The sequence below is a fragment of the Trachurus trachurus genome, assembly GCF_905171665.1.
Source record: "Trachurus trachurus genome assembly, chromosome: 13".
In the NCBI taxonomy this organism is placed as follows: Eukaryota; Metazoa; Chordata; class Actinopteri; order Carangiformes; family Carangidae; genus Trachurus; species Trachurus trachurus.
Genome location: NC_139892.1, coordinates 23,047,694 through 23,336,051, shown reverse-complemented (window position 1 = coordinate 23,336,051; position 288,358 = coordinate 23,047,694). Strand labels below are relative to the sequence as shown.

The window sequence follows — 288,358 nt, the reverse complement described above, 5'->3', positions numbered from 1 at the left end:
ATCATGAGAAAACTATCAATTGTCTCAGAGTAAGAAATCACTCAATTGTTCAATTTTTTTTTTTTTATCAACATGAAGATGAACTGACACTGACAACTGAATAACTTTTAGACAGGGTCTAAACACCAGGCCAGGACGTTAAAAATGACTGCTGACTGATGAAATCCTCATGTTTTTTCCAACTGTCATGAACTGATGTGCAAATGTAAATGTTGTTTAGGGTTATATTTAGTTAGACTGTGTATGTGATATGTGTAGCTGGGTATCTCCTGGGACATCTGTTGATATTTGAGATCACTATATTGTGCTGATGCTGGTGGGTAAACATTTCAACAATGTTTCTGAACGTGTCTGAATAATCCAGTCAGAGGTGGACCATGTAGGCCTAGATGACGAGACACGTAGCACCTGTGTTGACTGACCAGTGTGTCCATCTGGAAGCCACTGGGATGTGTCTTTGCTGAGCAGTAAGTGCATTTAATCACTAGAGGGCAGTGATGTGCAGAGGAAAATCTTCAGGGAGACTAGTTTTCCACTACAAAGAATGGTGAGGAATTGAAACACAAGGTCACCTTTCATGAGAGATGAGCAGGGGACAGTGGCAACAATCTTACGCCACCAATCAGAAAAATGCCAGAGTGATCTCTGAAAAAGAAAATGTAGGTGTGAAACTTCATGAATTTTTCTTAAACTGCCCTGGCCCTGACCATTTTTTATGAATCAATCCCATGTATATCATTTAGGTTTATATTCTTTACCACAGGCCCACGTTCAAGTCCAGTCTGTGGTTCTTTATTCTCTGGTCTTCTATGTCCTTTCCTATTTGTCTCACTGTCCAGGTCAGTGTCTGATTTTACAACATAGCACAGCAGATGCAACAATTATTGTTATTTTTAACACAAGAAAATAATAACTGACTTGCTTTTTAGATAATAATGCACAAATCAGCTGCAAGGTTGTGATATTACAATCCAAGTGATGTTGTTATGACACAGTATCTGACTGAGTCATGGTCAGGAATGCAGGCAAAAGGAGCCACATCTGCCCTTGTGCACTATCCACCATAATTACCTCCATGCACAATAAGATTAAAACCAAAAGCCTCCTAGTCCTATGTCTATGTCTTTTTTATACCGTCTTGTTTCTTTTCTACTTAGTGTGTTTTATGTTGAAATAAACTGCACTAATAAACTTTTCTTGCCAAGTAGGCTATAGCATAACTCTCTGTTTACAAACACTTAGGCTACTTGCAAAAATCCGCCATTGTGGCATAATGTTAAAGCAGAAGTAAGCGATCCGGTCGTTTTGGCTAACTTCTTGTCAGCCGATGGAGTTAGCAGTCCCCGCCCTCGTCCCTACGTCACCACATGCACACACATCCCTTGACTGCACACACAGAGAGGACCGCCCCTTTATGCCGTTCTCTCTCCTCATTAGATAAAGGTTGTAGGATACAAGGAAAGTTTTCTCCTCGGCTTACAGCAGAGCAGAGTGACTGACAGACCCGTTTCAGACCAAACATTCTATATAAGTGATTGCCGTCGGAAGATATAACTATTTAAGACTTATATTAACACAAACAATCCGCTTACTTCTGCTTTACAGTTTTTTACGATTGAATAAACACAATTTTGATTGTTTTGTTTTGTTTAGCAAAACCCAACACACGAATAGCACAACCACATACCCAATTAGCAAAACACCTTAACTCCTTTGCAAAATGAACCACTCTTGTAAAAACTATACACTAACTTATCAAAACCATATTTTTTTACCATATGAAACACACACGTTGCATATGACTTAACTCTGTTTGCACCAGTTACACTCTGCTGTTGAAAACCTTAAACACTTTCGGCTAATTCTGCTTCTAAGTGCATAGAGTAGTATGGGTGAAGCACACAGTGAATTTGCAAAACATCGCTCGGATTTGCACAACTGTAAACACAATGTCTGCTCACACTTTTTGCAAAACAATACACACAGTGAACACTTGTATGCATTACTGTAGACACCACACAGGACACAAGACTAATGCTGTTGACATCCTCCCTCCCTCAGCGTCAATCCATGGTTCACAACATGGTCCACAAGAGTTGCGCGGATTTCATTGCTTAAAGTTGGACCTCTTCTCCTTTGAGCTTCACCTACTCCTGCTTGAGGTCTTCCTCTTCCTCTTCCTCTTCCTCTTCCTCGGCCACGGCCTCTGGCACGGCCTCTGCCTCCTTCTTCTCCTCCTTCTCCGATTCCCCCTCTCATCCTCACTCTTCCTCTTCCTCTTCCTTCCATTTTGGTTAAGCTTGGTGAACTCACCTGCTGCATTTTTATAGTGCTTAAACCTGATTGGTGTGTCTACAATTAAGCAGTCTTGTGTTTGCACACCTGATGGCAGTGTTCAATCAACTGGCTCATAGGTGTGGTAATTTGACAGTCAGTGCTTTAGAATTGCAAGGAAGTGACATCTTGATATACTTCTGTGTCTAATGCATAGACGTGTGTGTTAGTGTTTCAAATCACGGTGTGTATTGTTTTGCACAAAGTGTGAACGGACTCATTGTGCTTACAGTGGTGCAAATCTGGGGCCAAGTTTTGCTCCTTGAGTGTAAGGTTTTGATAATTGGGCAAAACTTTAGATTTTAGTGTTTATTCAATCGTAAAAAACTGTAAGTAATAGGCTACATTAAATAAATTACATAATGTTCCGTTTGAAAATGTTTTAAAGAGGTGGGGATTCAACTTCAGTCATTTTTGAGGCTGCAATTATGACCTTAACTCATCTAGTGTAGCTAACTGGACAACTGAAGTGTGTAGCCTTTGTAAACATGTAGTCCAACTGAGACTGGACTACTCCAAATCCAAGTGAAATGCCCAGACAATGCAATTGGAAACTCATTTTCTCCTGCATGTAGACCCTAATCTGACTGAAACTGGACTGAATGCATGTGCGCATGCTTCACAACACAAAGTGTAGCATAGAAGCAGACAGGTTTCCTGTGCTGAAATTAAGCCTTTTCACGCCTTGCATGAAATGATAAGTGAACTGTAAACGGAGTCTGACTTGAAAGATAAACTAGGCTATGAAGATTTGACCATGAGCTCATGACATATCTTTATTCAGGCAGTCTAATGGTTGACCTTTTACAGGGTGATAGGATGATGGATCACTGCAACCTCATGAGTTCAGACAGCTCAGTCTGAGCTGCTCAGACTACTTTTTATTCATCCAGATTCTTGCACCAAACCTGATAGGACGATCGGGCATGGACCAGGAAAGGACCCATTAAACGGTGGGCCACATCTAGTTGAAGGGGCAGACCCGGTAAATAATATAGGCTATAGCCTATATATATATATATATATATATATATATATATATATATATATATATATATATATATATATATATATATATATATATATATATATATATATTTTTTTTTAAATCATAATAGCATGTTGTTCTCACAATGCTATTGTAAGGCTACCTGCCAGCAGGGCCGTTGCTAGGAATTCTGGGCCCCCTTAAAGAATACTAAAGTGGGCCCCCTGACTTTTCCACTTTTCTTTCTTAGACTAGGCTATGTATGTATTATCATTTTTTTAATTAGCCTACTTTGTTTTGATGCGAATGCAGCATTACTATGAGTATTAGTCAGGGTCTTATGCAGAATAAACCAGTCATACAAAGATTAGACTACCGGTACTGGGGTTTTTTGTGGGCCCTACTGGGTGCTGGGCCCCTAGAATTATCTTCACCTTTCTCCCCTATACAACGGCCCTGCCTGCCAGCATAGTAGCCTAACTTGCATGCAGATGCATGGCAAATATCGCATGGCAAATCAAACACATTGATAAAGTATTAGAGTGAATGGCAGGCTATCAGATTAACCTGTCATGATTGAATATTGAATAGGCTTATTCATGTGATTGTGTAGGCTATTTGAAAAAGTCCATTATCTTTACTGTTCATCCCTGAGGGTTACAGAGGGTCTCCACGGCGGCCCGTCAGACACGGTTGCCATGGTGCTTGGCTGCAGTTTCCCGGATGTAGTATTTTCCCCACTTCAACATGGCGTCAGGGAAGTGAGACTTCGGCTAATGTCACTCACAGTTTGCCCAAAGTTGTTCTGCTTCTGCTCTTTTCTACAGGAGGGGGAAAGTTTTTTATTTCCACGTCGCGGCGGCAGCAGCAAACGTTTTCCTGCTAGTTTCGCGGTGAGTAAGCACGTTGGCTCTAATCGTGACAGTTCATGCGTTTTGTGCAGCGGCTGGTGGCGCGTCGCTGCTCCCCGTGTAGCTGCTAGGTGGCTAACGTTAGCCGCTAACTGTGAGGTCTGTCCAGGCAGACTGGTGGTGAGGAGACCCCAGACCGCTTCTGTCTGGTCTGTCTCTCTGTGTGTGTGCGCGTTGCGTGGAGAAAACCTTACAGTGAGATGCCAATCGTGTTGTTTAAAAAAGAAAAGGAAAAAGTATGGTCTAAATGTAAGTTGGTGGCAGTTCACTTGTCAAAGTTGTTGAACAACAATTAAGTCTCAACACCTAACGAGCTAATTTTACGTCAGGTGCTGTTGCTCTGCTAAGACCCCCTTTAAGCTCGCCGGACGGCTTAATGGAAAATTCAGGAGACAACCTGCTTCTGGAGATGTTGATTTTTTCTCAAGCTATCGTGAAACAACCCCGACCAGCTTGACCTCATTGCCTTTCTTTGAGTGTTACTGCAATATGTACCATGTTTAAATACCAACATGTTGAACTTTCATTTTCATCTTTGACTCAGAAACGGGCTTAATCCTTGTTCTGTCAGGGCAGACTGATGGAGGAAAGAGGACATTGTCTGTCTAGAAGTTTATTAAGTTTCTCTCTCCACTCATTGACCCCATTTTTTGTTTTGTTTTGTGAAACTCTTTATTTCTCTCCCATGTTTCCATTCATGTGTTGAAGATTTCATATGTGGAAGAGAGATTTCGTGTGCACTTACACAGTCAGCAAGGTTGTGCAGATTAGTGCTGGGCACACCGCACATTCCTGGGATGCCAGAGCTGTATGGAGGGATCAATCTTCTCCCTCACATACACACCATCAGTGCAGTGAGCACTCTTATCAAATACACCCCTACAAATACTATACATCATGCTGTGCAACATACTCAGATAGTGTAACTTGGTAAGGAAGCATACATATCAGGAAGGGCAATGACTAGAGCAAAAGTTGCAGTGGCAAATCAGCATGCCCTGTATCAGCTTCAAAAAGTTGTATTGTTGTTAGGTAATATTAAGGCTCCATTACCAGTCTGGGCAAATTAGCAACAAAGTGACAGAGAGCCTGGGGCAGACTTTTGGATGATATTGGTAGCACCACTTAAGTTTTAGACTGTTTTAATGTAAATCTCTTAAGCGTCCTATACTACTGACATATGGAGCATCATCATCTTGCTGTATCTTGGTAATATAGTTTGTCGAAAATTCTGATTGTCTGCTGTGTTGTGCAGAAAGAGGATTTAAAAGAGGTAAAACTAAATGAATCAAGCAGGAGGGTGGGTTAACAATCCCCTCCTATAATAAGTATATTCAAACCAGATGTTTGATAAGCCTAATCCACATCTGTCACAGTCATACAAGCATTACATATTTGGCTGCCCACTGTCAAAATCAGACTGCTGGGAGAAGTGAGTGTTAGGCTTCATGCTGCTGTGTGTTTTTTTTTTTTTTTTTGTATTACTTTATTGCTCAGGGTGTTTTGATGTTTTGCCTTCAATAGCAATCTTCTTTTTCCCTCATCTAGACAGAAGGCTTCAGTTACCTCTGTTGACCTCCCTGCCATCTAGTAACAGTAGCAACAGTCAAGGTTTCTCTGGTACCGTGGATGCTACAGAATGGACCTTAAAGAAAGAGTTTTTTCTTCTTTTCATAAGGACATCCTCAGACATGTACTTGAGTCAAAATTGGACAGGATGCTTCAGGTGCTAAAAGTTTGGGTGCAACAGGACACCCAGCATTTTAACACAACTAAAGTTAGGCCTCCCCTTGGTGATACGTAGTTGGGACGCGTTCCACACAGGCGCATGGAGATTGTTGTGTATTCTGCTTATGTGCATTGTGAAGCACATCATAAAGAAGAATAGCAACTCACATGGATCTTTTTGCAGATATGATAGTAGTGGCAGACCCTTAACAAAGCCTCTCTGCAAACTCAGTGTGTCTGTATGAGTGATGTTTGTATGATGCTCGAGTAGTGTGTTGGCCTCATGGACATATCAAACTGATAGATAAACAGATCTCACATCGACAGAAAGTGTAACAGTCCCTCCATCAGTCAGCCATCAGTTTCAGTGGCTGAATGATTAATGAATCAGGTTTGCTAAAGTGTTTATTTTTATGTTGGTTTCATGCCATGAAATTAAATTTAAATTTATTTTGTTAAAAAGGTGAAACTGAACGTGCCTATAAATGTTAACTGGAATACCCATAATAAAATGATAAATATTAGCCTATATATTTTAATCCACCTAGTGTACTAAAATAATGATGAAGATTAACGAAATAAATGAATACTGACTAAAATCATAGTAAAAATAATTACCTCTTCTTTAAATGCAATGTCTTACCACAAGAATGAGTGTCATGAATGAAAGAAAATAAGTTGTAAGTGTAACTCAAGTTTATCTACATTATCTTCAGTTTTGTTGTGTTGTCTTTGTGTCCTTGTTGGTTGAGTTTATGCAGGCGTGGATGAGCAAGCATGGAAACATGAAAAGTCTCATCTTTCTCCTGGTATCAGATTTCACTGAAAAAGAGGCATTGGCTTAAAAATGCAAGGAGTGTGAGTGTGTTTGAGAGAGAGAGAGAAAGCGAGCCCAAAGATATGGGTCAGAGAGGGGGAAAGCAAGCAAAGATGAAAGTGGATACTTTGTTCTTTTCCTGCTGGTACAGTAGGTCTGGGTATTTGTTGAGAGTCCAGAGAGCGAAGGGAGGGGGTCGAACCACTGAGCCTGGTCCGGCTAACGGCTAACAGTCCGAGAACTAGCAGCAAGAAACGTCAATGGGGCAAAGACAGTACAGCAACCCTAACTCAACCTTATATCATGGTAGTGAAGAAGGATACATTTTGGAAAGAGAGGGTGTGTTTTTTTCACGATATTTAAACCATACATATTAAGGCATTGTTGTCTGCAAGAGGCATTAATAGAAATAGGTTACAGCTGCTCATGGACTCAGATGATCCACAACATCGCCTGAAGAGTTTAGGCCCTTGGGATAAAACATTAAAAAAGTGACTACAGTCAGAGGATCAAACTTAGCTGAGTGGAAATTGATCAAATAAGCTCATAGTGGGGAAGACAAAGGACAGAGCAAATAGGGGGGGGGGGGGTGCTGAGGGTCATATCAGACATTATGATGCTTCTCTGTAACAGGGAGAGAGGGCCAGACTCATTGCCTTGGAGGGGGAAAAAATCCTCTCTGGAATGACTGCAGCAGCCAACATCAACACAACCCTCTAGGTGCTCAGGAGCAGAGACAAGAACACCGTATGCATAAAAAAATATTCAGTATCATAACAATAACAGGTCTATTTTTGAGACTTGGTATCTACTACCCAGTTAGAGTCTGGGACCAACATTGTGTTAAGTGTGTAGAGAGTTGAGAAATGTTTTCAAGAAGAATCTCTTCTGCTATCTGTTATCAGGGCCGCATGTGGGCAGAAATTTGTGTGAAATCCCCCCCATCGCCACCATTTTTAAAATTTCCTTTGACATCAGTTGAAAAATACCAATATTTCGATTTATAAACCAAGTTATGTGTATCGATAAAATAGCAGTCATCAGATGAATCTATAATGAAAATAACTGCTATCTGTTATCAAGGCTGCAATAGTTTCCCCTGCTGGCAATTGCTTTAGCCACTAATGGAGTCTTGTATGATAATACAGTGTTTGCTCAGACTAAACGCTGTGTTGTCCTTCCCTGTTTGTTTCTCTTGCCGAGCGCAGGAACAGAGTGAAGAGTTTGTTCTTCTGTTTCCATCATGTACAGTTGTTTTAATTTCAGCTGAAAAATCAAGCTCGGGCCTGCACCTCCCTGGTGAAGTGGAGCTTTCACAAACACACAATACAAAGAGAGTTCTGGATGGTGGCTGCATTTCACCTTAGTTGTATTAGTATGTTAGAGGGGGAGGCTAAACAGCTGTGCTTTTTGCTTGCTTTTTTCCCCCATCATCTTAACACTCAAAGATTCTTGGTGCCACAAGCAGGACTTTGGTTGCAGTCTGTCTGTAAATGCAGGTTTGTATTCTCATGAGTTTGCAACTTAACAAGGAACAACTATCATTTATCTCTTTAAATCAATACAACATTAAGAACATTTTGTTATTTTTAGCAAAAGTTGTAGTTTTCTTTAGTCCAGAGTAGACTGCTCAAAGATGGGATTTCTGACCTGGGATGTTTTGGTGCTTTAATTGCTTATGGGCACCGCAGCTTTTGAAGAGGGAGAAAAGTATCTATCAATCACTTTCCTTGCTCATATTTAACCATTTGATCACAATGTCTTACCTCTTACTGCCTCTCTAGTCTGAGTAACATTCACAAATCTGCTGTATTTGTTTCAGACAGTGAATCTCAGACCTCATGGTGATGTGATGACTGGCCTCTCTAATGACAGGGGAGATCGATGTGCTGTGACTTCTTCACAACAACATCACCTCAGTGTCTCTGTTTTTAGCAGCAGCATGCCGTCATCATGTTGCTGCTACAGCTGGTGGTTGTAGTGCGCTCGAAAATGTCTGAATGCATGGATATGATATCAGCATGGTGCCGAGGCTTCATTGTGGGAAGTGGACAGCTGGAAAAAAAAAGCTTGCTCATTTGTTCAGCAGGTCGAGGCTTTGGCTGAAATCAAATAATTACCTGCAACTCTTTGACTAAGCACTTCACTCTTTGAACACCAGAGGATCCACTAATCTCATCCTGCTGACCACTAATTACCATCCTCTTTGAGTGCAGTTGACTCACTTTTTCTATTCCTGTGCTTTTATCTGACGACACCATGATGAAAAAAATAGCATGGTAGTTTTCAGTTATTCACCCTTGAACTTGTAGGTAGCTCATCCACTTCCTTCACTGAACTTGACCAAAAATATTTCTGTTTATCAGTGTGTAAGGCCAGCAAAGGTCCAAAGGTCGTATACACAGTCTAACTAGTTGGTGTTCCCTGTGTGTGTATGTGTAAGCTGGCTTGTGTGTACTCTAAATACGGCCCTCTCCGCTGTCTTTATCATTGACCTTTCCACATTCCACAACCTGCCTCTGGAAGTCAGCCCTTATTGGCTGCAACACTGACTGCTTTGTTTGAATTCAAGCTCAGGATTGGGAGGTTTCTTAGTTTCTGGCCCTGATAGGTTGAGTGGACCAGTTACCGCTGTATTTTTACATGCAAAGGAATGTCATCGAACCTTTTCCGTGTGAAGCTAACACCTTGCAGGCCTTTGGGGAGTGGGAAACAGTCAATTGAACAAAAGGATGTGTTTGACAGCACTCACTTTGGCTGGCATTGACAAGCAACTCATATTATAAACAGAGCACATATGTTTGGATTCTAGGTTTTATCGTCTAAGTGTGGAAATATCGAGCACAATAAGATTTTAAAGTACAGTTCAGTTGCAGTTCAGTTATCATATCAGTCCCCATATATCAGACTGAAATTACTTTTGTGATGCCTGTGACAACACTTATTTGTTGGTTAATTTGATGTGGGTTGAAGTCATGAAAGTATTTTTTGAAGTCTAGTAACACTCCATGACAAACATAACACCATGACAAAAATTGGAGGACAAATTCAAAAATCCGTTTGTTTTTTTTCAAGCAATCTGCATTTAATTATGAAATTAAAACACCAACGCTGACAGGGTTCCTCTGTCAGTGTTACCTGTATTCACGATGACGTGTTTCATCATTTGCCCTCGGCTCCAGTTCTGAATCTGTTTATATTGGCAAGGAGACATGATATTTCACAACAGTATGCCTCGATCAGACTGCTGAAAACAGCAAACACGTGAGCCATACCGTGAAAGTCTGTTTGCCAAGGTGAGCAATATTGTCATGTGACAGAAGCAAACAATGCATTGTCAATAACGTGGCCTTTAATGTAAATTACTCTTTCAAGAAACAAATAAGAATGTTTCATTATCTGACCCTTTTCTGTGCTTCATATCATTCATAGACAGACAATAGTCTCATGGCATAGGTAGAACAATAAATCATTTCAATTTTAGCTTAAAAGTTTTAAATACATGTAGGCTACATTAGTATGAATTATCAATATGGTGGCCAGCAAGTCATCCTGGCTTTTTAGTAATATTCAGCCTAAAATTGAATATTATTTGATTGTATGTCATTGGTCAGACGTCTGAAAAGAAAAGTAATACAATTGTGATCATTTTTCATCATTTTTTAAAACACTTTATAGACAATTTTAATATGCAAAGGGCACTAATCATCAGATTCATTGATCATGAAAATAGACGTACCCCTAAAATTATCCCCGGAACAAGAATTTCAAAACCCATATAATAATATCACCTGACAGGTAATATTCGACAAAAGGCAACTAATGATGGAGAATACACTTTATAAATGTTAATAATAACACTTGACGTGACTGCGCTTATTTTTTATTTTTTTTTTCAAAGCTTTATTTCAAGTTGTAACAACAACAACAACATTTCAGCCTTTCCAGCCCACATTCGCTACAACAGCAACAATAAATTTACAATTATGACAGCATAACAAAGGTTAAGTGAAATAAATTAAAATAAAAACCAAAAAAATAGAAAACAGTCAAATTAACAATAAAGGAAAACAATGACAGACCTTGTATCCCATGCAAACCACAATTATGGCCATTGTGACAAGATCACTCACCAAACATCTCTGAATGTATGGTCGTTATTGCTTTACATTTCCGGTTTGTAACTAAATTAAGAGACTTAAAATAATAATCAACTTCAAAAACAACTTAAATGAAGGTGAAGAATTTTGAAATTTACATTTATGAATATGGAACTTCCCCAATAAAATATAAAGGTTTACTATAGTACATAGTTTTTTTTCTTTGAAATCAAAATAAGTGATAACGTTCTTCCCCTCAATGTTGATTTTGTGTTTTGTTTTACACAATATATAATTCTCAAGTTCTTTCCAAAATGTACTACTATATGAACAACCATAAAACAGATGGGTTACATTTTGAAGTTCAATCTTACAAAAGGTACATTTGTTATCGATGTCAAGGAATCTTGAAATATACATTTTAGATGGGTATAACGTGACTGCGCTTATACACTCAGCCCCCCCTCGCGCGGTGACGTCATGACACTGGGCCGCGTTTTGCTGAACCCAGAGCGATAGATATATCTATTGCTCTGGCTGAACCCATAGGAATGCGACAGACTTTGTATTTACAGCCGAGTGCTGCTACAACACTTTGTGTTGATGTGAAGTTTGTTTGGTGCTACCGCTGTTTGTGTGTGTGACCGATGCCGTCACGTTTCTTTTATGAAGACGTAACGACGCTTTCGATGGTTTGACCAAGTTTCATTTGTTCGCGGAAACAACTTTGTTGATCAGGGAGTCGGTTTTTCCTCGTCCGGAGCTGCGTTTCCGACATGAGATCAGGTGGATAGTCTGTAGCTGCCGGGGAAAACAGGACGTGGACTAAAGTGAGTAAAGTAAGTTGTATCCACGCATATGTTTTAGTCGTTTGTTCACTAGTGAGGAGTAGATGGTGTAAATGAAAACTTTGTGTCGGTCCTCGCAGCGCTGCTGGGACCGAGCTGAGGAGCTTTTTTTTTTTTTTTAACCACTGCATGGTACCGGCTCGACTCCACTCCACTCGTGTTAAAGTTAATCTGGGCCGCAAAACAAAACACTGTTGTTTAAATCTCACAGCAGAGGGATTAACTGTGAGTCAGAAAACATAATAAGGTTATTGTTTGTCCTGTGCGAAGGGGGTAGCAAGCAACCAAGCGGCGAGAGAGCGACACAGACAGACAGCCCTGTTGGAGGGCTGCGGGCTCACATGAGTGTCTCTCTCCCTCCTCCTCCTCCCTCCTCTCTCCTCTCCCTCACTGGGGCCATTCAGACCTCTCCATGACTGCTCATATTTGTGACTGTCAAGACAGCTGTTGGCCTGGACTATCCGGGTCATCTGTCTCTCTTTGCACAAGTGTCGGTGACACATGGGGAGATGAATGGGAGAACAGCTTTTGGTAGTGATTTGCTGTCGTGCTGTGTCTTTTGTGTTCAAACTGAGTTGTGCTCTCATGTCCAGGAAGTCTGTTTCATGCATGTTTTCTTATAATTGTAGTGAGCCGTCTGATTGTTTTTATTATTTATCAAAAGGACTTCCTCATCCGAGATAAGTGTGGAGAAATGATGGCGTTGCTAGTGCCTGGTCCTTAAACTTGGGCGACACTGGTTTAGGCGCTTTAGTTTTATTTGATACAGTAAATGCAGGGCTGGATTTTCATAGCTGGTACTAGAGCCCTCATCAAAATGGTACATACATAGCTTCAGTAAATTCTCTCTTTTTTTTCATTTGATGAATATTTATTTAACAAAAGATATGTAAATTATTTAGCAAAACCTACATTTTACTTAGTTTTAAGTCATAATAAACGTCAATGTAAGTGATGGAACCCTATGATAAGGGATGAATGGGAGTGAGTAAAATGGTATGTTAATTTCAGTGGGTTTTCTATATAGCCATCACAGAGATGCTGAGTGACCTGTATCGTCTTGATTTCAGGCTGGTCCTTTGTGATCATTATCATTTTAGAATATCCTACAGCCAAAGGTATACAGATCATAATCACTCCTTCAAGATGTAAACATGAACCATATTTAGTAGTCCACTTCCTCAGTCATGAGATAAGTCTTATGCCATCCTACTCTGTTGTTTAACATAAATGAGTGATAACTATTGATGCTGCTGTTACATGGACTCCTGTGTTGATGAGCCGCGTGGGACATGAGTGAACTCTACTGTAGCGTGTGAGATCTTATAACATCAACATCAGCTGATTATCAGTGGGTCGATGAAGGTTCATGTCATGGGAACTTAAGTAAGTGTGTAACAGCTAGTTTTGCGTCTTAATCGCCTCATTGAGTGTAATAGTAGACAGATGTGAGCAGACCCACTCTGTGTAATACAGAAGCTGAGGGTGCCACACACACAGTGTTATGACCGGGCTGATGCTGGTTAGAGCGGTCGGTAGCTCCAAGGTCACACGGTGAACACTATGTTTGCGCAGCACTTCACGTCTGGGAGCTACTAAAGTACAGAAGTGTGGTCCTCTGTGTGTGTTTCCAAGTGCAAGAGAACGGGCTATTAATTATTGCCCCGACTCAGCGCCATCCAGCTCATGTAAACGCATCATAGCATCAATGTTAACCTAAATACCAAATACCACTGTCTGCCTTTTGGTACCGTATATCAGTCTTAAAATCAGTGAGCTGCTTGTGTATTTGTTTTTTTTTAGCTTTGGTGAACTCCACCTCAAGAGACCATTTAAGTACTCTACGTTTAACATAGCATGGGAAATTGCCGTCTGACAAACGCTAGTAATATTTTTTGCCTTGGCAGGCAGCTTTGTCTACTTCACCAGTTGTTTTGGCAGGTTATCGACTATATACTATTTAGAGGTTATTTATTGCCCCAATTATGAATGTGGTTGTTTGTGGTTGTAAATTTTGGGATTTAACACTGATTCTTTTCTGTATATAAACAAGAGGGTTTCTATGCATTAATAAGAATACATATTCCCAAGGTCTAGATTTGCTTTTGACAGAGGACCTAAACAACACTTCAGAGAGGCCTTCAACTTGTGATGAGTGAATAAAAGTGTTCACAATACTGAGGTTAAGAGTCAGTTTTCAGTTCATGTCATGGTTTGTGGCATCAATACAGATATTTTGCAAATGAGTGGTGTGTGCTACACTTGCTGGGCTTGACATTTAGTATTTGCTCATAATACTATAATACATAATACTATATTGTTGCAAGCTGGTACAGTCAGGTAAAATCCTTCAAGCTATCTCTTAAATGACTCATAAAGATTTATTTTGGACTTTTTGAAGTTGAAGGTTACATCAGCCCTCCCAATCCACACAAGTAAGATAGCTATGCAAAAAATGTCTCCGTGAAGCCACAGACAAAATCATTAGTGGAGGGAAAGTGAGTGCTGCAATCCCTCACTGCCGTGGCTGATGCCCTTCAAATGTCTTCAAAGTGATGCTGTCTTTCAGTTTTCCTCAACTTTAGCCAGTATGATCGAAGAAGTTTAGAACTGGGATCTGTAATCAAAACACATTTTACCCCATAAATATGGGTCTAGGAGTCACCATGCATATCCTTCTCATACCCGACTGTGTCATTGCAGCTGAAAAGCGCTGTGACCGATGGTGTCTCTCTCTGAGAGCAGACCACCCATGTACAGCACTTGAATCGGGCCAGAGGACAGCAGCTTCATCCAGAGCTCATCAGCCTGGCTCTGGTCCACTGGCCAGACAGCCTTTCTCACTGTTCATCCAGGCATATGTGAGCTGCAGCAGAGCAATGCAAGGAGAGAGAGAGGGAGAGTGTGTGTGTGTGTGTGTGTGTGTGTGTGTGTGTGTGTGTGTGTGTGTGTGTGTGTGTGTGTGTGTGTGTGTGTGTGTGTGTGTGTGTGTGTGTGTGTGTGTGTGTGTGTGTGTGTGTGTGTGTGTGTGTGTGTGTGTGTGTGTGTGTGTGTGTGTGTGTGTGTGTGTGTGTGTGTGTGTGTGTGTGTGTGTGTGTGTGTGTGTGTGTGTGTGTGTGAAAGAGAGGTTGAGTTTAGGTGGAAAAAAAGGGAGGAGGAGGAAGAACAGAGAGAGGGAGCGAGAGCTTGAGGGGAATGGTGGGGGCAGAGGGAGATAAACGAATAAATTGATGATGAGAAAATGATGTGTCACGTGAGGGGAAAACACAGGGAAGCTTTAACTCCAGTCATTGTTGTTTTCAGGGAGGGGTCTGCTTGTTTTACTCTGCTGAGGGGCCCGTTTTCAGATTCTGGTTTACTCTGTGTGAGAGAGCATGAACACTGTAGAAGTGGGTGGCAGGGTGCAGCAGCAAATCTCATCTGCTTTTTTAGCCACACGTTGACAACTTTCTTATGATTTCGCTGTCTGGCCACATCCTATTTGCAGAATGTATTTCATACAGATCATTTTATTTTAATGATTTTATCTTTGAGCACATTCACAGTCACTCATCTCACAGTGATATTCAGTCATTACAACCAGGGCAAAAAGCATGACAGACACTAATGATCTTTCTTTGACTTAATCCTGCTCATGTTGGTTGACTCGATTAACACTTTTTTCCCTATGTGTGCATTCATTAACTGTCTGTTGGTCACTCCAAGTAAGGCAGAAGATATGGATCATGTGTGTTCACAGTGAGCCTTAGCAAGCTAAGGTAATGCCATCTAGTATCTTTGTAGTCACTTTGAACACAATGTTTCTAGTGCATGACTCAAAACGAGATGCTGAAAAGCACTAGAATATTTGTTCATTGATGATAATCAAAGTAATATCTATAAATAATCATGGTATCTATTTTAAAGTACTGAATGAACTAAAATGATCTGTGTATAAAACTGCAAAATTGTTTACTGTTGCCCTTTTTATTCCTTTAAAAAGTACATTGTCCAGTGGACTATTTAACTTGAACTCAAGCTGGTTGTGCCGTCACAACTCCATTTTATTTGTAGGTTATATTTCTGGGAATGTCTGTCTGACCTGGCATGTTAAAGATCTTAACAGGTCTTAAAACTCAGAAACTGGACATGCAGAAACCTATAATCAACCTAAGAGTGATTATAGGTCTCAGGATCTCTGAGCGAATACATGGTTTGTGTGTTTGCTCTCCGAGCTACTGTTAATTCTGGATTATGTTTCCATTTTAATTCTCAGAGTCAGCATTTCACAGAAGCATCAAATAAAACAAATAACCTCACGTTCACGCTGAGTAGACGCCTGTTGCTCGTACTCTCTCGCTCAGCATTTACTGTTTAATGGTGATGGCGAAATAGAGGACAGGATCAGCAGCTGAACACCAGGGCTGTTGAGGTTGGGGGTGGCACTGTGCACCTGCTGCAGCTGCTCGTCACTCTCCTTGTCTGTATCTGGAGTTAACCTGCTGCCGCAACACCTGTTTGAGTCTCTGAATGTCATTTGGGAAAGTAAATATTATTGTTGTTGTTCTGCTTCTTCTTATTGCCTACATTTGCCCCCAAACATTGTTTATCGATACTACAAATGATGAATCATATGCTTGCCACCCTGTGAATGAGGTTCTCTCCCCAATCATATAAGGTCTTTGTTTGTCTACCGTCACTTGGCCTTAGTTATATTTAAGCCACATTGTCTCTTGGTTTTGACAGTGACAGTAAAATCTTGTTTTTCTCTCACATTCCTTTAACTTAACTAGATTAAGCAAAAAGCTTGGGATTTGAAAGCCACAATACTCCATGATTCACAGCCAGACCACTGTCTGTGAGCATGAGACACTCAGTGTCACTCTCAGTCCCCACATGACAGTTTTTCGAACTGATTTATGGACTGTTGAAGCACTTTATGCATTCAATAAGATATTATGACTTAACCCATTCAAATAAAACCACAACTGTTCCCATTTAGCCAACAGTAATTATGAGCTGCATGTGTGTGTTGGTTGATGTAAGATGGTAATCTGTGGCCAACTCCTTCAGTCATGATTATTTTCATCCTTCCTTACGGCTGTAGTTGCTATCTGTGTCCCAAAGCTCAGATGCATCGATTGGCTCATTTGGCTGCATTGCTGTGTTGGTTGAACACTAATGATAGGCCTCAAGTGATTTATGTGCTTCTTCCCTGTTGTCACCACACTCATTATTGCTGGAGTGAGGCATCTGTCACTGGTGTTGTAACCTCGCTGTTATGAGAAAGTTTTGCTAATGGCAAAAAACCATGGACTGCAAGCTGGATGGAGTTGAACCCTGTTTTCTCTACACTATGGGATTGTAGTTTGGATGGTTGTACCGTACGTTATAAATTAACTCGGATACCGTGATGAACAAGCATTATTAATGTGATGCACAACAAGATGTAAAAAGTAGCAAACATTAGGTTGAATTATGGTGATGTTTTAAATATTGACTAAAATGTGATGATTTAAAACGGAGCCCAATGAAATTCTGCTAGGAGGTATGGGCTGATTGCTTAGACTATGTTGTGCAAAATTAACCATTACAGAAATTCAATGTACAGATCCCCCCTGGGCCCATTGGGGGAAAAAGATCAATGTATTTTTGGTTGAGAAATCTGTGCACGTAATTTATAGGTTGTGCCTCAGATGTATTGCCTGTATTGACTTATTGACAAAAAAATTGTAAAATTGTAATTTCCAGTGCACCAAATAATGTAGATGTCTGCTCTGAGAAAGACAAACCTACAGAGAGGTCAGATCCATCGACAGTTCAATTCTGTGTCCTCATTAAAACACAATGGCATCGTAACTGCTCTGATTAGTATTTCTGAATAAAAAGAGAAATGGGTTTGTATGTGAAATGTGTGTACCATTTTATGTTTGAAGCAGCGTGTGTTGAAGTTGTGTTGGAGATGTTGAGGTTGTGTTTTTGGCAGTGAAACTTATTTTCTCCATGTGTTCCTGGGCGGGCCTGCTAGACTTGAAACACTCCTGCTGTGAAAGGCTCTTTTAGACTGTGAGCTCGGCCGTATGACTCATGCCCTCTAACTTATGACCCGCCAAAATCGCCCTCTCACTCAGCTCACCCACACACCGTCCCCTGGTCCGTCTCTGGTACACACAGTCCCTGCACCCATGTCATTTCCTTGTGTTTGTGTTGCACTTTCAATCTCTTTATTTTCAAGAGCAAAGTCGAACTCTGTATTTTAAAGGAAAACAAGAGAAAACTGTAGCAGGGTCTGCTCATAACACACTGATAATAAGACGGCTCTGTTTGACTACTGGGAGTGTCTCTTTTGTTACCCACTGACAAAGAACCAAGGTTGAGAGGAGAGAATCAAAGACAGTCCTGTATGAAAAACAACATAATTTGTACAACTTATATTTCTACTTTTTGACTTGTTGTAGGAAACATACAGATGTTACTAAAGACATTAATGATGGCCCCTGTTGTATTCAAGTGTCCCAGAAAGGTGTTTGGTTGGTTGACATTCAGTATTAAATGGAGGGACAAAACAACAAACAACAAATATTTTTGTAACTGTGTTCTTCGGTTGGGACACACAATACAACCACCTTGAATTCAAGTTTTGTTGAACCCATCAAATATCAAACTGTGTCCTCAAAGGAAAATATCATGAGGCAGGCAGGACGTGTATAGAACAAACCTCTGAAAAGTTCCCAGAGGCCTCCTCCTACCTTGACCCTTTCATAAGGTCACATCAGGATCATTTTTAAATAAAGCAAAGTACAAAATAATGTGTCCACTATCAGAAAGTGAACTGGACTGCAGTTTGTCTGTTGTGCACATATTGTATGGACAATATGCTTGATGTAATAGTATTATGTGTCAGACACCTGAACTATAATGGTCACAGTGATGATGATGAAATGTCTCATTGAAGATGTTACTCTGATGTTTTGTCTGGTGTTAAGAACATGTTCTTGAATGGGTTGTAATTCTGCGCCAGAGTGGCTGTGTTATTATGGCCATTAGGAAATGCTGCAGCAGGAGTAGTTTTCCTGCTGTTAATAATGGGAGACAGGCCTGAAGCCCTCCGCCTGTTGTCAAGCCTATTGATCACCTCCAGCAAAAGGTCACGGCTTGTATAATGCCACTCGGCTGCTTAATGCTCACAGGGTGGAAAATAAGTAGGGCTGCCCCCGACCAAAGATTTTGTTGGTCGACCAGTAGTCGTCACTTATGGCGATTAGTCGACTAATCGACCCCCCACCTTGACGGAAAAAAAAAAAAAAAATTAAAAAAAATTAAAAATTAAAAAAAAAAAAAATTTTTTTTTTTTTTTTTTTTTTTGCTGCCCGCGGTTGAGAATTAATTAATTAATGCTCGTGACTCCAGCCGTGTTGGGTCCGAGATTCAACAACAAGCCGGTCGGGTTTCACCGTTATTACCGGCAGAATGCCCGTTTATCACCAATAAACACAGTAGATGAGGAGGGTAAAAAGTTACTGAGCTCAGGCTGTGTGACGGGGGTGCGGGGGTGGGGGTCCGCGGCGTGGAGCGGTGCGGGCATAGACATAATGTCTATGGGTGAGGGTCTCTGACTGCAGCGGGGACTATCATGGATCCGCTCCGTGACACTGAGACTGACCGCCGGTGAGCGCTGTGGGACGGGACCGGGGCTCAGACAGCACCCGCTAATGGTGACAGCGGTGAGAGAGACTGCCGTGCCTTGTAAAAAAAAATAAAAAAAGTGTCACGTCACGACTTCCTGTATCTGGCCCTTCAAAATAAAAGCCCAATAGCCTTTCCTATACAGTTCAGTCATTGATGTTGGCTTAATTTTGACAAGACACGGCTCCAAATTTTTTTTTTTTTTTCCTGCGACCAATCGACCAATGAAATTTTGGTCGGCTAATGCTTTTTTGGTCGACCAGTGCTTGGTCGACTATTTGGGGGCAGCCCTAAAAATAAGCCAGTTGATTTAGCATATTTCTTCAGTCATTCCTCTAACCCTCTTTTCTTTCCTCCTCTTCTCTCCCTGCAGGTCTGATGCTCGGCTGCAGCGCCTTCAGCCACCATCATGTTCACCAAAAAGAAGAAGTCTCGTATCCAGATCTCGGCTCCATCCAACTTTGAGCATCGCGTGCACACAGACTTCGACGAGCAGGAGCAGAAGTTTGTCGGGTTGCCGCGACAATGGCAGTCGCTCATCGAAGACACGGCCAAAAGGCCCAAACCCTTCATCGATGTCACAGTCATCACTACTGTAGAGCCGCGCAAGGTGAGATTTTTGAAAATTAAATCAACAAAGGAATACTTAGCTCAGGAAAAGTATGCAAATGTAAAACCTAGTGGGGGTGGGGGGGCATGGTGATTTCAGTTTCTTTTTTCTTTTTCTTTTTTTTCAAATCACAACTTCAGATTTACAACATCATGGTCACTGCTGTGTGTTGGTCTTCAAAAGCCAAATCTGAGTAAAACAGAAAAGCTGAATCTGTCTCACCATGTCACACTGTCTAAACTTCACCTCCTTTGGAGAATATCACAGAATTTCTACAAAACCACAAAAATTTACTTTTAAGTACGGTATGCGGACAAAAACAAAAGACTACTTGATTTCAAGAACTGAGCATCTCGCAAGCCCATTCACAATGTTGCAAACGATTTGCAAATTCATACAGACTCCTAAAACAGTAACAAAGTGATTTTATATCAGGATCTCCTATACTGTTGCCAACTATTAACAGTTTTCCCCCCCCTAAAAAAATCTTCAGACAATTGTACGTGGCACCAAGATGGGAGCAGATGGCTCTCTGACCTGGCTGCTGGATGAGTTTGACACCATGTCTGTGACTCGCTCCAACTCCCTACGACGAGGCAGCCCTCCCATCCAGCCTCGCAGGGACTCCAGCTCTTCAGGAGGAGGAGGCCAGGAGAATGGAGACCCTCACCACAGACACTACTCACACCCAGACAGACTAGACAGGTACGGATTCAAACTGCTGCTTCATGTGGAGTAAAGGCAGAGGTTTTTCACTAAAATAAAACTAGGGATGCATGCTGTTGAATTTCAGCCTATATCCAATGTGTTGATGTTTTTAAATTCCTTTGGCAGATAAATACAGATGTATGCAGTATGCACATTGTTTTCTTTCTGTATGCAATGTCTAGCTGGGATGGGGATGCAGACTGTCTTCTGTATTTATTTTATTAAGGCAGAGATGGTACCGTCTGCTCCCATTATACCCTGCTGTGGCGATGTGGGGACAGACAGAACTACTGCATAACAGGAGACACTAAAAAGAAAATCTTCAGATTCAATCTTTTAGAACTAAAATATTAGGAAACTATAGCCTCAGGTTGAATTTGCCCAGAAGCGAGACGCATCAGCATAAATTAAATACCTGCCGATAACATTGTGCATCCCTAATTAAAACTTGATTTAAAATTTGTGTAGTATGTTTGTTGTGAATCATAGTTTTCTTTCTCAATACAAATCCATGCTGTAAAACCACAAACCTTTCACTAATAATTTGGTTATTAGAGACCGACCCAGACCAGATCATCACAGCGGAGGTGACCCCCGCCAGGGTCAGCGTGCAATCCGTCCTCATCAGAGGGATGATGGAGTCCAGGGTCGGCCCCAGCAGCAGCCGCGCGGCCAAGAGCCCAGCAGGGGCCACAGGGACAGACCTGGCTCTGGCCCTCCCCCTCCCCCTCACAGAGATAGAGAGCCTCGTGACCGGGACCAGGTATGGGCTAAAGATGAATGTGGGTCAATGGTTCACCCTCTTAGGCCAAGTTCTACTCACTCTGTGCTCACAATGAAACATTACCACCCCCATGTATTGTAGGTATACAGCCAAGGCAGGCCAGGCCTTTGAATCCTTAATCAATGGTGGAAACTTTTGAAGAGAGGTAGATCGACCTGGTGCGAAACTCGATGTTTCCACGCCATTACATAGTGACAGGCATGCCTGTCAAAGTAGTTGGCGACATATCGGTGGAGCTTTTCACAATTTTTTATTCCTGTTGTCTGCCCCAAGTGGAGACCGCCAGTATTGTGCGTTTTGGCTGTGTATGCACAGACACGACGGACACAGCATGTTGTGTACGCGTATGTTCGATCAAGCAGCAAGTATATCACGGCCCAAAGAGGGGAAGCTCATTTTATGATGTAACCCTACATCATAAAATCTGTCCATTTAGAGAGAAGAAAATCGCGTCACTAGAATTAATTAAACATGTTCTTTCTAACGTATTTTTAGTAGCATTAACAAGCATTAATCAGTTAAGACACACAAAGCAGTGATGGACCAGACAAATAGTTACACTACCTCAAATATTTTGTAATTTTCCCAATAACAAGATTGGTGTATCAATTGAATCACTCAGAAGAGCAGTGGCTTGATAGAAAGTGTTGATTCTGTAGTTTCAGGGGGGGGAAATGGGCCTAAGGGGGTTATATATCATTTGACATGACTGCATCAAATCCAACTTGAGCTGTTGTTCTCGCCGTGTTACATAGTTACCCGCATTATTATTTACGGATCCATTTTTCTCTCTCCCCATACTCCCGACCCTGCCTCTTGTCAGGAGCAGGTGGTGCGCAGAGACCAACCTGGCGATCACAGGCCAAAGTCGAGCTACGTGACGAGGGATGGTAGCCCTCAGTCTCCCAGGGACAAGAGACCCCTCTCTGGGCCCAACATCCACACCCCAAACCTTCCATTAACAGAGGGGGTGATGAAGACGGCCCAACAGACCACACGGCCCTTTAACACGTACCCAAGGACGGACAGCGAGGGTGGGCGCAGCCCCACAGGACAGGTAGGAACAGCAGCATGAATAGATGCAATGTGTGTGTTTCCAAAGCAGCCGTGAGGAGGGCCGTTGACTGAGAGAAAAGCAGACAAATGGCTGATGGATGATAGCCCTTATCACCTCTCTCTGTCTCTTTTGTCTCTTCACATTTACCCACTTCTGTCATGGTTATCTCCTCTGAAAGCTGTCAGTGATGCCTGTGTGATAATGTCAAGACGAATGCAGTTCAAATTCAGGTTATGAAAATATTACCAGAACTACTTTGGAAAAGAATTACATTTTAAAAAAGAAAACTGAGACAGTGTTTCCATTTTAGCTGTTTGTGTTTTTGATAAACAGGTAATTCTAAGATCTAAGATTTATCCCATACATATATACTATTGTAATTACTTGTTTTATATCTCTGTTTATCCGTTCATTGGAGTCAATTAAGCCAAAAAAAAATTGCTTATGAGACAAAAACTGATCTTTATCTCTATCCTATCATTTGCTGTGTGGTGTAGTGAACCTCCCACACTGTTAAATATGTTGGCATGTGACTGGCTGCCAATACAAAACAACACAGCAGCTGTGTGGCCCTTTAACAGAGTGAGACTGATATAATGTGCACCATCTGCAGTGCATGGCAATGGTCAGTATCGGCTTTGAATTGGTCAAATTATTAAGAATGAACGTCGCGTTGCAGCTCCAACCTTCGAAAAACAGCCCTCTCCTCTTTCTTACACTTGTTTGACGTAACATTGTGCTGTCTCCTTCTTCAAGCCGGTTCGACACCATGAATCTTCCCCTCAAAATGGTCCCTCCGGTGGCTCTTCGCGAGGTTCCTCCGGCTCCAAGCCCCCTGTCAGCCACCCACACCCTCATCACTCTTCCCACCCCAGCCTTACCCCTGAGGCCACCCAGCACCCGCACACTCCTCACCCCAACGTTCCAGCTCCGCGGCCCCCGGTGCCCTCTGGGCCACCGGCGTCAAGCGCTCCATCCCAGGGCCGCTCACCGCAGAGGGAGCCCCAGAGGGTTTCCCATGAGCAGTTCAGAGCAGCGCTACAGATGGTGGTGGATCCCGGCGATCCGCGGACCTACCTGGATCACTACATTAAGATAGGGGAGGGGTCCACGGGGATTGTGTGTATAGCCACAGTGAAGACCACAGGGAAACTGGTTGCTGTGAAGAAGATGGACCTGAGGAAACAACAGCGCAGAGAACTCCTTTTTAATGAGGTAAGAGTTAATAACAATAGGGTTACACTATTTGTTTGAGAAACTGTCCAGACAGTTAGGTGTCATTCAGTGCCGTTTAAATCTTAAAGTCACACTGTTCGTTTTCATTGACTTTTTAGTGTAATTTATATGTTTATTACCAGAATGCATGATTAAATTAAATTGAACAGTTTGTACTTTTGGTTCTCCTGTTTACTCTCCTATCACCTATCTCCTGTGTATAATGAATATGAAATTGTAGCAAGTCCAAAAAAAACAAGTATAATCCTTGCTTCCCAGGCACAAGCAATTTTTTCAAACATAGATTTCCAATAAAAGGGCTAGAGCTGCAAAACAGAATATGAAAGCTCATCTCGCATCAGCTCATGCAGCCCTTAAGACATAAAATCATTGAATAAGATCAGTTACATGTCAGAAAAAGTCATGACCGCTGTCACTGACCGCTTTTAAAGCAGAACTATGCAGGATTTCGGCTGTAATTATTGTGGCTCAGAGTCACTGTGATGGTAGAGTGACCTATTATGAGGTGAATGGGGTCTAGGCCAATGCGCTCACCCCCCCCACTGGCTGAAAACCGCACTTGCAAGATCAGTCCTCCGTCTCGGTGTAAATCTCATCAATGGATAGAACTATCGCGAGAAACTGCCTTACGGCAGTACGAGATAAGAACGCAGATGACGTCATGCATGTCATGAATCGTGATTGGTTTGAGTTCGGAAAGTCGGAGGAAACCATGGAAACATGTTTGTACTGATGAAGTTCGGCTTGTGGCTAACACGGAGCTAATGCTAACAGACACACACACACCATGGATCTTTTATAAGATAATGTAATACATCATGACACACACACACACGCCTTCGCGTTTTGGAACCTTTATTCATGTGTGTGTGTATGTCTGTGTCTTTGTGTCTTTGTCTGTGTGTGGCCGTATTAGCGTTAGCTCCGTGTTAGCATTAGCTCCCTGTTAGCGTTAGCTCCGTGTTAGCATTAGCTCCGTGCTTAGCAAACACCGCTCTCTACCTTCAGCAGTAAACACAAGCACGTGTAGGGAGGGGGTGGAGGAGGTGGTGGCGGCGAGTTTTTTTTTTACGACAGTGACATGTGCCTCCCAGAACTGTGGGGGAGCCCCGGAGAGGGAAAAAAAGAGAAACCAACGAAGGAGCGAGCTATTTCCGGCCAAGTTGCATAGTTCTGCTTTAATTTGTACACAGTACACAGTACCACTTCATAATCACATTAGTTGCTAATGACGTAGTTATAGACATTTGAACTGACGTATGAGTAACCTGCAGGGCTTCAGCGCGCTTGCTCGACATTAACGGTGGCAGATCACTGCTGCTGCGACCTTATAGATACACAATCATCTGTCCACCTGCAAGGTCGACCTGCCAGTCTTTTGAGTCTAATGACTAATGCAATTACGCTCTGTCTGTGTGTGTGTGTCCATCTGTCTCCATGGTAACTTCAGGTGGTGATCATGCGGGACTATCACCATGAGAACGTGGTGGAGATGTACAACAGTTACCTGGTGGGAGACGAGCTCTGGGTCGTCATGGAGTTCTTGGAGGGAGGAGCTCTCACTGACATCGTCACACACACCAGGTTAAGAGAGAATGTTTTTGAGTGTCAAGCCAAGCAAGTTCGATTCATTCACATAGCAGCTAGAAACTGTAAAGAGCTGTAACCACTGTGAATGGGTACGTGACCTTGTAACCTGTTATTAATGCATTTTCATATTAAGTCATTTAGTTTCTCGTGATCACTTCTTTTTATCATCGCTGCCTCTTCAGTCCAGTTTATTCTACTAGAAAATGTCCCTTATTAAATCCCTCAGCCACCATAAGTCTTTCTTCCATAAGGGGGCAGTGTTATCTAATATGATCTCGAAAGAGAGAAATACCAACATGCCGTTGGTCATTTAATTTTCCTTTTTTCACCGACATCAAGCAATTTATTGATTTACAACAGTTCTCCAGAGATTTTCAGCCATATTTGACTGTATCTCTACATAAAACTATGAAACATGGACATTTTCTGGTCTATTTGTGGGTGCTTCCTATTATCAACATGGTTTCAGATGAGTTGGAAAATGTGAGTGAGTGGGAAAATGTTTACGCACTAGAAAAACAGGCTGTGTAAAGTCTATACTGACATTTCTCTCTGATGTCCCCTTCTCTCCCTAGGATGAATGAGGAGCAGATCGCTACAGTGTGTTTGTCTGTCCTGAAGGCGTTGTCTGTCCTTCACACACAGGGTGTGATCCACAGAGACATAAAGAGTGACTCCATCCTCCTCACTCATGATGGTCGGGTATGTACCAGTACCACGCTGCCATTTAAAGCAGAACTATGCAGGATTTTGGCTGTAATTATTGTGGCTCAGAGACACTGTGATGGTAGAGTGACCTATTATGAGGTGAATGGGGTCTAGGCCAATGCGCTCACCCCCCCCACTGGCTGAAAACCGCACTTGCAAGATCAGTCCTCCGTCTCGGTGTAAATCTCATCAATGGATAGAACTATCGCGAGAAACTGCCTTACGGCAGTACGAGATAAGAACGCAGATGACGTCATGCATGTCATGAATCGTGATTGGTTTGAGTTCGGAAAGTCGGAGGAAACCATGGAAACATGTTTGTACTGATGAAGTTCGGCTTGTGGCTAACACGGAGCTAATGCTAACAGACACACACACACCATGGATCTTTTATAAGATAATGTAATACATCATGACACACACACACACGCCTTCGCGTTTTGGAACCTTTATTCATGTGTGTGTGTATGTCTGTGTCTTTGTGTCTTTGTCTGTGTGTGGCCGTATTAGCGTTAGCTCCGTGTTAGCATTAGCTCCCTGTTAGCGTTAGCTCCGTGTTAGCATTAGCTCCGTGCTTAGCAAACACCGCTCTCTACCTTCAGCAGTAAACACAAGCACGTGTAGGGAGGGGGTGGAGGAGGTGGGGCGGCGAGTTTTTTTTTTTACGACAGTGACATGTGCCTCCTAGAACTGTGGGGGAGCCCCGGAGAGGGAAAAAAAGAGAAACCAACGAAGGAGCGAGCTATTTCCGGCCAAGTTGCATAGTTCTGCTTTAACGATGCTGCAACAAAGCTCCTTTTAGGCTGGTTTCAAACAGTTTTCCTTTAAAATGCCAAAATGAGTGCAGGAAAAAAATGTGAGCAAACCACTCCCAACAAAGAAAACTTTTAGGTGAATAATGAATTAGCAGTACAAATCTGCTTTTATATGCCAAACCACAACGCTGTGGCTGTGGCAGCACTTTAACTGCATAAGCAAAAGCACCTTTTTTTAACAGCATAAACTAACAGCATTAAAAACATGAATCATGTTCCAGTTGTAGTTGGTCTTTCACAATATCCAGTCCCAGTATTATCACTGATTATTATTATACACTGGAGTAGTAATCATCGATGCCGAGGCTGAGCTCAGTAATTTTATCAGCTGCATCAATGTTTCTTCTGCTGTCACACCTGCACCTGACAGAGAGCAGTTCCTCACCTGCTCATATGCAGAGTTTGTTCCCCACGATGCACAAACTCAGTACAACCCTGCAGCCAATGACCCGCTTTTACAAGAATAAATGAGAAAATGTTGGCTGTAAAAAGGAACTTGATGCCACTTTTTTAACCACTATTGTAGAACTGAGGCAGATGGTAAATCACTTCCTGCCTGTTTGTCAAACTAGTTTCTGCTTTCTGCAGAAAATGAAACCTCAATGGTTGCTCAGCAACGCAAATGGGAAAGGAGAACTCGGTTTCTGATGCATCACTGTGCACAACACATACTGTACATGGTCTGTGATAAGAAAGGACCCCAGCACAGAGAGTGCATGGATGGTGCAGGTCTCCTGAGCTCAGACCTCACCGACACCATTATTATGTTCTCAATGGTCTGGTGAAGCTGCTCCATGAAGATTTATAAACGATTCGGGTTTAAGGGGACAAAATGAACGTCCCCAGTGAGCGACATATTGCTGCTGATTCTCTCACCGTCAGTCTGTCAGCAAGAGCAGATTGAGATCATAACTGCTTCAGATGTGATGTCAATCCAAGCTGAGTCTTTACATCTGTTGTTGCTATATTTGTGGGTGGGCTGTTGATGGCAGCTGTTGGCGCCCGGTTTCCTTGCACTTGTTCATTCATTGGAGGGCTGAGCTTATTTATTTATTTTTTAAATTCACATTATTAATATTGTAAATTCTGTTTGATGATAAGGCTGAATTAATCCACTTTTTTGGGGTTAAATTAATAGCTTTTGCATCAGAAAGTTAATATGCAAGTACTTTTTGCTGACTTTGCAGATTCGTGCATATCACACCTTTGATTTAAAGAAGAACTAACATGTAAACCACAGTGTCCTTGATGGCAGCAGATGGGTTTGTGGTTTGATGTCTAAGAGCTGGGGTTTTACCTGTCATCCTGCCCTCTAGCAGTATGCACGGTCAGGCAGGCCTCGCCCTGCGCAGCAACACTGAAGTGCTTGGCCTACATTGTGTTGCTCTGCTGAGCAGAAAAAACTAAAACGGTGCTGCGTCATATAGCGTGTATGTGTGAACGCTGCTAATTCATTTCTCAGAGGATGCTCTGTGTCTCTGTGCTCTTATTAATCGTTCCCAGCAGAGCTGCATCAATTCAGCTAACTTGGTCAAACCCTTTTGGTAGGTGTCATGATTTTAATCACTCTGGGTGATGAAAAACATGAAGTAAAAGTATTGTCTTCGTACTGTTTGTTGCAGGAGGGGTTATGTATACTTTTGTGGTTTCATAAACCCTATAACGCAGGATTTTTTAAGTTTTAAAGTTTGATTTCAGCCGGATCTCTGAGTGTTCACACACTGACATTGTGAACTTCAGCTGGCTGACCTGGTGTTTTGCTGCTGAGCTGAGTTTGAGATTTGCTTGTGGATTTGCTTGCTTGCTTGTGGTTTGGCCTGACAGGGGAAGCTTAACTAACCAAGTATGAACAGTTTCTCGTCAGTCGGGTGGGTGTTTGTTTTTTTTGGTCTCTTTGATTGCACCTTTGCACTGGGTGGTGTATGTGAAAGTGAGTGTAACGTCTGGAAAAGATAAGTTCATTCACTGCTCATCTCATTGACTCGTTTAACATTTATTTACAGCTTGAAAAGGCTGAATTCAGAAATGTTAGTGTTGTTGATGAAGCTCAGCTTGTCATTGGCAGACATGTTATTATGTTGCAGTCAGTGTTTGTATCTGTGTGCACCAGATTACACAGATGGGTCTGCTCAACTAGTGTGTGGTGTATGAAGCTGAATGTTGATGTTACACAGCTAAAACACATCTCAAATGTTTGTTTACATTGTCCTTCTCTTCATATATGATCAAAACTCAAATTTACTGTGTACATTAATTTATAATAATATTTTTTCTGAATAATCTACTGTCAAACCTTTATGACTTTTTTAGCCCTTATAACAGCATTTTACTGAGTTAATTTAATTCTTCAACCTCACATTTGGACGTATGACGCTAAAACCATCTTGGCTATTAATATTGTGATTGAGGATGTGATTGGGAACCTTCTATGAATAGTTCTCTTGATGTTTCTTTACTATTTTTGTCCTTCTGATTTGTCCCTCTCTGTCTCCTTGTCTCTTGTGTCTCCAGGTGAAGCTGTCAGACTTTGGTTTCTGTGCCCAGGTGTCTAAGGAGGTGCAGAGGAGGAAGTCACTGGTTGGGACACCGTACTGGATGGCACCAGAGCTCATATCCAGGTTGCCTTATGGACCAGAGGTAACACTCTTTTCCTCAGGATCTCACTAGTTGGACGTTCAAATGAGTACATCTTCTTTACCTGTTGACTGTCCCTTCATGCTGCATCCAGGTCGATATCTGGTCCCTTGGTATCATGGTCATTGAGATGGTGGATGGGGAGCCTCCATACTTCAATGAGCCGCCGCTCAAAGCGATGAAGATGATTAGAGACAACCTGCCTCCCAAACTGAAGAACCTGCATAAGGTAGAAAACCAGTTATTCCCTGCATTTATCTGCAGCCTCCAAACACAAATATCTGGATATTCCTACTTCACTATTTTTTTATATCTTGCTGTTGTGGGGTTATTTTGCTAAATGCTAACAAGCATTGTTTAATAATGAAGCTACCGTACTTTTCAAAACTCTAGTCTAAACACAGTCTGAATCTCAGCTAAACTGTTCATCTCATCCCTCAAACTGTTTCTCACCAACAACACATGTCACACATGTCTCAAAATGTCACTCTTAAAGCAGAACTATGCAGGATTTGGGCTGTAATTATTGTGGCTCAGAGACACTGTGATGGTAGAGTGACCTATTATGAGGTGAATGGGGTCTAGGCCAATGCGCTCACCCCCCCCACTGGCTGAAAACCGCACTTGCAAGATCAGTCCTCCGTCTCGGTGTCCCAAATCTCGTCAATGGATAGAACTAACGCGAGAAACTGCCTTACGGCAGTACGAGATAAGAACGCAGATGACGTCATGCATGTCATGAATCGTGATTGGTTTGAGTTCGGAAAGTCGGAGGAAACCATGGAAACATGAAATGTTTGTACTGATGAAGTTTGGCTTGTGGCTAACACGGAGCTAATGCTAACACGGACACACACACACACCATGGATCTTTTATAAGATAATGTAATACATCATGACACACACACACGCGCCTTCGCGTTTTGGAACCTTTATTCATGTGTGTATATGTCTGTGTCTGTGTGTGGCTGTATTAGCGTTAGCGTTAGCTCCGTGTTAGCATTAGCTCCGTGTTAGCAGGGCTTAGCAAACACCGCTCTCTACCTTCAGCAGTAAACACAAGCACGTGTAGGGGGTGGGAGGGGGTGGAGGAGGTGGAGGAGGTGGTGGCGGCGATTTTTTTTTTTTACGACAGTGACATGTGCCTCCCAGAACTGTGGGGGAGCGCCGGAGAGGGAAAAAAAAGAGAAACCAACGAAGGAGCGAGCTATTTCCGGCCGACTTGCATAGTTCTGCTTTAAAGCAGAAGTAAGCGATCCGTTGGTTTTGGCTAACTTCCTGTCAGCGAATGGAGTTAGCAGTCCCCGCCCTCGTCCCTACGTCACCACATTCACGCGCATCCCTTGGCTGCACACACACAGAGGACCGCCCCTTTATGCCGTTCTCTCTCCTCATTGGATAAAGGTTGTAGGATACAAGGAAAGTTTTCTCCTCGGCTTAGAGCAGAGCAGAGTGACTGACAGACCCGTGTTTCAGACCAAACATTCTATATAAGTGATTGCTGTCGGAAGATATAACTATTTAAGACTTATATTAACACAAACATTCCGCTTACTTCTGCTTTAACACATTGAGCAACAAAATACTAGCAAGAGAGAGCATAACATACAATATATTTTATCTTTTAAGTTTGAATGTTTTTTTTTCTTCAGATAAATCAGTATTTTATCATAGAAAAAGATTTTAACAATTCATTGAGTGCACTTAATTATTGTATATTGTTTGTATTGTAACAAGAATGAATCAAGAACACAGCAGCATTTTCCTTCAGTTACATGTATTGTGCATAGTGATTTACAGTTATTACAAAAAAATAAATGTTCCTGTAAATAAACTATAAAAAGTAGAATCATAAAACTCAAAAGAAGATGCACACAACATTTTCACTCCCTCTCTTTTGCATCTGGCAACACCACATTATCACACACAACAACAAATGTTGTGTTTCTTACCTTTTATCCTCTCTGTATTCTCGGGTCCAATGATGACAAACCATCATGGCAGAGAGCGGGAGATCATTTTTATTTTCTATATTTTTTCATATTTCATTTTATTGTCAATATTTTAGGGACTGTGGTCACTGAATGCGTTTTGTGTGAAAGCAATAAAAAGTGGTTTACATCTTGCTCCACATGGACTTCTGCTTTGCAGGATGTGTTAAGAGTTTTTTTAAGTTTAAGACTATGTGACTTCCGTTTTGACCGATGCTTGTTAGCAATTAAAAGAAAAAAAAGTAAATAACACATTGGTTGTGTTTGTACATATCAGCTATGACAGAAAAGTTTATTTATGTACCTGTTATGTTGGTCCATGAAGTTGAGCAGTGATAGACAAGCTGTTCAGCCATCTTTGACCTTTTATTGACTTTTTCTTCACTCGTTTGTTGCCATCCCATATCTGGCACATGCCCCATTACTATTGGCTGTGCTGTGACTGATGGCATGAAATTCGCAAGGGCAATAAGCTTCCATTTTTCAGATTAAAGGATTAAGACGGCTAAATCAGCAGCTGTCAAGCAGACATAAAAGGCAGAGATAGGGTAACAGAGGGATAATAACACTGCTCTGTAATTTGCGACCCTGGTCACTTACTTACTTTTACCCTCTAACCATTAGGTGACTGACAGTGAAGGCTGTTTTGGTGGATTGTGTGGGCTTATATACAGATACATAGAGTCAGCAGAAGAATAAAAAAAGGCCAGTTTTGACAAACAGAAATCTCTGACAAACATTTTGTCAGTGGCAAGTTTACAACTATCCATCCACTGTCCACACAGCTTATCCATGCAGGGTTGCAGGGGCCCTAGAGCCAAACCCAGCTGTCATACATGTAGGGCGAGGTTGGGGTCTATCACAGGCCTGACACACATTCACACCTATGGGCACAGTCAATCTCCCTTTTTAGCAGGTTAAGATGCATTAAAAAAATAGCCTCCAAGTTTTGACAAACTGCCACGTTGGTTAAATTTTGGGTTTGGGTTTTGAGTCTGATATGGGTGGCTGCCTTCTTCCCTCTCTCTTCTCCCAGGTCTCTCCTGTGCTCAAGGGCTTCCTGGACAGGATGTTGGTGCGAGACCCGGCTCAGAGGGCCACGGCCAGTGAGCTTCTCAAACACCCCTTCCTGGCGAAGGCAGGTCCGCCGTCGTGCATCGTCCCCCTGATGAGGCAGAACAGGATGAGATGAGACGGGACACGAGGGGCCTCCAGGCTGTGGGGGGGGGGGCAGCTTGTGCAGGTTCAGATGGAGCAGAATACTCCTGCACACAGAGGAGTGGCTCTCAGGGGTCAGAGGTCGTGAGTTAGAGCTCTGTGAAAACTCTCAGAAAAGCACTGTGAGCTGCAAAGTGTGAACCAGGTGTGCAGGAGTATTCTGCTTTTATGTGAATCACTGAACTGCGGGGAGCGCGCTCCCTGACAAAAAGGCAATAAGGCGCTGTGTGTGTGTGTGTGAGACCATGTGTGTATGTGTGTAAACATGTTGTCAGCACTGTTGATGACAGTGTTTCATAGCCCTCTCTCTTGGCATTGTGAAGGTGGAGCACTGAGAGAAGAGAAGCCACAACTTGCCCGTTGAATAATTTAAGCCGCTTTCATTTTAACACTTGGTTGTAATTGAAAGGTCTGAGCTGAGAAGATTAAGGACTGTGGCTGTTTTTATTTTTCCATTTGGACCTTACCTGGATTTTAAGTGTGAAGGTTGGGTTTTGCACACCAGTTAGATGCTTTTAAGGAGCCAAGAGCCTGTTGGCTAATTGTCAGAGACAGTCTAAGTGATATTTTGATCTCACTATCGGACAGTCTGGAAGCTGACTTTTCTTCACTACAAGGACGTCTCTCGCTGAGGGATCCCAGGCTCAGACAGTGTCCTCATCATACCCAGAACTTACTACTGAGGGAGGAACTCTTTTGGCTGGAAAATGAGACGGACTGACTTTATTTTTTAGCCATATAATACTAGCTTTCTCTTGTAAACAAAACATACACTAAGTCAAATGTAAACACTGGAGTTGTGGTTCTTTAACAGATTATTTTTCTCTTATTTTCTCCTTATTTTCCTGTGTAAGTACAATGAACATAGAGAGATATATCAGTTTTGATGTTTTACTATCTCAGTTTTGTGGTTTGTGTTTTATGATTTGTTGTCTTGTTATTTTTAGTGTGATATGTGATGATTTTTGAAGCACTGTCAACAAGAGATAGAAGCTGCACTCCCAGTTGATTCCAGCGCGCAGATATTAGACACTATAGCTTTATTTTGTTTGTGTTTTAGACCAGACCACACAGGACTTTGACCTTTGAGGTCAAATAGTTCCCCTGTTTTAGTATCTTTTTTTTAAATGTTGTTTTTAACATCTGGGTTTTACTGTGAGGTTTTCAGGAGAGCAGGCTTCACCACACCTTCATTCTTACTTTATTTTTTTATTTCACAAACTTGAGAATCATCTGAGGTAGGAAATGAACAGGAGCTGCTTTCAGGGCAATTGGAAAGCTGTTTTCATTCTGTGCCACATGCATTGTAATCACTCTCCTACCACAGACACGCAGCAGCTGCTGTTTTTACTAAGCGGTGAGCTGCTGACGTGAGGGAGCGCTCATCACATCGCTCTACTACGCTGCTCATCCAGGTGAATCAATTAATGTTTGAACGCCTGGTTAGTGGATCTACGGGAATGCTGCTGAATCCACCACATAGTGTCAGTGCTTGAAAGGAGCAAACTGTGGCTCTTTGTCATTTGACGAGTACGTTAAATATTAAACTCTTTCAAAACTCAGCGTGACACAGAGATGAGTGCTGCTCATGCGTCTGATGCGTGTGAAGACGGCTGTTTGGATTGAGGCTGGCACGCATTAGGCCAATTACAGAAAAATAATTGAAGTACCTACAAACACTCTGAACTCTAGTGAACAACAGCTGCTGATAATGAAAACACACACGGGCATGATGAGCTCAAAAGAATCGTAAAACCGTTTCAAATGGAACCTCAATGTCAAACATCACACCCTCACTTTATTTGGGAGTAATAGTGAAGAGCAAAAAGCTTCCCAACAACTTCAGTGATAAGATGTTGTTTGTTGGAGACTGTTGATTGACAGACGTGAGCTTAAAGCCGTCATTCATTGTGTGATTCATAGACGTGACTGTAATGACTCATTTGGAAAACAGGGCATGCAAATCTTTTTCACATCAAGACATTCAGACCGATGAATTTTTCATAACGTAACATTCACTTGTATACACTCCACTGTCGACCAAACATCGCTTAAAGTCTGCCTCAGCGTGCTGCATGAAATCACAGATTATTACCCACAGTTCAGTTCGGCCTTGGTCTTGTTATTATTATACAACCACTACTGCCCACAGAAGTGTCTTCATCAGCAGACATCTGTAGTTTCATACTGTACCTCAAAGCAACGAACAGAAGATCTCGGTCAAGATAAGACTGTGGTTCTGTAGCAGTTCATCCCTCTCAAGGTAACGAGATGCACATCAACACAGCCTGCAGATACATTCCCCGCTCTAGGCCAAGGCTGCGGTTTCCATTCCTTCTATGTCCTCCAGCTGCTGCAGAGAGCAGCCTCCTCTCATCGGTCCAGACGGACACAGACAGAGCCTGTGTTCCACCTCAGGTACATTACTGCTCCATAGGTTCTGTCACTCCCGTCTGAGAAGGGGATTCCCCATGGCTCCCCCCTCCAGCCAGCTGGTGGGATGCCTCCATGCCTCCACCTCCATCCTCTTGGAAGGCCTTCCTTACAAGGATTGCTCCCTTCTGTTTAACCTGTGGAACTCGACAGATTGGGTCATAGAGTCCAGCTACCTGACTTAGCAGGTTTCAGGTGTCGGCATGTAAAGCATGTCCTCTTCCATCTGATACCCAACATCTGAGCATCAGATGCTCAACACAGAAACATTTTCTCAAACTTCTAGATGCGGTTTCTCTCGTAAGAAAAAACTACAGTGCAAATGTGTTACTAGATATGTATTGGATTGTGTAGCACAGTCACAATCACAATCACCGCAATGCACGACTCTACATCCTCTACTGCAGCTGTAGGCGCCCTTTACTCTAGCTCTCCTCCTGATGTAGCGAACAATCACTTGTGCAAAACAATGGCTGCGTGGCTGTCTACAGACAAAGGCAGCACCAACAAGGATGAAGACTTAAGCAGGAATGTTTTTTTATTCTAGTACTTTTTTTTTTACATGTTGCTTACGAAAAAGTACAGCTCGCTAAAGATTGGGACCAGAGAACTTAAGTCCTCATTATCCTGTTAATGTCACTAACTGTTGCAGCAGCTCTACAGAGGCGCGTGGCTGTGGTTACTGTGATGACGCTTGCTCTGTAACCCAAATACTTCCTTCCAGACACTGTTTCCTTCGAGCTCTAGTCATATTTTCACATCACTGAACTCTGTTGTCTCTTCGCTCATTTCATTTATTCGAGAAAAATAAATGGTGAGAAAGAATAGAAAAAATGAATTTTCCATGCCCTTAAACATGCGTCAGAGTTTCCCTGTACCCACACTGGAGCAGCTTCACAACAAGTTTGAGCCACTAAAAGTAGGTTAATGGTAGACGTTGTCTCTTTTTTTTTTTTGACACTTTTATGTTTTATTTCAAAAACACTTCAAAGAAATTAGCGGTCGCTGTTTACTTACCAGACAGTGCATTAACTGTTTTTCTTAGGTTCTGCATCTTTTTGTGGACAGAAGTGGAAATGTGTTGTGTGATGTCACGTGTCCATCAACGTTTCCTTCCAATCAGACACAGGAGACGGCTGAGCTGAGCTCAATGAGACAATAGACTGACAATCAGATTTTAGTTGAGGTAATTCAGTTCAGCCTGTGATATTTAAGAGAAGACCCTTTGTTTTCTTTCTTGTTTTCTGGTTTGAGAGAGTTTCCTCAAAATCAGGATGTCTTTCTACGAAATGCTGGTAATTTGCATCTCTGCTGTACTTTATGAGAGGCCGTAGGTGGCTGAAATGGTAAAAAAAAAACAAAAAAAAAGCAGCATATATTATTTTTTTATTTGTATATTTGACTGATTATTAAGGCCACTGTCAGGCAAAAAAGTGTCATCTGAGATTTTAAGAATTGAGTAATAAAAGATCAAAAAAGTAAAATGTAGATATGGTAAATTGGAATACGTTTTAGCATTTCCTGAAAATCCAGCCTACAGTTAATATTTTTGTGTCACACTTGCGTTTTGACTGTACCGATGGGTTCATTTTCATTCCACTGAAAATAAAGTGCGTGGGATTTTCAAGACCTTTATTTTGAAAACGAGATCTCAGATGATTTATTTTCCTAACTGTGGTCCTAATGCTCATTGTACATATGTTCCTGTTGTCCTTTTTTCTTTTGTTATTTTGTTTTTTTTAAACCCTTGTCTTTAATGCCTTTCATCCAAGTGTAAACAAGCACACTTTCTATGGTATCACAGACTGTTGTCATGCCTCATCCCACATTTTGGTCGATTGTCCTTTGATTATCAATGTGAAAAAACCCTGATGTGTTTGCTGTACTGGTGGACTGATGTTGCTCATTTGATAGACTTTAACAACATTTTAATGGACCAGATGTATACTGCTCTCTGAGGGTACACGTGTGTGGACATGTATACACATTCACGAGTTCATGCCTTAACATTAACGCTATTTTTGACAGATTATGATCGTGAGTTGACACTAAGACTGTTAGTGATGGTGAAAGAAGACTTCCATGACTCTTTGTTCTTCTCATCTCACATATCTGAAAGGTCTGCAAGTGATTTAAATGTCATTTGTTTGTCTCTTTCTTTTGGCTGATGTGTTAAAAGTAACAAATCTCAGTGACATTCCTCACAGAGACCACTTCTGATAGAAATTTTGACCTGTTTTCTTTCTGATGGAGAAAAGGTGCAGTCCAGACTGGACTGCTGTCTTTTTTTCTTCATTTTTTCTGCCAGTGTCTTCCTGCTCCACAGAGCCACGTTACAAAGGTTTTCTGTAGATGTCATTACTAGTAGCCAATGAGCAGCTGTAGCACTGCTGCTCAGGGTTCTGTGTTTTTGCATATTGACAGACATTTCTCCTTTTTAGGGGAGTAGTCTTGGTTCTTGGAAACCCCTCCCCTCCCCCCCCGCAGGACTTCATCTCTGGCTTCCACAGTGTAAGTGTGGTTACTGAAGTTCATTTCTGGTGTCATGAGAAACCCTGACCACGACTGACCAACAGCCAACTCTACAAGATATACAACACTAGAATTTAAAAAAAAAAAAAAAAAAAAAGGAAAAATGAATAGACTTCCTCTGACAGACTGTTATGATTCTCGCTGACTCGACATGTTTTAAAGCTGGTTTTTGTTGATCTGTTGCAGTGTTGACATTTTGTCGTGCGTTAGACAGAAGTGTACCTGCACCGTTTTGTTTTTGTAAATTTCACTGGTATTGTAAAAACATAGATTACACTACACAAATTTTACTTTTTTGCAAATATAATTTTTGTAAAAGTCATCCATGGTGTGTGTGTGTTTTCTGTTACGCTTACTGTCTAATATTGGCTCAACCCTCATTAGCCTCACACTGAGCTGTGCTTAGACCTTCATGCTAACATGTATCTGCAGTTACTCTCACTGGTTATTTGTTTGTGCAAAATGTAAAGAAGCTATTTCTCTTTGATTGTGAGGAATTAACCCTGATCATGAAGATAAGATCTGAAAATATTCACTCTTCTCTTTGACTAGACTGTGTTCCCAGTTCCCACGCCTCGTGTTTTCAACACCAGTCCGATAATACAAATCAATTTTCATATGACAGATGGTTTAGTGTGCAGTAAATGAATTTTCATTAGCACCTGAGGCTATTTCTGATAAGAAGTACATTTCACTAACATTGTGGCTGCAGTGGACTTTCCATAGGAAGCAGATTCACTCAGCTCTGACCTGCACCGCCCTGCCTGCTTTGCTTTTTGTACATTGGCATTCAGCAACATAAAAACATTGCATGACTTATTAGTGCAATGAATGATTTGTATTGTATGGCATGATTATAAATGTGTCACTCAGGGGTTTGGATGGAACCACTGGTAAACAAAAACACACCCAACTACAAGCCAGGAGCAGCAGAGAGCTGCTGCTTTACTCTTGAAGAGACTCTGGCAGACGCAGGCCTTTGAGGTCGGAGAGATGATTCACTGACATTTCTGCTGTAATGAACAAGGCTGCGCTGTATCAGAATCAGATGTGACGAGGCCTAAACTGAATGTCATCCTTCACAGTAACCTAAGTGACTAATTACAGGACTGATGGAGCTGCCACAGACTGCCTGGTGAGCTGGTGCTGCTGTAGACCAGCCTTCAGTGGAAACCCTGAGGACTTCTCTGCTGTATTACAGCAACAGCCAGAGTCAGTCAGAGCACTTGTATTTTTAGCATTTCCGTCAAGTCGCTCCGTCAGATGAAGTGAGCTCTGTGGTGGTGGCGGTGGCTCCTGCAGGCTGCAGTTCCTCAGCTCAGCTTTTACTGTAAACAGTCAACATGAAGGATGGGCCCAGCCAAACGGTGACAGCTGTATTTGTGGTCAGTGTGAAAGTTAAGACTAGGTGAGGACGCTCTCTGCTCGTTCTTCAGCTCTTTAGTGGCTGAATTGGGGTAAGGTCTGAGTGCAGAGTTAAATGAAGAAACGGTGTGCATTCAAGCATGGTGGGGTGGGTGACTTTAAAAAGAGTGAGAGTTAATTCTAACGCTGAATATTATTATCCACAGTCGGTGCAGATAATGAAACTAGGTCAGTGGTTGGTTTGTTTTGTTCATATGAATGCCTGCACAGAACAAACCAACCGGTAGTTTGATAGCCATTAAGGCCAGTGAAAAATGGCTGAGCATAACTTACAAAGAGCTTGTGCCTTTTTCCCATTTCACCTCAGGAGGTGTTTGTTTTATAGCCACTTTTGGCAGAAATATTAAGTCTACAGTGAAATTCAACTGTGTCTAAGCTCAAACAAACACAAAAAAACATTAGCATAGATACATCTTTAGTTGTTGAACAGCTCATGATTGACATTTTTGTCCAAATGAACAAAAAAAAATCTGTGCTTGTTGTTTAATCAGATAACCAAATGTTAGTCCTACTGGGAACCTGTTATTCAGTGGTCCAGTGCAGCCTTACAGAGCTGACAGTGTGGCAGCAGACGACTGGTCAACTAAATAAAACTGTAGAACAGGTCAGACCATCAAAGAGCATTTTGAGTCTGTGACTTCTGTCTGAAACTGTTTCCAATAAGTCTCCTTGGTATTCAGTTAGTTTTGTGGTTCTACTCCTACTATAGGCCTGTATGTTTTTATCATTGTGTGTGTGTGTGTGTGTGTGTGTGTGTGCGCGTGCGCGTGCGTGCGTGTGCGTGTGTGTGTATTGTTGTGAGGACATTGTGGTAGGTCCTGGCAACTTTTATTTGTTGAGGGTTCAGACAACTGAGAACTTTTATTTAAAAACTTTTTTTTTTAATTCTGCTACTTTGAAATAAAATTAGCTTCTTTTTTTTTTTTTTTTTAAACCTATACCCTATTATGTGAACGACTGTCCTCAGCGGAAGTCTGTGTGTGTCGGTGGGTGGGTGGATGTGGGTGTGTGTGGTGAGAGAGAGAGAGAGAGAGAGAGAGAGAGAGAGAGAGAGAGAGAGAGAGAGAGAGAGAGAGAGAGAGAGAGAGAGAGAGAGAGAGAGAGAGAGAGAGAGAGAGAGAGAGAGAGAGAGAGAGAGAGAGTGTGTGTTTTTTTTTTTTTACAGTCTATGGCGTGTGTGTGTGTTTCCAGGAGATAACGGGGCGGCACAGGGGGGCGGGGCTTGGAGGCCCGCAGCGGCCAATAGGAAGCCTGATGGTCGCTGTCAAACACAGCTGATCGATGAGTCAGGGAGCAGCAGCCTCGCAGGTCTCACTTGTTGCTGAGCAGGAGCGAAGACCGTCAGCTGACCACCGAGCCCCGCTCCGTCCGATCCGTCCGGCTCCCTCTCCTCTCCGCTCGCTGCCGCAGCCTGAACCACCACCAGCCTCCGCCTCAGCGCCGGATCGCTCCGCTGCCGCCCGGATCTCCGCTCTCAGGTGAGTCGCTCCTGCCTTTTAAACCTCCGACACTCGCTCCGTCCAGAGAGCGGCTGTCCGAGCCGGACCTGCCGGCCGCAGCGGCCGCAGGCTGCGCTGTGACGGCGGCTCCGGCGCCGTGAGAAACAGGCGCTCTGTGTTTCTGTGTCTCTGTGTTTATGAAGCTTGTTTCCAGCAGATTGAATGCGTGGGGTTGTATCTTGGAGTTCAACCAGAGCTCGTAATAAATAACACATAAACGGTGCCTATTTATTAGGCTACAGCTATTGCCTACAGTGATGGTGATTGATCAGAGTAGGAGCATCGAGGCTCCCACTCCCACTGTTTATACATAATGGACCCCCCAGTGGGACTCAGGCATACCTAGCCTAATTCAGGTCTCTGAGTCTCTGCATGTTTGAAGGAAGGACTGGGGTTGTTGCAGGTCTCTGGGTCTGCCGGACACTTAGCCTAGTGTAGCCTACTTGAAGGGTGATCCAGGCTGTAGTTAGAAGCTTGAGGGGTTTTATGTTTCTGAAGGAGCTTGCAGGGTCTGTGACAACACCAGGTTCCAGAGGTTCTTTAGAGGCTTAGTTTTGATTGATTGTTTATCTTTTCTAACAGAAACATCTGGCTCAGATGTGAATGTGCAGCTTTTCTGTTCATCAGTAGGCTAAACCAGTGATCATTGGTTTGTGGCTGTTTTTGGTCATTTTGTCTGGGTCCGACTTCTCAACAGCTTCCTTCCCATTTTTATTCTTTTCATAGACTAAAGAGTCAGTCAAAGTCTTCATAGTCTTTGAGTCTGTTTGTTCTCCCTCACAACATCTGGTGCATTTCACTTAGAGCAGTATTAATATTTGTGTAGGGGGATTGTTTGTAGCACCTCATCACCCAGATCAATAGATACACACTGGAGAAACACTGAAACCAGCAGTATGGATTAAATCGCCCATGAATATATGGATAAATTAAGTCTAAAGACACACAGGGTGAGGTAGTAGCAGCAGCAGCAGACAGACATGTTGGGTTTTACAGGTATGATCACATAATTGACTTCACATTGTGAACCACTAACATGAATAAAAATAAATGTTGCTGCTGTTGCTCATGCAGAGTCCATGTTTATTTGACTTTATGTCCTCATTAGCTTGTATACAAGCACTTTGAACATGAGCTGTTTTATGGATTCAATTATAACAACAATGGTGTCAGCACACAATTGTGTTGAACAACACTGTATGGAGGCTGGATGAAATGAGTTTTTAGTGGGTCTTTCACCCCCACAAACACATCCACCCCCACATGACCTGCTCAGTAATGCAACATCAGCAGTTTCACTGCATGCTGTGCACGCTCATTGTATGTTGTGTATCCTGACTGTTTAGAGCATCAGTACCAGCGCGTCCCATCAGACTGAGTAATTATGTAATAATATACTGTAAGTTTGAATTAGATCCAATTGCATTCAATGAGGAAGAACCCCTGAATGTGTGGTTACAGACCACATTAAGTTTTTTTTTTATTGAATTTGATTCAGTTCCTCTTTGCTGTATCTGTGCCACTCAGCTTTCTGCACAAAACCAGTCCACAGGAATAAATACTTGTCACACCACTGAAAACCATCTCTGTGGTGGTTAGTGTTACACAGAGCTGGTTAAATTTGTTATGTTTCTCAAGAAAAGCATTTTTCAGTAGTCTTACTGAGCTGTTAGAGCAGATAACATTAGATCTAAATTGCTGTACTGTACCATAATGACATATGAAAAAAAATAAATTCATGTTTTCCCCAGTTGTGGTTAAAAACTTGAGTCAGTTCTTAATAAATAAGAAATGAGGACAGCGAACTGAACCATGTACAAGTTTCACATGTTGAGAGATTGAAGCAGCAGAGCAGAAAGAGCAAAGTTCACACTGGCAGAGCAGGAGTCACCTCCACAGCTACTGATCAACCAGACTGACAGATGTGGTTCTGCAGGTGAAGACACGTAACGCTACTTACTACCAACAAGTGTTAAAGTGTCAAAGCAGACTCCCAGGAGTTGACTGCGTGCTTTCTGTTCTCAGCTTGTCTCTGGTGCTCAGGTGTTTCTTAGGCCTCAGGTGGGGAGGTGGTGTGGACGTTTCCTGCGCAGTGTTTTTTTTTGTTTGGTTTTGTTTCTCCAGGTCAAAACCATTTTCTTCCTCCTCATGAGGGCTCATGTTAGCTACACAACTCTTCCTCTGTTTGCACTAAACAAATCACTGTTGCGGCTGGAAACACAGAATACATCACTTCCTGTGTAGCCAGAAAATATTTCCAAGAAAGAGCTGGCAGGGAGCTAGTGTTTACAGCTGCAGACGTTACTTTACGTCACTTAACGCGGGATATGTGCTGTTTGTTTGACACCTTTATTCTGAATCATGCTGAGAGTGGGTACACATAAGCAGGGTGGGCTTCCCGTAAATGCAGAGTCAGTCCAGATTGTGTCTTTCAAGTTTCATACAGCTTCGGCCTTCACCATCTTGTATCAGAGACACTATACTGTAGCAGCAAATACTGAAATACGTGGGAACACTGACATTTGAAGCTCACCAGGATAATGTTTGTAGTGGTTCTGATTGTGGTGGTGTTGATGAGTCACATATTATTTACACATCCTTTATTCACGGAGTTGTGAAAATGTGGCCAGAGTGAAGGCGGTCAGTCATTTCACAGACTTGTGGTGGTCACAGCATCTACAAAAGCAAAAACAGCATCACAGTGAGTTGCTCTTACCTGAAAGAGTCATTTTTATTTTATGTTGTCAAAAAGATTCTCTTGCCTCCCTGTTTCCAACTTGACAAACAATACAGCAGAAGTTATAATATCACAGAGGGCCGCGATGACTAAGATGCAGAGTTGCAGACATCCCACGCAGGCAGTGGTCACAGAAGACAGAGCTGCAAATATGTGTGTGTGTTTCAGTCTGTGTGTATATGTCTGGGAGTGTGTGTGTGTGTGTGTGTGTGTGTGTGTGTGTGTGTGTGTGTGTGTGTGTGTGTGTGTGTGTGTGTGTGTGTGTGTGTGTGTGTGTGTGTGTGTGTGTGTGTGTGTGTGTGTGTGTGTGTGTGTGTGTGTGTGTGTGTGTGTGTGTGTGTGTCCATCTGAGTGTGGGCCATATTGAGGCAGGGGGCACTCCCTCGCTGTTCCTGAGATGACTGGCATCTCTCCTCACATGAAAGCTGAAAACACACACCAAAGCTCACTGAGCGCAAACACACGATCATCTCCACGCACTGAAAAACACTGTGGCATTTAGGCTGGCATTCTCACAGAGGTGCTGGTTTATCACAGGAAGTGTGCGTGCCTTGGATGAACGCCGTGCAAGTCATCTGGAGCAAGAGTCTGGCTCGTTGTGGCGTTTCACTCCCCCTCGTCCGAGAGGTTGCAAACAGGACAGGTTCACTGTCATGTTGTTGAGTATGTGGCTGAACAAGTTTTACACCCTGAAAAGATACTCTGATGATTAGTAGGCTGATTAACACAGTGTTTAACATGGGGTTTAAACATGAACAGTGAAAAAGAGAATAGAAAACTGCAGCTGGAAGCACATCGACTCTTACTTCCTCTTTGTGAAATTCTGGATGGGCCTCGTGCCCCACCCCCATCTGGGTCAGATGAGGAGTCTGTTGTGCCGGCGACTGCCTATCTCAGAACAGTTAGCGTAGTTAGCATCTTTGATTGGTTTCTCTTGTTTTGTTTATCTTGGTTTCAGGTTTGTTTGACTGGTTAGTTTATTTTTTGGTGCTGGTGCTATAGAGCTGCAGCAGTTGATTACTAGATTGTTGATCAACTGAAAATGCACAGACGAGAGTTTTAATCATTGATTAATGGTTGATTGAAAGTATTTTTATTAAACCCCAGAACTTCTTATGGACCTGGGACCTTTTAACTTTTTTACTGGTCTGAAGAAATGGCATTAATCATCAGACATTAAGAACATATTGGTCAGTTGCTTTCCTGTTGCAGCCTGTGTTGTCTGAAGAAAGTGGAACAGTAACATTTTGTAAATGGACAAACATCGAAAGTCGATCTTCACATCAGAAAGCAGCAGGGTCGACAGAAATTGTCAATGAAATGAAATTGCCATGATGATCAGCCAAACTGCTGTACTTCCGTTATTTAGTTCTTGTTTGAATTGCACGCTGTTGATGATAAAGTTTAGTTTTAACACAAGTCAGTGTTTTCATGTTAAAGTCGTGGAGGTTTTGTGGAGGTGTGACTGCTCTCAGCAGCTGGCAGGTGTTAATCAGCACCACAGCAGCAGACTCGCTGTGTCAGTCTCCTTCAAGCTGAAGCAAACACTGCAGGCTGCTTCACAGCTCACCATACATTCAGAGGGGAAAAAACCCTTTGCACATCTGCGCAGCTGTGATGTCATTTCGGACCCTTACTTCACAGGTCCTTGACAATGAAAGAGGTCCAACTTCTGCTTCCTGTTCAAAGATACTGTGAAGACACTTGTCCTCATTATATGTGTGTGTGTGTGTGTGGGGGTGGGTGTGTCTGTCTGTCTGTGTGTGTGTGCCACATCTGTTTGAAGATGGCCGATGGATAGTTGTTGTGTTTTTCTCTTCCTCTGACTCTCTATTTCTGGTGCTTCATCAGGAAGTCTGACTTGATGTCTGCCTCAGTCCTGCATCCATGGCCGTGTGGACCCGTCAGTCTGGTCTGTGGACTCATCCTCCTGGCCTCCTCACCGCTCCTCACTGCAGGTATGAACTCTAACCCAAAGCCCTCATTCATTACTTGGGTGTACAAAAATTACCATTTACATTGGATTCAAGGGAAAACTACTAAAATTCTTACTGTTACCAATAATACACAATACTGTACAACATGCAACGAACAGCCCTGTCCAAGTCATTTGATTAGATGTGTGAATGAATAATGGAAGAAACAAACAAATCATAATTTGTTGTTCCCTATTTATGGCTGTGATTTGGTCATATGCAGACAATTACAGTCTTATTTTAAATATTTGCAGCAAATACAAAACTTGTTGGGTTAAATGGCATCTGAGCTGAGTTTCCTCTTCAGCTCACCTACCTCTGAATGTTCTTCATGATAAAAAAAACACACACACATGGAAGTGAAAGGGACTTCTCAGGGAATTGTTGAAAAGAATAAGTGTTTCTAAGAAGAACATGTCTGACAGTGAGATACTGAAAAATTTCACTCATCTAGATGAACTGTCACCACTGGTTTTGATTTTTATGACACTTGCATCATCTCTGCTTTTCAAACACTAGATGACCTTTTACACAGCAGGTTGCAGGATGTAGACAATTTGTGCTCAGCTTGACATATTCACTCTGCTTCGGAGATATAAAACTAAACTGCCCGGTTCCTCATTTTTCTCTGCGCTCTTAAATTTATATTTGTTTATTTGTTTTACTGAAGCTCAAACTCTGGCCATGAGAAAAGTGGCTGTAACTCAGTCTTCTTCCTGCTCTAACTGCATAAATAGCAGTTTAAACTAGAATTCCTCTTATGTCATTGTGTGAAACCACCGTTTAGACTAAATATATGTACAATGACTCTCCTGCTCTAAAATCCAATAAACACTTAGTTGACCTACATCTTCATTTGCAAAAGCTCTAGTGATTTTCCACTCCCAGCCTCACACTTGACCTACTCTACTCTTTGCATGTTGGTGTTCAGGGTTAAGGAGCTTGCAGAGGCGGTACAAATCGTAATTCTGCACATGCAGACTTTTAGGGTGGAAGGTGAAGAAATAGAGGAAGTGAGTAATCGTGTTGGCTGCTGTGGCAAAGCTGTCCATTGGGTAAGCAGAAGAGGTCTGTGGGCAGCGTTCTTCTCACTGAATGAACAGAAAGTTGCTGTGCTCACGCTACCCGGCATGTAACATTTGCATAAATACGCAAAATTAACCAAATCCTGACCCCCAACCGACTTTAACCCACTCTTCAGCATTTGTTTACAGTAACAGCACCTTTTTCAACCGGTATCACCCTCACTCATCATCCATCACCCTGTCACCACAACACCGCGTCCTCTTACAGAGCAATGAAACACCACCAACAACAAGCAGACACATGGACCCTCAGGTTGTCCTGGGGCTTTGCTGCTCTTCTCACTCAATCAGCTACATCTTGGTGAATAACCGCCATCTACAGCCGATAGACACTCAGTAACTGCAGGACAAAGGAGTGCATATTTCTATTGTCCTAAAACCTACACCTAGTACATGTCTCGTCTGTGACACTTTAGATCTGTGAATTATTACCACACCATTTGTAAGTCAATGAGATGATTAACACAAACACCTAGACAGGAGCTGCAGGGGTTGGCAGCCTGACACAGACCTGTCATGCTTTTCTCACCCACTGAAATCTTTTCAGCATTAATGAGAAGAAATCAGAGTTTCTACAAAGCAAACCAAGCTGAATCTGGTTTCCAAGTTTCTGGCAGTGGCAGCTAGAGCGTAGAAGGAGTTAGAAAATCACCTCCAGAATGTTTATCCTCTTCTTTAAAGCCTAAAGAAAACACATGCATGTGGAGCAGTGCTGCAGAGGTGGAGGAGGGGAGGAGAGAGGAAGGCTTTATGGGAAATGTTTCAATTCTATGAGAGTATAAAAAGCATTAAACCGATGTCAGCGGTGTTGTGGGAAGGTTACCTATAATTTTGACTTTCAGTGCACAAAGCTGACTCAGACGTGTCACTGTTTTAAAAACCTGCTCTCATCGCTGTGTTTTTGTGTCTCTGCAGGGAGACTGAGCAACTGCACTCACCCTCTGGTGTCCGAACACGGAGGTTTCCGCTGCGACCCGTCTCCGTGTCGAGGTTTCCCTTACAAGAGCTCCATCCATTTCTTCTGTGAGCCCGGATACCACACCAACAGGAACCGTGTCTCAAAATGTCGCCATGGGAAGTGGGTGCCTCCGATACCGACCTGCATTCCCATCAAAGGTGAGAGTTTGGACTTGTTAATAAAACACTCACAAATACAAAAACACGCTGTAAATGGTGGCGTTAGGGGGCAGGGAATGGGAAGAGGTGGTGTACCACGGAAGGTGTGTGATCCTGTTAGTCACAGGTCGAGTCCAGACCATATTTTACTTTTATCCCAGCTGGGTTCACCACTTTTTAGTGTCCCCTGGAAACACTTCTGATTTTTAGCAGAGCACATGTTGTCAAAATGATGAAGATGTGTTTTCTCAAGTTTTAGTGCATTGAGCTCTGAGGGCCACCATACTTTTGGCCTCAGGGAATTGCAACAAATGAACTCAACTCAAACTCAGATCTATTGTTATAATAACTTCAATACTAAATAATGATAATACAAAAAACCCAATACAATCCAGGTCCCATGGTTCAGCTGCCCCCTTCTCTCTCTCTCCCTCTCTGTGTCTCTTTCTCTTTCTGTCTTTCTCTTTCCCTCTCTCTGGAGTTTGGCTAAAAGAAGACTCAAATCATGTGACTTTAAGATTCCTGTCTTTGTTAGTAAGCAGATATTTCTGGAGGGACTGTAAACATCTCTTGACATTTCCCAGCAGCACCGGCATCACAGCACTCCTCGGAGAGGATCTCAGTATATATAATCTAGTCGTGACTCATCACTGTTCATCCAGACCCTTTGCAGGCTGATTAGTCATTTTTAAGACAGTTCCTTCTTGTTCTGAGTTTTCAGGAAGCAGAGACTGTGTTGCTGTTTGGGGGTCGGTTACCTTTTGGGGTCTGATTCCCTGTGGGGGTCTACCTTTGCTTAAAATGTGTGTCAATGTCAGTTCAAGATGTGAAAGCTTAGTCAGCATAAAAAGACTTCTCAATAGGCTTCACAAATGAGTTCACCTCTCTCACGATCAGGAGGACAAGCCTCTAAAGCTTTGATCATGTAGCATTTTATTATCACAGCATCATTATTGAGGCTTGGTCCCTCTCCGATAGGCATTTATCATTTGACCTACTTAACATAGACATGCTCAGACTCTGTAGCTTCACTTTCCTCCGATCAGTTCCGACTTCCTCTGTTGCCATCCGTCAGTCGTGCTGCGACAGGAAGTCAGAGCGCACAAAGAGGAAGCGGGCAAAGAAACCATATTAACCATTAGACATTTCCTCTGTGTTGACGCTGTCAGAGCCTCATGGAAAGCTGCTGCCATTGTCATAGGCACAGAAAAACCACATGACTTGATCAAAAACAGTCTGCCATACTGTAGACCTTGTATTGGATCATCTCCTGCGTTCAGACATCACCACAGATAAGGTGGGTTTTCCCACAGCGGTGCAGCACTGGTCACAGTTAGATTCAGACAGAGACAGCTTCCGCTCGCTATCTCAGTTAAATCTACCATATCTGCTGGTGTGACCAAAGATCAAAGTAGTAATCAGTAAGTGAAATCTGGAAATCTGAACTCCACTGTTGATTTGGGGCCAATGTCACATACATCATTGTGTTCAGGCCGGTTGCCACAGACACCCAGTTCAAAAGGCTGCAAAGCTACTTTGTGGATATGCAAAACTTGTGTCAGTCGACCCTGGGCTCATTGACCATTGTGTTAGACTACAAAGATTGTGTGATAGATTATGACTTGACATTTATAATGAATATCTTTGCGTGTGCCATTTCCGCACAATCGAGGCAACACTGTTTCTTCTTTTTCTCTCTTTGTCCTGTGGCTGTGATTCATTTTTTTCTTCCTTGATTATTATTTAAAAAATTAATGATCCAATGTATACATGTACAAGTCACAAAAACGTTTCTGGCGCCCAATTTGATGTTAAAATAGTTTGTTCTGTCATTGTCTGAAAATACCCTACACCCACATACAGTAAGACGGCAGGAAATGTGTCATGTTGATGTTTCGGTGTGATGTCTGCTGACAGAGAGCGCAGCAGACAGTTTGTTATGTGTTGTGAGTCTGTGCTGTAGTTATTTCTTCAACATTTGTCTCTCTCCTCCACAGAAGGTCCCAACATGAACCCTGATGACAGGGCCAACGATTCGATGCCCAGCATGGCCACCACAGCAGTGGGCGTGTCCATCTTCCTGCTCACGACCACCGCCTGCCTGGTTGTCAAGTCGCGCCTCTACCCCTGTCAATCACACAGGTAAGAGCAGGATTAAAGAGGTTTTCAGTGCCTTGCTCAAGGACACTTCACCTGCACAACACACCTGTTTCTTCCACATTAAATGTCTCTCTCTCTCCTGCAGCAGCCGTCGCTCCTCAGACCAGCTGGACCTGATGGTGGACGGACTTCCTGTCTCTCTCCCCTCCTACGAGGAGGCTGTGTACGGAAGTTGGGGGCAACGCCTCCCTGCCTGCTCGACACCTGGACCCACCCAACTATTACTGGCTCAGGAGGCTCCCAGCTGTCACCAGCCGCCACTCAACAACCAATCAGACGGCAGTCACTGCCCTCTCCTGTCCTCCCAAACCCCCGACAACCCCCCTCCTCCTTACGAGGAGGTCCAGTCATCACACCCCAGAAGCAGGACGAGTGACGGGGAGGTGCGGCAGCTACATGTTGCTCTGTCAGATGACAAGGACACTTGATTGACAGACTGTCGTGTTCGTATATGACTAATAATTTTTCGCACATGGAGTGCAGTTGTTTAGCAACGAAAGCTCTGTTTTGAATGACAGCCATCTGCTGCGGTGTTTATTCTTCTGGAGGCTGAAGAAAACAAAAACATGGACTGACAGCGGCCTCCTGTGCTGCCTGCACTTTTTCTGGTCGGCTCCAGCTCACCAGCGTCAGGACACTGTGTCCTATCACATGCTATTATAGACGAAGCTCATAAGCTCTGATTGGCCAGTTGTCAGGTCACAAAGACCTGGCAGAAGAGGACTAAAGTACATTAATGAGATGTTGATTGTATAATGTTTTGTATGAATGTATGACGAGTGAGTGTATGTGCACACACAGCTTTGTTGTCAGGTAAAACCATGGTATCCAGAGTGTTGTTTTCTTCAGGACAGTGCAGCCCTTCAGTTTAAATGAGAAAATGCAGTGAAACTTAAAATGTTTTCACAGGATATCAGTGTGTGTGTGTGTGTGTGTGTGTGTGTGTGTGTGTGTGTGTGTGTGTGTGTGTGTGTGTGTGTGTGTGTGTGTGTGTGTGTTTTCAGTGTTGTTCTGGAGACGTCGTCTATTTTTCCCCTCAGTGATGGGGCCGGTGGAGGCTTCCTTTGTGAAGTCAGCGGCATGCTGTTACAGAAACCTGTGTGTTTCCACGGCAACTGACTCTATTCATTTCTATTTGAGAATTCTGTGCAGCGTCTCTCTCTCTCTCTCTCTCCCTGAGCCTAATTGGACTGTCATGCACATATTGTTGATGTGACGCCTGCGTGGTGCAAACACTCAGGTGAGAGGTGGAAAAACAGCGTGTGGTGATGTTAATTTAAAAATGTGTGTACAGCTGATCCAAAGATGTGGATCCAAACAGTCAGTGTGTTTCCTCCTGTGTTCATTTGGTGTGAAGTCAAACAAACAAACAAACAAACAAACAAACAAACAAACAAACAAACAAACAAACAAACAAACAAACAAACAAACAAACAAACAAACAAACAAACACACAAACCAACACACAGCACACACCCTGGGACCAAATGGAAGTGAAACTTGTTAGAGAAAACCTGACTGTCTCTCTTCTCCCTTCAGTCTGGCTGGTTCCCTCCCTGACGCTCTGCAGACGCCTTCACAGACTTTGAATGTATTTTATGTTTCACTTTGTGGCAAAAAATCTTAACTATTATATGGATTGTAATATTTACAGAATAATTATTTGTATATGGTATTATTGCACAGAATGATATTGTGAATAAATGTTGATATGCTTCTTTGTTTCACATCCTGGTCCTTGGTTTCATTTGTGATGAAAATATTCTCCTTAGTCAGTAACTTTGACTCCCAGAACTCATGACACTTTGCTTTTATTCATTTTCATCTCAACAAACCTCACACTTTACACAGGTCACAGTTCTTTATTTATCTCAGCTGTAAACAAGTCTTAAACAAACATACACAGAATCACACTCAGATCCATGTCATGGAAACCTGGATTTAAGATGTTAAAAGTCAGATGCAGTGTCTCTGCATATTTTAAAATGTGGTTCTGTGGTTTTTCACATCCTGCTGATACACAATTTTTCTTTCATCAGTAGGCAAAGTTGTTCCTGATCTGATCGACGTCTTCCCACACACACAACAACAAATGCAATAATGTTAATGATTGTTTTACACTGTGTCTACAGAGAGAGTATTTTAACAGTTTAATATGACCTATATTGTACTTCTTTACAGCAGGCCATATTTGTAAGATTTCAATTTCTTTAACTTATTGTTGTTAGGGACCAGGAGACTGCTTTTTAAAAAAAAATCTTGTTAGTGTTGTGACTATATGAGACAACAACAGATCCAGTGCTGCACACTGAGATCAAACAGAGAAACTTCTAGACTCAACCTGCAACTGGACAAACTTGTTGTTAGATTTTTTATCTATCGTGGAAATCGAAAATCGCTTTGACAGTTTGTTCCAACACTGTTGCGGAAGTTAATTACTAATATGCTACTGCATTGTACTGCTCAGTTCATCGTAAACCAGCTCTGTGTGGTTGACGGCTGCAGACTGTGCTGATTTTGGTCATGTGAGGCCGTTGTCTGCTTCTGTTTTGGGTCAATATACAGTATAGGACGAATACCATCTTCCTTTGTTACTTTAGGTTTTCTCACCATTGTGACAACATACAGTAGTGTTTATTTGTCTATTTGTGAGTGATTAGCTGTGCTCTAGACTACCGCTAGTCTTACTGGAGTCCACATTTAAAAACAGTGCATTTAAAACATACATTTACAATCATGACATGAATAAGACAAGACAAGTCAACTTACATTAAATCTTTACAATAGGTATGAATTGTCATCCAAAATCAAAGAACATAAGTAAGACACTCAAATGCACAGTGGTATTGAAATAAAGAGGCAAATCAAACAACAAGAAAACCTACACACATAAGCCTACATAAAACCCCATGTGTGTGTGCATGTGCATGTGTATGTGCACATTACAGGTATGAAATTCAAAGATGTTTTTTTGTTTTTTTTTGCTTTTTAAATATTGATATTGATTATTGGCAGTGGTAAGAAGTTTCGTGCTTTCATTGATCTGTATTTTACTGGATGCTTCAAAAAGTTGGTGTTTGGTTTGGGATGCATGAACCGGCCTTGTGTTGCTTGTCCGGTTTGCATATGAATTGTGTTCTAGCTGATTGTGTTGGTATGGTTTTGGACTGTAACACTTTCCATATTGAAAGAAGTAGTGCAGCATTGACTCTGTCCTCAACTTTTAACCATTGTACACCAGCTGAAGTTTATTCAAATCTTTTTGAGTAGCTTTTGCCCATACTATCTGACAATAGTCCAGGTACAAGAGTACAATATTGTTTATGAATATTTTTGCCATTAATTTCCTGCTGCTTCCTGCTGTATAGTATCATCTTAATATTCAGGGTGTAGAGACAGTTTGTTCCAACACAGTCTTTGCACAGAGGGTTTGTAAGTCATCAACAGAGGTACAAGTTGTTTGCATTAACTTTCAGGCCTTTAAACTGAGAGTTAACCTCTTACTTATTAGCTGATAAATTCCTGTTTTCTAGGACTTTCAGATGACTTCTCGGTTTTGGTGACCTAATGTTTTTTTTTTACCTACAGTACAATAGTTTACTGATTTGCTCCATTTATAGTTATTTCTGAACTGAAGGAATGTGGGGAAGGGGATTTTTCACAGGAAACTGAGTGTAATTCTTCAGCAGAAAAAAAAGAAGAATCATTACTGAGAGGATGATTTCAAGAGCAGATAGCGGTGAGTAATAAGTTAAACTTCCTGCTTGACTGTGCAACCTGGGTGTGTTGGAGGAGTTCCTCCAGTCTGACCAAAAGGAGAAGTTGGTTGGATGATTGTGTTGTTAGGAAATGAGAAGAGTCAGTGTTTACTGTAAGTAGCCAGCTGTAATTACAATCATGTGGATGTATGAGGACACACTAGTGACGGAGAAACAAAGGAGTTGAAAGAAACTTGTGCATGTGCTCATTGTCTGTTGCCATTTTTGGTCAGTCCACAACATTGCAGGAGAATGGGTTGATTTTTTTTTTTTTTTTTTTTTTTTACATTTTAACATTTTAACATTTTTAACATAAACATCTTTTTTCTTTTTTGTTTATTTGTAACATTTCACAGATGTATATTATTGTATTTCCCCTGAACTTTTAGAATTCATTAATTCAATGTCAGCAAAAGCAGATGACCGAAAAGTAAAAAAAAAAAAAATCTATATGGGATCACTGTTCTGGTCCATTCTCTCTCACCAATCCTGTCACAGCTCCCTCAGATTTATCTGGTGACTTTAGCACCACTGGCCCAACAAACTTTAACTAGAAACTGACAATATGACATCTGATACTTTTAGTATCTTTTTCCTCATAGAGCTTCTGAACTTTTGATATAGTCAGGTACTTTTTCCTCCTCTGGGTTTTGCAATGGAGAAAGTGGAAAAGTCTGAACAGTCTTACATTAACCAGCATTATGTAATCAGGAGCCATTTACCGCCATGACCCAGTGTTTTAGGACAGTGGGAACAGGCCGGTCTTTAACTGAGTACAGAAAGCGAGAGGAAACACACAACAGCTCTGACTCTTACCAGAAAGAACAAAATTTCGTCCATGTAAAAAAATCTCACACTTTCAACATGGTGTTGCTGCAAGAAGGGAAGGGCTGGAGGATTTCCCTCCTCACGTCAGGTTTGTTGCAGATTTATTTCCGGCTCTTTAGTGTGGGACACCAGACAGAGAGATTGTGCAAACAGGGAGACTCTGAGGCAGTGAGTCACAGCTGATGCAAACATCTTAAATCAAGCTTGTGACAAAATGAAGTGGTTTGGACTGTCCACAACCTTAGCTTTCCATGAAGTAGAGCTTCTCTCTGACTCTGTGCTCTCCACCTATTGATGTACTGAACACACCCGATTCAGGTGTAGGTGGATGAGTCTACTTCAAGAAGCAGAAAAAATGGATGATGATAGTGTTCACAGTTTCTAGCAGTCCAAAGTTGTAAACAAGATGCAATAAAGAAAATTGTTGTTTTTGTTCTCATTTTCAACATTTGAGACATAGTGTGTAATTACAGATGTGATCACACCTGTTGTGTCATGGACAGAGGTTCTTGTGAAGAGACAGATATTCACTTATCACTTATTACTTACATTATAAATGGGAACCGCCCTTCCTGAGCCATGTTTATCTCAACTCACAGATCACACTGCAGCTTCTGCTTCTGCTTCAACAGCTTTATTTAGCTCAAGAATGCATACAGGAGTCACAATAAAAAGGAAACATGAACAGTAATTCATTTTCTCCCTCATTTGAAATCACTGGGGACATTTAGAGCAGATCCTGTGTGTGAGTAACAAGACAGGACGGAGAAACCCCCTTCACTGACTTGTCTTCACCTGGATGATAAAAGGCACAGAGAGCTTTGGAAGAGCTATGAAACCGTTTTCAAATACACTTACATTTGCAAGTAAAGATTGACTTTCTTTGAGGGTTTATGTAGGAAATAACAGGCGTCTGAGGTCAAATATAAACGATGCTCTTCATCTCAGACAGCATAAAAACATCACAGTATTACAAACACTGTGACTTAAACATACAGGTTGTTCATATGTGTTGAGGCACAGCTTGTTACAAGTCAGAAAACTCAAACTTAAACATAACAAACATATTAGAACTAGTGTTTCATTACATTTCTACAGAGTATACAACAAGCTGATTCTACTGTTTGTCTCATACTGCAAGTTAATCTAATTAGATATTCAAAAATATGACAGAAGGACAAATCAACATTGTTTGTTTAACCGCAGAGGATGTGTGTGAAACTCTCTGTGGCCGATGGCCTCTCATTAGCTTATAGGGAGTGTTAGATGAGGGAAACCCCACCCATCTGTAACCTCAGGACAACAAAACATACACCATGATTTGCAGATGATTGTTGACTCAGGATTTGTAGATGACAAAGTGATAACATTCCCAGATGGGAACTTTCTAGTTAATGTATAGTTAAAAAAAAAAAAGGCTTAGCACAAGTGTATAAAAATATGTAAAAATATGCCACTGAGACAATCAATGCCACTGATATTCGCAAGTCTGTTTGTAGGTGTAATAGTATTTAGCAGAACACGGCAGTGAGTTGGTTTAATGCAGAAGAACAGAAAATTGGCAGAAAGCTGCTCATACTTGACAGTTGTTGGCTCAAAGTCAAAGCAAAGCATTATGGGAGTTCCTGCACAGGCGTGACATGATGCTAGAAGCACTGAAGCAGATGGATTAAATGTGATATATTTGAAAGCTGCGCTAAATTTAGCTGCACAGAGAAATTACTTGTTCAGATTCATCTTCACTGTTGTAGGTGTTTTGATCTTTCCCAACCTTTGTATTGAAAATGTTTAGCACCACCTGCTGTTTTCATTAAACACACTGACCACAATGATGATTCATCACATTTACATCAGTTATCAAGTGTAAAAACAGGAGGAAAAGGTGTGACTGAGCTCCTTCAGGGGAAAGAGAGTGGATTTCAGGATTACCAGTCTGACTGTCATTGGCTCTTGTTTCACAGTGAGAGACTGATGAGAGAACACAACAGAAAGATTCCTGGTTCGGCTACAAGCAACAAGGTCCGAGCGACCTTACAGCATGGTTATGCAGCGTATGTGCGTCTATATTCATGTGCTTACATGTTTGTGATGTGTCGCGTTTGTATGTGTGCGCTCAGGATACTGTGTTCACAGAGAAGTCCGGTGTCGACCATCTGGCAGAAGTCGAGCCAACTCTTGATTGACAGGAACTCCATCAAGTCATGGGCGAGAGAGGCGGCGACAGGTCAGGAGGACGAGGTACGAATATGTCCCTCATCAGAGCTGGGAGAGAGAAACAGAGAGACTGGAGCTCAAACTGAGGTGTGATGACGGCCTTCACTCTGACCTGCAGAGTGTTTGATACTCAACAGAGACTGAATCAATTGTGACGTGAGTAATTGTGACTGATTGGTCTACTTCATTGGCCTGTTATAAGAATTCATTCTGAATCAGTACGCATTTTTAAAACTTAATTTGTAGTAGGACTTGACTCGGCCAGTCAATACACTGATCAGTCACTGCATCAAAACCAGTCACTTGTTTCAAGCATTTTATTGTTGGTACTGGGCATTTAATAATGTTGGTTTAAGTAAGTAAGTAAGTAAGGTGTTGGTAGGAAATCAATATCTTATAACGTGTCCTCAAGAATATAAAAGTGCAGGTAGGTGTGTGTGTGTGTGTGGTTGTGTTTTACCTGCAGTATCACAGAGTCCCTGTATGCCTCCTAAAATAGGGTCTCTGTCTGTGAGTAGCTGACTCCGCCCTGCTGGGCCGGGGTCTAGGATCAGATCTGACTGTTTGGTCTCCTCCAGACTTTCCTGAAGATGGAGGGTAAAACATGTCAGAGGTGATGATAAGAGGAGCCTGAACCTCCTAACCCATCTGAGATCTTTGACTGGAGGCTCTAAACTCCTGATCGATGTGATATCTCATGCACGGGGCTTCAGTCCAGATGCCAGTTGATCAGTTCACTGATGTGTTTACTGCATCCTTGTGTTTTAGCCTCTGAAAACATTCACAGTGCTGTGGAACACCTGTGTAATGATCAGCCTGTGATCTGTTAATAATCAACTCATCACATTTTTGGATTTTACCGTAAACTGAATTTAGAAAACAAGCACACTGTGCTGAAGCAGATCAACTGTGTTTCATTTGCCAAAGGTCACACCTAAGACACTTTCCTCCGTCCTGTCATGTGATCACTTCTCCACCAAACAAGTTTGGGTTAAAGTGAAGGACCAGTGCATTTTGTGAACTTCTCAAAATTCGTGCTGGATAAACACATTGGGTTTTATTCTGCCTCTTGCTCACCAATAATCTGTGGCTGAGGAGAAGTTCCTCTTCTATTGAGGAAGGATCTTGTTTCTGTCTCTTGTCCTGAACCATCAGCTGAGACGTCTCTTCATCTGGGTTATGGGTCCTGCAGGACAACGAGACAGGAAGACATTATGAACCATGTCCAGCATTTGTTCATACATGCAAAATTTAGTAAGCAACTTGTCCTCTGGCGCCACCCTCAGGACAAACTGCAGAGCTGTCATTTAATCATCCTGTGATGCTGTTTGCTGGTGGGCTGAAGGTGCAGCTCCTGTACATGTGAAACACTTTCACACCTGGAAACCACTGGGCGAGCTTGTCTTACCGCTTCCTGCTCACAGCCGAAGGTTCACACGGGGAGGACAAGGGTTTGTCAGCTTCCTCCGGCAGACTGCTGAGGAAAGTCAGCTGGAAGTCATCGTCCATGGAGATGTAAGGAGCCAACATGTCCAGATCGAACCCCTGAGAAAAGACAAACAGGAAATTAAAGTCAGAGAGAGAAACAAGCACCATCTACGAATACGAATACAAATTACTTTATCAATCCCCAAAGGGAAATTCATTTGTCTGTCAGCTCATCTACTGTACTATTTGCAGAAGAATCAAAACGTAACCAAAGATGTCCACATCTTACTTTTGTAAAAAGAAATGTCCAAAATGTCCAGACTTCCAAAGCTGCACACAAACACCCGAAACAGCTAACAGAGACCAAAGCTTCATGGATTCATTTAGTTTTAAAGGACCAAAGGTTACGTCTACATGCATGTGAATTCTCCTTTCATTGTATTTCAAGGCTCAAGCATCAATATTTAGATTTAAAGTCAACAGATTTCGACCTGTTAATGACCTCTTAATAAGGATACTGCATTTCCAAAGTTTCATGCCCTTCATTTTTGATTTTACCGATGTGCAATCAGGCATAACAACAGACAACAGGCGGTCTGTGTTTTGTGCTCTCACCTCCAGTGGTTCCTCTGTCTTCTGATCTTTTTCCAGCCTGATGGCAAAGAACCTCTCCACGTTGCTTGTGTCCATCTCTGTCTTCCCTTCCACACGGGGGCTCTGACAAACAAAGCTCTTCAATCAGACAGAGAAACCAACACGTTCAGAGTTTCAAAGTGATTCAAAGCTTGTATTTACCAGCTCAGGATCAGGTGAGGAGGCTGGTGATGAGGATGAAGGTGGTGTCATGGGGCTGAAGATGGGTGTGAGGAGCTGTCGCAGCTGTGGGGTGCACAGATCCTGAGGGTGGTCCGGCATTGAGTTTGGAGTGTCCGGATAGATGAAGGACAGCTCGACAAAACCTGACAGAGACAGATCAAATCAAAAGATGAGCACCATGTAAACAAGATGATCTTATGATATTAATATCAGGCAAACATCCCATCGGCCTCAGCTCTACTTGGATGTTACCATGGTAAACTAAGTGATATTTCAGTACTTTGCCGACTCAGAGTCTTATTTTGTCTTCAAAGCAGAACAAAATGAAACTCTGGTTGCATCTCGTGCAAACGACGTGCGTGCCGCTGATTTACTTCTCACGACGCATGTAGTCCAGCAGCTCATTGTGCTGCAGGAGATGAGGTTTCAGCACTGACGCAGAAACTTTGTCTTCCATGTGTCTCACCTCCTGGCAGCGGCACCACACACTCTCCAGCCTCCAGAGCCAACTGAAGGAGCTCCTCTGGATCCTTCAGTGTGACGAAGAGGTCTGCAGCGTTCCTGGGACTCTGACCCTCGTCCTCGGTCTCACCGGTGTCGACAAGCTGCTCGTGGTCAGAGCTGCGGACGGCGGACGTCTCACAGTCGTCTGGTGGCAGCGCCGGTGACTGGGGTTCAACTTTATGCAGCTGACCACAGCGGGTTTGCTCCACAGAGAAGATGATGTCTGGCTGCTCCACAGCGCTGCAGAGGAGCAGACGGAGGAGAGGGGGGAAAAACTCAAAACAGTTGGCACTTTGATGATTTTTCTATTCCTAGAGGATTTGTTGTTTGTCCTCTACATCTTTTATAACCCACTTCATCACCCGTTATGTAACCGTTATGTTTACTCAACATCATTTCCCACTTCTCCTGTTACTCCTAAAAATAACAGCTCTGTCCTGGCAGCAGCAGCAGCAGCTACAGTCTTGTGACACCACCCCGCTGCTTTTTTAAGTACCTGAGTATGAAGTTGAGGCAGACAACGGCCTCGGGCTGCGACGTCTTGTTACTGTAGAGGACGGTGGCTTGGGTCGCTGCCCAGACGAAGCCGCCACTGTTTGCCAGGAAACGGTAGTGGCTTGTGCTGACCTGCCCTTTGGACAGCACTACAGCAGCAGGCGGGGACATGAAGAGAAGAGATGTGGAGGGGAGGGGAGGACATCATTTATGATCCAGAAGGACCAGCTCCAGAGCCCCAGCTCATGCACAACACAATGTCTGTCTAGTTTGTTTACGGGCCTCAAGAAATCCACAGCCATTCACCTCAGACATACAGATATGAAATTTGAAGTTTATTTCATCATTTTAGCATCTATTAGTGATAAATCTTGTTAAATTCATGCTGGTTATTTGTTGTGGTTTTGTTTTTGTTACATGTAGATCTATTTTTCTGGTTGTGTACACCCACACCCACACCCACATACACACACACTCACATGTGTGCAGGCTTTTGTTGACGTGATCCGAGTCGAGCGCGTGATGGAACTCATAGGCTGAGCGACCAATCAGATCATCTGGGTTGTATCCCACCAACTCCGTAACCCTGGAAACAGAAAAATGCAAGAAAAAAATTGAAAGATTGAAACAGAGAGGTTCAGCTATTTATATTCTTTTCTCTTATTTATAATTGCACTATTTATAATTAACTTCACATATATAACATCATTCTAAATGTGATTTACAAGATGGGTTAAACTTGAGGATGAAATTAACGATTAAAGGATGACATTAATCAAAAGAATAACGTTTAATATTACATTAAAGAATGCTCCTCTGTGTGATATGTTACTGTGTTTCTCCTCCATGGGGAGGCGGGGTCTTACCTGCCCTCACAGTGTGTGAAGCGCAGGTCCATGCTGTGGCGAGTGAGAAAGGTGCAGGTGTCCAGGGGGAACTCCACGCTGGACGGGTGGGGGATGGGCTCACACAGCAGCGTCATCACTCTGGCTGCAGGTGGCGCCGTGGAGCTGCTGCCAAAGGGACGCATGTGACCGGTACAATGGAGAACCTGGAGAGGGAGAGAGAGACAAAGAGAGAGGCATAAGGTTTAAGGTTTCTGTTTGCTCATGTTTATGTAGCAGTGTTTGATGTTGGTGTAGGAAGGAAGCTGTTGTGAATAAAGTCAGAAAATACCTCGTCAAACATATGTCAAGTCAAGTCATCTTCACTGACAAACTGTAGTTCAAGTCTGTCAGGTTTCTGAATGCAGACCATTAAAATAACGTCCTTTCAACACATAGATTGTTAGACACAGTCATATTATATCTCAGCTGTGCTCGTTGTTCTTCATGTTGGGCAAAGTGGTAAAGTAGGTTGAGTCTGCAGTCGTCACTTTGGACACCGGACGTGTGTGTCAATGAGTATACTTTAGGCAGAGAGTGTGTGTGAGAGTGTGTGTGTGTGTGTGTGTGTGTGTGTGTGTGTGTGTGTGTGTGTGTGTGTGTGTGTGTGTGTGTGTGTGTGTGTGTGTGTGTGTGTGTGTGGACATGTGTATTGTTGTAAATCAGTGTTGGAAGTTGCCGCTTTTGGCTGTCTGCACTTGACTTGAGCACTGAGATAAGATTGTGTGTGTGTGTGTGTGTGTGTGTGTGTGTGTGTGTGTGTGTGTGTGTGTGTGTGTGTGTGTGTGTGTGTGTGTGTGTGTGTGTGTGTGTGTGTGTTGGCGATAGCTAACCTTCCAGGTAGCAGACTTGATGTTGACCGTGCGCCCCCTGCTGGTCAGTGTGCTCTTCATTCTCAGGAAGAAGTTCCTCTCACTCCGCTGCTCCGTCTGTGACTTCTTACTCAGACCTGAAAACAACATGGCACAGCTCATGATGCACAGTAAGCTTCTCCAAACCAGCACTGATAATTCATTACCTTAAGGGAATGATAACTATTGATTTAAATATCTTATAGATCATTAGAGCTTTATGATACAAGGGCTGTGTAAAAGTGTGGTTTTCAGAGGGGAATCTTGAGTATTGTCTCTGCTGTTCAGGACTGGTGTTGTAATAATAAAGTGTCTGACCTGGACGAGGAGCCAACAGGTCCCTGAGCTCCTCCTGGTCACACGGATGAACAAAGTCATAAACACTCTGACCCAGCAGCTCCAGCTGTGAACAACACAAACACAAAAACTGTCACAAGTGAACAAAAACAGATGACTCAGTTTGAGGCTGAAAAAAACAGCTGCATCTGTTTTTAAAAGCTGAAGTCAATTAACATTCAATTTGCTCTTCAACTCTCCTTCCTCTAGTCACTGTCTGAGTTGTTACAGCTCTACAGCACATAGCAGGACAGTGCATGCCACTCTGCATTTATGTTTTCAGTTATCATAACACAGTTGTGTCACAACGACGAACGTGACGTCAAACAGAGCTAAGAATAGAGATAATGGATGATCTCCATCCTGCTGGAGTGGCCCAGAGTGGCTCATGTACTGACCCCACGGCTTTAGGTGAAGGAACCATGACTGATAACAGACACAGACATAGTGTATACAAAACAAGGAGAGAGGGGTAGTTTGGGACTGAGAAACAATATATATTCAGTGCACAATTGCATTTCAGTCACCATGATGTTGATGAATTTCTTGAAATATATTTCTTTTAGTAGGTAAGGTGATTATTCCTCACATTCACTTCTTTCTGACTGATTACACTGGTGTAAAGTGAAATGTTGGTGCTGCTTTGAGATAAGGCAGGAAGCTTCACGGACGAATTCCTAGACAAATAACTAAGTCCAGTTGCTTTCGATTTAACCTCCTTTGAAATACTATGACCTGGGCAAATGAGAATATGCACCGGCTTCACGGACGAAACGAAACGTGAACATCTTTGTACAATACGATGTGTGTAATGTTTTAACTACTTCTGTTTGCTCTTAATGCTGCCAGGTCCACTCTGCAGGTTGTGTTCGGGCTGTACCTGTGTGATGCCGATGTGTCTGCTGACGCTCTCTGTCAGGTAGATCATGTCTCCTTCCTCGGTCATCGCCATGATGAACCCAGCCAACGCCTGAGGATAGAAAGCATCCATTGGATCCCCCTCCTCCTCCTCCTCCTCTTCCTCCTCCTCCTCCGCTTCTTCCTCCTTCTCCTTCTCCTTTTCCTCCTCCTCTTCAGACTCCTCTTTTTGTTTTTCACCTGTTATAAAACAACCAGGTGATTATTACCACAGACAGAGCAGGTATCTATTTTCAGTGTCATTAGTCACCGTTGGATTTTCTTTGACAAAAATATTTCCCAACAGCCTCCTGACTGTAACTCTTTGCTGACTTTGTAATTATTTGCGAATTGCACTGATAGTCGAGTCAATTAAACCTTCTTCTTATTTTCTACTGAATCAATTTTCAGAATAAATATGTCGGAAAAACTGCACTTCCACATCTTCACACATTTTTCACATCTGACGCCCTGAGTGGAGATGCAGAAATTATTATTAAGGATGTGCTCACACTTCAGCGAATGAAACAGCACTGTGCGGATTAATTTTATTATTAAGTACCAGTAGAGAGAAGGAGAGAGAGAGAGAGGGATGATGACATGAAGCAAAGGGCTGGTTGGATTTGAAACTATCATGTTTAATTTAAGCTTTACTTTAGCTTTGTTGCATTTTTACTTTACTTTACTGCGCCTGTCACACGCACTAAAAGGTGGCACTTGTATGTCAGGCTCAAAAAGCTGCACAAAGGTTTAATGAAAAACACATATTCTTATGTTGTAATAAATCTAAACCCCAATGCTCAGTGAGTGAGGAAATGTTCTGTCAGCTCTGGTGACTGTGCTCTTCTTACCAGATCCCAGAAGGCGCCGCATACGCAGGACGCTGAGGGCGACCCTCATGATGGCGGCTTTGTCCAGATGGGTGGAAACTCGACGTGGCAGCGGCAGGGTGCGGGCGAGCTCATAAAACACCTCCGTCTCCTGGCTCCGCCTACACCTGGCTGCATCACGAGAGCGGAGCTTCCTCTGCTCCGAACTGCTTCTGAAGAAAGACGAGGAAGATAGAGGGATAAGACAAGATTTACAAAGATGAAGTAAGAGCAGGGTGAGAGGAGGGCAGAAGAAAAGAAAAGATGTTTGGAGTAGACAGGGGATGTGGAGAGTGGGAAGGAAAAACAAGAGTTTCAGTGGGGTGAGCTCAGGGTCAAGAGACGAATAAAAGGTCGTCACACTCGTCACTTTACGTCTTCTCTGAGCTCTTCAACAACATTTCCTCAAAAACAACACTTCATGGCTCTCCGTCACTTCCACCATGTGATTCTCTTTGCTTCTTCTCTTTGACTTCCCACTGCATGTCAGTTATTTGAGGCGATAAAATGAAGAAACTCTAATCAAAAGACTTCAAACACACTTGTCTGCCCTGTTTCATCACACTTCTGTCTTCTGTTAAATGGATCAACACAACTGCATCATTCTTCAGTGACTTCTGCTATAGGCTATGTTGTTTCAACTCATTTCAGAGACTATCAGATCGACTGTGTTGGTTTTATAAACCAACAACAGCAACAGTCGTCTGAATTCAAGAAACACCTGAGTATAGATGTTCAGGAACAGCTGGTTGACATGCACCTGCAGCCCAGCCTCAAACCACCACAGATGCTTCATATCAAGATCTAAGAGACGTTTCATAACAACTCAAACACAAATGAACTGCCCTTATAAAGTCTGATTTGTGATCTGGATTGTTTTTAACTGTGGTCAGATAAATTACTTTTGCTGTGGGAAGATGTTTCTCTGCCCCCTGAGATCTGCTCCACTGCACAGTGAAACCCCAGCAGAGCTCTGCTGCCACTTCGCCTCTCTGGAAAATCATCTCTGCTCTTTTCAAAAACGAGGGAGAGACAGAAACTTTCACATCTTCATACGGGTGATCACAACCAGTTCAGCATTATTAACATTCCCGGATTGTTTTCTTTGTCAAAGAGGGGGCAGGGCTGATAACAAGAAAAGGGAAAAAATGTCCAAAACCACAGAGAACAGAATGTTAGTCATTTCAGCAACTGGGAAACCGTCCAGAGCTGCTCTCCCTCCCCTGCAGACTTTTCTTCCCTCTCTTTTCATTTATCTCACGCACACACACGCACGTCCTGTGCTGGATTACCAGTTGATATGTAGGTTTGGGCAGATGCACTCTGGTCCCCTCTGAGTCTATTATCACCATTTTAATGTAAAAAAAAAATCAGGTTAAAGTGAGTCAAAATGCAGCAACACACCTTTCATGATCCTTTATAAATTTAGGCTAATAGGGCTACAGATGCAGCTTTCTGTGTGTGATTTAATTCATCTAGAGAGGGTGAGCACATTGACTCTGTCCAGTCTGTTGGTTGAGTATGTATGAGTTCAGTTCACCCAGGATTTCTTTGACTACAGCTCAGCTCAGTGTGCAGCTGCAGCCAGCGGACGAGGAGCATGATACAACACCAACTAATATACATACAGTTTATTCCAATAGTAAATCAAATGGTGCCTATAAGGTCTGCATAGTACAAAAAAGTTATTGACGGCACTCACTATAAGTTTAACACTTTTTAATTCATGAAACTGCACAGCAGCAAGAACACGGACGCCGAAACGCAGTCAGCCGTCCTCAGTTTCATGAATTAAAAACTTATAAAACTTATAGTTATTATAGTTAAACTTATAGTGAGTGCCGTCAAGAACTTTTTTGTACTCTGTTGATTTTGTGGACTGGCACCCAGTTTATTTTTCTCATACGTGGAGTTGAGCACGCCGAGTTCGCTTATTGCCTATAAGGTCTGACCTCCCTCAGTGTTTTAATACAACAGCCCAGGAGCGTTTCATCAATCTGACTGGCTGCGTGACTCTTTGAAGATGTAATATGAGCGTCCTGAACATACTTAGCGGTGAACAGTTGTTCCGGCGTTGATAAAGAGAGCAAACACAATTACAGTAGTGTTTGCATGTAACATACTTCCTAACACGTGGCAAACGTATGGGATTGAAGATCTACTCCAAAATAGCACACTCCACTTCACTCCACTCCACAGTACAGACGGATAAATCATCCTGGCTAATGTCAAAGATTCAGATATCAATGTTTATGTTGGCAGCACACATGTGCCAGACAAGCTTAAAGGTCATTTAGAAACATTACATTGGTTGTGCTCCAGAGAACAAACTGGTTTTACACTGTGTGCATGGTGCATCTTGGTCTTTCAGCTTTGTACAGTTTGTGTTCATGTTCATCAGATTAAATAATGTTATCAGGATGTAGAAACTCCAATAACTCCCGGTGAATACATGGTTATTTGTACAAATAACCAAGTCCAGTTGCTTTCGATTTAGAATTCCTTTGAGATATTTTTTTAAAGCATTAATCTTAATGCATGTTTTTTTAAACAAACAAACAAGTGAGGTATTTTCATGTCTCCTGCACATTGTGAACTGGTTTGATATTAAACTATCGTTGACTTGTTTACAGGCATGAACTGTACAGATCATACTTTGAGGAAGGAAGTCAACAGCACTTGGGACACACCGAACCTTTCATCCATCACACGTCGAAGCTGTAGGCTGTGAAAAGTAGACGAGTGTGGTAAAAAAAACACCATTCACGTCACATGTGTGGACTCCATAGTCTAGTATTAAGAGTGGAACACAATGTTCCTGCAGAGACTGTACCGGACTTCAACACACCCTCATCCAGGATGACAGCTTGTATTAACCTATACTCACCTGTAAGGCTGCTAATCTCTGTGAGAATATCTGAGTGGGCAATAATGAGTCAGTCAAACACGCTGCACAAACAGTTAAACTCCTGGACTGGACTTGGTACATGTTGTTTTTTTTAACTGGAGCAGTAAACACAAAGGGAACAGATCTATTACAACATCTTTAGCTACATTACGTCTTTTATACAAAGGTTAGCAGTGTAACACACACACAAACACACTTCTACAGTGTGTGTGTACATGAGTGTCACAACTGCCAACTTACTGCAGCCAAGATATTCATTGCTGGGATGAACAACGCTTTTTTTCAGAGACAGTTCAGCTGCCAAGTCCTGGTGTATTTGTGCAAAGACATAGAGAACATTACAGTTGCTGTACAAACAGAGCCAGACCTCGGTCAGACACGCAGCTTCCACAGCAGAGGGGTTTTCTTTCTCCATCACTGCGGCCCACAGAGAGAGCTGTTGTCAGATCACTTCTAAATCCTGGTGGAAATTTTCTTAACATTTTCTTCCATTTTAGCTCCATCTCTGTTGCAAATCACTGGTGGTGCAATTTACCAGAGGCCACCTGTCAATCAAACAGCGTGGGCAGAACCACAATGTGCTTTCGTGGATTTTCTCCACCTATTATGAGTGATTAAGAAAAACAACTCTGATTACAGCTGCACTTAATGATTATTTCATTGTGACTTATCAGCTGATCATTTTCTCAACTATTTTTGGTTCCAAAGCATGATAATATTCAGTTTATTGTCTTGTATAATGAAGAAAAACATGAGATCCTCTCATCTGAGAGTCTGGAACCAGAGAATATTTTGGTGTTTTTTCTAGAAAAACAAATTACAAATTATAAAATGTGTTGCCAATTGTTATATTTCAGTAAAAATCTCTGCTACTGTTGCACAAATGACAGCAATTCTCCTCCGTATATTACATTGTAGCTCCATGCAGACAGTCTACTACCCTCATAGATCATTTTATCAGGCCCCAGGAATGGGATCGGAGCCTGTTGAAACCTGCATGTAGATAAGATACCAGAGGCCACAGAAAAATGTGTTTGTTTGTTTTTTTTCAATAGCAGAGTGTCTTGTGATACTGAAATGTTAGTATCAGTGTGAACTTAATAAACTCTTTTCAATTGTAACAAGGAAAACACATTTTTTAAGAAGCCAACATTGTTTTATTGTATTGTATTGTCTTCTTCGTTCCTGTTTATTTGTATTTGGGGATTTGGGCTCAATGTTTTCATATGTCGTGTACAATTGTATTGCATCATGAATAATAATTCTATACTTTTTAGTCTCACCTAAAGAGTTGTCTTTATTCCATGTCTAACCACCAGTTTTTTATTCAACCCAACCTCTGTTTTCTGTTGTGTGCTGAGATTTGTATTGCTTCTGGATGCTGCTAATATTAACACAGTTTCTTTAATCTTGTTTCATTATTTGTGTGTCAATTTACTCTGGTTCACACACCGTTTACACATCCCTGCAGGCAGACCTGTCAGCACAACTTCTCAACATCTTTTGTGTAAATAAATAGTGCGGGCGCAACCACTTCAAATAGTTTCTACAAAGGTCATGTGCATTTTGATACCTGACATGTGAACATCTTATGACACAATATTTCAAGACAGAGTATTTTTATATTTGAGGATTGTCATGTTACATCTGAGAGGAAGTGGGTCTGAACACACACACATACACACGTAGGCAGACCACAGACAGAGATATAACCACCATGATACACACATACTTGCATGCCAAGATGCATCGTGCAGACACACCCACATAAACACAAACAGAAAATCCCCTCATCCAGAAAACCATCAACCAAGGTGTCTTCAGGAAAAACAGACAATAGATCCTGCTTCAAACTGCTGCTGCTTAGGAGCTGGACTTGTTGAGTCAGTCCCCAAAGTCTCATGTTAAAATGTCCAACAAGAAATAAAACAAGTGTAGCTAACCCCACCCTTGAGTCTGGAACGAAAAACTATTTTCATATATGCTATTGCCCTCCTTCACGACGGTACAGGGGGGAAACGTTCATGTTACTGACCCATTTTATCAGATTGATCAATTCTTACTGGTAGCCTATACATTAAAGGGGGCGTGGCCTCTTTGAGTGACAGGGTGGGTGTCCTGTCAGTATCCTGTCTGCTCAGTGTCACCTCACTGAACTGAACGTGACTCATCTCACTTGTCCCGTTTCCACCTGGCAATAACATGCGTTTTCAGTGGTCGGGTTGCAATCGGATAGTGCTTGACCACATGGAAGTACATGATGTGAATGTACCCAAGACACATTGAGGACGGTTGTGACCCGATGGGATAAACCACCTCTGAAGTTTGTAAGGGAGGAATTGTGACCACATTGAACACAAGTGTAGCCTAAATGGTAATGGGTCCTGTGTCTGCATACAACGTTGCGGGTGGAAATACTTCTACTATTTTTTTTAGTCTACCCACGCAAATAGTGATCGGATCTCAATGTGGACACTGGAGACACATATTAATGCCAGGTGTAAACGTGGTAACTGTGTTGGTGTCTTTGTGCGACGTTCACTGACTGACAGAAGCTGATGAAGTCTGTTTGACATGAGAGAAACTGTAGTATGATTTTTCTTAAAATGTTAGCACTAGTTAGCAGGTATCTGTGTCTGTGCTCTCCATACCTGGTCTGCAAGATTTGCTTTTTCGAGAGCAAATTAGCCGATAATGAGTTAGCGTTAGTAAAGCAACAAACAAGACACCCAAACAATGAGTTGTGCGAACGATGCAGTCAGACACAATCAGACACTGACAAGATGGCGACAGCAGAGCAGTTCAGTCTGAGCTCCAGAGCTGCTCCTCCTCAGAAACCTGTGGGTGGCGTCACCGAGGCTGCGTCCACATTTATTGACAGTCTGTGGTTTTCACATGATCCCACTGACTATCAGCAGGGAGGCCTGACAGGACTCACTTACAGATGATACAAATAAAAAAAAAATCTACAGAGTTGCTGTGGAGGGCTTTGAAATACAGTAGCTATATTCAAATGGCCAGGAAATAATCAAGATAATAATGAATTAATCTGAAAGACAGAAAATCAAAAGAAAGAATTCATGCATTTTTACTAATTTCTTGTCTTTTCTTTAATCAGTTAATTAATAATAAGTCATTAATACGTCAACAAAAGAATCTGCATCTATTACCACGACCAATTAATTGTTCATAAAAATGCCAAATCAGACATGAGTAGCCAAAAACAAGCAATTTGAAGACCTTCTTGAAGATGTGAAGATTTTGAAAATGAAAGAAGCTGAACATTGCAGCCCTGGTGGAGTAGGATACTTCTGTGTGAATGGAAAAATCCAAAAGATTGTATCAACAGACATGAAAACAACAGGATTTACCTCCAAGTTTGTCTCAGATTGCTCTACAATCTGTACAACATACCTCCACAATCACTGCTATTACTACAACCACAGTTAAAAATACGGCCTCCACTGCTGCTAATAATAATAATAATGTGTCACAGTGATACAACATTAGAGCGAGCCTCACACAGTAGTGACTGGTCTGCCAGCGGGGAGGAGCCTCGGAGAACGTAGTGTCCTTGGTTAGAGAGCAGAGCTGCATGCTGGCCACCATCTCTTATTGCTCAATACCAGTGTGTGTTTCAGTGTGTGTGGGAGGCACATAAAGGCCTGACTGTGCTCTGCACCAAACACCAAACACCAAAGTGTGTGTGTGTGTGTGTGTGTGTGTGTGTGTGTGTGTATGTATATGTGTGTGTGTGTGTGTGTGTGTGTGAGTGAGAGAGAGAGAGAGAGAGAGAGAGAGAGAGAGAGAGAGAGAGAGAGAGAGAGAGAGAGAGAGAGAGAGAGAGAGAGAACAAACTGCGGTTACTTAACATCCCACAAAAGTGTGTGAGAGGGAAAACACACACACACACACACACACACACACACACACACACACACACAGAGGCCAAATAGGGACAGCCAGTCACAGACACGCCTCCAGCTCCTCCTAACGCACACTCACACACTGTATCTGTACAGTAGGGGTGTGTGTATAAACCAGACTGTTAAACAGCACGTTGACCTTGCATACAGAACACAGTGTCCTTCACTCAGTTAGATGTGAAGGAGAAGTCTAACACAAAGACTCTGTCCCCCCGCCCCCACCAACACAAACACATCCTGCAAACAACGTGCACATAAACACACACACACACAGACCAGACATCGAACACTGCTGGTGACACGTGTGTTTCACCACAAATTAAACTCATCCTTGTCTCGACCGGAACATTTCGTTCACCCAACAAAGTGTGTCGAGGTGAGGAGAGGCCTCACTCAGAGTGTGTGATGGTGTGTGCAGTCCACCGCTGCTTTCAGAGACACACACACACACACACACACACACACACAAACAAGCACAATCTCACATGCTCAAATTACAAACAGCTGTTTACTGGCTTTTGGGCGACAGTGACACCGACATGCTTGGACTGAATTCTCCAACTGTCAATAGTTCACCTTTAGACTAAACTAAACACAAGAAAGATTTATTGTTTTCTCCATCGTTACAATCTTTACTGGATTGAAGTTGAGGAAGAGATTCATAATTACTGGGGCTTTATTCATAACCACATGTACAAAACGAGGCCTGAGAGTGAAACGCCACTTCCTATGGAAAAGATGAAACCTATGAAAACAAAACTTGTTGGTTTGCTCAGTATCTTTAGGTTTGAACTATTCCTCTGACTAAACACCTAACCTCACAATAGCTGCAGGCCTAGTGATCACTACTTGCAAGACGTTTTGCAGGAGCATTAACAGTCTATGAATTCAGACTTCTAATAAAGACACATGAGACCAGATTTGAAATGGCTATGTAGCACACAGGAAATTATTTGGGACACAAATGAGATATAACAGGTTCAGGTTCTCGTAGGAATTGGATATGAACTTATGTGTTGTTGTGCAGAAACCAAAATGGCCATCGTATTACATAACACACTCAACGGTCAACATCTGACACCAAGAGTGTGAACCGAGTCAAGCAGGAAAACATCTGTTTGACTTCAATATTCACACGCACACACGTCATTCATCCATCACATGGTTTGTATTTTATTTGCTGCTCTGAAAAGCGCCTCAAACATCTGCTGCTGAAATAACTCGAGTGTCATCTGGCCGAGCACTGGCACAGGAGTGCACCCACTCCTCCGACTTGGCTCTCAGATCAGCAGAGACCAGTCGGTCCGTCCACAGGTGTGAGGAAAACGATCACGTACCAAAACCTGGCTCTGACTGTCTGCTTGGTTTCTGTTTGCTCACTCACTGCCTCTCAAATAGCCCTTGATTTAAATCATTATGTCTTCATCAAACTTTTGATGTTTTTCTTAAACAATAACTTAAATGATATTTCATTTATTTATTTATCAAATTGTTGATGTGAATTTTGTGAATTTTATATATCAACTCAGTTAACTGACCTAACGTTTCTGACCTAAAGGTAAAGAAGAAATAGAATCATGACCATAGGTCGCGGTAAATCTGAAGAAATATGTATGTTTTGTTTTTCCCGTTGAAATGTCATATAAACCAGAAACACCAGTATGACCACACTGCTCTGAGCTGTCGCCCCCCCTAAACTGAGCAGCAGGTTTTATTACCAGCATCAGATTGGCAGGTCATTTGGGGTTGTATATGAGCAGAGGCATCTCCAGCATGTTGCCCCCTCTGTCCACACAGGAGGAAACCAGTCTGCTCCCACAGCTATTTCCAGCCCCACTGTTTGCATTGGACACTGGTGGATTACAGTTAAAATGTGACTTAAAGCCAAATACGGACAACAAAAGACGTGGACTTTTTTAAGATAGTCCTCTGCCTGTTAGGACACTGGTGGGATGGCTCTTTTTTTGTGTGTGCAAACTTCAATGTGTTCACACTTTGTCCTCTTAGGCCACGGTACACTGACTGGATTGGTCTATAATCCCCATCAAAGCGGTGCCAGGTTGTTAAACGTCCTATTAAATCCTATTAACAGGCAGGTTCACACAAGACACCAAGCCAAACACTAACATGACTGGACAGGCTGCAGTATGGTGTGCTGCTATAATGTGAGGTATTAAAACACTGTGCTGTGCTCTAGTCTTTACAGCTTATATAAACAACATTGTGGCATCTTTAGCTTTTACTTCAGCAATTTAGGAAAATAAGAAGGAACCATTATTCTGCTCTTGCTGGTTGCATTTCATAGTGCTTTAGGATCCTTTATAATTTTGTGATAAAGTATATTGGGAGAGGTAAAGGAGGCCAGCAAACACATAAAGATGAACTCACTTCATCTATCCTACCCTAATCCTCTGTGGCTGTTTTACATGATAAAACACAAAGACTAATATCACAGGTCAGAGTGAATGACCATCAGTTGTGTTTAGACGAGTGGTCAGTCTGTGGCTGCAGGAACAAATGCTGCTGTGCTCGTCTCAACAACTGGAACAGCAACAGCAACAACAACTAGTCTACTACTACTACTATTACAACTACACAGTCCGGACACTGAGCATCAGAGCTGCACAATACAGTCTGCTCCATTAAACGGCCTGCACCGCCATAAACACTCCTGAGCTAACCCTCCCCCTGTTTCTGAGACACCATCACATTTCACACTCTCAATCCGCATTTGGCGCAGAGATCAGACAGCAGGAGACAATGCGGGAGGAAATGTCTCCAATGCAACATCGCAGTTATTTGTGTGTGTATCTATAAACACATATTGAAATACAGAATCACACACTGAGACGAGCTCCGAGACAAACAGTAGGGCTACACCACAGCCGCTGTTGTTTTCCACCGCGCGTCTTCCTCAGCGACTTGTGTCTGAAAGTTGCATCGAGCACAATACGACAGAAAAAGCACCGCTCGGACTCACACATGCTCCAGGTTGTGTGTTACTGTAAGGAGGAGGGGGTCTTGTCTTACCGTCGGACCGCGGCTGTCTCCTCTCTCTTCTCCATGATCACACTGGACGATCCGCTGCGATTCAGATTTTTTGTATTATTGTTTATTGTGGCATGACAAGACTGTGGACGCACAAACCTCCAGCGCTGTCACGTTGATGCTGTAAGTAACAGCTGCTTCCGGTCATGCTCCCAAAAATAAAAGCCCCACAGCAAACTTCCAGCCAGTATAGTTTCAAGATGAGGAGATCATTATTGTGCAGCATTTCATCAGTAACTATTAACAAATTAAACATAGGCCTATGATCAGGACACAAAATATGACAAATACTTTATACCCCGATCGTAGCTAAAGGTCCTGTACGTTTTCAGGATGACTGATATTCATGCCAAACTCCATTCACAGACAAGGTTGATAATGATGAGATTTGCCCCTCATCAAAACTAAAAGCACAGTCAGAGAGATGTCAGTGAAGTCCTGACTACCCTTTGTAGCAGTGTTTTGAACTATGCTACATAACCCTTTGGATCTGAAAAAATTAAATAGGCCTAAGGACTTTTTAACTGACTTTTTAAGACAAACAATATCCGCTCAAATTTTATAAGATTATGGCCAACATATTGTTATTTATTTTACTGCTGTTTTGTTGTTCTATAGCCTAGTTGTTGTGTGTGGGTTTTGTTAATGTCCGTGAATATAACAAATACATTGTTTAAGTTTAATGTTGACAGTTGACTAATCTGTGAACAATAATTTATCTATTAAAATAGCCTACCTTCTTTTTTTCCAAATGTGATGACTTTCTTAGTTCTTTTCACCTTTTGACATTGCCATGAATTAAGTTGTAGATAACCTAAACTTAACGAGCATCATGTTCAAGCCATAAATCGTGTGGTAACCTATGATGGACATAAGCCGGTGCATATTCTCATTTGCCCAGGTCATAGTATTTCAAAGGAGGTTAAATCGAAAGCAACTGGACTGGACAAATAACTAATATTACTTCGATTTAACCTCCTTTGAAATACTATGATGGACATCTATTATTTTTTATATGTAGCCTATAATACACCAATTGTTAGGCTACCTGCATCACTACTCAACTCAGCCTTAATGTGAAAGCAGGTCATCTGATCCAAAGATTCTTGAAAGAGCTTTTATGTTGTTGTTTCCGGTTATTCCCACTGACTGTCTCTGACTTGACGCAGCCAACGCGACGCCACGCCCAGAGTCACTTCGCCAACCTTCGTGTTTTCTCGGCTGCACCGCCCCCTCCTGCTCATCACAGGAACACACTGTTAACAGCAGTGTGTCTCACTTATTAGCTACCTCTGAAAAAATGAAGCTGTGTCATTATGACTAAAACAAGCTGCTGTAAACACAAACCCAGGAGCCCCCAAATGTTTCTGTTTCCTCTTATTTGGCTGAAATATGAACTTAACTTTGATTTAGCCTAACTAATGTAAACCTGATGTTAGATCAAACGACTCTGTCAGTGGGGCTGCTCATTGAATTTTACACTATGTGGACATGAATGAAAATCAGCTGAAAACAGTCTGGTTTCAGTAATAGTTCAGAAAATGGTCTGCTCTAATGTGAAGTGTTTTTCAATTGGTTTTAAATTGCTAAATAATTTAAAACCACAGATAGCTATGGGCCTTTGATGTAGGCTACTTTTTGTAAGTTACCACAGCATGTAAGTGAAGTAAGTTCAATTATAGCCTACTTCATATTTTGTAGCAAATTTAATAAGATTAGATTTAGTAAATTTTAATGCTGGTTGAACAGCAGAAGTTACTGAAACACACCAAACTCTTGAGAGGGTTTCAACACTAAAACACACTTGACTGGTTTCTCTGAACACATTCTGTCAGAAAAATACACACTAACTCCAGAACCACACACACACACACACACACACACACACACACACACACACACACAAAGAGACAGGACGGTTTCAGCTTTAACGTTTTAATAACAGATCTCCATTTACAAACCAGATACAGTGACGTCATTCTGCCATTATAACTTCCACCAGAACAGGCATAAAGTGTGTGAGAGCGTGTGTGATGCTGTGTGTTTGTGTTGGTCCATGCATGTGGTAACTGTATGGTGATGATGGAGAATGCATATTTTACACATATGCACACACACATACACACAGCAAGAACTAAGAACAGCAATGTGAAAATGAAAAGCTCCTTCAGACTGAAACGTCAACATGAAATATGAACAACACGTTTGCAGTGATCAGAAAAATGGAAAACACGGGCAAAGTTCAGAGCCTCAACTGAACTGTTATATTGAGCGGGTGCGTTGGCTCGGGTTCTGGTCTCACTTGACTCAGCACAGGTTATTTTTGTAACTCTGCTTATCGACAGCCTGGACACAACAATCTGTAGAGGTGAGAGGTGAATTATTGAATTTGGTCAGGTTGCAGCAGGTGGAGCTACAGCTGCTCCTACAGCCAAACCAGCAGCCCGACCGCCCCTCAGTCCAAACTATGAACATTAAATGTTCCCTGTTTGTTCTTGAACTGCTCTGACTGAACAGTCAACATCCAACCAGAAATGTATCTTATCTCCTAAATTAAGTACTCAACATTGTTCTCATCATCATCTTCTTCCTGGGATCTACTATGTGTTACGTAAACATCCTCTGCCTGTTGCCCTCTCTGCATCTAGCATTAAAAACTACACGAGTGGAAGGTTTGGATGTGAAGTCATACTCAAAAAAAAAAAAGTAAAGTTAGATTGATCATCTTTGAAACACACAAGCAAAAGGTTCAAGCGATGTATACTGAGTGAGCTCTTCACATCTGCAGAGAGACACTTCTGCTTCAGCTCTTCAGCTCAGGAGCAGGACGATCATCAGTCTAATGCCTCTTGTTTGTGCCGGCCTCACAAGTTCAGCACAGAAACAAAAACAATAACAAATTATTTTAACAACTGTAAACTCAAATCTTCTCTAATGTTATGGAGGTTCACATGCAGTCTTTATGTCTCTCATTCAGATTTCAAGTTCCTTCAGACAGATTGTGTAGCAGAAGTGCTTTGTAGGTAAATAACAGTAAACCAGAGCTCACAGACGCTGCTCTGCTGCTCTGCTGTAAGGCTGGTGTGCTGTTGTTTATGCACTGGGAGTCCTCTTATTCAAATACAATACATCCTGTTCATGTCTACTTACTCACATTAGAATAAGGGAACTGGTTTTTTTTAATCTGTTTGTACTGAGTCTTGAAGAAAAACTCAAAATTAGAACAAAATGAGACACCATTGTGAAAGAGAGAGAGAAAGGGGCAGAGAGAAGATGTGGTATTTTAATGTCACAGTGTGAAACAGAGCCTTTAATTAACATGGTAAACATCATTCAGCTGCACCCGAACATGCAGATGTAAAAACACTTGGATTAAGCTGCACAACCTTTCAACACATTTACTTCAACGTTTAAAATGGATCATTGTTGGTTTGTGGTGAACTGTTCCTTTAACATCTGGAACGAGGAGGACTGGGTTTCCCTCTGATTCCCCGACAAGATGAATTCATTCATTCAGCCTCTCACAGCCTTAAACTGACCTTAAAAACCAATGAGCTCATTCAAGACACACTTGGTAGACATGCTGTTGCTATGACAACAAAGATGAATATATGGGCCGCAACAACACCCTCACGTTGTTTCAAACACACTGCAGGGAAATTGGAGGTTTGCCTGCTGCTCCAAGGGCATCACCCTGGCTCCTGCAGCTCTGGAAGTTGCTGTTCTGCTATTTATAGGATGTATTGTCAGACAGGTAACTCTATAACACACACGCACAAGAAAATAAAAAACACAACGCTGATTTAAAAAAAATACTGCTTCAGTTGGCTTTGACATATCAAATGTGAGACAGGAGTCGGTAGTTTGTTATGGCCCAAAATCAGGGGCATGCAAAAAGAATACAAAAGAAAACAACACAAAACAAATAAGAGACATCATAGACCCTGTTCAGAAACATCCCAGCAGCCCTTTCTCTTTGCCATGTGGTTCAGAAAGTAACAAACAGTTTGGCATTAAGTCGTGTTGATTATCCATGAGGGTGAATTAGGTATCGAGAACTGATTCTGAATTCAAACCAGTACCATTTACAACAATATAATAACACATCCTCACATCCAATCCTAAACATCTGGACCTAAGGTGACATATAGTTTCATCACAGCACTCAAATGTCGGTGTAATTCTTGGCGTAGTGTTTGGTTTTTGGTCTAGACCAAAGTGGTGAACTGCCAGAGAGCTTTCATTACTGTTAGAATTGGTGATACCGCTCTCATTTGGACAGATGTAAAAACGATTGCGTGCTGGTTGGCGCAAAAACAACAACCTCTCCCTAACAGACACAGGTGACATGAGCACAGAGACACACCAGGTAGTGATGTTTGGAGGTAAATGTATATTTATCCGGGTTATTACAAAGGCGGCTCTGTCTGACATGATAAAACATTCATGTCCCTTGTTTTATGTAGAATGGCTCAAAAAGAGCTCATCTGTGCATTTCAGGTAAAACTGTAAAAAACTTTTTTTTTTCATCAAATATTGTAAAAAGAAACATATTTTGTTAAGCATTTGCTCCAGGAATTGAGGAAACATTTACTCGGTACCAGAAACAATGAGCAGAATTGAAGTCAGAATCAGTCTAAACAATACCCAACCCCACAGAGACAGGTTTTGAATTCAGTCAAACAGATGGAATAAATCCAATCCCATCTTTACAAAGAGCTGCTTCCTTTCAAGTTGTCCACCTATCGGATCCCCTGCACCAGTGAATGGTGGGGTTGTGGGAGCTGTTTCTGCACAGGAACCAGATCAAACAAGACAACAACACCCCCCACTGTCAGCCATGGCAGCTCAGGATGGACTGTGGATTTATTGAATGTGCAAATTCTTGCAAGAGGCAATTCAGGTGCAACAAGAATGGAGTCCAAGACACAGTATATATGATGCTACACCATAAGGGGTGTGTGCGTGTGTGTGTATGCATGTGTGCATGAGTGTGTGTTACGTTTGGAATGTGCGACAGTGTGTGTTTGTTCATGAGCATGAGTTATTTTTGAAGACGCTTCCTTGTCGACGCACGATGCTAAGCAGAATCAGTATTATTTGGACCTAGTAAGTCGGACAGGCAGCCTGAAATGTACAGCGAGCAGCCACTGTGAAGATCGCTCTCTGTGCTCGACCCGGCTCAGTCTTTCTGAAGTCACACTGGACCCAAAATACTGTATGTCCGCCTCCGCTGAAGGACTGAACCCAGCTCACTTTCAGGGACAAACTGGAGAAACTCTATCACACAAAATAAAAAAAAACACATTGACATCTTCAAGTTCCCTAAAACAGCAGACATTCAATTTTTTAACTGTTGCTATGTACAATAGAAGGATCTTCATATATTAATATTCCTCATCTTTCTTGCTTTTTCTTCGCTTTCTTGCTCTCGAGTCATTATTTCCATACGTTTGTCCTTTTTCTATTTATAGAGTATTTTCAGTATTAACAGTATAAATTACTACACAGTCTTGTGATAAAATAAATAACTTAAATACAATGGCCGTGGCTTTTGCAGTGTCTTTTGCATGAAGGGGGAGAGGGGAGGGATCCGATGAAGGGCGGAGCTGAGGAACTAACGCAGACTGAGCCTGGCTTGCCGTTCGCTCCTCGTTGCCTCAGGGAAACACACAGAGAGGGGACTGTGATTTGTTTGATGCAGTCTTTCTGCAGAGAAACACTGAGGTTGAAGTGAAGGCAGAGGGCTGGAGCACTGGGAATAAACTTCATTACATCAACTTTATTCCCACGGTGGCACATGGGAGCGAGGGGGGGGGGGGCTGAGTGCAGTGTAGCTCTAACCTCCTGCTGACAACCACCAACATTTAATCGTGTTTCAAACTTCTTCATACAAATCTAAAGTAATAAAAGCTGCCTTATAAATCTGAAGCTACATCATGGTCAAAAGATTTGTTTGTGGGTTTCTGGCTGACGAGACCAACATTTTCTATATGCGTAAGGTAGAGCTGAAGAAGGACAGAGGAATCAGTGGATTGGATTCTGTTAACAAGAACAACACAGTCATGAAATAGTTGTTACTGCTGCTGCTGGAGGACAGACACCACATTATATGGCCAAAAGTATGTGGACAGCTGAACATTAGCAGCAGTGAACAGGACTTCACACACACATACACTGCTGAAAATCTGCTGCAATAACAGCCTCCACTCCTCTTGACAGGCTGGGACTGTGGAGACTGGCTGCATGGATTTGTTCACAGGAGCACTGATGAGGCCCAACACTGATGCTGGCTGATGGGGTCTGGTTCACACAGGTCACAGTTGTGGGCTTGTGTGTTTTTTTTGTTGTTTTTTTACACCAAACTGGGGAAACCATTTCCAGGAAAACTCACAGTGCCAACTCGAAACCACACTGTTGTCTAAAATGTTGATGTGCATGGCCGGCCGCATTAGGGATTTATTTTTCACTGGAGCCATGGAAACAGCTCCAGATCACAGAGGTGTCCACATACTTCTGGCCAGGTTGTGTACATGCTGCTTGCTTTGCTATGTTCAAGTAAAATTGGTTAGTTCCCAAAATTACCAGCTAACTTTGTAATCATTATGTCGAGCTGTTGGAAGTAATGTTGGTGTGTTTCCCTGGCAACCACGGCCACCGTGAGAGTAAGAATCAGTATGGGACAGGTTTAGGGTCAGGGCACGTATAGTGAGGGGATAATACTGCAGTAGTAGTTTGGGCACGGTTAGACATTTTTGAGAATCAATGGAGAGGATGACTGATACAGAGAAGATGGTGGAGAACAAGGGAGGAGACGGAGGGAGGGATGAGTGCAAAGCTTCTCCTCCAGCTATACTACTGTGCCGCTCGGAGAGTTCCCGTTCTGTGCTGTCAAAGTCTGAATGAGAGACAGAGAGAGAAAACATAGTTAGAGACCAGGGACAATCAGAGCCAGAAAATCTATACTTCACTTTTAAAGTGCAGGAAGATAAAAGGCCATTGTTGCTGCAGAGAGAAGAGGAGAGGAGAGCAGAGGAGAGAGGTGAAATCCTCTCCAACTGTTGACTCATCTCTGTAGCTTTTTAAGAGGAAAAGTCTGTAAAATCTACTCAAAACAGACGGATGCTGACCCACAGGGAAACGTGTGTCCGCAGCATTTACTTCTACTGACAAAGCAGTAACATTAAACTAAAAAGTAGGCTAATCACCACTTCATAATGAATGTCCTGAAATAAGTTTAACCACACTGGAGAAAAGTGGGATGACCCAATTACATGGGTGAAATTGTTCACTTATTCTGAGAAACTATACAAGAATTAAAAAGGAGCATTCAATTACAGAGGAAAAATAAAATCAGATCTTTCAGTCACGCTTCATCAGCTGCACATCCAACACATGTGGACAGTTTTATTCATCATCATCAGTTCTTCTTCACCATAGTGTTTAAACAAAACAGTTTTCAGGAGGAACTGCTTTAGTCATTCATCATGCAAAGGAGAAAAACACTCAAAACTTATAGATGATAAAATGTCAGATTTTGCTTCATATATTGAAACTACTAGATCGTCACCTTGGTCTCTGAGGACATATGTTTTTACCATTTACTGATATTTAATCAACATGATCAATTCTTACTAATAATGACTAGGCTATACTATCTTTAATAATCCAATGAGTGTGTAATGAAAGCGTTAAAGCGTCGACGTACCGCCTTCCCCGGCCGCGCCCAGGTGCAGATGAGCCCCTCCTGACAGGCCGTGATGATGCAGTCGTCCATGAACACCAGGACCGTCAGCCTCTCGTGTGCAATCTTCTTGCACACCAGCGGCTCCAGCAGCGGCACCTCGTGCATGCGCGGGCACAGCGTGGTTCCCAGGACCTTGGCGGCGTCCAGCCGGTTGCTCCTCGGCGCCACGTTGATCTTGTCGTTGCTTTTGCTGATGTTGCCCAGGCTGTGGTAGCGTTTGTGCTCCTTCTCCACCCCGCCGCTGCCTCCCGACTTGTCCGATTTGCGCTCCTGGAGCGACAGCGTGGCGAAGCGGCCGATGCTGAACGGGGTGCTGTTCCCTCCGCCGCTGCTCCCTCCCCCTCCCCCGCTGCCCCCGCCGCCCTCCGAGGCGCCCTGGCCCTTGGAGGTGTTCGCCACGGCGGGGTGGGGCAGAGAGTTGGAGCGCGACAGGGAGCGAGGAAGCGGCAAGGGGAGCGTCGGTGGGTTGGAGGTGCCGGTGTTGGTGTTGGGTGGGTGGTGGTGCCCCTCGACCCCCCCGCTTCCCCCCACTCCTGAGGTGCTGTTGACCCCCCCGCTGCCTGAGTTGGCCAGCGAGGGGCCGAAAGTGTTAGTAAAGGCGCGGGACAGCGGCAGGCGTGGGTACAACACGTCATCCGTCAGGTCCCACAGACAGAACTGAGTGTCCTGCCCCACCGAGCCGAAGCGGTACGTGACCGACGCCGAGCCCCCCTTCGAGCTGTGTCGAGAGAGACGGGACAACGTGCTGCTCGTTCGCACCCGGCCAAAGTGCATGGAGTTGTTGGGCGCCACGCCCTGGTGCAGGTCCTCCTCGCTGCCGCTCAGCTCCATCGGCTCCTCGTCTTCCAGGGAGGTCGTGAAGGGGTCGAACGCCACCACGTTGACCCAGGACTTGTGGCCGTGCCCCCTCGCCACCACTCTGCTTTCCGCAAACGACCAGACAGTGACCAGGTCGTCTTCTCCACCCGTGGCGAGGTATTTCCCGTCGGGGCTCCACGACACGCACAGCAGTCCGCCAAAGTAGCTCTTCATCACGCCCTGCAGCTCCATGGAGTCGAAGTGGAAGACACGCAGGCAGCCGTCCTGCCCCACGCACGCCACGTGCACGCCGTCCGGGGAGAAGGCAAACTCGTTGAGGCCTCCCTCGCCCACGGCCCATCGCAGCAGCGGGTTGCGCGGCGTCTTGGTTTTGCAAGCGTAGACGGCGAAGCCCTCGCCCTGCCGCAGCAGAGAGTACTGGGGAGCCGTGGTGCCGCACGGGTGGTCCACGTTGTAGAGGTAGAGGTGGCCGCTGGCGTGAGAGGCCAGGAACAGGTTCTCTGACTTGGGAAGCCATTTTAGACACGTCACCTTGGATTTGTCTATCAACCTCTGGAAAAACAGGAAAGCCGGGAAAAGTGGGGAAGTGGAGGGGGAGAAGAGATTGGGTAAAATAGGAAAGAAGGAACGAGATAGAAGATGGAAGAAGAGTTTCATGGTGACATAGAAATAAAGTTATTAGAAATCATATAAATCACCTCATTGTAAACATAATGCATGATCTAAAGAAAACTATAAACTACTGAGAGAAAGACACAAGAGCATGACAAGTGAGAAAGTCCATATGGGTCAAGTAACGTGCATGAGCTGGAAGCACAGACAGCCTGAAGCCAACAGAGAGAGAGAGAGAGAGAGGCAGGGGAGAGGAGGATGAAGAAGGAAAAAGATTTAGAAAAGCAAATCCCAGGGAGGTGAAGCGACTCAGCAGACACAACACAACGTCGGCCTGCACACATACACCCCCAGTCTCACTAAATTTAATTAGGAATCCCATTAAAGAAAATCCCATTAAACAGAAAGAGCCATTTCTGGAGACGCAGTAAGAGAAGAGTGAAAATGACAAAGCGTGTTAGAGGGACAAACACTGGAGACACACTCGGAAATTCTGGGCTACATCACAGCAGGGGGAGAAGAACTGATATAAAGAATCACAAATTAGTTGTGTGATTTCTGTGGCAGGCTTTGGTCGTCGCAACACGAGGAAGCTGCAAGACAGGCCGCTTCCCTCAGCACAGAGGGAAACACATGCAGACAGAAGTCATACCTCCTCGTTGAAGAGTTTACTGGTTTCCTTCTTGATGGGGTCCAGATACTGAACTTGTCCGGCGGAGAAACCCACAATGAGAGCTACACTCTCGGCCGTGGCAGAGTACTGGTTGAAGTCGTGACATGTCGGCTGAGTCCCCTTGTAGATTCTCTTGTCTATGGGTTTGCTGAGGTCTACAGCCTGCAGACAGACAGGGTGGATAAATGCAAACCATGACGCACAAGCAAAACATCGGAGAGGAGGACCGCGATCTGAGCTGCAGGCACGCTCACAGCTCCTTAAAGCAGAGTTATTCATCCCAGGGGATTCGTTTGAAAGCACGAAGCCACACCAAAACAAATGATCATCACAGAGAGATGACCTGAAGTCACACTGAGAGGTTTCACAGCAGCTGCAATAGAATTTGACAGAAAAACATTTTTCATCCGTCCAGGAGATCAGCACTAAACATCACACTGGGGCATCGGACTGAAGGCACAAAGGTCTTTCAAAAACTACTTTATGTACCGACGTTCAACAATCAACATTCGAACAAACAGGGCTCTGATGCTGAAGTTATTGTTTCCCACCAGCAGCACATAGGCAGGGCACCGTTCTGGATTACACTGTTTGTGCTTTAAACATGTGCTGGCCACGGTGGCATGGACTCACAACAAAAAAAAAACACTGATAAAACCCTAAAGGAAGGAATGTACGTTCATCACTGATAAAAACATCATTTTTGTGAAACGAGACGAAGACCTGCTCCACACTGAGACACAGTCGCTGCGATGCTGTTGTGCGTGATTCAGATGTCTAAAAAAGCATTTTCAACCAAATCCAGCCCAAAAAAGACAGCAGTGGGCGTCTGTGACCTGCAAATCAATGAAGAACTGCTGACGGAGAAATGTTGGAAGACCAAGAAATGATTTACTAAACATTATCATACAATAACTTTTGAATGCCGGCACATAGTAAGAATGACTATTAAAGAGTCAGACTGCAATTAAACTGGAGTTATCTGCTGATCTAATCAAACTTCTCTCAATTAATTGCTTAATTGTTGGTCTGTGAAATGGCAGAAAATAGAGAAAATTGCCTGTCACAGCGTCTCTGAGACAAAGTGTAACATCTTCAAATGTCTCATTCAGTGTGACCCCCAGTCCAAACCTCTGTTATATTCACTATATTGTCATTTATGAGAAAGAACAGTATCTAACTTCACACTGGGCAAATGAACCTTACACTGTTCGGCATTTTTGCTTAAAAATGACAAAACAAGTAATTTGTTTTTTGGCTGATAAACTCATTGTCTATCTTCATTAGAGGAACTGATTGGTATGAGCACCTTTAAGATAATTAGATAAGATATGAATTATTTTATTAATCTGTCAGTTCATCTACCATTTGGCAGAAGAATAAAAAAGCCTGATGGCCGTAGTTACTGTACAAAGGATCTTCTATATCTGTGCCTTGCATCAAAGAGAGAAGAGCCGTCCAACACACTGATGATCCCAGTTGATCAGAATGGCCTCCATCATCTTCAGTCCACACCTCTCCACCTCATCCTCCAGTGAATCCATCAGGTGAACATGGTTAAAGTGTACACGGAGAACTTCACATGGCACTTTAGCAACAGCTATTGGTAGGATGTACACAAGTTATGTTTATGATATGAAGAGATGTCTACTATCTGAGTCTTCACCCATATCTCCAGCTCATCACTCATTGGGCAGAGAGTCGACATTTCCCATTATGATTGACAGCAGAAAGGACCAACAGTACATCTCTACTTCCAAGTCTTCACCTTTGCACCAGCAGCACATCAACCAAGAAACACTTGGTCCGTTTTCAATGAGAGAAGCTCCTCTCCTGAACAAACTCCTGTCCCCACAGAACTACTGATGGATACCATCAGTTGTTGACAAAAAAACAACAAAAATAAGCAAAAGTTGAGTATAAACTTAGAGCTACCAGACTTTGCTTCTCGTCGTTAAGTGCATTGTCTAGAAAAAAAAGAAAAAGACCTTTTGCTGTATCACTTGATGCCAGGCATCTGACTATCAGCACACTCGGGGACTTCAGAATTTAAGGAGGAAAAAACATATCTTATCATCTCTATCACTTCCATGTGAATGTAATTATACCTTTAATTCACAGTAAAGTCATTCACAATGCAGCAGGAAAGAGTGAGTACACACTCCTGATGTTCCCTTACATAAGGAAGACTGGGACTGTGAGGATGAGGAGGGTCATTTACTGCATGTCATGCTGCCTGGATGCATGTCCTGACTAAACGCTGAATGTACAGTATATTGCCTGTTGTATCCAAGGTGTCTCTTGCATATGTTTTCATATGGTTTTCAATAGAAACCATGTAAGTCTGTGAGCACTGCATGAGCCATTTATCCATCTACACACAGCTGCATAAGTCATGAAGACAAAAAAAGTCCTGGCAAATTAAGTGCAGTCACGGTGTTTGCAGAATAATAATTATGACGCAGAAAAAGGGAAATGATGAATTTAAAGGTTTGACTGACGGTGTGCAGTGAAAAAGAGGCCTTGGCTTTTTCAAATGTGCTCTGTGAGAACATTTTTCCCTCACGCTGGAGGAGGGAGAAGCTTTTTACAGTTGTCCTCCAGTTCCTCCAGTACGGGTTATTAGCATCCCACTTTAGAAAAGCAATAAGTGCAGCTACAGTAGCTGCAAGCCGTTTCATCTGTGGGTTGTTGAATGTTAGCACTGCTAAACCCTGCTGTGTGAGGAGGAGACACCGGAGGACAAACGCAGGGCAGCCGCTACTCTTCCATCATGTCAGGTCAAAATGTCATGTCTGTCATATTGATCTATGAGCAGTAATTATGCAGTAACGCATTAGATTTACAGTCCAGGTAATAATAATGGTTTATCATTTTCACAGTATTTCACAAGTCAGACTTGTGAACTAAGACTAATGATTTATTATCTGCTCCACACATGGATGCAAAGACAGTAGTATAGAGTGTGTGATGCAGAGTGAGATATTCAGGGTTTGCAGGGATAAAATTAACACTATTTTTCCTGTGTAAACCATCTGCTGCTGACTAATTCACCTTGCACGATTCCCCTTTAATATGAGAACAGTTGCAACCTTTCTAAATTCACATTATATGATTTGAGGTGTAGGTAGCACTGGATGCAGCAGGAGGAAATACACAGCCTTGAGTTCCCATGGTTTCCAGCAGAGATGCAGGTAGTGCAGTCAGTGAGAGGCTGAGGCTGCTTCCTGCTCTGTAGTAACACTGGTGCCCTCCTGTAGCGTCCACGGACACAGAGCATCATCCGTCTGGGTGATGCTGCTGCTGCTGCTGCACCATTCACCGTCTACTCAGCCAAACGAGCCAAACGATCCGCCTCTCCATTTTGCATTGCATGACAAACACAAATCTAATATGTGCCTGTTCTGTTTGTCCTGCTCCGTGCAGCAGCAGCAGCAGCAGCAGCAGCAGCAGCAGCAGCCGGAGATGCTCTGTTTAAAACAGATGACGAAACACGAGCTAACAGCATCAAATTAGCAGTGTGCAGGCTGTAGCACGCTAGGCTAAGTCTGACCAACCAATCTGTCACCGTGGCCAAGAGAGAGGAGGAGGAGGGAGGAAGAGCAGACTCACCTTCTTGATGTTGGTGTATGTGTAAAAATACAGCTCCCTGCCGATGTTGAAGCACACCCGCTCCGACTCCTCGCTCGGGTCTTCGGGCTGCAGCTTGACCATGGAGACCCGCACCGGCGGCAGGAAGCCCGCCGGGGAGGAGTTGGCTGCGGCATTAGAAGAAGAGGCGGCGGCGGCAGCTGCGGCGGCAGCCCCGGGCCCCTGCAGCAGCCCGACCCCTCCGCCGGGTATCGGACCGGGTCCAGGCCCGGGGCCCAGCGTGGCTCCGGCGGACGGACCCCGCGGCAGCCCGCCCCGCTGCTGCGAGTCCGAGAGGGTGAGCAGCTTGTAGAAGCCCTCTCTGGTCCGGAACTGGGATTTAATCTCATTGATATCCTTCAGAGCGCCGCCATCTCCGGCCATTTTTAGTACAAACAAGCCGCACAGGAAACTGAGATTTTGACCTGGAAATAATAACGCTGCAATAAAAAAAAAAAAAGGTAGTAGGCTACTAGAATAGAAATGGGAGAGGCGAGGGCGAGCAGCAGCAGCCGAGCTCCGCTAGGCCGACCAGCACACCCCGTCTGCTCCAGTGCATTTTACACCAGAGCCGGCGACCATACCGCTGCTGCTGCTGCCTGGTAAATAAACCCAGAGAGAAAGCCCTTCTGAGCCGGTGTGAGCATCATCCTCCACAGGCTCGCTGCCTCTGTTCATCCAGTGTGCGTAAAGTACGTGTGATGATGCGTCGACTGCTGCTGCTGCTGCTGCTGCTGCTGCTGGCCCGGCCTGGCACTGCGCACTCCCGCAAATGTGTCGGGGGTAAAGAGAGGGCATCCGGCCCTGGGCAGCTTGTCTCATTTAACCTCCCACGGACACCGACCAGGACCACTCACCGACACACGGTGAAAAATCGTGTGTAGTACGCCGGAGCCCCGCCCTCATTAAAAAAAAAAAAAAAAAAAAAACCCAGCTCTGTTGCTGTCACCAGCAAAGTTTGGCTGCTTTTTTTTTTTTTTTTTTTTTTTTTTTAACTTCTCCTAGGCAAATGGCTACATTTTTACACAGCCTGTAACTCAGCATCTTTTTATAGACCGAGATCAGTGCCACCAGAGATGTCTCCATTTGAATTGTAGAAATCTGACAGTGTCACGCTCATTGAGCTGTTTAATATTAAAAAGAATTTCGGTCTCCCGAATAAATGAATTAAAATTAAGGATTTGTAATGCGCACTCTAAAACGGGATGCAGAGGCTTGAAATTAGATGCAAATGTTATTGACTTTATTTAAATTCAAACGTGTTGTTTCTCAACCCCCTTGTACCCTACATTTGTCTCCAGGAGGCTGTTTTACATGCAGCAGTTGACTTTTTTCTGTACAGATCAAGTACAACCTGTGCTCACTGATCTCCTTCTGTACTTTTCCATAAAGCAGTGATGAAAGCATTTGGCCGCTGGTGGGATTCAAGTAAGATGATCCAAGGTCAATACAGTCCACCCCTTGTTGCATTAATTAACTTTATTACAGTGTAACTGCAGTAAGAAGTGTATCTCTGATCCAATACTGTCATACAAACTCAGGTGAAAAAAACAATCAACAACGGTGCTGATCTGCTCTGCTCAGCTCAAGTCCTTTAAGCTTGTATGCGGCGTTGCTAAAAAAAAAAAAAAAAAGCCACATGTTTCAGCTGCTTCTGTGATCAATACTGTGGCAAGAAAAAGTAGACACTCTTTTGTTTTCACTGTAGGGTTTTCTCAGCTATATGGATTCAAGAGATTGTTCTGCATCTCACAAATCAAGTAGAAATGAGCATAAATAAGAGCATACTCCCCCCCAACATTGAGGGATAAAGGCAACAACACATCAGCCATCTCAGGTCAGTATGAATCTCCAACTCCCTGCCATCACATCCGCTTGACATTCCTCTCCCAGTAGATAATGACACTGTGGCAGAGACACATCCTTGTCCATCAAAGTTTACGGTGACACATGATGATAAACAAATGCTGCCGCCCAATTGTCCATTCTCCTCTTGTTGAATGCTGCACATCCTGGGTAGAAGCATTCACACAGTTGGAACTTTCCCATGATGCCCTTGCAGACCGGAGACTCAGGGCAGCATGACGTAATTCTCAGCAATTTCCAGGACGTACAAGTTGGACAGGCCCGACTGGTCCTCGGTCTGATGTGTCTCCAAAATCACCATCCTGCAGTGAGAAGGTCACAGGTTGTCAAGCATGGATTAACTGGAGTTTAAACCTGCCTACACATGAAGACAATCTTAATAAAGTAATAAACAGAAGCTGCAGAAGTGGAGTAGGCCTAAATACGTTTGGCTGTTGTGTCTGAGCAGACAAATAAAACAGCAACACTCGCAGGAATTTAAGCCACCTGACATTTAACACACAGGACAGCAGAGAGTGGAAACATACTGTACCTGTCTGACTGGACCAGTCTGTAGATCTTCCTGTGGTCAGTGATTTCCTCCAGCACCTCAGTGAAACCTTGTGCTCTCCTCTGCCAGCCGTGACGCCACACTGCCAACAGTGTGTCCTCAAAATACACTGGACAGACAGACAGAGTCAGTGCTAAACTCTCATCATATACAGAATACACCATCACTAGTTCCTCAGTGGATCTTCTCACCTATAGACTCCACATCATGAGAGAACATGGCCTCGTATGTCAGAGGTCTGTTGCTCTTCAGCTCCCCCTTCAGGTCAACTATATGTACAGACTCTGTGGAGGAGAGAGACTCGGTATGTAAGCAGCTACTGTGGAAGTACAGAGGTAGAGAAACATAACACCATAGAGTCTACACACAAACCACCAGCAGTTATGAGCAGAGCTGTAAGTTCTGTCTTCCCTGTTCAACAAGCAAACACCCACTTTACAATCGCTGAACATTCTTCCTTTCTCCATGCCACCATCAATCCATACGTGCATAGACTTTATCTGAACTCTTGCTCTCCTATTAAATATGTAGTTTAAACCTCACAACCGTAGAAGGATTATTTTTGTATTTTTTTTATTTTTTTAAGTGAAGAAAGCTTATTTAAAAATGTAAAACTTGTAATAACATAGACGCAGTGTCACAATAAAACAATTTACTCTCCATCACAGAGTAAGTGGTCTGTCTCTGAAGCTGATAATGTTCAGCACACTCTTACAGTAGCTCTGTGGTATGTTTCAGACTGTAGTTAATTGATGATGCATGGGTACTCGTGTTGTTATGTGTGTTAGTCTAAGTCTGTTATTAATGGTAGACACTAAAATAAACTTGTATCACTTACTTTCTAAGAGGACGAGCAGTGAGTTACTGTCCAACTGGTTTACTTGCACAACATCTGGGCAAGGTTTCTCTGTAAGGACACGCACCCAAACGCAACATTACCAACGGCAAAAACAACAGAGTGAAGTGTGGTTGTGTGAAGTTGGATGACGATTCATAGCATGACGTTGTGTTTGTGGCTCCTTGTATACTAAGGACTTTATGATATACGTAATAATGCAGTTATCAGCCTACCCAGGCCGCTGCTGGTGAACCAGGACGTGTTGGAGTTGAGGTTCATGTATTCTACATTGACTGGCAGGCTGGGGCTGGAGCCTCGAGACACACCGATACACACCAGTGGGTACTCTTGCTGGGGTGCCACAACCATCTCAAACACACGCAGAGGGCTGGGCAGGGGGAAGTCGAAATGCTGCATGCATGAAAGAGGAAAAAAAATATTTAAGTCCAGTGTCCAATCTGCATTAATTGTCTGTGAATGTTTAGCTGTGGTTTCTTATCTGAAGAGGGCGGCAAACAAAGCAAACATTCAGCCACAGCATGATGTATAACCGAGGGCATCAGCGTGTCTGCCCTCAAAACCAGAAGCAGTTTATGATCAAAGGACTAAAGCTAACTCATAAATTTAATAGTGACAATAAAATACTCTATTTCCCCGGCAGCAGTCATGTTATTAGCTGCTGTCAGAGTTAACAGTCCAATAAAAAGCATAAAATCTAAAAGACAGAAAGATGAGCCTGCAGCATCAGGCTACAGTATGCTACTTCATCACAGCATGATATGTATCTGCTTTTTTACTCAGATTTTTAATATACAAACTTCACGATACAGGAAAAACAATTGTGAGAGAAAATTATATATTTTTTAAACATAAACCACACTTTTTTCCACTTTTTACCTTTAAAGAAGCAACATCAAATCAATGTATACACTTCTACATCGATCAACCTAAATAAACTGCTTCATTGTCTTTCCTGAGGACTCAAACCATTTCTTTTTTAATATTCATACCTTAATGAGCATGAACTTGTGCATGGGTTCGTACCACTGCAGCAGCACCACACTGGACTCCAGAGCACAGCACAGGAACACACAGCCTCGCTGCATGCTGCCTGCTACAAGAGATGAGATACAACACAAGCTTTAGCCGCTCGTCTCTCTGAACACTGTCAAACTGTCAACGCTGTGACTCCGCAGCAATCTTTTTCCCGTCTAGATTGAATTCTCAAACTGGTGTGTGCAGCTACTTTGGTTTAAATGGATTCAGAGAAGTGTAGAAGAAATTAAATGTAGAAAGATTTTGACCACAACAGCTTTCTAAACTACATCTGAGCACACACGCACATACTATTTCACTATTTTGTGCAGATTCCCTAAAACAGCCTCTGCACATACATAAAAAAGCATGACTTTATTTTGCCGTAATGCAGTATTTGGTCTCACCGACTGAGCAGGTCTTGCAGCCTTTTGTATCAGGTATTTTACACGTCACTGCATATTTCCTGCAGATGAAACAGACATTTTTTGATTGGCATGAACAGATGTTGGTAAGTTTTTTTGAGACAAACTTTTCAAACAGAAGAGAAAGGCACACACAAACACAAACACAAACACACACACACACACACACACACAAAATGAGACATAGTGAGGGTCCAGTGTTACCTAGGTAACAGTCTGTGAGTCGGCAAGGCAACCATTCTCTGGTCTTTCCGAGCTTGTTCATACAACTCCTTCAGCGAATGGGAGTGAAGCTGCAGTGATTTACCTGTCAACACAGAATCAGAGGCTGTTTGAAAGTTATCAAGTCTTATTTGACTCATCTTGTTGAATCTCAGAGGAACAGGACGGATCCACAACGCCACCTGACGCAGTATTAAATGTGCAGACCACTGACCACTAAACTACTCTGTTTTAACAGGATTAATATGTAGGTTTGCTGACATCTTGAATATCATAGCAGACAAATGTGACCGGTTTCATCCTTGCTGAAGTCCTTTTAATTGGGTTTTTAAAGGTGCTCACTGTCAGCAAACACATAAAGAGTTACAGCAGACACAGTCAGGATGAATTAAACATAATCTACTTTCTGAGCAGCTGCTCAATATGTTCTTTATATTCCAGTGAGATGGTTTTTCAGGACGCTCCCATGGAAGAGACAAGAACAGAAGCAGGTAATTGAGGGTCAAAGTCCTAATGGATGGTTTGTTAATTTACCTGATACAGACATGAGGATGTTATTAATGGTGTAGACCCAGGTACACTTCCCAGGATACAACTGCAAGAGACAGAGAAGACATCTATTCATTCACTGCCTCATTTCAACAGCAGTGTCTTTTTCAAAAGCACATTCATGGCTTTTCAAGTTGTTTTTGTCTTTTGTGTATAAGTGTGACAGTACTACATCAATACTTAAGTCTTCAATATTCTGTACAACACCCTTAAGAGCGAGAAATCGGCCACAATGAAGTAACTAACTAAACCAGAACTAGTGTCTTGTCAGAATAATATTGGTGCTCTCTTCAGTCACCTCTCTCTCTCTCTCTCTCTCTTCGTTTATAAACCAAAGATAGATGTGTAGCAAAGATAAAAATCCTACCAGCTCCATCGTGGCCTCTGAGCTGTTGAGGTTAAGAGTGTAGATCCCCTCCTCTGCCCCAAGGATCATGTGTTGGTCTGAGGTGAAAGAGGAGACACGGGATGGTCAGACTGACACACAACAGAAGTTTGTTAAGAAGATGAAAAGAGCCAAGAAATCTTCAGTGATACAACCTTTATTATTTGGGTTTTCCCAGGTGGTGGAACTGTTTATTTTAAGAGGACAGCCGTGAAAGACCTTCTTAAAGTAGACCTGGAAGGAGAGAGGAGCACGTCAAAATGTTTGTTTTGTCTATTGTTGTGGTCTCTTATTTCTTGTTTTTATGAGGTGAGATTTCTCTTATAAACCCCTCTGAGTTTCTGTAATCTCACCTGCACATCTGGTTTGCTGTTTTTATGCTGTTTTTCTTTCTTGTTAAATTGTGCAAATAAATTTAAAAAAATTTTTTTTTTTAAATGATTCACTTTGTTTGAATGAATATTAATGAACATGAATTCTTATAGCAGAATAAATGTATATGTATCTGATTTATCTATGGATAGTAAAGTTCAATAAGGTGAGATTTTATCAGTTTTGTTTAATATTCACAAAGACCGCAACAGTTTTATCTGCTGTGGCTCAAAAATTCAAGATTCAAACTCATAATATAATAAATATAGAGCCTGCTGAATTGAAATAGCTTTTTTCCCATGGGTAAGAAAATGTTCAGAAGACAGTCTGAAAACATCAAACATCACCCCTCATCTCACTCAGACACCGAGCAGCGGAGCAGATAAGAGGGGAGGAGAGGCTCTGACTCACAGGAGGTTTCTTCATGACAGGGCTGGCACACTCAGCAGGGTCCTGACATCACAAAGGAAAAGTCAGTGATGAGCGTCAGGACACGTTGTGAAGGAGCAGAGAAGATGTGGAAAAAAAAACATGCAGCTAATTTTCCTCTAAAATCTACATCTGAATATTAGCACCTGTAAATCTCAACCATGAACTGTTGGCTCCTGTTACACACTCACTGACCCCTGAACTCCATCTCTTATTTCTCAAAGAAGCTCATGTGTGGGCAACAGTTATAATAGAGGACGGTTATGTATACAGACAGACATCCTCAGGCACAGTGGTGCTAAGTACAAAAAGGAGAAATGCAGTCAATGCCTTCTCAGAAAGATTTTTAATTTTGATTTCTACCTTTACCTTTGATGGGGGTTGTCGTCTGCGTATGCCTTTAGGAGGAAGCTCAGGAGGAAGGAGGTCTGGGGGGGTGTCGTTACACTGAGTGGGTAAGGACACAGGGTCTGGAACACACATACACACAAACATACAATAAATAAACCAACACTGCATTTACAGTATATGGAAAAAGTTGACCATTCGTTGTAAAGTTAGTATAGAAGATAAAAAAACAAAACAATTTCCTGGACAGATTGTCAGTGATTCTTCTCCCTAGTCTGGATGTGTATGTGAGAGTGACGGCTGAGGAGGAAACTCCTCAAACTAACTGTTGAAATACTTCTGGTTGAAATACACTGCAGTGCTGCTGTTGGACCTTTGGGTCATCTCAATGTAGCCGATGTCATATCTGGCCCTCTGCGTTGTGTTTCTCACGGCCTGCCCTAGGTGGGGTTCGATCCCACGACCTCCCGCACCGGAGGCGACGATGCTAACCTCTTCGCCAAGAGGTTGACAACCACTTGGTGGGTTGGTTAGCACGTCTTTTATGGGTGGAGTGAGTACACATCCGTTACATCAACATCAACTAACATTAAAGTTGTGCGAAGACTATGAAATATAGCACAAACATACATATTTTATGTTTTTGAATAATTAAAGAACCACAAAAAGTCCTTTTAGATTTGCTGTTATTTTGAGGAGGTGGTAAATTTTGCCAAAAAACATGTTCATATTGACTGATATAATATTTACATGATCGATGGTGAGGCAGCCCACCTGAGTGCCGTGAGGATCGTGAGGATCGTGGTGTGGGTGTCGGTCGGACCTGTGTCCCACTGGAGGTCCTGATGAGGGCGGGGGCGTACAGAGAGGAGGGTTTCCTCGCCCGCTCCTCTTCCCCTGCCATGCTTTCCTCTGAGCTGGTCCGAGCTTTGGGCTGCAGACACCGACACGTACAACAATGTTTTTGGTAAACAAACTAAATCTTGAATGTTGTTACATTTTTAATAGTATAAACTGCCTAATGTTCTTATCCAACACTATTACATGTAACACCGTGGGAAGAGGTTTGGTTAGTTAACAGTCTGTGAAAAGATTATATTGACCTCCTTTGCAGGAGAACAGGTTCATCACACAATGATAAAATGTACTAATCAGTTGTCAGATAACATGGTAATTTAGATTTAATACTAAAATGATATAATCTTTATTGTAAGCAGTTCAGAAATGTGCTATTAAATCTCGCACAATCTAATTGCTAAACCTTACAGCCTTTGCATAAATATGATAAATATATTTCACAACTGTTGTAACCATAAATGACTTCCTAACTGTAAATAGATAGAAATGTACTTTTAATAAGGCTTTGGCCTCAAAGATATTGCTCTGTAACACAGATACATTTTGCCCCTGTCGAGTCAATAATCACCTTTGGTGGAAGTGGAGGAGGGGTTTCATCAGCTAGGCCGCTGTTGGCAGAGAGAGTGTTGCTTCAGTCTGGTGTGTAAATGACGAAAAATGATGTAAAAGTGAGTTTGTGTTCATTCATCTTACCGCTTGGCTTGTAGCGTGGGTCTGAGGTGAACAAAAGACAGAGAGAAGGTGTCAGTGCAGTCCAGTAGAATTATTTTTGGAATTAATCATTCAAAAATTGTGGTGATTTGTTAAATGTTGATTTGGGGACATTGTGTGATGCTTTCTTACACATCCACATCATCATAGTCATCTGAGTCCGTTTCCTCATCCCTGAGACAGAAAGGGAACAGAGAGATTCAATACTTGACCCAGATAAGGGTGTTGAATGTGACTCTGGTCTGTGACTGATCTGAGATGCAGTTACCTCGCTGGACTCTTGTTACCGCCTGTTGGTCCTATTGAAGGCCTTAACTGTAAAAACAAACACATGACATCAATAATGTAATCAAAGACCTTACAGTCAGTGAGAACAAGTTTAGAGACATAAAACAAGATATACACAGCCACAAACACAAAAATCACAAGTGCTTTACATCATAAAAAGTAATAAAGCAAAAGTTGAAGAAATAAAACAATAAAAAGGCAATAGATAAAAAGGCAACATAATGAAAATGGAGAATTTATTCAGGCAGTCTAATCAAAGCCTGTTTGAATAGATACGTATGTTAAGCTGTTTCGAGAAGGTGTCACAGGAGACTATGGGTTGCAAGACGAGGGTTCAGAAGAGGAGAGAGCAGCAACCCACAACATGAAAAACACCGTTACCTCAGGTTGTGTCAAAGTAATTGTTTTCCGCTAACAATAAATTCAGATTTTATGCCTAAGAAAACAAATGGGGATTCCTGCACATAAAGTTCAACTGTGAGGAGTCCTGCACCTCTAGTTGACATTTACAAGACATAACAAGTAAAACTGAACCTCTGCTTATTATTGTCTGCCTTTCCCTGTACCTGCAACCTTGACCTTGAAAAATAGAAAATATTCACTTTGAAATACTAACATGGATAAATATGGATTGGACATATCATTATCTGTCTATATATCTTTGCATCTGTGTAATTCATGTACACTATATTTATCTACCACTTACTATTTTACAGTACATGTGTGTATGCAATAATACATTTAGGTTTTAATTGATGTACAGTATGTACAATTATGTTTTTTATGTATCACACTTATATGTGCTATATGTTCATATTAATATAGAATGTATAAAGATTTTTTTTGGGATGCCAAATTTTATATATAATGAGTTGTTTGTAAGTATGTATAAGATTTACATATTGAGCTATAATTCATCATCAAGATCATTTGATGTGTCATAATCTTACCGTTACATTCGGTGAGTCTTTCCTCACAGGCCTCTGAGTGTAGATCTGTTCCACTGACAGAACCACGGGTAAAACAAATGAACACACTTACACTTCTCATATAATATCTATATCATTACATTTCAGTGACCATCCACGATGTTGTACTCTGAGAAACGTTAAAAAAAAAAGAGCGGACAGAAACAAATGTGCCAAGATCACAAGATGAGTGAATTTTGCTATAATGAGCTTGTTTTTGTTTTGTACTGTATTGTATTGTAATATATTGCACATACACAGACTCTATATTGAACATGATTTTTGTCATTTTTGTGAGCTAATATTTCCAAAGGTGAATTTGTACATATTTGCATTAGTAAATAGTACAGATATTTGTGTGAGGAAATATTGGGGAAAAAATGTGAGAGAATTATATTAAAACAAGGACACATAGTGACAGATTGTGTGTTTTCTTACAGCTTATGTCAGAGTTCGTCCTCTCAGCTCTGTTGTGTTTGTTGATAGACTGGATCCTCCTTAAAGATCCAGGAATTACAACCTTGAATCAACAATAAAAACCTATGGTTACACCACCATCAGTTAGAAGATGTTATTCTGCAACTAATTACCCATGGGAAATCTAATCAGTCCCACCCAAAAAAAGCCTGGTGAAAATAGAAATATAGTTAAATAATAGTTAATATTGTAATTCATAATGCTGTAAACAGATTTGTTAAATATCTATAATGCTTCATCAAGATGTTAACAAAGGAACTGTAAAATAGAATATGGTTCAGACCTCCATGTCATCGTCCTCTGTCACCAGGCAGGTCTTCAGTTTCTCAGGGTGGTGGAACTTCTCCAGCAGGTCCAGGGTCAGATCCTGGTTCAGGCCCTGCTGGGTCAAAAATGTGTGCTGCACAGAGGACACACAGGACAGAGGAAGAGGCAGTGAGCACAGATGAACAGAAACAGCAGGTAACCAGAGGAGAAAAGAGAAAGAGAAAAAGAAAAAGACTGAAGAAGCTCTGTCCAGTCCAGTTAAAGTCAAGGCCTGAGAAATCACGCAAACATGACAGAGATCCAGCAGTTACAGAGCAACATTAGCTTTCCTTTCCAGTCAGTTTCACTGTGAGCCGGACAGCTAAACAGTATTGTTTAGCTGTAACAATATTGATTAAAGCTGCTTCAAGATTTAAACTGTAACATGTCCCTCAAACTGTCCCTCACAATTCAGCATTATGACCATATCAAGATCATGATGAAAAGATACTAATTATAATCAATAGTCATAATTGACAGCTTGTCTTGAGCTCAGCTGATCAGTCAACTAGACACAGAGAAGACATGATGAGGAAGTGGTGAAAAGTACTGACTGAGAGCATCTTGGAGGCGCTGGGTCTCTTCTTCGGGTTCCTCACCAACATGGCCTTGACAAAGTTATAGAAAGTGGACGACCTGCAGACAGGACATGTGTTAGCAGCATTTTGTAAAAACAACTGTATATGATACAGATCTTCATAATTATATGCAGTGCACAGACACAGAATTCATTTAGTCACATTGATATGCTAACAGCAGGTACTTTTGTGCTTGTGTAAACATACAGAAACAGATAAACAAGTCCAGGAAGTTGCATAATAACATATGGTAGTAGTTTCATTTACCATTTAGACTTGTCCTTCAGTTTTGGTGGCTGGTAGCCACTCTTGGACATGAGAAACAGGACACTACAGGGAAAAGCACAATCAGCAATTGTTAAATAATGTGCATGAATGTTACACAGGTATCTGCACAGGCCTGGTCAGTCCTATAGCTGACACAGTTTGTGGGCTGGACCATAACTACAGCGCCTTTCATTCAACAGAAAGACTGTGAGACTGTGCGACAACGCGTGTGAACATCCGCTCACCGGACGTGTGGGTGGTGGAAACCTGATTGTTTGTCTTCTATAACGAGACCAATCAGTTTGGGTGTGTTTAGATACAGGTACTCTGTATGCATGTGTCCACATGCAGGAGGAAACATGAGTTTTCCTGAGTGTAACATTTAGTTTGAGATCTGTGGTGCGTCCATGTGTATGACTGTGACAGTGATCAAGGCCCAACACAAGATTAATTTCCAATTTCATACTGGGTCTTTCTATCAGAAATTTCCATTGTACTGAGCTTTTCACTGCGGCAAAGGTGCACGCGGTTATGTTCCATCTCCGTCACGCAAACGGGGTGCTGGCCTCTTCTTTCTATCTGAGACCTGACCAATTTTTTTACAGGAATGAAAGTTCATCTTCATCTCGTTTTTTGTTAAACTACTTTCTAAAGTGCCCATTATCAACAGTAACTCAGAAACGTCTGGACAGAGATGCTACAGGTGAAACTGAAAATTAATTTCTATTCACTGCTATTGTATCAGTGTGGCAGTGAACATCTCAGAAATGTTATTTCAAAACCTGAACAAATAATGCCAGAGAATATATGACTTATTCTGGCATTTCGCCTGGCCTTTTAATGGGACTTGCACTTGACCCTAGTGATCATATACCAGAACATCTATCCCTTTTAGCTGTCACTAGGCAACACTGTTGCAGCTGCATGGTGCAGTTAACTACTTCTATAATGTCCTTCGTGAAATTAGCTCATTTGTGATTGGTAAGTGGTCAGAATGGATAATGATCCTGATTGTTTTTAACCTGTGTGTATGTGGAGGTGCACATGTGCTTTAGTCTTTCGGTGTGTGTTTACCGTAGCGGGTGGACATCGAACATCGGTGGCTGTAGCTCTGCCAGCTCTATAGCTGTGATGCCCACAGACCAGATGTCACATAGTTCATTGTAGCCTCCTTTTATCTCCACTGCTGCCACCTCTGGTGCCATCCTGAGGGCAGGAGGGGAACAGCAGCATTATTTAATATCACAAGTAACATAAGCAGAACAGTATAATGTGGTGTTATATATTGTAATACACATACAGTAGTGCATTGTGGAATGTATGTTAGTTTGCCACCAGTAGCCACCTGCAGCGCTTTGTTTTGACCTTACCAATATGGCGTCCCGATGAAGGACATCCGTCGAGCAAGAGTGGCTGTAATCTGAGCTGAGATCCCAAAGTCAGCTACACAACAGAGAAAATAAAAAAAATATGAAAACCACATTAGCCATCATTCAAAACACATGTGAAGGGGTTCGTGTTTAGAACAGAAAATGTTTGTATTTCTAATGTACAAGGAAAAAATCTTCTTGGATTAACATACGTCACTATGGGGAAATGCAAACGTCAGAAGTTGCCTTTAAATGAAATAGTGTTTTGTAATGCTGGACTCGAACCACTACAAGGTAAATTCTCAACCAGAGGGAAACACATAGAGGTACACTCAGTCTTTCAACAACGTACAGATGAGCCGTGTTTCAACGACACAGCAGAGACATGTTAATTGAGCCGTGACTCTTGCAGAGCGTTACTCATCTTAACCACACCTGCACGGTGCACAACAGTGCAAACATCCACCTACCAAGCTTGACCTCGCCCTGATCATTGAGGAGGATGTTGGCACCCTGGAGGCAAGAGAGAGCAAGATAAACATGAACACAAACAACAACCACAGACATATCTTATTATACCAAGACCCACACAGTGATCTTTAAGTGAACCCACACAGGATCCAAACAGTCGGCTAACTCTGGTTCAATTGATGGACTTTATTTATTGTTGAGATTTTACACAACAGTACTTGTAACAATTTTTAAAAAAAGTTATTAGCTGAGATGCAACAATTAATTTGTTTTCCATCAGCATTTAACTGTTACTTGATTATTTGCATATAATGCATTGTTCAAAATTATTTGAAAATTAAACAAAGGTCATAGATGTTACAAATACTGGACTTTCCAAAAAAAAAAAATTGTATTCAGGATTTCAATGTGAACATTTACTGCCCCATTTTGTAAATTACTTTTTCAGGATTAAGATATATGGTGTAAAGTCTGAGAGCATGCAATCTGTCAAATGTTAATGTTCATATTTTAACACAACAGAACAAAATATTGTCTATGAGCTGTAATAAACATGATTTCAGTGATTCATGCTCTTACATGCATTTCCCTGTATTGCTGTTGCAGTGACCCAGTTTTTCAGCAATATGAATGTTTCATCTTCTGGAAGTTCTTGTACAATAAACAATCTCTGTCTGACATGCTCACCTTGATGTCTCTGTGGATTTTCTTCTGTGCATGCAGGTAATCTAGGCCCTAGTCACACAAACAGACACACACAAACAAATGGTGAACATCATAAAAGTGACAAATATGTGTCTCACCAAAAAAATAAAAACTTTTAAACGTTTTTTAAATTAATTTTCAAGACAAAAAAAGAATAAAGGGGTTTTGGGTTTATGTGCAACATCATCATCAATAGTGAGATGTTTTAGATGATGAATAATAAAACCTAAATGAATAATTACCTGTAGCATCTCCCTGCAGACGTAGGCAATCTGTAGCTCAGACAGAGGACCAGTCACTGTGGAACACAATTGTTTTTGTTAAACGTCAGTGATAATTTAATGGAGAAGCAGCATTTAAATGCTTGCACAATACAGTAACTATAAAAGGCAAATTAACACTCTTCATTACGACAGTAATATACTGTACTTGCATAATTTTGCATATCATTTATCAAAGGTTTATAACTGGTGTAGCAGCCTCAAAAAAAAAAAAAAAATTGTGTACCAGTCATGATAACTTGATGCAAAGGTTTAAACAAAAATACATACTAAAAGAAAAAATGTTCACCAAAAATTGTATTTATTCAACAGTGGCAGAGAGGCCACTTTACAACAGACTCTCCAGTGAATGATGAGTGCAGGTTCAACCACTATCTTCTTGTGAAAACACACACACACACACACACACACACACACACACACACACACACACACACACACACACACACACACACACACACACACACACACACACACACACACACACACACACACACACACACACACACACACACACACACACGGTAGCACCTGTAATTGATCAATTCATATGTAAAAGTGTGTGCACCTGTGTCTTAGTGCCACTGAAATCTGCCTGCATCACCATATATGGCGCTGATCTCCTGTGTCTGCTGGATACAGTGAGAGAGGAGGAAAAAACCCAAACTACCCTACAGTATTACCATTATGTCTTCTTTCCTACAGGTTTAGGGTGAGTCTCATTCAAAGATCTCCTGACATCAGTCACTCCTTTGTAGAACGTCCGTCCTTGAGTGAGCAGGTGATAACCAGCTGGGCAGTTAGTAGGAGGGGGATTTCTGGAGCCTAAATCTTGTTGTCTAAAGTTGTTAATAATCACATGCTCATTGGTTTTTACGCCCACTTTAAGGTCAGATTTTGGAGGTCACTGAGATCACGCCTCCTCTTTTAGGCTTTATCAACAACAAGTATGACATTGCTCTTAGCTTTTCAGGATGTTTGCAGGCTGTAAGGCATTTCCTATCTTCACAGATCTTGTTTTGGTTTTACCAATTTTTGCTGAGTTGTTTTGTTTTGCCGTTTAAGATGTTTTTGCTACTCTTAATCGTGAGAATAGAAGTTCTGTCAGCCCTGGTGCTTGTAAATCAATAATAAGAATGACACAGATACATCTTTTTACATCAGATTATGATGTAGAACGTGCCTGGACCACCTACAGACAAATCCTGATTTCACAACTGTCACAGTTTCTCTCTGCTGCTCTCTATGCTTCGGTGTGTCTTATCTGTATTCATTCCTCTGCCTTCTTTAGTGATAATGACACATGCAATGAACGTAATTTACACTGAGCTTTGCCTCAGTGTATTGGAAGTGCTCCTCGCCTTTCCTGCAGTAAGTCAGTCAACTGGGGACATTTGCAACAGTTAATCCTGCTGTTTCAGTCTAGCCAAAACTAAGCCTCACCATGGTAGAGATCCTGGAGGGAGCCTCCTCCACAGAACTCCATACAGATCCACAGCTTATTGGCCCTGCAGATAGGAGAGGGAAAGTTATCTGCTGTAGTTATCTATGATAAATGAGAGAGTAAGCAGAGGGACAGCAACCTACCGTATGTAGCTGCCATAATATGCTACGATGTTAGGGTGTTTGCAGCTCTTCACAATGACAATCTCCTGCTGGATGATGGAGAAATCATCCTCTGTGGAACCAAACAGAAAGAGAAGATGCATGATTATTATCATCATCACATTACATGCAGGTGCATCGTGTTTTGAATTAATTAGTTGATTCAAGTGTGACACCATTATGTTACAATAGTGAACGTTTTGAACACCTGTAGTCAGTGGGTATGCATGTAGCAGTCACCATGACCATAGATCCAAACTAGTGCTCGTTTTCTGTGTGATTACATGTCAGCACTTCTCAACAAGCTGTTGTGTTACATGCTGTTTTCCTGTAGATACAAATAAACATCCTCAAAATAACTTGCACATAAAACAGATACTAAGTTCTTTTAGTTAGTGGTGTGTGCACATCAGAGTATTAGAAAGGTTTAGGCAACACCTATAACCCAGAGGTTAAAGAACTGAGTTATGTTTGCATGGCTTAGGCCTACACAAGAATGTCTGATACTATAAACAAAATAAATCAGCTTGGTCTCATCGCTTTGACTGTTGTCCTATTTTTGTTGCTATACCACTGAGGGAAATATAGGCTCTCTTTTATTCTTATTATGTGAATGCTTCACTCTGCCTTGCATTCACTGCAGTGTCATATGTTGTTAAAACCTCCTTTAATGGAATCCTAATGAGTATGGGAGCTGGTAATTGTGTTCCATTAAAATAAGACCTTCACCAGATCGACTATGCACTTGCCACAGACTGCATGATTCTTAGGAAACCACAAGGAATGTTTTTCAGCACCCCGATTTAATATTTTGGCGCTGGATGTTATGAAATGCTAGAAATGCTATAAATACATGTTAAGAAAAGTAGAAGATTGACAGTGGGTTACAAGGTGGCTGAAATAAATGTAAGGATGGTCCATGAGTTTTGCTGTTTCCTGACAAGATCAAAAGAGAGGAGAAACTTTCACCTGGCTCCATCTTGATGACCTTGATGGCTGCCAGCTCTCCATTCTGCTTGTTACGGGCCTGAAAACACAACAACACATAAACCATGTTAATTTTTTTTACTGTGTAGCTGTCATCTGATAGCAGCACATTGTAAGTGAGGTGTATCTGAGTTGTGTGCCAGCAGGGCTTCATTTGCATGTTTGCTACTGTCCGGATCAGTGGAGTGCAACAAACCCTCCTCACCACTGTGACATTAAGGACATAAAAATACATGTACGGAAGCTAACGCTCACGCTCAGACACACGCACGCACGCACACACGCACGCACACACGCACACACGCACACACGCACACACACACCCAAACACACACACACACACACACACACACACACACACATTTACAGCATGTATTCATGCAGGCAAATATGCACGCACATGCTGACCTTTATAGTGTGATACCAAAGTGTGGCGACACTTCTCTTTACTTCACATTATTTTTAAGATGACTTCCCCATGATCATTTTATAAATGAAACCAAGTTCATAGTTTGTTCTGTATTGTACTCTAATGTGCTGATGTTACTTAGCAGTGTCACTATCATCATTTTATAAGGATTGTACAGTTTAGAGCCGAGAGAGACATTTCCTCCCAGACATAAAAGCTTCCACCAACAACCTCAGAATATCCCTCCCTTGCAAAGTTGCACAATCAGGGCACTTTATCCTATAAGAGTTCATACTGTATATCATTATTTAAGGCAGCTATTTCCTAAAATCAGCATTACAGCTTGTGGCTTGACTGACATCCCCTGCTTTATTATTATCATCATCTTGGTGATTTATGATGATACATTTTGTGATCAATATAAGAATAACCACGGCACTAATTTGAGCGGAAAGAGGCACCTTTGGCAATGGTGCCAACTTCATTAGCAGAAAACCACAGGAAATGCATGTGACATTCCCCGCCCAGTGTTTGATTCACAGGTGGTCAGTAGGGAAGCACCACAGCTCTGAGCTATAAAGATGGAGAAAAAAGAACAACACAAAATAGGTGCTAAAGTGCAACAGAAAGGCTCTGTAGTCAGAGGAAGAGACTTCACAGACATACACCTTCCAGATTTAGCTTAGACATGACAGCACGCCTACATCTTGAAGAGGAAACTCCCATTCATATTTTGTCAACCCTGAAACAGAATAGAGTCATAAGTGCACTCTATCGATGAGGGGAGAAGAGGTAGTTTACAGTGACAATGGAAACTCCACCACCTCAGAGACAGAGTTTTAGACATGGACAGTTGATGGACACTTTAGACCCCAAAATTATGAGTCAGGAGCCAGAGTGACAGGAGCATTAAGACCCCTACACCATCCTGGACACAGGAGCACAGCACCTCTAGATATTCTCTAAACAATATCGACAGGATAAAGGATATGACCAGACGGCAGACAGTAGCCGCAGCTTCTGTCAAAACATGACGTTCATTTTGTCGGAAAATTCGAACCACCATCAGATGAACTGTAATGGAAGCTGACACTTCACAAGTGGAGATATTTTGATGCCGGCGGTGCTCTGTTGCTCAACCAAAAGTCCGCCTTTGACATTGAAATGGCTCAGTGGAAAGTCGGGGTGTTGTGGTCACAGTGGAGGGTGGTCATAAACAACCGTCTTGACTTTATGAGACACATATTTATTCTAAGCAGACAACATAACCAAAACCAAACCCTGCTCTTTCACAAAGAGGATCACAAAAAAGTCCTTCATTCCTCCTTTACTTTCTGGCCAGACCCTGAGTTTTTAATAGCAAGACTCAATAATAACGAAAATTGAAATCCTCAACAGCAATGTGTCTTCCCAAAACAATAAGTGCCTTTTTTGGAAATACTTTCAACTGAAAAAGTATCTTTGTCCTGAGAGATTTTTTTCCTGGAGAGAGATGTCAGGCTGCTGAGATCAAGGTACTAAATAAAACTGAACCAGAACTGGACCAGAGGCCAGGAATCGAACTTCAACCCAGACCCATCTCCACAAACTAACAAAAGACCATATGCAGCACAATTTGTGCAGTTGTAACGTGTTTGTTTTGCACCTGGTATTTCCTGGGACTGAGGTTTTGACACTTTCATGTGTTAAACATAGAACTTTCACCTGATTAATAATCAGGGGACACAAACATCTACCTTGCCGAGGAAACTGAAGTCCTTTGATGTGTCAAAACCTATATTGTCTACTGTGTACCTTTTATATATCAAAAGCCTGTCAACTTTCTCCTTTTTGTGCTGGTTTGACGGTTTGACGGTGAAAGACAGAAAATGTCCAAACAGTATAGTCAGAATTTGTTGTAACATTACTAGAGCGCTGCTGACTGATTTAAACTGAGAGAGTTTGGTCCTCCAGAAAGCCCAAAGTATCATCAACAGTGATCATGCTCTGTCCAAAGAGTTCACTCCCATGCCGTCAGGTCGGTGTTACCTTCCCCCACCCAGGAAGACAAACCCCCTTCATCCCCTCTGCCATTAAAGGGATAGTTCAACATTTTGGCAAATCGGCCCATTGCCATAATCCCTATAGTCATAGCAGTTCGTTATCTTTAATTGTCGGTGCAAGCTATTTTTAGAACGGCGGAGCAGAGCCGCAAGCTGCTCAGAGCTACGCTATGGAGGCTCATGGGATTTCTTGGTTTCCCTCATCAAACTCATCAAATACTCAATCCAACAACTTTTTCGGCAAGCTGTCTCTGCATTTACCTCTAAAACAACTCGTAACCTTCTGTTATTATCTCATAGCATGGTGAATGTGCAGGTCACAACTTGTCCACGAGAGCATTTTGGAGTTGTTGGATTGTGTATTTGATGAGTTTGATGAGGGAAACCAAGAAATCGCATTAGCCTCCGTAGCGTAGCTCTGAGCAACTTGCGGCTCTGCTCCGCCGTTCTAAAAATAGCTTGCACCAACAATTAAAGGTAACGGACCTGCTGCTATGACTATAGGGATTATGGCAATGGGCCAATTTGCCAAAATGCTGAACCCTTTAAACTGCTGAATGCAAATAGGATTCCCATGTGCACTATACTCAGGCACTTTATTTATTTACCTGGCTGTTTTTATTTTCTTTTAAGTTAAGTTTAATTTTATTTTATTCCCTACTTGCTGCATACTGTACTCCCTTGTTTGAGAATGTAAATGTGTATAAATGTTTGTCCCGTTAAGTCAGTGACTGTAAGAATAGAATTGCCCTTCTGGGACAAATAAAGCGTTCTGAATCTGAATCTGAATCTTAAGACTGTATGGGACTTTTAAATCTACCAGTAAGACTCTTAGTTCAATTTTCACAGTCCTACCTCTGGTCTCGTCTCCAATACCAGACACTTGTCTATTTGAATCATATGGTGTTGTGAATAACAATGTGCCATCACATCACATCTTCATACAGAATGTGCTGGATTAAAACACAGAGACATGAATTTAAGTGGCGTGTTTATGTTCTCTAGGTTTAGTTCTTCAAGTGATTCTGTCATAGATGACTAACTCAGCATCAAAAATATCCCTTCATGCATCATGCAAATCTGTTTACCATGGTACACCTAATTTTGCTTGCAAACTGTAATCTCTCGATCGTGCATATAGTGTTCATGTGTGACATAAGCATGCATGCACATGAGAGTTTTACACAGCTCGAGACCGAAGTGAAGTGTTTTCTTTGTGATCACCCGAGAAAGTTGCACGGGACACCACAAAAGTCTGATGTCTTCTGAGAAATGTGTTTCTGAGAAACTTTAGTCACGCTTATCGTAAAGAGCAGATACATGAACCTGTACAGTACCTTAATGGACATTATTACACAACATGTCTTGTTAGAAATGAAACATGCAAGAGTTTCAGAGCATGTTAATAGTAAGCAGTGGAACCTGTCTAGTCATACCATCTCTGTGTGCACATGTGAAGTACAGTAGAGGCACAAAGTTAGTGGGTCAAAGACAGATAGGCTACGATGACAGCAACAATGACAGTGGAAACTCCACTCATTTCAAAGAGTCTGAGTCTGAGTCTGAGTGTGTGTGTGTCAGTGTGTGAGTCTGAGAGGTCATTGAGAGGAAAGTCACCCAACAAGTTACAAGTAAACAACCAACAAACACACACACGAGTTGGACGTCACAGCGGAAGCTGCAGGCAGCCTATCCACAGCAACATTTCCATCTTGAGGGGTATACTTACTTTTTCTAAACACTGTAAAGAGGGTCTTTCCTTTCACTGACCTCTGTGATGGCAAATACACGCGCTCACACACACACCTACATACAAGATAATACCAAACATCATGATACCTGGATTAGCTGTTAAAGTCGATGAAAACCAGCAGGTTTTTATCACTGTGACAACCCAACTCAACAGATACAAGACAGAGGATGAAGGAAAATGAAGAAGCGTACCTTGCTTACTTCCTCAAACTATAAATCACTGAGACTTGCTCGGTTGACAGGAGAGGTCACAGGAAGAAAGTAAAAGTACTGACTGATAACTGAGGCGCTATGACAGATGTGGAATTTCATCTCAAGGGGCTATCAGCACTAGCTGGTTAGCACGCTAACTTCCTTAGAAGAAAAGAAGAGAAGACAGCAGCGTAGCAACAGACTCTCGGGCCTCAGTGCGAGATATGACGGACCCTACACGCAGGTTACTAGTTACGAGGAACAATGTGTTGGATTTTACAGTTAAATAAATGGCTTGGGCTTTTGTATTGGAAAAGCAAAGAGGGCAAGAATAGAGGTCAAAGACCACAGCTCTGATTCACATGTGAACAACAGCCTGGTCAATATGCGTAAAAATCAGCATCGCATCAGACAGCAGAGTTGTTAAGTCAATAGTGGTGCTGAAATAACTACAAAATAATTTTTCCTGCAAACTCACGACTGCACTCCTGGTGCACTCGTGAGTTTGCAAGAAAAAGTGTCTTCCATTCACACAACACATGCTAAATTGATGATGGATAAATTGATGATGCAAACAAATAGCTACAAATAGCTCCTTTAAAGACTGATGTGCTTTGTCCTCTTCCATTTCAAGATTGCTGGATTATAAAAAAAAAATCTCAGTACTAGTCTAAATAATACCAACAAATACATTGCAAAGACGGTAACGTTGTATGCTGCACACATTTGTCCAACCACATGACACATAAACTCACATAACACTGAATAAAACCCAACTTTATCCTATAAGAATAAAATGAACCTGACCATAACCCTGACAATTTAATACATTTTGATCACCACGTTACCAGCCGCCACCACGGAAATATCCCACACTTTTATGTGTCTTATTCCTGTTTTCAAAGGAACAATATTAAGGGATTAGCAAAACTCCAAGAGAAGTTTATTTTAGTGGAGCTCGTTTCACACACACTGGCTATTAATGCCTTATTTACATAATGCCAGCAAATAGATGCAATGTGAAACATGAAAGCACAAACTGACATATACCATTTTAAAAGAAAAAAAGATTTAAGCAAAGATAAAAGAGATTCTGAGTGCTACAGCTGCAGTCAAGAGGTAGAGACTGCAGAGATCTCCTGTGCTCCAGTTCTGTGGTAGATATCAGGGTACTGACTGAAAGATGCCTCTCTGTGTTTAGTTCAGGCTGTGGCAGCAGTTTACAGGCTGCTGTGACCAGACAGGCAGGAGAGTATCGTATCGTAGTTTGGTATGAAACCTCTCAGAGGTTTATAAACCGTTTACTTTTCCCTGTCATAGTTCTGAATGAGCTGAACGTTCCAATCAAAACCTCAGAAAACAGTAGGTTATTGAAAAGGTTCAGACGGTTTAAACTCACTTGAGACATCTGTAGGAAAACATAGATGTCAGATTGATAATTTATCATCTCGTGTGACTGTGGCTAATGGAACAGTTCATTGGATTATGTTTGATCTCGTATAGTACTAAACCACACTCTCAAATGAACACGCACGCGCGCACGCACGCACACACACTGTAGTAACAGGCAGCAATTGATTAACTATGCACCATAAATCTCTTCCTCTTTTTGGGGTAAAAGATAAATCAACACCAAACTAAATTCAAGCACACTTTAGTGTAAAATGCACGCACACGCACACGCACACACACAAAACCACACAGTTTAGGCAGAAACTTGACACACTTAACTTGGCTGTGCAGGCAGATTTGTGTGTCGTCCTCTGCTCATTTATCTCACTTCTTCATTTTGTGTCTGAGGTTGCACACACCCCAGGTGCAGCCCACAGCTTCTGTCCTGAAACTAGAGTTGCACCGGCATGTTGAACTGCAGCTCCAACTGCAGCTTAGTAGCACAAGCCACATCAGATAAGGAGAGTGAGGCTTTTATTGTAAGGAGATCCTGACTTGGTCAGATGCAGACTTGCAGTCAGCTTCATCAAGTCTGAGTCAATTCTCAAACTTTGATCCCAGGGTAATTGTTACTCATACCTTAAACTGGGTGTAGAGCTGCACAGGAAACATTACTGTAAAAACATCAATAAAAGCAGACATCTATATTTAAAGTGTACAGACGGGAAGGATAGAAATCTTGACTCAACAGTGAGCAGAACAAGAGTTAAATTTGCTGATGAATCTTTTTTTAACTCACAGAATGTGATTTAAGAGTAATACTTTTCCACCATCATCAAATGAGACTAAGAACAGGAAGTGACCATATGAAAACATGTTCACCAGATGGTGAATGTTTGTATTTTTATTTACCACAGAGTTGGAGAGGAGTGTATGGAGGTTAGTCAGATTCCACATTGACTGTATATTTGACAAATTAATTTTAGTGAATTAAATAGTGAATGTTGATGTTTTTACATGGGGGTTGTGCTGTGAATAATCTGATCACACACACAGCCTCTGTAGGTCATTACTTATTGACTCAAATTGTATTTTCAAATATGCCAATCAAATCCCATGATGGTGTGGAGGATGAATTAAGTTACAAACACATGATAACAAAGTTACCTCCGTTAATTGACAGAACGTTTTCAGAGATGAAAAGAGCGAAAAGAATGATTTGTAACTGACAACCATACGTTTCTGAAACTATACAAGTGGTGTTGAATGAAACCTTAAGTCACTCATCTACCATGATGTGTTCAAGGTCAGATTGTGTAACATCGGAAACTAAAAGACAGTTTGTTCATCACCTAACATAACTTTATTAACACGTGATGAGAGAAATATCCCGATACGGACCAGCATGTTCACATTTCTGTTGATTAGTGACATGTTGCTACAACTATTAAACAGATTACAGAGCAGTGTGGGACAGAGATTCATGGTAATAACTTAAGTGATTCTCTGACACCTCATCTAGCATCGTCATCAGGTCAAAATCTGTATCTACAGTATCCAGTACAGTATTACCCCTCATCTTGAAGCTCAGTGGTCAGAAGGAGAGTTCTGGGCATTTAACATTTTGCAGGTCACTGAGTTGTGACGCCCAGGTGGGTGGAAAGATAGTGATCTCAAAACTACATCGTAAGTGGCATATCAGCCATGTAACTTTAAACCCGGACTGGGCTGGAGATTAAGTTCAATCTTTTGCCTCTTTAACAGTATTTTAATACACCAATATAAAGTAAACTATAGAGTCTTCAAATCAAGCACTAAAAAGAATTAGAATTCGATGCAGTAGAGTTTTATTCACTTAACAGTCAACAAAACCCGAGCCGTGTCCCAAGAAAAGTAAAAGTAACATGACCCAAGCATGCTACAGGACACGACTGACTTCATCCTCCTTTACCATGCCTTATATACCTTTGTCATAGTCATTAGTTTTAAACTCTGACAGGTTTATTACATTAGTTTGCATGTATCTCTTTTCCTTCATGGTCCCCCTGCTCTCACTTCTACCCTCCACCATAACACTATTACTCTTTTTATTACTCGTTCTGATCACCTTATCACCAAATGACTGTAGCTCAAATCCTCTACACAGTCTTTTTCTCTGGAGCGCTCCTTTCCTATACTAGAGGGGCCCCCGGGTTCCTCCACATAATTCATGACCCACGTGGCCTCTTACAGCAGACCTGCAAAAGATGGGACTGAGATGGTTTTACTCCACCGCCTCTTCAATACTCTTCACACCCTGTTCTTATCCAATCTGTGTTTGGATAAGAACCCCCCCCCTTTTTGGGGATCTCCATGCAGGTCGAAAGTTCACAAGACGAAGGTTCACAGGGATTCAACGAGTATTGTGTAGATCTAACTTCTATGGAGGATATTCATTAAGAGCAACAGGAGCTTAAAATAAAGATTAATCAAATGTTTAAAATGATATCAACGTAAGAATTAAACATATATCACATAATAAATTAAATACACTCTTTGGATTATATAGGTGTCATAATAGGGCCTACACATACTATGTTCTCCTTCATTATATAGGCCATTATGCACAAAATTTGACACTATACACTGTTCTACAGTTATTTTCTCTGCAGTTCTTTGTCTATAAGGAAAGTGAGAAAGTGATGGGAAAGTTGTTGGGGAGAGAAGGAATGAAGTGCATGACATGACATGACATGACTGAGAATCTCCACAGACAATCTGTCCAGCACTTCTGTTTCAGACCAAACACTTTCAAAATAGATGGCTTTCCCATCATCCCCAGCTATTCTGTGTTTAATTCCACACTGGCATGAGTAGAGCCTCTACTAGCATGGCCTTATAGCTGCTCATAGCACCAGCAGCCGTAAAGTTCACACACTTGATGTGAGTAGGATCCACCCTATACACACATACGACTTATGTGAATGCTGCCCACGTATATGGATAGTTTGCTTTCAGTTTGTGTTTTGATGATTTTAGCATTTAGAGAATTTCTGGCGATGAGGTTTATTTAAGAAGACATATACGTACATCCTTGAATCAAAATGCAATTCAGTATTTCTTTTCTCTAGATGTGAAGAATTTTGATAGAATGAACAAAGAAGACTCATGTCAACTCGATTTGACACATATAGGAAACTGTGTAAATAATATTAAGGTGCAGCTCTCAGTTGAGGTCTGATGTTGTCCAACAAGTAAAACAAGGTACTATTGTCAACATAATGGTGGAGTTGAAGAAAGAAAAGAAAACAGTGTGATGTCTCAGCTGGTAGAAATGCTGTTTGGGTGCATGCCACCAAAGACGACACTTCACACTGCTAAATGTCCCCAAGTGTCACCGTGAAACAATTCACAGGTCCAGTAGTCTCCCCTATTACATACAGCTTTTTAAATATTTTGTAACTTTTTGTGTAATTGTTATCACTTTCATGTAAAATTATTTAAAGCTGTCTTCAAATAAGGATTCCCACTGCAGCTTGACACACGGTTGAGGAGAAAACTATATAGCCTAAACTACATTACGAGTGTTTTACTGATATTATAACATGAAAGTTCTGGCGTAATCTTGACTATTGATATTGAAGCTCTGTTAAAGCCAAAAACAATTTAGACTGGAAACATAATTCAACTTACAGTTTTTCGAAAACAAACTGAGTAGCTGAGCTGAGTGCTGTTAACCACATTAACATCACAATAACGGCATGATGTGGACAAAATACGTAGTATAAAGAATGGTCATAACACACACAATCGAGTACGTGTTTTTTGCTGTGTATTGCGGTAAAAAAAAAGTAGGCTTTTAATGTGTGTGTGTGTGTGTGTGTGTGTGTGTGTGTGTGTGTGTGTGTGTGTGTGTGTGTGTGTGTGTGTGTGTGTGTGTGTGTGTGTGTGTGTATCCACATGCAAAGGAAGACCAACTATGCAAATCTCAATCAGGGGCTACTGACCTGTTTAGAGGAAGTGTGCTCACTCTATAGCCAACCTGCTTTGCATCAGCTACATTTCCAGTTAACTGTATTTCACAGCAGAACAGTTTGAGCACAGTGACAATTAGCATGTGACTGAACATCTTGTCTCTGTGAAATCTGATGTTCAATAAAGTAGCAAACACACACTTTAAGTAAAATGACCCAAACTAAGGACCAAAGCTATAAAAGTTCTATTCTTACATGTTTGTTTGTTTTTCAAATCAAACATATATAACATTGAACATCGAAGCAGAAAATAAGTCAAATCTAATAACTTATATTACCACAAGTGAAAACCAGAGAGAGTACTAGAGTCAGCGCTCAGTTTTTGTGTGTTGACTTGCGTCAGTAAACCTCATCACACACCAGTGGACTGTGGTAGGAAGCTGGAGAACCTGAACCCAGACAGAGGAGAACATGAAACTCCACACTAAGAGGCTGCTCTACTGTAACAGTTCAATATAAACATCTGGGCTGCTGTGCAAAAATTGCATGTTAACTGTCCATCAGTGGTTATGTTATGTTATGATTGGCTATAGGGCTGCACCACATATGCAAAAAAACAAAAAAAAAAACATCATTGCAATCCTATGGGCATGATGTGATTTTTGTTAGCTCTTGTACCAAACAAACATTACAACAATGCTCAACAATGCTGTTATTCATTTTATCTTGATAAAAAAAACATAACAAAATGCATCTCTTGCAATTTGGATATTGCACATGGCTATATTGCAATTTTGATTACACTGTGCAGCCCTAATTGGCTAACATCAAATCACAAAAACATTCAGATAGATAAAGATTAGTGATAATATATTAGAATAAATCCAGCTAAATTAATTTCATAAATTAACGTATTGTATAGATTATAATGACAAGGAAGCTTGATAGTTAATTTATGAATAGGGGGTGGGAGTAAATAAATTTCACTTATTCCCACTCCTTTTCAGTTATGAAAAATCTAATTATTTTCAATTTAAATTATTTTTCATGTGTTGTCTTTGTAAAGTATTTATTTGCTATGTCTGTCCATTAATGTGTTATTTCTTAATTCTTTTAACATGCCCGAAATAAACTGAAACTAACTAAATAACTAAGATATTCTCAGATATTGGTGTTAAAGAAAGCCAATATGGCCGACACAGGTTGTGTTAAATGACTGCTGTGTAGTGGTGCAGTTAATAAGCTACTGTAATCTGTTCCTCTCGCACGGTCAACAGCTTCCACCCAAAGTATGACGAAGCTAATTAATTTTTTTCTGTCTTAGAAGACAAAGTTGAGAAAAAGAGAAGAGAAAGTGTGACTATTACAAAGGTGTGCCGCCAGAATACGTCAAAGCTGATGTGAAGAACGATGACGTGACCCGAGGCGAGTGCTTTGAACGCCCCATCTCTCTCCACTCTGACCTACACAGTCTTGAATGTCACAGTAAACCGCCTGCACTGCTGTGTTACCCCTGAAGTCAAGAGCTGCACATGAACGAAAGGTAAAAGAGTTTTACAAACATAACTTCACACTGTCGAGTGCAGGGAGGAGACGGTCGGTCCTGAAAGTGTCAAATGAGTCTCTCACGTCCATTTATACGCATGTATACAGTATATATACACACACACAGCGGGGAAAATAAGTAACTGTCAACATTTTTCTCAGAAAATACATCTCTAATAGAGCTATTGACATGACATTTTCACCAGATGTCAGCAACAACCCAAGTAATGCATGCACACATACAAAGAAATCCAAACATTTATGTCCTGGATTAAGTAATGTGTAATAAAGTGAAATGACACAGGGAAGAACAGGAGGTATTTAGAAAGTAACCCTGTCCTCTATAAGTGCAAAGTAATATCAGATGGTTTAGTCCAAATTGACGCCTATGAAAAGGTTTCTCTTCATCAAGGTGTCACACAGGAAGCATCTCATGATGGGGAAAAGCAAAGAGCTCTCTCAAGACCTTTAGAAACTTATGTTGCAGAACATACTGATGGCATCGGTTACAGGCGTATCTGAATGCACCGTTTTATCCGTTAGTGCCGTTATCCAGAACTGAAAAGAATATAATTTTACCATAAACTGGCCAGGACCAGGTGATTTCTGGCAGAGTCAAAAGAAAACTAAGAAGAGTTTTCCAAGAGCCAAGGACCACAGAGAGCTTTAGAGAGACCTGCATTTAGCAGGTACAGTTGTAATAAAAAAACAATGAGTAGGCCTAGTGCACTCAACCGCCATGGCCTCTATGCCTGCTCACCATGCAAGTCTATTGACGTGCTCAATACGTATTTCCCCGCTGTATATATATTTATATTGGGCATTTTTGCCTTTATTTGATGATATAGATGAGAGACACAGGAAATGGGGAGGCAGCGAGAGGGGGAATGACATGCAGTAAAGGGCTGCCCGATGCAGGATTCGAACTGGGGCCGACTGCAGCGAGGACTATAGTCTCTACCTATGGGTCGCCTGCTCCACTCACTGCGCCACATGACACCCCATAATGAGAAGTTCTGACAGATTGTTCCAGCGCCGCATCCAGATCTCAAGTTTTAATATTCATAAATGAGCCCACTGTGGCTGACTGTAACTTTAATGTGAACTATCAACAACTCACTGAACTTTTCCATAGTGATTGTTTCAGGTGGAAAGTACCAGAGAATCCTGAGAATACTGCTCACCTACACCAGAGACCACACACTCAGCTTATCAACCTACATTTTCTTTTTTAAGTAACAAGATAAAGAAACTTGGAATCCAGTCTTTTGTAGAGATTCAATGTGAAACTAGAAGCAACTGTGGTTTAATTTGAAACATTAGATCCTGTGGTTTTCTTTGCTGCTTAAAATATGATTGTTCTCTAGATCTTGCTGTGAAGAAAACAGATGTCAGCAGGTTTCTGAATTCACCAGGGGAGCAGAGGCTCTGGCTGTGGAGAGACAAGTTTCTCTGGAGTTTTCAAATGCACTTTTGGTATTACTATGGACAGAATTCCTCTAGTGCTTTCTCTGTTTTGGAGTAGCAGCAGTTTCAGAGGCAGATACCTCAAAACCTCAGCTCTTAAAACCAAGTGTGCCCGCAGAATTAGATTGCGTATCAACTAATGCTTTGAACACAGAGCAATTTGAGATGAAGATAAAAGTTATTCCTGTTCCATAACTGAGGGATGGGGAATTGATTCAGTGCCATGGTAACAAAGTAGAACCAGTGTTAAACAATTGCATGTTGTATTTTGTATGTATAATACACATATTTAACATTTATGAAATATTTCAATGCTTTGTTGTATAATAAAATAGCACCTTTCCTATTCAGCTACAGAAACAAATGTTTCTGTCTGTCTGAATTCAACATACAGGCAATAACACAACCAAGGTTTTTGCTGTATTGTGTACCTTAGTGCCGGAATGCAGACAAACAATCATTATGTTTAACTGAACACAAGGACACAGACTCTTTGTTATGAAGCCAGTTCTCAGTCAAAGACACAGCAGCTCAAAGCCTGACTCTTAAAATATATTTTCCAGAGAGACTATGACAAACAAAAATCACAAAAGAAGACACACTAAGTGAAATCACAGACAAGGAGCAGGGAGAATGTATGGAGGGTCGTCCCCCATCAGTGTCCTGGTCTCATGGTAGATTACATCTGAAGAAAGCTCAGTGTATTTGAATCACCATTCAGACACCACAGTCATTCAACGATGTGTTATAATGAGAACCTCAAGTCTTAAAATAGTTTTTACACAACTGAAAACACCAAATCATCTCCAGAAGATCTACAACGCAGCATCCGAGTTGACGCTGACTTCTGTTTCAGTTGGAGTAACATTCTCGAAAAGTTCTTCAGCTACCGACAAGAATACTTTCGCTTTTTGTAAAAAAAAAAAAACCCACTTCCTCCAGCACAGTTGGAGCCTGCACTGGGGGTTGTGATTACATTGATCCACTGAAATTAAGACAAATCACACCTGTAGTTTCATCTAAACTCAAGAAATCCCCCAGGAGTACACCACATCATACTTGACCCACGAGAAATCAAATACTGTATATTTACTCATTTACTGCTGTAGATGAACCATGAGACCACACAAGTGAGCAGCTCACACAGTTGGCAGAAGTAAGACACGCTCGACTTGTCCTGAAGATAAAAAGGGATGCCTGCAGCCAGCGAGGCAAACATCTGCCTCACACTATAATGAAGTCAGGCCGGTGAACAGCTTTAAATATTAAGTAGTAAGTATTTGATGGTAAAATACATGAAAAAAATACAAGGTTTTGATTCGTCACGAGCTGAAATCACTTTCCGATCTGAAATGAAACACCGCTCAGTCATCAGTGTCACTCACAAGAGCAGTTCATCACTCACCTTGTAGACTTCTCCGTAGGTTCCTCCTCCAACTCTCAGCAGGATCTCAAAGTCATCCTGAGGGTTCCTGGTGGAGATATCCAGAGCCGCCCTGTGTTGAAAATCCATTTTGAGGTTTATGTTACTGATCGTCCTGGTCAGACATGTCACACACACTCCATGTCACGCTCACAAACATTTACATCCACTGCCAACAAAACTCTTGAGGTATGGGCTGCTGAGAAAACACACTCCGTCGCTCTTTGTCCGACTCGCTTAGCTGCTGTCACACACTCTCTCTCACACACACACACACACACACACCTTCCTGTTTCTGTTTCTCAGCGTGCTATTGATCCTCCCTCCGTCCCTCTCTCTCTGTCACACCTTCCCCTGTTCTCTCACAGACATTTTTTTCTCTTAGCTCATTTACATAATCCAGTTTCTTGTTGGGCCTGTATGTGTGTGTGTGTGTGTGTGTGTGTGTGTGTGTGTGTGTGAGCTCGATAACGACAATGTATTACACATTTTATGTTTTTGTTGTGTGTTTACTTATATATCTAATTTAAAGATATTTTAAAATGAGGACTTTAAGTACAATATCTTCATAGCAGCAATACAAAGACTTGTGTGTATGTGTGTTTGTGTGTGTGTGTGTGTGTGTGTGATAGGGAACGTATGGGTGGCTGTGTATGCACAGTGTGTAGCTGATTAATTACTGCAGTTGTACTGTTTGGGGTTTTCAGGTTTCAGTCTCAGCTCACGCCTACTGACATGTGTTTGTGTGTGTGTGTGTGTTGCAGCTTTGCAAGAAGAGTCACTCGTGCTTGGAGCTCCCTGTCAGCTTCCTGTTAAGAAGCATTTCCCCACAGATAAATGAGGGGCACCCGTTACATCCTGTTAACAGGTTAGAATGACTGTATCAGCTGTCTATCTGCTCTGATGATACTATTTGTGCTATTTCAGTCTTTTTTTAACTTAAATTATTAGAGTAGCCTACACTCTCCTGTCCTCTTCATCTGGCTGTCCACACACTGTAAAAAAAAATGTCACTGTAAAATAACAGTAAAATACTGGCAGCAGGGACGTCAGCATCTTACTGTAATTTTACAGCTCATCAACTGTTATTTATTTTAACAGTATAGTACTGTATTTTGAATTACAGCAGGCTATGTTTTGGGTGCAGCAGTATTTTACAGCTCATTTGCCGTAATTTCTCAACAGTATGGCTACATTACCGTATGTTGGATTATCTACAGTACAGGATGGTAGAATGACTGGGTTAAAGTAATTTTACAGCTTATCTACTGTATTTTTCGAACAGTATATTACCATATTTTGGATTACAATACATGACAGTATAGGATAACTGTGAGTTATGGCAATTTGTAACAGTTTATTCAAAAGTATATTAAAGGGGAACTATGCAAGTCCGCTCGCTTTTCCGCTGTTTTGGTTACGCTGCTCTCAGCCATATGCATCTGTTTACAACAAAGCCGGTGAAAAATCAATAAATGGAGCGGTGGATAACGTTACGATGTTAAGGCGCGTGTGTTTGTGTAGTCTTAACCGTCATAGAGCGCGTTTGTGTCGCAGGGGGCGGAGACGAGAGCTGGGACACCGGGGCGGCGACCGAGTAACTACACTGATGTTGTAAGGTTGGTTTTCAGCCGTGAGATGCCAGGTGAAGGCAGAGAGCCTCCGTTCTCACTCGTAACAAGTCACAAGTCATGTAGTTAACTATCACAATTACTCCAGAGCTTTAAATGTAGCATAGCCACGGGAGAAATCCTGCTCAGTTCCTCTTTAAATCTGCTATTTTGCATTGAATTCATATGCCCACAAATTAAAAAAATAATAAATTGTTAAAGGCCCCATGCTGTGCACTTTTCTCTGGGTTTATTTACCTGCTGATATCCCTAACAAGATGTATCATTGGTTTTGAGTATCTGTGATCTGCTTAATATCGTTAATACTGCCCCTTTCTGTTGCCTCTTTCTGGAGCTCTACCAGGCACAGGTCATTTGGCCAATCAGAAGAGAGAATGAGAATCTCTCCTCTGATTGGCTGACTGTTTTTGAGTGGTATGTGGTCAGGCCAATCACAGGCAAGTAACTGGAACCAAAGCTGCATTCATAAAAATTGAAAAAAAACAACTGGTCATGGTGGGCGGAGTTACCTTGTGTGTGACATCACAGAAAGGAGGAAGTGCTATCTGCTCGTCTCAAAGAGAATGTTCCTACAAATGGGCGGTGTGTGTTTCTCCGTTTATGACCAGTTTGATGCATGGGGCAGTATATACGTGGCCCAGAGACCCCCCCAAGCACGAAAAAATAACCAAAATCACATTTTTCATGCCATGGGGCCTTTAAGTCAATTTACCCATATGTTTATCATGACTGTCAGATCCACAAGTCCTACAATTAACATGCAAGCCATCAGAAACACATCCAACAACAACATCCACCAACAAAAAGTCTTTATCATGGTGGTTCTCCAGTTTCACAGAGAAGCACCTCTCTGATCTCAACAACTAGGCTACTCTCCAATATCTAAACCTTCTTTCTTAGAAAAAACACTGAATGACTCATTAAACACACTAAAACCTCAGCAGGCTTCTTTCCACCAGGGCAGCATAATAACAAGTTTCAGTCACTGATTTAGTACTGTCATCTCTGCCTTGATAGATAATAGCCTAATAAATAAATAGATAGCCTAGATAAATAAATAAATAAATACACAAATAACATCTATGCTGCGCTCTTCATTGACAATACAATGCACATTTTAAATGAACTGCAAGTCGCCCTCAAAATGGGCTGTTATGTTTCTGCTGGAGGTTGTTCGGCTTCATTTTTCAGGATTCTTGTAACTGTTGTAAATGTTAATTCTTTGTTTCTAATTTCAGCAACAGCTGCTCTCTGTACAGTCACATGTTTAGGAGGGTAACCATGACAACCGAGGTCCAGTAGTACGCATGCCAGGACCTATTTCAGGAGACACACTGAGGGACTGGTTGCTGAGCTGATGAGTGTCGTTCATATCTGTCAGAGAATCAGTGACTACATGTGACCCTCAGGTTGGCTTAAAGTCAGTCAGGAGGATTTACTCTCCTCACATTATTAATTAGGAGATTCAGTCTGATCAAACTGTTGATGGGAACACATTGATCATGTTCAATCTGTTGCTTCCTGTTTGATACTGTGTACCGGTAGGTTTCATTTTTACTTGGTTCTTTTATTTCTGCTGCACCAAGCTGCTGCAACAGGATATCTTTCATCTTATTTTAGGGAACCTGATTAGGAGGTTAAAAAAACAGATGCTTGTGTGGATCCTTACTTGTTATGTACTATGAATAACCCACTGATGTAAAAATGTTCATATTTGGGAGACATATTGAGGATTAAAAGGACAGTAACATAGCTGGGTGTGTTATTCATTAATGGGTTAAACATAATAACAAACCAACAGAAAGGTTAACATCTGTCTTACTATCAAAAATAACCTTTGACATTCAGCCACCCTGCTCTGGTTCACTGCTTACACTTTCATATCTATAATGTGGCTACAAATACGCCCACATGTGACAGACACATGACACAGGCAAATTGACCACAAATAACTGCCACGGGGGCACTGCAAAGGTTATTAACAAAGCTGGTGCAAACAATCTTCAAATATTTAACACCTTAATGAGAAAAGCATGAACCTGAAAGCAGAACGGAGTCTGACCACTCGTCTTTCACCTCACCCAGACGTCTGAGTGAGTAGACCACTTAGCGTGTAACGGCGCGAATGTGTAGCTGACAAATCTACAGAAACTATGTGATGTATTGACATCAACCTGGAACACACTCTCAAAGGAGCATTCACAGCATCCCGTAGAGCCCACGACAGCCAGGACTGAGATTTGAGAGTTAAAGGAGGAAGTATCCAATGGGCAGTGTCAGGTTTATAGTTTAGATCATGTCACCTATCGTCAGTGTTATTGAGCTGTAGCTATCACTTATTTTCTTGGTATACTCATTTTCTTCTAATGTGACCCCTCTTCCTTGTGGGGTGCCTCAAGGGTCTATTTTAGGCCCATTGTAAATGTTGCCCCTTTGGGACTACAGATGGAAATTAGCTGCTGAAGCTAAAGTACAACCATCTCTTCTTTGTTCTATACAATTGATCAATGGTATTCTACACTGTCCTGTATTAAACTAAATAAACTAAACAAACCTTGGATCCATTCTCCGCAAACATTATGTGTCTTTTCATTGTTACGCTGATGATGTTCAGATTTATCTCCCCTTAAAAATGAATTGTAAAGACTGTATTACTGACATCAAGACTTGGATTTCCTAAATCTAAATGACAGTAAGACTGAAGGCACAGTGTTTGGGCGTCATGAACGTTACAGTGATTGGGTTGTTGCTCTGCCCAGCCCCCCTCCCTGGGTTCAAAAAATGGCTCTGTCATTAAGAGCCTTGGTGTCATGTTTGACAGTGAGTTTAAATTTGACTGGCAAATTGGCTCTGTAGTCAAAGTCGCCTTTTTCCAGCTGCGACTTCTGGCCAAGGTAAAACCATACCTGTCTCCTAGTGACCTGGAGAAGGTTATCCATGCCTTTAATCCTTCGAGGTTGGATTATTGTAATTCATTGTATGTAGGGTTACACCAGCGTTCTTTGCGACGTCTGCAGCTAGTGCAGAACGCTGCTGCTCGCCTTCTGACAGGCACAAAGAAACTGGAGCATATAACCCCAGTTCTGCCCTCTCTGTACTGGCTTCCTGTCCGGTTCAGAATTGATTTTAAGATCCTGAAGTTTGTTTTTAAAATTTTGAATGGTATGGCCCCTTAAACCTAGCTGAACTCATACATTCACAGACCAATTAGAGCCCTGAGGTCTGCAAATGAACTAAACCTGGATGTGCCTAAATGCAGGCCTAAAACTATAGGCGATTGAGCATTTGCAGTGGTTGCCCCTAAGCTGTGGAACAGTTTACCACTGCATATCCGGTCATTAGAGACCCTGGAGACGTTTAAATGCTCTCTTGAAACTAATTTTTTCTCCCAGGGGTTTCGGACCTGTGTGAGATGACAGTTGTTTTGTGTGTTGAATGAATCTCTATCTCTGTTATTGCTGAAATTGTCTTTTTGAAATTTTGTTATTTATTTTATGTAAAGCACCTTGGTCAACCTAGGTTGTAAATAAGGTGCTTTATAAATAAATGTGACCTTGACCTTGACCTATTAATTGTCTGATCAATAAATTATCATTCCACAGAAAAATAAACAATTGTTTGTTTTGGTTAAAAAGATAGTTCTACCACAGTGAATAATGTTACGGACGTTTTGTTGTGTCCAGTTCATGTTTCTATTTTGTCACATTTATTATCGCGGTCACTCACTGAGTTTTGAGCCTCAGCTGTAGGACCTCTGTGTTTCACTCACCTCTGTCAGCACAGAGACTTCCTCTAATGTGCTCTCATCCAAGACCGTGCAACCTCACAGGCTCCAGTAGCTGGTCCTGACCTCTGACCGCACTGGGTGATGTGAGAGAGAAAGTTTGCTGTCATTACATTATTCTGATTGTGGGCATACCGGTATGTCAAATCCACACAAAACATAAAAAATGACAAATTAGAAAAGCTTGTTTGGAAAAATTAGGTACACCCGGCCAGTTTACATGTTTCTGATTCTTGAAGTGAAAAAAATACAGCCCCTTTCTTCCAGTTGTTGATGTTGTTTAGTTTGTGACCTTAACAAACGGAAAAAATAATAAATTACTCTATGACCTTCTCACCTGACTCACTGGGACTGCTTCATCTCACCCCGACTGTGTGGTTTGCTTTAGCTCACACCTTGTCTTAATTTCCACAGTTCACCTTAACAGCCTTTTCATAATGACATATCTGAAAATGCACATTTTCAAACTGAGAGGATTTTTGATCTTTCTTTAAATCGCCCACTGCTTTATCGGTATCAATATCATTTTCAGGTCCTCAGCATTGTTTAGACGAGTCAGTGGCAGCTTAGAGTCACCACGAGTCTTGAAGAGTCAGCAAAAACAAAAATGTTGTGCTAATTGTGAAAACTGGATGATCAGTTGTGGTTTGTGGCGTTTCACACTTCCCCTGCATAATGATGGTTTGTTGATGCTCTGGCACAGAAGCAGGCAGCCAACAAAGGTCATGTGCTGTTATTAATGCAGCCGTTACTCCGGACTGTCATTATTCATTATTATTTAAGACATATTTATTACCATTTACCACAACAAACTGGCAGATATCGTTTACTCTGAATCACTTGATACAACCAGACTATTGTTACAGTCTATGGGCCAGAGCCAGTGGTGGCGCACAATGCACACACAGCCAAAGAGTATCTTTTAGACACAGCTCACTGTCCTCCTGTGATCCTGTGATCCTGTGGTCACACTGAGGAACTGCAGCACATTAGTAAACCACTTCCGGTTGATACTTTAAAAGTGTAGTTGTGTTTAAAAAAAACAATAAATAAACCTCAAATAAACTAGAAATGACCTTATTTAACTTATACACAGTAAAAGGTTACATGTTCGCTAATCTAAATCAACAGTGGAGCTAACAACCTGGTGGTTAACGGTCCGTCGATAGTTTGGGTCCGTACTGTTTCCGGTCCGCTTGTGCCTCCTTCTTTCCGTTCCGACCCCTTTCTCCTTCCGCCCCGGTGCCTGCTCATCTCCCGTGCCCCACGTGTGGATTTAACTCGGTTTTCGCCTGAACAAAGCGGCAAAAATCAGGACCAAATGTCGGCGTCTTTCGAGCAGATGAGGGCGAACGTGGGGAAGCTCCTGCGGGGCATCGATCGGTATGAATGAGCCTGATACCGGATCTATAACCCGGCCGAGATGCTAACGATAGCTTAGCCTGTTTGCTAATACTCAAGCTAACGTTAGCTCGGTTGTCTCGAGTTAATTGAAAACATATTTCCCCAATGAAAACATCTAAAGTCGCATCGTGAGGATGTCTGACCTCTGCGCCCTGATAACATTTACCTTTATTAAAGAGTTACGTGATGAATTAATTCATGGTTAATTGTTGTATGTGTGAAGCTGCTAAGCACAGCGCGCAGTGCTAACAGATGTTGGCTGATGTTACCTTCTCAACACTGATGACTTATGACAACAGTCGTTTTTACCTGGTTGACTGTCCTGTTAGTCCGCCTTTAATTAGCCAGTGATTGCTTTTCTGTTGGGATTACAGGATATTGATCCTGGAGCTCAGTGGAGCAGGATGAGCAACATGACATCAGCTCACAAAAGAGACGAGATGCGTGAACAGGACAATTAAGCAGCGAAACACATTTATCTTACACATTAAATCATGCTCATTGGAGTCCGTGGCAACTGCATGAGGGCAGAATAATATGTAAACAGATCTTATTGGTAATGATGATAATGATGTGACTGTTATTGGGCCTTGTACTAAACAAGCATGTTCCTTTATATCTGTAGAATATGATTTATAGACCACAACATTTCAATCATGTTCGGTTATGGCATATTTTACCTTGATCGAATAAAGCAGCTCCTGTTATTTGGATATAATAATTCAGCATCCTAACATTTCCATAATATTTTCAATCATTCCCTTTTTTACGACTACTCCAAATAACTTCACTATGACCACCTTGTAGAAGATTTAACCAAATTTGTCATCTAAGAAGGTGCAGGATGCTTCTGACCTGCAGTGCAGAGGAAAAAGCCCGACAACAGGAATCTGATTCGTACACGAAGTAACGTTGTCCTCTTGTATCTCCTCTCAGGTACAACCCAGAAAACCTTGCCACGCTGGAACGCTACGTGGAGACACAAGCCAAAGAAAATGCCTACGACCTGGAGGCCAACCTCGCTGTGCTGAAGCTGTAAGTTACACTGAACCCAACAGCAGTCACTTTTCAAATGTAGACAAATAAAGTAGCTGATTGTGGGGATCTGATCAGCCAGCCACTGATTGTTTATCTGGAGCCTCCTCTGCATGTGAACCATCAGAGGAACCAGAACCAGTCCTGTTAGCTGAGGGGATAATCCGTCCTCTTCACCTCATCAATGTGTCGCTGCCTATTTGGTTGATAACTTGAGTGTGATACTGTGACATGAACAGGAAACGGTTGTGTTTGTGTCCATCTTTATTATCAAGCTTTCTCACTGCTTCCTGTTGCTGTTAGTTTCCTCTGTAAGTTTCTATTTCATCCTCATTCATCAAAGCAAGGATGATGTGAATAAAGCTCTAATCATTACATGTGTGTCTCTCTGTAGGTACCAGTTCAACCCCGCCTACTTCCAGACTCAGGTGACCTCACAGATCCTGTTGAAGGCTCTCACCAACCTGCCACACACCGACTTCACCCTCTGCAAGTGCATGATCGACCAGACACACGTATCCTTTTGGTGCCGCTTCATGTGTTCACAGTGATGTCGTCGGACAGCTGCACTCAGGCTACGTTTTTTTCTGTTTTTCGTGTAATAAAAACAATAAAAACAAAAAAAGATGAATACGAATATAAAACAAGAGGCTGGAGAGACCATGTATGCCATGTGTAACAATATAGAGTAGTACAGTTTCTCTTCCTTCACATATACACAACATGTCATTATGAGTAGCCAAATGTACATAAACACAAATCAGCATAGATAAACACAAAAACAACAAGAACAACAGGGGACGGGGCCATATCATACATGATAATCATATATGATACATAGAAATAAGAGTGGCGCGAGGTCCCCCTAAAGACAGCATCCAGTTTTTGCATCCCACCACGGCAGCATCATTAACACCAAGTGCATCTCGGGCTGAGTTTTAAAGGCACACTGTGTCCGACCGCAGCACGGCCAGTGTTGAGTTCAGTTATAGATGGAGATAACCAACATTTATCCTGGGTGTGTTCAGTTTGCTTTGCATGCAGCGAGTGATGACATGGGTGACATGGTTTGGAGGGTGGGGTGGGTTGGCTGCAAGGGTGCGTCTGGGGGTCGGGGGAGTTTCCTTGACTACTGTGTCGCAGCAAGAGGAACGCCCCATCAGACAGATCCTCTACCTGGGGAACCTGCTGGAGACATGCCACTTCCAGAGCTTCTGGGTACGACACACACACACACACACACACACACAGCTGATAGTATTCTAGCATCTAAGTATGAACAATATTGTCTGTCAACACAAGCGTCACTGTGTCTCTTATTAAATGTGAAGTATCTGAGATAAATAGCATAAATTAATCAGATTTTATATTGATGCAGCCGATTAGCGCATGACCTCCTTGACTTCATTATTGCAACATCTCTATTCTGACCTGATCTATTTTGCAATCGTCTTTTCTAAACGTGTGCAATTGGCATCACCTCATTATGTCCTCTTCTCTGTCTTGCGGACAGACGAGTCTGGAGGAGAACAGAGAGCTCATTGACACCATCACTGGTTTCGAGGACTCTGTTCGCAAGTGTGAGTATCATCGTCTGACTCACAGTGGACATTAATCCTCACAGTAAACACAAGCACTCAGCCGTCTGTGGAAGAAAACAGGAAACAGCCACAGCCCGAACTGAAAAGATCACATTGCATGAATTAAATGAGTCTTTAATGAAACACTATGAAGACTTGTAACTTATCTGTTGTTCAATTCTCCTTCTCCTTCAGTCATCTGCCATGTAGTGGGCATCACCTACCAGACCATCGAGCACCGGTTACTGGCTGAGATGCTGGGAGACCCACTGGGTGAGAGCGTAGACCTGAGTCTGTAAACACAGACCTGCCACAGAGTCACTCAACTGAGTCTTTACAATCCTGCACTACAGCCATGACAGTGAAGTACACCTCCATGTCCCCACACAGTGTTATGTAGTATGATGTTAAAGCAGAAGTAAGTGATATATTTGTGTTAATATAAGTCTTAAATAGTTATATCTTCCGACAGCAATCACTTACATAGAGTGTTTGGACTGAAACACGGGTCTGTCAGTCCCTCTGCTTTGCTCTGAGCCGAGGAGAAAACATTTATCGTATCCTACAGTTTTTATCCAATGAGGAGAGAGAACGGCATGAAGGGCTGTGTGTGCAGCCAAGGGACGCCGTGAATGTGGTGACGTAGGGACGAGGACTGTTATGGTGCGTTCAAGGAAACTCGTAACTCGTGTTTTTCCGACCTGTGAAGTCATACCAGTTCATCATCTGGTACGAGTTCACGGGTCAGAAGTTACGAGTGGCCGCTATAGTGACTTTCACAGGTAAAACAGGTCGGAAAAACACGAGTGGGTTGCCTGGAACGCTACAAAGTCGTAAGTTGTGACTTGAAGCTGTAATTTACGGTTTCAAAAGCCTGCCTGGAACGCAGCATTAGCCAAAACGACCGGATCGCTTACTTCTGCTTTAAACATTTTTCATTGTGCTGTGCTCTAAAAATATACTAACAAATACTAGTGTAGAGTCCTGTATAAGGAATGTTGAGCTTAAACTTAAACTTAAATTTAGGTTCTCAGGAAAATAGCTGCTCATCAGTAAATAGTTAATGAATCGATGTGGTCCATCAACTAACGATTAATGAATTAATCGATAATTTGCATCCCTAGGCCCTAGTTTTTTTTTTTTAATTTACAGAAATTCTGGTATTATGACAACCCTATTGGGGACCCATTGAATTTCCCAGGGACCCACCCAAATCACCACCTGTGGGTCCCGGGGACTCACTACATTGAAAACCTATCAACATCACTGCCTTTGTACCAGCTCAGTGTCACACTGCTGAAGACTCAACTTTCAATACTGTAAAATGAGGGTGTTGTAAAAGTCTTTATTGGTGGTGTGTGAGTGTGTAGCACCTGCTGTTCAATAAGAGTGACACAGTCTGATTCAACTTTAAAGCTCCACTTCATAGTAACACTAAATCAGTGTCTTCCAGTGAACGTCCTAATGGATGCTCTCTCCTCCGTGTTTTTTCCAGACACGCAGGTGAAGGTTTGGATGAACAAGTACGGCTGGACGGAGAACGACGAAGGACAAATCTTCATCTTCAACCAGGAGGAGAGCGTCAAGCCCAAGAACATTGTGGAGAAGATCGACTTTGAGAGTGAGTGCTGCCGAACAGAAAAATGAGGAAATACACGACTAGACACTTAGTCAATGTGGGGTGTAAGCGATCACAGTGGATTGGATCTAGTTAATCGATGTTGAACAGAAGATGAGGCTTGTCTGATGTGTCACGTTGAATGGACAGTGTGATGTGTTTGTGAACTCGATCATTAATCCTCTGTCTCTGTTTTCTCCCCTCTGTCCTCTTTCTCTTTTCACAGGTGTATCCAGCATCATGGCCACATCTCAGTGATGCAAACACACATACACAGACACACAAACACAAACACACACACAAACATCAGTCATGACAGATTAAACTACGGCATATGTTTTCATAACCAGGCTTTTCTCAATAAAAGTAATTTATCATTTACAGTCAGTCTCTGTGGTTCTTCATGCTGCTCTCTCACTTGATCGATGCACAGGTTAATCAGTTGTGACACGTTAACAACCTGCAGGGGGAAGCTCTTCCCAGAAACGATTGAACTTCCTTCTTCATCCAGATCAGGGTGTGGGCTGTGGTCTACGTGGGTGTCAGCATTTGTTATTACATTGTGTATTTGAGTATTAGGTGTGTAGTGGTTTCAGATATGACGACATAGGTGGTTTCCAATCTTTCACCTGCTCAGTAGGATTACAGGTGCTGTGTGTGAGTGATCAGGTGACTGCTGGAGCAACGCTGAGCAGCTGAGGGAGTTCTTGTCATTTCACACTGCATACATTCATGTTTCATCTTTTCCATCTACACCTACAGACCACCCAATCTACTGTCTCGTTTTGAGTGTGGGGTCTGAAGTGTTTTCTTTCTTTCTTTCTTTCTTTCTTTCTTTCTTTCTTTCTTTCAGTCTTTCAAGACTAGGACAAAGCGAAAACAAGCTGGGAATAACATGACAAAAAGACGAGACAAAAAAGATTAGTTCCAAGTAAATGTGACAGGTACATATTACACAGTATAGGGTGAAATACAACAGGAGCTAAATAAAGAAAAAAAATACAGTTTTTTTCATACAAATGCTCTTGTCATAGCAGAAATGTTAACATTAATATCATCAAGGAATGGTAGGCTTTCAGAGGCATTCGTTTTGTAGTGCAGGAGACAGGTCAGAAAGTCCATAATTGTCCTATGCCATCCCACAACTGAGGGGGCTTTATCTGAAATCCAGTGCTGAGGAATATTTCAGTTTCATTAATTATTTCATTATATATATTTCAAGCAAGTCATCACTCCAATATTTTTGTATATTTTTACACAAGACCAGAAGCAGTGAGAGAGAGAGGGTCTGGAGCAACATGTGCTCTGCAGTATCTTAAGTTGAAGTGTTTTCTTGTGATGATGCAAATGTTAATGTTATCAAGAACTGCATACACTTTCTCGTATCAAATAATTTGCCTCACTGTAGTTAACCATTATATATATAAACTCGAATCAAGCTGTGATACTGTTGGTGTTGATCACACTAGTAGGATGGTGTCATGGTGAACCTCCTAATGGATTTCAAATGCAACTGTTCGCTGAGCTTCACTTCTCTACTCTATTTGAATACCTGATGAAATGTAAAGCAGTACATGAACATTTTCAAAGGGTTAGATCAGTCACTGTCACTGCTCTAAGCTTTGCTTGTAAACCCGACTCTTTGCACTTGTTGCCAAATCTGCACAAAATGTGCGCAAACAGACAAGCGCCTGTTTTGAAAACAGTGGGCCGACGGGCTGGGAAACCCTGCAGCAGAGAATACCGCAGCTCCATCACCAACCCTCCCACTCTGCTCAGGTGAGCATCTGTTTTGTGTACCTTTCCCAGAGGGCGTGGCCTCTGCATGTATTCTCTACTGAAGTGAAAGGACAGGCAGACACGCAGACGAGTCGGGGCTGAAGACAGAGCTGCAGAGTCAGCAGAGGACATATTGGATTTGACATTTGACATGTTGAAGTCATGGAGTGTGTCGTCGGAGTCCTCGCTCCCGCCGCCGGAGGAGGACGATGTGGAGTCGGTGTGCTCCGACGAGCTGATGGGCTCCCAGTCCCGACGCTGGCTGGCCGACCTGGTGAACCAGGACCTGCCTCCGGAGAGCGCGGACGTCCACACGCTCGGCCGGGACGGGCTCTTCGTGGACTATCACTTTCCCCTGGGAGAGCTTGAAATGAACTCCGGGGTCATGTGGAAACGTCCAAAGGTAAAGAAAAGAAGAAAACTAACATCTCAATTGTTTAGTTTGTTTGCTTGTCAGCAGGATATTGCAGGAAGTTTTTGCAACAATGTATTTGAATATTCAATCCTTCAGTCTGGTGCATGTTGACTCTTGACCTTTGTGCCCTCCAAGTTCAAAGATTGCAAATTACGGTTGTTCATATAAAACGCATGATCCACTTACCATATAAAGCTTGCTGCATCCTTACACATTGACAGTGCCAGCTAGGCTACAAGCTCATTAAATTGAACCAAATGTTCTTCAATAAAACAGTAATAATACTGTAAGAACGTTTTTGCAGTCTGAGATATTCAACTCACTCACCTCAAAATACATTACAGAGATGTGAATCAAGGTTAATGTTGGGGATATGTAACAAAATGTTACATGAAACAGTAAAAGTATATTGTTACATTTTTGGTTGTTTAGAGAAAATAATAAGGTCAACTTTGGCTTGAAATCAAAAATATAATAGAACTCATTATTCAACCTGCAGCTCCAGCACTTTGTTGAGCATCTCTGCCCTTCATAACTTCTAAATCTGGGAACCGTGACTTCTACGGTCTATCTCTCGACCAGACTTTGGTTGACTTGGACATGTGCCTAGGGTCATTGTTTTGCTGGAAAATCTAATAATCAGCAAAAGACAGTATTACTCTTTAAATGCCCTGGTAACTGTGGGAATCCTGATGACACAGGGTCAAGATCTGTTCTGTCTGTTCCTGTAGCTGTAAAACATCCCCATATCATCAGTGACCCAGCTCCATGCTTGATGGTGTTCTTGTGGTCATAAACTTTGCCTTTCTCACAGCAAATACACTGCAGGTCCATGAGTCTTAAAATGTCCAGTTTAGTTTAATCAGTTCCTTGTTTATTCAGTGCTCGATGCCACTCATCATTCTGTAGGGGTTTGCAGTGACGCATGGGGTTTTCTAAGCCGTTATTAGGTGACTGAGGGCTCTTGATGAAATGTTGGGCTTTCTCCCATGGCCAAGTAGGTGTTCAGCTGCTCTGTTATAAACTTTCTTAAAATGCCCCGGTGGTGTTAATACCTTCACGTACACTGTTCAGTTCAGTACATGACAGTACATGTTTCAAAGCGTTCACAGCTATAAAGAACACAAAAGCCTACAGGGCAACATGACCCTGGTCCCTGACTCAGTTCAGAGCCAGCAGGACCATTCACTGTACGTGAAGCCTCTACTTTTTACCCCTCGTCCACATGTCCTGTCTGGATTTGTTATCAAATAAAAGCAAAAAAAAAATGCCCCAAATGCCCATAATTAAATGGAAGAGAGGATTGTTTTGACATCAGCTCATGTCGTCTTCTCATACACTCTTCTCTTTTTGCCTCTCTTGACTTTGGTCAGGGCAGAATAGATTAAAACTATAAGGCCTATGTTGAGTAAATAAATAAACACATCTCTAGATGAAATTTAAAAAATCGCCTCTAAGTAACAGTGGTGGAATGAGGGTAATTATTTGGATTTACACTGGCTACACTGTCGAATATAACTGAACTATCCACTCCTATTGGTTAACTGAAAAGGCTACAGTTCGTTTGTGCAGCGCTTTTAATTGTGTAAAACAATATGTGTTGGACAAAACAAGAGTGCTTTACACTACCTGATTGCTTGGGCTTTGTCTCAATGATTTTGAGGCTATATACTTGTAACATACAGCAGTCAACTTCCTCCCTCCTGTGACAGAATAGATATGACAGATATGATATTGGCTTTCTTAATTATTTCCATAAACCTGGACATCCAATATCTTTATAGTGTTTTCTTCTTATTGACAGCAGGATATCTGAGAGCAACAGAGTAGCAAGAACCTTGGCTTAAAATGTGAGTCAGTTGATGTAGCTTGACACATTACTGTCCTGCTCATCTGCAGGACACATATAAGTCCTGGTGAACTGGTGCTACAGTTTGTTTCCCACACACGTTACAAAAATGCACATTGATGCACACTGACTCTTAACAACCTATTTATATTGTGTATAATGAAATGTTATTTGATTACTCTTCTTGTTTTGTTACCTTGACAAAGTAGACAAACCCATATTGGGTGTGACTCAATAAACATTTTAGGTGGTGTTTCCAGTTTGAAGTGTTATCATCTTCACCTGTTATCTACAGTTGTCCTTAATCTCACAGTCTACGTTACAGCTTCTGGATGACTCTTGAAAACATTACAGCGCTGCGCTGTGTATTCCTTCAGAAGAACAAACACTGTGCCAAGTTTATATCATGTTGTTCTCATAGCTAATTTTTGATTAGCTGTCACGCCATTCAGCATCGTTGCTTCAGGTGTGCCAAATCCTGTATTATTTATCTTCACCCTCGATCTCATTTCTCTCCTTCCTTTGTTTACCTTTCAATTATATTATCAATCTCCCTGCTGCTCTTAGGAACTCTGTTCATCACCTCAGTTCATAATAAATGGAGCTTCACGTCTGGATATCCGCCAAGGACGACTCAGTAAGTAGACAACTACTAGATTTATTACAAAGTGGGGTTATACATAATTAATACCAAGGAGCAGAATTTTCTAGTTGGCACATAAGAGAGTTTGAGTTTTCAGAGCAACATTACACAGCTCCAAAGACGCCTAACTATCTGACCGGCTCATTATAAGGCCCAAAGATGAAGTAGGTGATGTAAGATGGCAAATGTGGTAGAGACAGTGTAGTGTATTTTCTACCTCCTAATATGTTATGTAATTTATCCTGAGGGTTACTTTTGTGTTTAGCATATAATTCACCCCAGGTGTGTTCTTAGTTTACCTGAAAGTAAATGACTGTTATAATATAAAACAAGGTGTTGTTTAGACTTCACACTATATTTTTACGTTAGGTCACTTTTTCTGGACACCTGTATTTGGTTTGCTTCACCCATGTTTAAGTTAGCCTAAAGGTTAACTGATTGGTCAGGATGGTAAATACCAGAGGGTAATTTGGACAGGTTAGTTGTTGTCTTAGTTTATGACCATCCTGGTCACCTACATCCTTTTGTTTAGAGAGGTGGAGTTTTAGAAACATATATAAGGTCTGGACTTTTTGGCCAGGACTCAGAGGTCTCAAATTTGGTTCCGGAGGCTTCTCGAAGATCGGCTGTTTGACACTGTATCTTTTTTGTAATAAACTCCTTTTTACCATCTAAAAAGAAGACGTGTCAGAGTGGTCATCTTTTCATCAGCATCAACATCGAAATATACCACAACAGTACAGCTGAACAGCTGTATAAACATCTATCTTTGTTCAGCCATGGTCCAAACTCTAATCAATTCTAGGAGTAAGTTAACTGAAACATTTGATGTGTCCAAAGCTAAGCTCCTGAACCTTTGTGGGCTGCAGCCCTTTGAGGTGGGTCCCGAAGAACCTGAAGACCAGGTTGCTCCTCCACAAATACAACGATCCAGCGACAAAGCAGAGAATAAAAACTCACTGTGTTTGATTGCCCTGTGTGCTGACAGGAACAAACATATTTAAGCCTCACCTCCATTATGTACATCCTGTGGCAGATCAAGATCTAACAGTGACATGTGAGCAGGACAAACACTTGTTAAATCCACTTTGCTCATGTAATATTTTCTGACCACAATAAGTCACCTGTCCAGCGCACAAAGAGCAATGGGGAAATAAAGGCTGATGTGTATTGTGTATAAATCCAGACCCACCTTGCTTATAACCTGAATCTGCTCTCCTCAGATGACTGCTGGTTACTCTCTGCTATTGCATCCGTTGCTGTGCACCGATCACTACTCAACAAGGTCATGCCTCTCGATCAGAGCTTCCAGAATGACTACAATGGCAGCTTCACCTTCAGGGTAAGTAACTTGTCTAACACGTCTGTGCAACACAATCATCCAAATGTCAGTTCCCTCTGTTATAATTCTCAGTCTCAGCAACTGGGAGGATAGTGTGAGTGTGAATGGACATCCCTCCTTCTCTGCCTCTGTAGTTTTGGCAGTACGGTCAGTGGGAGGAGGTGAGGATAGACGACCTGTTGCCGACTCTGAACAACCAACTGATCTACCTCAGCTCCCCAGACAGACATGAGTTCTGGAGCTCCCTGCTGGAGAAGGCCTACGCCAAGTGAGTCGTTTAAGTCCACTTGGTGTTTTCACATGATCTAGAACAGAGTTGTTCAAACTGTGGGGAAGTGGTTCCCCTGTCAAAGAACAAGAAGACAGCTGTACATAGTAGTCTCTTCACAATGTGGCTGCTGGATGTGGAAATGACAGCTGTGACGCAGAGACATAATTGAATTGTGCCTTGAGCCACTTTCCATGATTGTGCACAATTCATCTTTAATGTGAATAGATGGTTGATGCAGGGATGAACTAGGAAGTAGGATGAATAGGTATTAAAATCTATCCATTTCCAACCACATACTGTATATAACTGAGTTTAGCTTACCAGATGTTTACAGTTTTTTTTCTGGTTGATTTTTTTTTACAGTGTGCCTCTCCTGAAGCTCCCTGGCATCCCTTTTCTTTTTTTAAAAAAAGCCACTGGTTTTAAGTCTGTCTCGTTGCAATTTCATATTGGAGAGGATATTCTTGTCAAGTCCTTGGAACCCCTTTGGCAGTCGAAACATCCACTATACAACTATTATAGTCTAATTGGCAGATTGCTAAGCATTTATTCTGATAAGGAGAATTTTTTTTTAGCACCAACCTCAGAATAAACCTTTTTATTGACCTTATCATAAAGACCAAAAATAGTAATTTGATTATTAAACTGTCTGGGTAGAGTTTACTGGACTGTCTGTAGGGAAGAGACTCTTCGTTGTGGTCTGCTTTTGCTTTTCCTTCTTCTTTTAAATTTTTTTTTGTTTCAGACTATATTTAGTTGAAAAACCTCCATATGTAGGGCTTTTCTTAAATGTTTAACTGTTGCTTCCTTCAATTCTTTGTAACTCTAAAGGAAATTATTTCACAACTAGTATAACCATTAATCATCTTCAGATGTCACAGAGGCCTTGCTTGCAAAACAGCACAGAGGTCAGACTCATCCTTTCATCTCTTAATTCTGTAACAGATTTAATCATTTGTGTCTTCTCAGATCTGACTTAACTGTCTGTACATCCATTTACCACAGCATCTCAGGAAATTGATTTGAAGACTGCCTGATGTCTTTGTCTTCTCTGTGTCCTGGTCCAGGGTAAAAGGAGGCTACAGAGCTCTGGACATGGGCTTCCCTCATGAGGCCATGGTCGATATGACGGGCGGGGTGACTGAGGTTTTGAACATTGCCAGCTTGAGAGACCTGCCAGGCCTCCTGAAACAGCTTCTGTCTAAAGGAGCCCTCATCAACTGCGCCAACGGCCAGGTAAAGTCAAAATCCATGAAAAGTAAACAAGAAGTTGTTAGGCTAGTTCAAATGCTGCTGGAAAACACACCACAGCATGTTTGCACTGAGGTTTATCCGCATGTGACAGGACATGTAATTCTGTCTGCTTCTTCTGTCCCGACTGTGGGTGGATTTTTTTTTCCTTCCAGGGTGAGCTGGAGCAAAGGAATGAGTACGGGATCATGTTCAGACATGCATACTCTCTGACCTCAATAGAGAAGGTAACTTTCCCTAAACAGCTAACAATGTTCATATTCTGTGTTCTTAGTTAGTTGTTCAGGAGATCAGACAGAAACAGTGATTAGTACTTTTATGAACCAGATGTTCAGGAGCCAAATCCTCAGCAGGGGTGTTGTCTTCTCAATAACAAGCAAATCATGATATTAAAACCAGTAGAAATACAGTTTAAATATCACTAATATTGCATCACACAAAGGTACCACAAAGGTTCCAGCCCAACCTGTGGCTTGTGTCACAGGCAGAAATGCCCAAAGAACTTACTCTACATGACAAACTGAAGACTGGGCTTACAGCAAAGGCTAAAAACTAGATAAAAGTAAATCTAGAGTTTCTAGCAGGCAACAACACATTTGCACCAGGGATCTGAAGTCATTGACCAGATGACACGAAGCACCAACATACTGAAATCATGTATTTCTTTAGGTTTGAGATTTGCTGGAAACATCAGGGGTAGTGTAGACACAATTCATCAAAAATATATAAGATAGGTCAAGTTATTAGACATTTTAATGTGGAAAAGTTACATAAGTCCAAAAATAGCATTGTATAATGAAAATTGTCCTGAATGAGGACTTAGACTTCACTGCTTTCTTCTTAGTTGAGGCCTGGGCTATGGATATGTCCCTTTAATGGGCTGACGACCACACCCACTCTGGGTTGTGGCAACCAGGTGGACACTTGTCATTGGATAAACACGTGTATAAAAGAACCATTGTTCCTGTCCTACTTCATTTGACTCCCTGATGAAGGCTAGACGCCGAAATGCGTCAGAGTTTTTAATTGTCATTTTGACATTATGCCATAATTTAATAAAGGCATTTTATAGTTAAGAGAGTGCCTTGGAATTTTTCTTTTGTTTTCCCACATCATTGATCCTTTTCCAAAGAGCACCTCTTTTTAAACAACGAGTCCACGAAGCGCTCCTTTGTTTGAACATTTTTTGAGCATTGAGCTACTGTATGTTTGGATGAGTGACTTATTCTTTCTCTCTGTCCATCTCCCTCTCTGACAGGTAAGGACAGCGCATGGCACTGTGGATCTGGTTCGCATCCTCAACCCCTGGGGCAACACTGAGTGGGAGGGGCCCTGGAGTGACATGAAAGGGTTGGTGTCAAGCTAGGGATCATTATTATTATTACAGTTTTTCTTGATTGTTTACACACAATTTTTGGTACTTGAGACACAATGGCCTCAACATCTAACTCATGCATCAACTCCCTTGACCAAATCTGCTAAACTACAAGCACAATTCCTGCTTTACACTCAATTTGCAGTTCTATAACACACTTTTTTCAAAACACTACACACAATTCTCTGCATTTGGCACAATTTTCATGAAGAAAATCTCTTGTTTTCATGAGTAACACACTGTTATTAAAAATTCTAAAGTTAGTTTCCCTACTATTCACACTGACTCATCACATGGGTAAACACCTGTCACACAGTTTTACAATTAGCAATCAGAGCTTTAGCAAAAAAAGGGCAGCATAACAGGCAGTGATGGACTGACACCAAAAAGAGAGAAACCAAACAGAGAGGCCACACAACACAAACACAAACACACACACATATACAGTATATAGCAGTGATCATAATGATGATGAGAAAAGAAAATGCATTGATCACCAACATTGCATGTTGATGGAAGGATTTGAACCTAGACTAGAACAAAGTCTTTGACTACAAAGAGTGCTGCTCTACTAGGTGAGCTACATGTTACATTCTCGTCTTGTCAAAATTATGTATTCAGTCTTTCAAAATTGTTCGGCCGTAAACCAGCTGACCCCGAGCAACTCTTTTTTTTTTCTTTTGTGGTCAGATCAGCACGGCTGCATTGTCACATGACCACCTCGGTCGCGTCTTCACGCATTTCATTTGTTAAGGTGTATTTGAGTGTTCTGAGTATAAAAACAATATTATAAAATATTTTACAACACATTTATATATATATATAGTATGTACTGTCTGTAGTTACAGTAAAAAAAAAACCTAAGTCATTATGATGAATGGAGTAGAAGTGTTTTCCATTCATCATAGTGTTTTACACTGAGCACATCAGTGTTCAACTGGTTGTTATAAATGTCTAGTCATATGATGGTTTGTGTTTGTCATTTGAGACTAAAATAGCATTTTGAGAAGAAATAACATTGTTTTGAATGTAAAGTTTCATTTTGCAGGAGAAGTGAGGGGTTTTGCCCATTGTGTGTGTGTTTTTGGATTTGTGTGTAGAGTTCTGAGAGTATGAGGCATGCTTTCAGAAAATGTGTGTAAACAATCGAGAAAAACTGTATTATTATTATTATTATTATTATTATTATTATTATTATTATTATTATTATTATTATTATTATTATTATTATTATTAAAGTGATGAGGTGGTGATGCATCAGTGACATCAGGCCACTGAGAGATCTGATGCTCACAAATAAATACATTGACTTCGTCATAATACTGTAAAAGCAGTTGAGAAAACAACACAAGTGATTTTTTTTATGGGCAAATTCTAGCTAGTGCGGACTAGTGAGACTTGTTGCGTACGAACTGCTGAAGCCTCTTGGATATGAGGCGAAACGTCTTCCCAGACAAATACAAGTCCAGTTGCCTATGACTCAATTTGCCCAGAAAAGAACGATGACCTGGATGAATGAGAATATCCATAGACAACACAAGTGATATGAAAGTCATAAATGATCAATTTAATATAAATAATTATAACCTATTTTAAGTGGCCGCCCATTATCATGTTGCAATTCAGATGTATCATGTTGTCATGTAGTAAATTACCAGAATCTATGTGGAAATATATTTCATTTCAGAGAGACTTTCAGCAGATGATGTAAGAAAAGTCAGTTATGATGCTGCAGCATTATACACATGCACAGACCTGTTTAAACTAAACTCAGAAGGAGAAAGTGTGTGTGTGTGTGTGTGTGTGTGTGTGTGTGTGTGTGTGTGTGTGTGTGTGTGTGTGTGTGTGTGTGTGTGTGTGTGTGTGTGTGTGTGTGTGTGTGTGTGTGTGTGTGTGTGTGTGTGTGTGTGTGTGTGTGTGTGTGTGTGTGTGTGTGTGTGTGTGTGTGTGTGTGTGTGTGTGTTAGCAGTGCAGTATATGTGCACAACAAATCCAAGCTGCAGTGACACTTTTAAAACAACCTTCAGATGACAGTACCATGGGTTCAAATCCTGATCATCCCGAGGTTTGTATTTTGACCTCGGGACCACTCTAACTGACGCTGGTTTGATGACCTTGGAGAATAACAGTTTCATTCAAAAGTAGCCTAATGATGATATCCCAGCTTCAACTGTTGTTGTATGAACATAATTATACTATGTATTGATGTAGAGGATGCATCTGAGGTCAGTATAACATAATACCTGTCGTTTTCCTGAGAATGTGGTGGAGTTGAAAGTGAATATATATAAATGTATCTCTGCTTATCTCTTTATGCCTGTCTGTCATGTCTCTCTGCAGTCCGGAGTGGTCCACAGTGAGCACTGATGAACAGAGACGACTTGAGAGAGTAAATCGGGAGGACGGGGAATTCTGGTGAGTTTGTGGTGTCACTGGGCATCAGCAACATTTGCCTTTGACACGCAGCACCGCTGCTTCTGAATCTATACGTCCACCCTATGTGAACACAAAATGAAAAACTCTGACGTAAGTCTCCACTACAACAGGAACAACAGGGCAAACAAGTTCACTTACGTTGACATCTCTTTTTCTTTTGTACACATGCTTTTCCTCGAGGCTTTACTGTGTTTTTTGGGTCTTCATGTCCACACACCTTCCTATGTTAGCGAACACAATGTCTAAGTAACACACAGTGGCCCTGAGAGCTCAAAGGACTGCAAGTAGCTATGATTCAGTGCTCTAACTCAGGAAAGGGAGTTTATGACCATATTTCCTGCAACTTGACAGATTGATGGAGGCATGCTGATTTGAGGTAGTACTTTTATTCTTAGTCAGTCAAGAAAGAAGTAGGCAGCTTGTTATCTTGATGGACAGTCATTCAACACTATGCAAAGACAGCTGCTCCAAAACTGCTCACCATTGACTCCATGAACACATGACTACCATGAAGGTGTAGTAGCCATGGTTCAACTCCTTTCTCTCTCTCTCACTCTCAAAAACGTACCTGTCTGTTATTGTGTCCCTCAGGATGTCAGTGTCAGACTTCCGACATCAATTTGAGTTGATTGAGGTGTGTTACCTGACTGACAGTCTCAGAGATCCAGGCCCCGGTGTGCAGCCATGGGGCTACACAATGCATCATGGGAACTGGGTGCCGGGTGTCACAGCGGGAGGCTCACATAAAGGGGGTAAGGCAGATGATGATACCAACAGAAATAAATACAAATACAACAATACTTTTGTTGTTCAGTGATTTTAACTGCTAATGTTGAACTTGGGATGTCATTTCTAGTGTCCCCTGGAAACCTTGTGTTGTAGGACTGAATGTGCAGTGTTATCTGTCTGTATTTTATCTGTTGTCTTTGTGAAATTGATGAAGATGTTTTCTGAATCTGTTTGTGTATCAGTGCCCAGTACATTTGTGCTGATCAGTTGTCTTTAATGAAGTCAAGTATAAAGAATAGCATCGTACTAAAAGTGCGTGTGTGTGTGTGTGTGTGTATCCAGGTTTTTTCTGGCAGAACCCTCAGTTCTCCTTCATACTGTCAGAGGTGGACAGATCAGGCTCCGACGACACCTGCTCCTTCGTTCTGGCTCTCATGCAGAAACACCAGAGACGCAGAGGCATAGACCTTGCCATAGCTCTGCATATTTACATGGTACAAACACACAAACAGTCTTTTTAAGATATTTGGGGGTATTTGTTAATGTAGGACAGTGGAGAGAGACAGGAAAGACAGGGCGAGAGGGAGGGGGGATGACGTCATGCATGCATGTCACATGTACACACATACACATTCTTGATCTAGTATATTTATGGAGACCTATCATTGTCACTTATTCAGACACTTACCCCAACCCTCTAATCTGACAGTGTGTGATATCCCCACCTGTGCAGTTGGCTCCAAATTTTTGGGACTCTGACCACATATCGACAAACAAAACTTACCCTAACCATGAGCTAGTATTACATTTACTCACTGACCAAAATAATTGTCTTTTCCTCTGTGTAACCAGTTGGACAGACTATACCCTAGTAACTCTGACTCAGTATGAAGACATGATGTCACTTTCTGGCATTTCCCACCCTGTATAGCGCAGTTGGTAGTGCGTCAGCCTTTTGATCTGAGGGTTTAGGGTTCAAGTCCCTGCTCAGCTGAAGGTCTTTTAACTTGCTTGCAACAGGCAGGAACAGGATGTAGTCTTGCATGTTACCAGAGCAGTAATTAGCAAGTTGATATAGCCTTAAACAGTTATAGCTCTCTCTTTGGTCTTGTGCATACATACATACACTAGACCTAACTATTCACACATGTTGACAAATACAGTCACAAATTAATCTGCAGTGAAGCAATCCAAAAATTTCCAAATCACAGTGTTTATACTGATTTGTTTTCTAAGAACCTTCCTGGAGCCTCGCTGTGAAATAAAATATCAGTTGAGGTTTTATGACTGAATTGCATCATACATCTGTGTTGATTCTGTATAGGTACAGTATGTCCAGCTGCAGAGCCTGGATAGCTCAGTCGGTAGAGCATCAGACTTTTAATCTGAGGGTCCAGGGTTCAAGTCCCTGTTCAGGCGGGCAAAGTTTTAAGTTCCTTAAAGTAAACAGCAACTGTTGAGAAGAAAATGTAAAGTTTGTGTAGAGAGTGTTAAGAACAAGACTATTGTACTGTAATGGGACTGATTGGCGTCATTGCAAGTGTAATAATCCTGTTCTCTTTTCACAGGCTCATCCTACTAAGACATACCTGTCACCAGAGGATCTGCATGCAGCTCGTCCTGTCCGCTGCAGCCCTCATTATTCCTCACGTCGGGAGGTTGTTCTTCGTGGTGAACTAAAACCAGGTCGCTACATCATCATCCCTGCCACCAGCGAGCGCAATCAGCAGGGATCTTTTCTCCTTCGAGTGCTGGCAGAACAGGGCAACACAGTCACGTGAGTCATGTGGGGATGGTGGGGTTTATATTTTGTACCTTCAGAGCTAGGGAAAGAATAAAAACACAAGTATCACATATTATTATTATAGTATTCACACAAGAGAAATGTTTGCTTTGAGATGATTGTGTGATGTGTTATGTGTTATTTTTCAGTCCAGCTCACAAACCAGCGCCACAAGACTCTTCTGTAACAGAGGTAGGAAACGTTGCATCATTCTTCACTCAGTGAAACTGTGACAGATAACAGTCAGAGGAGTGACGAGCTAATAGCACAACTTAAAACTTCCGCCTGAACAGGGACTTGAACCCTGGACCCTCAGATTAAAAGTCTGATGCTCTACCGACTGAGCTATCCAGGCTCTGTAAGGCAGTGAGTGTCAACTCCACTTCAACAGCAACATAGCTTAAACAATGGGAGACTGTTCACTGTGTAGTAGAGGTTTCCTGAACAATATTTTTTCTCTTGATTAATACTATTGTTTCAATCAGTCGATTAATCAAACAGCACATTTTTCAACTAACCTAGTGATTATTTTTTGGAAACTGAAATATTGAAACATTGAAATATTAGGAGAATGATTTTTAAAAGGCACATTTTAATATTAGTGCAGTCACTAGCTGTAAGATTGTGTTGTTTTTACTATGTGTTTCCTTATAGTAATTTCAAGTAAGTAGCCTAACAACATTGTTACAGTTAAAAATAGGCCTAGCTCAGTTTAAGAACTGTTAACCAGCAGGTTTATATCAAAGAAAGAGTAATGGTTATGATGGCACTATTCACCGTGGTAATTTGACTATTCCACAAACATAGAAATTGAATGAGAGAAGAGCAGATATTCCTTTTCAGATCAGTGAGACATCTTGTGACTGCTTGTTCTTTAGAATGACCACTGATTTAAACATCCTAAAACATCTATCGCCTGAACAGGGACTTGAACCCTGGACCCTCAGATTAAAAGTCTGATGCTCTACCGACTGAGCTATCCAGGCTCTGAGGACAGTTGTAAATGGGTGTATCGTTTGCATGATGGTGCAAATTAGCACATGAACAGCATTCTGCATTACTGTAACATGCCTCCTCCTTGGTCCAATCACAAATTCACAAGTCATCTCTAAGTACATCTGTTCACACATGGCCTTAGAATGGGTTTCCACTCGCTCCCCTGCTTCATATGCAAATCAACAGATATTTGTTGTTGTTTATAGCCAGTCAGGCAAACAGATCCACTGTCCTTATGTGCCTGTACACAGCTCGACAGTGATATAAGGTTTAGACCATTTGAAATAACAAAGAGATAAATGGATATAAACAAATTTCCTGGATGCATTTTGGATGTATTCAAACCTGGGCCTAGAGCTTGTGATTCTATCATTTGAGACTGATGTCTCAGGACCTTTGTCTGTGTTATCCCTGTGATAGACTGATGCTCTGTCTAAACATGTTCACACCTCCTACGCAGAACATGCCAGGATAAGTACCAGCCTGCACAATGTTGCTATAAATCTTCTCTACTGACAGAGCCGCATCGACCCTCAGCAATATTTGACACACTGACACTCTGTGTTGATTTTAATTAAGTCTAAATCCTAGATTTATTGCCCCAAAACAACAGCTCCTAAAAATCCCCTGCAAAGCTCAATACATAGCCAATGAATTGTAATGAAGGCTTGTTTTTAATTCTGACTCTTTTCTTTCTGCAGCCATCACTTCCTCACCAGGCTGCTCTTCCTCCACTTAAATCTATCAGACAATTGTTCAAGAAGCACTGCAACAAGGTGAGATTTACCTCCACACAGCTGCCGGTTTAACCAACAAATGCAAAGAGTTTTTAACTTTAACCTACTTCTAGCTGCCGGATGGTTATTTGAAACATTGAAAAATACCTTTATTCACTCTGAGATCAGACAGCCAAGAATTCATTTGAAATATATTCTCTGAACTAAACACCAACCCCTGCCTGCTACTCAGATTAAACCAATAAATAACACGTGCCTTTATTTGTTTAAATGACAAAAATGTGCCATACTGTGTTTTGAATATGGTTTTAGACTGACCATTAAGTTTTGTATTGTTCCTGTGTCATCAGAAGGGGTATTGCAAACCACTGCACCTCCATGGACTCCTGACTGAGGCCATGCAGGGAGGAGGTCAGTCATGTCTGGGGCTGGTACCTTGGGTGAACTCATGGACTTGTTCAGTCGTGTTTTTTTCATTTAATGAAATTCAATTCCTTTAGTGAGGAGTCACAAGTCTTTTAATATTTCTACTGAGGGTTCCTCTTGTGATTTTAGTATCATGTTTGGCCGGGATTCCTCTGTAATCATGTTATATCACAGACATCTACAGCAGAAGTTTTCATGCACCTATTTATTCGGCAGAGCTGCTGCTCCTACCCCTGACTTACTACCAGCAGTATTTAAACCCAGTTTCACCATCAGGCTTTAAAAACACTTCAGAAACATCTCAAAGTGCAAAATTCAACACACATGTTCACAACTGTTGTTATTTATGTTAACATTTTCGCTGATGATGTTCCTTGTCGTCTTCAGTGTTGGCCGGCAGTGAGAAGGACCTGGCTCTGGAGCACTGCAAGAGCCTGGTGGTCCTCATGGATGTATCCTGAAAAAGCACACACAGTGATTAAAACAGATTAAAAACACCTATCAACACTAAGCACGGTGTGAAGGGGAGAACAACTGCTGAGGGCTGTATGGGGTTTCTCTCTGTAATTTCCTTGACCTTGTGTTTTATTCAGACCCAAGGCATCGCTCAGCTAAACTGGCCAGAGTTCCAGAGTCTGTGGGACAAGATCAAGAGGTGGACGGTAGGGTTACCAACAAACCACAACACTAACATCGCTAGATAGTTTTGATCTCATGGTGTCCTTCCTGTGTTTTCTTTTTTCTTATGGTGAACATTATGATGCTGCGTAGTGGGCACTGCACAGCAGCACAGCAACAACACTGCCATTCTACAAGTCATTGTCTTGAATAAAACCATCCACACTGTACTCTCATGTTGATCAGGAAATAAACTAAAAAAAATCCCTCAAGTAAACTCAAATTTCTTCAATTTGCATTACAAAAATAAGTCAAATGTTGTAGAAAGATTTTGTACAAAAACTAGATGTTGAAAAAAAATCAGTCAGTTATTGAGCTGTGTATGATTAGTAAAAAACCCTGTAGCTGAAACATTTAACTTGTCATAGTTGAATTTCAAGCACAGTTCTGACCAAAGATGCACCACATGACTCTGAAGACTGTCTGCCTGACTTATGACGTTATGTCAGAGCGTGTGCAGTTTCTCATGCTGTGTTTAATCTGTCCTAAGGATATCTTCCTGGTGTTTGACAAGAACAAAAGCCGACGCCTCGAGTATCAAGAGGTGGCTCCTGCTCTGAAGGCAGCAGGTAGGGCTGAGGGCGCTAAATGACATCAAGGAATCTCCACTTTAAACTTTTCTTCTTAGCCCATGTGCATGACTTTAGTGCTCAGCTTCCACCAACAGGGGGGGCAAAAGCACCTCTCTTTAACACTCCTCCTGCTTCTCTGATGGTGTTCACGCTGAAAGTAGTTACAGTTTTTCCTTTTGCTTTCCTTTTTTTTCTCCAAGTAAATGTTTAAACTGGCTCCTGTTTAGAGGGTGTAACTTGAATGTCTCATGTCCTGGCCATTGTTATTGCACATGTTGAATATAGCGATTTATTAAGATTGGTCCGTCTCTACTTCAGGCATCAAGGTGGATGATTTGGTGATGCAGCTGGTTGGACTGAGATACACAGAGCCTGACCTGACCATCAGCTACCCTGGCTTCCTGTACCTGCTGATGAAACTGGAGAGCATGATCAGTAAGGGAGGGAGGGAGAGAGGAAGGGGGGGGGGGGGGGGGGGGGGGTTGCAGATACATCAAACAGGCACAGGGACAATATGAAGATGATGTGAAGCGGGACAGAGGAGGAGAAACAGAGGGGAGGGGAGGATGTGTGAGGTAACACAGCAAGGCGTGGGAAAAAGACAGGAGGAGATGTGAGAAGAAGAGATAAGAGGGGAGAAATGACAGAGAGAGAAAGAGAGAGAGAGAGGGGCTTTCATGTGTAAGTCAGAACAGAAAACAGCACAGAGCATGTTTGATGCTGGAGACCGGAAAAACCAAAAGACATTAATATTTGGAGAGCTGTCTGTGCAAGGTCTTTGCAACAGATTATTTTTGTGCAACCTGTCAATTCTTAAGTTTATTTTTTAGAAATAAAACAATCACATAAATTATATATCAAATAAATCAGTAGGTAACTATTAATAAACAAGATGTTTTGGTACCCGCAGGGTTTGAAGATATGTTTATCAAATAAAAGAAAGCAAAAGTAATTGTTCATGTACATTTTCTAATATGAAAATAAAACAGTCAGGAGATATATTTTAACTTCTAACTTATAATTTAAAAACAATGGGAGCATACATTTCAAATAACTAAATGCTGATGGAGAAACAAACACAGAAAGCAGCTAATCCCACAACACACTTTTTACATGCAAGTGTATGTCTCACTGTAAAAACACAAACTAAATGTCATCAGTGGGATATGACTCTGTCAATTTAAACATGTGCTTCTATGAGAATGAAACAATCTTCCTGGATATTACATTAGATATTGAATGTTTTAGTACAACTAGACAAAGACTGTTACTGACCATTTGACATTTATACTACCATACATACATACATATACATACTTAAGTTAAAACCAGAGGCCAAAGCTAACATTATAGTTTGACCTGGCAACAGTGACTCGAAAATAATTTACATAATTTGTTTTGGCACGTGTCACTGCCAGATGGGTGGTAGCTGCCATGCAGGACAGGTCAGCACAATGAGTGTTCAGAAAGGTTTCAGCTGCAGAAGCTTCTTAAAGTCAACTCAGTCCACAGAAACTAATGCAGGACTTCCTGACACAGTGAAGTCCGGCCACCTTGTACTACAGCTAGGATTAAACAGACTGAGTCTGATATCTGCTTTGTCTTTGTTCTGTTTTGCAGACAAATTTCATTTGTACGACCCCGTGGGCATGGGAACTGCAACAGTCAACTACAGACAGGTATGAACACAGATAGCACACATGTAATTGTATGTATATGTGTTTTTATTTTTAAAGATATATAATTGTCTCTATTATCTACATCCCAGTTCGCCCTGTTCTTTATTAACGCTGTCAATCACAAAAATAACGTACTGTATATTGATATGAAGGGCTGTCATTAAAGCAGATGAACCTCAACTTAATGTTTTCTCACTGATTCCAGTGGCTTCACATGACCATGTACAACTGACCTGGTCCAGTCAGATGGATTCAGCAGGATTTGCTTCATTGTGTTTTACTGCTCCTCTGTTTTCCTGCTTCGTCTCAATATGTGGTGTGGATTTTGTGCACATGACACATGTAGCAAACAGAAGACAAGTTTTGTACTCAGATTTCTTGCTCCATTAATTCCCCCTCTTGCACAGTGGCCTTGTGTAGTGAGACAATAATAAGAACTATTTTCCATCATGGAAACATCAGGGGTCAAACATCAAAGATGAGCTGCTGTGATGAAAAGAGAGGTTTATGATTCACTAACTTAGTTACACTTCAGCCAGTGTCAGCTCAGCAAATGAAACGTTAACACTGTAGCAGAATTGTGCAAAATGGTTGCACATATCACCGGTCCTTTAATGGCTTCAAACAATAATATCCACACAGTGCAGGTTATTGTCTATTCAACTGATCTTTTCAGAATCATACTCTATCGTGTATTTCTAAGTGCCATGCCTTAAATCTGATGTGAAGAGCAGTTCTGAGAAACATGCTGACATTCAAACAGGGCTTCATTTCTACTCCAGGATGTCATAGACATGATTGCATAAAAATGTGTGTTAAATTGTTTTGAACCCATTGCTTACCTCTGGCAAAATGTTGGGACTTGTTTTATGAAAACTCAGGTTGAATAAAAAATGTTTGGATATAGAAAGAGTCTTCTTTACATTTATTTTTTATCCGACTGTGGCTTTTCCTTTGGGTTTGTTATTGCGTTTTTTAAGTGGAATAATATGTTAAAAATACACCAAGAATGGCAACATGGTATACAAATAAAAAAAGAAAGTGTAGGCATATTATAGTCATTGTAGATAAATAAGAATGAAATCTGATTTTAGCAGGCTGTCTCATTGTGTATGAAGTGTGCAGGCAAACTTTGACCTTAGAGATAACTTACAGGAATGTCACAGACATTCAGTTTAAATGTATGCTTCTGTTTATGTTGTATGAGTTTGTTGGGTCCTAAATGTCCAGTTTCCCTTTGCATTCATTCCTTATCATGTGGCCTTTCCTTCTAACCAGGTCATGATTGAAAATGTACCCTCCACTGGATCAGTTATATACGTTCCCTCTGTAACTGTTCTGCGGGGTCTGTCTCTGCAGTGAGTGACCCCCACCACCACAGGGGATATTTTGAGAAATGATCCTCTGTTCTTTTCTAAAGTCTGGTATGTGTAAATATCCGTCTTCCAGCATCATTCTTTAAAGAGAGAGCAGTCAGATATGCATACCAGAGCCTGTGTGCGTGAGCGTGTGTGTGTGCGTGTGTGTGTGTGTGTGTGTGTGTGTGTGTAGTGTGTGTTCAATATCCTGTTGCACTGCTGCTGTGTTAGTTCAAACTGATTTTTAAGGCAGTGTGTGGTAGTTGTACATCAGCCCTGCCTTGAAACGCTGTCTCTCTTCCTGTCTGTTTTTACCACTGACATTGCATTTACATATGAATAAACACGTTTGTTTTTGTCTTTCTTCTGCTCTTTCTGTCTGCCCCCACATGTTTATTTAAAAATAAAAGCCAATACATTTAAAACATTGCAGGTTGTGTGGCCTCGGCCAGTGGGTGGTTTCACAGAAGTATAAGATCAATTTAGATCAAACCCATTTCATGAACGTAAAGGTTCAGGTTACTCCCAAAAACAACAAACTATAAGTCTTAAATGTGCCTTGAAACAAAGTTCATGTTCCCATATGGACATTAACATTTTTGATTTAAATATTCCTCACTCCAGTATTGTCGAATTAATCTTTTCTCCCAATTTCTCACATCTCTCCACTGGTGTGTATTTATGCAATTTTCTAGCTTTTTTTTCATATGTCTGTCTCTGAGGTGTCTGCTGCTGCCACCAGAGGACTAACTTTAGTTTGCAGTGTTCACAGCTTTGTCACGTGAGATTTAAATATTTTACTGGCAGCATCTATTTCAAGAGACAGTCTCTGTTACGCTAGATAACTAACAGAATTGAAAAGAGGTAGTTTTCACAGGGACTAAGTGTTTGACAAGGACCAATTCTTATTTTTAGTTAATCTGTTTTTTGTAATTTGGGTGAAGCAACTCTCACTATAATAACAGACAATTGTATTATTGTGGACTATCCATGAGAATTTACTGCAGCCTGCATACCATCACCCCCTGTGTAAACATCAGCAGCACATTCAGTGCCTCTGTAAAAGAAAATGAAAACAGGCTATTCATAAGTGTCTTTTCCTGCTAATGAGCCCAGACCAGACTGTAATTATGACCCAGGCCTGTTGTGACCAATCACAGAGCTGTTAGTATCGGAGTTGCTCTATATGGCATCACATGACAGCATCAAAGCTGAAGCATGGTCCTGCTATATGCTGCTCTGGGCTGCAGTGATGCTAATTGACCAGGACAGCCTGAGGATGACCTACTTCTGTAGGTGGCTCCTGCAGACAGGACAGTCACCCTCCAAACCAGCCTGTGCCTCTGTGTGGCAGAGGTAATGGATGACACTGCAGCTCAGGCTTTCAATTTTTATGGGATCAGCACCTTGGATCAGTGGTTCTGCAATGGTTTGGATCATGACCCCTTGATGGTTACAAGCTGTAAACGAATTGTCTAATAAAGATTGATTTTCCTTTATCAGGGGAGGCTGCAACACTGAACACAATCTCATTTATTCTCATTCTAGGAGTGAACAAGAGCAACTAGCCCAAAATAATATAATAATCATAGAACCATTTCCTGGCCTGTCCAGACCAGTCAAGGCTCCTCCGACCAAACAACATGGTCACGTGATGCTCCGAGAGGTCATGGAACTGGTTGTACTGCTCTTTAACTGCAATGGTCATTTAAGAATATAATCTTTCATCTGCTTGTTGAATTACCATTGCTTCATTTCACTTCCTAATTGTTTCATTGCACTGTCACAGTATTAGCCTATTAAAAAAAGCTTCTCAATACCACATGTGCTAACTTGTAACCAATGAACAGCTTCACTGATGCAATTTAGAGCTTTCACATCGAACAGAAATTAATAGAAATCAGTGGCTCACTGGGGCAAGAGGAAAATACCATGATGAAAAGAAAATATTTTTTCTTGTAATAGCCTAGCTTATATTCAAACCTTGGCTAGTGGCTGCAGTGGAGTCACTCAAAGGGGAGTTAATCAACAAAGAGCGTGAGACCCTTTAAATGTCTTCATGTTTTCACCGTATCAATATTTCATATCGATAATGTTTTATAGTTTCGGCAGCTCACGTTCAAATTGACATGAATATTCATGAGTTGTCTGGACCTATGAAAGCTACTGGAGAGGGGAAAAGTTACATGGATTTATACCCGGAAATGGGTGATGCTGCCTTCAAAGTAAATTATCTGAGGTAGAAGAATCTAAAGACAATTTCTAAGAAAAGAAAACAAGGAAAAAAAGGTCATGTGGATTTCCAAGTAGCCTAGGCTAGTTTTGGACAGCATGCTTTGTAAGCAACTCTCTTGCTGTAAACAAAAAAATAGCCTAAACAAAATGAAATAGGCCTAAATAAAGATAATGAACAGATTAATGCATAGGCTATATCAACTACCATGAAGGAGGACTTGAAGAAATATTCAAAATTTGCTTAAATATCTTTTTTTGTTAGTTTCCATGTATGGTTAAATGGAAATAGGTAGGCTACAGATAGGCTATGTTTGAAAAATTAGGAAAACTCAGCCACAAGAAAAAAAATAGCAATCAAAAATAGGAAACACAAATGATAACAATTCACAACGACAACAACAAAAACACAGAACACAGATAATGAGTGTAGCTAGGTGTTTCGTGGAGGTAGGCTAGTTGGTGGAGTTAAAGTTAAAGCACGCAGGTGATTTATTTTTGAAAGGTCTCACCGGAAGCGGCCGACTGGGTGCGTCCAGCTTGTCGGAGCTGGTTCCTCCCAGCAGCCACACCGTTCAGAGGGAAAGCTTTTCTTCTCACAGCAGCAGCGAGGATTTTCTGACTGCACACACACCGGGTATTCATCATATTAAAAAACACACTTACGGCTGGAAGCGGCGAGTAAAGAAGGACACTTCCCTCGGTCGTGTATCGCTCCCTTTCCCACCTTTCTCACCTGGGCCGTCGTTTTTTCCCCCATTTTTTATTTTTTATTTTTGTAGGTTTTTTCCCCCCTGACAGTGTCTCTGTGGCGCAGGCTAGTCTACTCAGGTTTCTTTTGCTGACATGGTAGATTATCACGCTGCCAATAACCAATCCTCGGCCGGCGGGGTGCAGGTCTACATGGAGCAAGAGAACGACTGGGACCGGGACCTGCTGCTGGACCCGGCCTGGGAGAAGCAGCAGAGGAAGGTAAGGCCACCAGAGTCGGGGCCCAGCTGGGCCGAGTCGAGCCGGGCTAGGAGGAGGAGGCGGCGGCGGGCAGAAAGAAAATGGCAGGGGAGGGATGGATGGGGAGTGGAGGTCAGAGACTGAGTTACGGGCCTTGGGTTTTGCTCGGTAGACCCCGCAGCTGCACCCAAGTGCCCCACTTCATGTCAGCCTCTCCTCTCCTCTCCTCTCCTCTGAGCCCGTCCCTGGCTCTCCTGCGTTTCACTGCCTGAATGCTGATTACCTCCACCCTAATTCACTGAATGAGAAAGTCTTAGAGCCAAGCCCGTGTCTAACATTAGCTGCTGCTTTCACTCTGTCAAAGGTAGCCTAATCTTTTTTTTCCCGGCACTTCTCCCTCCCTGAGCGGAAACGGGGCGCCACATTGTTGCAAAAAAAAGAAAAAAGAAAAAGAGAGAGAATAGTGATTGAGCAGATATTATCCAGCAGAGCCGTCACGCGCTGTTTTTGAAGGGTTTAGGGCGTTATCAAGCCCCTGTCCCACTTGTCTGCCTGCTCGGCTGGCTCGGGTGAAGGCCGATAAGATTGGTGGAGGCTACAGGCGAGTTTCTGCTGCTGCTCACTACTGGAAAGTCTGACCGATACCTCGGTGTTCGAGGCCAATATATGGATAATTTCACTCAAACGCAGCTGTGATTCATTATCTCCACATTTCAGATTGGTTTGTTACTAGATTCAATTCTTGGAAGGTTGGATGAGCAAGAGTTGAAAACTATGGTCTGCTGGTGAAATATTTTTAAGTGGATCTGAAGCATTGTAGCCAAGTTAAAATCAGTAGTTAATCAAGAGAGTAAATTGGAGTTCAGCATATTTTCAGATTGTCTCTCATTGCTTTTGTAAATCACATGACTGTGACTGTGCTTGTCTGACAGCTGAGTGCTAGAGGAAAGTAGAGTTTTAACACATCAAAACCAAAGTGCCTTGAGACATGGATGTTAAAACCACACAAGACTGCCACCATGATCAATAATACCATCTTGAACACACCCTGTTGTAAATGCGGACTTCACTGTAGTATCTGCTCTGACAATCGCACATGCTCATACTCTTCCCACAGCCCTGAAACATACACGTTTTAGTAGCCACACTCAGTTCACTGCACTGAGCTGAACGCCCACTTGCTGCTCTGCACATTTTAACCAGCTGCAGTTCTTTTTCTGCTGAAGTCCTAAGACACCGACTAACAGTAAACCACTCAGCACCATGTGGTGCATCCAGCATTGCATATTCCTCCTCTTGGGCATAATTGTAACCCAGCAATTTCCGCCTTTGTCATGAAAGTAACACCACTCTCCATCCAACTCTTCCCTCAACGTCTTCCCCCTGCTTGAGATCTTTAAGCTGCACTTGATACCAGTGTTCACAGTGATACTTAACTACCTGTGCACAACTTTCCTGTAGGAATGCATTGAATGCTGTCTATAAATATTAACCAGACCAAGGTGACCTTCCTACCTTTTTTTTAGGCAGCTACAATGTTGAATGTCATACCTGCTTCTCTCAATATATGGAGTTTGTTTTCTATATAGGAAGTGGACATAGGGGATGAACATAGAATCATAATGAAATGTACATAGTCTCATGGGCCTGTTATACAACACTAAACCTCTCGTATGGCAGTTTTTTTACCTTCTAATTTCTCATAAGGGAGTGGGGAGGCTGTGTAATGAAGGGTGATTAGTGGAGGAACTATTACTTAACAGTGTGAAATGGTGAAGAGGGTGTGTGTCTGTGTCTGTGTGTGCACAGTGCTAACCAGGCTACGCAATGTGTCTTATTCACTAACTAGTCAGATGACTGGCATACTTTCTAGTGGTGTGACGGGATGCCGCGCATTGAATTGTGCATTTTTATTAGGCCACTCAGCATTTTAGCCGTCAACATCAGACATTCCTGCAGTTGATTACCATCTAACCTGGCAGGTCGAGTCCTCCACTGGTTCTTCATGCCAGTCACTGAACTGTGTGGACGCTCTGCATATTTGTCTAGAGATCACATGGGTCAAAGTTTCTCTTAAAGGAGAATTCAAACTACTAATCATTAACGGAGTATGGCGAGTTGTGCAAACCGAGGGTGAGGTCCATCCCTCTGCATTCCTGAATCTGCCCCCATCAGTGGATGCCGATAGGTGTTCGGTTGATTGGGAAGAGAACAATCTGGGGACATGTCCCACTGCCAAGCTCGAGCTGTGCTGGCTGCAGCGAGACAAGGGAACCAAGGGCAAATTCCTGCGGTGTATTCACGCTCACTGTGCCAGTTATTGCGCAAAAGTGAGCGAATGCCTCCCGTAGGAATATCAATAGAAAAGTGGATATAATGAGTGTGGGAATGGGTTTGTCCTCCTCGTGGTGTGTGTGTGTGTGTGTGTGTGTGTGAGGGGTCAGTCCGTAAGGTCAAAAGCAGGAGCAGTTTTTTCAGTTTTCCACTGTGCTGACTTTTGCACATTCACCCTGTTGAGTAATAGAAGAGGGGAAAAAGACGGCAACGCTTAGGTTTTTTTTTGGCATTGTTGTCTTTACTTGGTGTTGACAGCAGAGAGATAGACAGGAACAACTGATGAGGAGACAATGAGCTGTCATGTAACAATGGCCTTGGTTAACATAGAAACTAGGAGGAAGACTGGAGGTGCATAGTTCACGTGTTATCACGGGGAGCCACAAGGAACCCCCAAAGATGACTCGACATCCCTCATCTCACTACCAAAGTAAAATATACAAAAGGTGGCCAATGACAATGTTTTTTCTTTAAAAAGGGCATTTGATTATAATAGGGATTTTACTTTATTTGCTAGTGTGAGTGTGTATTCCTTTGGCAGAGTTTGTCCTTGTCGTTTGTTTCCAGTTGTCCATTTTGACCACTGAGCTACATTACTCAACACCCCAGAGTATCTGGACTGAACCCAGTTGAGTCCAGTTAAGTGCAGTTTGTTACAGGCAATGCTCCTCCCCTGACAAACATGTTATTAAGTCTTTCTCTGCTGTGCTCAGGGATCCACCACACGTTTGAACATGTCAAAGTACGCAGCAGTGACGCCACCAGAGGTTTTATTGTAACTCTTGGCAGTGCATGCAAATCCTGCTTCTTGGTGACAGTAAGGCAGGATGTACATTATTTCTCAGGTCATGTGGCAGGGAGAAAGTGCAGCTAGGTGGGCGGATGAGCCAACAAGAAAAGCAGTAAAGTACACAACAAGCCAAAGGGCCGGGAGCCGTCAGCATCACTGGTGATTGATCGTTTTGTCGAGGTGATCTGTTTGTGAAAAACGGATGAATTGGCACTTGCTCGGCGGTCTCCCTCTGCTGTAGTGTTGGGTTACTTCTCAAATAAGATAAAAACCTTTGATAACTTGTAACTGAGAGTGAGCGAGCGGCCCAAGTTCAGCATGCAAATCATAACACTTTTGGTATTTGCAAACAAAAACAGTGTAGCATCGTGGAACATTTCCTCTCATAAATCAGTTGTGTTACAGCAGCCCAATCAGTTGAGGTTAATTTTCCTACACTGGCGGTCATCACAGTCTGTTTGTATAGAGGTGATTTAAAGCTGAGCTATGATACGGACCCGCTACTGACCAGAGGATTCACTCAGCAGTTGCAACTGATGGAAGGACGAGGAGTTAGATGGGATGATTTGACATGACTTTTAGAAAGACCCATGTCATTTGTACTGAGATAAGAAGAAGATTTATCAAAAAACAAAACAGGAAATCCCTTTTTGTCTCGTCTGGTGTTGGATTAGTTCAGCTTCGGTGGTAAAGTGTCCCCTGATGTCACAGAGAAAGCAGCATGAAGTTGTTTGAAGCAAGCCTGAGAAACCCCACCAGTGCCCTGACTTGCAACACACAAACACACAGGCACACTAATGCACTAATGTTTTTCCATTGCTGGCAAGGTGGGCAGATGGACACAATGTTTTTTGTTCTTTTGCCACCCACTTTCACATGCTTTCTGTTTGACTGGCTGGCTGGCAGGCGGAGCCGGTTCAGATGGCCCGTGTTGGCTCAGGATGAGCTGTGAGTGACATTTTGTCAGAACAAATGGACCAAACAATGCGTCCTGCAATCATTGCCACATTGGCTAACATCTGGCTGTGTAATAAACTGGCTACTTTTTTCCCTCTCCCGGCCTGCCTTCCTGCTCCAAAACAACATTTAAAAAGAATGAAGGGAGCTGGACATGTTTGAGGAAGACTGACTAAATAGCCTGCCTGCAAAACAACAATAGACAATGGTCTGTTTGTAGAGAATAAAAGAAGCAAACACTTTTGACTGGCTGTCTGTCTTGTTTCTGTGCATGTGATTGGCTGGTACTGTGCAGTAAGACCAACGGGACTGGGAAGTGGCAGATACAAGAGGAAATTCCGCTTCTGTTGGATTAAAGCAGTTGTTATTTCAGCCTGATGTTGATCTGAAACATTGTTAATTCAGGTGAAAATGTTGGTCAGTTACACACTCAGGTGTATGCATTGATTACACCAAGCTTTATCTGTTTGGCTAGGATCATTTCCTTTGTGTTGTAGATATCAGCACTTAAGCTGATGATGAAATATGGTATTACCCTAATCAATGATCCAAGAACATTTTCACAAGCTCCTCTTGCTTGGCGGGAATAAAAGTCAAGATAAGACATATCAATATATAATTTCTAGTGACGTTTTTTTTTACTGAACACAGAGGAGGGTTCAGAGAGGGACTTGGAGTCATTTAGTTTTTACACGTTCAGCTCTAACAGCAGCTGTCTATACTCATTTAGGGATGTGAGATAATGGAAGTTTGGCGTTCGGTCATCCTCCCCTCGCTGCCAGCTGATTCCAGGTCAGCTGTGGTGGGAAAGCCCTCCTCCTCAGCTGACCGCCATCCAGAATCAGCTTGTGGACCTAAACAACAAACCAGTCAGTCAAGCAGGCAGCCAGTCAGAGGACAGAGCAAAGAGGAATGTTACCCCTCTCAGCCTCCCCTCTGTCTCTCTCTCTGCGCTGCCTGTGGTGGTGAGAGAGCATGCAGGGGGAGACATTCCTTTGGTGGCCCATGATGGGAGGGGACTTTTTTTTTTTACTAAAAGGGGGGCGGGGTGTCCTGTTTTTTTGCCCCAACAAGAAAAGAAAAGAGTTGGGGGTTTGCAGGATTGCAGATGTGGTCTGGATGTGGAAGACGAGAGGGAGAATCCTCCTCGGGGGCATGAGTGTCCAGCTGGACGAGGAGGCGGAAGTTATGGCCACAAATAGTTGCTCCAAATATTTGCGCGCAGAAAAGTTTTCAGACATCGCCACCCCTGCGATTGCCTGCCCTGTGGAATGGATTACTTGGCTTTTAGCGTGCCAGGCCACAGGTTTAAAAGTGTAGGCCAGAGTTAGCCAGCAGGCCAAGCAAGCAAACCTGAACACATCACGGTCCGATCGATTGACAGATCGTAGCCTTACCCCCAAGGCTGGAGCTGACATTGGTCAACTGTAGGCCTGTGTGTGTGTGTGTGTGTGTGTGGAGGTGGTGAAGTCTAATGTGCTTCTTTTTTCAAAGAGATTTCTTCACGGTCTGTTTCCCTCCCACCCTCTTTGTGTGCGAGGAGAGCGTTGCATTTCGGGGCAGAGAGGAGGCCTCAGCGGCATCTGAATGTCATAGAAACCACGAATCCCTGGAATCAGTTCATGGCTGACATAACCTTAGCTCTCTCTGCTTAACTCCGGCTGTTCACAAGCTTTTCTTCTTGGCTATTGTGCATAGTTATGGGGATTAGTAAATGGCATTTCCCACTGATGAATTGAAATTGGCAACAACAGGGACGAAGAATTTCCTTTTTGGTCATGTGCCAATATTCATGTAATAGTTTTAGCTTGAATCTCTGACACCGCGAACTCCCACGCCCAATCCCCCCTCCCCCTCCTTCACATGTCCTTAAATGTATCCTTGACAGAGGTATTTAAAGGATACTGACTTTATGTCTGGAAATACGAGCTTTGCTCCACTTGTCATTCTGTTAAATAGCAGTTTTGCTGTCTTGTATTTCTGTTGACCTCAGTCACAGTACGCTACCAGATTTGCATCATTTCTCCCTCTGAGTTCAGGAGTTTCAGAGATGCTGCTTGTGCTGAAACAACTGGTGATTGGTCAAAAGACATATCTAAAATCAGTACTTAGGCAAATGATTCAGTCATGAAGGAAAAATGCAATATAGTTTTGCATTTATAATTTGTTTGTTTGTACTCCGCCCTCACCCCCATATTAGCTAGGATTGGCTCCAGCCTCCTGCAGCAATACACAGATAATTAGTGTCGCCGATGGATGGATGAATAATCACTTATTGTAGCTCTAATTACAAAAAGGATAAATGTAAAAAGTTTTTGTTTATTCCTGGTGTCGGTCTTCTTACTGAGCAGTCTGAAGTTTGAGGTAGAACTGATGACGGATGCAGGACCATCACTCCAACAGACTCATCTCTGAGGCGTCGGCTCCTACTGGAGGTTTAGACCTTGAACTTCTTATGTCATGATTTAAGCATAGAAACTGTGACTGCACTGATTCTCGGGGCTCTGTGTGACAATATGTGTTCAAATGCAGACCCTGTGTTTACGTGAAATTGGAGTGGGCGGTGTAGGAGAGCAGCAGAATAAAGGGATGTGTGTTTAGGTGTTGTGTCTGTGTGTTTGAATGCCTGTGTTTATGAGTGTAAAGGGTGGTGGTACTGTTATATTATGGGTCTTGGTGAGTAGGGGGGTTTCAAAGTGAGGTTTTTCCCCCTCTAGTTTTCCAGCATAGCTGTGGGTTTGTCTGCCAGAGGCTGCTGGGAAACACAGTGCAGTCAAACACATTCAGGGTCGTCTCATGTCCCCACCTACTGTACCAGTCTGTGTTTGCATGAATGAATGAGCGTGTCTGTGTGAATCCGATCATGGAGACTTCTGCTAAAGTCATTGTGCATCATTTAACATACAGAGAAATAAACAGAAGAGACGTTATAGGACTGAGAAAGACAGAGCTGTGATTCAACTTCTCTCAGAGCACGTTCCTCACAAACACCTCGGTGGTGTTTAAATAGAAGGACTGCACTGACCCCACCTCACACCCCAGTGTGTTTGTAGGCTGCAGAAATGATGCTGAAAAATAAAATATTGTTTTCTATTCGCTGCTGCAGTTTCCAGATCTGAGGACTCATTAGGATGTGTGTCAGAGAATATTTTTTCAAGGCAGTGATGTCGACTCTTTTGTTTGAAAATCCAAAAGATATGAAATAATGAAATATCGCAGCCATTAAAAAAAGACAGTAGTGTAAAATGTTGACAGCGTTGTGCATCGTCAGCCATGTGACACTCTTACCTGCTCTATCTTTGAACATCTTTTTTTTTTTGCCCTTGCATCTCTCTCTTGTCTCCATGGCTGCACAATGCAGACAATGTTCATGTATCTGTGAGGCTGCAGCCTCTCTATTCTGAAACGCAGCACTCTGCAGGGCTCTGTATTTTTGGAAACATCACTTCAGAGCTCTGCTTTCATCCTGCACCTAAGAGAGCTAGAGTGTTCAGATTCAATACAATTTTTTATCAGAAAAAACAGAAGAAGAAATGAAACCGTGTTCTTTCTGTGGCTATTTCCCACTGCCCTCAAATGAGGTGAATGCACAGGCCGCAACCAGTGTGAGAAGTAAGATGTATTCTTGTATCACTGGTGTGATTAATCATCGTGCAGTCAGTTGAATTGAACAGACTTTACATTGCAAGGATTTCTTTGTGAAAATTAGTCGCTGTGAAGAACAACTGCAGCTGCCCGCCTTGTGAGCTGAATGTACTGCTTGACAGACAGGAGTCACACAACATTGCTTTCATTGATTGAAAATGAAATGTAGGTCAAGCTGAAATGAGCTGAAATAATTCAATGACCATGTGGTGATAATGGAAGAGCATTCACATCTCAGCTCGGCTGCAGATGGAGGTAGCTGCGCCCATTTGGAAATACTTTGGCTTTTGGTCAGTATACACACACAGTGAACCGTGGAACCTCTAGAAAAACTGTATTAGAAGGAATAGTTGAACATCGCTCTGGTTGACTTTGACGGGATCATTGGGGGAGCTGTCAGGAGTAGAGCCCAGGTTTGGTCTCATAAACAGTTCAAACATTAAACTGGGAGGGACTGGAGCCTCCTTTGCCTCCAGAGGAGCTTTATCCAATCTGACAAAAAAGAGCTTGATCCCGTATCATGGACTCCATTAGCTGCATACACATGTTGAATTTTAAGACTCATTTGTTTTGCATGTTGTAATGATGTAGATAGTCAGTCACAACATCCTTCTTGTTTTAATCTCGTAAGACGTCTAACTCCTATGCACTGTACTTACCTATGAGAATGAAGTACTCAAAGTACTAGAGGCCAATTTGTAGAAGAAACCTCATCATGTTAGCTCCGGTTGCCTGAGTGTGCGTGCAGACGGAGATCTCACTTTCGAGACAGTTCTTAGTCAGACTGTCCCCTCGGTACTGCTGCAACATCTGCCAGAGTGAGGCAGACCACCACACCCACACCCTCACCAGTGCCACCAATCACACAGAGATTATTATATCCCAGCACAGATCACCAGATTAAACTTGACATGTATCTGAGATTAGAAAGCTAAAACATACAGGCACAGAAGATACTGTATGATCCAGGATGTGACCTCTGCTTAGAGGGTGAACAAATGTTCTCAGAGGTATTAATAGACAGCAGGCAGAAAGTGAAGCTGCACTCGCCAATAAAACATGAATGGGACATCAGGTATAAATAATTTGACATGACCTGCAAAGAATTTGCTCATTTTTATGATCTGTTTAGGCCTCAACAAAAGGAAAGGAAATCACACCTCTGTACTGACACTTCAGCGATTCAGCCTCCTGATCTGAAAATAGAAGACATGTTGAAAACTGTACTTTAGTTTGTTTGAGAGATTTAACCAATAAGGAGTCCGATAAGCATAGATAAAAATGATTCAGAGCTAAATTATTCTCTTGGCTGGGTCATTATTAGTGCATTTTCAGCCAGGTCAGGATCCAAAGAGCAGGCCGTGCTCTTCTGATCATATTGGTGGATGGATAACTGTGGCCACACCTAGACTGGTTCTTCCTCCTCTGGGGAAGGTGTGTGTGTGTGTGTGTGTAAGAGAGAGAGCACAGCCACAGACTGTGGTAGTATGTGAGAGGAGGAGCTGGGGTGGTAAGGCCTCATTCCACATCTGGGACACATGTAGAGACATACATACATACACACAGACACAGCAAACATCTGGAGGGACAGCCCAGCTCAGGGGTTTAACGCTGCATGTCACATGTGTCTGCTTCAGTTTGGTAGTTGCACAGATGTGGTTGCAGAGCAAACCTTTGGGCTCTGAAACCATTTATCCAGCATTAAACAGACACCCTGACAATCTACTGCTCTGTCACTGCAACATTTTCCACTCTCCTCCAGTCATCTGAAAATAAATCAGCTCAAATTAGGTCAAATTTCCAAATACTGAGGTTTGATTAAGTGCTATGTACCGGCTCAGCTGGGTGATGTTGGAGTGGGTATCAATATCAAACCTCAGTACTTCAGTAATGAAGCAGTTTATAAAGTATTAACTACTGACAAATACCAGAAGCTGGAAGCAAAGTGATGAATAATCGTCAGATGCTGGTTTAGGTCAGACTTACTATTATGTTATTATGTCACAAGTCTGTCATAGTATAATCATCTGACTGCAGTTGTTAATCACCACTGTGCTAAAACAGTTTTGAAGAGACAGGATGTTAAAAAGTTTGTTGTTGTGTCACAGTAAAAGCCTTTTAGGCCTTTTTAATGGACAGGATGGTAGAGAGACAGGAAATGGGGAGACAGAGAGAGGGGGAATGACATGCAGCAAAGGAGTGCCGGTGGGCTTGAACCGGGGCCGCTGCAGTGAGGACGATAGCCCCTGTATATGAGGCGACTGCGAGATTAATTTGTGAAGCAGTGATGTCCCTTAATTGACTTCTGTTGTTTTTTAAATTGATGTAGTAAACACAAGCATCAGTTAACTGCTATTCAAGACAATTTTCTCGTAATCTCTGACTCTTTGGCTTTTGCTCCTGTGTTGTGGAAGTTTCATTTGTGGATGAGCAGCATCAAAGTGAAGTGAACTCAACCCCGACAGGGATTCACCTGCTGGGATCTGAAGCATGGGTTGGTGTTTGTAGTGATCTCAAGATTTCCTTCTATCACTACAGCTTTTAAAACAGTGCAACATGGGTGAAGATGGGGCAAACAGAGCATGATGCAAACCAAGTGTGTGTGTCTGTTTGTTTCCTCTGAGGCTGTCTCTGATTTCCTCAGCGAGCCCCTGTTGTATTATTTAACAGCTTTGAAACTAGGGCACTGGGCAAAGAGGTGAAGAGGAGAAGCCCACAGGGACACACATACATGCAACCACCAGACACAATGAGTAGCGTACAAACATACAGTTACTTAAACCCACGCTTCCAGGAGATACAGAGAATCTGAAAAGCATGTCGATAAAGTACACAGCAATGATGCTAATGCTAACAAATCGCTTTTTCTTCTGTTCAGCCAGAAACTGATAATGTATCACTTCTTGATTGCGACAGGACTTTCCTGCCAAAGGACCATGTGCTGTTTGAAAGGACTCATAAAAGAGCCCAATAAACACTGACAAATGTTAATCTGCAAAATATGAATGTGTAAGTGAGCCAGATAATCCCAACCCCCAAATCTAGTAAGAATTAAAGTTGTGAGTGTTTGCTCCAGGGTTGAACACTGAAACGATAACCATGTCAGCGGAGTCAGTGGAGCCTGTGTTGGTTTCGGTGCACATGACGGCAGCATTAAATATTTACTGATGGTGCCTGGCCTTCAGGTTCCTCCGCTGCTCTCATTTATAGCGAGGACGCTCTGCTCACCAGATAATCCCACGCAACACTCTTCCTCTCCCTTCCTGACTCTCCACATTTATTTCGTCGTTTGCATTTCTCCGGTCTTCGCCAGAATCGTTAAGGCAACAGGCTCAGACAAAAAGAGGATAACTAGAGTGTGTGCGTTGCTATTCTTAGGACTTGGCCCGTTTTTGCTTTTGACCATTGGTGCTGCAAAGCCAAATTGTTTTTCAGTGTCTGTGAGATGTAGCAGTTCAGCTCTGGGGCTTGTGTCTGTGTTGTGGGATGTATTTCTGGTCAGGGATCTCCTGGACCAGCCTGGGGCCTGTTCCTCGTTTCAATCAGTTTTTTATTTTATTTCATAGTTCGGGGTGGGGGGGGTGGGGGGTCCCTTTGAGACTGCCTGCCCAGAGCACTGACAGAGAGACAATAGAGTCTAGATTTCCTGTCTTTACAGTGCTTAAACACAAAGGCAGCTGCTGAAATGATATGTAATATGTTGTTAGTGCTGCTCGTACATGGTCATTGACAAAAAAACAAAACAGGATTTGAATACTTGACTTACTAAATGGTCTATTTAGATGCCTCTACAGGGACAGAAATCAAGCTGTAGACAGACATGTTATTTTGGGGGCGATTATGCCTCATGCATGTGTAAAGACTTTTTATTAATTCAGAAATCACATGCAGAGAAATGCAGAGAGCTTGAAACAGATGGCTGATAAACACTTACTGCAGGTTCACTGCCAGTTTATGCAGCTGAAGAGGCCGAGGATCCAAACACACTGCTGCTGCTGCTGCTGCTGCTGCTGCTGGCCTCAGGGTTTGAAACAGAAATGGAAAGCAGGAGGATTCTCTTCTTATAACATTTCATATTTAACGCTCAGTTGCCTCAGACACAAACCCCGTAAGAGAGAAGACATACCGAATATTGAGCTGAACAAATCCTGATATTTGATAAATAAGTCGGTGGTGAAAAATGAATCTCACCACAGAGACAAAAGGGGGGAAAAAAAGAGGAGCGAGTGTCTCATGTTGAGATGCTGTGACTACAGCACTGTGCTCATCCTCCTGGGAGTCGCAGTAGTAGAGGAAAGAGGAAGGAAGACACTGAGGTTTCTGTGGTTTTCTATCCCTTCCCTGTTTCAAATATAAAGTCACTACACACGCAAAACAGTCAAACATGCTTCTGAGTCAGGCCACAGAGACAGACGGATCACTGTACGCCTGTGTGCCACCGCCTCCTTAATGGACCAGATGAGAACCAGAGAGGAATGTCCATCACAGCAATCCAGTTCAGCCCCACTGTAAATTTTATTACAGTACAGAACATGGAATAGTTTGTCTCCGCATTTATCTCAGGTGTCACATGAGTGACATAAAACTGCTGCGAATAATACACTTGACACCACTTCTGTTGTCTTTGTGCACATGTTTAGTTATTGCATGAAGAAATACTGGGAAGAATGAGTGAAAATATTATAACATAGTATTTATTTTGCGGAGAAGTTGGCGGAGAAGTTGGTGTGCTGAAAAATATACAGACATTTGAAGAGCATGCAGAAGAGAAGTGCAGTAATGTCATTTGATACGAGTGTCTTAAACTGTCTTTTGTAGATCACTTTTCATTCTTACCGTATTCTGAGATGGCTGTGTGTATTTAAGAGTCAGAGTTGACATTTCAGCCAAACCAGCAGCTATATCAGATCTCCGTCTAGCTGTTTGTTCTGCTGCAGGTCTTAATGTGGGTCAGGGAAGTCCTCTGCCCTCTCCGCCATGGGCCATGAGCCTACTATCCTGTCTCATCCAATCAAAGCTGGCCTACAGGGGATTATTTAGCTACCGTTCCCTGGGTTAACAAAGACTCCTCTGTCGGCCCTCTCCTGACTCACAGCTCTGTAGGGAGCGCACAACGGCGCGCATGTGGAGTTAACACAGACCCTGGTACCCTGCAGTAGCTGCAGCGCAACACAGTTTAGTCTTTGGCATGTGTGAATGAGCTCAACTCTTTTGGTTTTGACACCACTGCTGTGGAGACATGACAGCTCAGTGCTGCAGCATGATTCTCACGCTGCAGTGTTTCCTGCTGACTTTGCCACAGCAGCGAGTATACAGAGTCGAGTCTCTGTGCGAGCAGGCTGTCTTATCAGCTTCCTGAGAGATTGACACATAGTTTTCGCATGCACTGTGACTGTGACATCCATGCACATGTCGACAGTGGCAGATTTCCAGCCGTGCTTTGGTGTTATAAGACTTTGCTTTTGCTTCAAAGACATCTCTCACGTTATCACCTCCTATCCAGGGAGTAGTGCAATCTGTTTTAGAGAAGTGGGAGGAGAGAGAGAGGTGATTATAAACTAATTCTCTAATGGATGAGGATGTTGAAGAATAAACAATGTTGTTAACAATGGAGGAATGTGCAAGTGGTGAGTTAGTGCAGGAGGGGCTGAGATGGATTTTAAATAAGATGCTTAGGTAGCTCAGCAGCCCTGATTGTACTAATATGGTTACTGTGGTATCCTGAATTAATCCGACTCTTTATGAGGACTTCCTGAGTGAAACTTAAAATATCTATAACTGATCAGTGGCTGCAACTGAACATCTAATTGAGTACAAAGCCGCAGAACCGTTATCAGCGGTGTAGTCATTTGGAGAGAGAGAGGTGAACAGCCAAATGTTGACGTCACCTGCAGTAGTTTTGCAGAAAAGAAATGTCAGTGAAGTGGAAGAAGCAAGTTGAAAGCTGTTGAGCTTTGAAATAACCAAGGTGTGAACGTGCAAGAGGAAGTGGAGCAGTTTTATGTCTTCCTCCTCTTGTACGTCTTTTCCAGTCACCTTTGACATGCATTGTGAGCTCTCGCACTGAACCGCATGGGCAGCGATTCAGAGTGTTGTATACGGTGTAACCACTGTCACCCCGCCATGCAGCTGCATTTCCTCCATGAGGTTGATGCTGGTTGTCCACTTGTCTGTACACAGATGGACAGAAAGTGTTTGAGAGGATCAGACTGTCACTGATTCACTGTCTACAGATCCCGGACGCCTCCATATACAGCAGAGGAGGGGGGGTCGCCGTGATATTAAAGTCATTTTAAAGGGATTATATCGATCCAGAACTGTGATCCCCCCACAGACCCGAGCCGCACAGTGGTAGCTGCCATGACTGAGCCGAGCACCCAGAGGGGCTCGGTGGGGGTCGGTGTGTGTGTGTCTGTGTGTGTGTTTGAAGAGCTCTGTCTGAGTCTGCACGAGTCTATCTAGGGCACAAGGATCACTGCATTAAATCAACTTAAGGTTTTAGGTTAGTGTAGGACGAGTGTGTTGATGTAGAAGTGTGTGTGTTTGGGCTGTGTCGGCCAGTGTGTGTGGCTTCATGATGATCATGAATGGCTCTGTAATGACAAGGAAGTAAATCCTACTCCTACAAGGGAAAGAATAAGAGTTTAAGAGTTTCCAGCTTGAATCTAGATCCATCAGTTCTCAGATAAAGAGGCTTTGGAAAACACTATTTAATGTTTGATCACACACACACAGCTACAACCCAAACTCACACCAATGTCTTCAGTTTATTAAAAAAAGAATTGACCTGGAAATCCACAACCACTACTTTTAAGCTTCCTGTCCGTGTGATGTGACACTCTCAACAGTTGATAAATGTCCATTTGCATTGTGGTTTGCCTTGGCATCCGTTGGACAGTGTTGGACTGTGTGTGTGTGTGTGTTAGACAGACGCAGGACCAGTGAGTCATGAAGCCATAAAGGGCAGGGTGAGCTCTGGAATGTGTGACAGAGCTAGACCAAGGGGGGTGGTTTTGGCTAGACTGTGTGTGTGTGTGTGTGTGTGTGTGTGTGTGTGTGTACGTGTGTCTACGGGTCATCAACAAGCGGAAACTGTGAGGAACAATGTGCCGCTCCTTGTACTGGCTCTGGACCCTCTCAGCTCCTTTACGAGCTCTCCTCCCTCCTTCCCGCCTCTCCTAATGACTCGCAGCATCAGGAAGTCAGAGAAAAGTCTGGAAACACTTTGTGTGATCCAGATATAAGACCTTATCTCACACCAAGATCTGATTTTAGCCGCCAAAGTGGAGTAAAATTTATTTCATGTTATCAAATTTAAGTTTTATTTCTTTATTTTGTTATAGCAGATAAGTCTAACATGTTCATTTCCTTATGTCTGCATTACTTCAGAGGAACTATCAAACATTTCATTCAGATGCATGTCTATATCTTAAGTCTGTGACACAGTTGTTCTCTATCGACCTGATAATCTGACCAAGTTGTCAGCATGTCATAACCCCTGACTGCATCAAGATCTGCAAATAGTAGCAATGATTTAATCAGACTATTTAAGCTCAGTACATAATCGTCAATGTCTCGTCAGTGTTTTTTGGTTTCAGTCAGATCATTTTGATTGATCTGTGTTCCGTCTACAGGTTTGTCCAGCTGTGTTACTTCTCCGTAAGTTTTAAATTCAGCCCCATCCAGCCCAAAACATCAAATATTTGACTCCCTTTAAACTCATAAACTGAGTGATGGTCACAAAAAGACATTTAAATTCACTAAATGGGAGTCAAGGCCAACTAAGGACATTGCACACACTCCCTTCGCTGCATTTACTGACACACAGCATTTGACCTGCGTCTCCTACACAGTGGCAGGAAGTTAGGAGTCGTTGTTGCAGAGCAGTAGCTCTCTTTAAAAACACAGATTTCATCTGTTCACTTCATCCAACCTGTTGTGTCACTTTCTGTGTCTTGATGGATGTGTCTCTCCGTCTCTGCTTATCACTGCCTTTCTCTGGTTTTCTCCCCTGTTTGTTCCTGCTGCTTTGTGGGAAGCAGGGGGGGGGGGGGGGGGGGGGGGGGGGGTGTTTGTGTGTGTCATGTTTCACATTCCTGCACTGTAGGACACACACACACACACACACACACACGCACACACACACACATGCACGGTCACTCACAAAATGGGCATGAATGCAGACAGGTAACTTCAAAGTGCAACACTGAAAAGTGTGTGACGCTGAAAGTGTGTATTTTTATCTACTTTGAATCCTTCATGTCCATTTTTAGTGTGTGTGTGTGTGTGTGTCAGCGGGGGTTGCACCTTGCTGGCCTCTTACATCACCATTGTCATTGTGACAGGCAGCTAAAATGCGTTGCCTTATAAGGTAAAAGCGTGCAAGGCGGATGGAAAGGAGGAGGGGCAGGAAGAGCCTGTTACCGTGACAATGCTGTCTGCTGCCGGGCAACTGGGCCAGCCTGAAACTCCCGTTTGGCCACATTTTCACACACACACACACACACACACACACACACACACACACACACACACACACACACACACACACACACACACACACACACACACACACACACACACACACACACACACACACACACACACACACACACACACACACACACACACACACGCGCGTCTGTGTTCTTATGTGTTTTACCTCCTTCAAGTTGTTCATCTCTTGAGCACCACATGATTCAGTCCTTGAATACTTGATGCTGCTGCTGTTGTTATTCTGGGAAATATGTTGGTGCTTCTTTTCATGGTCTCATTGTTGCCCCACTCTTTCTCTAAAAGGTGTGTGCATACGTGTTGGCTCTGTCATCACGGGTTTTGTATGAGATTAGTAGCACATGAGCAACAACAGGGGGAATGCAAAGAATGAAGATTTATAGCTGCTGCCTCTCATACCACACATGCACACACAGATTACATTCTGAACGTTGAAGTGTAGATGAATGCGCTGTTTCATTCTCCACTTTTCCCTTTCCTTTTCTTCTCTCCTTCATCTTTCTCCCCCTCCTCCTGTTCCTTCCTGTTAGGCCGAAATGTCTCTGCAGAGGCGACACAAGGACACTCAGTCCGCCATGAGCTCGGCTGTTATAACTCAGTTGTCACATGTGTGTGATTATAGCTGACAGAGGTAGAAGAAGTGATGCTGCCAGCTAAGCACGCTTCCGACTCGTGTCTCTGCTGGTGTGTAGACAGTTTTCCCCCCACTGTAACAATCAAAATAACCCAGTGCTGAGTAACTCTGCCTCGGTCGCCGAGTTTAGCACTTACTCATTCTATCTATAGTGGCGTTTGCTCACACAAAGGCAAACGCGTTCACACGCTGGAGCCGGTGCCCGTAAAGCCTGCACAACAATGACAGGGGAAAGATCATTACAACATAAAAGAGCATCTGACTGGCTCAAATTTATTAGGTCATGTTTTTGTAATAGAGGATTTGATTGCCCTGCACGTACTCCTCTAGAGGAATACAGAACCTCTTGCACTTGTTCTCTAACAACTACTTCTGTTTTCTGGCCCAATAACTTCCTCTAACATGCTATCAGCTAGTTTCAGGTGGGTTTTTTTCAGTCATTGCTACAAATTTACCCTGTGAATAAAAAGGTGTGAAAGAATCCTTCTATTGACACCAGTGCTAATGACTAGTGGTGATTTTATCACTATCATTATTATCATTAGCATCAACATAACCGCCATGATTGCATAGGCAACAAAGTGTTTTGCACAGCAGAGAACCACAATTTAATTGTTCACTTTTCTCTTTACAATGTGCAGTCGTGTCCGGTGCTGCTCGCTGTGAGCCACAGAGTCGGATGCTGCAGGTTCGCCATCAGCTTCGAGAGGCTCCAATGCAACTAAGATTTTAATGGTTAGAATTTGCCACAAAATCACTGATTTCTTGATTTTAGTTTGTGCACAACAAGCATTCCTTTGTGTCTGAGGAATATGGGTTGTAGGCCAGGGCATCTCTGCAACAGTATTTACTCTCTAGCACCATTGCAAACAATAGGCGTGGCTCAGTCACACACACACATTGCATTTCAGCTGTCTGACCAATATGGATGTCATTATTATCTGAAGTCTGGCGCCTGACAAATGTACTGTTTAAACAGTACACACAGCGTTGTATTACTTAGAGAACACTTTTGCCACTCATATCTTATTCCCCCTGTTTGTACTGTACTAGTAGAAGCTCTATATTTCAGTGCCCCAAATACAAAATGATCTAGAGCAAGACGACTGGCAGCTCCTGCTACCACCAGCAGTCATGTTCCATTTCATAGCTCAAAAAACGCAAGATCATCAGTGCATCCATCGTCAGACATCATTTTGTACCTAAAATCTTTTGCATTGTCATATATATTTGGTTCTGTTTGTCTTACGTTGACACTAAACTCTGAAAATCCCAGCACCAGAGCTGCTGTCAGACTCGGTCTGGCATGAAGACAACAGTATGCTTTCTAACAAAGCCAGGATTGGTGAAGTGGTTCCATTTCCCCCTGCCTGTGCTGATCAACAACAGAACTGCAGAACTGTCGTGCAGCTCTGGAAAGATTCAGCCAGCGGTTTTAATGAAAGGCCGACACAAACAGCTGATGCTTTGCTCTGCCAACTGCAGGCCGGGCTGCCAAACTCCTGATTGGGACACTGTAAAAACAGATACACACACACGCGCGCGCACACAAGAGACTGCAGAGGTGTGTGTGCGTATTAACAATAATGACCTCAGCTCATTCAGTGATTTGATTTTGGGGGGGGTTCGGCTGGTGTAAGAAGGGTAACACTGTACTGACTACTGGTGGCTTTTGGTGCCCAGATCAGTGCAAAGGAGCTGCTTCTACCCCACAGCAAGCAACGTGAACAGTCAAGGTTAAGGGAGACTTTGATGTTTGTTTCAGGCTGATTTTTCCTTCTTGATAATCTAACTTGATTTGCAGCCAAGTATTTGAACACTGAAGTCAACTTGAAACGCATCTCTGTAATGATATTGGTAGCGTCACTGCAAAGATTTGACCCACTTATCCAAAACTGATTACATTACATGAACGTGGTTCAGTTAGTAAATTATGTCATGTCCTTAATGGCCATTAATAAAGCCACAAAGGTCAGCTGCAACGCCTCATATAGGCTACTCTTGTATAAGAGTAAGAACACAAACACTTTGTCTAAACAGTTCGATTCACTCGGACTGTTTTAAACGTGATTCTTCTCCTTTTTTTCTGTCCACGTGTCTCAGTGTGTCCCCTGCACACTAGCTCCTGTTCCACTTTGTACCATAAAGGCGGTTTTCATTTGTCAGCCAAGACTCTGGCCTGGTCTGTTCAGACCAGGATCCTTATCTGTGTCCTGGCTTCCTATGTGCCAGGATAAGAAACAGACCTTGTTGGTTTTGTAGTGTTTGTCCTAAATGTGTTTAAACCATTTTTACTTTTCCTTTGCAGCACTGAGTTTTACTTCCATTCAGGAACTTAGAGCAGGTACTTGCATCGTGAAGTATCAAATATGGTTCAGTAAAAGCAGTCCAAGCGGTGATATGTTTGTCTAAGATGAAGTCATGCATGGCAATGTTTGACAGTTTTTTCTCAAGACTGTGAGAACCTTTCCAAAGGTGCATGTTCGTTGTGAAATGACAGCTTGAGTCATTCGGTTGTTGCTTGTGGGCGCCCGATTGTAAAATGTGGTCAATGATTGCAACACCTGTCCTTGTTACTTCTACCAAACAATTAAGCTGCTTTTTTTGTACCCGAGGTGTGGCTTCTAGAAAGAAAAAGGCTGTTTTCAGTAAGAGGAGGAGTCTGATGAACATATTTATTTATCATGGTCTGTGTCGGTCCATGTTGAGCTTCATATCCATGTTGGAATTGTTCTTCTGCCTCTTTGAAGTATAAATTACTACAATGCAGATTAATCATTAATAAAAAATAAAGGCTAATTTTATCTATAAAGTTTTGGTTAATTGTCCTCTACCATGGTGTAGTTTTAAATTTCTGTGTGATAAGTTGCTGAGTGACTGGAAAGTCCTTAAACTATTCCTGCTTAAGCCCTTAAGACCTGATGGTTATTATGGGCAGTGTGGTTGTAAAGTCTAATGAATTAAATGCAGGTGTATAAATTGGTGAAAAAAAAATCCAGTTGGCCTTCTGTGCTGAACTAGAGAACGGCAGAGACACAGGCCCGTAGCCTTTCACCTCCACTGGTTGGCCCGCTTCCTTCACTTCACTCCCCCTGACCTCACACAGCTCTTTGCCTGAGTCACCTCAGTTCTGTGAGTCATGACAGCGTGGCGGGCTTTTACCAACTTCCTGCACGCCTTCCTTCAGGAGCCCGGTGCTGTAACTGTGATGTGTCACTGGACAGACGGCTGTAAACTCTCAGATTGTTGATTTTCACATGTTTTCCTCCCGCTGGCTCAGGGGTTAATGTTTTACATCTTGTACAGTTGGATTCATTCACTGCATTCCTGGAGAATTAACATGGACATCCTCCGCCCCCGCCGCTTCCTGTGCTGTGCCTCTAAAGACAGGAAGTGGATTATTTGGCTGCTGATTGGCTGACAAGAAAAAAGAAGTGATGGGCTGATATGAGAGCAAGATCCTACGAGCGATACTTTTTTTTTCAATACCAATTTTATAAAATCAGTTCTAACAAAAAGAGAATTACATTACATTACAAATCTTGAGTTTTATTTTTCGGCTTTCCACTCAAAGCTGTTTTCTTACACAATAAATAAACAACAAATTATTTTCATTTCAGAGAGATGTCTATATAATTTTAGCAGTGTTGCTACTGCAACTGTACAGTCTTTATCAGATGAGTCGTCGTCATGGTCACCAGCTGTCTCTTAAAGGTCCTGCTCCATCTGCTGTGCCTGGGTCATTACACATTTTTTCTGTATTCAGTAGACAAAAACATGGTATATTAGTTATGTCTCTAAATCAATAGGATTATGCTACAAGCTTTTCTGCTCTTTTCTGTGCAGGTTCAGATTCTTCATCAAATTGGTCATATTGCGACGATAACGCATCGTGAGCCACACTTGACCTTGGTGGCATTTGTTTAACATACACTGTAGTTCACAGCATAGATACACGTGAACCCAGTCTGTGGGCGTAACTATGACATATAAGTATTTTTCCTGCATGCCCCAACCACGTGTGACATTACAGCCAACCAGCAGAATGATCAGATCTTGATCATGTGATTCACTCCCAGGTACCAAATCTTCTGATAGTGGGTAGGTAGTATCGAAGCATTTCGGTCGGTACCATTAAAGAACAGAAGTTCAGTATCCAGCCCTACATGAGGGACAACAGACACACACAAACCGAAGGAGACGGTAATGCTGAGTAATGCCGACTCCATCTTCTGTGAATTTGATTGTTGTCTCATGTTTCGTCTTTCCCTCTCACCGCTCCTTTGATCTGATCTGATCTCATTCTTCCTCTTCAGCTTCAGTAAAACTTTGTGTCTCTTAAGCCTTGTTCACACTGCCACTCCAAATCGGATTTTTAGCATATCCAGATATCTAGTTTGGAGTCTGAACAGCCAAAACCACATAAGATCCGATCTTTACAAATCTGATTCAAACCACATATAGAGGTGGTTTCAATTGTGATTCTGATCGGATTTGTTTCAATGTGAACGGCTCTGTTGCTCAAATGTGTTAAACAACATACACCGACAAATCATGCGGAATGTCTGCTCTCACATCCAGAAATCTGAGTACCACCTTGCATCGTCCAGCATCGCTGCTCCGCCTGCACCAAGCACCGCGCCGCTTCCCCTTCCCACTGTCATTCCAGCGGTGATGGCAGCACAAAAAGCAGCACAACCCAGCAGTCTTTCCTTGCAGTTAGCAGACTATTTGTGCCGTGGCTCCACATAATGATTTAGGAAAGGAACTCTGAGATCTTATTGGATAGTTGAGATACCCTTCTTATACCTGATAAACCCTTTTTATAAATTTGAAAGGGTTTCAAAGCTTTCTGTCATAGATAATGCTGTAAAGGCTCAAAGAGCAATTCAAAGCAAGAAGGTCCAGAACACAGAGCCAAACTGACCTCAGTCTGCCATAATCCTGACTTTTACCAGATGTCACACACACTTGACTTTACACTCTGAACTTCAAATAGACAGAGTTGTTTACCGCTCAAAGGGTCCGCATTTCAACAGTGTTTTTTGGGGAAAGGATACACCGCTTCTCTTTAGATGAATGATCTGTTCGTGTCCTGCACTAGCACGAACACTGATCATTTCAAGAAGGTATGAGAAAACGTGTTGAGATGATCCAGATGAAAAAGGAGATGAAGTAGATGAGAGGAGGGAGAGTCAGAAAGGGAGTCAGTGGGAGGAAGAACATAGCTGGCATATCTGACATCCCTGTCATGTTCAGAAGAGTTGACACTCGTTCAACTTCCAAATATTCTTGGTTTTCCTTCATCTTTCTCTCCTCGTTCTTACCTTATCCTGTCTTCCAGCCCATGCTACGCAGGCTTGGTGCAAAAAAAAAAAAAAAAAAAGCAAATCTGAAGAGAAATATTTGGTTTGTTTTGCCAACTGGAGTGGATGGAGGCTTCCACATAAGACAACACAGTGAGATCCAGTGAGTTGAGACAACAAAAACTTTCTCTGTGGTAACTTGGCAACAGTCGTTCACATCTGGAAATTGATAATCCATTACATTTGCATACAAACAAATCTGTATTTTGCTTCTCTGTATAGCCAATAACCTTCAAACAATTGTGCTTTTGTGTTTATTTGGTTCATAAATCCTTTTTTTTTTCATTTACTGTTGTTAACATCCAGTGTTTGCTAGAAATCTGCTTTGAACAAGGAGTTAAAGCAACTGTGTGGAAGAAGTTTTAGAGCTGAGCATATTGATTTTTGGGTTTAGTTATTATAGCCAGTAATAAATAAATGTATTCCAGCCTTCTGGCCAATATTTAACAGACATTGAATGCTCAAATTAAATGTTGAGGGCATCTGTCAGTGCACCAGATAACATTTACTCCTTTAGGTTATTTCCTGGCAGCAAGTTACAATGATTTCCTGAGACAGAATACGACAGAATAATCACATATAGTTGGTAGGAGTAATCTTTTAAAGTTTTGTCTGTTCTCTTGTGGCTAAGGTTTTTGTCTGTTTCGAAGTACACATGGTGCATTGGCATAATGCGGCATACAGACCACCCAGCTGCCTTATCATTGTATTTGTAGAGTCCAATATGACGCCCCAAATTCAATTTGTAGTATCAACAAATTGAAGACATTTCAGAAGAATTCCAAGTTGCCTTTGGTGAGACGCTCTGTGTGAGCCCAGTCGTGTTCAAACATGTCAGCCAGCAGCCTCAAATGTAAACAGCTGATTAAGAAATAAGCATGTTTTTTTTTGTGGTGTCAGTGTAAGGTTATGCAACGCTGGAAGTGTGTGATGTGGAGCAATGTGCCCTGAAGTCAGCAGCAGGTTTTATTGACACAGCACGATGACAAGGCCTCAGAACGGTGAAACGGGCAAACACAGTGATAGGAGAGAGAGGAGTGGTGGTGGTGATGGGGTCAGTGTGTGATTCACATGCCGAATGATTTTAGAACTGAAGCTGAATCCACCAGTTCAATATTTCTCCATTTATGTCTGTCCACAGGTTGACGGACAAATAAAACCAGTAAACAGGTTAGAGGTTCCTTTATGACAGCAGCTATGTGACAGACTTCTGAGGCCCTGTTCATATATGTACGCACATGCGTTTTTTTTACTCACCGTTTTCTATGTGTTACGGACTTGAATTGACAGGTTAACTCCATGAACACTCACCTTTTGTGCAGCACAGACAGTCTGTTGATTTGGTGTTCTCTCGTGTGTGTGTGTGTGTGTGTGTGTGTGTGTGTGTGTGTACTGATTTTTATTTATTTTTTTATTAACCCTCTAGGCGCCCGAGTTTATTTAGGAAAATATTACGTTTGGATTTCAGGATTTCACAAGGCTGTAGCTTTTAAATGGTCAGAAATAAATCTATGGTGTAAATGAGAAAAATATTCACAATGACCTAAAGTTTGTGATAGGAGTAAATTTACTCATCTAATTTGCATATTGTGACGTCACCGGGTGGCAGCCCCATTGGATTACGTGACTTCCAGTAAAACTGAATTTGGAACATGTTTACACAGGAAAAAAAATTATATTGACATCTCATCCTCAAAGTAAAGGAACGGGGGTGTGATTGGAGTACATTTACAGTAACAATATAGGGCAGTAGATTTAAAGATATGGGCTGTTTTATCCAAGAATGCTGCCTGTCGCAATAATGCGACTTTGGCGCCTAGAGGGTTAAAGGAGAGAAAAACTTAAATTTGAATAGAGAATTAAATGCAGTGAATACAGTTTATTACTTTTGGAAAGGGAAAGTCTTGAAAGTGTTAAAGGACAATTCCAGGCGAATTCAACTCTGGGGTGTATTATCCTATCATTTTAGGTCTAAAAGAATGAATCTGAAGATTTTCAGTTTAATTGCTCCTGTTTTACGGTAGTTGCATCTGTCCCCGCGTCACCACGGCAGCAATGAATGGGAGTGGATGTAAGTTCCGCTGTTTAGGCTGTTTCCAGCCCTCAAAGCCGCAATTTTTTTCCACAGACAGCGTCAGGTGGAGACTCAAACATGCACCGAGAAGTTTATTTACTTCAAGCAAGCCGACATGTTTGTAAAACTAGATCTAATTCAAAGTCTCCCGGAGTCTCGCGCGAGCCCGAAGTTGCAGTGCTGGTGTATTCAGGCGTAGTAGGAGCTACCGCTTGTGTCATAAACACAGGAATATCAACTCTTTACTTGCTTGAAGTGTACATTTTTTTCCACAGACAGCGTCAGGTGGCTACTCAAACATGCGCCGAGAAGTTTTTTTTACTTGAAGCAAGTCAAGAGTTGATATTCCTGTGTTTATGACACAAACGGTAGCTTTTCCCACTGCGCCTGAATACACCAGCACGGCAACTGGGTCTCGCGCGAGACTCCGGGAGACTTTGAATTAGATCTAGTTTTACAAACATGCCGGCTTGCTTGAAGTAAATAAACTTCTCGGTGCATGTTTGAGGAGCCATCTGACGCTGTCTGTGGAAAAAAATTGCGGCTTTGAGGGCTGGAAACAGCCTAAACAGCGGAACTTACATCCACTCCCATTCATTGCTGCCGTGGGGATGCGGGGACAGACGCAACTACCGCTAAACAGGAGCAATTAAACTGAAAATCTTCAGATTCATTCTTTTAGACCTAAAATGATATGAAAATACACCCCAGAGTTGAATTCGCCTGGAATTGTCCTTTAATGTCAAGTTTTTATTTAGAACCTTGGACAGTTTTGAAGTAATGGATAACAATAGATTAAACACATTTAAAACAATCAAAAACAGTGCACAAAAAATGCTACTCTTCCTTTCACAGGAGGACCTCGCTGATCCTAAAATAGGTTGGAAGACACACACGCACACACACACACGCACGCACACACACACACACAGAGGTCTCTGTCAGTGGCAGTGTAACTTGACTCCAGGCTGGACTCTTTTGAGCAACAAAGACAGGAAGAGGCATAAATAAATGAACAAATAACCACATCGCTTGACACTTTACCCCTTCCCTCCCCTTTTCCTCCCCCTCCTCCCTCCCTTATTTCCGTGTGTGTGACCCACTGTGCCCCTACACACACACACAGCCCACACTTACCTCAGTGAGTCTTCTCGTTCCTCTCTGGCACTAGTAGTTTTCTCAGGGTCAGAAAGCTGCAAAGTTTTTGGTTCGAGCCCCATGATTTCCTCAAGAGAAAGGAGCTGCAAAACAACATTACATAGTAGTCTAAAAAAGTGTTGTATCATTTCATGCACTCATTTCTAAACATCCCTCTTCTTCTGTCTTTCATCCTACCAAACCACTTAATAACATCTTTATTATCTTATCAAATCATCACCCAACTGGGATCATTCCTTTCCTTCACACTCATTCATTCCTCTGGTGCAGCACAAAGTCACTTTTAGAAGTGACTAGCTACTCATGATTCCTTCAGAGTTAAGTTTTTATTCCCTCAGCTCTGAGGCTCTTTTTCTGTTTTTCCCATTCTTGCTCTGCAACACCAATTGTAGATTTAAAGCTGGTTTGTTTTCATTGGTGTGAACAGTCAGGACAATATCAAATATGAGAGCCACACTTTTCTACTTTCTTGAAACTTGTCACATTTGTCATTTCCTCTCCCAACATGCATTACTCTTTTCTCCTCCTCTTCCTGATGAGCTCCTGTCCACTCCTCCACCCCGTCCCCTCACCCCTCACCCCTCCTTAATCCTTCCTTTCCTTTGTTTCTGTGAGCTACTATATTAAAAATCCTCTGGAGAGTTGGACGCTGGACGTAGTGCATGAAGCTTGTTGAAAACATTCAGCGTTAAGCTGTTGACTCACATAATGGCATATCTGAAGGGGCATTAGGCCAGCCAAGAAGTACACAGCAATTACATGTTTGTCAGCTCCCGCTGGGAGGTGTGTGTGTGTGTGTGCTATGGTGAAAGATTGTCCCCACATTATAGCCCTGCTTTACTGACTACCTGTCAGCACATGAAGCAAGAGGGAGGCTCCCTCTCCCTCCGTGTGTATGTGTGTGTGTGTGTGTGTGTGTGTGTTTGTGCACACATGTTAATGATCACCTGCCCAAACTTGAGAGGATAATGAGACGAGAGCAGCCTCTGCAGCAGGCCTCTGCTTCGTCTTTCTTCTCCTCTTTCTCATGTCCCTATCACTCCTCCTCTTCCTAAGCCGTTCCTCCTCTTCACTGTCTTTATTCCTGATTAGCAGACGGTCCCCTGGTGGCCGCCTGTATGTTGGCCAGTTCTCTTCACTCTGAAAGACCACTACTCTTGGCTTAAGTACTGCATTCCACTTAATCTTTATCATTCATCATTTCAGAGATGCTGCCAGTTGCCTATGTTTGAATGTTTTTTGAGTGGCCTCAGGAGAGTGTTGATCTCAAAACAGCTGTTCACTCGTTCAACTGGAGGGTGGTTCTTCTTCTCAGTCTTTCAGTTGTCAGACACGCACATGCACTCATGCACCATGAACCCTTCCCGGGCCCACCGTGACCCCTGACAGGATGGTGTATTCCTGCAGAGCCACTTCTAGACCTGTGCTGCAGCCGCCAACCTCTGTTGTATGAATGGGCCGGGGCTGTAGAGTTCTTGATTTATGTTTCAGTTAGTCGTGCTCGTAAGAAGATGTTGTCACAATGTTTACTCCTGAAATGGAGCTTGGGGAATCTGTGTTTGAAGATGCTGTTTGTTTTATGGTTTGTTTGACCGTAGACTGGAGTTAATAGAGGACAGTTGTGAGTGACTGGAATGGATGTTTTTCAGATGTGTCACAGTTGTGGTGTTGAGAGGAGAGGCCTAGCCAAGGTGCAGGCCCCAGAGAATGTGTCTAAATTAAATGGGTATATTGTGTATATATAGAATGTATGACCAAGTAAGTCCTGCATGTAGATACTTTATGTGTTTGTCTCCATATTTATATTGAGATGAAAACATGGGCTTAACAAGCCGCTGCGCTATCCGTGGTTCTGACATGCAGCGGAGTTGTGTCCCCTCAGTAACGTGGGCTGGAACACGACCCTGGTGCCAGGTACAGTACACATGTTTGCCATGGCATGCTGTCAAATATACATTTTAACAAGTAGAGAAAGTACAAGACAGGCTGAGTGCAGGCCATCACTGTCTGCCCACACGCTGCTGTGTCACTGACTTTTCTTTTTGTCCAAAGCCCGAACCCGACCCGACCAATTAGTATAAATTGTCGGCCCGAACCCGGGCCGTCGGGTCGGGCTCGGGCTGAAACTGAGAACTGTAGTGACAATAGCCTGCAGTGCTACTGTGCTGTACGCCACAGCCCTTTTTTAATTGACGTGCCTCTAAGAATAGGAGGTCTTGTGTCAGGCCAGACCAGACTTGTTACTGAGCTTTATTCACAGGGCCAGGCCAGCTTGGTTTTGGCTCAACTGAATCTGGTGCAGCCAGTCAATTTTAGTATGGCCTTGTCCAAGTCCCTTGAGGTTGCACCTCCTGCCAGGAAGTCCACATATAACTCCTTTAACTAGCAGTATAAATCTAGTATCTTCTCTTTGGTGCAACAACTCGCCATCCACTACTGTTTTACTTTGCTTTTTCATTATTTGTCACTGTTTTGTTACACCCATGCTCATTCATACACCAGACAATATTTACACCTTGAGGTCGGTCAGTACAACTTATCTGATTTAAATGCCTTGCTCAAGAGCTTGTTAACAGCTTGTTGCTGAGTCACAGTCCAACTTGTCCATTGTTGCACTGGCTCTTTCCCTCTAGAGTTTCCTCTTTTTAATAAGTTTGATATATCCTTAGTCTGACGGGTTTACAAGGTTATTGTTGATTACTTTAGAGTTTTTAAAGAAGGTAATAAATGACACTAAACGTGTTTGTCATTTCAGCGAAGCTCAGCAATGTCACCAACACCTTGTTTCCACCTATGTCAGTCGTGTCGGTCTTGTTTCTGTCCTGTGAGCTCACCTCACTGCATGTCTCTGCATGCATCGTGCCTGTTAAAGCGCCTATTAGAGAGGCAGGGTTGAGAAGCTGTAACCAACTTGTGAGAAAACACAGCCTTTGCCATATAAAGACCGACTGTGACTATATAAAGGTGGTGTCGGCCTGGAGACTGTGAGAGGTGCTGAGAATACACGTAGCATGAGATCTAGACAGGTGCGAAGATGTGAGACGGTTTTGACATTTGGTTAGAAGACGTGTTTAACAGTCAGCTCTTGGTCTGAGATGTGTCATTCACTGTCCACGCTCCCAAATATATCTGTTGTACTCATTCTAATAGGGGTGTGTGTGTGTGTGTGTAGCAATCGAAACAACAGCGTCAGTGTGTAGAGTTGCTTCAAGCGTGAGCTCATCAGTGTTAACCAGAGAAAAGGGTGTGTAATCAAGAAAACACACACACCCACACACAAGAACACACTGCTGACGTCATGTAGAGAATGCAAGGCAGTTGAGCAGTAAAATAATGTTTGACCTGGCTCATTTTTTCCAGGTGTGCAAGGACACACCCTTATCGCTCTCGCTCTCCTGTGTGTGAGTGTGTGTGTCTCTATGCATTGAGAAATTGGGTGTGGAAATAACTGGTGTATACGCATACTTGTAGTTTTTTTTCCCGTGTGTGTGTGTGTGTGAGAGAACACAGTTATATTCTGTTGTTTCAAGTCTACCTGTGTGATCAGTTTACAGTCGAACTGAAATCACAGCACAGTGATTGTCTTATGTGTAGTGATTTGTCAGACAGTTTCAGGTAACACTTTACAATAAGGGTCCCTTAATTAGTACATTATTAAGCATTAATATATAAACTAATGTGTTAATTAATGCTGAGTAATGCATACATAATGATAACCAATTACATTATTCAACTTTTAAATGTATTTACTAACTTTAAGTAGTAAACATTAATTAACTGCTTACTAATAGGCTACATTAATTAATGTGTTTCCTAATCCTAAGTAATACATAATAATCATTGTTAATGTATTAATTAATGCTTAATAATGTACTAACTAACGTTAATTAAGGGACCCTTATTGTAAAGTGTTACCCAGTTTCATGGGTGTAAGATCTGTATTTATTTGTAGCAGACTGTTTACATGTAGTGTTTAATGAGCTCACTCACTATTTCAAACTTGTTCTGTTGTTGTTGTGACAACAGAAACGGAAACCATGTAAATCAGAAGGGCTTTACTGTGAATTCAGCTGCATTAAACGCTGTATGTGAGCAGAGAGAGCAACAGAGAGACAGAACAGTTGGCACCAGGCAGAATGCAAATAGTCTGACACAATGCAGCCATGTACAAGGTTTTGACACAGTATAGTGTCTGTGTGTGTGTGTGTGTGTGTGTGTGTGTATTCCTGTCCACGGCCTTATTCAGACCTGGCATCTTCATCTTCATCCATCTTGCTTCTTGCTTTTGGCGTTTTAAAGATGCCGCCGGGTTTCCCCTCCTTTTCAACTAATGATATCTGCCCGACTCTTGACCTTTGACCCTGTAGGCTCAGTAAGAGATCAGAGTTGAAAGACTGTCGGGGTCACCCTCGCTCCGGCACAGGTACTAGAAGATGGATCAAACAGCTGACCCCAATAGACCCCATTAGCCTCCCGCTCTTCCACACTGTGGCAGAGAGGCGGCAGTAAAGCAGTGAGGGGACTGTTGTATATCTGCCATGGACGGGGGGAATGTTACAACTTAACCACTTCCAGACATACTCCCCGCTCCTCCAGGACACAAACAACAAAGATCTCAGAGCCGTCAGCTCACACCCCTGTGTTGTCCCTTTCAAAAGAGACTCATTATCACCATCTTTCCTGCTGCTTTGACGATTCTCCATCAACACAGTGATAGATGAAGGAAAAATGAAAGGACTGTGTTGAAACCAATTATGGCAACTTGGAAATGAAGTGATAACTGTTCCAAATGGAGACCATTGAAATGTTTTTTTCCCCCCACACATTCTGGAGATGAGCTCATCAAAAGTTCACTCATCACTCAAGCCACAGTTGGTATGTGAAAACTGTCATGTAGAAATACGCCCTTAGTCTCATCCTGCTACACATGCTGTAATACACAACGTTAAGCACTTGTAGCTATTGGGTTTAAACAAAGCAGGTGTTATAATATAAATGTGTGTGTGTGCACAAAAAACACACCTCGGTTTACTCACAGTTTACATGTTAATCCTATTCCAGGGGTTTTGGGGCATTCGTTTTCAAATGTGTGTAAAATTTTTCCAAAAGCAGCTTTAAAATGCATCAACATGATTATGTTTAAAGGTTAAACAGTGACAGACCTGAAATCAGACTAGGGTTGTAGTTGATGCATGCAACAGAAATCACGGAGAGGATGTTCCTCACTGTGGCGTCGGTTATGTAATGGATACGAGAGGATAAGAGCACGGGCTTCATGCCCAAAATCTAAACCTTCTTAACACTCACATCCAGCTTTTCTCTCCTCTGTACCACACGGCATTTAGCTTGTTATCTCTGTCCTCAGCTCATGTCAGAAATCCTCTCATCTCATCTGATCTGTGTAGCCAACACAGAGCAGCCACATGGACAGGTTTAACAGGCTTCACTCAGGCTCATTCATCCTGTTTGCTCGCTGCCATCGGGAATCAGGGTCAGTTCACTACTAATTCGATTAAGTCACGGAGTAGATTACCTTCAGAATTAAAGGTGGGGCTCCACTGACATCAAGGACATGAACTGACAAACTATATGGGAATGGCTAGTGTGACGTCACGAGTCACTTCCGTGTCCAACTCCTGCTGCGAAGCAATGCATGTTCTTCATTGCTGTCCCCCCAAAACACACACACACGCACGCACACACACACACACACATTCATAAGTTACATAGAGACGTTATACAGTATGAGGTAACGTTTAGCGCTAGCTACTAACTAACGTTTACCTCCGTGACTGGACCACCGGACCAACGCGATCCACTGGTCTCTGCCTCCTCCGGTAGTATTTACACATGTATACGGTCGCATTGTTTACGTTGTGTGTTTTAATTAATCCTGTAACATTAACACATCACGGTGACCGCGGTGACGGACTGTATAAAAGAGAGGGACGAGATTAACTTTACAGCTGTTTCCCTCGTCCCCACAGTGACTCCCGACACTTAAACCTGAGCTGCTTCTCTACTGAAAAACTCTGACAAGTCAAACTTTAGGATGTGTTAGGACTAATTAATCTGTCTAACCATCTATGACACCTGAAACGGTAAACACAGCTGATCGATCGAAATAAATCACCGAGTGAATTCACTTTCAGTCATTGAAAACAGCTGGTTCTTGAATGTAACTCGGTCAAAGTCAGACGTAACCTCAAGATTAGGTTAGGTTATACATGATGTACACGCTGACAAAGTTAGACATATGTGCTCGGAGAAAATCACTTTGTTACTTTCGTCCCACGTTACGTTCATATTTCTCTTTTTTCTTTTTTTTTTCTTTTTTACGGTAAAAAAAAAAAGATATATATATGCTATATTGTGCATTGAATTCATATACATGAATATATGTTTATTTATTCATAAATGAAAACTCCCGCTGTGTTTTTGACCCGGCTCTGCCTGTTGTTTCTATACTGATCCTGCGATTGGACACGGAAGTGATGTTTTAGAATGTGATGACGTAGCCACTAGCCATTCTAAATCTGGATTTTAAACAACTCGTAGCCTCACCCCTCACTAAATAATACTGAGGGCAAATGTTTAATATTTCAGTTTCATAAACTTTTATCAGCAAGCTGTTGCTTTGTACAAAGGCAATAATGGTCGGTCCATGATGCCTGTGAATGAACTTGATAATCAAGCCAAAGGCAGTTGGTTTATGTCACATATAGCTATCACCTAATGTTGACAGCCCTGCCACCAACTCACAGATATCACACGGATATCAACTCACTTATGTCAGTCTGCATGCTTGGTGCAGAGAGAAACATGTTTATCTCCTCCAGCGTCCTGATTGGTTGAGTGCCTAATCTACCTGAGCAGTGTACAGGCCTGTGCCAGTTAAGCACATGGCGGCACCACACCTTGCTGTCCCCGAGTGTCGTAAGGCAGCCAGAGGCATGGTATAGGTTCCTGAACCGAATTCAGCAGAGCAGAAGTTTTCTTTTCTCTTTTCTTCCCACTGTTGCAGACCCAGAACAGCCAGTTTGACAGCCCTCTCTTGGCAGAGCAAAGGGCTAGTTCAAGCTTCGATAAGGGCAGGCTGGAGTGTCCTTGAGCAAGGCTCAGTGCAAGAGGTCTGAGTGTGAACACAGGGCACAGAAGAGAATAATCTATAGTATGTTACGTTACACAAGATGTACAGTTGTCAGGCTCTTTGCGAGTCTCTGCCTGTCGCTGTCAGCCCTCCCAGTGGCAGTGGTCCTGCTGGAACATGGCTGCCTTTTATAGGTTTAATGAAGCAACTCTCTGACACAGTTCAAGTTGCACAACTTGCTTTTCAAATTCAGTTTTCCCACCAAGCAGAAACCGTCATTGTTCCCCAGAGCATAGACCCGATGTGCTATACTGGCATCTACATTAACAACATGAGCAAAAACTGTAGATAAATTAACAGGTTGTTTGTGCTTAGACTGTGATCTGGTCTGTGTGCATGAAGATAAAATCACACAAATATTGACTTAACATCCTGATAAGAAAAGGCACAGTCGGTATAAGACAATGAGAGATTGGCTCATCCTGTCTTTTGAAAACTAATTTTACCTTTTTAAATTATATTTCTTTTTTTTAGACTTCATAACGCATAGATATTCATATTCATTTGTGAGGTGGTTGCAAAGACCTGCTCTCTAGAGGTAAGTCCTGAAGCCCCTTTGCTGAAAACCAGGAAGAAAAAGTAAAAAAAAGAAAAAAGAATTTGAAATAAATTAAATTTAATGAAACACATGATGTTGTGTTATGAACAACATAAAATAAAGCTGTTGGCTCCAGTGACAGTGATGAATACATCTTCACACTGATTGTCTGCTCTGTGCTAAAGTAAGCTGGAACTTCCTGTCATTGCAGTGCCACTTCCTGCTGCATTGTCCTTAACTCTGTGTGTGTGTGTGTGTGTGTGTGTGTGTGTGGGGGGGGGGGGGTAGAGGGTGCATTGTCTTCCTGCCCCCACCCCCATCCTGCCCCCCTAACTTGTCTGTTTGTTTATGTGATATGTACCCCCTACCCCCCGCCCCCTCTGCTGTCCCAGTCCAGTCTCAGGGGGCTCTGTATATATATAATTGTGTGTGTGTGTATATGTGTGTTGGGGGAGTTGGGGGTTGGTATTGGGCAGTCTAGGGGAGGGTCACAGAGAGAGAGAGCGGTCCAAGGGAGAGCACAGGGGCTGAAGGGTGCTATTATCCAGCAGGCTCAATGGGAGCTTTGTGCCGGTGGCCACAGTGGGACGGTGGGGAGAGGGGCAGGGCAGCAAGCAGCACCCAGTCATAATGTTTTTGAAGGCACCGTGCAGGAGAAAAGGAGGAAGTGTAACAGTGAATTGGATCATTCCTCTTCCTACCTCACATCTCTCAGTTTCGGCAGAGACACGTTCCTTGAAGTATTCCTATGTCCTTTTCATATCAGATACTGAGAGGGAAGTGGTTTTCAGTCTCAGTTTACATCCTGGATGATGAATTGGTTCAAATGACTCCAACACTTAGGCAAATAACATTTTTAAAACTCGGGTTGTATTTCTTGCTAAGTCTTAATTTCCAAAATTCCCAAAAATTGTAACAAAGCCCATTTCATATTTCCCTGACCCTGAGGTGACGTCTACACAGTATTAGTCCTGTCTCACCAGCAACAACAGTCAGATGTTTCTAATTTACAAAGACACACAACTGAGAAAGTCAACAAGTTACGAAGGTAACAACCGACTGTTTCATAGACTTGATATTTCAGCAGAAACACATGTAAGACTGGTGTTGTAAGAAAGACAGTAGCACCACCACACCTTGACAACACATAACTTTGAACTTTTTTTCGTTTCTCAGCTGTGTTTGTGCCGTGTAAACTAGCGAACTTTGCTCTCCTCCCTCCTTTTTCCGCTTTCTCTCACAGACAGCGACATTCCATCTCAAAACAACGTTTAGATTTCAGCTGTATTTCATATTTGATTGAAACCTGCACAGCGATCCCTGACATTGACTCCCAAGTGGTGGCAGCCTCACTGACAGTGTGCAGGCCGGACTCTCAGCGTGTATTTTGGTCACTTGGCATTTAAGGTCTTTTCCCTTAAATTATGTAACACAAGCGAGGGGAAAATGTCTTGCGAGTATTTTTGACACGTCGACTGATGATGTGCCATAGTTGAGATTTTTGGAGAGTGGCATGACAAAGCTCAGAGCAAACAAGCCAACCTCTCCCCAGTCCACCGTGCCTACCTCAGTGCCATGAGCTCCTTTAAAATGAAATGATTCAAAACACATTTCTGAAGAATGTCGGCTAACCAGAAGCACAAAGACATAGATTCCAACCAGCTATTGATGTGTGTGATTTGTGCTGGTATGTGTCTTCTCCCAGATGTGTGTGCGTTTGTGATTTGGTACACCATTCTGATATTTAATTACATATATCACAGATGCTGCCTGGTGTGAGACTGTTTTCTTTTTGGGGGGAAAAGGCATGGAGCTGAAGTATGAGCACATGAGTCAAGATAGTTGTTGTTGCCACATTTTCATCTTGGTGACACATCGTTGAAATACTGTAGTACCTCAATATCAATAGTAGTTCTTATGTCCAGGGATTGGTATTGTACTATAACATCTGTCTCCTCCCCTTTTCTTGTGCTACTTCCCGTCATATCAAAGCAACTCCCTGGCCTCCTTCCTGTCCATTGAATTTCATTTTCAGTTCAAAGTAGTTTATTATCATAAAAACTGAAAAAGCATTCTTGCTCGGGCTCTGGATAATCACCGTTTGTGTCCTGTTTCTGTGCTCTCGTGCAGACATTCACGGCATGGTGTAACTCCCACCTGCGGAAGGCCGGCACGCAGATCGAAAACATAGAAGAGGACTTCAGGGATGGACTCAAACTCATGCTGCTGCTGGAGGTCATCTCAGGTAACTATGTGAACAACCTCAAAGCACCAGAGTGGATAGAGAATTTGGCGCATTCGAGACACACATACTGTATATTTACACACACACACACACATTCATTAGTCACAGAGCAGTGACCTGGTTTTCAAGCTGATCTGTCAGACCATAAAAATGTTTTCAGATGATAAAGATGCATGTAATCTCTGTCTTATCCAGGGTGTGGTCACTCAGTTTCCAGCCTTAGTTTTTTATCACAAGCTTTAACAACACACTAGTCGCCCTGCTGGAGGCGTGTCACTGTGTTCATAGTGTATTATCTCTAGGGGTCTCTTGTTGGAGATTGAAGCAGGGAAGCTTCTCCTGTTGGCACAGTAGATAAACATTTGAACTGCTGTCATCCCATAATGAAATTTGGACCTGCATGCAGCTTCCTTTTTCACATTCACTTCATTTTTTTCTGCTGTGAGCGATGCTAATGTCACTGCTGTAACTTAAACCATCCTGACTGAATGTTGTTCTGCTGAGCCTGTGGAAACTGCAGGAGCTAACACACTCACTGTGTGTGTGTGTGTGTTCGTGTGTGTGTTCGTGTTCGTCCATCCCCAGGCGAGCGGTTACCCAAGCCTGAGCGAGGCAAGATGAGGGTCCATAAGATCAACAATGTGAACAAAGCCCTGGACTTCATTGCCAGCAAGGGCGTGAAGCTGGTTTCTATTGGAGCAGAGGGTAAGCATTTATTTGTGCATGCACACAAACACATCCAGTTCATGTGTGATGTGCTAAAATGAAATGAGTGAAATTGAAACCCCTGATCATGAACTTCTAAAACCTAGAAACGGCACTAACTACCACAAAAAGTCCCTTCTCACTGTGGAAACCACCGTCTCATTGACCCGTCTTCAACCTTCACATCAACACAAAATTAAAAAAGGAACTTAAGTTTTCAGTCATTTTGATATTTAAAGAGGAACTGTGCAAGATTTTCACCTCAGCTCTGCTACATTATTACCTTAATTAAACAGCTTCAGAGTAATTGTGATGGTTAAATAAATTACATGTAACTTGTTACGAGGGAGAATGAAGGCTCTCTGCCTTTCACGTAGCATCTCTTGGCCGAAAACCAACCTTGCAAGATCAGTGCCACGACCCGGTGTCCCAGCTCTCGTCTCGGCCACACAGCGACACAAACACAACCCATAAACCCATAATCTCTTGTTTATGACAAATTAGACTACACAAATATAAACATTGTATATGATATATAACCTTATCTATCACTCCATGGTATGGAGTATGGGTATCACTCCATCATTCTCACCGGCTTTGTTGAAAAGAAATGCACATGGGCGGGAGGAGGGTTAGCAAAACAGCGGAAAAGTTCCCCTTTGTTTGTTTGTTTGTTTTTTTTTCTACCATTTTCTGTTGTTTTATAGCTGCACAGCAAGCTGAAGCTAGAGTAGCATTTCATTAAAGTCAGAACAGTAGGAGAGCAGTTACTTGTTTGTTGAGCAAGGGGGAGTTTTACCTCTCTAGAATAACCTGAGAGTGAAAAGTGTTTGAATGTTCACAAGTCATTTTGAAATTAACATGAACTGTGTGCAGGAAGTATGAGCTTTTAATTTCTCACAGTAAAAATCCACATCTGCAGTAACATTTCCTCATATCTACCTAAAGTTTCTTAACTGTTCAGCACATTTATTTGACACTGGTGTTTGAGTACTCTTACTCACACTCTGGGTGGAGTACAGAGGACAGTGACCTTTCTCCTACTCTATCAGGACAAACATGACATTCCTGCAGCATGGCATTGCTGAGGCTGACGACCACTGAACACAAAATTGCTCAAAATACTGCAGCCCCCCACACACTCACACATTGTTTCTGGCCTTACGTGAAAGCAGCCCACTGAAGGTCATCAGCTGGAAACTGACAGAGAAACTGAGGGACAGTAGTGACTAGATGAGAGAGGACGGCGTCCTACACTTTCCCCGTCAGAGAATGTGTAACACCGACACATCACCAGACATTTGTCCTGAGGACCTTTAGTCTCTAAGTTATTACACAACAATTTACAATATAAATAAAGGGAGGCATTCATGTTTGTCCACAGAGCAGTGTTGTATTAGTGTTTTAAAGCAACACTTTTCTTTGTGTAAGTTAAAATGCTATCAATAATCTGATGACACACTAAAATGTAAGTCTATTCTCATATGGTCCTGAGAAAAGTCTGACCAATCATTTCATTTGGTCTGAAATTTGAAAGGATTGGCTGAGCAGCCTGAACGTACTTAACGCAACTGCTCGTGCACTCCTCTCCACCCCTGACCAGGAAGAACGCTTTTGGAAATAAACTGTTTTGTAAAATAGACCGACAAATCCAGGGCCGCAGCTCCCACCTCCAGCCGCTCCCACACAGAAATCAGTTGGCTAAAGGAAGACTATTTTTTGAAAAAGCCACCACCAAGAGAGAACTTGATGCGGCAAGAGCCAAAACTCGAGCCAACGTTGCTCTGCTTTCAAGCGATGGTGGAGACTGATGCAGCTTCATCCGGTCGCAGAGTTTCTGCTAGATATGGTTTCTGCTGTTGTGATATGTCAGTCATGTACATATATTTTCGACCCAAACCAGTGCATCCGGTCAGGTTGGTCGGGCCGGCCCATTGAGAACTTACTCTGACTGTAACATTATCTTCCTTGTACGTTTCCATTTACCAGTAACGTTACTATCTATTATAAAACTCAGCACTGACCCCGTTTACTGTAAGTCTTAAAACTCAAGGGCTGTGTTTGACTGTGTTGGTTGTACAGTAACCTCTGAATCAGACTCATGACTCCTTCTTGTTTCACTTGCTTTCCTCCTATGTTTACTGTTACCTTGCCAACGCGCGCAAGAGGAAGAGTTGGGTGGGACTTTGGACGGAGGAGGAGTTGTTGATTTTTTCTGAGTGCTGTGTGAAATGCCAGGATAAGTAAGAGTTGCTTTAACACGTGTCACATATTAAAGCAAGTACAAATGAATGAAGCCAAGTGTGAGCAGATAGACGTTAGATTAAACATGGAGAATGTTAGAATGAGAGCAATGTGGTTGAGATTCACAGCTGACAGCCGACAAGTGAAAGTATGAAATGACTAATGGTCTCAGTATGTGTTTGAACTATGAGTGGAATCTGACCATCTACATGCCTGTGTACGAACGTATCATTGCACATACCTTACTGTCCCGTCCTTATGCATTGTCGTGTGTTCATTAACCCACCAGATACTGAGGATTGTGGTGGGAAACTCTAAGATAATACCGTACAGTTTTTCAGTACTTGCAATCACCAGCTGACTGTGTTGTATCTACCCAAGATGTAATTTATTCTACAGGAGAAATCATTGTTAAAGATTCACACTTTCCCAGCCAATGCTGGAGCCTCATCGGCCGTGGGACATTAAGTGCAGTTGTGTGGGTGTGTTGGCATTATTAAATGGAAGAGCAGATGTAAGATTGTAAAAACAGCAGTGATAGACAAGACGTGTGGTCAGCGACACAAGATGAAATAAAGAGTCAGGTGATTGACTGAGACTTTTTATCTGTTGTAGAAATTGTGGATGGAAACGCCAAGATGACCCTGGGAATGATCTGGACCATCATCCTCCGCTTCGCCATCCAGGACATCTCTGTAGAAGGTACGACTCCCTCAGGAGTTATTTGCATAAATGCTGCTAACACCAGCTACAGCTGAGTAGAGCGGTGCTTGCTAAAGGGCACTCTGGCAGTCAAAATATATATATATATATTTTTTCACCAGCTGTTAAAAACACAAGAACAGTGAATTTAGATTGAGGTGAAATAGAACATCAGTAAATCCCCATCCTCAGTTTCCCGACAGCGAGCTAATCGATCAGTTGATAAATCCTTTCAGCATTAATCAGTCGGAAATTCCAAACACTTACTGAAATTCTATACTTCACCACTTCCTGTGTTTTCGTCTTGGCATTGATTTTGCATTCGAGCTGTAATGAGTCTGTGGTGGTTAATTAAATCTGTCTGATTTGAATTAACTCCGGTGGGTGGGGACCACTACAAGGAGTTTTTGCTCTCCCTAGTAACTGATACTTTTTGATGTTTGTTCAAGCAACACAACAAAAACATCCTCAGTATTCTGACTCCAGTGACTGACAGAGTTTATATTTAGCACAGTCATGAAAGGCACTGCATTGTCTGTCTGTCTGCTCGTGCGCTGTTAATGGGATCAAACGGCAAAAGCTTGAGTCGATGTAAAGAGTCATGTCTTGAGTGTGTTCAGACTAATGTAGACCTCCTGTTCTCCTCACTGCCACTGCTCCTGTCTTATGTTTCTTCTCCTCCACTTCTTCCCTGCAGAGACCTCTGCAAAGGAGGGTCTTCTCCTGTGGTGCCAGAGGAAGACCGCTCCCTACAAGAATGTCAATGTGCAGAACTTCCACATTAGGTAACACACAGCAACCACACACACACACACATGCACATGTACCAAGATTGGATCGATCAGTCTTGTAAGGGTCATTGGTGTTAATGGATCGAAGCTGTTGACGATCAATACTGCACAGTGATGAGAAGTTTGTTTTACATGTTTGTGATCAGCCCGGACTTTGTGATGATGATAGAGCTCGACAACTTGACTTCTCAGTATTCAATTTTTTTTTTTTAAATACTGATGCTGTGGTCTATTAAATATATAATCAAGAATACACCCAGGAGCTCCGCTGTCATGGTGCACCTCGGCTTATTGTATATTAGTAAATATGTTTGGGTTATTTGTGTTTATCTACTGGTATACTGTAGATGGGTGTTGCTCAGTGAAATGTCAATTATTTACTTCTGCAGTGTAGAGAAACCACTGCAATTGTGTAGAAATGCCACCCCCTGTTGGAGAAACTGGAACGTGTTTTACTGTTGAGAAAAGTAGAAAAAAGACACTGATCACGTTATTGTCAGCATTGTAGCTGTTGCCTTCTGATTCTTATGTGAGAAGTAAATTTGTGGTACATTTGTAGATGCATGTTTTACAGCACACACAGAGATCAAGGTCTGTGTAAAACTTTGTCATTGTCAGGGTAAACTTGGTCTCAATGTCTTTGCACCAGTTTTCGATTGAAATTTCTCATTGGCTGTTTTCTAGGTCAGGATTTTAACTCAGTGGAGGTACTGAATCTTTCAGTTATGGTTTTAGTTACTAAATAGTTTATATTTTGATTCAAATTCAGTTAAGGTACTAGCAGCGAAGACAGAGGCTTGTATATCGTATAACAGACGGCACTACGAATCACATTCAAAATGTATCTGTGTCATGTTAGTCACTGCTGCACCTTACACTCAGCTTATCTGTTCTCTGTTCTGTCCAACAGCTGGAAGGATGGTCTCGCCTTCAACGCTCTGATCCACAGACACAGACCTGATCTGATCGATTACGACAGCCTCAGAAAGGTATTCAGGCTCACACACGGTCACTACGCCTATACTCATGAGTAACATTAAAACATTAGCATCTGTCTAATGTAATTGAAACAAACTTTTAGTAGTTTTTTATTCATTTAAAAAAAACATTGAGCATGTCAATACTAAGAAACCCGAATCTAAACTTAACCGTCTCAGTAAGAAAGTTTCTCTTCTTCTTGTGCTGTGATTGGTTGTTTAGGACGACCCAGTGACCAATCTTAATAACGCCTTTGAGGTGGCTGAGAAGCACCTGGACATTCCCAAGATGTTGGACGCAGAAGGTAAGCCTGACCCGTGCTGTCGACCAGCTGTGTATCTGTCAGTGATATTATGTGTATGAACTGTAATCCATCATCCTGTATGACAAGGCTCATCAGTGACTGGCTGGGTTTACATGCACACAACAAGGTGACTGGTTCCTGTTATGTGCATAAGCAGCAGTCTGATGAAAATACTCGAGATATTTCATGAGTTTACTGCTCCTGAATGTTTTCTCATTGATGTTTGACACAGCGCTGATTAGCAGCTGTGGTTAAGATGGTTCTGTGTGCAGGTCCCAGGGCTTTCTGATGCACCTGTCCTCCTGAAAATCCCTGGCAGTATAATGTGACTGTAAAGGTATATTCAGACCTAAAAACATCATTAAATCCAGGTGTTGTAGTGTGCATTGTTAAAAGTGGACAGAATGAAACGCCTACAAACTCTAGTAAAGATACATCTATGTTCTGAACACAGCACATTGACCGTGTCTCTGACAGTAGCTGTCCTCTGACCGGGAGGATGGTCTCAATCATTCTTCTCACTGAGTTGAATTATTGTCTCGCCTCCATTACAGTCACACTGTTGATGTGCATGTAAATGTGGCTGCTGAAATCCATGGCTGAACCTGTTACTGTGCATAAGCTGTTACTGCTGTTTCAGGATCAGTGGAGCCTCCGTCCCGTCCCTTCATGTCATTGTCTCCTTTGTCTCCTTTAATGCTTTGGATTTTCAAGTACATGTCTTGATGTATGTCTGTGTGTGTGTGGGGCAGACCAGTATTAGCACTATGTAGTCATTTGTTCATCATCAGACTTTACATTTGTAAATATGCATGCGTTTCCCTCAGTCAAGGGTGTTGCTCTGACGTCTCCCAGTGTTTGGAAACGAGCACAAAGATATTTTAAAGCATTTAAAATAGAAAGTGAAAATCTAAAATGATGAGATACACATAATATACACACATAATGCCCTGTTTATTTTCATTTTTTTATGTAGCTTTGATTTGCAGGGGAATGTCACTTCACTGCTTGAGTGTTTTAATAGGTGAATGTATGGGTCTGACCCTGGTGTGTACAGTGTTGTTGACTCTGTATGTCTGTACTCCCTGTCTCCTTGTCCTGAATGGCTGTTCATAACTACAGCAGCTTGTTACATGTGTCTTGTGTTTGCCAGCCTGTGTAATATGAGTGTATGTCCCTACATGTTTATAATCACATGTCCTCTGTCTTGCCTGTATATATATATATATGTGTGTGTGTCTTCATAACCATGGTCTCCCCTCCCCCACCCCGCCTTGTAGACATTGTGAACACTGCTCGTCCAGATGAGAAAGCCATAATGACTTATGTGTCCAGTTTCTACCATGCCTTCTCTGGAGCACAGAAGGTACCCCCTGACTCCTCGACTCGACCTTTGACCTCCCGTTACTAACAAAGTGCTGCTTCCTGTCCAGCATGGCCTCACTTCTCTCAACAGCGCTGTTAAGACCTGGGTTTTCAACAAAGACACTGGACTCGTTGGGACACAAACGCACACACTACAACACAAACAGCAACAGTATGGATGTAGCTTTGCTGGCAAAAGCAGTAACTATGTGGTCCTGTGATGTGTTGTTAGAGAGTGAGTAAGTCTGACTTGGCTACTGAGGAGTGCAGCTGAGCTCGACCGTACTGCTGTTCTAGAGAAGCAGTGGCTGTCTACTTGTGAGCCCTCAGCCCGTTTGTTGTGTCTATAGATTGTGACAGGTTGTCTTCAGTCCCTTCCTTTCCTTGTCAAGTTTAATTTAGATGCCTGGACAGGTACAAATATTCAGAAATTAACACATGGCAAAGAACAGAGAAGCTGTTATGACATGTTACATTGAGGAGTCAATAATTATGGTACAGATTTTAGCCAAAGATGAAGAGCAGTGTAATTTAAATAGTTAAATACTGTATAAAGAAACAGGTCTGGACCTGTGAAGGCTCAGGTTGAAACTTCTAGACAACTATCCTGTCCTCTCCTGCTCCTCATCCACTCCCCCTGCTTTCAACCTTCCCATCTCTTGTATCTGTCCCTCCCTCTCTGCTTCATCACCTCCTCCCTTATTTTTCCTCCCCTCCCCTCACCCGTCTCCTCTCCCTCAAGGCCTGTGACAGGAAGCCAGTTGATGTGTCTCTTGTTTTGCTCCTCTTCCTCTAATTAATTTTCTGGCTCATTCAGAACTTGTTTGTGTTCCTCTGTAATCTCAGGGGAGAGGTGTGAGACAATTAGACAGATCTAGGCAACGTGTGCGTGCGTGTGGAAACTATTTCCATGTACAACTTGTTTTCCCTCTAATCCTTGAATTATGTATATAAAAGTTTGTGCATAGAAAAAATCTCCAGGCTTACTGCTTTTGCCAGCATCACTATCATCATTACAGAATCACACTTCATCCTGTCCATGAAAAGCATTTTTGGAAAGTTTATTCAACATCTGGTGTTGGTTTTTCATTCAGCTCCTTTGGACAAGTGGGTAAATTCAACTATTTCAAATTTGCGTAACACACTCAATCTGTCAGACCTCTTGCAATTAAATTTTAATTAGGCAATGTATAATATAAACTGAGATAAACCTAGAGCCGGAAGTGGAGTAGTTATTATTTATTTGTGATTATTTAAATGCTTGGAAACAACAAGCTGCATTGTGTTCATTGAGAGGAGGACGCGTCATGTCGTGCTGCCTGATTTGTGGCAGCATCATTTTCGCCTGCTAAATAAACCAAATAAGGGAAAGGCCTACTTCAGAGTTTGAATAAGCTGCTTTGAGTGGATTCACCCTGACACAGATTCAATGAGCTTGATTACAACAGTGGGTGTGTGTATGTGTGTTTGTGTCCCAACCATGACCTCGTGGTTCCTGTGTCCTCATCTCTCTTGGAGAGGACTCTCGTCCTCCTCACATCCCCGTCCCCTAAACAGGGGGGGGCCACTCTCTCCACAACCAACTGTCGCCAGCTCCCTTGGCTCTCTCATCTGTAGGGAGTGAGGACCACATACTGTAGCTTTGGGTAGCTTTGGCTTCACTCTGTCTCCTTCTCTCTCTGTTTCTTGTTCTGTCGACCTCTCTCTGCCCTGCTGGGTGATGCGTAGACATCGTGGGTACGCTGAGGCCGGATGAGAAGGCCATAATGACCTATGTATCCTGCTTCTATCATGCCTTCTCTGGTGCACAGAAGGTGAGCTCCTCACGCTTCATACTCGCATTAACACTTTGCTGAAGCAAACAAAACAAAACAAAACCAAGAGGATTCCCATCAGTCTGTTTTCTGGGTTTACTCCAGACAGAAGATACGTTAAGTGGGAAAGTAAAGATCAGCTGGTATCAGAAAATGGATCGGGTTGGGTTGTTTCCCCAACAACAATTTTTCTGTCTCTTTTTGGATCCAACTGTGAAGTTATTCTCACTGTTAGTTAGTTTTCGGGGCACAGCTAGAGTTGGGAACTATTTACAGATCAGGAGGATCATGATGGGAACAACAAACATTTTCGGAGGCCTCTGTTTCTGAGCTTTGGACATTGAGACTGTTTCTCCAAAAGAGCTCTGTGTTAAGGTCTAGACTTAAATTCCCAAACTGATATCAGTCCTGTGATGGTCTATATAGATATTTGGATATAATGAGTGTCAGAGAGCTCGCTGACTGGATGAAGACCATGCTGTCCCGTACTGGGACTGTTGTTGGTGTTTTTCCAGTTTCTACTGGGATCATGTGTAACTTTGAAGTGCTTCTGATGAATATGTGAGCTCATGACACTCTAAATAAAAATCTTAAATCATTACCTAAAATACATGTACTTACTACAATCTGTATGTTTTCCATGGAAAACAAAATGGGAAGGATTATTACACTGATATGGTTTTGGGAAGCCGGGTCTTCTTTTGGGAAACACTTTTCAATGTCTCTCCTTTTTCTATTCAGCTATTAACATTTCTTAACTCTAAATGTCTGTTTTGATGTATGATATCTATGATATGTATACAGTATATCTGTGCAATGTGTTAGTTTAGACTTAAAATAATATGAGATACAAAATAAGAGACATTTTTATGAAGTAGAAGAAGCAGTTTGTTGTACAGAATATCAACATGTACTGTTTTTTATTTCCAGTGGTACAATAGTGTAATATCCTAGGCAGAGCCACTGATGCGGACTGCAGCGCTACATGAACCTGTAACTAGATGAATGGACTGACTCCTGATTTGTGACAGGAGACGCATGGAGCTTTAAAAACACACACTCTTACTTTGGCACATTGAACTAACCACCAGCAGTTGGAGCATGTTTATATCCGATAGATGCAATGAGTTTTTTGTGTCTTTTTGCACTTTTTATAATTAATAATGTCTGTCTGAACTTGTGTTTACATTTATTCCAATTCACTGCCTGTGTGTGGAGTGTGTATGCACAAATTTGGAGCAAAAGATCTGTTAATAAGATCCCAGGTTGAGCTACTAATAAAAAACAACAGACACCTATTTAATGTTTGGTTTAGTGACTTGAAAGCGCAGCATCGTGTAGCTACAGTGAACGCTCTCTCTAAGCTTTGGGCACAGTGAGTGAACTCTGATGGTACATGATGGAGTCACTGTGAGCGCAACTCATCGCTCTGTCTCCTGATAGGCTGAGACAGCTGCAAACCGCATCTGCAAAGTGCTGGCTGTCAACCAGGAGAACGAGCAGATGATGGAGAACTACGAGAAGCTGGCCAGTGACGTGAGTAACAACACTTTTCAGCCCGTTTACACAGATCAGAGCTCTTCATTTTAGACTCAGTGTTTGATGTTCATGTACCTGCTCTAATGTTACAGATACAGCTCATTTACTTTCCAAACTCTGATAGAGCTTTTATAAATAAAACATATCTTCTAAGTCGACCGCCTGATTATTTGTGCTGACTGGTGTGTCCTTGTTTTCCTTTCTGCCTGCAGCTGCTGGAGTGGATACGTCGGACCATCCCATGGCTGGAGAACAGAACCCAGGAGAAAACCGTCAATGATATGCAGGCCAAACAGGAGGACTTCAGAGACTACCGCTGTGTCCACAAACCACCAAAGGTTTACATTATCTTCACTTAAAGAGAAGTTTACCTCTGCATCCACCTGCTTGTTTCTCTCTAAGAGGTGAGAGGTGTTTGTTTGCTGAATCCTCTCACTAACACCGAGCCGACTCTTCTGTTCCTGCCCCCAGGTCCAAGAGAAATGTCAGCTGGAGATCAGCTTCAACACTCTGCAGACTAAACTGAGACTCAGCAACAGACCTGCCTTCATGCCATCAGAGGGACGCATGGTGTCTGTATGTATTCACACAATTTATACAGAGTAACTCATCATCTCTAACATCTGGAGACATTTGAATTTGATGTTTGTTGCAAACATAAAACTGATCATTTAGAATTTATTTTGTATGTGTGATACACAGAGTGACTGCTGCACTTGAACCTGGATTTCTCATGATATAAAGTTGTATTTTATATGTATTTTGTTGTTTGTGGAAAAATAAGAAATTAGTTCTCACTGAAGACTGATAGTTTCCACTTATTTACTGAATTATGCCAGGTCTGCAGTCCAGTATGTTAGTGGTAAAATCTCAAAAAGTTTCTTTTTGTGGTTTTATGGTCCTGGATTGTCTTTCAGCTATATTTTTCAAATATTTCAAATATTACACAAGGATACTCCGTTTTACTGTATATTTACTATGCAGGCAAAGAAACATGTCATACTGTACTCTGCAGTGAAGGGCTGGTATGAGTCATTTCTGCTGTCTGATCTCAGGATATCAATGGAGCATGGCACACTCTGGAAGGAGCAGAGAAAGGCTACGAGGAGTGGATACTCAGTGAGATCAGACGACTGGAGAGACTGGAGCACCTGGCTGAGAAGTTTCACCAGAAGGCCGCCATCCATGAATCCTGGACTGATGGTATTTAAATGTTTTCTCACACAGAATGGTCTTTGCCACCATGAAATTTGATCTTCTCCAAATCATTCAAAATGGAAAAATCCCTCTTAAAAGTTTTGTCTCCTTTTCTTTGTGCTGCTCTTTTTGTATAAAATAAGTACAAATTTGCTACCTATTACTATTGGTATACTACTTCTCTTTGCTATTTAAGAGACTGACAGAGAGTGAGTAAATAAGTGTGTGTGTGCAGGTAAGGAGGCCATGCTGACCCAGAAAGACTATGAGACTTCCACCCTGTCAGAGGTCAAGGCGTTGCTACGGAAACATGAGGCGTTTGAGAGCGACTTGGCAGCACATCAGGACAGAGTGGAGCAGATCGCCGCCATTGCACAGGAGCTCAAGTAAGGAGGGAGTACAGTAAATAGGACGGGAGGAGTGAACAGCTGACAAGTCACATAAAAAAACGATGATAATAATTGTAGATACAGTGACATTAGTGGAGGAGATGAAACCATGAGATCATTAGAATAACAGAGAAAACCCGTCCGTCAGTAAATCATGTATCTGTGGGTGAGTTGAGTGTAGCCTGTGAACTCTTTTTCTTTTCTCTGTGCCACTTTCCAGTGAGCTGGACTATTACGACTCTGCCAGTGTCAACGCTCGCTGTCAGAAGATCTGTGATCAGTGGGACGTCCTGGGAGCCCTCACCCAGAGCCGCAAAGAGTCACTGGAGGTATGACTCCACCTGTCATTTCATCAGGCGCATACTTGTTCTGCGTGTTTGCTGCTGCAGTCTCTGATCAGAGGCTGGTGAAATACTGTAATGCATCTCACACGGTTGATTTTTGCAAGATCATAGGAAAATTATGAACCCTGCGCTTGGACAGTGAAGTGCTGTAAAATATTTAAATTTTGTAACCAAAATGATCCTGAAAAATAGCTCATGTTCGCTGATTCAGTGAAATTAATCCAACAGAGGACAGAGAAGCAGCTGGAGTCGATAGATGAGCTTTACCTGGAGTACGCCAAGAGAGCAGCGCCCTTCAACAACTGGATGGAGGGAGCCATGGAGGACCTGCAGGACATGTTCATTGTCCACAATATTGAGGAGATTCAGGTAGCTTCAGACACACACATGCAGAAAGCTACAACACATAAAACACATACGAACAAATGAAAGCAAAAACATATCTGAGGTCCCAGTTGAATATGTATTTCTCCAGACATGGAGCACAGGAACAAACAGGTGAAACGTTCTGTGAAGTGGAGGTAAAACCGAATTGTTTCCTCCCTCAGGGTCTGATCACAGCTCATGAGCAGTTCAAGTCCACCCTGTCGGAGGCCAACAAGGAACGGGAGGCCATTCAGTCCATCCAGGCAGAGGTGCAGAAAATTGCCCAGAGCAACGGCATCAAGCTGAGCGGATCAAACCCCTACACCACCATCACACCCGAGAGCATTGATAGCAAATGGGAAAAGGTAGGCTGCTGTCTGATGTCCATTTTACATTTAATTCTGCTTTTCTGGGTTTCACCTCCCAGAGTGTCTTTGCTTGATGTATTAGAAACATTTTTTATTTATTTATTTTTTGTTATCTTCTGCTGGGAAGATGCTCCACTCTGTTTATATTTGCCTGCATATTTCTCAAGAGAATGGTTTTAGTTTTATTTATTTTGTCCGACATAGCTGGTGTGTAGATGCAACCACAGCTTATTTCTGTTACAATTTATAATGTTTCTAATATGTGTGTGTGTGTGTGTGCGTAGGCCATGGCGATGGTGCCGCTGCGTGACAACGCCCTGCAGGAGGAGCTGAACAAGCAGAACTCCAACGACACTCTGAGAGCCAAGTTTGCCACTCAGGCCAACACTGTTGGTGCCTACATCCAGGACAAAATGGAGGTAAGGGATTAGTCCATGTGAACAGTCCAAGTGTTCACCATTGTGTTGAAGCAGCTCATCTTTGCTCAGCTGTGTGTAGTTTGTCACAGTTTTCAGGCCAACATTGTAAAACAGTGAGCTCATAGAGATTTAGGAGCTTTGGTGCTGGAAAAGTTCATGACCATGTTAACACAGTGTGGATGGACACAAGTATGTGTTAGTTTCACATTAGTGAACTCACTGTGCATGTTTCTGATTTGCTTATTCATGTTCTTTATTTACTCACTACATTTATTCATTACTAGCTTTGCTTCAGGTCCTTTGAGAAAAATTGGCTAAATTTGGAGAAATATGGTGTTAATCAAAATTATCATGTAGATTAGAACAATGTTAAAGGACAATTCCGGGCAAATTCAACTCGGGGCTGTATTTTCCTAACATTTTAGGTCCAAAAGAAGGAATCTGAAGATTTTCAGTTTAATTGCTCCTGTTTTGCGGTAGTTGTGTCTGTCATCTGACGCTGTCTGTAGAAAAAAAATGCTGCTTTGAGGTATGTAAACAGCCTAAGCAGCGGAACTTGCATCTGCACCATTCATTGCTGCCGTGGCGATGCGGGGACAGACTCCTACTACAAAACAGGAGCAATTAAACTGAAAATCTTCAGATTCCTTCTTTTAGACCTAAAATGTTAGGAAAATACAGCCCCAAGCTGAATTTGCCTAGAATTGTCCTTTAAGTATTCATCTATAGATTTAATTCAATAGCCAACACAGTAAAACTAGTTAAAGTTTCTCTGGGAGATCAGTTAAAAGTGTCTTTAATGCATAACTTAACTAGAAAGGAACTTGAGCTCAGGTAAATCAAGCATGCAAGTGTACATGCTAATAACAAAGAGTGGTCATGACTAACAACTCGTACAGTGATACTACAGTAACAGAATAGCCTTTAATTGTCTGTAAACGCAAATTCATCTGAGGCATGGTTTGGCGTCTGGTCAGAGCAGAAAGTGGCCTCAGCTAGTTCACAGCTGTGGGAGAGGACTGAGTCCCAGAGGGGGAGGTGAATCTTTGGGGTATTGCATCACACCTCACACACATCTGTGTCTGCTCAGAGATATCCCACACTGTCATGCTTAACACACACACACACACACTGCTTAACTCACAACTATTCATGACAACACCAATAGCACTGAGCAGTGTAACTGTGGTACAGACGCCTCAGTCAAACTCGTTCCTCTGGGTGATTTAGATTGGTCAAACAGCTTTGAAGCACATTACATGGGCTCAGTCTTCACCTGCTGCTGCTTGTCACTGTAAACACCGCCAGTGATGTACACAACACTTCACAGCTTAAGACGTTTAAGAAATGGAAGGAGTACTTGCTCTGTGCTCGCGTCCTCTCCTCTATAAAGTTTTGGAACTGTGCACGTGCATGGGGACAGGATGGTGAACACTGTGCGTCTGTGTTGGCAGGAAATTGGCAGGATATCCATCGAGATGAACGGCACTCTGGAGGACCAGCTGACCAACCTGAAGGAGTACCAGCAGAACATCATGTCCTACATGCCTGAGATCAACAAGCTGGAGGGATTCCACCAGCTCATCCAGGAGGCCCTCATCTTCGACAACCAGTACACTTCCTACACAATGGAGGTAACACACACACCCCTATATTCTTCATGGATCAGTTTATGTACTGTATCACAGCCTTGTTGTAAAACACTATCTTGCCTTTGTTGCTTTGCTGCTTAAAACTGTGTAACAAGTTTCTCTCCCCACCTCTCATATTGTTTTCTTCATTCCCTATCTTCCCTGCTCCCTCCCTTCTCTCTCCCTCTCCCTGCAGCACCTCCGTGTGGGTTGGGAGCAGCTGCTGACCACTATCGCCAGGACCATCAACGAGGTGGAGAACCAGATCCTGACACGTGACGCCAAGGGCATCAGCCAGGAGCAACTCTACGAGTACCGTGCCTCCTTCAACCACTTTGACAAGGTCAGGAGCCACGGCTTACTGATTATATTTGTCTTGTGCTTTTTACACTTACTATGTCATAGTGTTAAAGTCAGATATAGGAGTATTAGGGTTGGAAGCTATATATATATATATATATATATATATATATATATATATATATATATATATATATATATATATATATATATTCCCCTGTGTTGGTGTTGTTTTAACATGATTCATATACATGGCACAAGATACATGCCTTCATCTTCATTATAAGAACAATGATACACCAAAGGGGAAAGAACACCTTCTGCTCTCAACCCAAATACTTGTTGTTGTTGTTGTTGTTTTTTATGGCTGAAATGTTAAGTTCCAAGATGCTTTCATTTCCTGAGAGAGTTGATATTAATAGTCTGACCTCCTGGACCTGTTTGAACATTTTGTGTTTTTATGTCTCATGTGAGGACATGGTCTTTTCTATATTCATGTATAACATGACTGAATGAATGTTTAGACTTTAACTGGTGGTGAGAGAGGAAGCAGACGTGTGAGTATTGATCCTATTGTTTTACACAGGCGAGCACATGATGAACACTTCAGTATTTCTAGAGGAGGACGGCCGCTGTGTTTTGGAAGACAGAGTAAATGAGTCCATAGAGACACTTTTAGCTTTCATGTAGTAGAGAGGGTGTGGGAAATATTCCCTGGTCAGATGCTCTGATAGTAATCTGAATTTGTTGAGGACAGTATTTGTAGGTTAACGGCTTCACTGTCGACAGAACTGGCACTGAACTGGGTGTGTCACCAAACATCTGTTCTGTAGTCATTGTCAAATGATAATTCATAATTTATGTATTTAATCTCATGGATGAATAGGGCACCCATCATTCACCGTCCCACACTACTGTGTGTGTGTATCACTTTGTGTCACTCATTTATGTTATTGTCTGTTATGGTGCTTCATAAACACTCGAGGATTCTGTGGTCACTCACCCATCAAGCTGTGGTCACTCAAATCTTTTGTTTTTGTTTTATCATCACATCAGTGTGTCTGGGAGCACAACACATCTTGTTCTTTTGAAACTTTAATCTTTAGATTTCAGGAATACCACAACGAAAGTCAGTAGAATGTAAAACTTAATATTTGTTAATGTGTCATCTGAGATAGTTGGTGCTGAAATTGTTATCTGCATGTTGGGCTGATGTCAAAAGAATGAACACTGCCCAGTAACGCAATTTTCCCAACTCTGTTTTCAACCAGAACGTATTTTAGCACTTACAACATGAATTTTTAATGTAACTCTCCACTGGCTTTTCAGAAATAACTCAATGTGTTGTCTCCCACAGACACGTGCATGTGTTGAAAACGTGTACAATTGTTTCTGGTCAATCATGTTGTGAGTGCTGACATCTGTCTAAACATCCATGAATGTCTGTCTATCTGCCAATCTGTCTGTCCCTGCATCCTCCGTGTCCTCATCTTCTCCCTGCATGCTGTGGGTCGCACGGTCTCCATCCATCACCATCCCTGTGTTGCAATTGGTTCATCCTCATGACGTGGCGCCCTGTCATTGGGTGTTTGGCTGATCTCAGGACCACAGTGGGGCCCTGATGGCCGAGGAGTTCAAGGCCTGTTTGATCAGTCTGGGCTACGATGTGGAGAACGACAAGCAGGTAGGACGACCAGAAACAGGACGGAGGGAAAGAGTCGGTGTTTGTCAGGCCCGTGAGCAGGAGAGCAGAGATCACTGCATCTCACATCCTCCTCAACATATTACATCTCAACATCACAACCAGTGACTTTTGCTCTATGATTTTCTTTTCAATGCCTTCACACCGTCCAAACAATTCTCATTATTGCGATATCTCAGTAACACATTGAGGAAATTTCCTGAAATCGGGCCATGAACTCAACACAGACTCAAAAATGCAATAGTGAGAATATGGTGGTCAAAGGTCACTGTTACCTTAAACACATGTTTGGCCATAACTAAAGAGATATAATGCTAATTATGCTAAAAACTGGATTATTTATTGTCTGTGTTGAGAACTGCTGTGAGGCCATGTGTTATATGAAACTGGTCAGTGATGAGTCGGCGCTCCTGCTCTGAGGGTCTTGATGAGCACCATGGGTCAGGCAGGGTTCAAGTCCGTCAGCATGGAGGGCAGAGATGTTGCGCCCCTGTTTGTCCACTGGGGGTCTCTGTTGCTTTGTGCTGCTTCAGCTCCACCGAGCTCCCTCTCACTGTCTGAGCAGACATCTCCCCTCGTCCGTCTGTCAGGTTTTGCTTTACTCCGACACTTTCTCTGTTAATTGTTTGTGCTTTTTTATCTTTTTTTTCACCTCCCCAAACATTACTCACCTTCTCTACATCTTTTTGATATCTGTACTTGTCTCAATCATCCCTTCCCTCTGCTTCTTTCTTTTCCATCTCTACCTCTCATTCCTCCTCCTCCTCCTCCTCTCTGCTACTTGTATCTCTCCGATTCCATCCTCGTCGACTCACCTCCTCTCCCCGGCCTTTGCTGTGCTGTGACGGTCCACAGAAGCGATCAGGACAGATGGTCGCAGAAGATTTCCGGGCTCTACTCATTTCTACAGGAAACAGCCTGGTACTGCTGCTGCATGATGCTCCCACAGGGTGTCTGCAGGTCCAACGATGTCCTAATTCAGTTTAGCTGCTTCATACAAACCCTTAAATGACATGAACGTTCTTTTTTTTTTTTTTTTTTTATTCAAATAATTTTATTGGCTTTTTATACTGCAAATACATACAACACAGTCAACAAGGCTGCAAACCGCAGTCACAATATACGACATGAACGTTCATGAGTAGGGCTGAATATGGACAAAATATGTCTTAGTCTTTCTTCATCCCATAATTCCTCCAAATCATCACTTTGTAAATTATGTGCATTGCTGAACTTTATGTCAAGAAAAACAGTTGAGAAGTTTGACTAGTTTGTTAGATAAAGTAGATGGAAAAAGTTATTTTCCAAACAATATTGGCAAAAGTCTGTGTAAAAAAAAATCTAATCCTGTTTTTCAAATAATGACTACTATATTCTCAGTGTATTAGTGTCAGTTCTTTTATTTTCCTAAATATAACTGGACACCTGCAGGCACCCTGCTGTCTCTCCCTGATCCTCTTGCTGCTCATATTATTTGGTTCTGTCTGTGTTGCTTCTGTACTCGCTGCACTGTCCTAGCGACTGATTATCACTTTTCATGTTGACCCTCTATGTTTTATGTGAGTATTGATCCTCCATTTCCCTCTGATATTAACCAGTTGTCACATTATTTATATACAAGTGTGAAATGTAAAATATCTGGACTGCGATGGCCCTCTTCTCCGGCTCAGTCTATTTCATGGTGGTCCTGATGTTTTACACACTTGAAGTTCTGCATGTTAAACTGTGTCTGTGTCAGTGCATGTGTGAGTTCAAGGGGCTCTCTCTCCCGGGTTAACCTATTGTTTCTTGGTTACCAGGGCGACAGCGAGTTTGCTCGCATCATGGGCATAGTGGACCCCAATGGCAGCGGCGCTGTCACCTTCCAGGCCTTCATTGACTTCATGTCCACGGAAACGACCGACACAGACACCGCAGACCAGGTCATCGCCTCATTCAAGATCCTGGCTGCTGATAAGGTGAGTGTGTGTATGTTAGTGTGTCCGATTGCATCCCATCATTTTCTACAGGTGTTTTGTCGTTGAACCAGGAATTAAATTATGGATGTCTCTCCTATCAGAACTACATCACAGCTGAGGAGCTGAGGAGGGAGCTCCCCCCGGACCAGGCTGAGTACTGCATCGCCCGCATGGCGCCCTACTCTGGGCCTGATGGCGTGCCCGGAGCGCTGGACTACATGTCCTTCTCCACCGCCCTGTATGGAGAGAGCGACCTGTAGAAGAGGCAAGAGGAGGAGGATGGCTGGACAGACCAGGGGGTGAGGGGAGGGGGGAGGGCGTGGTGGAAGAGGAATCAAGCGTTTGTAGGAGTTTGAGTGGTGGTTGTGAGATGCCCCTGTGAGTGCCGGTTTAGAAATCATCAGAAGTTTTAAGACTCTGAGCTTGTTGATTAAACGATAGTTAGGTTGGGCTCGGCTGAATGTTCTGCAGCTCCATTAAGACGTAAACAGATCGAGAGTAATCATGGTAAATTTTCCAGTAAAGTTTTATATGAACGGGCATATCCAGGGGCAGCTGTGGGACAGAGGGACAGCTGCTCTGTAGTGCGGGTCCTTAGCTTCACCCTCTCTGCCTTTTGTGGGGTCAAACGGGGAGGAACAGGGGTCTGGACATTGGGGGAGGGGGAGGGGGAGGGGGAGGGGGAGGGGGGGGCACAAGCTAATCTGATACTTATGCTAATTTTTGTTTATTTTATTATAATTTTTTCTTCTTGCCAGGGGGTTCAGGGTGTTAGGCAGGGAGCAGGGCAGTGTGGGGTTTGATGTGGTTACTGGCGAGGTTTGTGTATTAGATCCTAGAGAGATATATGCTGTGGGGTCGGGAGGGGCGGGGGGGGGGATAAAATGACATATTTACCCATAATTCCCGTGTTGCTGGATAAGGTGACCTGTTTAACCTCAGTTCTTTCCTCCTTCTGTCTTTGTTTATTTCTTTTTTTTTTCTTTCTTTTTGTTTTTCTGGAGCAGGTGGGTGGTGGGGTGGGGACAGTAGTTGGTTCGGGGGGGGCTCAGCGCTGTACATACTTATTTTTTCAGTGCAAGGAATGACACACATGTTCCAGTTGTTGAGAATAATTGATCAGAGGCTTTCCAGTAGTTCAAAACTGAGTGACATTTGTTAAAAACAAGAAAAAAAATGAAAACAATAAAACAGAAGAATTGAAAAGCCAGTGGTAACGACACAGAGAGCAGTTTCACCAGTGGATAGGTTTGAGCTTCCAGATGTCTATGTTTTTTTTTTTTCTTAAAGCAATGGAAAATATTCATGGAAGAGGTAATTAGCCAAGAAGCTGAGGCTTGAGTACTTAAAGGCGACTATAAATACCAATGACGGGCAACACCATAATTATCTACAAATATTTGCTTCTGTGAAACTATTCTCCTGGGTGGGCATCAGGTGCTTATTTAAATAAGAAACTATACATTTATACAATAGAGAAGACTAGTACTCAATGTTAGTCCACTTTTATATACCAGAAATTGTACACACATACAGAAATATATACACGTCATGTCATGGATACATTTGATTGACTGAATGAAGGTTCTTCCTGGATTTTTTTTTATTTTATTTTATTTTTATGTTGGTTACTATGGTGATGGCACTGTGGAGCACTCCCAATGTGAATTTTAGAAAAAAAAGGTGGTGGTAATGAAAAAATGACGAACAAAAAATGTGCCTGTTGGTGGTTACAGCCCTGTCCCTCTTTCTCTTACTCTCTCCTTACCTCACCCTCCCACTTCCTGCCCCCTCTCTCCCCCATCCCTCCATCCCCTAATTTGTCTCCGAAGAGAAGGGAAAGAAAATTTACTGCAAGAAAGGAGGGATGGTAAAGATCAGGGAGGGATCTTCACGAAAACATTCCATTATGTGCAAATAACAAATATAGGGAAAAAAGGAAATTGTTGTGTAAAAAAACAAAACAAAAAAAACTATGCAATCATAATGTGATGAATATCTGAGTTCTGGGGAAAGATGTGATTAGGCCCTTTCTGTGAAAGTTCCCTGTCTAAATTAACCAGGAGAGCAGATTTCTCCCATGTTTGTTGGCTGTCAGGGAGAGAGGAGGGGGAGACAGAGGGAGGGACAGACAGGGAAGGAACTGAGAAGAAAAGACTTGGACCAAAAGCTTGTTTCTTTTTTTTCTTTCTATTTTTTCCCTGCGAGGTTGGAGAGAAGTGAACTCTGGAATTGTGATTTTCCTTTTTTTTGTACTCTTTAATATCAAACCTTATCTGCTGTACTGGAAACTGCAACGCCTTCTGTCTCTAATGATAAGTGAGTTTCACAAAGCACACATAAAAGTTTCCTTACAAAATACCTCTGCTTGTCTTCATGTCTTTCTTTCTCGTGGGTAGGTTCATATGTTCTGCCTGCTTTTCTATGACTGGTTGATGATCGACAGACAGTACAGGCTGAGGACACAAAGTTTGGGTCCACTTTCCTGTTTGAATATAAAAGGAACAGGCAGCTGCTGTTGATTTTATGGTTTCTGGTCGATGTCATTTTGTTTAAACATGAGGTTAGGGGAAACTTTAGAACCGTGTCATAAAGATGAATGATAAAAATGTATCATTATTATCATTAGAAATTGAGCAGTCAGCATCGAGAGAAGTAGAACATTACTTTTACTTCCATTTTTTTTAAATAAAAAAATAATATGCCTCAAAGTCATAAATAATACTACATCTGGTTACTGTCCTGTGTATAATTATAAGCACATAAACAAAAATTATTGAACATGGTCACATTCCAAAATTCTCAGCCAAACTTTTAGAGAACTTTGTGGCATATGCGTCCCTGCTAGTGTATAATGTTTACTTGCATGTCAGTCTGTCTAACTTGCATCATTTATTTAACATTTAGGCCAGTTTGCATTAAATATGACACTGTCGAACCATTTAATCAACTTTTTTACTTTTCATTAGCCTCTCTTACTTTAACTAGAAACAGCATTTCCTAACGGAACATGCGTGTGAATGCTGAAAGCCATTGCTGAACCATGCTGAATTAGCAGAATAAATTGACAAAGACATGCGGAATGGCACACAAGAAACATGTCCAAGGAAGGAATTGAACCCACAACTCTATGAGTGGTAACCTAACACACTAACCATATGGCCACAGAGGACCTGAGTTAAAATGAGCTTTATACTATCAGGAATCAAAGACTGTCCAGTGACATCTGAAAAGTTGGAATCAATCAAGTAAAGTCAAGCAATGACATGACTGAGGCAGGAATCAAACCTATGATCTCTTGATCAGTAAACCTTTACTCTGCCACTTTGCCACAGAGAGCACACTGCTTCCAAGACTGTTGTCATTGATTGTAATGTGATGATGTGGTACAAATAATCAATGAGATAACGAACACCTGTAACCAATTGAAGGCGCAAACTATAGCTGACACAATGTAAGACAGATAATCCTAAAAAAAAACCTATAAACCCAAGTGAACAGTGTCAATAAAAGCATGTCAAAAAGACGTCTTGTTCAATTGGTTTAGGCACGTAGACCGGAAATGAGCGGTAGCCTAGGCCTCCGTTCTGGTGGGGAGAGTGTAATGTGCTCGTACAGCAGCAGCAGCGGCAGCAGCAGCAGCAGCAGCCCACAGCTGGACCTGCTTTACGCGCTCTATGGTCTGGTGGGGAACGGCTCAACAACAACATGAGCAGCTTTGTGACTTACGAATGAGATGACGGTGAAGTCGTGACCGGACCGGGTCCTTGCTGCTTCGATTGTCCCTCATCACCAACATCCACAGACCAGCTGCGGTCGCTTTGAAGCCCAGGAACCAGAGGAGTAAAAGGCGCGTGGCCGCCGTGGCAGGAATGAAGCTCGCGCTCACCTTCACCTGCCAGGCTCTGCTCGTCCTCCTGCTGTCGGGGTCAGTGCAGACCGACAGGACAGCGGTAAGACACACACTCCACTCAACTTCATCGCATAAGTAACTAGTGGGTCACAAACGTCTGTGGAGTTTGTTTCCACTACAGGTGTTTAATTTGACGCTGAGCTGACAAGTCACTAGAACCACTAACTATAGGCTGCTAACCAGAGCCTCATAAAATCCGCACAGTAACCACCAAATCAGTTCACATTTATGGACGTGTAATGCTTTAGGTTGTTTTAAAATACTTCAGACAAACCATCCTTTTTTTTCATTTACGACGTATTCCTTTAAATACAATACAACAGTCTGTCCTTTGTTATCATTATTAGTTTATTAGTCCCATGTAGCCATGTCCCATGTGGGCTTCTTTGACTTTTACTTGCATTCATGAAGCTGCTGCTAATAGTTCTGGCTTAAAAATATGTACTAAGTAAAGATATAGATCAAGTTGAGAAGAATAACAAAATAAAAGATAGTAAGTTATAGCCTAGTAGTAGTAGTAGTAGTAGTAGTAGTGAAGCCACTGCTTTCAGTTTGATTACAGAGGAGAGTTAAATCTTTGTTGTAACTTGCTGGCTGTTTGGGGGAAGCCTCCAAATTGCCTGGTCTTATTAACTTTATCTTGTAATTGGTTTATTAAAACTGAACAGACTTGACAACACAGTCGTAGGCCTAGGACTTGTCCCTGGTGTGTGTGAGATCCCTGGAGGATGGCAGGGTAACACCAGCCAGCAAGACCCAACCACAAACACACAAATCACTACCAAGCAAATATTTAATTTGCTACTCGGTGAGAAACGTGTGTGTGTGTGTGTGTGTGTGTGTGTGTGTGTGTGTGTGTGTGTGTGTGTGTGTGTGTGTGTGTGTGTGTGTGTGTGTGTGTGTGTGTGTGTGTGTGTGTGTGTGTGTGTGTGTGTCAAGGACAAATCAACCAAATGAATATCAAATGCACAGTGTAAGAGCCTAAAAATACGTGAATGTTATGGAGATCCCACATGGAAATATACCAGTAAATGTGTTTTCACGATTCCCCCAGGAAAAAAAAAAAAAGTAAAAACACAAATTTGAAGTTGTTAGAGGATTGAGGCTGCTCTTTGGAAGCTTTACATTTTAAATTGTGTTTTTATAGTTTACAAGAAGCTATCAGTTTCATCTGTTTACAATGAGACCGAAATATATGATGTCAAGTCTATAAACATCAGATATAAAACTTTCTTGACCAGTCTTGTCTTTATGCAGTTGAGAGTGGGGTTTTTAAGAAACTGTTCCTTAAAGCGACCATCTATACAGGGAAATGTTTTGTTTGAAGTGGGTCTAGATGCCACATTAATACTAATAACCAGAGAAGTCTCTGTTTGAAACCTTTCATGATGTCTTTCAGTGCTTCAGGGAAGCTGTAACACTGAGTGATGTTTGGAGCAACATTAACACATGGTGTGTGACAGAGAGAGGGACAATTTCAACATTTTACAATAGAAAAAATGTAAATAAAACATGACATTCACTCACTGTGACATCTCAAGACTTTCTTTACTCACCACATCTTTTAAATATCAGAATTACATCTGACAACTATGCTTTGGCAATGGTTAGCAATTAACAGACAATTTGAAACTAATGTGCTGAAATTTGTCTGCTTCTTTAAACTTCATGTTAACAGAGCAGCACAGACACATTGTCTACACAGGAACATTCGAGTCTGATTCTTGTGTTTGTGCGTCACAGCCTACTGTCTGTCATCATCGCTGAGGGTGTGTGAAAGTGATACGTGTACACAGACACACGCACCTCTCTCTGAATCCCCTGAGATGTTAAACATGTCGTCAAGATCCCTTCATCTGTGTGTTACTGACCACTTCAATGTTTGCTGTGCATATTAAAGGTGAAGAGCAGAAGCTGCGTTCACAAGTCAGCATGTCACTGCTCAACAAGCTGCAGAACCACAACACGTTTTGTTCAGACGCTGAATCCTGCTGCTGCGGTTTAACAGGCCTTTCAGCAGCATCACATTTTGCACAAAGCTGTGGAGATGAGTTTCCCTACAGCAGCTGGTCGGCAGTATCTGGAGGGTGTGAGCCAGCTTTTTTGTCTGCCCGCTCACTTCCTGCCCCCCCTCCTCTCTCTCTCTCTCCCTCTCTCTCTCTCTCTCTCTCACGCACACCCACGGCTCTGACATTTTATAGGCCCAGAAACACTGGTGGTAATTGTTTCAACACTGAGGATATTGTAGTTGCTGTACTTGTACCTGACAGACAGGAAATCCAGTCTGCCCAGCACTTTGCACCTGGGCTCCTGCCCTCCGCTGCTCTGGTCTACCTTCGTATTCATTCCACCCAGACTTTCAATCCTTTCTCCATTCCCTCTGCACACCTCTCTTAATTCCTCTAATCACATTTTTCCTTCAATACCGTCTTTCATACATCTTGTTCCCTATCCCTCCCCTCACTTTCCCTTCAAACCTGTTTTCTGTCCCCCTGTCTCTGGCTCCCTCTTGTCTTTCTCTATATCCATATCAATTTCAAAGGCATCAATTCTTTGTTTACTCTTCTGTTTCCTTCTGTTCTCCATTGATTTTCTCCATCCATGTGATCCTCCATTCCCTCAGTTTTCTTCCTCTCTTTCTTTTCCATACTTTTTTTTCCAAACCTAGTTTCTTTATTTATCGCCCCCATCTCTTCTTCCATTCCTCCCCTCATTTCCTTATTCCATCTCTCTCTCTCTTTTCCGTTCTTCATTCCTTCCATCTCCTTCTTGTCCACCATCCATACTTTTTTCATCTGCTATCCATTACAGTTTAACATTCAAAGCGCAAAAGCAGTGGAACTGAAGATTTCATGTCATCTGATATCATTAATTTAAGCTGGAAGGTTTTGAGAGGGATTCATCTTTACACTGATGCCCCGACAAGAGACATTTTCAACTATTAGTGGTGAGAAAGGTCTTTACTGTGTCAGCTGTTCGATGGGCAGCCCTGTGGTTCAGGGAAGGCTCTAGCAACAAAATGATTTTGGGCTTTGATTGGACTGAACCTGTGGTCTTCATGCTCTGTTTCACTATCCTGCCTTCACCCCCCCTCCTTAAAATGGCAACTGAATCAAACTGGAGCTAAAAAAGAAGAAGACAAGTTCAGTTTGGTGGGCTTAATGAATTACCAAACAGTTTAAATCTTATATTATATTATATACTATATATATGTATATATGAATGATCCTTTATTTCATTATTCTGTATTACTATTTAGAACTGTGACATCAATTCATGATCAATTATTGTTTGGTTTATTTGGTTATTTCTTCAAATAATAATCTCAACATTTTGTCAATAAAAAACTATAAAATAATAATATGATATAATTATGATATCTACAATGATTTGAAACAGAGAAAATATGTACAGTCTGTTAAGTTATAGACATTTTTGCCTGTGTGATATGAAGTTGTTTTTGAAGAAGAACAAGTAACACTTAGCTTTGATGATGAGGTGACAGACAATATGAAAAGAAGTGAGAAGAAGCAGAAGAAAGCAGCATCACAGGTTTCTCTCCCGTTTTGTGCACATTGATGTGTGGACTCAACACAGGTGAATGTCTTCACATTGACTTACAGTGGTCTCATTCACCACTAAATTATGTCAACACTGTTGGACATCATGGCAAATTTACTCATGTGTCTTAGAGCTGGGAGAAAGCCTATGTCCCTGAACGTGTGTGTGGAGCGAGAGAGGGGAGGGGGCAATGGACAAAGAGGCACTGATGAGGAGTGAGAGGGTGGGGTCAATTGCCAGCTTTGTATGAGTGTGTGTGTGCTGTACGTGCGCTACCCTGTCCGTTTGTAGTGTTTTTAGTTAGTCTGTGTGGCAGTGTGACCAATCTAATGTATATTTTGGAGTGTGTGTGTGAGGCTGTTTCATTTTTGAGCTGTGAGAGTGTTGTTGTCAGGAGCTCAGAGGAGTATGTGGGAATAATTTGGATCATCACGCTCAGCATATTCCCCTCTCTTCTCCTCTCCACACTCCATTTCACCCTCTAACACATTTAAATGCCTCCGGCTCCAGCTCACCTCACGCAGCATTTCAGACACTCACATAGCACCCATTCCAAATTCGGAGCTGATGGGGTCATTTGTGTTAAACAATGACACATTGACACTAATTAAGCTCGAGATCACATGGCTCATTGTGTTGTTCCATATCATCTCAAAATGACTGTCATCTCTCTAACATGGAACAATAAACTTATCTGCAGGCACCTGTGGGTGGTATCTGTCAACAGTGTCAGAGGCTCCTGTTATTATATCTGATTGATAGATAGATAGATAGATAGATAGATAGATAGATAGATAGATAGATAGATAGATAGATAGATAGATAGATAGATAGATAGATAGATAGATAGATAGATAGATAGATAGATAGATAGATAGATACTTTATTTATCCCGAGGGAAATTCATTCAAATTAATTTATAGTTCTCAGGTTCTGCACCTGATGTGTATGTTGCCCCGACTGAGTGACAACTTCTCACACAGTTACAGATGAAATGATGGTGTGAGAAAAGCACAAAGGACAAGAATTATTTCGATTTTTGCCCAATGTATGTTTTTCAGTAGGTTGATAGTTTTGAGAGTAAGAAATGCAGACAGAAAGAAAATGTATGTTTTGGTTATGAAAGCAGAAAAAGTTTGTCCATCCAAATACGGCCCCTTCTGAGCCTGTGGAGATTGTTTGGAAACTTTGCCATCTCTGAGTGCTTGCCAGTAAAGTTGAGTGTAGAGGCTAAATGAGACTAATAATCTGCTGAAAAGTTTTTTCCCCCTCACTTATAGCAAAATTTTTTATGGAAGCAATTTACCGAAATATTTTGAATTAGTCAGCCCATAGAGTGTAAAAAAAAGAGCTGTCTGCCAAGGATCAGGCGGCATGAACCTGTTGGGAAGGAAATGTGTTTCTATTGGCTGGTTCAAGGTTTTAATAGAGTTATTCTAAAACACTTTGCTGTCAGAGACTCGTTTTACAGGCATGAAAAAGCTTCTGTGTAGAAGTCTGGCTGTCAGGCACAAAGCCAACACCCGCCCTCCTCCACTCACAGTTCCTGACAGCACAGACGTATAGCGTCTCCCTGCAGGGAGGATGCTGCCATCTTCACCTCAATTATTAAAGTTTACTCACTCATTAGTTTTCTAAACTGGAGCTTACACAGTTAAAATATCAGGTGGAAGAGAGACGGAGGCTCCTCTGCTCAGCCATCCTGAGACGTCTTCATGTTTCAGATGTGTTGACTGTTGTGACTAACACCCTCTCTCCTCTCTCACTCGCTTTCTCACCCTCTTCCATTCTGCCTCTTTCTCTCCCTCAGCCCATTTTTTTTTCCAGGAATCACAATGAAGCCAATTTATCCTCCACAGACGGGTCGCTCATGCATGGCCCAATGCCTTCCACCCTCCATGCCCTCAGTCCACCTGCAGCATTTTGGACAGTTTCATTATTGCACAGTGTCACTGTCAGAGAACAGTCTGAAAGTTTGACTGAAGTACAGGATGAAAGTTTTGTCCATGTAGTGACGATAAAAAGGGAATCATTTCTGCAGCAAAGTAACCACAGGAAACAATATGTTTGTGTGTTTTTTAGCCTTTCCTGATCTCTGAGAACATGTGGCCCCGTGGTTGTGTCCTGGACTGCCAGAGAGGGCGCCACAGAGCCGTGTGTGGCAGCAACGGCAGGTTGTACAAGTCACTCTGCGCCTTCCAGAGAGCACAGTGCATCAACACACAGCTACGCCTCGCTCCACGAGCACACTGCTCAGGTACACACCCTCACTACTGCGTCATCAACACCTGTTGATTGTCTTTTTGATGGTGTTCAGATGTTGACTGTCTGTTTTTTACTCATAAAACAATACATTGTATGTGACATACGTTCAGAAACAGAAACTGAGGATATTCAGTACTTACACATACAGTACTGTAAGGACACTAACGCCATGGGGTTTTATACAAACAGATGGAAAATGAGCATGTGCTCTGATTGAAATGACCTGCTGCATTAAAAAGAGGAACACGGGAGAGTTCAACCGAGCACAGCCTTCATGTCTGTGTTCAGGAGCAAATTTGGATCGTACTGACTTATTTCCCTTTGATTTTAGATCTGAGCCAGTCCAAATGCCAGCTGGCTCGGGCTCAGGCCCTGGAGGCCAACACCCACAGTGGTAGCAGCCATGTCAGTCCTGCAGCTGCCATGTTCACACCACAATGCCATCAGGACGGTCACTTTCTGCCGGTGCAATGCCACAACCAGACCGGATACTGTTGGTGCTCCACACCGGACGGCAAACCCCTCAGTGGGACCTCGGTCCTCCATCTGATGCCCAACTGCACTGGTCAGAGCGACAAATTATAGGGATACCTATCTTTGACACTGATTATAGACAATTCAATTAGTGTTCAATTATAAACTAAGAAAATAAATGAAGGCAATTTAATTTAATGCCATTCTGTAGGTCGTGTTTCCAACAAAGCTGTTGTTTTGTGTTGCAAAGAAGATCAGAGGAGTCCTGTTGCTTAAATCAAATCTGCTTAAAATCCGTTTCTGTTATTGTGAACAGATCGTATCAAGTTGGCTCAGACCATCGATGCAGATTCACCTGCTATCAAAGGTGACAAAGATGTTTTTATTCACCTCATTCTTATCTACTGATCTACTGCTCATGTATTGTACTTGTTCTTTGCATTCACATGCATTCAATGAGTTCAGCATGTCTCTCATTTGTCCTTTTTCTGGCATGATACTGGTTGTGTCTGTGCCAGTCACACCTGCACTACATTCTCAGACCACTTCACACACCAGGACGTGCCAAGAAAACGTCTCTCTGCCTGACTCATTTTCCCTGCAATTGATTCTTCACACCGTTCTCCCACTCCCCTGTCTGGATTATTTCCTCCCTCATTCGTGTTTTATTCACAGTTTTTTTTTCATTTCATTTTTTTTACAGATGAAGTTGATGAACCCAGGCCAACATTGGAGCCCAGAAAACCTACAGGTAACAAATCCCATGGTGAACATAAAAACACAAGTCATTTAGTTCTTATAGAGAAATTACCATAGAAGTTGTGTCAATAGTTACTGATGCACAGATTTCATCCATTCCATCCTATTCCAGACATTTAATATCTTTGATTACATGCTGCATGTTGTACTTAATCATGCAGTGATTTATTACAACAGAGTAAAGTAAAGCAGGTTCTGGTTTGGCTCCTGTTCCACTGACTCTCTGAGGGGGCAACTCAACAGCCAGAGCAAATACCTGCCAAAACACATCCCTACTCCAAACTCACATTACAACTCACTCCATCTTTAAAGAGGAACTATGCAGGATTTGTAGCTAAACTATACTACATTTTTACCTTTGTTAAACAGATTTGGAGTAATTGTGATGATTTAGTAAATGGCTTAACTTGTTACGAGAGACAATGAAGGCTTTCTGCCTTCCACGTGTGTGTCACTTATTGTGTCTCTTGGCTGAAAAACAACCTTGTAAGATCAGAGCCACTGCCCCAGTGTCCCAGTTCTCGTCTCTGTGGCACCGCAACGCGCCCCGTAACTCATAATCTCTTGTTTATGACAGATTAAACTACACAAATATACACATTGTAACACCGTATATGATACTGTATAAAGTTATGTACCGCTCTATTGATTGATTTCTCACTGGCTTCATTGTAAACAAATGCACATGGCCAAGAGGAGGGTTAGCAAAACAGCAGAAAAGCGACCGGACATAGTTCCTCTTTAAGTTTATTACTGTTATTTCGATAAAATGACGATGTTAAAACTGGGACTGAACATGCCATTGCTACATAACTGCTGGATGTGTAAATAAGCAGCTGTTTAAATCGCTCCTCGATATGCTTCACAGTAGTCTATGATAAAGCACAGAAAGATTTATATTTTAAATCTACCTTGCCAGTTAGAATCACAAAGCTGAGAAGACTTTCTTTATCACTGAGATGGTTTTGTTTTCTGGCAAAGGAAACACTGTTATCCATTATTAATACTTCCCTCCCCACAGAAACTAATGCATAAAATTTGACCAGGTTGTTACTTTGTATTGCTTGTTTTGCTGTAAACTGTCTGTAGACTGATGTCATATTGGATATTGACATCGGGACCTCTTAGTTTTACCGTTGGGGCTTTTACTCCCACTTTTCCTCCACTCTCCTATGTACAACATCTAATCAAGCACAAATACCATTCTAATATATATCCTGTTCAGAGATGACCGCTCCTCCAATTTGGGTGACGATCCTGATGAACTCCGTCAGACGACCCACTGGTAAGATGGACTAATGTGAAGTGTGCATACTATATGAGTGTGTAAAATTATCTTAGTGTATATGTATAGTATACAGTATTTGATATGATGGATGAATGTGGTGGTGAATATTCTGTCTTCTCATGTGCAAAGCAGCCCGTCACCTCCAACTCTGAGCTCAGTATAAAGAAAGAGATTAACATGAAGTGTAGAGTGAGAGTATTGTCACTCGTACACCCAACAAATACTGTAGTAATTGTGTGTTTGTGTGTGTGTAGACAGTCCTCAGACCTGTGAGCGCGAGCGAGCGTCGCTACTCTCTCAGATGCATTCAGCCTGGCAGGAAGAGCGTTTTATCCCAGAATGCAGTGCAGATGGCCGCTACAGCCCTGTGCAGTGTCACACTGCTACAGGTTACTGCTGGTGTGTGAGGGTTGATAGCGGCAGACCACTATCGGGCACCTCAGCAAGGTAATCAATCATTCAATTAGATCTATAGTTCAGCTTTTCATGACTAAACTGTGTTTTGTTGCATTTTGTTTGTTTTTTTCTTTTCTTTCCATCTCCACCTCTTCTTCACACTTTCTCTTTCTCTTTCTTACTTTCATTGTCTTTAGTTGCCCCAGTCTTCCTCTCCTTCCCTCTCATCATCTCCATTTGATCTGACTGGTATATACAGAGACAGATGTGGTTATGCACAGTAGCATTTCATCTTAATTATCTGGTTTCAGACCAGTTACTGTGACTGTTCCCCAGGTGGGTTTTTCTTAAAGGAAACACGCCAAACAAATCAGAATGAACTGTGGTTGGGCTGCTCTGTTCTCCAGGGGTTTTATCAGCGTTGTTGACGCTCAGCTGCTCACAAGCCCCTGAGAGGAAAGTGTTGGATGTTTTCATGTGATGGTTTTCTCTGGTTCACTGGAGTGAAGAAAGCTCCCTGCAGCCTTATGATGTTTTTTTTAGTCCTCCTCCTGACGACCAGTGTATACTCTTGCTGGCTGTGTTATATAAAGTATTTAATTAGATTTAACAGGGAAAGAAAATCACTGTTGACCAATTAAATAATACATTTGTTTTGCCTCTTGGCAGATAAGCACTCTTTTTTATAGTTTTTTAGCCAGATTCATATAAATGTAGCATCATACAGTATAAACAGAAGAGCTGAACACTTTTTGTTTTTCTGTGCAATTTCAGAAATTCACACATAGACAGTAAGAAAATTTCCACTGCCACAAATATGTACAGTGGCTCACAAGGGACTGAGTCATTCCCACCAACATACACAATGAATGACATTTAACGTGATGAGTAAAAATGTGAGCAGAATAACTTCCAGCCCAGTTCCTGCTCTCCTAATTACCCATGTGGTGGTGATATTGTATTATGTGTACAGGGCAGGCTATTCCCTCCCTCAGGACTTTGTGGCTTCAGCTTTAGGAGAATGAGCTGCTTTGCTCCATCTGAAGAGTAGCAGTGAGTCAGCAGACCACAATTTGACCACCTTTAAATGTGTTGTAGTGAGCAGTTACTTCTAAAAAATAAAAATACAAATCTAATAATAAAAGTTACCTTTGGTTCAGATAAGCCACAGTTTATTAGCTAAATCCAGATAAAACTAATCAAATCTTTCCCCATGATAACCATGTGAAGTTTATAATGTTTCTCTTTTTAAGTGTGTGTTATTTCATGGTCAGTATAAAGCAATGCATGATGTAATACAGTAGTGTAAACGTGTAGTAAAAACTGGCTTTAAGTTTTTGCTCTGAACAGTCAGTAGTCAGCTTACTCTTTCAGGCTCTAATCATTCTGATACATATTTAAGTAAATGTAAAAATGTAAATTTGGTTGCTGTTTTTTCTCTCTGCAGGAATCGTATCCCAGACTGCACTGGGGTAGAGGAGGATCCAGGCAGAGCAGACAGGAAGAGGTACAGGGAAAAACCTCTGCCCGGTAAATATTTTAGGCAGTGTCTAAAAATGCCCCTCAAAACTGTAAAATATATCAGAAGTTTTGCCTTTTCAACACAAACATTCATCTGAAGCAGTTGATACAAATGTAAAGACCTCTTAATGTTTACTTTAGGCAATATATGTATATATATATATATTATGTATACGTCATGTGAAGTGTCCAAAGAGACTAAACAATCCTTTTTATTCTTTCCCCACAGGGTGTCCTGGAGCGCGTAAGGAGCTGTTCTTACAGAGTCTAATCAGAGCTCTGCAGCTGGAAGCAGAGCATGCTGGGAGTCTCTACAAGTACGTCTATCCATTTTTCTCATCATAACACCCTTCACTGAACAAAAGTAGATCAGAGAATAAGCATAACTAATAATAAGCATAGAATAAGCATAACTCATTATATCTTGAGAAGCTCAGTTGTATTGAAGGTACCTGTCAGATAAATACCAGGGCTGTAAATCTCAAGTTTGGCCACGATACAATATCATATCAACTCAGTGGACAACGATTCAGTGTTTGTAGATATCACAAGATCTGTTACAATATAATTTGAGTTTGATTCAGGGACTAGGGATCGATTTGAGATTATATTATCTGTTTATCATTGCTTATCACATTCACTTCCATTCATATCAAATCGCAAAAAAACTGAAAAACAAACTGAAGTATATATTTATGTTAAAGCTCAACTACAAACTTAAATGAAAAACAATGGTTAATAAAAAAAAATACATTCCTGTTCAATATAAACGATTGAGGTTTACAATTTTGACATCCTATCAAAGAAAACTGAGAGAACATTCAAAATTATATATTTAAAGCAGGATTTTAAGGGTAGATTTTAATGTAAACCTTAATCCTCTTTAGAGTCTCTAACAAAATGCTTTTACAACTTGAAAATATGAAATGTGAAATTGCCGCAATTGCTCAGACATGCCAGGAGAATTTCAAAATAAACGTGCATCTTACAAATGATATGTATTGATGTGTGATTGATGCTTTCATTTGGGATCGATGTTATCTATGTAATTGCTCATTAAACAGTTTAGTAGATCAATGTATCGTTATGAGTAATAATATGAGTACTGAAATCAAAAACATTTCGAGTGTAATCATGTTTAAAAAGAGACATAAAGAAATGATTCTCCAGAGGTACATTGAATAATTCACACAAGGTGTTTGCTTACTTACTATTTGGATTAAAATGTGGCAGGAAATGGTACATAGTGTAATGGAGGAATGAAATAATAAATGTATGTCTTTGTGCTATGATTTTGATTAGAACATATAGTCAAAATTATGGGGGTAGGATTAGATAAGTTTATACTTCTTCCTACTCCTTTTCGCTCATGTAAACTGCGTTGCTTATGAGATGTTACTTTTTTGTGTATAAATTTATGCTGTTCACTTATTTCCTTATTATATTATTATTTTATCTTATTTATTTTATTTTTTTACATTGTCGTTTACATGATCGAAATAAAGATATCAATCAATCAATCAATCAATCAACCAATCAATCAATCAATCAATCAATCAATCAATCAATCAATCAATCAATCAATCAATCAATCAATCAATCAATCAAACCCATAATAAATACATACATCTTGGTTTATATTTTATATATTTTACCAAACTGCACTCTATTCATAAACCCTGTGAAACATTTTCAGACTCACTGCCTTGAGGCTTCATCTTTTCATCCAGTGGTCATACAGTATTCTTCTTCTTTGTTATTGTCATGTGGGAACATGTAACCTGCCTCATGTTGGACTTCAGTGCCTGCATAACTTTTGTTTTGTGATGTTCCAGTTCTGAGACACAGATCTGACTGCCAAATGAAAACCAATTTCACACTTAAGAGAGCATCACAGATCTGATCAAGCACCTGATTAACTGAACTAAACTGAAAGGAAGAGGCCAAATCCATCTGTTTCCCTGTTTTGCTGCTCTCTTCCTGTTAACACAGTCACCACACCACTGCCCCTCCATCTGTTTTCGTCCCCTGACTCCCCCAGTCCCTCAGTACATTTACACACATCCCCAATATTTGCATCTTGTATTTCTTTTCTGATGTTCCTGCTTTTTATTAGATGGAGAGTTGTGTGATTGTTTGGTTGAGATGTGTGAGGGGACTCGTCTGTTCTCGCCTTCTCTCACACATTCAGACACACATGTCCAAATCATATACTGTATCCTTCACTTTACTGAAAACTTTAGTTCACTTTTCAGGTTTGTTTGTGTCCAAAGCTAAAAATTGAAGCTGTGCTTTTGCTCACTGTTAAACAGATTTTTTTTTTTCCACAGGCTGCTATTTCCTTGTGAAATATATTTTTCTTTTAGCTTTTCAGGAGTATTGTGAATCGAGAAGGTTTGAATTTATATGAGGTGCAGACATTCAGCGATAGAGGCCTACTTCTTGCCCTGTTCATTATAAATAATGTAAAGAATAACCCTTCTTAAAGAGTTGACCTGAAATCAGGTCTTGACATGGAAATGCATATTCATTTTGTTATAAACCTTCCAGACCTTCAACATGAAAATCATCATGACTGCTTTTATCCCTGTTAGTTCCTCAAGAATTGGCGTCAACAAGAAGTCTCACCCTTTGGTTTTGTCCTGTCGCTTTCCACCAGGTCTGTCAACACACCAGCTTCCAACGCTCCCTCTCTATTTCCAAACACTCCACCCTCTTCCACTCCTTCATCATCTTCCTCCTCCTCCGCCTCCTCACCTCTGAACATTGCTCCCTCTACTACTCCGGCAGCTGTGGAGTCCTCCAGACGGGATCAGGTGCTACAGTGGCATTTCAGTCAGCTGGACGTGGATGGCAGCAGGGTGCTGAGCGAGCGCGAGGCTCGACCGCTTCGCCAGTTCCTGCGTCGGCGGTTGAAACCGCGACGGTGCGCCAAGAAGTTCGCTCAGTACTGTGACAGGGACGGAGACAGAGGCCTGACGCTGCAGGAGCTGAGGGTCTGCCTGGGACTCTGAAGTGGGTTAGAGTCATGAGTCTGACTCAAGTGTAAAAAAGTATTTGATAACTGTTCCTCTTTTCAAGCAAGTAGCTTCCAGTGTTTTCGATCTACACTGCTGCTCTCAGTGTTTTTCCGACTGCATGTCATGATGATGTCACCTGCAGTAACAAACATCAATGCCCTAAAGACAGGTTTATAATTGTTGTAAGAATACTAACTAATTACAAACAAGCCAAAAAACCTTATACTATAATAATAAGGAATAAGATCAGGACACATTTCAGTAAAAGATTTTCAGTGTATCGATCTCAGTGGCACGGTCTCACAGAAAGTAATGTGCACACCGTGAATGTTCCACCTGTTCTGGGCCAGTTAACCAGTTAACCTCAGTGGGAGCAGCTGCAGCAGCTGGATCAGCAACAGGGAGCCAAGTCCCTGCTCCGCCTCCAGCTGCTGCTCACAGCAACCCGGCTCATGCTGCACAAAACTCAATTACTATAATTCATTCAGTGTGTGAGCACAAGACTGTCGTCACCTTCAAGCTGCTGTGTGTGAAAAAAACATATATAAATTCTATTAGATCTTTCAAGCTGTGTCTTTTTTTTTTTAAATATATTTTTGGCTTTTTTGCCTTTATTTGATAGCACAGTATAGATAGACAGGAAAGGGGGAGGCAGAGAGAGGGGGAATGACATGCAGGAAAGGTCTGCCCGACGCGGGATTCGAACCAGGGACGCCTGCATTGAGGACTGTAGCCTCTACATGGGGCGGCCGCCTTAACCACTGCGCCACACACCGCCCCTGTGCATTTCTTTTTCAATCAAACTTTGAATTTAAGTGCGCCACCACCTCTGTTTATCTCCATCTAAACCTGTTTATCTTCTGTTTCTGTTGTGTTGCTTATACTGAACTATTCACATGATGTATGTTTAAGTAATAGCACCAACTCCACTGTATGAAAATACCATTGCCAGAAAATATACCAAAGTTTGTCATTATACTGACAGTGGTACTGATTTATTGTTGAACATTATCATTGATGCAGTAACATGTCATGGAGGAGAAGTAAGTATTTTGCTTTGTATACATTTGAGTAGTTTAATCTATAACCATGAATCACATTTTAGAAATGAGTCCTGTGTCAAACACATGTAGTAAAAATAAAGTTAAATGGTATCATAAAATAGAAACACAGGTGAAGTCCCAGTGTTGTACTAAAATAAAATGTAGTTTGTTTTAATAAGTTGTTTAAGCATAGGCCCTCCAGCTCAGTGTGCGTGTGTGTGCGTAGATCTAACATGGATGCATAGTTGTTTTATACACACTATAGCTGTCCCTCTCCTCATCACAGCATCACCGTGGCTCCTCATTGGTCTGCTGCCTTAGATAAAAGCGTCTTTTTCCTCCTCCACAGGTTGTTGCTCTAGTTCATCCCAGGAGAGTTGAGCATTCGGGCCAGCAGCCAGACACATTACTCCCACCAGTGTCTGAGTGTTAATGTACCTTAGTGAAATCAAAATAAACATGGGCAGCTGTAAAATGGCCTCGTTGTCAGTGAGCTATCAATCACAGCTCTGCCATGACAGCAGCTCCCTGCTCAGGCAGCCGCAGACGTCTGACAAAGACTCTTTTTCTACATTAATATTTATGACTTTTCTGTTGACCTACACATAACAAAATAAATGGCGCATACAGAGAACTTACAGTGCTTTACTATACAGATCTCATTTACCTTTATACATCACTATACAGTCTAGTACCGGAGTGAACTCTTAACAGAGAGATGAAAGAGAACAGTAATATTTCATGTTTCTCCTAATGTGTACTGATATAGTCCATTATAAATTCTTAAAAACATTAGAAACATTCAGATCTCAATTTGTTGAAACAGTTCCAAGACATGACTTCACACACATCAGGACAGGGGTGGAGGTGATACTTTATTTGTCAAAAATATTATTATCAAAATCAAGAATGTATTTGAGGCTTACACAGATTATCCAACGTTCTCTCTGTGCATGTGTCCCACAGTCCAAAGATTTTAGATTGATCAGTGTAAACTGCATAGTGTGTAAATGTAAATGTGAGTGTGTCTGTGTGGTGTTGTTTGTCTCTATATTTTGGCCCACTAATGGACTGGTGTCCTGTCCAGGGTCCCCCACCCTTACCTGCAACAACCCTACACACATGGTGACTATCAGAGACAGATTGGAAGCAAAAAGGTTACACCTCTCTTTCAAGATTCAAGATAGATTTATTGTCATTGTATGGTTGATTCTCTGTCATCAAGGGTACACAGAGGTTTGGTTCAGCACCAAGTTAAGAAGACGGAGGAGCAGAGAGATAAGAGTGGCTGTGGTGAATATAAACAGGGAGAGTCAGAGCGAAGCTGAGCTGAGCGGTAGGGTGAAGCACAGAGATAGAGCAGTTTCCAGACCAGCAGGAATTTGAGGATGGCTGATTGAAAGGAGGGGGAGAGAAGGACAAGAGGTGGTGAAAGGATGCTGATAATTCAGAGATTGAAGAAAAGGCCATGCAGAGTGGGAGGAGGGAGGTGTGGCATTGAACTAACATGTGTCTGAGAGAGATATCAGAGACCTCCGGTCCCCCCTCAAGTGGATCTGCTGAGCACCAGGGAATGCACTGCAGAGTTTGTAGTGGTTTTATTAGTCATCTTGTCCTCCTCATGGTTTTATATATTAGCACAATGTCTCTCTCAATAGCTTTTCTCTCTATTTCTCTTTTTCTTCAATGTCAAAACCTCAGAGACCAAATGGACCAGTTACCTGATGCCAAAAGCCAACATGTTTCCTCTCCTGCTGCTTTATTTTCATCTTTTAAGGTTCTATCAACTCATTCATTACACCTGTAATTACATACTTGTTCTCTGTTAAAAGACAAAACATCCTCATACAACATCCTCACTCTCATCATGGTGAACATCTCAGTTTCCTCCTCTCGTCTGATCATCGTCATCCTACACAGACTAAACTGCTTGTAACATTTGATTTTCTGGTTTCTTTATGTCAACATATTGTATGTATGATGCCATCTATGTCACTCCAAGTTTAACTTTATCATTTTAGGCATATTCTATATTCTTCTCTTATCTCTAGCTCCCCTTTCAAGCATCCTTACCCTCTTCCCTTCTTTGTCCCTACTTTGTTTTAACATATTTTTAAAAAAACATATTGCCAGTAGACTGATGTACATTAACACATCTGGGCACTGTTTGATATGCACATACATTTTAGATCATTTCAGTCTGCAGGACTTTCTGAGACATATTGTTGTTTGTTAATTGATAGTGACTTGAAACATGAGCCCGGTGGACACAATGAATTAACGTCCTCTCAGTAAAATAATGTTGCTGTGTTCTTTTCAGTAATGTCAGGAATGATGTTGGGAATATCCTTGGCCTCTGTTTGATGCCTGTAGCCATCAGCAGATGTTAGAGAGGTTTCCCTGTTGTTTGTTTGGTCTAAGACTCAGAGGAAGGCTGCTCGTTGTCACAGCAACAGCTAATCATTGTTTCAGAGTAAACAAATCACCAGATAAACAGGAAGCAATAGAGGGACAGCAGATCTCATAACAGCCAAGTAAATATTATTTCCCAGGATGCATTAGCTCCTGTCCGAGGATATTGCTGTAGCTAAAATGTGATTGGTCTGGACGTTAACCTGGCACCTGCTTCATAACAAGTGATTTCTCTTCCTCTGTGGTGTCGAGACGGAGCCTGAAAGACCAACAGCCTACTGTATATCTAAAAAAAAAAAAAAAAAAAAACAGTCACACATCTCATACCATGACATCATCAGCGCTCGTGAAGACCCTAAATGACTGTGACTGATGTCATTGTCAGTTTGAATAAAGTTTTATTTCTTTGTCATTGGGAAGATGTTGCTCTGGTTTCTGTCTGAGCCCCATTTGGCCCCTAAGGCGGATAAAAAAGGATGTATTTTCTTCTCTGCAAACACAAAACAAACAAACATTTTTAACAGTATTAATTAGTAATTACCAGTCATTAATCCACTTTCTATTTTGGATTAATGATTAATTAATATTTTAGTGTTGTCTTGTTCTCCCCCTCTCCCCTTTCCCCCTAGGAGGTCCTTCACCTCCTACCAGGCCATTGCTTAAATAAGAATTTTTTCTTAGCAATTGTTTGCCTGGTTAAATAAAGGTTGATGATGATGATGATGATGATGATGATGATGATGATGATGATGATGATGATGATGATGATGATGATGATGATGATGATGATGATGATTCTATCCAATTAAAGAACTCAAAGTTGTTTCTAAAACTTCATCACTAGTGAAAAGTGTCACATCTTTGAGACAGTTCACTACTTTCTGGTTCTGGTTTTGGGTGAAGTGAATGGGAAGCAGCATAATAAGAGCTGTCATATCTGATCAATTCCACCATGCCTTCTGTCTCTCAGAGACAGACGACAGAGTCTTTTGAGTTTACATTAGCTGAGTTGTGTTTGCACCACAATGCAGCTGGACACAAGATCATTTTCTCTTTGCTCTGCATAGCTGCTCTTTTTGTAGCAAAGGTCCTGGTGAATTATTTTTTTTATCCCTATTTAGATCTTTTGAAAATCATACCAAGTGACAGTTTTATTTTAGTCCTCAAATATCTCAGCAAGTCTGTGACTGTTAACTTCAGCATCCGTTACCAGGTAACAGCCAGAAATCTATTTGGCCAATCACGTTTTCCTTTTTATCGAATAGCCTGAATAGCTTTGTGGGGTTATTTTATTTTTTTTCTCTGTTCGAGATTCTGATCTTGGTGTTTAAAGACATCAAAAGCAAAAAAAAAAAAAAAAAAAGGGCACACACACTGTGATCTACTAAAACCTCTCATGTGTCTATGAGTTGTGAGTACATTATTCCTTTTTACATGGTTTCATTTGACTTTTTGTATTAGACACCTGAGGAGGTGAATCCCTCACTTCAGGTGGGGAATCAGGAATCAACATAAACTCACAATCTGAAAACGTTAGTTGTCTTTCAACTGAAAACACAAATCCATCATCAGACTGACCACACCCTGGACTGTCCACTCCTCACAGCCCCAGTGCTGCTGCAGAAGTTATGCTTCTGTGACCAGCAGATGGCACTCTGGTTCTAAGACAGCAAGGAAAGCAGCACCACCCACAGGTGAGGGGACATCCTGCAGTCATATACACTTGCTCCCCACAGACACTCCCTAACAGGAGGCACTGCATGCTAATACAGTACAGGACTTCACAGAAACACAGGGATAGATTTTCTATCATAATACAAACTATTCATTATATGGCAGGAATAGAGCCCCGAGTGTGGGGCATGGGGGATTGACATGGATTGTGTAAATTATATTTTGATATGAATTATGGATGAGGTGGAACATTTAAATGTATAGGCTTATAATGGTTACTGTGGGTGGACATTGCTGTGTGTGTGTGTGTGTGTGTGTGTGTGTGTATGTGTGTGTGTGTGTGTGTGTGTGTGTGTGTGTGTGTGTGTGTGTGTGTGTGTGTGTGTGTGTGTGTGTGTGTGTGTGTGTGTGTGTGTGTGTTTCGCAGGGTGACAAACCTGAGTGAAAGTGCAGTGCTCCACTGAGCCCATGACTTACAACAAGGAAATGACCTGCAGGTCACATATAGACATCAATCTGCCAAGACACGTCGACCCCCCTGCGCCCCCCACCTCTTACCACACCACACCACACCACACACACACACACACACACACACACACCGGTACACAGGGACATTTGCATGCTAGGATTAATCTATAATTCATCCATGAAAATCATAAAATCCATACCTGCTATTTTCCCTTCACTGTATCGTTTTCCTCACAAGGCCACAGAGTCATGCTGACAAGATGGAAACGTATAATGAAAAAACATGCTGACTGCACATGTATGTACACCCACACACAAAGATGAACCCATGTGCGCTTCAATACAAGTTAATCAAAATGAAACAAACCACACGAGTCTCCTCTATGTGAAACATGCTGGACTCATGGAAAAAAGGATACATAATTACATCTCAGTAATCTACTCACAATATCAAATGCCAGACAGACTATAAAGACAGCGGAGGAATGTGAGATAGAGACTTAGGGAGTGAGTGTAGCAACAACAGGTCTGATTATTTTTGATACTCCTGTTGAGTTGCCCTTTGTTGAGATGGGTTGTTATTAGGAAACGCTCTCCTGATAACTACAAGATATGGATACTGTAATTATCAGTAGATCAGTTTGGATTTATCAAGTCATGAATGTAAGGAAATGCAGCGCACCTCTCTAGCGAGTCAGTTATCATGTGGTTTTTATCAAGCTCAAGCTTCACATTTCAGTCATTCCAGTGCATCATTATATCCATTGAATCACTGAAAATGTATCTTAAAGGTTCCATGCTTTACATTTTATCCATGTTTTATCCAAGGTGTTGATCTGTAATACTGTAAGATATGTTTGTGGTTTGGTAGTCAGCCAATCAGAAGAAAGGAACAAACCTCAAACCAAAACCTGCTTAATAAATCGACAAAGACATGGAAATCTGGAAATCTCACTTTGTACAATATGGGACCTTTAAATTCACAGTGTGTCATTATGACCTCACTGCAGTGGCCTTAATGCAACCTTGGCTGCAGTAAACAAGAGTGTGTTTGTGCTCAAATGGTTTGACTCAGTTGGCAGCTGCTGGAATCTATTGGCAACCTCTCAACGCTGGGAAAATGCAGTGGTAAAATCACTATCAGCAGGAGCTGGTACTCAGCAATTATAGGAGCGTCAATGTGAACGGGGAGTCAGGAGGGTCATAAAGCGCAAGAACGTCCTGCATGGTGATATCTGTGAGGATAATTGGTGACCTCTATTACGACATACTACTGTTTACTCTGACCTTGGCTAAGGTTCCCTCGGGAATGATCTCTGTGCTGATATGGAGCAGAGCCTTGATGTAAGATCACCGTCCTGTGTAAAACATCAGTGGTTGGTCTGATGCGGAGGAGGGTTTAACATGTACTGGTATGTCTTCTGCTGTTGTCTTTATTCTCCTAATTGCAAACTTATTGTGACTGAAACGTGAGAATGATTCAGTAAACTATTTCACCTTCACATGTTCTCATTGTTTTATAAAGCACTGGCACAAGCTTCCTTTTACCTGCTGGTTCCGGCCTGATACTAATCTCTGCATCTATGTGACTCCTGCTAGAGTTTAATGATGCTGCGCTCCTGCTCACAGCACTGTGCAGACAGAAGTGATGTAAACTCTACGGGACCTCAGCACAGATGGTTGGAGCCAGAGGCAGGATTTGTACCTTCAGCTGTCATTTAGGAGCTTTGCTTAATTAATCCAGCGATGTAATGATGTAACTAAACTTAGAGGCCATTAGAAGGTCTAGCAGACTTAATCAATTTGATATTTGGAGCCTCTAAGTAGTAGGGTGTGTGCCCATGTCTCTATCAATTTGTTTCTTAAAGAGATTGGTATTAATTTACACTGAGGTCAAAGGGCTCTTTCGGATCTCATCCTTAGGGGGTCAAAGTAGGTCAGAGGAACAGAGAGGAAGTTGTCATAACCCATTAACAATTAATTTACTGGTCTGATTCACCAGCCACTTGACTTACTCAATGCGACTCATCAATCAAATTGCTGTTGTATAGCTCTGAACAGGAGAGAAAATATCAAGCCAATTTTCATTTAAAGACTGAGACCAAAACATCGACAAACCCTTACAGCAGTTCTGAAGAGTCGTGGGGAACGTATCAACTCTCTGTAGCTGCTGCAGACACTCCTTCTGTCCATTAAAAATCTCAAACAAAGTCAGTGTGACTGGACACAACATCAAGAAAAAAATGCGTAATATAAATTCTTTTAGGATGAAGAAATTATTTATGTGAAAATTGTGTTAATCCGTAAAATGCATGATCCCACCTGAGACAAGTGGAAAATGGAGAGAAACTTTAAATAACAGAGAGGATTTAGGTTCCTGTTGACATAAACATCTGTCTGCACACAGGGTTGGTTCTGATAAACCTGATTTATGTCTGATGACTAGACAGAAGTTGATAAGTAGGAATAATCTCCTCTCTTTTCCTCCACCTCCATGAACCATGAGGTTCAGGAAAGATGTGAAGAATCCATAAGAACTTAAGAAAAAACAGTTGTGGTGCAGTGAGAAGCCAACTGCACTAAGCTTTTGTTTATGTCTTTGGTTATTTGATCATGATGATATTAACTAGAAAAAAAATCTTCTAGCACAGCCTATCCTCTTGTTACTATTTCCCCTGAAATAACTTCAGCGAATCATTTCCTTTGACCGTCCACTATACCACCGTCCACTATACTCTCACATCGACTGGAAGAGAGATCACCCCACTCTTTGATGCATAATTCTTTCAGCTGTGTGATGTGTAGGATTCAGATCTTTGACTTGACTCTCAATTTCTTCCTCCTGAGCCCTTCCTTGGTGGGTTTACTGGAATGTTTTGGGTTGTTTCATGTTACATGGTCCATCTCTGCTTCAGCTTCAGTTTCTGGACACATGGTCTCACAACATCCTCAAGCGCTGTCTGATACAATGAAGAATTCATTGTGGATTCTGTGTAGGGGAGCTGGCTATAGGCACTGCTGCAGTAAACCAACCCTGAACCATGACATTTGGTTCGAGGTTCTGTTGCTCAAATGCTGTCTTCAGTTTACATACTGTGTCATGCCCAGGTGACTCACCTGTTTTTTTGCTTCCACGGCTCCCATGTACTCAAAACTTGTCCAGTCTCTTTCTGATGGTAGATGTAGTATGTACTGTGACATCAGCTGTGACTAGAACCTCGTGCAGGTCCCCTGATGACATTTTAGGATTGTTGGCTATGTCTTGACCTGGACATGTTGGTAGATATAAACTTATAAATAATTTTTCCCAACAGTAGAATAGCTGATGTCAGATTCTCTTGAGATCTCAGACTAATTTTCATCAACAATCTTTCTGAAGGCCGCAGAGAGCTCTTTGGATCTCACTGTGGTGATATCACAACAATAAGGAGCAAAACTAAATGCCTCTTGTTTAAAGTACACAGGTTGCACCAAAATCCTTTGTAATAATGTCCTAATCAGTTGCACCTGAATCTAATTACTTAATTAATAATGAATGTGAGGGTTCCCCAGCAGGAATTGCTATCTTTGGCGTAAATGGAGTGTTCTAACCTTTTCACATGACTGTTTGATTTCAGACACAGCTGTAGTCCCCTCCTCCCAGCTACTCAGCTGTGCACAGACAGCAACCACAGCGCTGTAGCCTACTGTTGTTCAGATTATTTTTTGTGTTATAGTACTACAATCGTCTGTCTCATCTAGGTTTCTGCAGTATCCTTGAGTTGTGTTTGAACTTCAGGTTCACTGCCTCCTGTCCTCCTGTGTGGCCTGCTGCACCTCAATCCTCGTTTGTCTGCCTCAGGTCAACCTTTTACAATCCTGCCTTCCCTGCTTGACTGCTCAGGATTTCTACCTGTGACTCCATAGTTATAACCCTACACTTGACATTTTCAAACTTTCAAAAACAACTAAATCAAGTTAAAAGAATTAAAGCAGATATCAGTGGAATGTTTTTGTTAATATAAGTCCTAAATAGTCCTATTTTCCGTCAGCAATCACTTACATGAAGTATTTCAGCCTAAACACGAGTCTCTCCGTCACTCTGCTCTGCTGTAACCCGAGGAGAAAATTTTCCTTGTGGGATACAAGTGTTATCCAATGAGGAGAGAGAACGGCATGAAGGGCTGTGTGTGCAGCCAAGGGATGCGCGTGAATGTGGTGACGTAGCACGAGGACCAATTGATGCCTGACAAGGGCGGGGGCTGCTAACTCATGGTGCGTTCAAAGAAACTCGTACTTTGTGTTTTTCCTTCCTGTGAAGTCATACCAGTTCGATCTGGTACGAGTTCACGGGTCGGAAGTTACGAGTGGCCGTTATAGGGAACTTTCACAGACAACAGGATGGTAAAAACACGAGCTACGGGTTACCTGGAACGCTACCAAGTCGTAGTTGTGACTTGAAGCTGTAACTTACGGTTTCAAAAGCCTGCCTTGAACGCAGCATTAGCCGAAACGGCCGTGAAGCTGATATCTGCTTTAAATGTAGCTACTCTTACTGGGGATGCTGCACATGCATCTCTAACATTGGCATACAGGAAGTCAATGGTCCTGTTTTTATGGGTTGGACAGTACACAAGCCAGCCAGATTTGAGGTGAGAGTGACATGAGTAAAGTCTCCATAACAAAAAGAGCTTCGGGGTGCTGGTTAGGCTATGTCACTATATCTCCCCCTCATGTATTCAGTTCACCTTTAATTCAGGAAAATGTTTTGGAACACAATATGACCTGTTTGTCTCATCTAAAACAGGATCATACTGTATGGCTTTGGTATTTTTAGGGTCATGAGACAATGAAAGAATGAGTCACACATTGTCAGTAGTAATTACTAGAGTTAGACAGCTGATAGGTAAGATTATTGAATGAAGCTGTGAAAAGGTTTCCAGTCAAGACACTCGTTGGTGCTTCAGGTGACAGATATAATGATTATAATGATTGTGGAAAATTACATGCTAATTGAAACCAGAAAGCTCAGTCACACTGACATATGTGGATAATCCAGTCACATCCACTCCTCTGGATCTCATCAAAGACAAGCAGCTCATTATGAAGGCGGACCTCCTTAACATGCAGCCTGTGTTAACAAGTGGAGATGATGATGATGGCATCCTTTTTTTCCCATGAATCAATAACCTCATCTAATCCTGACAGTCCTCACACAATTCCCATCACTAATACCTCATAACACCACAGTCTGTTAAATGCTGTGTTCAGGAGCACCTGATGATTTGTAGTCCTAGCAGTCTGTCATCAGCTCTGCCTCATTAACAAAGGCAGAGATGGATCCACCGACCCTTCAGTAATCTGCCTCTCAACAAGACATGCAAAAGCATTTTGAACATAGAGGAGACACACTGTTGGTTCAAAGCTTGATGAAATTTTGAATATCAATTGTCATTATAATCTGTTGTTTGACCGATATTATAGGTGCAGCTCCAAGTGCTGAAAACTCACTCACTGTCTGTAGGTATTGTCCTCACCACATTTCATTATGGGCTTGAATAACTTGGTAGTGGCTGAGACACCACACACACTACAGATGGAGTAGTCATAGCAACTCCCCAAGGGCTATAGCAGTCATGGCAGCACACTGGAAAAGGTGCTAAAATTACCATGTTCACCTGGGTGCCATGTTTCCATCACTGTAGATTAGGGCCAAGGCTGATAAAGACCACTGAGTCCTTTGACCTGGGCATGAACATCCATCAGGCCAGAAGTTAGTGTGTGTTAGTTTTCCAGTGTGAAATGAGCTTGCGTTTTCTTTTGTAGTATTCATCAAATTTAATTTGTGATCGGAAGGAATTATTGTATTGGCACACTTGTCTCCGTATAGGCTGCTCTGTTATGCTGCTGAATCTATGTGTATTCTTCATTCAAAGAAGAAATGTTAATGTAGCAGTTGAGCTAATTCCATAGTTTCTGCACTTGCATTGCTTCTTGTGTCTAAGAGAGACACTTGGATACTTCTGTATGGACTGAACACCCATCCATCCATAATTGTCGGTACTTCTACATTATGCGGCCTCTAGGCTACAAGAGTGAATGAACGGCCTTTTGGACTTGGTGCTGTGTGTTCATGAAAGCTATGCAATACAGTAATCAGACAAGACAAACAATGAAGATAATGACCTGAAACATAAGATGATATTAAACTCACTATCATTGTCATTTGGCAATATCACTTTAGGAACCCACTCAACCCAAACTCTTGTGATAAAACTGAGATTTTAAAACGCGTTATGCTTTCTCATTGTGACTAGCTGTTTACAACCTCAATTTAGCTTGTAGGGAGTTCAGGTGGCTAGCTAACAGCTACACCCTGCACACTCAGGTGTGTGGGACTAATTACCTAGGCGCACAAATGGGGTGAGGTCCCTCAAAGCCTTGAATGAAAAGACTGTTTTTCTTTACATTTTTTTTATTTTTATTTTAAACCAATTAAATAAGTAAATTATAAATTGACTGAATTGAGAAACTGGGCTTTGAATAAAAATAAATAAATAGTGGAAGCTTTTAGTGGGCCCCCTCTGTGCAAAATGGTTTAGTCCTCCTGGTGGACAGGTGGACTCTCTGCGTGCAGCGACTTTCAGACAGACGTCAGACGCACGAGACTGCGGCTCAGTTGCCTAGCACCAAGAGCAGCATGTCACTCACCCAAATAAACCCTGGTTGTCCAACTGTTAAGTCCCGTTTACATCCCGTTCCTCGCAACCGGCGCGTTTCATCCATGCATTGTGTGAAAAAAAAAAAAAAAAAAAAAGAAGTTTTAGCGCTGTTTCTGATCGGCCCACTCAGTCGTTTTCTCCCGGTCTAACGTTACGTCCACCGGGACACGGCCACCACGGCCCGCTGCTCAGTTCGGACGCGGTGTCACGGGCGGTCTGGACCGGTGGTCTGGACTCGGTAACGTTAATTTACCAGGTCCAGAGATGATTTACTGTCTCTTCGTGTCAGCATCTCCTGTCAGGACACTTGAAGCTAAAGCTAGCTAAAACTTTTTTTTTTTTTTTTTTTTCACACAATGCATGGATGAAACGCGCTGGTCGCGAGGAACGGGGTGTAAACGGGACGTAAACGGGAATAGTATCGTGGTGGATTATTAACAGTTAAACAGTTTGAGCTGGATGATTACTGGCTGTTTTGGACACAAGAGTGGAGGTAAGAACATATTTGATCAAGCGGTGTCTCTGCTGAGGATGAGGATGTGTGGAGGACTGTGATCAATCAGGTCGCTTTTTAATATTTTTGAGGTGTTGTGGTTTAGATGCTGCTGTGAAACCTGTAGTTTGGTGAACACTGTGGATGAGAGGGGCTGTTTGGTCGGACATTGTGTTGATGAGGGAGACTGTGGTGATGAAGGTTTACAGTCAAAGCCGATGTTACATCAGATCGCTGCTGTGTGTGTAGGAGGTTCCGCGTCTCTCTCCCCGCGGTGATTTTCACCTGCGGTCGGAGCAGGATGCGCTGTAGGCAGCGAAACTGAAAACTGACGGAGTAACGTCAGGTTGTAGTCGGTTGATCCGGTGAATGATCAACTTTCCTTACTCTTTTTCTACGTTTTAACACTGTAAAACTCGTTGTCACATGAAGGAGCAATACATCAGTGGTCTCCCTGGTGTCAATTTTGATCCTGTGCCTTCAGTTTTTCACCGTCTGTAGTTCTGTCTGCCAGCCCAGTGACGTCACACACTGGCGTCCAACAAAGATGGCTGCGCACTAGCTAAAAAATGCTAAATGAAACTTCAAATTTTTCCTAAATGTTTACGTTTTTTGTATTAGTTTGACAATTTTTAAGCACACTGGAAATATATTTAATGAATTGTATTAATTTGGCTGGCTGTTTCATTTCCTCTTTAAAAGAAAGGGATAGAAAGAAACCGACACCGGAAGTCCACTACGAAAAGTTGTGGCATGAGTTAGCGGTATGTCTACGATAGCATGACGGGTTTGGTAGCAATGGATTCACTGCAATCTCAAGATTAATTTGATACCACTGGCTTTCGGGCGTTCCGTTAAACACTTATCCAAAAATGACTTTCAAAATGCATGTAATGCCAAGTGATCAAAGAAGTGAGGAGGATTACATTTTCAAATGCAAAACCATGATGATCAATGAGTCAGAGTCTAATTTAAATATAAGATGTGGTTATCACTGTGGTTGCATTTCAGATGGTTAAATTATATTTGAAGTATAAGCCTATTAACACAAGACAATTTCATTTAAAACATAAAAGCAGCTGTTTATCAACCTTGTTTTTTCAGTCTGTTCCTGTTCCTGGTGCATTCCGGTCGGTCTTAATTCACATCATAAAAACAATATTTGATCTTAAAGCAGATATCAGTGGAATGTTTTTGTTAATATAAGTCCTAAATAGTCCTATTTTCCGTCAGCAATCACTTACATGAAGTATTTCAGCCTAAACACGAGTCTCTCCGTCACTCTGCTCTGCTGTAACCCGAGGAGAAAATTTTCCTTGTGGGATACAAGTGTTATCCAATGAGGAGAGAGAACGGCATGAAGGGCTGTGTGTGCAGCCAAGGGATGCGCGTGAATGTGGTGACGTAGCACGAGGACCAATTGATGCCTGACAAGGGCGGGGGCTGCTAACTCATGGTGCGTTCAAAGAAACTCGTACTTTGTGTTTTTCCTTCCTGTGAAGTCATACCAGTTCGATCTGGTACGAGTTCACGGGTCGGAAGTTACGAGTGGCCGTTATAGGGAACTTTCACAGACAACAGGATGGTAAAAACACGAGCTACGGGTTACCTGGAACGCTACCAAGTCGTAGTTGTGACTTGAAGCTGTAACTTACGGTTTCAAAAGCCTGCCTTGAACGCAGCATTAGCCGAAACGGCCGTGAAGCTGATATCTGCTTTAAGGAGTCTTGAAAAATCAGGACTGTCTCATCAGTGGAGTGCATTATAAGCAGGTCAAGAGGCAATGTCAGTTCTGTATGCACAATTTGCTAATTGTTTAATATCAGTAGCCTGATGTTGTTGGAGGCAGTCATCCAGGATAATTTGGAGAATATGTTTTAGCATAATATAAATTTAAGCATCATAGCTTAACATCATGAGCCCCATGGCCCGACATTTCAGAAACTACAGAGAGTGAAGCAGCAGCAGGTCCCTCATCTCTGAATAATGTTAGGCCTACTGAGGACATGAGTGACAACTAAAAGATAATTCAAGTAATAATTTGTAGAAGTTTCAACTAAGAGGAGCTTATGTAACAGATAGAAAAAGGAAACAGCATATTTTGGTATTTTTTATTTTATATTATTATTATTAATTTCACCAAAATCCATCACATGATGTGTTTTAGGTTCTTTTTACTTTAAATATGGATTATCAGTAATATAATTCAAGTTTTTGTGGATTTATTTTTGTATTTCTTTTATTTTTACAAATCTGAGCTTTTATTTTGAAAGTTTGAGGACATGACGGTGCGTAGCTTCCTTTCTCCTCAGTCTGCGCTGTCCCTCACTGAGAGAGGTATGTTGTTTTGCTCTGGGATCAACAAATCATATTTCTTGAGTTTAAATGCAAAATTAACGGAAGAATATTGGTGTACAAATGTTTCGAGATGTGTTTATGGAGGCCTTTGTGTAGTGGCGTGTTTTAAGAGCCATTTTGAGCGAGAGAAGGAGAGTTTGTTTTGCTGCGACTTTTCCCTGTATATGTGTGCGTGAGTGAGCGAGTGTGTGCGTGCGTGTGTGTGGGTCGGTCCTCCATGTTGTAGCCTACATGCTCAATGTATTTTATTTTTTTGTGTGTGTTAGGAGTTATGTGGACAGGAGATGACCATTGCACTCACATAGTGTCTCATGTCACCGTCATGCAGGTATGTCTGTGTTTGGCCGCCATGTTAGAAATGTTTGTTTACTTTACTGTGGAGAAATGTAGTAGTGAGTAGTGAGTCTGCGCTGTCCCTCACTGAGAGAGGAGTTATGTGGAGAGGAGATGACCATTGCACTCACATAGTGTCTCATGTCACCGTCATGCAGGAATAAAGTTGATGTGAGAATCAGCCCCGTGTCCCCTGGTCACTGAATGAACGCAGAGTACTACACACGAACAGCGTGGTCGGGACCGAGCAGACCCGTCCCGGCTACACTTAGCAACACTGACCTCAAACGTAACCTGTCTGGATTGTTATTTCTTGTTTGATATGTAATGGTCTATTAGGACTATTAGTGATTTATCTCTACATTTGCTGGCTCAGTTATTTGTAAAAATGTTTTCATATGTGCATGAGAGACATGGATAAAGAAAGGAAGGGGCTCCACAGAGACTGCATATAGGACCCAAAGGTTTGTCTGATGGCCCTGTGCACACTGGCTAAGATAAGTAAGGACCACTTGATACTTGTCTTATTGGAGAAATATCATTATTTTGTGAACCAAGAGTCAGCTGACAGCACTTCTTATTTTGATCCAAAATACACTGTCAGAATGCAAAATACATTGTCACTTGATAAAACACTCTCACAAAAAGAAACAAAACTAACTCCTGTGTTGTATTATTGTGCCGGTTCATTTTTTCACTATCAGGAAATCCCATAGTTTTTAGCCTGATTGTATTATGTTAAAACCTCACTCTATGTTTTTTCGTCTCTTGCCTCATTTAACTATAGGCTGAGCTGGCATCTACAAAGGAGGAGGATGTCAAGGTGCGAGAGGAGAGCAAGAAGCAAGAGGATGGATGACCTAATCTGCTCTGAGCTTTTTGAAGGTATCTCTCATTGCACACTCCATCCACCATGTTCTTTAAAGCCCCAGTATGTAACTTATTTGGCTTTTTATTAGCAAAAATCAAATATTGCTTTCCTAAATACGTATTTCACTGAAGTCGAATCACACCCGCATACAAATGAAAGCTTTCTCGTACCTTAGAATGAGTTGTTACAAGTAGTTAGAAATACATAGGTGGGCGATGCACCGAACCGAGGCTGCCATGTTGCATCGCCATTTTTTATGTTCAGTGGCAGCGTGACCGTAGGTAACCATAGAAACTCACCGGAGCTGTCGGCTCGGGGAGAAAGTTTTCCAGGTAGCGCCTGTTAAAACTGTCACCACTGTGTAGTGTGAGGAAGGACGGAGGCACTGATGTTGCATTCAGGTGCAGTCAGACACCTGAATGACGCCGTCGGCAAACCAACCAGTTGTCATTTTACTCGACGAGAGAAAGACGGTAAAACGTGGGTCAGGTAAACAATACAACATCACCATGACAACATATTGTCACGCCTGTATTGTTTTGCCTCGTGCTGGCGGACCACTTGTTTACATAGAGGCTTGTTTATCCTGTTACATGCAGCGTCTGTTGTCTGTCTGACGTCTGCCCAATTTCACGTGAATGCAGATATGCAACCGCACCGCTAGATGGGGGTAATTCCTACACATTATACCTTTAAGGGAATAGCACAGTTGGTTGACTTCATGTGAAGATGAGTGGTGCCAGCGCTGCCTGTGGTCTGGCAGCAGAGATGAACTGTAAACATGACACATGCAATTTTAAATTCACTGAGTGTATTTCAGGTAGCTGGCCTGAAATGTCCTCCAGCATCTCTTCCTCTTGTCCTGAGTCTGACTCTGCTGCTCTGCTCTTTATTATTTTATCCATTTTGCCAGTTGGTGTTCTGCAGACAAACTTTACAAGTTAATGTGACAATATGAACACACACACGCACACACACACACACACACACACACACACACACACACACACACACACACACACACACACACACACACACACACACACACACACACACACACACACACACACACACACACACACACACACACACACACAGAGACTAGGGCACATACACACACACTGACTCTTTCTCAGCTCATCATGTGTCTCGGTGCTAAAGATGATGACAGCTTGGCGCCAATACAAGTTTATAGACTCTCACTTGTCACACTGATACCACATATACAGAGAAAACGCACACTGCATCACTCCTGAGGTGCTGGCCCAAAATAGTCCTCTTTTTTTTTTTTTTTTAAAGAGTTTTGTTGAGTCTACACTGGTGCACACTTCCTCCAGTAAACAGCCACATCATCCTCCTCTAAAGTCCAAAACTGGCAGAAACTTTAACTTCCTCCTGAATATTCAGCTTCTGTATTAAATGCACAATAAACCTAAATGGGGACTAACCTCAGTAATTACAAAGTCTGACTTGAAGCTGTGCAGGCAGTGGCTGATTGACAGGTTTTCCCTTCTCTTCCAAGACTCATAAACTTGACTGGACTCATCTCGTACATGCTCACTGTCCTTGACACCTGCAGTATTTACCACACTGCAGCTTATATGCTGGAATGTACTATACTTTTGTCAGACAGTAGACAGTGTTTGTTGGCCTTGTAACCTGTGGATATTACTCTTGATCCCTGCTGTCTGTGGACTTTGGACTCACTGCAGGGGTTTATGGTGCACAACTTTCAGTGTCTGTTAGTCCTCGTAAGTAATTTGTTATTGTATTTACATTTATCATCTTCATTCATTTTATATTTTTGGAACTGTCATTCTACATCATCCATTCAGGTTGATGGAGTTAAGTAAAAAAAAAAAAAAGAGTCTTTTATAGTCTTTTTTACAAACACAATTCACATGAACGCATCAAGTGATAAAGTAACTGCAGAAGGGACAAAGCTGCTGATTTTGTTGTACTGCCTAAACTGCACCTGTGATTTTGTGTAACCAACAACATCCTGGTTTTGGCTAAATGTGGAAATGCTGACAGTTGTCTCTCAGCTGTGAAATACATTCATTTCTACGTTGAGTTATCTGTGCACCACACTGTTTCTGATTAACCCTGTTGCCTGCAGAGCTCATAGAGCTGAACGGCTCCGTGGAGGACTGAGACAAGAGAAGCTGAGTGGACTGGTTCTGTTTTGCAAAGGGAGCTGGATGTAGAGCAGCATTGTGAGGACTTCACATGGCACAACACTCACAGAGTGACAACTGTAGTGTTGCCTATACTGTAGCAATAGTGTGTGTGTGTCACCTGCAGCAGTTGTGGAGTTCACACATCTTGTTACCTTTACTCTGAAGTCTGTTGACACCCATCATGGTGTAATTATCAGTTCTGGAGAAAATGTGTTGGTTTGTTTCATGCGGATCTGACATGGAAAAATAACGTGTATGCCTGTTGCCTAAAGGTGTTTTTTTCTGGATTTAGTTTTAGCAATCATTATATCACATCATACAGTATATGTCATCAGAATTATATTTGCGACCACAAAGTTTTTACCCCTCCCCCCTTTTGAATTGATTGACTCGGCTCTCTCTCTCTCTCTCTCTCTCTCTCTCTCTCTCTCTCTCTCTCGCCTCATTTTGATCAGCATTTCTCTTCATTCTTCTCTCCTCTCTCCTTTAATTTTCCCTGTGGAGCAGTCTTGCATTTCCATATGGCCTTTAATAAGCTGTAAATGTGCCCACTACAGCAACTAGCTATCGACCCTGCACCTGCTGGTTTATCATGTTAATGTGTCTGTATATACATGGGGGCTGGTGGGGCTGGTGGGGGTGGGGTAGCACACCTCATTCTGCCCTCTGTCATTGTCTTGTTGCCATCTCTTCTCACCACACAATTTCACCACCTCCAGCTGTCAACTGTTCCTCATCACGTCTCCATTCACTCCTCACTTTATTCTATATTTTCTCCCTCCTGTTAGAATTTCTTCACACTCTGCAGTTTTCCTGAATCCATTTTCTTCTAGGGGCTTTTCCAATTTTCACCTCTCTTGACAGCTTGCTAATGTCTTCCTCTTCCATAAGACAATCTAATTTCTCTCTGTATCATCATCACCTTGTCTCCCCCCTCCTCTGCTCCTCAACTTCTTGCTTTCCTCTTTCCGTAGAATTATATAAATTATTAGTGTGACTGCTGAAGCAGTCACACTATTGTTCTTCTGTTTGGCCATTTTCTTCCGCCTTTTTACGGTCTTCTTCTAGTCCTTCATACTTTGTGCTATTTCAACAATTCATATATCAAAACGTGCAGCTTTTTCAGGACAATATTGCTATTATTTTTCTCTTTTATACTATTTATACTTTTTCAAATATTTAACTTTTTAGATGTTGACAGTGTGCAGATCATTAACAGACAACAGTCTTCTTCACAACTCCACTGTAGTGTAGGGGTTAGGGTGGCTGCTTGCCAACCCTAAGATCACTGGTTCGAATCCAAGGGAAGAACTCTTGTTATGTTATGTTGAATTCTGCTCTCCTCCCCCGCCTTCAATTGGTTACAGGTGTTTGTTATCTCCTTGATTACTCATACCAGTTTGCAGCACATCATCACATTACAATGAATGACAACAGTCTTGAAAGCAGTGTGCTCTCTGTAGCCGAGTGGCAGAGTAAAGGTTTAGTGATCATATGGTCATGGGTACGATTCCTGCCTTAGTCATTTCACATCATTGCTTGACTTTTGATTCCAATTATTCAGCTGTCATTGGACAGTCTTTGATTCCTCATAGTATAAAGCTCATTGTATCAAAGGTTTTCTTTACCCCTCACATACTGTCTCTGTCTGTAGCCTAGTGGTTAGCTTGCTGGTCTGGAGACCTGAAGGTTGCTGGTTCAAATCTTGCCTCAACAACAATTATAGTGAATTATTTTCCCAGTTGTCCTCTGTTGACTTCTGATAACTTGCTTCATGTTGAAACTGCTGCTCTCAGCCTGAAATTCACAGAAATTTTCATTCTAAGTCATTCAAGCTTGACTCTCAAGCTTTCTTGATGTTGACAGTGTGCAGATCATTAACAGACAACAGTCTCTGCAACTGTGTGTGCACTGTGGCCTAGAGGCAGAGTGGAAGTCTAATGACCATGAGGTTGTGGGTTCGATTCCGACCTTGGTCAAACATTTGTATGGTGATCACTGCTTGCACTATTTGCTAATTCTGCAACAGCGTTCAGTTGCTATCAGCAGTCACACCATTTCCATTCTTGGAAATGCTTTTTCTAGTTTGGATTATTCTTATGTCACGTATACATCACTGGTTCCCAATCGTTGTCGGTTTATGATCCTAAAATAAGAGTAGCAATGCTGAGTTGCTGACTCACGACTCTTCAGCCGTTTCACAGGTTGCACATTTTTGTGTTGTTAAACTGTAAGTCTGTTATTTCATTTGAGTAGTTTGCAGAGGGATAAATGGAGGAAAAAAAAAGATGTATTTCAGAATAAAGAAACAAAGTTTAGAGAAGAATCTAAAGGAACACAGATTCAGATTTACCAGTGACACTGATCTTGTTTGTCAAGTGTGAAGACATGTTTGAAGACATGTGTGTTTATGATGTTATCTCACTGTCCATGTTTTTCTCTCTTGTCGTATTGTGTTTAGTGCAGTGCTGCCTTTCTGGCATCTGTGGAATTCAGTCAACACACAGATACCGTTGTTCTTGCTATTTGTTATAGTTTCACACATTGACATCTCTAGCACAGCCTTTCAGCATTCACATAAGATATTTGTACTTTCTCCATGCATAAAGAAGTCCTGCACAGGTTTGAATCTGTTAGGAGGCTCAGACATTTCTGTATGAATGCAACCTGATAAACTGGCAACCTGTCCAAGATCTTTCCTAGTGTGAGCCTGACTAGTCTCCACCCCCACTGACCTCACTCAGGATAAGCAGGTTTGGAGGAAATGGATGGATGATTCAAATCAATGAGGCTTTGGCTCAGATTGACAAACTAGACAGGATAAGGACAAGGCTGGATGCCGTCTTTGAAAGTCTTCTTTAAAATGTCATGGTGCTGGTCATCATTACCTGATACCGTAGCCAGGAAAAAGTTTTCCTGTTGTTTCCAGATTCACGAATGCACCTAAATGTTCTGATTTCAGCTTTAAATGTGCTTTATCATATAAACAGCCCTTCTCCTCCCAGCAGTATGAAAGCTATTTCTGACCCTGCATCAGCTGGACACTGATCTGGACTCACTTCCTCACTCTATATGTAAACAAACATGTACATCATTTCTATTTTCAAAGACCTTATTCCTGTTTTTTTCACCACCTATGAGACACTGATCTGAAAGAAAGCAGGGCTGCCTGGGACTGAGTGAATTAATACGCTGCTACTACTCAACTATGAAATTGAGATATAACCCATTTGAAAACAAATAAAAAATTTATTAAAAAAATAAAACAAAAAAAAGATTTTCAATTCATTCCGAAGCTGGTGGGATCAGCTGAGACACATGTTAATGCCACGTCTGTACAAGATCCTCTTTGTGTATCTACATTTTGAGAAATTCAATCTCAGTCTGGTTTGGAGGGTCGACGCCTTCCTGTTTTGTTGCTGAAAGCAATCAGCCTGCTGAGACACAAAGGAAAATGCAGCGCTTTTGGAGGCTGAACACAAATGTTATTTTACAGTATTTTATTCATTGTAATGTGTAATTTACATGTCTGGTTACACTGTCTTTCTGATCTTTGTCTGATGTTTGAGCTGTGAACCTTCAGTGAGGCAGATCTAATTTAACGTTGTTTGGTGTGAATCCGTCTGGACAGCCAACACGCCTGCAGCCCAGCTGAAGAAAAAGGTGATTTCCTGCTGATAAAGCAGAGAAGTACAGATCCTCCACACTGAGGCTTATCTGTCTGTTCACCACGCAGCCACAGCAGGAGGTCAATGTATGGATTTCTCCTGGGAGTTAGTAATGATTTCTCTCTCTTTAACTTCCACTTCAGCTTCTCTCCTCCATTCTTCCTCCCTCTGTCCACACTGTGTTTGATCTGTACCTCAGTGGGTTGTCTTCTTGTCTGTGCGTCCCTCTGTTTTTTTTTTTGGTTTTTACTATGGCTGTTAGTTGATTTTAAAAAGGAATCATATTTATGACATATTTGTGATCAGAATGAGCACATTGTTCCAATTCTTTTAAGAGCAAGGGGAAGTGCTTTTCAACCTCCTAAAGGGATAGTTCAACATTTTGGCAAATTGACCCATTGCTATAATCCCTATAGTCATAGCAGTAGGTTTGTTACCTTTAATTGTCGGTGCAAGCTGTTTTTAGAATGGCGGAGCAGAACCACGAGCTGCTCCAACAACTCCAAAACGCTCTGGTGGACAAGTTGTGACCTGCACATTCACCACGCTGTAAGATAATAATGGACGGGAACGCGCATCAGCGGTTTTGCATGAATTTGCCTCGAAAACAACTCTGTCTCGTAACGTTCCTTTATTATCTTATAGCGTGGTGAATGTGCAGGTCACAACTTGTCCACGAGAGCGTTTTGGAGTTGTTGATTGTGTATTTGATGAGTTTTATGAGGGAAACCAAGAAATCCCATTAGCCTCTGCAGCGTAGCTCTGCTGCTGCGCTGCACCATTCTAAAAATAACTTCTTGCATCGACAATTAAAGGTTCATGGGGCAAGTTTTTTACTGCTAATGGGCGATGAAGCGTTCAAAACCAAAAAGAATGAGCCCACTCGCGTATCTCTGTGTTGCCTTGAACAGGCTGTGTGCATAATGCGCTGCAATTCTGGGTCCGAATTTCCCGCGCTGTCTGCGGATGTGACGTCAAAGGACGCTGCATGCGCGTCCTCGACAGCTTTGGCTTTCCACCGCTTGCGACCAGCGGCGGTCGGCGGATGTCTTGCAGCCTGAACAGTCATGTGAGCAGCGAGTAGAGAAATAACGTCACTTTCTTAAATTTTAATATTTTTTAATGCGAGAAAGTGACAGTTTAGATTCCCAATCTGTTGTCAGTTTATCCAAATAACGTCTGTAAGTAGATTTGCTCCGACATTTTTCGGAGGAGTGCAGAGCCACACACACGAGCGGCAGCAGCGGCTCGTCACAGAGGCCCGGGGAGCTGAGCTCATCGGCCGGGCAACAGCTGTCCTCCTCCCAGGGAAGAAAACGAGCCGAGTAACTTACCCACAGGTTTTTAGAGGTTTTCTGCCGGCTGGTTGAATTGTTTTTAGGAGATAAATGCTGGTCTCATTGATGAAATCTAACAATTGTGGCAGTCGCATTAGTTCATTTGAATGAAAAGTGAAGCTTCAGGTGTGTGTGAGCAGCGCAGCCTTGGGGCTCTGTACGTACAAAAATCACCATATTTAGGCTACTTCAATAAATAAATAAATAGTTTTACAATGAGCCGATTAATTTATCCGTGGTCAGTTTATCCAAACAACGCCTGTAAGGAAATTCTCCGACGTGTTCGGAGGAGTGCAGGGCCATTAGAGCAGCCGAGCGGCACCAGCGGCTCACAGAGGCGGCGGCCGGTGTGCTGACCTGATGCCTGGGCGGTCAACCTCTGGGTGTCGCGGTAAATTGAGCACTGTACAATGAGCGCGGCATGGCGCATTTACTGTTTATTAACAGCCAAGCGCGACATGTGTGTGTGTGTGCGTGCGTGTGTGTGTAGTGAGAGAGACAGCAGGTAGAGGGGCTGACTGGCAGAGATGAGAGATAGTGAAAGCTGTTCTTTTTTTCTGTGAGAGACTACTGCGGCGGACCCAAACGAAACTGTGGCGGCTGATTAATGGAAAACACTGGTATAGTTTGCCGTTTCCAATTCAGCCACAGTGTCACTGTCACATCATCAGCTGCACTGCTGTGGAGAGTTGATGCGCGCTCCCGCACCAGCTTGGCTGATGGCTGCAGTAACCCTGACGGCCGCTACGGCCGTTGTATCGCTAATGAGTTTTATTCCTTGATCCTGCCTCAAGCTCCTTTAAAGGTAACGACGGCTACTCCTAAGACTACAGTATGGGGATTATGGCTAAATGTTTGCCAAAACTTGCCAAAATGTTGAACTATCCCTTTAAATCGGAGGGAGGCCAGGTGCAGACTTTGAACGTAGTGCGGCAAAGGCATCTTCTGTTGCATTTCTTCTTTGTTGGTTCATCAAACAAAGAAATATCATCAGAGCCCATCGCAACAGCTAACACAACCGCTGGAACCTTAATGAAACGCACTACAACTTGTGAGCTACACTAAGTGGTATCGCATTTTATAGGGTAAGATCTCTACTTCTGACACTTTTTTTTGTTTTTTTTTGTAGTGTTTATTTCACACCAGACCACAGCAACCAAACAGAACAAACTACAGACACCAACATACCAATACAGCAACAGCACAGTTAGAAAACAACAACACCTGGTCTGAAAAGGGGATGGACGAAGCATAGCTTTTACATTTCCATCCCCCACATAAAGACACCATCAAGACATACATGACAACAAATAAGTAAAAAAAACAAAACAAAACAAAAACAACAAAAAAACAACAACAAAAAACAAAACAAGCAAGCAAACAAACAAACAAACAAAAAGCATTGCGAGCTCCCTCAACAGTCCTACATTTGTCCTATATTATTTATGTATTTATTTAATCCATTTAATTTAATTTAACCACCCCCGTCTTCCCTACTGTACACATCAAACATCTGTTGTTTAAACTTTCTTTTAAACTCACTCAGGCTTTTACTATTTCTAATGTTTTCGGCCAAACCGTTCCACATAATTACTCCACAAACTGAGACACACATAGATTTAAGGGTTGTTCTTGTGAGCTGCCCCGAAGGTCATATCTCTTGGCACTTTCCCTACTTCCCTACTTCTGACACTTCTCACTTCATTGTCAGGGGGTATCTCCAATTGGAGGCCACTTGAAACCAAGTGCTAGTGTTAAGGGAGGAGAGATGGGACTGGGCCTCTGTCTTCCTCTCCAGGTTTGTATCTATCTTCTCTCAGTGGTATGTTTTCTAGTCTGATCTGCAGCCAGCCATGTCCTGACATTTGCTGGCAAGGCCACTTATTACACTTTAATTTGTTTTCACAGTGTGCTGTGTGTTTTGGTGCATGTGACAGGGACAGAAAAATACACCCAGAGAAAAAAAAAAGAGGACACACTGAGATAGAATAGGAAATGGCCTAGTGACATCTGAAGGCTGATTTAATTTAAAGATAAAGATTGAATGCACCATGCAGAGCTTTGTGGCTGAGGACAACACGAGGATCTCTCCCTCTGTAGCTCCACTCTGCCAGGAATATTACAAATAGCAGTGTATCCTGTTGCTCAGGAGGAGCCTCCACCATCTGTCACTGGAGAAAGGTTCAACCAACACGTTGGTTTCTGTCACTGAACATATTGAACAAGTCACTTAGCTGTTGGAAACAGCAGCCAGCTGTCCAGGTGCCAGAGTGCTCGACGAACGACAGTCTGAAAAATGCCTGTCAATCAGCTTATCTCAACATTTTGTTGCAGTGATGGCCATAGATCTGTTAATGAAAAAGAGAAAATCAAATCAGGGGATTGGACTCACTAAAAACTGACAGAAAAAATAAGTAGTTTGGGGTTTTCTGCATTAAGAAGTGTTTACTGCTCTTACACTGTTGGAGGAACTGACTGGACTCTCTGTTCAGGTTGTTGCTACCTAAGGTTTGATAGAGGTGTGACAGACGACTGGAAGGCACACAAAAAAAAGGAGAAGACAACTGCTGACAGTGAATTTGAAAAGATGGTGAAAATGCTGCAGGCAGTTTACTGAAGGGTGATGAGATGAAAGGAGAAGGCTTTCTTTATCTTGAGGGTGAATGTTTCTCAGTATCTGGACAGCTACACGTACTGTATGACAGAGTGGACGTATAGGAGGATATTTCTCTTCCTTATGTTCCCACATTGTGAGTGAAGTTTCGTTCCATAGCTGTGCCAACCAATTGTTCCCAGCCTCCTGACTCTCTCTCCTATTTATTCTTTTGGTTGTTAACCAGCTATTCATTTTGATTTTCCACTTTTTGACATCGATGTTCACTGTTTCTCACTCATAGACTTTACTTGGGCACTCTGCCTATTGAAGCATTTTCTTTTTGTTGTTGTTTTTTTTCGATTCTGTTTGAGAGAACAACGCCATCTTCCATCGATTCCTCTGGGTTCCTCTGTGTCTCTGTGGCTCCATCACTAAGCCATAAACAAACTCAGGACTTTTTGAATGAGGCTGCAGTGCAATGTAAAGATTGATTGGACCTAGTGTTTCCTCTACACTCATTTTAGTAGAAGTTCAACACTGCTGCTAGATTAGGAGCGCTGGTGCTAAAATTTCACATGCTCTTTGATAGGGATGCAGATTTTCTCTTATTTCATTATTCAGGTTCTCTCATTACCTTAGGACTGCGTACTCAATTACTCTCAAATTATGAGTATAAGAAATGGGGAGGTCCATGTCCAGCAGCAGGTGTCAGTGAGCATGTCTATGATACGCAAGTCTAACATGCCACATATCTCACTGTGCGTGTTATTGTTACTTTTGTGCCGAAGTATTTCCAGACATCACTGTCCTTGGTCAAAGCTGCCATGGTGCACATGATGCCTACTGAGTTTAACTGTTGTAGCCAAAACAACACAAGCGCGAGGCATACTCTAGGTGGAGAAACGTTATTCGTATAACAACATTAATAATGAGTGCTCATTTTACTCATTGTAAATGTCTAACTAATGCTATCTTTTAGCAAGTGGTGTGGCTCATTGCCTTGTCACAGTAATATTAAATGTTTTAAATATCATTTGGCTTTAAAAACATATTTTAAGTTTTATTTATAAATACATTAGTTAACCAAAATTATTGTTTTGCAAATGATTTGTGGCTCACTTGCAATAACTTTACAGCCCCACCAGTGGGCCCCAGCCCACAGGTTGGGAACCACTGTGAGGTAGTGTAGTAACTATTTGGTAGCACTAAGTCTGGCACACGATACAGTAGTAACAGTGACTATTTATACAGCGCAGTCCTGATCTTAAATGCTATAAACTTGGATCAGTATCATTCAGTCACTTCAGTTATCAAATAATTCAGGCCAGTGTGCTCCACATACTCAGACACAGGTGCAGCATTTTATTTACTTCATGAAACAACATTTTTCTGCAGCTTGTAATTGAATTCAGGGCATGAAGAGTCACTAATGTGATGTTACTGTTTCTCAGGTTTTGTGAGAGATTAGATTTTTTTTCTTTCTCAGATTAAAGTGTTTTTGTCTCCCGTATCTTTTCTCCTGCTTTCTCTTTTACACAGAAGAGGTAGTGTAGGACACACGTTGGGTTTCCACTTCAGCATCCTCATCCCATCCTGTCTTTTCCTGCTCCCCTGAAACATTTATGTGGGATATGTGGGTGGCTTAGTGGCTGTGACTACATGCCTGCTTTTTGAATCTGTGTGAGCATCTGTCAAGCCTTCTCATTGTGTGCCGAAGTGTTTTATTTTTAGACATTTGATAATGTTTTTGTTGTTGTTTTGTTGTTTTAATTTGTATGTATGTAACTACACAATAATATTACACACAGAATCCATTTCTCCTTGGGATGACTGTCTTCTTGTGTGTGCATGTGTGCGTGGGCACCTGTCTCTGTCTGTGTTTCCTTGTCTCTGTGCTGTCAGTGTGTATACACATTTTGTATGGCAGCAGTGTGCTGTGGGGATGAGGGTCCTGTGTGTGTGTGTGTGTGTGTGTGTGTGTGTGTGTGTGTGTGCATGTGTGTGTTGGTAGTCAACCTGCTGTATTTATAATTTGGTTTTTGTGGCCACTGGAGTTTGGATATATCAGGTGTGCTGCTGATATTTGCACATTTCTTCGATGGTTACCAAGGTAGACAGATAAAAAAAATACACATCAGTATTAGAAAAGAAGCCAGAGCTCACCACCAGAGCTTCCAGCTGTCTGACAGAGTCAGGAGAAAAAGGTTTTTTACTAATTAGCTCAAATGAAAAGCAGTGTGTGTACTCAGAGCCTATATGCTGAGACATCAACAAAAGAAAATGTAATCAATGGAGCAGTAGCCTAATTGTTCATGTTTTGATAAGCCACAGTATGAAAAACCAATAATGAAATGAGTGAAATTAATTTAGCTGCTCCAGTTTCAGGCTGTTGGTCCAGTGCCTGCTGCGTCACTGTCACTGTTTACTGGGACGTTTGAACAAAACATCATCACTGTTATTAAAGCAGAAGTAAGTGATATATTTGTGTTAATATAAGTCTTAAATAGTTATATCTTCTGACAGCAATCACTTACATAGAGTGTTTGGTCTGAATCACGGGTCTGTCAGTCACTCTGCTCTGCTCTGAGCCGAGGAGAAAACATTTATCGTATCCTACAGTTTTTATCCAATGAGGAGAGAGAACGGCATGCAGGGCTGTGTGTGCAGCCAAGGGACGCCGTGAATGTGGCGACGTAGGGACGAGGACTGTTATGGTGCGTTCAAGGAAACTCGTATTTTTCCGACCGTGAAGTCGTACCAGTTCGATCTGGTACGACTTCACGGGTCGGAAGTTACGAGTGGCCGTTATAGTGACTTTCACCGGTAAAACAGGTCGGAAAAACACGAGTGGGTTGCCTGAAACGCTACAAAGTCGTAAGTTGTGACTTGAAGCTGTAATTTACGATTTCAAAAGCCTGCCTGGAACGCAGCATTAGCGAAAACGACCGGACCACTTACTTCTGCTTTAATAAGACCTGTGTGTGTGTGTGCTGCTGTGATAAGTTCACATGTCTGCTGTGAGGCAGGAGATGCAACAGTCATGCACATGGCTTTAATAGAGGAAACATGGTGGAACACCAGATATTCAGCTCAGTTTGTACTTTAGACCAGGAAAAATCCATTTGTGGTAAAAACTGTTAAATGAGACTTAAATGACTGAGTAATCATTTAATTATACATCTGCGCTATCATCCTAAAGGTCAACATTGATTCCACCATCAGCGTAGAGTGAGCCATTTAAGCTCAGCAGCATCAAAGCCTGTATCGGAGGCCTAAATAAATGAACATATGTATTTATGTGACTTCTCTGTCTGAGTCTCTCTCCTCTGCTGCCTTGATATGATTTAATGATAAACATGTTATTTATAGAGAAACCTCTCACTGCTGCCTGTGCTTATTTACATAATCGCCACAGCAGCATGATCACCCAGCAATGCTCACATGCTGCGACTCATGTGATGCATCACATCATTTATCTACATGGGAGCAGGAGAGCCACTGCTATACGTGTGTGTGGTGTCCTGTGTGTTTGCATGTGCGTTTCATGCACCTACTGTGTGTGATGTCGATCCTGTTTGGAGAATATGCTCTAATTACTTGACCTATAGGAGCTGTAGGTCAGTGACTGCAGTGCATAGAGCACAGGGCGTCTCTGTGTGTGTATGTGTGTTTGTATGAGCATGTGTGCATGAGTATTTTAAGACTCCATTGTGGTGGTGAGATTTATAGTGATGCACAGAGGTTATTCAGTGGTCATCCAGCCAGTCTGTTCTCTCTCAGACATTTACTGCCACACTTTTTCCTCTCTCCGATCATGACTGTGGCAGAGAAGACAGAGCTGTTTGCTCTTTTACACCCATCTACTGTAGTAATAATGTGTATTTTGACAGCCACAGAAAGAGATACAGTAGATGTACCATATGCGCCATGTGTATGGCTGTTACAGCTAGGCTCCCTTTCCCTCCCCACCCATTCATCAGCTTTTAAGTTCACATTTTGTAGAGCACAGTTTAAAAAAGCATGAACAAAGCACCAATATGTAACAATAAATTTACTATACAACTATAAACCCAGCAGAAAGCAACATGATCAATGATGATTTTCTTCTTCTCACTGCAGAACGTTCAACTGTCAAGTGTTTTATAGCAAGTTTCCGGTACCTGCAGAGGTTGTTTGTGTGTATGTGTGACTGGAGAAGGGCTCACAGCTGCACTGTTTTTATGATGCATCATAATAATAACACCATTTTTTATAGTCGCTACCCAATTATATATTTGGACTAGATGCAGGAAGAGATGCTCATTTTGGTGGCCAGGCCATGCTGATGAAGCTTTGGTGAGGAGTTGGGATATGCTACATATAGTCTGTCTGATACACTGACCTTTGTCAATTTCTTCCTCTAATGATAGAGAAACAGGAATTTGAATACCAACATAATGGACACTCGTTGAATGAGAAGTGGAGCTGGAATAGTCAAACATGTGCCATTCACTGGAAACCTCAGCAGACAACAGTGTAAGCCCGGTGTAAAACAGTATGGCCGGGGGGTTGACATGACCCAAGTGGAGTTTGGTGGGTGAACAGAGAAGTGGAGGTGGGGGGAGGAGGAGTGGTGCGTGCATTTCAAACTCTGATAGACTCCACTGCTTGAAGTCTGGGAGGTAGATTAGCGCACACAGCGTGTCTATGTAGAGACAGACAGACTGACTGGCTGACTGGCTGTATAGCTGCTTGGTCAGCGGCCTCACAGCCTGAGATGTTGCACACTGGCTAAGTAATTGGCCCTGCTCAATACTTTGATAAATGCCTCCCCCCTCCCCCCAACTCACCCACACACACCACTACCACCACCGCCACCTTGCACGCACACACACTCTGCTCCCACTTCACTTATTAGATTAACTGAGGAAATGTCAAACTGTGGAGCTGCTAATATCCAAATTTAGAGATTACAGTGTCAGGTATTGTAATGTATAATGTGATGCCTAATATTAGAAAATGGGGAGAAAATTGTTGAGTGTGTAGCTGCAGAACATCCTCTTACAGTCATGGTTAATCAATTTTCAATTTCTTCTGTTTTTTTCTCCCCTCTCCTGTGTATATTCTCCCTCTTCACCCCACCCTCCTTTTGGCTGCTCCAAACACTTTATGATATTTTACATTATTTTTCTTAATTTCTTCTCATTCATATCCTGTCTTTCCTTATATTGTCTGCTTCTGTCATTTTGCCTTTTCTTTCTCCTTCCCTTTTCTCTTTGTTAATTGCTCCCTCTGCATTCCTTTCCTTCTCCCCACTCCATTTTCCTATTTAATTTAAAATGTCTGTTATTTGTAATTAGGTAGGCTAGTTAATTTCTCCCCTCCTAACCCACCCTCAACCCATCCTTCACCTACAGTATCTTTTATTTCATTCTTTTCAATCTCTTTTCTCCTCTTGACTTATGTCCTTCATTTCCTCTCCTCTCCTCTTTGCAGGCGCACATCCCCTCTCCCCATCCATCCGCGCCCCCGAGGCCAAACCGCGCTCCTCGGCACCCCGCCCGGCTGCGCGCAGCGTGTGATGTGTGTGATGAAGGACCGCGGGGAGGGGGAGCGCGTGTGTGCGGTTGGAGTGTGTGTCGAGAGAGAGAGGAGAGAGAGAGAAGAGAGAGGAGAGAGAGTCGAGCAGCACCGAGGACAGTTTCCTCTCCCGGTCCTTCACACTAACATCTGATACTATGCTCATCGCTTCGAGTGCGGGCTGGCACTAGAACACGAGGTAGGAGACATTTCCCTCGCTCTTATGCTCTGTTTGTGAACAGCGTGTGAGTGTTTGTTGTGCGCACTTGTTCATGTGCGCTTCCACGGCCCCACAAGGCATCACTGGCTGCTGGTTGTGGCCGCGAACGACCATGTGGAGCCACAAACTAGACAGTGGACGGAGTGAGTTGTTGGTGCTTTAAAGCCGTTAATGATATGACAGGAGTGATGTGTGTGTTTATAAAGACTCTTGTTTTGACAGCAAGCTCTAAAATTTGTGGATTGATTTGGAGAGAGAAGGCGCGCTCGACTGAATCCCTCCGTGCCCTATTTTCCCCCTGAAGTTTTCTCGGAGCGTGAGTGAAATACTAAGGACGTTGCGGGGGTTTTGTGGGATGTGCAGATTTACATAGAGCCTGCTGCCCGGCGCTGCCATCCAAAGTGCCTCACGCTTTAATGAGACTCAGCGCCCTGCGTGGCCCCAGAGGGAGTCGGTCCGTGCAACCTGGGAGCGCTGGATCAACAAAACACTGTCACATCTACATCTGTTTGTTCGGTGCTCGGGAGAAAGTTCAGGGCTCACACCGTCACGTCGCTGCTGCTTCTGATGTACTAAATGTGCAGTCAGGACGTGGCTCAGCCAGATGTTGACAGCGTCGGCGCAGCAGGTTCACTGGGGAGACAGCGTCAGGTTGTAGTAGTAATTCTCCGATGACACTGCGCCTCTTGGCTGCGGAGACCAGTGTCAAGGGAGCGGAAAGAACAGCGCGACTTCTGGTTGAACTTTCAAAGTAAAGTTCAATATAGGGGGTTATTCTCTTTTGTAGTTGCGCATCATTCACTCTCATTGACCAGGAACCAAAAATACATTAGGCCTAGGCTTATAGTTGTAACCTCAGACGGGGGTTACACAGACCGTTTAGGCATTATGCAACAGTTGTATTTTGACATTATTTCTTCATTGCTCCGAAATGGACGCGCTTTACGCTTTTATGTTGAAAGTGCTTCCCTCGTCTTCCGGTTCCCTCCTGCCTTCTTCTGTCAGCCTTGACGCAGCAGAGTGCTCTGTCCGACCGGGGCTGCTGCTCTGCTCTGTCCCGTATCTCCACCTTAACATCGACCCACTTCATCTCTCGGCGCCGGGCTGAGCCTCCTCTCTGTCGGTGTCCACCACACTCACAGTGCTGCCTCTCCGGCCGAGCAGCTCCTGCTTTAAAGCGAATGGAGGCACAGGCACCGCTTATTAATGTTGCGTAACAGTGCGTCCCGACCGTTTTGACGATGGATACAGTTAGGCTGCACATAATAAATATGAATGATCTTTTATTTATTTATTTGTTTTTAAATAATTGTGTGTAGGCTACAACATGATAATTAACACTAAATGCACATGCAGGTAAATTTGATTTGCTGCACTTGCATCTATTTGCATCCTTGCAGGTTATATCTTATCAGTGAGTGATTTCTGAAATAATGGATAAGAGAGGCCATAAAGACACATTGGTTATATTATAAACAGATATTGTGGTATGGATCAGACCATTAATCAACTGCCGTGGTTTTCGGCTGGCTTGAGGCAGCTCTGCCACAAAGAAGGAGGCACAGCACTGTGAAATGTGAAATAGTTAATGCATTCAGTGTGAAGTCTGGCTGTAGTTTTAATGATGAGGCTGAGTGGAGCGGCTGGGCTGCAGCAGCAGCAGCAGCAGCAGCAGCAGCAGCAGCAGCAGGCTGTAGAGAAACAGGAGAGGTGGGGATCCTCCTCCTGTACACAGAAGCTGCAGCGGGGCTTCCCTGGGCTTTTCCTCTCTCTCCCTCCCTCTCTCTCTCTCTCTGGCTCCCTCCCTCTGTCTCTGCAGTTTTTTTCTGGGACTTCCCTTGCTTTCCCTGCACCAGACATTAGCCCAGCCCTTTCTCCATCCATCTCTATGCCTATAAGGCCATACAACTCCCCCTCCATCTCTCCATCCGTCATAGAAGGAAGGAGGCTGTATGGTACAGATGCAGCAGATCAGGAAACAACAGGGACCCTGCACGGTTAAAAACATTATATGGATATAATGGGAAATGAATGCCACAAAGCACAACAAGGCACCACTGAACACATAATTTGTGCCTGAGGAAATGTTTCAGGAATAATTATAGTGATGTTTCATCATTTAATCGACCTCAGCTCAGGATGTACAGTGTGTTCTTCTTCTTGTGTGGCTCCTAAGATGATGCTTTAACACAGGAGTGATTAAGCTTGTTTTTGTGTCCTTTTCTATTTGATATTTGCTTCCTTTTTTACAACTCTACCAACATGTTTAGCTCCAACTGGGAGCGATATCCAAACGCTGCTTTACCTTTTCTACGGGCTGATGGATTAACGCCCCTCCTTCCTCTCTCTGCTTCTCCTTTTCCCTCTCCTCCATTATCTCTCGCTCCCTCTCTCTTTCACTCCCGCTTCCTTCCATCTTCTCTTTCCTCTCCCTTGCCTCCTTTCCCCTCCTCTCCTCCCTGCTCCCACGGCATCTCCTCCCATCCTTACATCCTGTGTGTTTTTCCCCTCTCTATGTTGTAATTGCATTTCACCGGCAGACCCTCTTATCAACAGCCACTTACACATACAGCGACATGCATGTAGCCCATATGTTCCCCTGTTTTCTGCATCCTTTAACCTTTATATACCCAGGGATTGTTGTGCTGTTCTTTCATCACTACTTGCCTTACACTTGTACATTTACAAATCACGCTTGGGAAAAGCTCTGGCACAACCACAGCCCTCTGATATAGGACTGTTATAAGACTCCAGCTCAGCCCTAAATGTGATAATCTGTAACATTTTTATAGACTGAAATATTTATTTTTCTACTTTTACGATTTAGTTGCCTCTATCATCACTGCTTCCCCTTTTCTACATTTTACATTTATGATTTAAGTTTAGATGTTCTAAAGGACTTTTCCTGCTCATTTCGAATGAAAAAGAAATGCAAAATTATCGTGAACAGAAAAATACACTAAAACAAATCATACATCATCAATGGAAAACCATCAGCAAAGGATTTCTGTAGTGAGAGAACATATAATGATGATTAAAACTGTGCTGTAGTTGCAGGCTGTGAGGTCCTCCACCTGTGTCGTTTTAACTGCACTGAGATTTCTAATCATCATTCGAGTATAACAAGGACGAACAATATAAATACCTTTTGTTGCAAAATTAATAAATAAAACTTCCTCTTTAGGAATAAAAAGCAATTAGTGAAAGTGACCAAATTGAACAAATTACTGGGTGTTTTACAGCTTCAATCCACATAAAATAAATCAGCATATCTTATGATATAAGAATTTTTAAAGAAAAAAATCTCAGCAATTGTGAATTCCAGGTTCTCAGATTGGAGAATTTAATACATGACGCTTGTTCAGGTTGATGGTGTGACAAAAACAAGATGCCAGGAGTCTTATATAAAAGTGGGTGTGCAAAAACCTGAACAATATAATAACACAACACAAAGAGCAACAAACCCAAGAAGCTAAAATTGTATCTTCTTTATCAAATTAACCTTCACTCTCTCCGTCGTCTTTCATCTCAACACCTCATTATGCTGTTTCGCTCTGACTCTTAACTTCTCCTTGTTGTCTCCTCTGTGTGATTGTCCTCATGGGACACACACAGGCCTGTTTCCATACATCCAGCCTCTCACCCAGAGCCTTGCTCACAGTTTTTAATTACACAAATGATGTGGCTGATTGGTGCAGCAGTGCACCACTGGTGCAAAATAACATGTGTTTGAGTGGATGCTGATATAAACAGGATAGATTCTCTCAGACAGGACAGATAGACTGTCAGATAATATTTGGAGAGAAGTCTGGAGTGGAGTGAGTGTCTCTTTGGTGACACCAGTCTAAATATGAACATGTGGGAGCTCAAATGGGAGATGCATCACTGGTTTGGCTGAAATAAGCAAAAGCCAAATGAATAAATGAGCCAACAGGCTGTTGTTTTTCCAGTACATACGCCTCCTGTTTCTCCAGGGATGATTAAAAATGAGATGACCTGTAGGACAGTCAGGTAAACAGAGTAGGTTCGTTACCTTTAATTGTCGGTGTAAGCTATTTTTAGAACGGCCGAGCAGAGCCACAAGCTGCTCAGAGCTACACTACGGAGGCTAATGGGGTTTCTTGGTTTCCCTCATCAGACTCATCAAATACACAATCCAACGACTCCAAAACGCTCTCGTGGACAAGTTGTGACCTGCACATTCACCACGCTATGAGATAATGATGAAATGTTACGAGAAGGAGTTGTTTTTGAGGCAAGTTGTTTTGAGACTACTTGCAGAAAACATGCCCTGAAGCATATCAGCGGTTTCGCATGAATTTACCTCGAAATCAACTCTGTTTCGCAACGTTCCGCTATTATCTCATAGCGTGCTGAATGCGCAGGTCACAACTTGTCCACCAGAGCGTTTTGGAGTTGTTGGATTGTGTATTTGATGAGTTTGATGAGGGAAACCAAGAAATCCCATGATCCTCCGTAGTGTAGCTCTGAGCAGCCTGCCACTCGGCTCTGCTGATCTAAAAACAGCTTGCACCGACAAATAAAGGTAATGAACCTACTGCTATGACTATAGGGATTATGGCAATGGGCCAATTTACCAAAATGTTTAACTATCCCTTTAAAGTCCTGTATGTGACCATAGTGTGAGTGGGCACACAGCTGCAAATCTGTATGATTGCTATTACAAGTGCAGGCTGGTCATCCTTGTTCTCTACACATGTGTTATGAGATGGCTGCTGCAGCCGTGACTCATTTAGACTGTTGCTCTGTGACTGTATAGTCTTGGGACATTGCTGTTGCTCCTGCTGGTTGTAGCCGTGGTTACATTTATTAGGCTGTGATCTATTGTGTTGAACATATTGGGTGAATAAAAAAATGTCCATTATATCTTCTGGGAGAACCAGGCTTAATGAAACCCTGAGAGGTGTCACTTGTGTTAAAAGGAGGAGTTGAGATTACAGCTATGGCTGCCATATCTATAATACCATAGAAACAACAGCTGTTGCCTGAACAATAACCATATCCACACACACAGTTACAGCTACAGCTTCAACTGTAGTGGAGCCAGTTGTGGTCACAGTAGCTCTGCACAGTCACAGCTCAGTCTTTTCAAAGGTCTAATGAACAATGGATATATAATGTAAAGTGTTGCATCATCTCTCCTTTCTGTAATATGTGCAAGGAAACTGGCAGTGCTTTATAACTCTGTCAAGGATTGGCCCAACACCTTTGTTCCCATGGAACATTTATTCTAACATACGCACACAAATACCTAACTGAAATGAAAATGAAAAATGTGCAGTGAAAGAGACTGAGTACACAAACATGTCTTTAGCTGCAACTACAGATTCTTCAGGCGGACGGAGTGCAGCATCTGTGTATCATTTGATAAACTGAACACAGGCAGAGTGTGTGTCTATCATACAGTGTGTGGATAACTGCTGCAGTGGCTGCCTGCTGAGAGGAAGAGTCTCAGTCCTCCTGCGATGAAATCACACTCTTATTATCCGTATGAAACTGTGGAATACGTCACACGCACACACGAATGAAGACAGTCATCCCAAGGAGAAATGGAATATATTAGTCTACTTGCCAAAAATGAGTACCCGGAAATGTTGAGTACCCCAAAGTTTTATGTTAGAAATATATAGTATGGGTCCCCAGTATTCAGAAACTGCCGGATGCTAACTTATATATATTGGGCAATTAGCACAATTGACATAATTAGCATAAATTAGCATAATTTCCTATATGGGCAATATTTCAGCAAAATTGACTTGGCTGATCTGGGCAATATTGGAGTGGTTTTAGGGGTTATTGATGATGCTGAATCCATTTCTGACATTTTCAAAATTCAAAATGGCTGTCTAAACCGGAAGGGACCAGATTGAAATCCATCAAAATCGGCCCACTGGCGGTTTAAATCTGGTCACTACCGGTTTAGACAGCCATTTTGAATTTTGAAAATGTCAGAAATGGATTCAGCATCATCAATAACCCCTAAAACCACTCCAATATTGCCCAGATCAGCCAAGTCAATTTTGCTGAAATATTGCCCATATAGGAAATTATGCTAATTTATGCTAATTGTGTCAATTGTGCTAATTGCCCAATATGTATAAGTTAGCATCCGGCAGTTTCTGAATACTGGGGACCCATACTATCTATTTCTAACATAAAACTTTGGGGTACTCAACATTTCCGGGTTCACAATGGGGCCCTATGGGCTGGCAAGTAGACTATATGTGTAACCTTCTTGTCTGCTTTAAGAGCAGTGATGCATCATGGGTTGAAGTGAGCTGCACTGTGAGCTTTCGTGTCAAGTGCCTCAATGAATATCAGTACAAAGTTACATAACCAGAACTACTACGGCACCTTTCTGTTGATGTCAGATTCCTCTCGCTCTCTTGGCATCAGACCAGTGTCTCTCCACCCGTTTAAAGCTTTCATCTTTACAGTTAACCTCAGCTGCCCCCTCTCTCTCTTTCTGCCTGTTCCTGTGTTTCCTCTCTCATTTCTTTAATTTGCATCGATTCATCCATCCATTTGTCACCCTCATAACCCCTTCATACCCCCCCCCCCCTCTCTCTCTCTCAATTCAATCCAAATTTGCTTTATTGTCATGAATGTTACGAGAACTATGTTGCCAAAGCGTCAAGAATCAATTAAATATCAATGAATACAACTCACAGAATCAAATACTATAGTGTGTGTGTGTGTGTGTGTGTTAGGTTGATTCCAGTCAGTCAGATATGTTTGTGTCATCAGCCCAGTGATCGTCGACTTATCTGTATCACCTCATCAGTTTTGTTGGTTTGTTTCTGTCACTGCTGAGAGTGAACCCTCTGCACTTTCTCTTCATTGGTCAAAAATGCCATCTTGCCGTCTTCTTTGCTTTTGCTGTAGTGTTTGTGTATCAGTCTGTCTTTTTTTTTTGTGCGCTTGAGAGATTGTGTATTGTTTGTGTGAAGTGTGTGTGTGTGTGTGTGTGTTTGTGTGTGTGTGTGCATGTGTTTCCAGTGTGTGCCTATTAAAAGCTTAGAGGCCTGGCGTTAGGACTACTGGGAGTGGGACTCGCTGGTGGGAAGTTTTCAGCTGACACCAGAATCAAATCCATGGTAATTAACGACGCCTCCCTCCATCTCTTCTTTCCTACCATCTCTCTATCATCACTGTGCACTTCTGTCCTCTCTTTCTTTTTTCCATCTTACAGCTTTCGCCCCTTTGTTTCCTTTACACCCTCCAGATTTATTTATTTTTCTCCTCTTTATGACTTCATCCATCCACTTGCAGTGAACAGCACCCTCCTCATTCATCACTTCATCTTTTCATCCCTTTCTGTCTGGATAGCAGCCCATCATTCCTTCCTCATCCTCTCATGTCTGTCCCGTCCACCAAATGGCCTTTTCTTTTCCCTCTCCTTTAACAAGCCATTTGTCATCATCTTCTCTCTCCTCCTCTTCGGTCCATCATCTCCTACGCCTTTGTCCTTCCTCCTGCTCTCCTCCTCCTCTCCATGTTTCATGCTCTCCTTTGCTCACATGATTTTCTCCTCTTTCACAGCCTCCTTCTTTCTTTTGCACTCATTACATCCTTCATCATCTCATGCCATTCTTTATCAGATCACTTTTACATTTCCCACATTGTTTTTGCCTCTTTCCTCTCAATCTTTCTTTCTTGTCTGCTCCTCCCATACTCATAATGCCATTTCCTTCTTCTTGCTTGTTTGTGACATTTTCCTCTTGTTTCCTCACACCCCCTGTTTCCTAAAGCCGTCTTTTTCACCCATCAACATGCTTAAATTTGTGATTCCTACTAATCTCTCTCCTCTCATCCTCTCATGCTCTATTTCTTCTGCTCTCTGCACACTTTACCTCCCACTTGCTTTTCTACCTTCGTTTGTCTCCTGTTCCTCTAATTGCTCATTTATTTTCCATTCCCCACTATTTCATCTCCATTGCCCTCAAACTATCCCCACACTTGACTCCCCTGCCTGTCATGTCTGTAATGTGATGGTGTTGTAGTCAGGGGTGTGGGTGCAGCGTGGACCACACTGTAGTGTTCTTGTGTGGGTGGGATGAGCTCTGAGTGGACTGTAAGTTTGGAGGTGGTGATTCTGGGACTCAGAGGTGAAATGGTGGTAATTTATTGTTACAGCAGAGATGAAATGTGACCATTCACTCACCATATCCTTTATTGTTCTTCTCTCTCTAACCAGCTTGGAGCTAAAGACACTTCCTCAGTCACATCTGTTTCATAATTTCAATTTCAATTTCATCTACAGTCATGCAATCAGCGCTGACTGTAGTTGTGCATGAACTCCGTGCTAACATCAGCAATTCCAACATGCAGCATAGAAGGTATAATGTTTCCAAACATCTTAGCATGTGAGCATGATGGCAGTGTACTATTCACTCATAAACCAAAGGATTTGACAGATGGGATCTTTTGACCTAGTAATGGCACCATGTGCACGTGTGCATGCATAGTCAATTCAGGTGCTGTAAAGATTTCAATACAAGACCAAACTGTAAACCTTGTGGTTGTGCTGTTGTTAAAGACGAGGGATAAGGTATCTATACGGTATGTACTGTATACAGTATAGTGTCATGGAAAGCCACCTGACACTTGGGCCTAGTTTGGACCATGGTGCCCTCAGGCTACATCCACATACATTACTACATCTTAATGAAAAGTTTACACCTGGTGTGCACACTGCTCTGGAGTGTTTGAGCGACTGAAACATTTTCACAACCATAAAAGCTGCAAGACAGTCTTCTTCAGAAATAGCAAAGCTTAAACACGGCTTATTAGATGATACACAGAGGCTGTAGTGTGTTTTTTTTTTTTTTTTATCTCCTTTTGAAATATTCAGAAAAATAACTCAATATTTTGTCATCCAGAATAAATGTAACAGACATAAAACCTTCACTAAACATCCTCTGATCCAAGATCCTCCCACTCATCTTCCTCCGCATATGACTGGGAGACTGAGCACCTGTCTTGTCATCCTTTACTCCCTCTGCTCTGTCCCTTGTTCTTTCCCTCCCCCCTTCACATCGCCCCTGTTGAGGCCACCCCGTCTTAACCCACCACCTTCACTTTACGGTACATCTGCTTGTGATTGACAGGCAGTTAATGCGTCCACTCATGCGTTTGCTCTCAATCCTCAGGGATGGGCAGAAGGAGAAAGAGTTATTAGTGGTTAGTGATGTCATATGGTGCCATACAACCTCAGTCTCTTCTCTAATGTAACAACAGGCTGATGTTCTTTTTGCAGCTGCACACATGTGGAGATCTAAATGCCATTTAAGAGAAATGCTAGGACTGAAGGTGGTTTCTATTTGCATCTGTGATGTAGTGTCACTGTTACAGCAGTTGAGTTCACCTGTTTAAAATCTGATGGGAATAGTAAATATTATGCAGTGCACAGTACATCCTATTAGTGTATTAAAGGAGTACTCAGTGAAAATGTTATTTAATGCCCTCATTCAAACAGTATCAGAGGGCGTTGTGTACAGCCTTTTATTTTGTCCACCTCCTTTATATCAGTGAGGGTAGTTTAACAACATACACACCTCTTGATTCAATGTTAAACAGCTCATCAGCACCACAAACTGCAGCCTCCATAAAGTTGAATCAACACCTTCCTGAAACCTTCGTCAAACATTAGACTGCATCAGTTTTTCCTTATAAAGTGGCAGTTAAGTTGACTGTGTCATGCTGTTGCCTCCTCAAAGCTTCTTAAAGCTTCACTGAAAGTGGAGTATGTGATGATTTATTGGTTAAGATGTAGTTAAGGGCAAGATACTTAAACATGTTTGAGTTCAGGGAGGATCGTAATGACTGATAGAAGCAAACTGTGTGTGTGTGTGTGTGTGTGTGTTGAGCATGGTTATACGAGGTTATATCCGTGAAACTGTGGCAGGGCAAATCTAGTTTAGTATGATTTAACACTATAAATATTGATGGCTCACGACAAAAACAGGTTAACTTAAATATCCCCTTGACATTTACAAGGACATGAGGTATCACTGATGGTTCTGATGATCATCGATCACCTTATCATTGTGCATCAGCAGAACCCTTACCAGCCCACCACCTGCCTGACCTCTCCACTCTTTATTCTGACCCTCTCTCCATAATGGACACACCACTTCCTATGCTGGTGTAGGCACTGATGTAATTCCTAGGGACACAAAGCAGGGATGCACTTGCAGGCCCTGAGTCTTGTGGAGATGTGGTTCACATTTCCCACCAAACACAGCTTCATACAGTACCTCTCAGCTTTTACATTTTACCCCAAGGACATCTCTGTGTCTTTTGTGGGACTTGAGCCAAACCAAAGAGAACAAGTCTGCTGTATAGCGCTACTTCAGTAGCTGAGTAAAAAGTGAGTAAAAAAAAAAACTGATGGCACTGCTGGTGGGTATTAGTTACCAATGGAGCTGCACTGAAGCTCAGAACAAAAGCAAACGATAAATATTCAGAGATTGTAAATATTAATAAGGTTCTTCAGACTTCAAACATCTAGCAGGGGTTAGTGGTGGTGACTGACCAACAAGTAAGCAAACGAGCAGAAGTTGGGTTCTCCAAGGTGCACAATTAAATGCACAAGGATGTTCACGAGTTTCCTAGTGTCAAGTGAGGATTTAAACAGAAGCAGTGAATGAGTTTGGAGCAAACATCACTCAGAGATGCAGAGGCAGAGCGGAGGGAAGCGGCAGGGAAGCAGGAGAGATCTGAGACATTTCTGTGGATTATCTTCATCACAGCTGCAGTCTGGCCACAGTCTGTTCTCAGAGGAAGCAAACTGTTGACCTCTGAAATCTGAGAGTGAGACTTTTATTTTTTCAGAATATCACTTCAGGGATGTCTGACACTGTGAGTACAAAAACATCACTGTCACTGCAGCATCTCATATTGGTTATTGTATTGAGTGTGAATGATGTTCACATGTTTGGTGCTTGTATTGCATCTACAGATTCATACAGTATACACCCATACACATCAACAGATTGCAGTGCTCAGTATTAATACATGGGAGACACAGCACCCACTACGATTGTCCCCCAAACACATACACACACACCACATGATACACTCTACCAGTACACCCACATACAGTCATTGGTCAGAGTCCAGGAACTGCGCCACCAGCTGTCCTCCTGTTGGCTGTTTTCCTAATATAGGAGGTGTGTGTGTGTGTGTGTATATTGAGGTCTCGCTTAAATTCTCTTAATCTCTCTGTCAGTTACTCCCACTCTTTCTTCTACATCCTGAGACTGGAGCTCCGACTCTTCCTCCAGAGTGACAGAATGAACGAGACAACAGATTAAACATCACCTGCGTCATCACTGCTATGCAACACATAAAGACCTACAACTAGAGGAAGCAAAACAATGATGCTGTGTAGAAGATAGAAAATTAGAACCTTTTTCAGGGAGATCCAGTTTAATGTTGTGAGACAAATCTTTCTTTCTCTTTCTTTAATGTAGGTTTGTGTTTGATCAGTCATCAAACACTCCCTCTGAATCTTTCAGGTTTTCAGTGAGAAACGCAGACGGAAAATATGGAGATTGCAGTGGCCTGACCCGAAAGAGTTCAGTTCATTGTTGTCATCTTTGTGTTATCTTTGGAGTCTCTCAGGATCTTATGTGTTTACAAACATGAACCTAGATATAGCTATGAACCAATAAGCCAACCACACCATGGAAATCATTTGTATAACTTGGGAAAATGAGCCAATTATGTAATCTCTATCATCAAGCTGCACAAGTCAAACAGGTTATTTTAGGTCTAGATATGTAATCGATTTCTGTTATAGAAATGGTCCTCTCATCACATAGATATGATGTCATCTGTAGAGACTTAGGGTGTAGTTGTTTTCTTTTTACTTTAGCTTGTTTAAGTTGTTCTGAGGGATTATGTTTAGGCAACTGCAGTGAATTGGTTGAACTGACTGTTTAATAAAAAAATAAAAAATAAAAAATTCTAACAGATGATTAAGCGAAACTGGTCACAAATTGTTGGAGAGGCTGAATAAATGTGACAATCAAATCCCCCTTGTCTGTTCTCCTCTACCTCCTCCTCAGCATCAGACAGTGTAATTAGATTGAGGTTGTTTTTGGCCACAGCCTCATCAAATCTTCTCCCTGTCTGTCTGAATCAGAACTAACAGGGCACACGCACGCACGCACGCACGCACGCACGCACGCACGCACGCACGCTTACATGTGATTGGTTATTGCTTTTTAAAGTCCTCCCTCCTCCAAACACCCCCACACTGTGACTCGTCAAACACACTGTGACCACATTGAGTCCTGTCACTGACCTCTTTAAATCAGTAATGGTCTCACTGATGCCCCATTTGTGAATTGAACGTGTGTGTGTTCTTGGCATATCATATATACGTATGAACACCATGTGTGTGAACTTCGTAATGGCAGGAACTGTGTGAGGCTTTCTTCATTCTGTCCCCAGCAACAGCAGCAGTTTGTTTTAATTAAATGAAAAATCACAATATTGGCTCCTGCAGGATGCTGCTAATTGATGTTTCAGACTCTTTAACAAGGCCACCTGATGCTGGGCACAGCCTTTGTTCAAAAGCAAACAGGAGTACAGAGGACCTCCATTGATTTAAAAAAAAAGAAACAAAAACAAAAGCCTCAGATGTAGTGTTATCAAATGTATTCTACTACAGCCTCACTGAAGGGCACAGCTGCTCTGACCCCGCGTCGCAGGTTAAATGTTTTGTTTCTTTGCAAAAGCAATAATGTGAAGACATGAGAGGTTAAAATCATTTGACTTTCAACTAGAATCTAAAGTGTTAGCTTGTTTTATGTCATCATTATACTGGTCTGTAAGTCTCAAAGCTCCCGGCATCTGTTCATGCTCTGTCATGTGTGAGAAGCCTATAGATCAGCGCAGCAGCATTAAAGCTCTAGTGTGTAGTGGTGTATTTGTGTGAAGGTGTTTGTTTGTCTTGTGCTGTTGTGACATGTCAGCAGTGTGGCTACTGAAAATTGAATTGCACACATGTGTTTTGTGTGTGTATGTATGTGTGTTGGGCCATATGGCCATCAGAGCATCCATTGTTATTAAGGCGATAAGTGTGTTATATAAGATGTAAACATAGCTCCTGCTGAGTAAGCTGCTCTGACCTTTGACCTCTGTAGTTTTCTAACAGGAACACAGCACATCCTCAGGCTCCTCAGCTTGTTAACTGTGATTTATGTTGCTATGTTTGATCAGTATCTATGTCTCTTACAGGAAAGACACATAATTGTTTCACATTTGTTAAAAACATCCTTTTATGGTCATAGAGAACAAGTGGATAATGTTACTTTTGGTCTGAAGAATTTATTGGTCAATGTTCATATTTATGTTATGACAGATTAATATGAAATACTGAGCAGCAAACATGATATTATGAAACACTGCGTTTTGGTTGTGGTGGATGCATCTTGCAGGAGCCTCTGGCTCTCATTATGCAACCCTGGGCTCACTGTTGGATGTGGCTCCAGTTGGTTTGGCATCTCCTCCACCAGTTTAACATTGCATTAATTTGACATTATCTGAATCATGATGAACGCAATGTAAAAACAGAATCAGTACAGTAGAACCAGAGATATCTTCCACACCTGGCTTCTACATTACACACAGTGCAACTCAGGTGTGTCACATTGTTAGGATTTGTTGTATAGACCATATTCCCAACGTGGCTGTATTCCTATGATGTGACAGGATGCACACTGTTGTTTGCCAGATTCTTACTCATAAACATTTGTAATCTGACATTTGTTGTCATTTCATCACTTCCTGATGGATCAGTAAAACAGGAGGACAGTGGATACCCTGTATAAAGACTGTTTTTTTCTCTTTGCCCTGACAGTGGTGGTACTGTGTCCTGAGATCTGAAATCAAAACTAAACTGTCCTGTAAAACCTCGGACATGAGTAGAATAGCACCCATTCATTTCACTACAAAAACAATGACAGCTGAGGTCAGCAGTGATGTTCCACTCTCCTTTTACTATATATTGTTCACGTGTAAAGTTTGCACAAGCCAGTGAACTTATTTGTCACCTGACATCTTCTCAACTTCTGTTGATAACTTACATTACATTAACACTGTTTCCAGGGTGTGCTTTCCCTCAGTAAGGATGTAAGATTCAGTCTAGATGATTATTCCATTTATTAAATCCTCTGACAGACTTTGATTTGTAATATTGGCATATATATGATATATCTGATTATGAATATTTATAAAACAGATGGAATTCCCTGGTTGTAAAACATCCAATCAATAACAAATACATTTATATCTCACATAGATTGAGGAAGCTATGCACTATGTGAAAATGCCTAAATAAAAAAGCTAGAAATACATAAATAATGTTGCATCTGTGCAGGTTTGTGCAGGTCCACAGCACAGTAAAATGTTTGTTTATGATGAGCATCTCCATGGGGCGCATTTAACTCATGAAACTTCTACCGTCTCATTTTGGCTTAACTCAAGTCTGCTCTAGAAGATTAATGTGGAAATGAGACCTGAGGGAAAGAAGACGTCTGTACCACAGTCAGCCAGTTAAATTGGGGAACCATATTCTTATGCTGTAAATAATTAATGAAGAATCATCCCTGTGTCCTAAATGAACTGCCTTATTTGTACCGTAGTGAACTGACCGTGCAGGCTGACTGATGTCACAGATTCTTCTTCTGTGTTTCCCCGTGGCGTTGGACTGATGTTTATTTTAGACAGCAGCAGAGTCAGAGCAGGGGTCAGTAGTTGTGGCCACCAGGGTCACTGCTCTTTGTTACTGCAGGATAACTGACACATGGCTCTGACTACTGTTGCTATTATTTAGCATGGTGGCGTTGGCGTACCACACATATGCACACCCATGGGCATACACACACACACACACACACACACACACACACACACACACACACACACACACACACACACACACACACACACACACACACACACACACACACACACACACACACACACACACACACACAAATGATGGGTTGGTATAAAGACAGTTTAGACTTTCCTCCCCTCAATCCTCCACACATGGAAACGTGTTTAATGATCTAAAAAAAAGTGACACCCACACTGCCACATCAAATGCTTCCCCCACACTGACACACGCTGGTGTGGTGGGGTGCTCCCTCTGTGTGTCAGCATGAGCGAGTGTTTTGTTCTGCTGGTAGTATTGTGTTCGGGGCTTGCCTCTGTTATCTGGCAGCCAGCCTGCACCAATGTCTGGCTGCTCTTCCTGATAACACTGTTATTCAGCCACTGTAGTGTCGTCTTTTAGCAACACATTCATGTCTGCCGTACAGTCAACTTTCAATGACCTCTATTGTAACTCTGTTGAACACAGGTCAGAGCTGGAGAGGAATGGTGGCGTCGCAAAGTCATCAGTTTGTTACCTTAAGTTCAATAACAGTTTTGTAAACCCCTCTAAAAAGAGCCAAAAGACTGGCCACCCAAAAAAAACACAGGTGGTGTTGGTGAGGCTGTTAGCATCTCTACTACTGTAACTATAGCAGAGAAACACCAGCAGCTCTCCTGCTGTGACTACTACAGTACCTCACAGCAGAAATGATGCACAGTTAATGTTTTTGTAGTAGACTAGTAGTACACACACTTCCATACGTCCCATGAGCTTGTCTTTATTTCTTTTATTTTTCTTATAAAAAGAAGACTTATCCAGTATACAGCTGTTTCCTCACCGTGGTTTATTTACATTTTCTGAATATGTGAGACTAACTAGAATTAGCTGGTTAGTTCAGAACTGAAAATCACAGCACAGTTTAATTAGCAAATAATCTAACCACATAAATAAAATTGAAAGACATTTTTTTGAACATCTGCTGCCAAACTAAGAAGAAATTCCATTATCTGATCTAGTTAATACAGTTCCCACAGGTTACATCGTTTATCTGGAAGATGCCTGTCTGTCATGGATTAGGAACAGAGGCTTTATTTTTCTCCCAGAGCGTCAGGTGTGTTTGGATCAGTCTGCTATTCTTTAAAAGCTGTTGAATAAAAATATCAACAGGTAATAGCATCGGCATCATTCTGTAAAGTGAGTGTTGTAAATAGATGTTTTTTTTTTGTAGAAATAGATGCAGTGCTACGTGTGCGTGGAGAGTAGAGGGCTCTGTTCATTGTTATCACATCAGGAGACTTTAAGAAGTGCTGCGCCCCAAAGACATGATGAGGAGCAGGAGACAGACGGCTCCATTTCACAGCCATTAACACGGGGTCGCCTGGTTTTCCTCTGTGAGGACATGCACGCACGCCTGACGTGCACACACATGCCCAGTTAGTTAGCAACAGAGGACCAGTGTGTCTTAGAGGAATTTATAATAAGACTCCCCTTAAAAAGATTTTCTGAATGATTTTTAATTACTTAAAGCAGAAGTAAGTGGTCCGGTCGTTTTCGCTAATGCTGCGTTCCAGGCAGGCTTTTGAAATCGTAAATTACAGCTTCAAGTCACAACTTACGACTTTGTAGCGTTCCAGGCAACCCACTCGTGTTTTTCCGACCTGTTTTACCGGTGAAAGTCACTATAACGGCCACTCGTAACTTCCGACCGGTGAACTCGTACCAGATCGAACTGGTACAACTTCACAGGTCGGAAAAATACGAGTTTCCTTGAACGCACCATAACAGCCCTCGTCCCTACGTCGCCACATTCACGGCGTCCCTTGGCTGCACACACAGCCCTGCATGCCGTTCTCTCTCCTCATTGGATAAAAACTGTAGGATACGATAAATGTTTTCTCCTCGGCTCAGAGCAGAGCAGAGTGACTGACAGACCCGTGTTTCAGACCAAACACTCTATGTACGTGATTGCTGTCGGAAGATATAACTATTTAAGACTTATATTAACACAAATATATCACTTACTTCTGCTTTAATCAATTAGGTTAACACTTTGTGAATCATTTAAGAGAATCTCAACATATTGGATAAAAAGGACAACAATAACCTGCTACTTGCCAAAAAATAAACCCACATGCATCTGTGCTGTTAAGCTTCATATCTCATTGGTTACTGAGATTTATTTTTTGTCCCTGCCTTATAGTGATAAGCATATTACCTCCATCAGCTTATTTAATGGTTAAAAAGTTTAATGTGATCGGATAAAATGACAGTAATTCATATTTAACTTGATATTACCAAATAGTGAGCCTGCATACGCTGAAAACTGTGTTATGACATTTTTGTAACTGTTTGTTTCTGCTTTACAAAGTAGTTACAACTGTCCTGTATAAATCCTTTATAAAGGAGATGTCTTTAATATTCTGCGGGTAAAATATTTCCAAAGCATATATCATAACTTTTTGATTGGATTTTTTAAAACACAAAATACAAATGTTTTTTCTGTGGCTTAAGCCTGCTTGAGTTTGATAATCCTTGAATGATGAGGTCGGCATTTGGTCAAGACAAACCCACAAACATTATCCAGACAAATAAACCGCTGCATCATTGTGTCCATGTTCTTCTGAATGTCTTCTCTGAAGCTGCAGTGACACAGTTAACTCGCCTACGGTGTGTAATCTGCAGTAAACAGAAACAGGGTAGCACCAATAGCTGCTGTGGTAGCACCTGGCTCCTGCTGCTTGTCTCTACTGCCTTGAATATTTTGAACCCCCCGGTGTGATGGTGTCTCGCTCCATCCGCTCTTGGTTGTGGGTGTAGGAGCCACAATTGTTCATCAGTTTGGTTATGAACGATCGGAGCAGACGCTTTCCTTATTATCATGTTGTTAAACTCAAATTGGTTTGTTTTAGCTGGCAGTTAAATTTGGAGACAAACTTCAATATTGCACTTTTCATTACTTTATGAGTATGGTGTGAAAATGACTTTATCATTATTGCCTAAGTAATAAAACTGCCATTGCTTTCTGCATTGGCCTGCTGTTTTTTATAGAGGAGAATTAGGCAGTAGCATGAGGTGAGTCCAAACACTTAGAGAAGTGGATGAAGGCAGATCAAACATTTCACCTAAAGTCAGGCTGAATTTAGGTTTAAAAAGTGAAACATGTTCAAAGTAGAATAAAATACAACAGCAAGTTCATTAGTTTTAACCAATGGTGTGATCATATGTGTCATACGTCTTATTGATCCCCAGAGAGAAAATTCAGGTGTTGTAGCAGCTCAGGAAATAAATAACAATGGTTGAAGTACATAACATGGAAATAAGAATAGAAATAAAAACACTATTAAGGTAATTAAAGTTAGAGACAAGCAATAAATAAACAGACCCCATAACCTGAGTTGTACATTTACAGTGTCCTGTCTCAGTGAGGTGAGTGAGAGGTCTGTACATTGTCACATCTGGACTGGGATCTTTCTGTCCCTTTCAAACATTAGAAGTGAAAAGCTTGAAGCAACAGTTCAGAGCACCTGAAGCAGCAGCAGCAGCACTAAATGAAACAGTATATCACCTGACAACTAAAGGTCACTGCCAGACACAGTCAAGTGCCAGAGTCAACATACGTACAGTTCAGTGTGGATAAATGATAATCCTGTCATTTATTAGTGTGGATGCTCACACAGAGGCAGGATCAAAACAAACTCATCCTGAACATGTGTCTCATCCTCATTTATTCACACATTTGTCTTTGTGTTGTGGGCAGTAAAAAGATACAAGTATTTGTAAAGCTACCGGATGCATTGTGTGCACTGTGCAGTGTCCAGATGGGCAATGTTAAGTGTCCGTTTTATGTGACAGACAGGTGGGAGGACTGACAGACAGAACATGGTCCATGGCCCTCGGCTACTGCATGTCAGTCAGACTTAGTGAAATAGGACGAGGACGAGAGAGACAGCTGAGAGAGAGAGAGAGAGAGAGAGTTGTAGTTGGTGGTCAGGTACACAGTGATGTAACTCTCCCACAGGCCCCACCCTAGATTATTCTTTATAGACACAAAAAATATTTTGTTTATTTATGACATGTTTGTTGGTGCCCACATCCATCACAAACATTTCTGAAATACCATACCTACTCATATGCTACTATTATAAACTTTAAGTGTCTTACATAACGAGAGTTTACCACTGTAACAGTTGTTGAGAATTTGGTGTCAAAATAAAAAGCAAAGGCGACTACTTGGATTTATTTGGGATTTAAACCCAAAACCAAAAGGGAACATGATCCTGATGGAGGTGGCAGCATCTGGAGGTAAGACATAATTTACAGATAAACATGTCTTTTCTTGTAAAGTGTCTGATGTAATCAGTGAGATAGGTGTTGTGAGTTTACCTGCTGGGAAATTTTCCACACGTTGGCTCCCAACTGATAAACAAGACATTTGTAATTCTCCTTGGGGAGAGACAATGACCTTTGATGTTCACACACTGAGTTAAAAATGTGCTTACATGCCTAAATAGATTAAAAGAAGTATTTTATTTTGCTTCTTTCTGTCAATGAAATTTGTTTGTTGAAACAAATACAGAGCGAAGTCTGAGCTGTAACCAGCCTAAAGCCTCCAAACTGGCGGTAGAGTCGGGCTGATTAATGGCATATCTTTACAATCACATCTGTCAATTAAAATGCTCACAAGGCCGATTAAACAAACCACGCATGCAGACGCTATAGATTGAGACAGTATCCTGTTGGTGTCTGTGATTCAGTGTTGGAGCTCCACCCCTGCCTCCCCTGTGTCAGTTTCATCCTTCCATGAACAGACGTCATTTTTGCTCTTTCAATGGCAGTTGTGTACATTGGATGTGGTTTACCTGTTTGTAAAGGAGCAACTGTAAGGGTTTGAAACTCTGGGGAAAACGTAGATTTTACATTTAAATCACCACATTTACATCAATAAATAAATGTTTTACAATGAACCGATCAGTCTACATTAAATTGTAATTTATTTTATTAAAGCTATTCTTACCTTTCTGGAACTTTTGCACATTTCTTTGTCTAAGTTAAAATGCTATTAATAATCTGATGATACATTAAAATGTAAGAGAAACCCAACAGGGTTAAAAACCATAGACTGTAAAAAGAATGGACGTAGCGTCCGTGACGTCACCCATTGGTTTGGGGGAGTCTGTTTTGTGCCGCTACTACGGGGGTTTGAGCCGCGCCATGTTGGATTCTACTTGCCATATTTGGAGCGGTGCGGCCGTTGGCCGGCCGAGGGCCCGCCCACTGGCCTCGTAGCAGCGGTCGCCGGACCTGTCACTCAACGGTTTTGCGCCCTGATTGGCCAGAACTTTAAACCTAATAACAGTAAAACGGTAGAGTTTAAAAAAAATTCACCCCCCTCAGAGTGTGTGCGGGGGTAGAAACTATCGATTGAGACCAAAAAAATGAAATGTACCAGGCTGTAAATATGTTTTTTTAAGCTGTAAAATCGGCTATTTTAACATGGGGCTCAATTGGAGTTGCTCCCTTCTGGAGCCAGCCCCCAGCGACAGCCGAGGGGATTGCAGCTTTTTGAACGCGGAAGTGAGCTTCACTCCTCAGACCGACAACTGCCCCCTTGTTAAAAACTCATCATTTTTTCATTCTCATATAATTCTGAGAAAAGTCTGACCAATAATATTATTTGGTCCGATTAATAAGATTTGACGAGCGACCGAACCTACTTAATATGTAATCACGTTGTGCACCCCTCTCCTCCTCTCCCCCCTCCCGACCAGGAAGAACGCTTAAAAAAAACTAACTTTATTGACACCAGAGCAGTAGCAGGACACAGAGAGCAGAGGAGACTAGAGTCACAACACACACTAGAAAGAAGGTTTTTGGAAATAAATAGTTTTTTAAAAGACCAATAACTGCAGCCGCAGCTGGTCGCGGAGTTTCATGTCTGATATTGTAACGTTGATAGTGATCAGCCCCGAGTGATACGTAAACACAGGAAGTCACATGTGTCTATAAAGCATCCAGTGCTAACGGCTAGGCTACTGTTAGCTCAGTGCTAACGGCTAGGCTACTGTTAGCTCTGTGCTAACGGCTAGGCTTCTGTTAGCTCTGGGAGTTCTCAACAGTCCGGACTCGGTTGAACTCCGGACTGTCGCGGCTCCACTCAGCCCGGTCGTGGATTTATTTTGGCCCTGAACCAGCGCATCAGGTGGCGCTGGTCCGGCCGCCAGCCCGGCTCGTTGAGAACTGTAATCTGTAACAATCACTTCCCCTGCGTCTCCAGTAGCAGTAGGCTAACAACAGTTTATTATAAAACTCATCAGTCATCATCACTGAGTCCGTTTATAGAGTGCCGAAGCGGAAGCAGCCCCATGGGACCTCAATTCGAAAAAAGTCTCCATACAAATGAACAGGACTCCAAGATTTATTTCGTGATCCGTTTGAATTGTGCCATGACAAAAAAATATGTCCTCTACCTGTTTAAAACATCACGTTTCAAACCGAGAAATCAGCAGTTTATCGTAAAACGGCAACAGAAGAATGTATCTGAAGCCTCTTTGGTTAGGGTTAGAGGTCAGGGGTGCATTGCATTGTGGGATAGGGTATACAATGTGTACTAGAGACTTTTTCCGAATCACTACGACATACAGGAATTTTTCACATACTGCTGATTTAGCTTTTGTTTGCATACTGCATACTGCATACTACATTTTGTAGGGGTGTAACGGTACACAAAAGTCACGGTTCGGTACGTACCTCGGTTCAGGGGTCACGGTTCGGTACGGTTTCGGTACAACAGACACTAATTGAATGTAAAACTAAAATCTGTCTTGTGTTATAAAAGTTAAAAGAAAAAAGAATACAAAATAAAACAAGTGCATTAGGAGTGTTATAATGCCATTCATTAATTCTAGAGGAAAAAAAACGTGCACTTGACAACTGGCAACTATTATTCGAATTATTAAATTATTATTATTAAAAAAATATTATTAAAAAAACAAAACAATAAACTGACATCAATGTTGGTTTACACAGTTAAATTAGACTAGCAGTTACTTTGGTGATGTTTCTGGTCCTGTCTGTGTTCATAAAACATATTAGGCAGCTACACGCACATCCCCCAAAAAACTGAAGACTAGGTGCTGGACCACCAAGAAAGACACAGGTAAGGAAAAAAGGAGACCGCACAGTAGTTAAAAGCTCCCGTGACAGTTTAATGTCACTCACACGTTTCGGGCGTCAGCCCTTCATCAGACAAAATGTGTCTGATTATATATAGTGTGCGGTCTCCTTTTCTCCTCACCTGTCTGTGTTCATGTCAAGAGGCTTAAAAGCTGCGGGATAAGTTGTTGCACACAACTAGTCTTTTTACTTGCACCAGTGATTGACATATCAGGGTGAACATGCGCTACGTGTTTGATGCGTTTCTAGCGACGCACCGCGCATCCGTGAAACATCGCCGATGGACTTTGTCCGGTGGACCAGTCGCGAGCATGGATGTATTATGGTCGCGAGCCGCCGCCGCCGCCGTTTGTTTCATTGAGAAGCCACAGTGACATGAATGAAGCAGACAGCTCTCCTCCTCTAACTTCACTCTCTCATCACTTCTCTTCTTCGTCTGCTATGACGGCTGCAGGCAGCTTCGAGGCTCATTACCGCCACCTGGATTCGAGTGAGGACTCGACTATTTTTTTTTTTTTTTTTTTTTTAATATTCATTCAGACGTATTCGTCGTGTGACTGTGTGCACCGAACCGTGACCCCCGTACCGTGACGGCACGGGACGAATACATATACCGTTACACCCCTAACATTTTGGCCAAATCAGTAGGCTACGTACTAGCAGTATAGTATGCTGTTTTTCGAATACAGCCACAGCGTCACCTGCGCTGCTGTGAAGCGTTCATACGGGCTCGGGCTCTCGTGTCGGCTTGGCTGATGGCTGCCGCAACGGCCGTCGTCTCACTGTCTTATTTCTTGATCCTGCCCCAAGTTCCTTTAATAAAAATCCATCAGCAATATGTATCGACCATCAGCCAGCCTGATGAGTTACTGTGTTGTGCTGCATTCTTCGTGAGAGAATGAAAGCATGTTTTTAACACTGATGTTCGTTTATGTAGACGTAGATCAGTAATGGCGCAACACTTTTTATAAGTTAACCACTTACACAACCATTAACACCTTAATGAGGCCAGGATGAAGCAACAGCGTATTTATGGTATCTTTATTGTTTCTTATGGTATCTTTATTGTTTCTTGGATATATCTAGAGTGAGTAGTTTCTATATTTTTCTGTGAGTCTGTCTGTGAAACAGTGAAAATTGATATGATGTTGTTCCCACTTTAAAACCCTGGTTTACACTTGGATCTCAGTAAATATATGAATGTGGTTTTAGTCTCTTGCTTCTCTCTCCGAGGCCTTCAGCCTAGTAATAGCTGCTGGAGGATGATGTTGTGGTCCACTCAAAGGATGGTGAGCACTGCATGAATTTAAACCTACAGCATTAACTGAAAATTTCACACTCAGATTTCGGTGAGCAGCTTGCTATGGAATAATAAATAACTAAAAAAAACTCATAACAAAAATCCAGAAAAAAATCTGCTGCTGTGTGGCTGTGCAGCAGAACACTGAGTCTCAGCTGTCAGTCAGCTCTAAATCCATCCGTTCAATCAGACCCAGGGGGTGAACAATAAGCAGACATGCACAGTGTGTAAGGAGAATGACAGTTAAGCTTCTGCTATTAAAAAAAGCGGCTGTTCAGCAGCTTGTGCGAGAAGAAACCAAACACTGTAATAACGTAGGCCTCTTAATCACCAGTGTTATTTTATCACCTTTTAGCCGATCTGAACTCACCTTACTCATAAAGAGGAGATCATAACACCGGGCAGCTGGAAGGATTGTTCAGGCATCGAGGCAACTGAATCAGATTTCTCAAAGGAGGAGGAGTATGTATAGGCTATCTGTGGCGTTGACATACTGTAAACTATGCTCTGGGTGTAGGAGACTGGCTCCAGCGGTCCTTCTTATCTTTGTACTCCTTTCTGTACAGCATATTTGTTTTGGGTTTTCTTGTTGTTCATATGCCTCACAACACATCAGCTGGACATTTGCTCCAGGCTGAGAGAGAATAATGTCAGCAGCAACATGTTCCTGAGACGTTCGGGTGTCTCCTGTGTGGTGGAGGGGCAGCAGCGACCTGCCTCACACCTCCGATGGCATCTGTTCACATGGGACCCAGTGCTTCTTGGACAGACTGGTGTCCTGCAGTGGAGATCTGACCATTGCCTCCGTGTCCCCCCCTCTCTCTCTCATTCCTCTGTCTGCTCCCTCTGGCCCTCTCAGTCTCTCACTTGTTTTCTCTGTCGTTCATCCTGTTGTCCCTTGTTTCCTTTCAGCCTGTCACGCACGCAACTCTAAAGGCTTTGTCTCAAAGCGTTGCAGCCTGACACTGAATGGCACTCATAGTCTCTCTTTCTCTCTCTCTCTTTGTCAGCGTGCCGTGCACACATTCACACACATTTAAACTTACAACCTTCCTCACATAGACACACACTGACCTACACATTCGAAAACACACACTGAAAGACATATTGTGTTTTATGTTACGTAATGAATGATAATTATAATAGTACAACACAATAGTCTGGTGACTACAGAGGCCGAATGTTGTTTAAAGACTTTCAAGGATACTTCATACTGTAGTGGTTAAACTGAGTAAACTACTGATTCAGAGTTTATTGCGTTTCTTATATTTCCAGTGAAAATATTTCTTAACGTGGATTATCAACACATGTTTTTGAGAGGAAACGCAACTAGTGACTTCAAATGTTTAGACGCACTGATAATCGCAAATGCTATTGCTCTAGGAACCCTTTGTAAACAAATCAGTCTGGACCATGCTCCGCCCTACTTGTGTACTACATGGACCTTGTACATTATGCTTGTCACATAATAGTTTATATGGAGAGATATTGTATTATCATATTGACATTGATTTTTTCCATTGTTTTGGGTGAAATTAACATTGCATTTATTTCTCCTAGCATTTGTTTCCTCGCTCTGTCTGTCTGCCTCTCTCTTTCTCAGAGTGACAGAAAGTGAAATATTTCACATATACAGAGAAGGACCACAAACACAGCCCTTTCAGACTTGGTATTAACATGTGTCTCAGCTGATCCCATTTTGCATATAGAGTGGAGAGGTCTCATGGAGACAAACTCTCATTCCAGCTGTGACCTGGAGCTCTGAAGCTCTCCTCTTGTGATTGGATCACCTGAGATGAATGTTAATGCCAGGTGCAGCCAGGCATTAACATCTGCACCTCCTCAATTGACCTATGTGGTGTTTCACAGGCTGCCATATTAAAAGCATCGTACAATATCTAACAGAAATGCATTAGCTTATATTGACCTGTGCACAGTCACTTGGCTGTTTAAAAGTGGCAGGTTTGTTCTGGGCAGTAGTGATGGTCCTCCCTGACCAGTCAGCAGGTTGCTGTGTGTTCACAGAGCTGAAACCAAAAGTGTCAGGTACTGCTCAGCTGCCAGAACCTACATAACCAGTCAGACATTCTTCAGTAAAGCAGTTTAAACACGGCACGCAGTCTTTGAGCATGATCAGTTACATGTTCTGCATTCACTGCTCTCTGTGAACATATCACACTCAAATTTACAACACCTACATTTAAAGCAGAAGTGAGTGATATATTTGTGTTAATATAAGTCTTAAATAGTTATATCTTCCGACAGCAATCACTTACATAGAGTGTTTGGACTGAAACACGGGTCTCTCAGTCCCTCTGCTCTGCTCTGAGCCGAAGAGAAAACATTTATCGTATCCTACAGTTTTTATCCAATGAGGAGAGAGAACGGCATGCAGGGCTGTGTGTGCAGCCAAGGAACGCCGTGAATGTGGTGACGTAGCGACGAGGACTGTTATGATGCGTTCAAGGAAACTCGTATTTTTCCGACCGTGAAGTGGTACCAGTTCGATCTGGTACGAGTTCACCGGTCGGAAGTTACGAGTGGCCGTTATAGTGACTTTCACCGGTAAAACAGGTCGGAAAAACACGAGTGGGTTGCCTGGAACGCTACAAAGTCGTAAGTTGTGACTTGAAGCTGTAATTTACGATTTCAAAAGCCTGCCTGGAACGCAGCATTAGCGAAAACGACCGGATCACTCACTTCTGCTTTAATTAGTGTGAATGCTGAAAGCATTCACACTATTGTTCTTCTGTTCGGCCATTTTCTTCCGCCTTTTTACGGTCTTCTTCTAGTCCTTCATACTTTGTGCTATTTCAACAATTCATATATCAAAACGTGCAGCTTTTTTTGAACTTTATCGGCATTACTTTTCTCTTTTTAACTATTTATACTTTTTAAAATATTTAACTTTTTCTGCAAATTAAACTCTAGACAAATTATTTTCTCCAGTTTTGTAGCCACACTTGTTTTCTGGCTAAAATTCTGGTCAAAAATGCAAAGAGAAGATAATAATTTAAAATATTTTTTAAATGCAGCCAGGGAGCTCTCTGCTCTCATTCAGCCCAATGCATTTTTTTCACAGCAGCAGGAGAAGGAGCTCAACTTTGTCTGTAGTCCAGTTGGTAAGGTGGCCGCTTGCCAACCCCAAGGTCACTAGCTCGAATCCAGGCTGAGCAATCTTGTTATGTGATGTTGAATTCTGGGTGGGTTCGATACCTACCTTGGTCAACCATTTGAATGGTGATCACTGCTTGCACTATTTGCTAATTCTGCAACAGCGTTCAGCTGCTTTCAGCATTCACACGCATTTCCATCAGGAAATGCTACTTTATCTAGTTGAAAAACTGTTATTTGTAATTTTACAGCAAAATCCCTGTTTTTTTGGGGGGGGGTTCTTTTTTTTCAATCGGCATTAATCATTGTATTATTTCACTCTCCCAGCTGGGTTTGTTTACACTTATGATGCAATTAATTGTATGATACCTGGAGGCGCAGGTCGCACCAGCACAATGGATTATTGTTGTGTGGCAGTGATATAAATACCACTGAGCCAGTTACTAACCGGTCACAGCATACATTACATGTCTCTCTTTGTTGATGTCATAGGAAACATAGTGAACCTTACAGTACAAACTCTCTGATGCCATTCACTCATGTAACCAGCTGCTCTGGTCCTCATCTTGTGCCATCGACCATGCACGTTGGTTTGAAATACTCAGCTAGGACCAATATTTAGTTTAACATAGATTTTCCCACATCCTCCATAAAAACATATTGACTGAGAAATTCTAGATCAGGCCTTAAGCCCCGCCTACCACCACCGCCTCAGCCAGGTGCTCCAGGTGAAAGAGCAGAGCGCATCAAGATGGTCAGAGGAGGAAACATCAGAGAGACTCAGCCACAATCAGACACAGACTCACTCAGATGAGACCAGAACCAGAGACCAGCAGAGCAGTTTGGGTAATTAGCATCTTGTATTTGTTTATGTACCTGGAGAGCTGGAGAGATGTCGCTCAGGTGACGGTAACCATTCAAGACTGAAATACATAGCCTTAGAGTTAATGTGAAAGTTGATAAAGTGACTGATTAAAAATGTAATGTGAGCCGAAATGGTTAATTAGGGGAATAAGTGGTTATATATGAACATGAGCACACACACACACACACACACACACACACACACACACACACACACACACACACACACACACACACACACACACACACACACACACACACACACACACACACACACAGAGTAAGTGTTCTTACGCATGCCATTGCATGTAGGTCAGACAATCACATCACCCGGCTGACAATTTTCTATTTAATTAACCCCAGTTCATATTTGCATAGATGTATTCCATTAAGCACAGATAAGCTGCAGTGTTCTCATTATACACACAATAACCGCTGCATTTACACTGGGTCAGCGCAGTGAAACCACTTCTGACTTGTGAGTATTGTGCTTGTGGAGCTGTTCTGTTAAAAAAAAAAAAAAAAAAAATTGGGCCAGAGAGATAAAAGGCTGATGGCGCCACAGTTTAACATGTTGCTGAGCTGTAAGAGAGAAGGTGAGGGAGGGGAACCAGGGGCAGAGCCACAGTTAACAGAGCAGAGAAGAGACCAAATTCCATGAGAGACTGGAGACTAAATGATACTGAAGGACAAAAGGTTTCTCTATAAATGAAGTTAATTTAGTCCATTGTTTCCCTTTTTAACTTGGTGATAATAGTACATGTACTACAGCTGTTACATAGTGATAATCTGCTACTGTATTTGTCATTATGAAAAGATAACCTCTTATCATGCCATTCAACAATGTAGCAGTAACAATATTTTTCCTTCAGTTATAATATATATAAACTTTATTTCAGACACAGGTCCATATCACAATCAAACAATATAAATAGTACAAAAATAAAAAGAAAGTACAAAAATACATTTCATAAAATATACAGACTATTGCACCAATGCCACCTTAGCCTAGAAGTGAATCGGTAGCAGCTTTTCAATGGGCTTACTAGAGCCTCAATTATGTGATTCTCTGATTTGTCGAGGCGACACATAAAACTAAACATCAACTGTCTTAAAAGTGCCTCACAGGTTGGCACTCTATTAGACACAAACAAATGACTGGCACTATGCCACCGAGGGACACAGAACAGTAACCTCATTGCATCATTGTATGCTACCTTGAGCCTCTGCATGCTCTTCTGCTTATAATTGGACCACAATTGGGAGGTGTATAGAGGTGTTATGTAAGTTCTGAACAAAGAACACTTAACAGAGTCAGAACACATAGAAAACCCCATTTTATATAATTTTATGACCTTTATTTGTTTGTTGGCATGATAAATATGAATTTAGTCCAGTCACTGTATGTAGACACCATGTGACAGATTCACAGAGAAGGACACAATCTGAAGTGAACTCTGAAAAAAGGCTTTTGCTCCAGTGCTTCCATGTAATACAGATGTGTCAATCTGACAATTTTGGCACACTTAAGATTGATTTTCTTGATAAGAGGCTTGATAAGTGCAGGCTTTGATCTCGCAAATCATTTAATGTAAAATATAGTAACACAAATCTTTTCTGAATTTCCCCACACAAAAAGGCTTTTGTGGTCTAACTTGAAGCCGCAACATTCACATTCAAAGCCCGACTGCTCACAATGTTGCTGTCTGTTCTGCTTCTGTGTTCATCAGTGACAAACTCAAAACTGCCAGACTGTGCAGGTTTTTGCCCAGACATCCATAATTTATAACTGAGGGATTCAAACAAGCTTTTGTGTGCGTGCTATCCATGTGAAAGAGATCTTATGTGTGCATACGCAGCTCTGTCATGCACCGACAGCTTTTGATTAGCTGAACCTCAGCAGCAGAAGGATTTGACCTGTTATTAACCTTTTTAATATACACCAAACAGATGTGTTGTTCAGGTGAACAATATCCACATGCCTGACAAGGAAGTCTTACCCTGCTTTAACGAGCAAAGCAGAAGATGTATGGCAGTGCAAAATTAGAATTTCTTGAACAGGGTAATAAATTAGGATCTAAAAATGTATCGATGAATTATTAACTTAACTGGACGTTATTCTAACTGATCAATAAATTGTTTCACTGAATAAATTCAACAGGGCAAATCAATTAAAATAGTGTAACTATAAAATGAATATGCAAAAACATTGTAATAGCCCATTTAACATGTAATATACTTTAAGTCATTAATACAAGCTTCTAGTCTACAGTATGTGACAATGTGACAATTGGTAAACGACAGACATCTAAAATGTATTAAAAAAGATCACACACACACATCTGCACTGAAACAAGACAGTTTAGTCAAAAAGAGAAAACAATCATCTAATTGTACATTGTCAGAAAAATGTGCTCACTACAGGCTTCGTTGTTTCATTTCATTGTTTGCCTGCAGAGCATTTCCAAAACCAAGAGGTTGTTTGCACTGTGTACATGATTATACGGTTTCCTTGCCTCTCTGAAAATGCTGAAGATGTTTGTGTTTCTGAGGCTGCATCAAAAGCAGCTGCTAGATACGAGCTCAGCATTTATCACTGCCCACCTCTACAAGCTGCAGAAGAATCCTGACTTTACCTATAGTCTGAACCCTTCAAGGATGAATAGACCTTGTAGACTCTTGACATCAACTATCACTGATCTGCAGTTGTGCGTTTTTGTATATTTTTAAGATGCAAGAATAAACATGTATGTTTACTAATTTGCAGATGCTGTAGGTAATTGAGTGAAGTTAATTATGAAAAATACTTTTGTAATCAGTAAGATGAATAGAATTAGAATGTCCATTAATTTTGGAGGCAAGAAGCTCAACCAACGGAGACCGAAACTTCTACAACCAGTAAAAGTTGCCGTTTGTTAAAAGGAGCTTTGTGCCTGTTTTACCCAACCAGTTAGCTAACTCCAGGCCCGAAGAATGAAGTGTGTGCCAAGAACCTGCAGTTCCTTCAATGGCCACATGAGGTTGTTCTAAAAATGAGTCAATTCCCAAAGACCTCCTTCGTGACAACTGCATGGGAGTGATTTCTTTTCAATAACTTAACTATTTGAATTGTGTTTAGGCTTTAAGTTCTGAATACTTGACGGTGTGATACTCTGACTGTCAGGTGGATGAGTATGTGCTTATAACAGACTGGCATACACATGCATAATCTCTTTGCCCAGTTTTGGATTAAAGCAGATATCAGCTTCACGGCCGTTTCGGCTAATGCTGCGTTCAAGGCAGGCTTTTGAAACCGTAAGTTACAGCTTCAAGTCACAACTACGACTTGGTAGCGTTCCAGGTAACCCGTAGCTCGTGTTTTTACCGTCCTGTTGTCTGTGAAAGTTCCCTATAACGGCCACTCGTAACTTCCGACCCGTGAACTCGTACCAGATCGAACTGGTATGACTTCACAGGAAGGAAAAACACAAAGTACGAGTTTCTTTGAACGCACCATGAGTTAGCAGCCCCCGCCCTTGTCAGGCATCAATTGGTCCTCGTGCTACGTCACCACATTCACGCGCATCCCTTGGCTGCACACACAGCCCTTCATGCCGTTCTCTCTCCTCATTGGATAACACTTGTATCCCACAAGGAAAATTTTCTCCTCGGGTTACAGCAGAGCAGAGTGACGGAGAGACTCGTGTTTAGGCTGAAACACTTCATGTAAGTGATTGCTGACGGAAAATAGGACTATTTAGGACTTATATTAACAAAAACATTCCACTGATATCTGCTTTAATCCCCAAAGGGAAATTAATTTGTCTGTCAACTCATCTCGCATTTGCAGAATAATTAAAAAGCCTGATGGCTGTAGGTACAAAGATCTTCTATCTCTCTGTCTTGCATCAAAGAGACAGGAGCCGTCCAACACCGCTGTTTTTTTGGTCCATCAAGGTGTTATGAAGTGGATGATCCGAGTTGTTCAGAATGGCCTCTACCATCTTCAGTCCACATCTCTCCACCACACCCCCAGTGAATCCATCAGGGAAACATGATTGAATTCTCCTGATATTATTATTACGATTTTTAGTCTGTATCCTAGCAGCGACTTCATGGAGAACTTCCCATTGAACTTCAGCAGTAGCCATTGGGTGGGATGTTACAAGTTATGTTCATGATATGAAAAATGTCTACTTTCTGAGTCTTCACTGATATCTCCAGCTCATCACTCTTTGGGCAGAGAGTTGACATTTCCTTTTATGACTGACAGCAGAAAGGACCGACACTTCCTTCACCTTTCAGCCTTCAGCCTTCACATTTGCACCAGCACTGCAACCACGAAAACACCTCTTCATCTCATCTTGGTCCGTTTTCAATGAAAGAAGCTCATCTGAACAAACTCCTCTCCCCACAGAAGTATACATGTAGTTGACAAAATACGACAAAAACGTGACAAAAATAAAGCAAAGGTTGAGTAAAAACTCAAACTTTGCTGCTACCAGTTGAAGCACATATTCTGTGATGAGGTTCATTATCGATGTCTTGATGGGTGGCCTAAAAGACCAAGGCTGTTGTTGCTTGTGCCACTTAGAAGTGCTAAAATCCTTGTTGGCATCACACTAAAGGATGGAGTTCTCTGAGAAGTGGATCAAATGAGACTCTGTACTATCGATAGCTTTTCTGTTGTTTGTTCCTGAAAGCACTAAAAGCTTTTCTGTGTTTACTTTGAACCCTTGGATGTCTTGTAAAAGCCAAGAAAGCAGCAAGCAAGAGCCTAGTGATGTTGGAAGTGTAGGTGTTGATCCTGTT

General features: G+C 42.1%; 9 protein-coding genes across 16 annotated transcripts; 6 read left to right on the top strand and 3 right to left on the bottom strand.

The window, feature by feature from the left end:
* The first annotated feature begins 4,073 nt into the window (after positions 1-4,073).
* On the top strand, positions 4,074-37,809 carry pak4 (p21 protein (Cdc42/Rac)-activated kinase 4). Of its 3 annotated transcripts, none has more exons than XM_083985289.1 (11): positions 4,074-4,215; positions 19,765-20,001; positions 20,495-20,706; positions 21,265-21,472; positions 22,323-22,550; positions 23,307-23,765; positions 25,237-25,370; positions 25,952-26,078; positions 29,411-29,536; positions 29,628-29,762; positions 32,561-37,809. In XM_083985289.1, the coding sequence occupies exons 2-11, from the start codon at positions 19,801-19,803 to the stop codon at positions 32,714-32,716; spliced, it is 1,986 nt and encodes a 661-aa protein (XP_083841415.1). In that variant the 5' UTR covers positions 4,074-4,215; positions 19,765-19,800; the 3' UTR covers positions 32,717-37,809. The 3 variants fall into 3 exon arrangements, with proteins under 3 accessions (XP_083841415.1, XP_083841413.1, XP_083841414.1); XM_083985287.1 differs by having other exon boundaries at positions 22,317-22,550; XM_083985288.1 differs by lacking the exon at positions 4,074-4,215 and adding an exon at positions 11,453-11,717 and having other exon boundaries at positions 22,317-22,550.
* Positions 37,810-40,378: 2,569 nt separating this feature from the next.
* On the top strand, positions 40,379-51,371 carry LOC310996205 (sushi domain-containing protein 6). Of its 2 annotated transcripts, none has more exons than XM_083985588.1 (6): positions 40,379-40,610; positions 45,220-45,326; positions 47,345-47,545; positions 49,543-49,687; positions 49,794-50,665; positions 50,710-51,371. In XM_083985588.1, the coding sequence occupies exons 1-5, from the start codon at positions 40,414-40,416 to the stop codon at positions 50,131-50,133; spliced, it is 990 nt and encodes a 329-aa protein (XP_083841714.1). In that variant the 5' UTR covers positions 40,379-40,413; the 3' UTR covers positions 50,134-50,665; positions 50,710-51,371. The 2 variants fall into 2 exon arrangements, with proteins under 2 accessions (XP_083841714.1, XP_083841713.1); XM_083985587.1 differs by having other exon boundaries at positions 49,791-50,665.
* A 3,538-nt stretch (positions 51,372-54,909) lies between these two features.
* On the bottom strand, positions 54,910-73,618 carry hif1al (hypoxia inducible factor 1 subunit alpha, like). The gene is made up of 15 exons (XM_083984616.1): positions 73,450-73,618; positions 63,568-63,758; positions 62,700-62,917; positions 61,802-61,886; positions 61,466-61,581; positions 60,615-60,799; positions 60,228-60,334; positions 59,750-59,897; positions 59,216-59,493; positions 58,729-58,892; positions 58,549-58,650; positions 57,914-58,050; positions 57,583-57,691; positions 56,966-57,089; positions 54,910-56,553 (listed from the first exon to the last, which is right to left on the bottom strand). Exons 1-15 carry the CDS (start codon positions 73,482-73,484, stop codon positions 56,486-56,488), a joined length of 2,067 nt encoding a protein of 688 aa, XP_083840742.1. The 5' UTR covers positions 73,485-73,618; the 3' UTR covers positions 54,910-56,485.
* Positions 73,619-78,540: 4,922 nt separating this feature from the next.
* On the bottom strand, positions 78,541-87,645 carry LOC310995988 (WD repeat-containing protein 20). The gene is made up of 4 exons (XM_083985231.1): positions 86,931-87,645; positions 83,298-83,480; positions 81,176-82,585; positions 78,541-80,365 (listed from the first exon to the last, which is right to left on the bottom strand). Exons 1-4 carry the CDS (start codon positions 87,330-87,332, stop codon positions 80,318-80,320), a joined length of 2,043 nt encoding a protein of 680 aa, XP_083841357.1. The 5' UTR covers positions 87,333-87,645; the 3' UTR covers positions 78,541-80,317.
* An 892-nt stretch (positions 87,646-88,537) lies between these two features.
* map4k1 (mitogen-activated protein kinase kinase kinase kinase 1) lies at positions 88,538-123,468 on the bottom strand. Of its 3 annotated transcripts, XM_083985791.1 has the most exons (33): positions 123,415-123,468; positions 117,997-118,087; positions 103,822-103,879; positions 102,835-102,925; positions 102,691-102,755; positions 101,209-101,264; positions 100,949-100,996; positions 100,261-100,303; positions 99,791-99,863; positions 99,495-99,626; positions 98,421-98,483; positions 98,130-98,211; positions 97,553-97,669; positions 97,231-97,312; positions 96,775-96,827; positions 95,805-95,851; positions 95,669-95,710; positions 95,519-95,539; positions 95,394-95,433; positions 94,718-94,901; positions 93,989-94,089; positions 93,602-93,643; positions 92,974-93,052; positions 92,801-92,877; positions 92,419-92,479; positions 91,867-91,969; positions 91,645-91,703; positions 91,213-91,316; positions 90,436-90,613; positions 90,203-90,271; positions 89,556-89,648; positions 89,347-89,473; positions 88,538-89,116 (listed from the first exon to the last, which is right to left on the bottom strand). In XM_083985791.1, exons 3-33 carry the CDS (start codon positions 103,829-103,831, stop codon positions 89,020-89,022), a joined length of 2,439 nt encoding a protein of 812 aa, XP_083841917.1. In that variant the 5' UTR covers positions 103,832-103,879; positions 117,997-118,087; positions 123,415-123,468; the 3' UTR covers positions 88,538-89,019. The 3 variants fall into 3 exon arrangements, with proteins under 3 accessions (XP_083841917.1, XP_083841915.1, XP_083841916.1); XM_083985789.1 differs by lacking the exon at positions 123,415-123,468 and having other exon boundaries at positions 117,997-118,220; XM_083985790.1 differs by lacking the exon at positions 123,415-123,468 and having other exon boundaries at positions 94,742-94,901; positions 117,997-118,220.
* A 1,175-nt stretch (positions 123,469-124,643) lies between these two features.
* On the top strand, positions 124,644-129,449 carry eif3k (eukaryotic translation initiation factor 3, subunit K). 2 transcript variants are annotated; one of them, XM_083984334.1, is made up of 8 exons: positions 124,644-124,812; positions 125,770-125,868; positions 126,263-126,383; positions 127,012-127,086; positions 127,382-127,448; positions 127,644-127,721; positions 128,944-129,069; positions 129,293-129,449. In XM_083984334.1, the coding sequence occupies exons 1-8, from the start codon at positions 124,751-124,753 to the stop codon at positions 129,322-129,324; spliced, it is 660 nt and encodes a 219-aa protein (XP_083840460.1). In that variant the 5' UTR covers positions 124,644-124,750; the 3' UTR covers positions 129,325-129,449. The 2 variants fall into 2 exon arrangements, with proteins under 2 accessions (XP_083840460.1, XP_083840459.1); XM_083984333.1 differs by having other exon boundaries at positions 127,009-127,086.
* A 1,547-nt stretch (positions 129,450-130,996) lies between these two features.
* LOC310995593 (calpain-9) lies at positions 130,997-148,362 on the top strand (the record flags this gene model as incomplete). The annotated part of the gene is made up of 20 exons (XM_083984687.1): positions 130,997-131,248; positions 133,677-133,746; positions 134,976-135,094; positions 135,229-135,362; positions 136,433-136,601; positions 136,772-136,843; positions 137,875-137,966; positions 140,332-140,406; positions 141,019-141,179; positions 141,499-141,650; positions 142,725-142,933; positions 143,089-143,131; positions 144,637-144,711; positions 145,023-145,083; positions 145,486-145,550; positions 145,692-145,760; positions 146,267-146,345; positions 146,667-146,783; positions 147,969-148,027; positions 148,233-148,362. The coding sequence occupies 20 exons, from the start codon at positions 130,997-130,999 to the stop codon at positions 148,257-148,259; spliced, it is 2,100 nt and encodes a 699-aa protein (XP_083840813.1). The 3' UTR covers positions 148,260-148,362.
* Positions 148,363-152,210: 3,848 nt separating this feature from the next.
* On the top strand, positions 152,211-209,444 carry actn4 (actinin, alpha 4). 2 transcript variants are annotated; one of them, XM_083984357.1, is made up of 22 exons: positions 152,211-152,589; positions 187,859-187,973; positions 188,559-188,678; positions 191,538-191,624; positions 192,322-192,409; positions 193,326-193,404; positions 193,616-193,697; positions 196,791-196,876; positions 198,320-198,412; positions 198,628-198,753; positions 198,887-198,991; positions 199,471-199,618; positions 199,848-199,998; positions 200,222-200,330; positions 200,574-200,714; positions 200,894-201,076; positions 201,364-201,498; positions 202,953-203,132; positions 203,326-203,472; positions 205,033-205,113; positions 206,931-207,089; positions 207,191-209,444. In XM_083984357.1, the coding sequence occupies exons 1-22, from the start codon at positions 152,464-152,466 to the stop codon at positions 207,347-207,349; spliced, it is 2,700 nt and encodes an 899-aa protein (XP_083840483.1). In that variant the 5' UTR covers positions 152,211-152,463; the 3' UTR covers positions 207,350-209,444. The 2 variants fall into 2 exon arrangements, with proteins under 2 accessions (XP_083840483.1, XP_083840482.1); XM_083984356.1 differs by lacking the exon at positions 196,791-196,876 and adding an exon at positions 194,978-195,063.
* A 1,321-nt stretch (positions 209,445-210,765) lies between these two features.
* Positions 210,766-225,556, top strand: LOC310995513 (SPARC-related modular calcium-binding protein 1-like). The gene is made up of 10 exons (XM_083984590.1): positions 210,766-211,042; positions 216,646-216,820; positions 217,160-217,393; positions 217,619-217,669; positions 218,006-218,053; positions 219,287-219,346; positions 219,604-219,796; positions 221,193-221,275; positions 221,496-221,583; positions 223,926-225,556. Exons 1-10 carry the CDS (start codon positions 210,962-210,964, stop codon positions 224,278-224,280), a joined length of 1,368 nt encoding a protein of 455 aa, XP_083840716.1. The 5' UTR covers positions 210,766-210,961; the 3' UTR covers positions 224,281-225,556.
* Positions 225,557-288,358: the final 62,802 nt, after the last annotated feature.

What these genes read in the sequence shown, in the direction of transcription:
- LOC310996205 (XM_083985587.1), top strand. Translation starts at nt 40,414, where the DNA reads ATGAGTCAGGGAGCAGCAGCCTCGCAGGTCTCACTTGTTGCTGAGCAG. An exon ending in CTCACCGCTCCTCACTGCAG is followed by an intron (nt 45,327 to 47,344) that starts GTATGAACTCTA and finishes GTGTCTCTGCAG; the next exon opens with GGAGACTGAGCAACTGCACT. An exon ending in GACCTGCATTCCCATCAAAG is followed by an intron (nt 47,546 to 49,542) that starts GTGAGAGTTTGG and finishes TCTCCTCCACAG; the next exon opens with AAGGTCCCAACATGAACCCT.
- hif1al (XM_083984616.1), bottom strand. Translation starts at nt 73,484, where the DNA reads ATGGAGAAGAGAGAGGAGACAGCCGCGGTCCGACG. An exon ending in GAGACAGCCGCGGTCCGACG is followed by an intron (nt 63,759 to 73,449) that starts GTAAGACAAGAC and finishes GTCTTTCTTCAG; the next exon opens with AAGCAGTTCGGAGCAGAGGA. An exon ending in GCGGCGCCTTCTGGGATCTG is followed by an intron (nt 62,918 to 63,567) that starts GTAAGAAGAGCA and finishes GTTTTATAACAG; the next exon opens with GTGAAAAACAAAAAGAGGAG.
- map4k1 (XM_083985789.1), bottom strand. Translation starts at nt 118,104, where the DNA reads ATGGATTTTCAACACAGGGCGGCTCTGGATATCTCCACCAGGAACCCT. An exon ending in GGAAAACCCAAATAATAAAG is followed by an intron (nt 92,878 to 92,973) that starts GTTGTATCACTG and finishes CTTTCACCTCAG; the next exon opens with ACCAACACATGATCCTTGGG. An exon ending in AGACTGGTCCAGTCAGACAG is followed by an intron (nt 89,117 to 89,346) that starts GTACAGTATGTT and finishes TTCTCACTGCAG; the next exon opens with GATGGTGATTTTGGAGACAC.
- LOC310995988 (XM_083985231.1), bottom strand. Translation starts at nt 87,332, where the DNA reads ATGGCCGGAGATGGCGGCGCTCTGAAGGATATCAATGAGATTAAATCC. An exon ending in GTAAACTCTTCAACGAGGAG is followed by an intron (nt 82,586 to 83,297) that starts GTATGACTTCTG and finishes CTGTTTTTCCAG; the next exon opens with AGGTTGATAGACAAATCCAA. An exon ending in GGGCGCGGCCGGGGAAGGCG is followed by an intron (nt 80,366 to 81,175) that starts GTACGTCGACGC and finishes TCTCTCATTCAG; the next exon opens with ACTTTGACAGCACAGAACGG.
- actn4 (XM_083984357.1), top strand. Translation starts at nt 152,464, where the DNA reads ATGGTAGATTATCACGCTGCCAATAACCAATCCTCGGCCGGCGGGGTG. An exon ending in ACAATATTGAGGAGATTCAG is followed by an intron (nt 200,715 to 200,893) that starts GTAGCTTCAGAC and finishes TTCCTCCCTCAG; the next exon opens with GGTCTGATCACAGCTCATGA. An exon ending in ACATCCAGGACAAAATGGAG is followed by an intron (nt 201,499 to 202,952) that starts GTAAGGGATTAG and finishes CTGTGTTGGCAG; the next exon opens with GAAATTGGCAGGATATCCAT.
- pak4 (XM_083985287.1), top strand. Translation starts at nt 19,801, where the DNA reads ATGTTCACCAAAAAGAAGAAGTCTCGTATCCAGATCTCGGCTCCATCC. An exon ending in CTACTGTAGAGCCGCGCAAG is followed by an intron (nt 20,002 to 20,494) that starts GTGAGATTTTTG and finishes AAAAATCTTCAG; the next exon opens with ACAATTGTACGTGGCACCAA. An exon ending in GGTTGCCTTATGGACCAGAG is followed by an intron (nt 29,537 to 29,627) that starts GTAACACTCTTT and finishes TGCTGCATCCAG; the next exon opens with GTCGATATCTGGTCCCTTGG.
- eif3k (XM_083984333.1), top strand. Translation starts at nt 124,751, where the DNA reads ATGTCGGCGTCTTTCGAGCAGATGAGGGCGAACGTGGGGAAGCTCCTG. An exon ending in AACCTCGCTGTGCTGAAGCT is followed by an intron (nt 125,869 to 126,262) that starts GTAAGTTACACT and finishes GTCTCTCTGTAG; the next exon opens with GTACCAGTTCAACCCCGCCT. An exon ending in GCATGATCGACCAGACACAC is followed by an intron (nt 126,384 to 127,008) that starts GTATCCTTTTGG and finishes ACTACTGTGTCG; the next exon opens with CAGCAAGAGGAACGCCCCAT.
- LOC310995513 (XM_083984590.1), top strand. Translation starts at nt 210,962, where the DNA reads ATGAAGCTCGCGCTCACCTTCACCTGCCAGGCTCTGCTCGTCCTCCTG. An exon ending in GGAGCCCAGAAAACCTACAG is followed by an intron (nt 218,054 to 219,286) that starts GTAACAAATCCC and finishes TATCCTGTTCAG; the next exon opens with AGATGACCGCTCCTCCAATT. An exon ending in CAGGGAAAAACCTCTGCCCG is followed by an intron (nt 221,276 to 221,495) that starts GTAAATATTTTA and finishes CTTTCCCCACAG; the next exon opens with GGTGTCCTGGAGCGCGTAAG.